This window comes from Python bivittatus, unplaced genomic scaffold (assembly GCF_059951505.1).
Source record: "Python bivittatus isolate LINGU-HERP-01145 unplaced genomic scaffold, Pbiv_v1 ctg000960_np1212, whole genome shotgun sequence".
Taxonomy (NCBI): Eukaryota; Metazoa; Chordata; class Lepidosauria; order Squamata; family Pythonidae; genus Python; species Python bivittatus.
In genome coordinates, this window is record NW_028277124.1 from 7,774,690 (window position 1) to 7,977,882 (window position 203,193).

General features: G+C 38.1%; 2 protein-coding genes across 9 annotated transcripts; one reads left to right on the forward strand and one right to left on the reverse strand.

The window, feature by feature from the left end:
• Positions 1-9,416: 9,416 nt before the first annotated feature.
• AFAP1 (actin filament associated protein 1) lies at positions 9,417-65,369 on the forward strand. Of its 5 annotated transcripts, XM_025169499.2 has the most exons (18): positions 9,417-9,541; positions 21,853-21,981; positions 22,830-22,927; positions 24,213-24,321; positions 25,839-26,050; positions 28,653-28,832; positions 33,829-33,918; positions 36,575-36,659; positions 40,058-40,207; positions 41,527-41,738; positions 42,930-43,075; positions 46,775-46,910; positions 49,282-49,539; positions 51,680-51,794; positions 53,661-53,825; positions 54,674-54,864; positions 57,225-57,386; positions 60,071-65,369. In XM_025169499.2, exons 2-18 carry the CDS (start codon positions 21,855-21,857, stop codon positions 60,095-60,097), a joined length of 2,463 nt encoding a protein of 820 aa, XP_025025267.1. In that variant the 5' UTR covers positions 9,417-9,541; positions 21,853-21,854; the 3' UTR covers positions 60,098-65,369. The 5 variants fall into 5 exon arrangements, with proteins under 5 accessions (XP_025025267.1, XP_007432840.1, XP_007432842.1 ...); XM_007432778.3 differs by lacking the exon at positions 49,282-49,539; XM_007432780.3 differs by lacking the exon at positions 49,282-49,539 and having other exon boundaries at positions 46,775-46,892.
• A 1,754-nt stretch (positions 65,370-67,123) lies between these two features.
• On the reverse strand, positions 67,124-199,864 carry SORCS2 (sortilin related VPS10 domain containing receptor 2). Of its 4 annotated transcripts, XM_088131503.1 has the most exons (29): positions 196,176-196,222; positions 189,503-189,570; positions 175,977-176,065; positions 167,801-167,900; positions 152,981-153,145; positions 152,130-152,203; positions 138,817-138,881; positions 133,862-133,980; positions 133,037-133,126; positions 130,899-131,078; positions 128,832-128,978; positions 125,662-125,764; positions 119,251-119,327; positions 118,193-118,284; positions 116,140-116,247; positions 114,422-114,542; positions 112,192-112,325; positions 110,003-110,128; positions 106,634-106,805; positions 103,810-103,996; positions 101,545-101,678; positions 97,234-97,357; positions 96,244-96,356; positions 93,831-93,956; positions 92,108-92,207; positions 91,449-91,551; positions 85,070-85,224; positions 82,772-82,851; positions 67,124-82,515 (listed from the first exon to the last, which is right to left on the reverse strand). In XM_088131503.1, the coding sequence occupies exons 3-29, from the start codon at positions 176,045-176,047 to the stop codon at positions 82,492-82,494; spliced, it is 3,090 nt and encodes a 1,029-aa protein (XP_087987629.1). In that variant the 5' UTR covers positions 176,048-176,065; positions 189,503-189,570; positions 196,176-196,222; the 3' UTR covers positions 67,124-82,491. The 4 variants fall into 4 exon arrangements, with proteins under 4 accessions (XP_087987629.1, XP_087987627.1, XP_087987626.1 ...); XM_088131501.1 differs by lacking the exon at positions 175,977-176,065 and having other exon boundaries at positions 196,176-199,863; XM_088131500.1 differs by lacking the exons at positions 67,124-82,515; positions 175,977-176,065 and having other exon boundaries at positions 82,610-82,851; positions 196,176-199,864.
• Positions 199,865-203,193: the final 3,329 nt, after the last annotated feature.

Here is a 203,193-nt window from a genome sequence, read left to right on the forward strand (position 1 = left end):
AACCTGCTCTAACTTGTGCCCTTCTATTCTCCAGCATTGTTGAGTGGCTCTCTTAGCAAAGACCAGAATTTTAGATCTATCAAAATTAAGAACCAGGTCATTTTTGTCTGCAGTACCAAAATATTGCTGCTATTGCTCTTTTCAGCCCTAAAAGTATTTATGAAGTTATGGTGGCATCATCAGCGTAAAGGAGTATAGGGATTTTGCGGCCTGCTAGTTTAGGCGTGTGGAAATCTGGATTATGAAGAAAGTCCACCACTGAATTGACATGTAAGTTGAAAAGAGAGGAGACAAGAATACATCCCTGTCTCATTCCTTCCTGAATACTTACTGTGCCAGAGTGGGACCCTTGGGGATTGCACCTCACTCTTAAGGTGGTGTTGGAGTATAATTTCTGTATCAGAAAGAGGAGTTGCCTGTCAATAATTGTGTTTTTTAATTTTTCCCAAAGGGCATTCCTGGAAATTGAGTCAAAGGCATGTTTAAAATCTAGAAAGGCCATGAAAAGGGAGGATTTCTTTTTATGAGTGCATTTTTGTGCAAGATGGTGGAACACCAGAATGTGGTCTGCTGTTGACGTTCCTTCTCTGAGTCCTGCCCACTCATCTTGGATTATGCCCTCTGTCTCTATCCAGTCTTAGAGCTTGTGATTTAAATGTTTAGCATATAATTTGCTAACAGCACTCAAAAGGCTGATAGGCTTGTAATTGCATGGACCATTCTTATTGCCCTTTTTATAAATTCTATAAATTCTAAAAGACTATTCTTGCTAGCCTCCAATCTTTTGGAACATAACCTATGTTCCTTGGAACATAACCTTCTCCAACCTAGAACATAGTCTGATCTATGAATGTACATAGGGATGCTAGCAGAGGTGCTCACCAGCTGGGATTTTTTTATTATTATTATTTCAAGCAAAACACAATCAAAACCTGGAGCCTTGTTCGCCTTAAGGTATTCAATTAATCAGGTTACCTCTTACACAGAGACAGGGGGCCAATTTTGAATTTGGTCCAGGTCGATCTCACTCTCATTTATGTTACTAGGAGGGTCCATGTATAACCCTCTAAAATATTCCTCCCAGGCTTGAATTTGTACTTGATTTCCAATCCCAAGTCTAGTTTATTTGTTTTATCCAGGACTGATTATCAGCCCCTTCGGCCAAGAAAGACAGCCTATAGCTAGCTATCTGTGAAGGGTCCAAAACAGGCTCTTAAAGGTGTATTCCTGAGGGGATTTATCAAACAAATGCAGTCTCAGATTTGAGAAAAGATACGCCTCCTTGTGATTAAATTATATTGTCTAATAGTTATGAAACATCTAGATTTATCCCTATGTTTAAAAACTCCCATGTTAAAGGAATTACACTACATTCCAGGTTCCTGTTAGTGAAGAGTGGACCTTAAATTATGGGATGAGGCATTGAGTTACTGGATGGCAAGCAAGCTCTGAGTGGCTGATGGTTCTCTGTGCTCAGCTATTGGCCAGAAAGGGTTTGGGATAAAGAAAAGCTGGCCATGTGGAAGTACTCTCAAAGAGGTATTAATGATAACAGTGTTATTCTCACATGCCATGCTAGATGGGGTTCAAGAGGATAGATTATAGATTGCATCCTTCCAAGTAGTATGTCTGTCTGTATGAGTCATGTATTGAAACTGACATAAGCTAACCACACAGGAAAAGTTACAGACACCTCTGCACTCTTGAAATACAGCTTTGATTTTTCTTAAGGATAGGAAATTTGAGCTGGAACAATGGCTTTTTCATGGAGGACCAGTGACTATAGAGAAATAACTATAAGCTAACCATTAGATTTCAAATGGAACAATGAAGTAAATAAAACAGTCGTAACTAAATCTTAACTCTTCATATATTAAGCATCTCAGGTCTCAAGGACATAATGTTCCAACAAATCCTCATTGCCAAATAGCAGAATTTTGTAACTGCATATGTCATTTTAGGGACTCTAGTACATAGTGGATATAAAATTTATCATGGTGACCTGATCAGTTTTTAAATAAGAGCTGAATTAATCTTATCCAAACATCAGAATAAAACTCACACCCTAAAAGACCATGTTGAATTGTCTCAACTTCCCCACTTTACAAGGACATATTTTGAGGAGCTAGAGCATTATTATACCTACTTTCTAAAATTGCTGAGGAAAGAACATTGAAACAGGCTGTAGTGAATGCTCAGGGAAATTTGGAGTAAGTAATTGAGTGTAGATAGCCTGTGGGCAAGTGTCTTTGGGGATTTCTTAAGGACCAGTAAGTCCTTGTAGTTTGACTAAGGTCATGTTGGATTTTCATATCCTCAATCCATCTTCCAGTTGGCCTAGGATAGATATTTATAATTGGATGGGGAACACATCATCAGATAGGGACATAAGCAGCCACATCCCGGTCAACTGGATGTGTGCTTTATTATCTATGTAGGTAAATAACAATGCCTGCCCTGGAACCTACCAGATTACACTGGCCTTTAATCCCTCTGCCGGAATAAATTCATTACCAGATGCCTTGTTTTAACTGGTCAATTCGTTTCACAGCACCCAGCAGTGAAGATATTTAGTTGAAAGGTCTAATGAAGGGGGGTCAGCACAAGATTCCCCATACATTGCATATCTTCATAGGAATACAACAAGCCATTTGAGAAGAGAGGCCCTTGCTAATCCACTAGAAAGGCAAGAACTCTTTGGCTTTTACAGTATACAAACAAACACCTTTTGCAAAGTGGATTCCTTTGCTCCCCCCCGCCCGTTTCCTTTTTAGGATTTATATTTTCTTTTGGTTTCAACCATTAGATGGTCAGAACTAGGTATAGAATTCCTTTTATAACAAACAAAGGAGTCTATCTGGGGTTTTAAGCAGCTAAGCAGTCATGTATAAACCACTTCTTAGAAACCAGGTTATCATGTCTGGACTTGGGATCTCTCTTTGCAACAAACACCTGGAGACTGAATAAGGCTTTCATACCAGCTCATAACATTAATGATTCAGGGATGTAAGATTGAGCAGCTCTTCATGGTAATTTCATATAAACTGTCAAGTATCTTTATTACAAAGACAAAATACAACTCAACAGTAAAAAAAAAAAAAAGAGGACATATAAAACAGAACAGATTGTAAAATTAACTGGGCTTATCAATAGGTCAGCTGAGCATTTTCAATAACAGTCATGCTTATCTGAGAGTAAAAATTATAAGTAAAATTGATCAGAATAACCAGGAAATTTGCTTAAAAAGTTGGGTTATCAACTCTGACCATGTGTCAGCATAAAACAGGCAATATAATAGTTTAATTGTTTTCATAGCCCCTTTGCTGCATGGGCAAAACCTTAGCCAAAATAGGATACCTTTGTCTCTCCCTTCTAAGACTGCAATAGGAAGAGCATCATATCAAGCCAAAGAGAATTTAGGGATTGCAATTTGACTTAAGTACCTAGCAGCTCTAAGGAGGGTGAACAAGCTGGTCAGGAGTATATCCTTGAGAAGAAGTGCCACAACTAATTGGGTATCAGCATCTTTAATCTGTTGTCTTGGTATTACTGTTACACACTCGTAGCCAAGTGTGCAGAGTTGGGTTAATGAAAATCCAAGGTGCTTCGCTTTGGGCTTTGCACTAGGATGACACAAAATTATCAGTGCTGGCCTTACGGCAAAGAATGGCATTTGAGACACAGCAGGGGACTTGCAATATGTTCCTGAGAAAATTGATCTGAACTTCTTCTAGGGGACCAAAAGAATTATATGGGCCTAATTGGGTACCATGTACCAACTGAAGCAAAACTACTCCTTTTAAGACAAAACTATGAGAATATACAAATATTTCATTTTTATTCAGAGATTTCAGGGTCATAAATTATTGGCAGGCCCTTTCAATCCTTATTTATTTAAAGGATATACTACTATCATTTAAGACAGAATATTTGGTATGGTTAAAGGAAGGAAGGAAGGAAGGAAATCATAGTATAACAGTTACAGTTGTGAACTGCTTTGTGATCCCTGGCTCAGCCTGCTCAATTTCCTTTGCACTTATGAGAAACATTCTTGAGACATTTTAAAGTTTATCAATCACTTGCATCCCACCAAAAGAAACTCTGCTGGCAGTAGCTATGCTGCTGATTTCATTAGAGCACCGTGGCTCAAACTTTTTGCAATCCTGGACCAGTACATTCAGAAAAGACAAGGACTATCCAATTAAACAGATACCCCTCCCTATGATTTCATCTTTAAGAGCATGGGAGTTCATATTTTTTGGTAAATAAGATAATAATTTGTATATCCCTTCCAATAGATTTCACAGTCTTTACCTGCTGTTATGAAAGGGTTTCACCAGGGGTCACTGCAGCCCTTTGTCAACCAATTTCCCAGAGGCCAACAATCCTCCTGCTCTGGGCTTCCCGTGGACGCTGGCTGCTACGGTTGAGTCATGTCTGGCAGGCTCGGGAAATTGAGTTCCTCTTGCAGCTGTTCCTGGAGTTGGACAGAGCGTGAGGGGGAGGCTGCAACTCAAACACCACTCCTCATGGCTCCATGCCATTGGGAAGGTATGTGTGGCTAGTGGGAGATCCCAATGGGAGGAGGATTGCTTGGCTGGTCTATGTTCCCCCACGTCCTGTTCTTGTGGGTATCTGTTGCTGTCCCAGTTTATACACTTCCCACCCCTTATGCTGCACCAGAGTAGTTGTGGTTACAGTACTGGAGCATGAGTAGAAAGACCTGGCATATCACCCTCCCTTTGATACAGAAAGTGAAATGGTGACTTTGGGGCATTCATTCCTGTCTGGCCTACCTGATATTGCTGTGCTTCTGTTGTGGCAAAAAAAAAAGACAGGGGAAGTATTCAATGCCAGCCAGAGGCCAGGATTGAAAGGCAGGAAACTGGGCAAGCATTTAATTTAAATTAAATTTTTAATTAAAGTGCTGTGTGCAAATGTGTAGTGCATACTGCTGAAAGCACACGAAATGCATTTCATCTCAGTGCAGAGAGTGCATTTCTCTGAACTGTACATATAGACTATTGTGCATCTCAGGCAATTCCTGACTGTTGGTGTATCTGGGGTTTGGTAGCTTGTACTGTAATCAAGCAAAGTGCATAAAGCAACTTAGATAAAATTCTATATTCTCACAATCTGTTCTGTTGACCCAACCTGGAGGGTACAGTGAAGAAGTGACTGTAACAGTCATGAACTGTATAGATGCACTCTGGAAATAGCCAAAGAGGTTCTAGGTGTGGACAAGGGGAATGCCACTGTTCCCCAGTTAGGTGCAGCTGTGTGTGAGAGGGCCTGTATATTGTCTGAAAACAACACATTGCTGGTTGCATGACTATCTCTCCCCATGAACCCACCAGTATGATTGCTCAAGGGAGAACAGCAGATATCACCACTTTCAACCCACCACCCAGGAACAAAAGAGGCAGGATATGTCACCCATAAGCTTTTATTGTATTCTGGGACCACTCATGCAGATACAGAGCACCACCAGTTCAGCAGTGACAGTCTGTAGTGTCAGATATTAGGGTTAAAAAGGACCCATGGATATATTACATGCCACAGCCTGCACAATGCATAATGAGTGGACATTGGCAGCACCATTGCAAGTATGCTCACAGATGGATGCTAGGACTGTTGAGCAATTAGGGGTAGGCTACATGTTTACCATGCTCAGCCTCAAGGAGGGACACTTTCATCACAGCATTGGGCCAGGCCAGGTAGAAGCCTGGGGAGGAGAGAAGACATTTGTCTACATTATTGCCTGGAGTTCCCCATACTGAACAGTTATGTACTTCCGTCATCAAAATGCTTCAAAACTCACCACCTCTGTCTTTTCCTGCCCTACAGTACAAGGTGCCTTTGAACTTCTTTGCTCCTGCCCTTCCTCCAGCTTTTGCTAACGTGATTCTTTTTTCATCACACACGCACAAACACACAAACTTGCAGCGACGTCTCCTGGTTGGCAGTGCTGTGTAGAAAGAAGGGGCAGTAGCCCTGCCCTGAGAGGCTCACCCTACAGAGGAGAAACATGCTACTGCTGAAGGAGACTGTTGCTGAATGTGCAGCAGCTGTGGGATAAAGTCAGCAGATCTAGGACCTATGCGCCACTACCAGTAAAGCCATGCAGTTGGTCAACAAGCACTCATGGGGCACAGCAGCAACCTGCTACCAGCGTTGAGTGCCCCAGCTGCACCAGGCTGTAGCATTTCTACTGTTTCTACTGTTGCCATTTAAACTATGCTGTTGCCTGTCATGGCTTGGGAACAGAAGCAACAGGGCACACAAGAAAGCACAGGCTGGCATATTTATGGCCCATACAACGTCTGGCTGACCGTAGTTTCTTCCCCGAATGCAGACATAACATGAGCTGTGTGCCAAAGCTCACTGAGAGACACTCGCCTACCACTTTGTGAGCTGCACTGTCTCCTTGTTGTCCCAGCAGCACAAACTATCTTTGGTAAATGCCCCTTTGATAGGGGGGCAATGATGTCATTAGTGATTGGTAATGCAGAAGTGACCTGCCCACCATACTGAATGGTGCACCCACCCCTTCCCTATGCTTGGTATGAGGCCTCATCCGGCACCTGGTCACTATGCAGACTGCCTGGCTCCTGATGGGTGTGGCACTCCTCAGGACCATCAGTGACTGCTCCCTCATGTTGTGAAGTCTATAAGAATGCTTTCTGCTGAGTGGCAGAGGAGAGTTGGAAGAGGAACCTGAAGTAGCAGATCAGGCAGCACTGCAACCATGCTCACAGGGGAACTGCTACAGATGCAGTGGGGAGAACAGGCAGCCTCTAGGTGCATTGCACAAACACCTCCAGGCTGTATGTTTATGAAGATTCTGTCATCCAGGTGGAATTGTCTGGAAGTTGAGTCATGGCAACTGGACTTCTTTTCTTTTTGGTTAGAGACGTTTCGCTACTTGTCCAAGCAGCTTCTTCAGTCTGCTGCTTGGACAAGTAGCGAAACGTCTCTAACCAAAAAGAAAAGAAGTCCAGCTGCCATGACTCAACCTTCAAACCTGCAGGCTACATGGTTGGGAAGGACAAGCAACCTGGAATCCACAGAGTGAAGTCTGCAGAAGGTGGGCTACCATCGTGTGGCAGTGGCCCTGGAAATGTGGAGACGCTTTCCCAATATACCTGAAGCATGCTCTGGAAAAAGGTTTTTAATGTTGATCATCTCAAGATTTGGGTGACCAACGACCACTACCTCTTGATTTAGACATGGATTTGCAAGATCCAATGCTCTTACTGCCTCTGGCCAGGAAAAGCTACACATAACACACTTTAGCACCACTTTGATCATGCAGAATCTGATAAAACTGATGCAAGTAGGAGCACAAGGTGGGCTTGTTACTCAAGGGAGCTTTATGGGCAACAACATATATTCATGACGAAAATAGTTTGTTTTGATCTGGCATGGTCATAATCCTTGGCCCTAAACTCTGCGAAGACATCAATATTTCTATGACTGACTGCAGTAGATCTCTTTCAGGATTTTCCTCTCATCCTGTATTTCCAGGAGAGTGACTGCTTGTCCTTCCTCCACATAATGCTCCATCACATCTTGGAAGGGAGTGGAAGTGCCTCAACCATTCTTTAAAAACCACAACAGGGAGGGATCCAGAACTGGGACTGGCTTCAGATTCATGTTGGAAGCTGGAATGGGAAGGTTTCACATTGGATCGAGCACACAACCTTCCAGGGACAACAAGCATAGACTGAAAAAGCAAGAAAAAGGAAAGCAAGGAGAGAGCTTGGTTGCACATCCTTCCCAATCATATCACTCAGTGGAACAGCCATTTGCATGGGATTTCCTGTTTCAGACCACAGATAGTTCAACTGGCTATCCAGGGTCTCCTGTGAGACTGAGGAGTGGAAATTTCACTGGAAACATGTGAAGAAAAACCCACTTTTGCTGTGGAGGACAAGAATCATTCCCAAGGATACCTCTACTGTAGGCTAATCCTGGGATGAGTGAGGACCTGTGTTCTTGAAATGGAAGATAAGTTATGCTTATGGCATGGTGAGGTAATTGTATGGATTAGGTTTCTCTCAAGTGAGATTACAGAATCTTTGTGACTGTTGTACATGTAGTATTTTTCGTCTTTAGGTCCTGCCTCACTATTCAGTAAATATTATACTCCACATTTCTGTGATCTCTCCTCACTCTGTTCTTGGAAATTCAATTTTCTTTTCACCCCAAATCTCCACTATTGCTGGTTAGCGAAATGCCTAAAAATGATGCCTATTATAGATCTACTTTCTGCAGTATGCAAAGGAATACTTTTTGTAGTAAATTCCGTATATATGTCAGCTTTCTTTCTAGCCAAGTTTATTTATGTATTTATTGGATTCATACCCTACTCTAAGCTCCTTAACTTTTTTTTCTAGGATGCATCAAGTCAGATTTCACCTGAAATTCACCAACGTGCATGTACGTTGACAGTGCCTGTTGGCAGGGCTAGAGGTTCAGGTTCCACAAACATGCTCAGTCCAGCAGCTTTAGAAGATTCCTGGATTGCAGAGATTGCTGTTCTATTGATGGCAAAAAAACCCCACCCAACCCATTCAGGACATATTCTCGCTTAGCCTGAGGCTTTAGCCAGCCACCAATTCCATTTCCACACTACAGCCAAATTTATCAAAAGATGCAGTCTTAATGGTATGGGGGGGGGGAGAACATATGCTGAGGGGGAAATCTTTTGTTTTACTTAACTTCTTCCGATAGGGACATGCCAAACCTTTAAAAAGTCAAGCCTTTCTGTCTAAATGAGGCCTTTAGGAATCATGAAAATCCCTATGCTACTTTATTTAGGACACATTTAAGTCAAGGAGGGATTTGATTAAGTCGTCTAGATGAAAGGAGGCCGATGTGTAGCCCCATCTGAGAGCATGTTTGGGAGCTTTGGACCAATAGAGACGCAGCAGACCAGCGCCGAAGCAGCTTCTAGATTTCTACATTACTTCTGTCATCTCAGCAGCGAGACTGAAACGCAACCCCTTCTCCCAGCATGAACTCTCGTTGTCTTCCTGCCCCCACCTCAGTTTCGGGTCATGCTACAAGTCAAGGTAGCGCAGCAGCTTCTAACTAGGCGAAAGCCACTGGAAACGCCAGGGCTTCCTGGGCTTAGGAGCCATGCTTCACTCTGGCCCCCGGCTTCCTGGGCTCGTTACAGGGGTTATGAACCCCCCCCCGCCTTGGGGAGGGGGCACGGCGCCGCCGGCCGCATCCCAGGCAACGTCTAGCGCTTGGAGGGCGTATCCAGTCTCTGTGGGGATGGGGGAGGGCTCTACCGAAGACCCACCACCACTTTTTCTTCAGGGCTGCCCCCTCCCTCCTTTGTTCTCTCGGCCCCGCCCCTCCCTCAATTTTGCTTGCCTATTGGCTCATGCAGCTTTCACTCGGGGTGGGGGACCCATCTGGTCCCGCTCCCCGACCCAGGGTGAGACTGCCGAGGCGGGGAGCCCCGGCGCTTCCTTTATTCCATTTCGCCTTGTCCCGGGCTACGGCAGCGGCGTGAGGCGGGCGTAAGGTAAGGGCTTGCGCGCTCCAACCCCAGCGCGTCCGCTCCCTCTGGTCATGGCCGAGCAGGACGGGGGGAGCTGCTGCCCGGGCGCCTTCCAGCCCGGAGACAAAAGGCAGCCTCTCACGTCCTCGGCCGGGTGCCTCCCTTCTGAATGCCTGACCAGACCCCGAGCTCGAAGGCTGCCCGCTTGTGGCGCTTAGTCTTTGGGTGGTGGGCGGAAAGCAAGACGGGTTCTGCCCAAATCTTGCCCTTCGGCCTGTGAGGGAGATTGCATCATGTAACAGTTCCAGCCTGGGCGCGGGACGTTCTTAGCTAAATTCTCCAGGCCCAGGAAAGCCTCCCGCCTCTTGCCCTGGTAGGTTGGATTGGCTGGCGGGGGATTTGGAAGGCTGACCGACGTGGAAATGCGATGGGCTGCCCTTCGAACGGAGCTTCCTAGCGGACGGGAAGAGTGTGTGTCGGGGGTGGGGGAGGTTTAGGGAGAAACTGTTTCCAAGCGATGGTCTCCAGACTTCAGTAGTATTGTACCGATGCCGCAGCGTTATGCTCAGTGTCCAAAAATCTGTACGTTACAATACTGTAGCACAATCAGATTCATAACTAAGAGCAGCAGAACATAGCTCTCCTAGAACTGATCTGTTTACTTTAGATTTTTTATTGCAAATGTTTAATAGAGAAGCAAAAGACTGTTGTTAATTAAACCTGTTAGAAGTGGAATGGGGCGTATTTTTGACCGACTAAAGTTATACAGACTTCAATAAGTCAGACAGTCCTGTGTATGTTTGCAGGAAGTTCCGGAGAATTCATACCAGAATAAGAAATACTGTAACTTCTATTAAAAACTGGTTGAATAGCCTTTACATTTATTTTCATTATTTTATTTTCAAAGAACTTATAGGCTGCTAACCTGTGCTAAAGACCACATGTATTATTGTTGTAGTGGTTACTTGACATGACTGAGTTAGTTTTGTCAGGATATCTGATTTATTTCTTAAACTTGAATTATCAATATGCAACAAGTTACTAGTGTGTATATTATTAAGAAATATTTCTGAGTCGGTGATTTGCATAGTTACTGCAAGAGTGGTCATCTCTATGAAAAAGGATATTTTACGATGCAGAGTGTGGCAGATCAAATCTTTAAAGAAAATATACTGTTAGAGAATAGTTCTAACCAAAAGTCATAGCCTTCATAGTGTAGTGTAGTAAAATTAATGGAGAACAAAATGTTGACTTTTCTCGGGGAAATTATCTTAATTTCTGGCTTTAATAATGTGATGTTAGATTAGCATTTTGTAAAATTAGCTGAAGAACAAAGTAGCACCTCTAGGTTAATGGATGAATATAACTTTTCTTATATAAAGACTCCTTCATCAGGTGCAGGAATGGACAGGAGCAAGGTAGGCTGATCTAGAACAAACATTCCACATTCACAGCCTGAAAAACTAGAACATGACGACAAAAAGTATGTGCCTTTCTAGCATGCATAGTACCTGTAGTACCTGAGACGAATAGAATATAATTTTAGTAAGGGTTCCTGTTCTTCTTTGCTAGCTCAAATTCCCTTCAATTTACATTTGTTCCCAACTAAAGGAAATAATTCCCAGCTAAAGGGAACAAGTAAATCTCCATTTCAGAAGGCAATAATAAACTGAGTAATTCAAGATAACATTGCTAATAAAAACAATTATATAAAGATATTACAATGAATAAAACTTCAAATGAAGAAAGAAACCTAATAAGTAGAAAACTGTTAAGTGCATTTCACCTACATTATCTGTGCTAAAAATTCAATTGTTGATTCCAACTTTCACATATAGTAACTTTGAAATTGAAGTTTCTTTATGATAGTTTTTGACCAGCATAACAGATAAGAAAAGGGAAATAAATTGCTATAGAAAACCCATTACCAAAAAAGTTATGCAACATACAAACTTGTACATTTGTGTGGCTCAGTAAACATATTTTGCAACCTGGAATGTGAGTGAAGAGTTAACCTCTGTAAAAAATAAAGAACATAAAATGTATCTATATGACTCTCAAATTCGGAAATAAATTGGGGAGAGCGAATAAGAGAAAAAATTGCAAATCAGGCTATCATTTAAGGGGCACCATAGGAATACATGGGCAAGAGTTTCCACCTCTCTAGGGTATATTATTTTTCTCCTCTTTTAAATATTCTTAGCATGCAATTTAATCATAATTTTCTACTTTTAGCCAGACTTTGGTCAGATTAGATTTCTTTTTATTCAAGCAAATGTAAATCAGTAGTCAAAAGGACTCAACTTAATGTTCAGAAATACAACTTATTCACTAAACAGGAAGATCCTATAATCATTTGTAACTCAAGTGTATTCTTGCTGTTGTAACTTGAATACATACAGGTAGTCCTTGGGTTATGATGGCAATTGGGATTTGAATTGCTGTCGCTAAGTGAAGCAGTCATAAAGCGTGATGTCACATAACCATGTCACTTAGCAGTGACAATTCTGGCAGTCCTGGTTGCCATTGTTAAGGACTGTGCAGGTCATTAAGCAAGGACCTCATGTGACCCCAACTTTCTGCCGGCTTCCCCATTGACTTTGCTTGTGGGAAGCCTGGAGGAAGTGTCGGAAATTGCAGTCACATGACCGCGGCTCACTGTGATCTCGTAATTGTGAGCTGAGCACTCGGATCACAGTCACGTGACTGCGGGGAGACTACAAGAACCAGAACTATGAGGAGCCTTCGTAAGTACCATTTGTTCAGCGCTGTCACAACTTTGAATGATCATAACCTGAGGACTACCTGTATTCTTCACTATTCAGGGAGTGGTGCAGATTTCTGGTAGAACCCTAATAGTTGGAAGGACCATTTAGGTCATCAAATCCAATCCCTGCTCAGTGCAGAAATTCAAATTAAACCATCATAGACAGGTATCTAGCCTGCACTTGAAAACATCAACAAAGACAAGTCCATCATCTCTGTAGATAATTGGTTCCACCACAGTGGAACTGTTCTTATTAGGAATTTTTCTAATGTTCAGTCAGAACGTGCTGTCCTGTAACTTAAATCCATTATTCTGTGTGCAGCATTCTGAAATGGAAGAAAACTGGTTTTGACTTTCTTCTGTATGACATCCTTTCAGATGTTTCAGAATACTATCATACTCCTCCCACCGCAATTTTTTTTTCCTCAAGGTTAAACTTTCCCACTTCCTTCAGACTCTTTTTATACGACTTAGGTTTTTTGTCTCTTGATCATCTTTGTTGCTGTTCTGTGAATTTATTTCAAAAATAACATGAGACTAATTTGGTGAAGATTTGTTCTTGGTTAATCCATGCTAACCCAATGGTATTTATTCCATTGTTTTCAAGATGCTTACCAATCATTATCTTTATGATCTGCTCTAGAATCTTCCCAGGTTTTAATGTTAGACTGATTGGTCTATAGTTAGATTTTCCTTTTCCCCACTTGAAGACAAGAAGAACATTGCCTCTCCTCGAATTGTTTTGGCACTTCACCAAGATTTTTCAAGAATAGTACATAACCAAACCATAAGCTACTTTTTTCAGTATGTTATCCAGTATGCAGGTCATCTGGTCTCCAAGTATTAAACTCCAAGAGGCATTCTCTGACCATCTTTTAATAATCTCGGCCTTCACCTCTTGTTCTTCATCTTGATCTTCACAGTTTCCTGATGGAATACATACTTTTTGTTGGAAAAGAGTGAATCAAATATGAGCAGGTTTATCTTTCCTTTGCTCTTACCAGTTTGCCATCTTCACTGAACAGCTGGTATACCAATTCTTTTCTTTTCCTTTTATTTTGAACAAAACTAACTTTCATTTTTGTATCATCCTTCACTTCTCAGTTTATTCTGAGTTTTTCCTTTTCTGACACAAGCTCTGCGGTGCCAAGCTACCAGTCTGCAGTCTTCCTTTATTAACCTGGCAGTCTTGATTGCTGCATAGTCTTACTTGCAGATAACTCTGAAACAGTAGGCACTGATGATGATATACTGTAGGTAGCACAGGCAGACCAGCATCAGAATCTTATAAATAAAACATGTCAAAACAGTTAAGGTACCTACTGCTTGACTGAGTATTACTGAGTTCATGCACTAATAAAAATGAAATAATTCAATGAATATCTTACCTGTTTTATTTAACTGTATTAAACTGCCATAATGTAACAGTAAAACTTTAAGGAATTTGAAGTAAGGTATGCTATTTGCATAATTATGTGAAATGTGTAAATTACATCAATTATCAAGACAGTTCTGGAAACAGTTTTGTTATTTAGGGGTAAAGTCTGAACTAATGTTTTGACTAAAAGAAGTGGACCCTGTAAGTTGGGCTTTTATCATACCAACTATATTTTTGTTCATTTATGGGAATACCCATAGTAACTTCAGAATCCCATTCAAAATCTATGACCAGAAAAGACACAGTCCTTGGGGGGGAAAAAGAGAATGATGATCCAAGATTATTTAGTAAACTTCAGCATCTTCAAAGCAGAAGCAGTTCTCATAGTGATGCTTTCTTTGGGTAATCAGACCATTTCTTTATCACACCATTTTCATGTTTAATCTTGGCTGTTTTACATACAAGTGTAGGAACTTCATTAAAGGATCTTTTTATAGCTGGTGGCCACTGTGAGGTTTTAGCCAATAGAAAGGAAAAGTACAATACTATCAATAGACTGGCAGTGTTTGAGCTGTTTTTTGTTTTTGTTTTTTTGGTGCTTTTGAGCCAGTGTTGACTCCAGGTGACTGCTTGGACAAGTCCCTGCATTTTTCTTGGCAAGATTTCAGAAGTGGTTTGCCATTGTCTCCTTCTTAGGGCTGAGAGAAAGTGACCTAGCTGGCTTTGTACCTAAGGTGGGACTAGAACTCACGATCTCCTGATTTCTAGCCTGATGCCTTAACTACTACACCAAATAGTTAGTTGCTCTATATTTGGCTATTTATGTTGTTTTCTCAGTTTTTTGTTTCTACAAAGGATTGATATTTTTGCTTCCACAGTGTTATTTAAGAATGTGTTCTCTGTAGAAATATATAAAAATATTAACAGAAATAGCATTACACATTATACTGTCAGGCAAATTATACTAATATTTTATTTACTATCAGTTTTATGTTTTCTTTTTATAATCTGAGAATATGTATTGATTCTGATGATTTCCAAAAATGCTTCTTTGATGCTTTAGTCCTATACATAGTAAGTGTTCTTATATTTTTATCATTAGCATCTGAAAATGGACAGCTTTTTAAAATATGTGTCCCTTAGGTAGGATCAGTATAGCAAATCAAGGGGCAACAACCTAAAATTCTTGGCAACTGACAGTGATCTCAGTCAATAAAGAGGAAGAAGAGCTTTGCATTTTTGCTGTTCCTTTTCAGTATCCTATATTAATGTGTCTTACATCTTCCTATCTTCTGGGAAAGAAGAATCATAATGATTTATGATAATAATTAATAATCATAATTATTAATGCAGCTTGGTAATTAGAGGCATGCATGCTTCAGAAATGCTGAGGAAAAAGTGCTTCAGCCCTTACATAACCATAGTGCATCTGTGCTATTTGTTAAAGCAGACTGTTTTTTCTTAGGTTTCTGTGTATGAAAAAAGGATGCAGCTGCTTTAAGAGTCACATTAATGAGTGAACTCCTTAATGCTGTCACATTTTTTTATCGACTTGCATGGGGAAAAAATGTAGGCTGTTTCTAAATGAATGGAGAGGTGCAAGCAAGTGCCACAGTACTTATTCCAAATTATTTTTGGAGTGTGTACAGGCCTAGCAATTACAACATTGTGTTGAAAAACATAAGTAATTTTTTAGAATTAGTTCTGCTTAAATAACTATATTTGAAAACAATTTTACTAAACTCAGGGTTGAGGTATCATTTTATTTTCAGGAGACTACGTTTTCATTGAAGTATAAACTGCTTCAAAGACAACTTTGCCAAAAAAATTAATAGCAGAACCTAGTGTTTGAATGGAATTAATATTCATTTACTCAGCTGTGAGCTGGGTAAGTTATGTGCTTGGTCTGTTGTAAGAGTAAGTTAAATATGAAAAGAAATTGTAAACTGTCAGGAGAAGACACGTTTCCTGCTGGGATCTGTAATTGAAATTTTAGGGGGGGGGGGCTGTCCTTATTAGGTCATTCACATTTATGAACAATACAGATAAAATCCCAAACGAATTGGCCGGAATATCCAATTTTGCTTATAATTGGCAAGCATGCTTATTCTGGCAAAAGCCCCTGCCTTTCTCTTGAGTCTGAAAAAGACAGGCTATTTCTCTGATCTCACACTTAGCTGTGGAAACAGTTGTTTAAACAATGGGACATCTTTCAGCTCTCCAAGGGACTCCAAAGTAAGCACAGGATCAGACACGCCCTTCTATGGGTTTCACAAAAGGCAAACACATTTGTGCTGAATCTCTCTTTTAGTCTGCAGTGTCTTGCATTTTAAATGGAAAATGTCATTTACAGAACACATATATTTAGCAAAATTATTTTCATGGATAAAATGAGCTCAAAATGCTTAAACCTTTGAAGGTATGCACTTAGTAGCACTATCCCAAACCATGAAAAGAGATTTAACTAGGAATGCAACACATTCAGCTTGTTCGTTATCAGAATATACACACCCATTATTTTGTATTTAAGATGAAGGATTGAGCAGTGTGCTGGCAAACAATGGGGGGACAGGGAGCTCCTGAAGAGAAATGTCTAGCAGTTCACTCTGTGTGTGTGTGTGTGTAAATATATATATGACAGATTCTGCATGACAGATTCTGTTCAAGTTCACTCCCCTTTAGGCTTCCTCGCTCAACATAGAAAGGGATCCAAAGAAGTACATTTGGGAGATGTGTAGAGCACTGCCAGGATACATGTTTTGTTGCCTGTACATTCCAACCTTTATACGTGTTTTGGAACACCTGAAGAAGCCCTGTCTGGCTTACCAGGAAGAACTTGATAAGATAATAGGGATTGATAGTCATTTCTACTGTGAATTCTACTACTGTACTGCCTTGAATGAATGATTACAGTTTTGGGCAAAATAATGTTCATACGGTGTCTGCCAAATAGTTCTACAGGTGTGAGCCTCAGTTCTGTACTGCTAGGTGTGTTTGTGTCCCTTTTGGGATAGAAATAAATTTAAAATGGGTGGTATACTGTTTTTGGAATGGACAGGAGAGATCAGATTCCACTGGGATTAATAGGTTAGTGGGCAGAATTGGCCAAGAGTATGGTAGGTGAATCTAACTTATTTGATTTGGTCACCACACTTGAATGACACTAAATAAATTAAAAATTATATGACAATTTCTTAACATTTGAATGAAGTTAAAAGTAGTTTTTTACTTTGATTCAGTAAGTGTCTGAGCTATCATATTTAATGTTATCTTAGAAGGGCTTCCAGTACACAGAGCTTTAGTTGGTTGGCACTGACAGGTTATCATACTGATTTCCCCTTCTATAGTCCTTGAGGAACCCTGACTCTAATCACAACGAGCCCTGACAGGCCTTTCACAAATTCAAAATTTGAAGGAGAAAAAAATTAAGGTACAGCAAGATAATATTTTAAGAAGGAAATTTAAACTTAGTTTTAGAACAACGTGCTTTAAAAATGTATACAATTTTCCCCCTGAATTTATATAGAGTGTCCATATTTTTTATAATTTTAAGACCAATCTACTTAAGTACACAGTATCCATCTGTCCCTTTGTGAGTTTTTTATGCTGATATTAAGCATATGGGGACTTGATCTGATCAATACCTACACGTGTGGACTTCAGCTCTTTTCTCTCCAGATGTTTACTTTATGACATTTCCCCCTTTTTGGTGATATGAGTTGTTCACAGGTAGTGATGCTCCACCAGAAGTTTGCAAGAAGAGGCTGGATGGCCAATTATCAAGGATGTTGTAATGTTGGATTTCTTGTAACTGCAGGGAATTAGACTAGATGACCTTTAGCATACATTCCCATTCTTTGACAAATTTTATTTACTTAGTCAGATGACCAATACTGATTGATGGATTGATTGATTACGTGCCATCAAGATGTTGTCGACACTTAACAACCACATAGATTGTGGTAGGGGGGTGTTCCTGAGAGGGATGGGTGAAGAATATTGGGAGTGTATGCCCCGAGTATATATATTCCCAGCAGGGTCACCCAAGGCATGAAAGTCATCCCACTGCCTAGCTAAAGCAAGCAGGCTCCTATATTGGGCAGCAACGATATAGGAAGATACTGGAGGCAGGTGATCACTTTAGTGACATCAGTGGCAAAGGCATCAAATCATACTACATAGGAGAAGGCAAAGGAAAACTACTCTTTTAGCTCTCATAAATGAATTATAATTTATCCTATCTAGCCCACAATGCTGATATTCTCTAGTCTCCTGCTCAAGTGCTAACCAGGCCTGATCCTGCTTAACATCTGAAGCCTGATGAGGTCAGGCAGATGCTGCCACCTGCTGAGTTAAGATCCATGAAGGCTACAACTAGGCATGGGAATTCAGTGAAACTGTTTCCAAATTCAGTAAGATTTCCATCTGGCTAAAACAGCTACATTTGGCTAGATGGCCACACATAGCACATTTTGGCTGATCTTAAAAAATTAAACAGGGTCAGATCTAAGAATGTGGATCCGAGACCTCTAGGTAAACCCAGGATTGTAGGCTTAGCCTGGGAAGTAAAAAAAAAAATCACACAAAAAGACAGTAGCAAACAAGTTCTGTAATATTGCCAAGAAAACTTCATGGATGTGTCAGCAGGAGTCAAGCTTGACTCAGAGGAATCTTTACCTTATAAGAGTAAAGAGAGTTTGGTAACAAAAGTAGACATATATGGAATTTTACAAATATTTTTGTGATGGAAAAGAAAGGGGTGTTTGGTCTTGATTATGGTGACTGATGTAATGGTCTGTTCAGATTGTTCATGTATAAACTACACCCGTTTGCATTTGGCATACAGGCAGTAGGTCAACTTTGTTCAGTTAGGTGTGGCTCTCATATCTGAAGTACTGTGCCAAAGAAACTCTTAGCATCTAATTTCTTTTATATGTTGCAAATTAATGCAGAAAAGGAACATTGAGTAATAATAGTTTATGATACTGCAAGCAATATTCAAAATTCTGAAGCATATTTATTTTATGGGAGTATTGAATATTTTGGTAGATAAACATTTCCAGTTAAAAATCAATTTATCTGAAGAATAGCTTCATGAATTTCATGTATATATTTGGTGAACAGAAAGTCTCGGTCTGAAAATTTATATTACCGTAGTTTTTAAATAAAATGATTTATTGCTTTTGCTGTAAACCAATATACTTTTCTCTTTGGAGGTTATTTAAATCTGTGTATTACATAAACTTCTGATAAGTGAACTTGGAGAGGAAGAGATTCTTGCTGAGTTATTAGGAATAATACATACATTGAAAATCTGAGTTCATTCGAAGTACCCATATTGGAGCCATAATTGTCCAGGACTGGCAATCCATAGAAATATATTCTATAGTAACTCACAAAAAAGACAGATTCTGGATAAATTGATGTAGCTTCTTCCAGCTTTCTCTGGAATAAAGGTTAGAGTTAGCAACAGCAACAAAAACAACAACATGATAACTAATGATAACTTCCATTCTTCTCATGCATTTATTTTAACATCTTATTTCTGCCTTTCTCTTTTCCATTAAAATTAAATGGTACGCGGAACTTGCACTGCATGAAAATAGATATATCTATTCAGCATTGAATGGGAAGTGAGGGGAGAGAAAATAGTTTATTTTCTGCTCTTTCAGTTTTTACCATTAACAACAAAAACTGGTAGAGATCATATACTTTGCAGTGAGAGGTTGCCAGTTTCCATGTGTCACCAGGGCTGAAAGCTAGAAGCTCTTCTCTGAAAACTGAAGAGCGCCTATGGGTAACATCGTGCTCTCCAGAAGTGTAGATAACATTCAATTACTTGAATCAATGTTGTAACCTTGTATAATGCTGTTTTCTATATGGCTTGATATCATTCTGGTTCACCAAATACACAGCTTTATCCTAATGAAAATTCTGCATATCCAAGAAATAATATTAGAAACATAATGATAGAATAATCTTGACAAATTCCTAGATTAAAAATACTGTTAACATTAAATTGAATAGTAAGGCAGAATGTTTGGGATAACATTTCAGGTATCTTTTCAGGGAAAGCTTGAGCACAGGGAGTGTGCAGGTGATCTACACGCAGAGTAGATCATTTCATATGTGAAGTACCAAAACTGAAACAAAATCGTGCCTGATAGAAGGTAAAGGGACTCAGAGAAAGGGTACCTGTCAAATTGTCTCCCCTGTTACAGACTTGGGTGATTTCAGAGATAATCAGAGGAACTCCTGCTATATGTACTCAACTAACAGAGTGGCATTTTGCAATTATTTGAGGTGGGCCTTCATGTGGTGGCCCCTGCAGTCTGGAGTGTTCACTCTCTCTTGAAATCTGTGACCTTCTGTTTTGTTATTTAGATGAAGATCACCCAGTTCTTTCTATGAATATTATGGATGAATGTTTGTTTTTTTCTTTTTTCCCTCCATCTTTTTATTAATTTTTGATTTTATATTGCTTAAAATTAATTATATGTCATCTCTATTTCTTTCTTTTTTATTTGTAAATATTTTGAGATGTGACTAGATGGAAAGCAGCATAGAAATTTATTAAATATGTAATAAATATTAATATTGATAAGAAGGGAGGTCAGTTGCACGTTGGAATTCTGAGAATAGATTGCTGTTGAATGAGGTTTGCTTATTCACAGAATCACTGTCATGTTAATATCAGTTACAACACTCTCTAGCTTGTCTCCAGTAGGATGTTCTTTACTGTCCCTGGTTATCTTCATCTGTTTTTGGCAGGTGGGCATACTTGCAAACAAGGCCTTGGTCTACAGCCACCCATCCTTTCTTTACATTTTCAAAGAACACCCATGGAGTCTATCAGGTGATAGCACAGACTGGCTTTGCTTTGCAGTATGTCAGCATATATATATAAAATACAAGAAATTTTAATTGTAATAAAAGTACTTTTTATTGGAAAAAAAAACTTTCGTGAAACAGATTCCTTGGGCCTGTGGTACGTTGGTGCTGTGGGCAATATGTTGGGGACCTAGGTGATAGGATGTGACAAATCCTACTTTGACTATTTCCAGGCATATCTTGGTCAAATTTTAATAATATTGATAGTAATGGAGACTTCTCTTCCTTCCTTATCTTTAGGGTCAGAAGAATTGGATAGATAACTTTTAGCTGTAATTGTACTGACATATTTTATCTGTCACTAGATATAAAAACATTTAAATATTTAACAGAGAAGTTAAGTATGTGGTAGGTTAAAAATAAAACAAGTTAGTACTAAACATTTCAAACTGAAAAACACACGACAGTTGAACTCTTTATCTATGAAGCATTTTGTTGGCAAAAAACAGCTTCTCTGTTGGCAATATACAGTGTGCTGTGAGATTATTAAATTTATATGATTTCAATTTTGTCTTAAAGAGATGGTGGCAGTAGCTACTTAATTCTATTAGAAGCCTTTTTAATTTTCAAGTTAATAATGAGGTTATTGGCAAGATAAGTAAAGCATTCTCAGTTTTGCTCATGAAGCTAATGTGGATGAATGATATTTATTGCTTGATTCAAAGGTTCAGCAGAGTAGAGCCCTCATGACAAACTAGTATGTGGCTGTGAAATTTGCACTTAGAAGTAAGATGCCAAAAATATGAAAAGTTGCTCCTAGGATCTCATGAGTCTTTAATGCATGTTTCATCATTTGTAAGCTTACCAGCAGGACATAGAAATAATTCTCCTTACCGCAAATTGCCTTTTGAACATAGAGGTTTCATTTTGCTAAAGCCAGTAGCCATAAGTTTTTGGCTTTCATATTTTTAATTTTGTTAAAAGCATCTGAACTTGACTGAAAGTTGTCAGAATTCGTATACTTTCACTGAAGAATATATAATCAACAACATGTAAATACTGTAATTTGCAGGGCATATGTCTCTCCTCAGCTCCACCTATGTGATTGCCAAGTTTATTCTTTTTGGGCATCTTGCATAGTGTTGTGTACTCCAAAAGAGAATAACTATGATGGATTTGTATAAATATATATGTGGCCCAAGTGGACCCAAATATCAATAGGTTAGGCAGCTACAGTATTAATAATAATTTTAACAAGTTGTAATAGTAATTTTTGTTTATAGAGCTTCTAGGTTACATCTTACAAATTTCTATTTTAGATTTAATTCAGATGCCTTTATTTTATATTATCTTTTTCAGCCATGGAAGAATTAATAGTTGAACTGCAGCTGTTTCTTCAACTTCTGGACCATGAATACTTGACATCCACTGTCAGGGAGAAGAAAGCAGTTTTAAATAACATTCTTCTAAGGATACAGGCAACAAAAGGTCAGTGTCATACTGATACTGTTTACACATAGGATGCTCTAAAGCAAAATGCAGAGACCGAAAGAAAATAACTGAAATCCTCACCTCTGCCATCAGATATACCAATTCTGTATCTATGCAAAATACCTTAAACGTTTTCTGTGCTGTTTGTCTTGTTTGTGCTGTTTCCCTATGAGGAAGTTCTGTAGGACTTGCTTGAAGAATGGAGATATGTCATCATTTCCATTTCATTCTCTTCTGTTTAAGGTATTGGCCTAGGAACAGGGAGGCCCAGGTCCTTGGGGCCACTTCCTCTCTCTCAGGCCAACCTACCTCACGAGATTCTTGGAGAGAAAAATGTGGGGGGGGAAAGGCTATGTACACTGCCTTAGAGTTCTGGAGGAAAGGCAAGATACATATCTAACAAACACCCAAAGAAATATACTGGACCTTATACTAGCTGGGAATTTGGGGAGCTATATCCAACAGTTCTGGAGAACATTCGATTGGGAAAGGCTGCCATAATATAGATTAATAGTTTTGTGTATTTTTTTTTTAGATTTTTTATCCCACCTTTATTATTTTTATAAATAACTCAAGGTCACGAACATACCTGATACTCCTTCCTCCTCCCATTTTCCCCACAACAAAAACCTTGTGAGGTGAGTTGGGCTGAGAGAGAGTGACTGACCCAAAGTCACCCAGCTTGCTTTCATGCCTAAGGAATCCAGCTCTTGTTATTCATTTAAAGGGCTAATTTTTTGTTTTTTCCTTTTTTGTTTCCTATATATATATATGGAGATATTGTGGAAAGTCATTCATTCCATTAAGTATTTTCCATTCTAAATGCACTTTTCCCTCTCCATTAGACTTTGAGATAAAGGAAAGTGTACAGAAACAAGAGATTGCCATCAATTTACCTGCGCCACCTCAGATGCCTTTGCCAGAAATCCCCCAGCAATGGCTGGTAAGTCTGTCTTAAGAGATCTTTTTTCTCCTTTCCTCAGAGTATAGTTTTTAAACTGAGCTACAAGCTTATCTGAATTTATTACTTGTTCCTTCTAAATTATTGTATAAAGAATGTTTCATTTATTTTAAGTAATAATTTAATTACAACCAAATATTATTCCATCACAAATTGATGTCTTCCACACTTTCAAAATTCACGTAAAATCTCATCTAAATATTTATTTAATGTTTTGTTATTATTTAGGGGTGATGATATTTTTAAAGCTGATCAGGCTAAGAAGTGCTGTCAAAACTCACTTTCGCTTTGCTTGGGGAAGCATGAAGTTGGCTTGCACCAGAAGCATCAAGTAAAATCTGGAGTGAATTTTGATAGTATTCCTGCTTTGGTTGGGTGTTTGTAACTAAAGTAGGAAGCAAACCTGGAGTGAGTTTTAAGAAATAGCAAAATTTGTGAGCCTAAATATATGCCAATCATTCAGTCACAACCTTTTTATTTATTTGTTTGTTTGTTTGTTTTATTTAGAGGAGGGTCACAAGAATTCATTATCATTTGGGTAGGAAATGGTATTGCAGATTTTGAGACTGCCTGTTTTAATGCATTAGAAAAGTCTTTGGATAATTGTCTTCCCAAATATTTAACATCTCCCTATTTGGAATTACAAATTGTGTCATACTGATTTTAATGAAAGTGTTGTATTAATAGTCTCAAATACTGATTTTGCCTTATTGATTTGAGTGCATTACAACTCTGTGCTCCTAGCTTTTTAAGAGGCCCTTTGATTTATAGATCTTTTCATTGCTTTCTGATTGGTTGTTTTATTATTTTATTTTATTTTAATATATATTTTGTTAAATATATAATAAATATATATTAAAATAATATATATTTTATTTATATTATTTTAACTCTGGTAATTTTGGGGGGACAGTTTATTGTTATGTACTTGTACTTCTATGGTGGATGTTTTATTGTTGAGATTGTAACCTGCCAAGAGTCACTCAGTTGCAGCAGCCCAAAAAAATGATTGAGTGAATTAGTAAACCGAATGAATGAATATAATAGAATGGTGGAACACTTTAAACACATTTCAGCTTAATTGATGTTGCTACATTAAAAAATGAAAAAATTATGTTTTTGAAATAATGCCTGTTATGTTGTATAGAAGCTGTCAAGGTTTTATAACAATTCGATCAGATTTGAATGAAATATAAAACACCCATTCTTCTTATTAATATTTTCTTCGACTGTTGAATTTGCCTAATAATTTTTTTCTCCCATTTAGCCACCAGATAACGGTCCTCCTCCATTGCCTTCCTCTTCTCTTCCTGAAGGTTACTATGAGGAGGCTGTGCCACTCAGCCCAGGGAAGGCTCCTGAATACATTACATCCAGTAAGTAAAATACACCTTCAAAGGGATGCAAGTATATTTTCTTGTTTAGTTATTTTTATTGCTTTAAGAATATAAAATTCGAGTTAAATTAAAAAAAAAGACTATTCATAAGTTTATATCTCTGATTATAGTATACTTTATTAAAATGATATTCTTTGCACCTGGCCAGCTCACAGTGTTTCTAAATTAACATTAAGATGCTGCAGTACTTACCAGGAATAGTACTGTGTATTTGTTGCATTTCTTGCATATTTAGTCTGCCTTACTGTTCCTAAATAATGCTCATCTTCTCCTGAATATATCTGTAATATGGTCAGAATAGATCAGAGGATGCTGGTCTAAGACAGGTCACAGGTCAAGGTGCTTTGAATTTGAAGGAGAAATCAGTGAAGTGAAAGAAAGACTGAAATATTAGAGCCATGATTCCTGTTCAGGACTTCTTGCTAAGCTCCTGCAAGCAAGAATTTCTGGAGTATCTTCATGGCAATTCAGTATACAATTCATTATAGAAATCTAAATAGGAGATTACTAAACCATAGATTACTATAGCTTCATTGTTCAGATATATTTCCCACCTTTCCTCCAGAAGCTCAAGGTTGCTTACCAGGGTCTCCCTTTATTTTAAGCTCATACTACTCTTAGGGGTAGGTTGGGCTGAGTGAGAGTGACTGACCCAAAGTCACCCTCATGACCGCTTTCATGGATGAGGGCAGAGGTAAACCTGGATCTCCCCATTGCTAGTCTAACATGTTATTGCTACACCCAGCTGGCTCCAAGAGCAGCCTCATGCCATGCATCTAAAACGTTGGATTCCCTTCTCTGGGGAACTGGCCATCACAATGGCAGAGTTAGCTTTGGGGGGACAACTAGGCTAATTCTTCAGGGCCCCACAGTTTAGGACCCTCCAAAATCTTGCATATTTCTTTATGGGTGAAGATTGAACAACCTCTAATGAAATATGTTTAAATGTTATTTCTTGCAACTTATTTTGCATTCATAAAGTTTACTTTTCAGTTCTGAAACAGAAGATCTTGCTGTAATCATACACGGAACATTGCTTAAATGTTTTGTAACTTTCAGGAGAAAACGTGTTCCCACAACCATGTCAGACAGTCATGAGAGTTAGTTAATTTTTCAGTTGCCAACTTCTAGGTTTATCTATTTAATTTTTTTTTTGTATAAAGAAAAATTTGCCAGTTAAATATTTTCTTATTCACATTATAAAAATGTACAAACATAAGGGAAGATTAGCCAAACTTGTTTTGTTACTTTATACTTTTTTAGCTTTGGTATTATTTATGACTCCAGAGTTACCTAATTTTGCTTGTAAAAAATAATGTATCCATAGAATTAAACCTGTGGATTACATAATTCACTGCTCTTAATTGAAGAAAATGTGCTTTTGCCTTAGACGTTATGAGGTTATTCAGCACAATCTGCTTAATTCCAGATGTGACTTTGTCTATGCTATACGGATGATTTTATTTTAACAAATAATATTTTTTTTGCCCCTTAAGATTATGATTCTGATGCAATGAGTAGTTCGTATGAATCTTATGATGAAGAAGATGAGGATGGAAAAGGGAAAAAAATGAGACATCAATGGCCATCTGAGGAAGCATCAATGGACCTTGTTAAAGATGCTAAAATCTGTGCCTTTCTTTTACGAAAAAAACGTTTCGGGCAGTGGACCAAACTGTTGTGTGTGATCAAAGAAAACAAACTATTGGTAATTAAGCTTATGGTTTTTATAGAAGTGCCAGTTGCAGTGTAATTAGGTCCAGCATTATGCTGGAAAGTTATCTGTAAGGCTCAGATGTATTTGCTTAAGTATCATGATTAATTTGCCTTTTCATGGCTTGGCTAGTTTTGGCTTGGCTAGTTTCCTGCACAGAAAAGGAGGCAGTTATGAATGGGTCAGCAGTACCTAGCTTCTGCAGTATACCTTTGTGTTTATTTCTGAAGTATGGTTGCTCACTGCGAAAACATGGGCAGCCAAGAGTGCAAACAGTATCAGAATTCTGACTGAATGATAATAATAGAATTTTGCAGGAGATTTAGGCAAGTTGAAAAAGATAGCCAGAATGAGAGACTGAAGAATATGTAGGAATGCTGTGTAATGCTGGTACTTGGAAGGCATCTTGACATTCAAACAGGCAAGGCTTGATTCTAGCCCTTTCCCCAAAATCCAGCCTTGAATCATTTAAATTATATGCTATAATAATGGATGGTGCTACATTGGAAGAATAATACAACTATTTCAGCCTTAATTTCTGATACTGGCTGCTTTTGACAATTGTTTGCCAAAAGCTGATCTTGAAGAAACTCTCTATGTTCATCTTGAGAAGCTCAATACTGTTGATTTATTCTTAAAAAAAAGTGTTGGAAAAGCATCACCCTGGAACATGTCAGTATGTATGTATGTATGTATGTATGTATTTATTTATTTATTTAATTAATTTACATAGCCACCCATCTCACAAACTTGACTCTGGGTGGTATGCAATAAAACAAAAACAAATCTAAACTAACCATTAAAAACAATTCAATATAAATAAGACCACAGGAGAATGGACCAACATCCTGCACACAATATGACCATCTCGTAGACTCCCTATTTCCATGGGATCCCCAAGCCTGCTGGAAAAACCAGGTTTCAAGAGATTTCTGGAAGGCCAATATGATTGGGACTAATCTCACCTCAGAGAATGATGTTTCAGAGGGTGGGTGCCATGGCAGAAAAGGTTCATCTCCTGGGTCCCATCAGATGAAACTCTAGCAAATGGGACCCATAACATACCTCTCCTGCTGGACCTGATGGGACAAGGCGATGTACATGGGGAGAGGCAATCCTTCAAATAACCTGGTTCCATGCCATGTAGGGCTTTAAAGGTCAAAAACAGCACCTTGAATTGAACCCAGAAGCAAACTGGCAACCAGTGCAGCTCATGGAGCAGAGGTGTAACGTGTTGTTTTAGGAGCACTCATAACTGTCCGCACTACCACATTTTGCACCAGTTGAAGCTTTTGGATGTTCTTCAATGGCAGCCCCATGTAGAACGTGTTACAGTAGTGCATTCAGGAGGTGGTCAGGTGATGAACTACTGTGAGTAGAACCTCATGATCCAGGAATGGGTGCAACTGGCGCACAACACAAAGTTGTGCAAAGGCCCTCCTAGCCATGTCTGCCACTTGCTCCTTGAGCAAGAGCAATGAGTCCAGAAGGACTCCCAGATTGCACACTGGGTCTCTTTGGGGCAGTGCAACTCCAATTACCACAAAAGATGGTAAAGCCCCAGATCTGGAAGGCCCTAAACCCCAAAGCCATTCACCCTTGCCACAGTTCAATTGAAGCCTGTTGCTCTCCATCCAGACCCCAACAGCCCCTAGGCACAGAGACAGGACATCAGGAGCATAATTTAGTTCGCCAGGGGTGGAGATGTATAGGAGTCTCATCAGCATACTGATGATACCTCACCCCATGGCAACGGATGATCTCTCCCAGTGGCTTCATGTAAATGTTAAACAGGAGTGGAGAGAGTACTGAACTCTGTGGAACCCTACATAGTAGAGGCTGAGGGTGGGACCTCTCACCCCTGATCAACATTGGTACTGGCCTCAGGAAGAGAACCAGCTCAATACTGTGCTGCCCACTCCCACTCCATGGAGAAGATCCAGAAGGATACCATGATCAGTGGTATTGAAGGCTGCCAAGAGGTCAAGTAGAGCCAGGATGGATGCACTACCCCCTCCCGCTCCTTCTGGAGATCATCCAAAAGCATGACCAGTGCTGTTTCTGTCCCACACCCAGGCCTGAATCCTGTCTGAAAGGGTTCCAGATAATCTGCTTCAGAGTCCAGAGTCTACTGAAGCTGCTGCATGACCACATTCTCTACAGCCTTTCCTAAAAAAAGGGAGATTGGATACAGGATGAAAGCTGTCCAATATGGTGGGATCTGGTGATGGTTTCTTGAGGAGGGGGCAAACCAACACCTCCTTAGGAGGTGGAGAAACAACCCTCTCTGTCAAGGAAAAATTCACTGCCAGCTGCACACAGGCTTTCTATATATATATATATATATATATATATATATATATATATATATTAAGAAAAATAATTTTTCACAGCAATATGGTTCAGATTTCAGCTGAGATTAATGCTGTTATTTTTTAACAACAATTTTTGTCATTTATTGTAACTATAATATAATCTCCAAAGTTTTTTGCCATTGTTAATTTGTGAATAGTGGAAAGATGATGTGAATAGGATTGTTTATTTAATCTGGAGCTGATTTTTGCTTGATTTCTCACGTTCTTATTTTTGTCTTTAGTGCTATAAAAGTTCCAAGGAGCAGCAGCCTCAGATGGAACTGTTATTGTGTGACTGCAGTATTACATATATTCCCAAAGACAGTAAAAAGAAGAAGCATGAGCTAAAAATTGCACACCAAGGACAAGATGCTCTAGTTCTTGCTGTACAGAGCAAGGAGCAGGCAGATCAGTGGCTGAAGGTATGTCATATCATAATTAATTCCATTTCTCATCTTTCCAATGATTAACTTAAGGTCAAGTGGTGATTGATAAAAATGCATTTAAAGTGTGTGAAAGGTTAGCATAAAATTGGACATGTAAAGTACTAATTCCATTCCGTCATTAAACTCATAGGAATTCAGCCAATCAGTATGCTTAAGTCATAAATTAGTGATGGACGTTACACATTACTCCCTTCTGACTTTAGCATGATGTCTGGCTGTAGTTTAAATTTTTATTTTATTTCCAATAAACTAATAACAATGTGGGAGTGAGAGACAATTTCCCCTTTCCCAAATTATTAAAGTTTGGAAGCAGCAGTGGATTTGCCAACAATAGATGTGGCCTGGCTTAAGTTTGTTACTGTGTGACTAGAGGTATAATTTAGCATGGTGACATCTTGTTCAATGATAGTTAATTTAGATTCTGAGAATAAAACAATACTGAATTTAGAAATCCTACCTAGGCATGCACTGCTTATTTTAAAGGAATTGTCCTTCCGTTCCAAAGTATTCATTCCTTATAAGTGTTTGTTCTTTGAAAGCACCTGTCCCAAATATTGAATGTCACAAAAACTAAAACATTAAGATCTAGTGTTCAAGGGGACATGCCAGTGACTACTTTTGATTCCAAATTAGCCCAACCTGGTACTCTTGCATGGATAAAAGTGGTACATTATCCAATTCCCCTTGAGTCTTCCATTTGTTATGGCTGGCATGCCCTTTTATTTCATAACATGGACCAGTGGCCAGTTGGAACTTATTTTTTTTCCCTTGAGGATGGGTATTCAGAGCAATCACTCTGTAGTTGCTTTTTCTCTAGCCCAGCTGACCTTCCCTTTAACATTGTTGTCTTTTGGGAAATAGGAGCCTTTGTTTTGTGACTGGTAGTCTTTTCCTTTCTTCTGCAAGCACAACAAAACCCTTGTGCCACGCTGATCATCCCTGGATACTTACTGGTCCTGTGTTTGCATTTTTCTCTGTTCATCTTCAGACCCTGTACCTTAGACCTGAGAACGAGAAGGGAGATGGGCAATATTTGCAGGAGTTATATTTCCAAGATTTAATAGGTTATTTTTATGTAAGACATATTTCATATGAGATACTGTACAGATTTAATAAAAAAACAAGATTGTATTTATAACTGCCCAGCACTACAGGCATATGCCAAGCTCACCTTTTGTGCAATAAGATGCCTTGCAGAGGATATGAAAAAGCACAGCAGGAGACATGCATGCAGATATCAAAGATGTCTTCATAGAAAAAGTTAATTCCCAGAACAAATCTGTCTCACTCCAACATACTATTTATTTGTTTTGATTGATTGCCATTCCAGACTATTGGGGAAGGAAATAAATACACAGGAAAACACAGGAAAAGTACCCAGTACAGAATTAAATTACTCTGCCTTAATTCACTTTTTAGAAATCAGTCTAAATAAGGGTTATAGTTCATCTAGAAAATATTCTAGCCCAAACTTCTCCAGAACAAAGAAGAAAATTTCACAACTGTGAGTGAAGCCATCTAGACAGATCCTCTTTTTGTGCCTTTGGACCACGCTGCATACAAAAAGTATAATTTAAATTATACTTAAGGATAATGATGCAATATCCTGAAAAAGTAGCCACAAAAGTTCTGTAGAATTCAAGCTCTGTAGGCATTTGAAGCTCAAAACTGGGTCTTGTGATTTTAATCCTGAAGGTAGGAAGATAGTGCTATAGAGGTAAATTAATACTTCTTTTAGAATATTAATGTTTTTATTGTTGTCTTTAATTCGTCAGTTTGCAAACCACTTAACCTTCCCTTCAGGGATTGAACAGAAGGGTAGACATTAATGGCAGCAGACACATCTCTATCCTTGCTCTGTTAAAACATCACTAGTACTTAATTATGTAGCAAACAGTTTGGGATGAAAACAGCTATCTTGATAAAAATGAGGAGCCTGAGTTCTGTCTTGCTGGAATGATGAATACTGTCTTTTGAAAGAATGCATGATTTCATAGGCACAGCTCATGGCCAAATTATTCTCTTTGTCCTCTCTCTGACTTCTATGTCTTGTGTAGCCAAAACTAATTGCCTCTGTGGGATGAGCAGATGCTGAAAACATGAGCAATATCCTAAGGGTCATTGAAGAGGCAGGAGCAAAAATACAGAAATATTTGCACAAGTAAAATAGATACTCAAACTGAAATACAAATCACAAGGATTTTTTAAAAATCCATATAGATCTGATGTTTGATGTTTTAAAGCAACTTAGTGTTTTCTTTAGTTTATCATATAATTTCCCCCAATTGTGTGTGTGTGTGGGGGGGCTGAACATGTTAGGTTAGGATGCTTCGATAGAGGAAAAACAGGAAGAACCAACTTAAATGTTCCAAATTTTTGTGATAAAAGAAATAATTTTATATTGTAGGAATTAAGTATTTTATCTTATTAATAGTCCAACAGCTGTGGTCTTGGCCAAGAACTGTAGCTTAGAAATTAGGTGTAAGCATGTTCGTCTACATAAACAGTGGAACAGCATATTTTGTTCCATGCCTCAAACAAATCCCTTGGAATAAGTGTGCTTGCTGTACAGAATAATTTTCAGATTGAAAGAGGGCCTGGAGGAGGAAGCTTTTTCTTACAGATTATCCCAGAATTAGTTGTGCTTATAGAATTCCTACAGTGGGCGTAGGATAGCAGTTTTCAAAAAAAATTGACCCAAATATTACAACTTTGGAGGCAACAATAATAGGCACATACTGGGAGATTAACTAATCTCACTGTGCCTTTTGAGGGGAAAGGAAAAGGTTTTGCTTTGACCACTTCCATCAGCTTTATTTGAAGGCAAACTCCATTCCATCTCTAATTCAGAGTGTTTGTGTGGTCAGTGCAGGGGAGGTAGAGGTAGCACTACCTGTGTTATAATGTTTGTATTATAAAGGAACTTCTTGAGAATTTACTGCCTTTCAGTAAATATCTCTGGTAGGCCCAAAGAATTTTGTGTGAAGTAGCTCCTTGCTGTTATTACCCATAAAGAACTCTCATTGTAGCTGAGCTTTGTGCTAAGATTTGCTATATGTGTTAAATAATGGTCATGTCAAACTAAGTTAGACTGCTTACACTGGAAGTTGGGTAAAAATGAATGTATTTTTTAAAATGTTGATCAATAATTGTAATAATAATGAACCGTTTTTTCATATAGGTAGTCCTCCCTTAACGACCATTCATTCAGCAATCGTTTGAAGTTATGACGGTGCTGAACGAATGGTGTTTATGACTGTTTCTTGAAGTTATAGTTGTTGCAGTGCCCCTGCAGTCAAATGATCGGAATATGGGTGCCTGGCAGCCTACCCACACTTAGGACCAGAGGGGGTCTTCAACTCCCTCCACCTGCCTATCTCCCCCCCAAACTCTGCCCTTTTGGCTGCCCTGCACTCCACTGCTCCTGCAGCCCCACTGCCCTGCACTCCGCCACCCCCCACTGATCTTCACCATCTTCTTCCTCCCACTGCTAACGAGGCACACCTGGCCTGGCCCTTCATGAAGCAGCTGCTGGCCATGAAGGGCCAGGCCAGGCATGCCTCATCAGCAGCGGGAGGAAGAAGACGGTGAAGGTCAGTGGGGGATGGTGGAGTGCAGGGCAGCAGACTGCAGGGTGGCAGGGGTGACAGGCTGCAGGGTGACCGAAAGGGCAGAGATGGGGGGGAGATAGGTTGAGAGGAGTTGAAGTAGAGGCGAGCACAGCAGGACAGGAGAAACGTGAGGTTCTCACCTAATGATGGTGCAGTCCTGGCCTAATGACTGCAACCAGGATTACTGAAACTGCCATTGCTTAGTGATGCAGTTGCGTGATGTTTCGCTTAACAGAAATTTTGGTCCCAATTAGCGAGGACTACCTGTACAGTGATTTTCAGCAGGATCTCATTGTTCTAGAGGAAGAGATCCAGTCCATCAATAAGATCAGCTGCAAACACCAGATAAAATAACAGGAAATATATTAGCTGGGGGGGTTTTTTGTTTGTTCTTTCAATACATATTTATATAGTAAAATTCTTGATATTCTGTTATTTAGATACCCTAGGGTATTGGATGTAAAGGGGAAAAAATATATATTCTATCAATATTCATTACAATTTAGGATATCAATGTTACAAACATTATAATTATTTGGGTTTTTTCAATCAAAGTTAAATATAACATTAGAAAGGAAGGGATGAAAGAAAAACATTGCGATATCAATGTATTTATTAGACAATAAATGTTTTGATCTTAAGCTAAATTACTTGATATTAAAATCTCCATTGTACTGTTACTTGGTTATATGAGTGAGAGTGTGTGTGTGTGGATGTTTGTATGTGTATATATATATTTATACAGGTTAATAAAAAGAAAAAATAGATGGACAAAGCAGGTTTAAAAAAAATTAAATACTAAAAGTAAATAAGAAAAAAAGTATTTTTTTAATTAAAAAGCTATTTTTGAACAGCTGTTTTAGCTGTTTCTTTTCCATTTAAACTTGAGTTGAAAAGTTTGATTTGAATTTAAGCTGTCTAGTATTCCTATAAGTGTAGATCAACATATGGTTGTTAATACCAAAAAGAAAATGGGATATACGTATAAAAGGGGAAGAATTGGGCATAAGTAGGAGATGAAAAGAAGGAATGTTAAATCTACACTGAATAACAAACAGAAAGAAGGACTAGGGTCATATTATATAAGTATTCCTTTGTCCAGAATGAGAAGCCTCGGATATGGAATTGAAACCTTTTGTCTTTAGTTTTAATGACTTCTCCAAGTCATGCATTAAGATGCTGAGTAAATGGCAAGTATCTATGAGATACTTTCTGGTTTGCTACTCTTGCATTCTTCAGCTATCAAGATGGTATTGATAGCTGAATCATTTCTATTTTTAAATACTAACTTTTCTGTTTCACTATATTGACTTAAGTTTCAAGCAAGATACCAATGAGCAACTTTTTCCATTTCTTTAAAGGTAATAAAGGAAGTTTGCAGCACCTATGTTGGCACAGTAGACTCAGATGGACCATCATCTAATTCTGTGCATAAGACTGATCTGGAAAAGGTAATTAAACTGCAAAAGACAAAACACAATATGGCTGTGTCAGATTGTTCAGAAATCACTTTGAGCCAGGAGTCCTGAATTATTAAATCTCCAAGGAGATGAGCAACAGTGTACTGGTTCATGCAGCCCAGCATCTTTGCTTTATTCTTCTGTCCATGTGACCATTTTTGGTTGCCTGATATATGTCCAAAAATTGACATATGATATGTTTGTTTATGAATTATACCTAAATAACAAATGTTCCTTATGCTGTGTGTCAGAGCATAAAGTACAGGGCAGAGTCTTTGTGGTGGTGTGGGAACATGGGAAATAGAGTACTGCTGAAAATTAGAATTATATACTGTGATGTATTGCGATGGAAAAAAAGTTGCCCATGCCATTGCTGTTTCTTGCAAAATAAAAGTAGGGATGAAGAAGTCTAGGAGACAGGATTTGGAGAATTATCCAGAATAGTAAGAATTGTGAGGATATTTCTGAGGCTTGGGTTGTCTCAGGGTTTTTTAAATTTTATTTTAAAAATTTTTATTGGAATTCTACTCTGTCTTAGGAATGTCTTAAATATTCACAGGCATTACTGTCAGTCCTATAAGGTAGACCAGACTAAGAAACACACAGCATGTAGACCTAAAGCTACTTTTATTAGAACAGCAACAGTAACAGAATTTTGCAAGTCTCAATGGGTTTCACTTCCTCCCCCTTCAACTTAATATAAATTGTGTGTGTGGGGGGGCTGCCTGAGGCATTTTTGCAAACCACTTGCTTGGCCTGGGCTCAAGTCTTGCTTATCTGATTGTTGCCTTGGTAGTAGATCTTCCCTCTGTCCTTCAAGGCCACCCTCTATATCCACAGCACTTACATTTTAGAACCACTTGGGATTGTGATGGTGATAGTGATGATTTTATATTTCTAATCCACTCAATAACTAAAGTTTTCTGGGTGGATTAAAAACAATAAAAGAACAAATACAACTAATAAAATGTTTAAATTCAGCATTTATTTCTGTTTTTTCTCTCTCTCTTATTCCTTTCTTTTTTATACAGCAGTCTTATTTACAGGAGTGTCTGTGGGGATGGTCAAAAAAAATAATGGTGGCAGCCACAACTATGCAATCAAAGCTTGCCTCTTTTTATGTGGGTTGATGTGCAGTGCATGTTAAAAGGGCATGGTGCTTCAACTGTGCAGTCACAGCCACCATCTTGGTCTTTTTGACATTCCCCATCCCACCCCCTGGTAAATACCTCTGTTGGTTTAGATTGAAAACAATGGTATTGTCTTACTTTTATGAACTTCAGAAATTAAAAAAAAATGGTATCAGTGTGTTTGAAGTGACTTTATCACACAGGTATATCTTACTCCAGCTTCAATTATCCACATTCTATTGAAATAAACATAACTCTATTTTTTTAAAAAAAAATTATGGTAGTTTATTTTTTACTACCTGCGGTCATAGCTTGAAGCCCAGATATTGTATCTGGTGATGTGTTGGAGAGTTGTTTGGGGCATCAGGTTCTGGTTTTACCTTTTTTATTATTATGAGCCACCCAGAGTTGTGGCACATAAAATGAGTGCCCATATAAGCCATAGATTAGGATGGATGGATGGATGGATGGATGGATGGATGGATGGATGGATGGATGGATGGATAGATAGATAGATAGATAGATAGATAGATAGATAGATAGATAGATAGATAGATAGATAGATAGATAGATAGATATTAGGATAATATATACCCATTAATCAACTATATAACATTCCCCTTATGTATGCTGGCTAATTGCAAAAAAAAAAAAAATATTTTCATATTACCGTGACCAGAAGAAACATTTCTTCTAAAAAAAGAGAGACTTAAGAATAAAACACATCTTCTTAAACTGCTATTGTGAATGTTATTTCTGGCCTAATTTTTGCCAAGGGATCTCTGCCTATTTGTGAGTGCAGGTATTTTAAGAACAGGCAGCTCCATGAATCGAACATTATTTGGAATGGAATACAGTGAAGGAAAGCTTGAATTTTCTTGAATAAAGGAATCAAGGATTAAACCATTTTAAAACAGAAAAGGATATAAGCACTTCTACAGAGTGGAATGAAAGAGACTACATTGGATGTTAAAGAAACAACTTTCTATTTTATTTGTAAATAAGCTTGCTACTGTTACATGCAGTATCATTAATGCATAAAGTAAACCTGCCATTTTCTTTAGTGCACTTTGGATATTATAGGCAAATTATACATATGCTGCATGGTCATGCACAGAATCCCATTCACTATTTTACACATGCTTAAAATTCAGTTTGGATTTAACAGACATTCTCATTTAACAGACACTTCTTTAGTCAGTTAAATGGAGAGTTTACTTAGTATTATAGTAAAAAGGGCCCCTGAATCTTTAAAGCTATAGTGACAGCAGAATGTCAAGAAATGATTATTCCCTTCACACATTATTCCCCCTGAACATTGTGGATATCGGCATTGTGTTGAACATTAGTATACAACTAGTACTAAGTTGTAACACTTGAATTATAAAAAACATAATTCCTGAAAAAAATAATTTTTGGGCAACTTGTATTTGCCTCATGGTAGATGATATTTTGTCATTTGATTCATGATAAATTATTTCCAGTGTAACTACATTAATAATTATTTTTCCATCCAGAAACTATCCTCAGAAAGACCAAGTTCTGATGGAGAAGGTGTGGTAGAAAATGGCATAACCACTGTTTGTAATGGGAAAGAACATGGTAAGATGCTGCTAACAGTGCTTGAGTCAGATCACAATATTCACAAACATTATATGCTGAGAAAATAAATTGATTAGTTTTGTTTGGAGATTGACAATCCATTTATGTGGAACAAGATTATAGCCCCTTTAAATTGACAGCAGCTTCCACAAGGAGATATCAAAAAAGTCAAGGTGATAGTTGCAATGATGCAGTTGAAACCCGTTGTATGTGGGTGCAACAGGGACATGTACAAAAGAGGTGAGGCTTCACTCACACAGTCATAACACGCCATCCTGACTTTTTTTGAACATGTCCCTTCCTCTAGGACTTCACTGAGATGGGCCCTTATCAGACTTTCCAAAGAAAGTTCATGAAGTTTATCAACAATATCTTCAGTTATTGTCAGACTCAATGATTGCCTAGCACTATGAGCAATACTAGAAGCTGGATTAAGTGATTTTTTTTTTTTCCTCACAATTCCTGACCTCATGTTGTCTGGGATGTGGCTGGAAGGCTTGAAATGTATCTTCCTCAAGCTATCTAACATTGCTTGGAAAATTGCAATCTCAGACAGTTGGACCTGCCAATACTGGCCCTCCCTGAGACACTTTGCCCAGAACGTCTTTAAAACTGGAGAGGCAGGTCCTGGCCTCCTATACTGAAAATTGCATGAAGCTGCAATAAACTCTTAAGCAATTTATGTAGTATATGCACAGGTTAGAAATTACACTTCTTGTCTGGATAGTCATTTTTTCAGTTTGGCAAGTTTGTATTGAGTAGAAGAATAATTGCAATGAACAGCAAGATAACCAATTCAATTAATTAATAACAACCCTATGACACTACTTTTCTGGAGGTTTACAGTCAGATAGTTTCATTAAGTTCAAGTAGATTGTGTCACACCATTTTTTTAGTGCATTTTGGGAGGGTGTCATTTTTTAGAAGGTAATAAATGTATGATAATGTGATTTGGGTTGCATCCATACTGATTGTTTTTCACATGATTTCCAAACTTTACCCCCTTTTATAGGTGCTCCGACAACATTGTTGCCTGCTTGTTAGGTTCTAATGCTGTTTCCTTGGCATGTTTTTAAAATCTGGCTTGGAGTTACTTTTATAAGTATAGTAACTCTTATTTACACCAGTTTATGTAATATGGATAGACAAAACGTTACTATTTATGCCTTTCTTTAAAAAAAAAAAACCTTGCATTTGACAGTCTTCTGTTGTTCCAACAAACATGGGCATGGATATATACTGGATTCTTTTAATTTTTTAAATGGTGAAATAACAAGTCAAATAAAATAAAATAACCTTTATTACAACCTTAGACCAGAATATAACCAGAGATACAAGGAATAAAAAAATAATAAAAACAGCCATGACTTAGACTTGGTCCTATAAAATAGTTCATTCAAGTCCTAATGAAGATACAGTGATCCAATAGGCCCTCATAGCCCAAAAGCAGAATTCATCAGGATGACAAGGTCATTTTTTTAAAAAAATACAGGCTGAATTAATCTTGTTGGAACATCAGAATAATGCTTACATTGTTCGAGAGCATGCCTGTCTGACTAAACCCCTCCTCAATCACATGAGCATGATCTTTGGGAGCTGAGTCTTACTATATCTGACTCCTAAAACTGCCAGGGGGAGGGCACTGAAACAGACTATGATGGATGCCAGCACTCCGGGAGTGTGTCTCTGAGAATACTTAAATACCAGTAAATTCTTGCAGTTTGTTCCCATTTTGATATTCTAGATCTTCAACCCATTTCTTAATAACTCTTAGCTTTTTCAAGACCTGAAAATAACAAAAGTTGGGGGTAAAGGGCATAGGATGGCACTTTTCTTGCAATGTTTTCCCACCAAGTAGATTGGTATCTATCAGATGTTATTAATGGAACCAAACCAATTGGAGTCAAGATAAGCCTTAGCTAAGCAAATAAAATTGCTTGCCAGACTCAGCTTTTTAAAAAATCAACCTCTAGTCTAAAGGGTACATTCAGGATACATCAAGGTGTCAAGAATAAGGAATCTTAGAAATCCTGACTCTGCCTTTTTGCAAGGACAGAAATTGGTAGATTATAGTTGTATAATATAGATGTTATGTAACTGTTTTTGAAACAACTGATTTAATAGTGTCTGGGATAAAGTTCCTGTGCTGACTGTGATGAAATCTTAAATGGCTGCTGTACTATTTTAGGCTAAGGAAGAGGCACAGTTACCATGGGATATTTGCTTTCTAGGGGTTGGAAAAACACACTCTGATATTTAAGTATTTTACATATTTTGTGGTTTGACTGCCTATGCAGCATCTGTAAAGTTTAGTGTTGTTGGAGAAGATCATTACTTTTGTATGTTAATTATTTATAATCGGCTGCTGTTTCTTTACAGGTTTGGGTGAGGGTCTTAAAAAGTTTTCTTGATAACAGCTTGAGTTAGTGACAGAATAGAAGCATTATCTGCGTAAAGCAGATTGGGTAGTTGTTTATTTGTCAGGCTTGGGACATATATATCCAACTCTTGCCAATGTTTAATTAACAAATTTATATAAACAGTAGACAAGAATAGTGCCAGGATACAGCCCTATTTCATTATGAAAAAATATTAGACAGACAGATAGATAACACAGTCCTCCTTCATCTGACAACAAAATCTGACATACAAACAAAGTCTATTTTAAGGGCACTTAGGAAGCTATATTCATATTTAATTCTTTAACCATGATCAATTGAGAGTAGATATGGTAATACATGAAGATTGAAAGGTTCAGTTGAATTAAGCCCTTTAATTAGAGAACAAATTGCAAATTTGGGAAATATACAATTGGAAAGCCTACCAGATCACTTTTAATTAGTACTGGAAATATTTGCTGCTTGTAGATAAGTAAGTAGAGAAGAACCTTGTTCACAAAGAAAGACACTGCTATATTAATTACATGTGGAGAACCTACCTTTAATTTTGCTTCCTGAAATTCTTCAGCATTGTTGAAGGACTATAGTGTGTGAGTGAAACAAAACTGTTCTATGTCTGCATTAACTCCACTTTAGTGAAGAATAAGCAATGCACTGGCCCAAGCCATTTGGCATCTTTACACTGCTTGTTGCTGTTTAAAAGCCAAATGTTAGGGTAATATATGACCCATACCAGAATTCTAAGAGTGACATTCAAACTAAGAATTCAAGATTAAGTCAGATTTTTTTTTAAAAGTGACATGCCACCTCAGTGACTTGTCATGAATGAGATTATGGATCTCAACTGGGGTTCTACTTCAATTTTCAGTAAAGGCAACTCAAATCAGCTGCTTGTGAGATTAAATATTTTTTGTGCCACAGCTTCTGCTGTTTGATAACAGGTTCTTTTAAGATTTTAGAAGACTTAGATATCTCTCTGTCTGTGTGTTTGGTTGGTAGTAAAGAGAAAAAAGAGCTCAAAGATGGACTCCAAAGGGACTGTATCTAAAGTAACAGGAAAGAAGATAACAAAAATAATTGGTTTAGGGAAAAAAAAACCATCTACTGATGAACAGACCTCATCTGCTGAAGAAGATATACCAACATGTGGTGAGTGACTTCTTATGATCTCTTATAGAAACAATCTATTGATAGAAAATGTTACTTGATTTCATTTCTAAAAATGCCACCTTTTGAAACCAGATTTTTCTTGTTCCCAATCTCCCATGAATACTACTTTGTTCTTCTAAAAGTTTTCACTGTACAAATGTGTTTTCAGACTGCTTTAAACCCTTTGATTTCCCCCCAGCATCTGTAGCCCACCACAGAATTCCATTCAAATTACCTTGTTTTCCATTTTTTAATCTGAACCATTTAAACTGTACCTAATGGTTCCAGTTACTGTCTGGAGGATATCTACCACACACCAGTGCGTTGGTTATAAACAACTAGTCTTCTCCTAGCAACTGTCGCTCCTCAGGTTAACATTGCTCAGATTTTCCACTTATTGCCTTACTGATCTCACACTCCCTGTAACCTCCCTCCCCCCTACTCCAAATTATCTGAACAGTTTTCTGATTCAGAATTATGCAGTTTCATGTGTTTGTGCTCCCATCTCTTTTAAGCTCCTCTTGTTCTGATTCTCATCACCCCAGTTTGGCAACGAATTCCCATCACTTTCAGTCTTCTCCATTTTTCTTTTCTTTGTCCCACCTGTCTCCTAGAGTAGAAATCTCTTATTCAGCATCTCACCTCTCCTATCTTCCTTCCTAGTTTTCTCTAGTGTTGCTATTATTTGTCCCTGCTTTTTGGCAATAGTGAATGGTCACTCATACAGTATCCCAAGATTGTGTGACTTTTTCCTTCCTACAAAATAGTTGTTTTGTAAATCCCTCCATAATTAGCGTCTTTTGGACTTGCAATGCAGAAGTCAGTAGTATTTTTTAATCTATTTTTTTGTGAAACAAAGAGAAAAAAATTCTGAAAATTGAGAGATTTTCCACTGTGTGGTAGAGAGTAATCCATCTTCTCATAAAAATGTGTAAGATACTCATTACCATGTATCTGATTCTCAGTCTTTCGGGGAAGACCTAGGTGGTGGTGGTGGGGGAATAAAAGCAACACCCAAACAATCGTTGTTCAGGGTTATAAAGTTGCTGCCTCTAACCACAACACTTCAGCTACAGCTACCCAGGGAGGGAAAACACATGCCCTCAGTGGAGATTTGAACTGGATATTCAGCTGTGTGGTAAAGATTTTTGCCTTGTTTTGCTTCTCTCCCACAAGAATGGTGGCTTGCAGAAGGTTTGTTTAAGAAAAATAATGCCTCCATTTTTATCTGAGTGGAGTTTTTCAGTTTCTGGCACTTAATTTCATAAGTTGTGAATATACACAGAAAACTTTAAGAAACATATTTTTGTGTTTTGCAGGATATCTTAATGTGCTCTCAAATAACCGTTGGCGTGAGCGCTGGTGCAGAGTGAAAGATAATAAGCTTATATTTCACAAAGACAGGACAGATCTAAAGACTCATATCGTTTCTATTCCTCTCCGTGGCTGTGAAGTTATTCCAGGATTGGATTCCAAACATCCCCTGACATTCCGTTTGCTTCGAAATGCTCAGGAGGTTGCAGTATTAGAGGTATATTGTAATGAGCCTATCCTTTGCAGAAATAACATAAGCAGAATCTAGGAATCCCTTGCTTCTGGAATAAGAGATCTATCCTTTAGTTAATAAAATACCTCATTCTGTTCTGAATGCATAACATTTCCTTGTTCTTGTCTGTGGCAGGAGCTAGATAGTTGATAATATAAAATATATTAACTTGTTAATTACAGTACTTTGAAAATTGATTTCTTCTTCCAACTCTGTTTCCAGAAGGTCTCAAACTCAAGACATTTAAGAAGGCAATAAACTATAGTATTGAATTGAACATCATTATCAGGCCAAAAACCAGCTTCAATGAGTATTAATTCTTAATCTCTCTCTCTCTCTCTCTCTCTCTCTCTCTCTCTCTCTCTCACACACACACACACATTTTTAATTTGCACATATAGAAGCCCATGGAAAAGAGACATTTGGGATGCAAGTTAAAGGCTTTACCAGCATGAGTTCAGCACATCTGGAGGGTACCAGGTTGTAGCAGGCTCTACTCTTGCCAGCATGAGCCTGCCCATGCCATTAGGGCAGATTTGGAGGTACCATATATCTAAGCAGGGTTGCAGAATGTATGTCCTTAAGGATCACACCTGGCTTGGCATAATGCATTAAGAGCCATACTCCAAAAGTGGGTCTGGACAGAGTGCATTTTGAGGGAGGAAAGAGGTGCTTTAAGCATCTGCAAAACTTAAGGCACCCATGTTGCCTCTTAAATGATCCCAAATGCAAGAGAGAGAGAGAGTGCCCAAATGTTGGGTTCCAGAATGCAGGTGAGGAGATCTCTGGGCACAACAGAAGGAAATCTGGAATGGGCATCTGCAGAAACTTCCTGTATTCATCAGAATGCTAAAAGCAGTGTTGTGGTGTTGTGCTGTAAGTTCCATCCTTTTCATACACTTGTGAAACATACGCAGAGGCATTGCCACAATGCTGCTTTTGACATTCTGCTTCCACCCCATGCCCCCACATAGGAATGCTGAAAGCTGATCTTTGCTGTGCTTGCATCCTGAGGAATAGGGTTTATCTGTTTATTTTTGACAGCCATTGTGGAAATGTTTTAAAAATAAAATGCAAGTACTCCTTCACTATATAAATAAATGTATACTTGAACTAAAAGTAGATATTTTAGTGGAAGTCTCAGTGCTTACCTATGATTTTCTTCTCTTTATGTAGGCTTCATCTTCAGAAGATATGGGCAGGTGGATTGGGATTTTGCTGGCTGAGAGTGGTTCATCTGCAGATCCTGGCACTCTGCACTATGACTACATAGATGTGGATGTGACAGCCAGTGTCATTCAAGCTGCAAAGCAAACATTCTGGTAGGAGGAGTTAATCAGTTGAGAGCATTTTCAAGGACTCTGGCTTTTTCAGTGTTTTTGTTTTGGAGTTGAGAAATCTGAACTCTTATTTATTACTAGACATTGGACCAGAAACCTGTGAGATGGTGAGAGCCAGCATGGAATGTGCTTCCTAAATTATATAATACCATGTACCCCAAGTATGGATTTGCTTGCTCGAAGCTGAGAGGCAAAATATAACAATACATGCCCCTACTTACAAATATACCAGTTTGCAATTCATCAAGCAATTACGCTAGACATGTTTGAGTAGGGAATCTGTGACCAATCTATGGTGTAACACTGGATTTTCATCAGCTCCAGCCTTCATGATCAGTAATTGGGAATAATCAAATTTAAAATCTAGCAACATCTGGAGGTCTAGCTTCTTTACCAGCCCTTCTTTATTGTTGCAGTAAAAAATAAGGTCTGTTAAAGCCAGTGAAATTTACATCTGAGTAAACATGTTAAGAGTCATAATATTAATTGTTTATTTGACAATTAATGTTAAAGTAAAAAAAGTGTTTAGTTTAAAAAAAAAGCTCCACAAAAGGTTGATGTCAAGTAGACTTGTAACCCAAGTAAATAAACATTAATTGACTAATCAGTGTTACTTTATCATTTAAATTTGCATATGGATAAAAATAATAGTTCTCATGCCAGAACTACTTTGTTTTTTGATGATGCAAAACATAATCTTAGAACTAGGGGCATGTAGGAAATAGGTAAGATGTTTAGTTTTTAACCTGCAGCAAACCATGGCATTCTGGAAGACCTGATAGACCATTTTACATCAGGCGCAGTTCTACAGAAGTGAAACCTTGAATGCTTTGATTGTTCTGTGGTTTGGATGGCACAAGTTCTGGACAAGGGCAAGACTGGAGCATGTTCCATCTCTCCCAACCACACCATAGCAAGTCCCAGCATGGCATATCCCATTGGAGCCCTTGCCTCACATTGACTTCCTTCCCCTGAATCGCTACCTTTGCCACTGCCAATGTCCCAGCATGGCATAGCCCACCATAATCCTAAATCCCTTCCCAGTGCCTTCCCTTCCTTGTCTCCCTGCCTCTGTTCAGCTACCATTGTCTTACACTTTTTCCCTGCCTCTCCCACCCCACCCCACCTCATTCTGAGCCACTTCTGCCCAGATCAAAAGAGTCCCATTTCATTCCAAGCACAGATCAAACCATCAGAAATATGTATGTTTAAGTCCAGGCATAGACCACATGAAACCAGCATATGGAACATTTTGTTCATGGAACATTTTGCGCATCCTCTGGGAGAATGGATGCTGTCCTTTCTAAGGTTGGGCTCGCTACCCATACTTTTTCATCATTGTTAGTCCATTAAAGGGAAAACATCATTTAGGCTGCTAAACAGAGCAGTTGTACTTAACTTAAAATGTATGTGGCAAAACATCCAGGGCACTTAAAACACTGGCAACTCACAGCAACTAAGATGCAATAAGTAGTGTTGGTATTTTGTTGTGCTCTTTTTCATTTTACAGGTAGTCTTTGGTTTACGATGGTAATTGGGGCCGGAATTGCCATCACTAAGCAACACGGTTGTAGAGTGCAACATCACATCACTGTGCTGCTTAGCAATGGCAGTTCCAGCAGTCCTGGGTGCCATTATTAAGCGAGGACCGCATGGGTCATTAAGCAAGGACCTCACGTGACTGTGACTTTTGACTTCCTGCCGGCTTCCCCATTGACTTTGCTTGTGGGAAGCCAGCAGGGAATGTCAGAAATTGCGATTACATGACTGCTGCTCGCTGTGATGTTGTAATTGCAAGCCGGGTGCTGAGCACCTGGATCATGATCACATGACCACAGAGAGGCTGCGAACTTCAAGGAACGGTCATAGCTACCACTCGTTCAGTGCTGTTGTAAGTTTGAATGGTTGCTGAACAAGTGGTTGTAACCCAAGGACCGTCTGTAGTTCTCTTACAACTAGAGAAAGGAATTAATTGCACCAATGGGATTGACATTAAGACATGCAGAGGAGATGGGGAACTTCAGATTCTGTGGATCAAGGGATCTCCTTGATTTACCTCTGTGATTCCATCTTTCTTTCTACTGCAGAGGTATTATGATAATGAAGGTTTTTACTACACTAGAGAGAAAACATCCAGTTGTCACCTCCATCGTGCAGAAAGATGGAACTTCCCCATAATACTTACTCCCACAACATTATCCCCCTAATCAGGGACCAAAGAACTGCAGCCCTTGAGCTTTATAATGAGCTTGTCTGATCAATTAGTGCAAGGCTGAAGCCCTTCAATTAACTTATGGCCCATTTAAATGACTATTACATTTTCCCAATTTGTTAAGAGAGATTGAGTTACAAACTACAGGTAGTTAAGAACGTCCGGTTTAAGACCGACCCATAGTTAAGAACAGAGCCTATTGTAGCAAAATTCAAGTGAAATACACAGTGATTTGAGTTAAACACACAATGGTTCAAGTTAATTACACAATACAACTTATACAGTGTTACACAATAATACTGTTCCGGCTTACATACAAATTTGACTTAAGGACAGACCTTGGGAATGGAATACCTGTACAGAGGGTAATAATCTTTCAGTGCAATATATTTACAATCTAATATGATGTATTGTTGTATTTAGTAACTCTCAGCAAAACTAAGAATATCTGCAAAAACAAACCTTGCATTTCTTTTAGGATTGTGCTACTTAAATTGGATTTGGTTATCATACCAGAACAACATTTTGGAAATGTGCTGGCAAAATGTACTGCTCCTGAAAGTTTACTTTTCGAATCATTACATAGATATTTGTTGGAGCAATTCATAATAGTTCATAATAGTTACTTATCGTGTTCAGCCTGTAATTCTTATAAGGGTTTTTTGAATGATGTGACTTGTCCAAGGCAGCACTAAATGAGAATTTAAAATATGGATACTGAGGGAAGGTCAGTCTTCCTAAAAGAAAATACAAGTGGATTTAAACTTGTTTATCCTTCTTACCACAAATAGAAACAGGCAATGCCTGTCCTAAAGCATCACAGAGTCCCCCAAGAATAAGGAAAACATTTAAACTGCCAGACTTCTCTTTTTTTTTTTTGGCCAAATTCAAACTTTATATCTTCTTTTCTTTTCAGCAAAAAGCGAAAAGCTGACTTTTATGCTGTCTCAGACTAGTCACACCAAGCTCTTGGTTCCAAGGAAAGATTGGCTTTGTAAAATCAAAGACAGCCTGTGCATTACAGTGCTTTCTACTGAGATTGTCCCATCTCTTATTCTGGGTAGTTTGTCTCTTTGTAGTTATACATTGTGATTAGAAAACCTAAAGCCACTTGCTGATAGCACTTGAAAGAACATACTCATTTCTATAACTATGTGTTCCTTCCTGAGAAGTTTTTCCATTGAACAAGCCTATATCTTCAACTTTGCCCTTTAAAGTTATTGCCCGTCTTTTGATTTAATAATTTGTGCCCCTTCCCACGCACGAGTAAGTAAAGATTGAAGCTTTCTGATGAAGCTTCAGCTTGCGGTGCCGTGTAGCTTGTGTTCTATAACATGAAACCCTTTAGAAGATAAACAGAAAGGAGACACATGAGACAATTTATGGAAAAGTGTGTTTACTTTATAAAAAGACGTGTATTTTCAAAGCGAACTAATTATTTGTAGTCCTGTTTTGTTTTTGTATTTCAGTTTTATGAACAGACGGGTTCTTTCTACTAATCCTTATAGAGGAAATGCTGCTAATGGCTATGCGTGTCCCAGCGGGATGGCACTTCATTATGATGATGTTCCGTGCATAAATGGATCAGTAAGAATTGATTTTTGTGTAGGTCAAATAATTTATGTCTGTTGAGCCTCCAAAAACCTATGAAGCTACTTAACTAAATATCACTGGATGTTATTGCAAAGTTTTGCTGTGTCTCATCTACAGATGTGGGGGATATTGTTTCAGTACTACCTGCATGTGTAAGCCAAAACAAATATGTTTATGCCTGTATTCCTTGATTCATTTAATTTAAGCCAAAGCAATAATGCAACTCTCCAGAGAAAAATCAAAGCAAGGGTTTGATTAAGCATGCACCATGGCTAAAATATGGAAAAATATAATGGAAAAATGGTGCTATAACTCATTTGCCTTCATGCACTTTTTATTCTATATATATCCTCTCTATATATATATCCTCTAGGTAGACCTCACTTAACGACTGCCCTGTTTAGCAATTGCTTGAAGTTAGAGCAGTGCTGAAAAGTAACTTTACAACCAGTCCTCGCATTTACAACTGTCACAATGTCCCGTGGTCACAACTGGCTTCCAACAAGCAGAGTCAGTGGAGAAGCCGGCAGTAAAATCACAAATCAGGGTCTCGTGATGTCTCGCTCAACAACCCACGGTGATTTGCTTAACAACCACAGCAGAAGTAAGGTTGTAAGCCCATTGCAATCATGTGATGTTTCGCTTAGCAACCATGTCATTTAGTGATGGAGTTGCCGGTCCCAATTCCGGTCACTAAATTAGGACTACCTGTAATCACAAATATTTGAAAAATTGGAATGACTGGGGTAGATTCTTAGGCATATTTGTCTTGAGACCATGTCTCACTGAATTCAGTAGCTGTAGTTTTATCATTTCTCTCTGATGCACCTGAAAGCTTCCAATATATGGTTAGAAGAAATTATCTTGATATAACTATGCACCAAATAATTTAAATATATACAATTGACAAGCAGTGTTTGAATCTTTGAGGAGTCTGCATGTATCATTGTGGTTTTAAAGAGAAATTGCATTATTTCAATGCTGTATTATTTTCTTGGAAGCAAGTCTCATTGATTTCAGTGGATCCTACTGCACAGTAAATGAGTGTGGTAAACATGTGTTATGTTTTCATCCTGCTCCTTCTCTAAGGAAACTAGGGATTTTTCTGTTTTAGCCTTACAATAATATAAGACTGTATGCAGTCTTCCCCAGCTGAATGCCTTTCAAACTTGCTGAACTATATGTCCAGACTATCCAGTGATCATTCCTATGTAGGGATTCTGAATGTTATGGTTCACCATATGTAGAGTGCATCAGTTTGGGAAAGGATAGTATAAATGTTTAGGCAGAAAGGTTTTGAGTTTTCCCCAGCCAGTCTCTGAAATTGATTGACCCTGTGGTTGTCCAAGTTTATCCTACAAGTGCAACATTACCATATGATAGTTCCCCCTTTCAATAAATAATTACATTTCTTATAGTAGTTATCCATCCATTTTAGGAGAGGGTCAAAAAGACAAAAGTTCATCTTAAAATATCAACTATATACTGTTATCTGTTACCTGTAGTTACAATAAATACTGGCTGAAATTGCTTCTGATTGCTTTCTAACTTACTGTGTACTTTATCTTTCAATGAATGTATTAGATCCTCAAAAAAAAAAACAATTAGAAGCTACATCAATTCTCCCATAATACTTGACAAAGAAATTAATGTACTAACACATTATTCAGATACATTGACCTAAGAATAAAAGGTGCTCCAACCATATGATTGGTTGGACCATACACATTTACTTCTTGACCTCTTTGCTTCTGTCTTCCTGTCAGGCATTCACCTGCAGAGATGGTTTCTTGGTTTCTAAATCTCTGTTTCTTGTGATATCCAAATGAGGATCCTGTGATTCAAAACTGATTATGAATCAGTATAATAACCTAATTCGAAACTCTAATTTGTAGAAACTTCTTAAATCAAAATGATAAAAATTGGTGTAAGAAATCAAAAGCCTGCTTTGCACCAAGATGTGGAAGAGAAGAGAAGGGGAACTTTATCTAAATTTTAGTATGGGAAAGACCAAAATTTGCCTCTTGTTAATTTGTGGTTTCAACTCAGTAGTTGGGTGTTTTGCATATCTTACTGAAACTTACATTATAGGCTCAATAAGCCAGGCAACATAGATAATAGATATTGAATGGCATTATTCCTTACTATCCTTTTCAGCAGTATGTTTAGAAATTGGGATTTATAAGATTTCCATTTTAATATAGTCACTGTAAAATAAAAGCAAATTTTCATATTTTCTTTTAGAATAAAAATATAGAGCCACTAGAGAAGGAAATCCTGCTGAGGGTTGGAGGGGGGTTCTTAATTGCTCAGTTAACCTTCTAATGATTTCATTTTTTTCAGTGCATGGATTATGCTAATTTACTAAGTATATGTATTGCAGTGGGAACCAGAAGATGGCTTTCCTCCTTCTTGTAGCAGAAACACAGGAGAAGATGGGCTTTATGATAACATGGGCCTGTATGATAACTTGCCATCTCCGAAAATTTTTGCACGTTGTCCACCAGCAGAGCGAAAAACCAATAGGTTAACTACTGACAAACTGTCATCTAACCATTATAAATATCCTATCTCATCCAATCTGTCTTCTGCTCAGTCTATCACTAATACCTCTGCTGTGGGGAGGGGATCTGTTGCACAGGTACTGGGATGCTTAATTCTTTTAATCAGACTTTTTTTTCCTTGCTTTTATGTACTGACCATTAAATACTTGCGGTTAAATAGAGCTAAATAATGCAATGTCACATAAATTGTTATTTTTAATTTAGAAATATTGGATATGAGAATAACATCTTAGAAACCTATGCATTTTTCTTTTAAAAATTCTTGGTCCAACTTAGCTTGCTCCAACCTGGTGCCCTCCAGACTAGCACTACAGCTCAGAACTCAAGGCTTTCCTTTAAGATTCTGGGAATTCCATCTGTAACATTTCTGAAGGGCATCAGGTTAGATAAAACTAGCTTGGATTCTACATGGAGAAAATTTAGAAGGATACATACTTTTGGTGGCTTAGCAGTATGATTGCCTCAACAGCTGAAATTAAGTTGCTGGTAATGGTCAACTTTAAAGTTGAGCTAGCCCACAAATATTTCTGTACTTATGTATGTGCAGTTAGAAGTGTACAGAGTACAGTGGTACCTCTACTTACGAACGCCCCTACTTACGAAATTTTCGAGATAAGATCAGCTCCGGCCCCAAAAATTTACCCCTACTTACGAATTCGCCTCGACTTACGAGCCATTTTCCGCCCGTTCCACGTCCGCGGCCATTTTTCTGCCCGTTCCACGTGGTCCGTGGCCGTTTTTCCACCCCTAACACATGGTCCGCGGCCATTTTTTCCACCCTGCCGTGTGGTCAGCGGCTGTTTTTCCGCCCCTGACGCGTGGTCCGCGGATGCCGGAACGGATTAACGGTAATTACATTGAACCTTATGGGAAAATTTACTTCGACTTGCGACCAGCTCGACTTGCGATCAGAGTCATGGAACAGATTAAGTTCGTAAGTAGAGGTACCACTGTAGTTGAATATCTGCACTTAGTGCATTGAGTTTGAATTATTATTGTGGCCTGGGTAATTCCTACTGTTCTGTGTTATGCAGATAGTCTCCTTTCATTCTAACAGAAACAGTCAACTTATTTGAATACAAAATAGCTTCAAATGAATATGCTTCATTGAGTTTTGTGTTCTGTTCACTTTCAAATCTTTGGGGATTTGATCTTTCTAAACCTTCTGCAAATCTGTTTCACATTTGGAAGTATAAGAGAAATAATGCAGTTCACATAAGTAATGGAGGATGGGAGAAGCTATTGACAAATTGGCCATATATTTTATGCCTTGTTATAGTCTCAGCTTTACAGCTTTTCCATTTTGGGAGTGAAACAGTCATTCTTCTGCAGTGTACCATTTGCTTGTATATTTCTTTAGAAAGCAAATTTGAAATTTGCCCAAAAGTTTTGTCCTAAGGTTAGGAAGATCTGTTTAAATTTAAAATAATAATGAAATTAGTTGCTAGAGGAATCACTTTCTTTTAACCGGTTCATTGTATTGAATGCACTGCAAAATAATGATTGTTGCTTGTTTCAAGAAAATATAATGTAACATTCTTTGAAGAGTGTCTGATATTGAAATGAGTAATTGAAGATTCAGAAAAATCAGACGAACACAGATATTGTCTCCTTAAGTCATTTTAATGACTCACAAGAACCAATGTAGCTCTAAGGCAAAATAATATAACATATAAATTAACGTCCCTTCACATTTCAACTTGTCATATTTGAACCATAAACAAACAATTTGTAAATAGTTATTCTGTAAATCCAAAAAATGTAAGTCTAAATGTTGGAGTTCTGCTCTTGTCAAATTAAAAACAGATTTCCTTTCACACTTTGCAAAATGTCCCATTGTCCCAATCATTGCAACTTTGTTCTGAACATTTTGCAGTTCTTATAAAGGCTGACGTTAATTTAAGATTTTATTGCCAATTCATTTCCTGCCTCAAGAAATCAGTCCAAGTTTTCTGAAGCTTCAGGGTTAGTACATCTTCCTGTGATTATTTTGTGATATGGCCCTTTGTCAAAAAATTATGCTTTAAATGTTATGTGGTCTCATCTCTTATTTATTTTCAAAAAGTACAATAGATGCTTTTGTTGTTTCAGAAGCATGTTTTTCTAACTACTTTGATTTTAAACTTTTAAGCAGTATTTACCTCCTTTCATTTCAACTGTTGTAAGAAAACTGCACCTAATATTTAGCGATAAATACATGTTTGATTTTCCTAACAGTTTAAAGGAAAGAAGATGCCAGTAGCTGCAAATGGAATTTCAGGAAAAGGAAGAACATTAAGTAATTCACCAAAAAAATCAGAATTTGCTTCAAATGTGAAACGTAGTAGCTCTAGTGAGTATTCCTTATTTCTTTCTTCTTTGAAATTGTCTTATTCTTTTAAACTATATGAAGTTAACCAGGTAAAATAATTCTTTGGGCATGTTAGATAAATATATCCCATGAGATAAATGATTGCTCACACAGAAATCTCATTGCCAAAACCAAGGTTATCCATCATGATCATCAGTGTTCTAAGTGGGAAATTCAAGTTGATGGATCATAAGTAATTTCTGAAGAACTGTACTTAAGCTGATCAGTTTAAGAATAACATGGGAGAGAGTCTCTGCTATTCCACTTTGCAGTTGCAATTTACTCTGATCACATGAGTTGCCATGCAGTGATTAAATTCCATGACTGCTAATGTTTTAATGATGTGTGATAGCAACCTAACTGCTGTTCCTGGAGAACTCTGCACTAAAGTGCGTATATAAGTCACTCTCAGCATTCTTATTTCAACATTACAAGTCTGGATAAGCTTTTTGTAAGGGTATCTCAAGAATATTTGGAAAAATTAAGCCAAATAAGAATTGAATCCATGTGAATTCACTCATCTTTGACAATATGCTTCTCCAGAATCAAAAGCTATTACGTTCCATTGGGCTTACTCACAGATAAGAATGGATTGCAGAATGTAGAAGTTCTGTCTGCAGTTCCTTTTCACAAGGGAACCTCTGATTTATAGGGGGGGGACTAAACAACCAATTTTTTAATTAGATTTATTTGTAAATGATGACTCCTTTCTGAAAGAGTTCTATGTTAATATGTATAATTTAGGACTAAATAAATTATTTAATAAGTGATGCCATTTTCTTGTCCTTCCCTTGAATGGGTAAGCATCTTTCACTCAAGCTTTGATTGCAGTGTCTACATATTTTGTATAAATTTACTAACTACATGCAGAACAAGAAAGAAGGGTTGTAAGTGATGACTCTTTGATCAATAAGGTCACTTATGAGTGAGCATTTTCATTCATAAATTGATGTCCAATGTGTCTTCTATATACTAACAGTGATTTTTCTGATCCTGTCCCTCTATGTTATCTTTCTACTTTGCTTAATATTGCCAGGCATAGTTACTTTTTCCTACTCCATTATTATAATTTATTTTATAAATACAAAAAATAAATACTTGGATCACACTTGCATCATATGCCCAAAGTGTGTGAGTTTCTTCATGCTCATCATTTTCTCAGGGAAGCAGTCAGTATTTAGTTTGTACAAGACCAAATGATTGGTTCTTCTTGCAGTCTGTGGTACTCCTAGTTACTCTCCAAATCTGTAATTCAACAGTGTCTGTCTTCTTTCACTATTTCTCAATGTCTAATTTTCTCAGTTATATATTGTCAGTGGAAAATCATTGTTTTAATTGTTCTGCTCCCAGTTGTCATAAAAATGTCCTTATCCTTCATGATCTCTTCACGATCAATTTTTTTATTACTTTCCTCTCTTATTTACTTTTCCAGCACAATATGGGAGGAACAAATAGAAAATTTGAGTTAAGTTCTTCCTTCTTTTTCAATATTCATATTTAAAGCTTTGGAATTTTTGGACACTTTTTCGGTGTAATTTGGCTGGTATGGTTGGTATTATCTGGATGATTGCTCAGGTGTATCAGGTGTTTATAAGACATACTTTTAGCTACTTGAAGAAGGTTTTTGTTGGACTAAAGCTGGAGTGATTGAAGATGTAATAGCAACCAAGGAGGTAAAGGTATGTTGTCAAATAGAGAGTAATAGTAAAACAAATATTTATTGAAATATTTGATTCCAGACAGATGGACAGAATGACAGACAGATAAGTAATTGGGATGCCCAGATTTGGCTTATTCTGACTCATAAGATTCCTAGTTCAAATATCTCATAATTAAACTTCTGTGCAGATGCAGATCAATACAAATACGGAAAGAATCGTGTTGAAGCAGATGCGAAGAGATTACAAACAAAAGAGGAGGAGCTGTTAAAGAAAAAGGAAATCCTGAGGAATCACCTGGCTCAGCTACGAAAGGAAAGGAAAGATCTTCGGGCAGCCCTCGAAATGAATCCTGGTATGTCAGGCACTTCATTTTGTTTTATAATCAAAGTATCAGGGAATAGTGCCTTCAGCATCAGAAGTAATGTTCTTGCTCTTTTTTTCATACGAAAAGATGCAGGCTTAGAAACAGAGAAGAAAAAGAAATCACCTCCTGTTTATAACTTAGGGGAGCTTGCAATACAAAGATAAGACCAACACATAAACTGCTGCTCCAAGCCAAGTTTCTGATCCTTTATAATATTCAATTAAAATTTGAGTATGCTGATAAAGTAACTAGACAATGCGTTTTAGTATTCTTTTCAGTGACGGCTAATTGTATAGAGAGGGGGGCAGAGATCCTTATTTGTTTGTTTGTTTTACAGCATTTGTGTTGTATATATGATGTTACAAAAGAGGAGGGACCTGTCTAGCATGGGGCTGCCGCTTTCAAGGTAGTCCTGTGTTACAGATAGCTTTATTTTTATACCATTTTATTTGCCAGGCTGGATCATTTTAAAGGAGTTAAATGCTCAAGGGCTAGTTTATACTGATGAATAGTCATAGCACTAGATATAGCCTATTTTGGAAATAATTTGCTGGTGCAGTTTGAACTCTTGTATTTTAATTATAGAATATTTACCAGAGTAATGTTGAGGTGGGTAGCAGTAAAAATTGAAATTATAAATAAACAAACAAACAAACTTGGGTATATTCTTGTGGCTGATCAGATTACAGTAACTTTTATTTTATGAATGATGACTCAGTTCTGAAGCTGCCTGCTGTGAAGTGGCTTCAGTATCCAACTTCTCAGCCTTTGGTCTAGGAACAGAATGTACAGTTTTATCCCCACCTTAAAGATCACTTCTCGCCTCTGGATTTCAGGCAGGAAATCCCTAATAATTCTTGAAGATAAATTAAAGAAGTTGGAAGAAGAGTGTAAGTTGAAAGAGTCTGAACGTGTGTCTCTGGAACTAGAGTTGACAGAGGTGAAAGAGAATTTGAAAAAAGCCTTGGCTGGAGGCATTACACTAGGATTGGCCATTGAACCTAAATCGCGGAGCTTAGCTGCACAGGTATTTTAATTTAAATGTTGTTTCTGATCTTGTTATCAAAAATGACTGTTAGGACATTGTTTTTATATCATTATACATACAGTTTTGTTACTTTAAACAGTTTATCCATTTTGTTTTAAAAAGAGGTCCATTTCCCATTTTACTCTTCATTTGATTTTAGCCATTATGTGGAAAAATGCTTTATCTTCAGCATTAAGTCTTGGGTTATTTAGAATACTGCATAGATTCTACTACAAAATGTATTTTTATAAATCATTTAAGTATTTCATTATTTTTAAATAATTACTGCCTATCATGCTCCACATATGAGGTTCAGAACTCACATCTGTCATTTGTTTGCACACTTTTGCTAACTTAGATCTGTTATTACATGGGGAATTTTTTTATGTGATCTGAGGGCTGCCTTGGACCTAAGTAGCATATTGAGGGCCACAGTTGAAAAAGTTGTATGAAAATGTGGATGGAGACAAGAGAAAATATATTTTAAAAATTAAACACATCTGAGTTGATGGACCTTCTAACTAAAATATGCAACTTTTCTCTTCACTTGGCCTCTGTAGTTGAGGACTGGAAGGGGGCCAATGTAACTCTAATTTTTAAGGTCTCACAGAGAGGTTCAGGAAATGATAGGTCTATCAGCTTAACATCTGTTCCAGGGAAGTTAGTGGAAACTGCTATTAAAGATAAAATTAGCAAACATTTGGAGACAAAGGCCTTGGTCAAGGATATTCAACATGGCTTCACTAAGGGAAGGTCCTGTCTTAACTAATCTACTAGATTTTTTGAGGGTGTTAATAAACATGTGGACAAGGACAAGCCAGTAAACATCATCTACTTAGTTTTTCAAAAAGTGTCTGATAAAGTCCATGATCAAAGACTTCACAGTAAGCTTAACAGCCATGGGATAAAAGGGCAGGTCCTCTTATGGGTAAGCAGCTTGGTAAAGAATTGCAAACAAAGAGTAGGAGTAAAATAGACATTGCTCACAGTGGAGGGATATAGCTAGTGGGGTCCTCCTAGAACCAGTGCTTTTTATAAATGATTTGGAATTGGGCAGACTAGTGGAATAGCCAAGTTTGCTGATGATACTAAATTGCTCAGAATGGTAAAAAAAAGTAAAGGACTGTGAAGAGTTCCAAAGGGATCTCTGCACATTAGGGGAGCAGGACATCAAAATGGCAGATGTAATTCAGTGTGAGCAAGTGTAAAGTGATCCACAGTGGTACCAAAAATCCTAACTACTCATACAAACAAATGGGATCAGCAGAAGTCAGGAAGTAGCAAGCTGTGACAGTGCTAATGCAAATATGTATGTATGTATGTATATTTGAGGGTCATAGGCTAAAAAGTATTATGAAAATAGTGGGTAGGGACAAGACAAAGTAAACAGTATTTAAAACATTAAACACATCTCATTAAATAAACGATTCATTCACAAAATTTAGCACATTTATGGTTTCCCACATCCCTTGGCCTCATTATTATATGCTTGGCTGTAGGACTGTCAGACGAAGCATTGTTAGGGATAGGAGGAAAGAAAGAGCAGGAGAAAAAGAGAGTGGCAATGGCATTATTGGTAGACCCATTGATCTTTCTCTCTACCCATCTATGGGCAATCTGTCTTTACCAACCTTGCCTTTTGCAAGGATAAAGCACTGTGCTGGTAGCAGTACCAACCATTGCTGTATAATCAACATGGAGACACTGTAGAGTGCAGCCCTAAGTATGTTCAGGGTGGGGGTAGATGGTCTGAACGCTGTCCATATGTCCATTGTGCTTCAAAGGAACGCAATAAGAGATTTGTACCACAAATTTGCACTAACTCAATCTGTTCAGCACCTTTTGGAGTTCTGTTTCACTTTAGGGTTTGAGGATTACTTACATTCTTTTCCTCTAGCATGACCATAAGGCAGTTATAAATTTTCACTTCCATTTTCAGTTAACTGCTTATTTGTTATGGCAGAATCTATGGGTAGTCTTAAATAAGCTAAAGGGAGAAAAAAACCATTGTGCACCATGGCTCAGAATATCCTCCTTGCATAGTAGGAAAGGAACTTCATGATAAGTCCAGTGTTCCATGCTCAAAGGTAATGGCCAGAGGCTCAGCCAGATATAAGTAAGTTCCTTCACTACCCCTAGGATTCAAGTTATATGGCTCTGAAAGTTAACTCATTGAAGGTATGCAAATATTCCTGACTCTGTATCTGCCAATCTTAAGCTGTTATCTTGCTTCTTCAAACCAATCTTTGCATTTGCCCGGTAGGATTATATTCTCTTCTTGGAGAGCCAGGATAGTAGCTGAACTGTTGATACAACCTTTGATAGCTGTGATTTCAGGTTGTTTTCTATTTATTATTCAGTCCCCAGTTCTAAAGCATCAGACACTGGAGAATTCACCCATCTCCAGTTGTGATACAAGTGATACAGAATGTTCTATGCCTGTGAACAGTGCAATTGTCCTGAAAAGACATTCCTCCTCAAGCACCTCTCCATGCCGAGGCCATGTGCTTCAGAAGGCAAAGGTGAGATTCACACGGGTGTTACATATTTTCCTACTATTACTAAGCAGCTTGATTTATTTATCCTTTTTTCACAGTAGAGAAGCCAGTTTGCTGTCTTGCTTTGCTTTGAAATGAGATACTGTTGCTCAGAAAACAAAAACTTGGTAGCCATCTTACCCTTTAAAACTCGGTTCTTTTAGCTTCAGGTGAGAGAAAGAATGGTGGAAAAACAGTCCTCCGGTTGCAATATGATTCTGTAAAAAAATATTTGGATTTTCTGCATGTTTGCCTATCTTTGCCATGAATGTTATCAGACCTTTGGGTGGGTCCTGTTATATATAAAGTCTGCCAGAACAAATGGCACTAACATTTGATCTTGTTTCATTATTTCACAAATAGATAGTGTGCAAGGATAAAAAAGTAATCATCCCCCTATTTCAGTTAATTTGATTAAAGAGATAACTAGGGGTATTTATTAAACAATAAGGGCTACTTTGGGCCACCTCTGCCCTAGATAAACTTCGAACTTTGACTTCCCTCATTACAGTGAAATTCTTCCCACATAAATTCTAGAGACAATCAAAAGAAATTTCTGAAGACTTCTGTAAAAAAAAAAAAAAAAAAAAGGCATCAAAAAGGCTTAGAAAACTCTTCCTGAAGCTCTACGGCTACACCACTTTCCAGTCAGAAACATAGGCTTGGTAGTTTGGGACAATCATGTATCTTCCAAAGTGTGGAATGTTCTGTCAAAATCAATACAAGAGAGCAGCATAAAATTGTTCAGGCAGCCATAGAAGAACCCCACAATATACAATTTCCAGATCTGCAGACCCCTCACAACTTAGCTGAAGTCAATGTTCATTGCTTGCAGCTGAATTCAACATAGTTTCAGTACCAAGCTAACACTGCTGATCTCCAGAGGGAAAAGAGGAAGGGAGCTCCAGAAGCCCCAAAACCTTGCAGTAGGGGCATATATTGACCACAAATTGCCTTCCCTTGGTTCATATTAGGTCCTTTATGAAGGAGAACAAGCAAACTCTAGCAATTGGATCTGTGATAGAATTACATCCACTTTTCAACTACCTATTTGTTTCTGTCTGAAGCCAAGTCCCAAAACGAAGCTCTAAGCTTCTCAGACCCCCAAATACAGAACCACCTTGTGCTAGATTAAAGGTAGTCCTTGCTTAGCAACTGCTGCATTTAGCAACCATTCAAAGTTATGATCGTGCTGAAAAAATAACTTTAGAATCAATGCCTGCATTTACGACCTTCGCAGCATCCCTCAGTCACATGATCACCGTTGCAGTCAGTACATGTTGTCCTGTACCTGATTTCTTGTTTTTCGTTTCCCCCCTCCTTGCAGAGTGGAGAGATTGGAAAGAAAAGGATTATGAGAGAGTAAGCAGGCACACAATGGAGAATGCACATTAAAAACAATGCACTGGTGCCAGCAGCCCTGAGTGTGCTTTGCAAACAGCCCGGTGTACTCCCCTTTGTTTGCATTTATCAAACACTTCTTGAAAAACTAAGTAGATGACATCTACTGGCTTGTCCTTATCCACATGTTATTAACGCATGTTTATTAACACAGGAGAGATTGCCTACAGAAATCACTTGTGCTCTGGGGGGGGGGGAATAATTTATGTAGGCAATCTCTCCTGTGCCTGACCTGTTCCCCCTCCTTCACAGAGCAGAGATTGAGAGGAAGAGATTACAAGAGAGTAAGCAAGCACACAATGGGGAATAAATCAGGCTGTTAGCAAGCTCAGGGCTGCCGGCACCAGCGCATTGCTTTTGATGTGTATTCCCCATTGTGTGCCTGCTTAATCTGTCTTGTAATCCCTTCCTCTCCAATGAATGTAAATGCAAACATTAATTCTCTTGTTAATTATCCCAGAGCTGGGGTGAGCATTGACAAACAAAAGCTGAACGTGTGAAACTGATTAGTCATGTCAGTTTCGAGCCAGCTATGCCAGCCCCCATGTGAGGATCCCAAAGGGCAGGGGAGTGGGGAAAAGAAAAGCACAGTCACAGTCACATGATTTCCCACTTAGGAACCGCTTCACTTAACGGCAGAGGTGTCGGTCCCAATTGTGGTTGGTAAGTGAGGACTAACTGTATAGCAGTTCTCTTTTTTATCTTAATAAGATGTTCGTGTTTACTTTCTTCCTAATCAGGCCCCTAGTTGCAAGTTTTTATTGAAATCAAATGTTATACAAGTTCTGATTTCATTATGTTTTCGAGTCAGTAAGATTCTCAGGCTCTAGAACAGGGCATCCCAGGCTTGGTGGATGGCCATGCTGGCTGGGGAATTCTGGGAGTTGAAGTCCACACATTTGGAAGTTGCCAAGATTGGGAAATGCTGGTATGGAATTTCTTTCTGGAATTGTCTTTATTTCATCCAGCTGTAAACAATAATATTGCAGCGCAGCTCTCATGTGTTAATCTCATGTATACATCATGAAACTGATGGTTCTTGCCTTGTATAAATTTTTCTTTTGGATTTTGGTGGTTTGGTATATGATACTTGACTCAGCTGTTACGAGTATGTATATTTATATTTATATTTATATTTATATTTATATTATATTTATATTTATATTTATATTTACATTTTCTTTCTTTCTTTCTTTCTTTCTTTCTTTCTTTCTTTCTTTCTTTCTTTCTTTCTTTCTTTCTTTCTTTCTTTCTTTCTTTCTTTCTAGGAATGGGAGATGAAAAATGGAACATAAAGAAGTACAGTTGTCGCTAGAATTCTGCTTTGGGACTCTGACTCAAGATGGACTAAGGAAGATTAATCTGCACAGGGGTATTAATGGGTTGTCAGTTCTGTTTAGCGAATGGTCAGTATGCTTAATACAGCTAAAAGAAGGGCCTTCTTGAATGTGTCATTTTACTACAGTGATTATTTAATCACTTAAAATATGAAAGAAACAGTTTAAATGATTATGTAGATGGATCAGGTAAAACTAGCCCTAGCAATTGTGTTGGATGGAAGTGGAGATTGGCATGTTTCAGTACCCATTTGGAATAGTTTTAGGTACATTTTAATCACTAGATATGAAATCCAGTCTTGATTCCCTAAAACCTTGCTGTATAAATATGGGGATTCATGGGCTTGTGATATTAATTCAGCTCTTATGAATTTATATGAGAGAAGAATGGAAAGCTGTTGTCACTGCAGAGGTTACACATCTGCTGTTTTCCATGGTGATTAGGGACCAGAAAAAAGACTAAATTCTCAACTAGGAAGTGATATTAGAATAAAATAGACATTTTCCAACCCCAAGTAAAAATACCTGTCTCTTTTTAAATTCCTTTTAAAAAATATTGTATTTATTTGCTTGTTTGTTTTGAAAGGTTTTCATGGATTTTTTTTTAAAGTTAAATAGCAATAGGTGCCACTTCACACACACACACAATAAAACTCCCCTCCATTTTAAAAGTAGGTGCTTTGAAGCAAATTTATGAAAGAGCCAAAAGAACAAATAAACCATCATTGTATTCAAAAACATTTCAGGACAAAAGACAAATTCTGATTAAGAAACCCCAAATACCACCCAACTTAAAAATGTTTAAATTCCTTACTTTTTTTTAATTAAAAATCCTTAAAATTGTTACTTTCTATCTCAGATAAAAGCAGCAATGAATGTCTCCAAAAAAAAAAAGAAAAGAAATGGTGGTGTTATTTCTAATGCCGGTTATCTATTTAAAAGATTATGTATGCGTCTGTGTGTGTACTCTAAGGCAACGATGTAAAATTCATTTTTAAAAGACATTCTTTTCTTGCTGTAATTGTGGTTTAGGGCATGAGCCGGGCTGTGAGTCAGGAAGTACCCAGCTGGGAATCATTAGAACTCACAGTGGCTCTGTGTCAGCCACTCCGTCTTAATTTCCGAACACAACTTTCAGTACAGGGATAATAGTAACACCGACTTTGTAGACTTACTGAGATAGTACTTGTGAAGTACCTAGAATGCTTGAGATGGTCTGTATACCTTTCCATTATTGTCTTTCCATCTTCAAATAAATGTAAAATGTCTCCTCAGATAGATTTCTACTATCCCTTTCTGTGCACGTGGGCTGCTTCAGTGTCATCTGGCACAGGATGCAAGACAGCTGGACAGGAATCCTCCATTGGACAGTAAACAGATTTGCAATGCTTTTGCGTTCCTGTCGTTCCTTTACAGTTCTGTTTCTTACCCAAGAGCTGTGACAAAAACCATGGCTGGAGAGGCTCATTGTTACCTCCTTTGCTCCCCTTCCCTGTCATATAAAAGTAGAAAGCCCCTGTAGGAACCTGCTGCTGATAGGAAGCTCAGCGTAAGAGACAAGATGGTCAGAGCTTTTTCTGTGTCCTCTGCTTCTCCAACCACCTATCTTGTGTTTTGGGAATGCTGAAAATGAGTTAGAGTAGGTAAAAGCTCTCAAAATGGCATCGCTTCTGTGAACAGAGACCAAGGCACTCTAAACTAGTCACCCTTTCCTTATGCATCTGTACCTCTCACTTCATAACACAAGTGACAACCTGAAGAGTCAAAGCATAGGTCTGAAATACATTTGTTTTTAAAGCACCTTCTTTCTGGCTAACTAGAAAGCCAGGAAGAGAGAAATGTGGTGGGAGGGAACTACTTGGGCAAGGCAGAATGCTTTGGCCATCAGTCCTTTTTTATAGTTTAATCCCCAACTCTGCATTGGATATGGCATTTATTTATTGTATTGGCTGTGCTCTCCATGTCCATAAACTGCAAGTCATGGTAGAATTAAAGATTTTCAGCTAGCCATGTCCAGCCATGGCTTCAGGATGGAGGTAGCTTGTTTTATCCTGGAATTGTCTTGCTCAGTCTCGCATAAGTTGTTTATTTCTTTGATTCTGATATGCCTGTTCTCTAGAACACTCTCCTCCCTATTATCTAGAAGATGCCTTTGTATTAGGGTTATTAAGCCTTTGCTGGAGTCTTACAAATGCTGTGAGGCCTTCCCTGTATGAATGCAGTTATTCTTCGGATGATTGTTTTTAATCTATTATAATTTTATTGTGGAGAGCCATTTTGGTGTAGTGGCTAAGGCATCAGGCTAGAAACCAGGAGACTGTGAGTTCTAGTTCTGCCATAGGCACAAAGCCAGCTGTGTGACCTTGGGCCAATCACTCTCTCTCAGCCCTAGGAAGGAGGCAATGGCAAATCACTTCCGAAAAGCTTTGCCAAGAAAACTGCAGGGACTGGTCCCTATTTTGAGAAAATTGCATGGGAAAGCAGCATATAGTTAAACAAATACGGGGCTGCCATGAATGAAAAGGCCCTTCTCCTGATCATTACCTGCCTGAATTTAGAAAATGAGCATATTAAAAGGCCCTTGGGTATAACCACTATATCTGAGAAGACTGATCTTGCCTCTGGTGACTTTAATTAAGGACTTAATTAATTAAGTATTAATGTCTGCATTTAAGTTCCAGGTATTACATATATCCATATAATATTCTAGCCTATTCTAGCCTCCATAATACTTTCAGGGTATTTATAAGATGGCTTGTAAGAATTCTACAGATCTTTACACATCTTGATGATAGTTTGGCTTTTTCATCTTCTACAAGACAGGCTGTGGCAGGAAGATTAATTAGCAACTGATGGTTGGGTGTCCAATTCTGGGCATAATCAAAGGTAAACAATTTTCCATGGTTGTAGGGACAATTGATTTCATACCTGTCAGTTGTCTTAGATTGTTTGCTGACGGAATGAGATCAACCTGGGATCCCCAACAAGGTGCCAATAGGCATAATGTGCTAATACTTAACTTCCTTGGTATTAACATTTCCTTGAAGATTTAATTTGTAAAGATCCATTTAATTTTAAATGGGCATGTCTCCAGCTTCATCTTTATTTCCAAGAATGTCTCGGCCTCTATGCTCTGCATCTGACTGAAAAGGCCATCCAAAGTGTAGTCCAGAGTCATCCTGCTGTCCAGCTGTCTTGAATCTTCTGAGCAGGCTGGGATAATTCCCAGTGAACCCACATTTCAAGTGAGGAAAGCAGCACTGTGCTTGGAAAAGAATTGGCATAGAAAGCAGCCCATATTTCTGTGTGCAGGTGAGGAGCTCTGTATGCAATTGGTTGTGGCAAATTAGCTGCATCATTACCTTCTTGCTTATGTCAGAAAGATGAAGGAGGATAAAGCACTCCATAAATGGAGTATATTTTTGAGGCCCCGAAGTTACATGTTTGATAATACAATTTTTTCACTGATTCTTCTTCTTCTAATAGTCTGGATATTTTGTCTATTTGACAGGGTTGGCAAAGTGCAGTGTGCTGAAATACCTTCAATAGCCCATTGATTTTTACTGAAAGGAAGTTTTAAACAAAAGTTATTTTGTTTAGGCAAATTATTTTAAACTAATTTATTTATATGTTTGATTAAATGTTTAATTTATGGATGTACATATTTATGATACTAGATCTAGATCTCTAATCAACAAATGTTCAATAAGGAAGTGACTTCTTTTATGGTGTCTATCACATACAGCATAATAAAGAGAATAATTAGAATAATTTTATCAGGTATGTGCAATTTTATCTTTCCTTTATGAAAATTATTTTGAGCAAAGGGTGTATTTTAAATGCTAGTTGCCATCATTTCACCCTTTTTTAAGCTGGCAAAGCCATGGCTGGGGCTGTGACCCTCAGATGTTGCTGACCTACAGCTTCCAGCAGCCCTAGCTAGGCTTGTGGTTAAACGTGAGAGTTCCTGGAAATTCTAATTCAGCAACATCAGAAGATGACAGGTACCTGAGGCCTGCACTAAATTTAACCCCAAGGCTGACAGACACAGCATAAGAGATGAGCCTATTATGTTGCTTCAGTTGTTGTACACTTTTTAAAAATACCATACCTTTCACTTGTTGGAACCATATTGAACACTCTTGCTTGCCTAAGCATTTTCAGGAGACATTTGAAATTGAATTAAATTTGCAATCTATTTTGTCTTTTCTTTGCTACATTGCTTGTTTGGTTTTAGTTTTATGTGTGTTTATACTTTGCTGTTCTAAGAAATTTATGTAAGCCATTCTGGAATATGCTTAATTGATCAAGGACTGGCACAGAACATTTTAATCCTGAGCTACTGAGGCCACAGGAGCAATATGGCATCTTCTAGGGGTGAAGGTGTGGTGTGGTAGGTATGTGAAGTATAATTACATTTACTTCAGGAAAACTTAGAAAAATGTCACTGGCTCATTCTCTTTTTCCCATCATATATTTCATCATACTTTTGCAGGCTTTTGTTCATAGATAGGAAAGCTTTATGAAATAATTCATCAGGCTGCCTTGACAATAGTTCTCCCAATAACTTTCAAAAAGTTTTATATACGTTGTATTTCTATACTACTGTACGGGGATATTTTACAGATCTAAGTTGCAAAAGTATTGTTTAAATTTTTGTTAGGAAATCATATTTGATGTCATAGGGTTGGGATATGGGTATAATTTCAACATATTTAGGGACCAGGGGCAGGTTTTTTTTTTAAAAAAGAACAGTATATTTGCAACATTTTAATACTAATTTTATATCAGTCTTCCAATATTACTACACCTACGAATTAATCTGAGTTGTCTAATCTAAAATATTCCTGTATTAAAACTGTAATTTCCTACTGTATTTTAAGACAAAAACCCATCTCAGTTCTCCAAGCAGGCAAAACAAATCAGTAAGAGGAAGCCTTTTCTCTATATTTATTTTATGTCTCCTATATTTTATTATATTGCTTCATGTTTTTCCTGTGTTTCTCAATGTACAGCTGTTAGGAATTAAATGTTAGACCTGCAGTTTAACTTTGGAGAAAATACACCCTTATAAACAGATTCCAAATGGAAAAAAATGCCCACAAGAAACCTAGGCCTTGTTAGCTATGATTTAATTATTTTTACCTTTCTGCCTTCCAGATGATATGACAGGCACCTTATTGGTGTAACACTTCAGTTCTTATTAATAAAGATAAGTTGTGAAAAATCAGCATTTGTTTTTTAGTATTCTTTTTTCTGATGTTTTGCACAGCAGCTTCTTAGCACTTGATGTAGTAACAAAGTGTTTTACAAGTGGGGCAAAAAAGTATTTAGTCAGCCACCAATTGTGCAAGTTCTCCCACTTAAAAAGATGAGAGAGGCCTGTAATTTTCATCATAGGTATACCTCAACTATGAGAGACAAAATGAGAAAAAAAATCCAGAAAATCACATTGTCTGATTTTTAAAGAATTTATTTGCAAATCATGGTGGAAAATAAGTATTTGGTCACCTACAAACAAGCAAGATGTCTGGCTCTCACAGACCTGTAACTACTTTAAGAGGCTCCTCTGTCCTCCACTCGTTACCTATAGTAATGGCACCTGTTTGACCTTGTTATCAGTATAAAAGACACCTGTCCACAACCTCAAACAGTCACACTCTAAGCTCCACTATGGCCAAAACCAAAGAGCTGTCAAAGGACACCAGAAACAAAATTGTAGACCTCCACCAGGCTGGGAAGACTGAATCTGCAATAGGCAAGAAGCTTGGTGTGAAGAAATCAACTGTGGGAGCAATAATTAGAAAATGGAAGACATACAAGACCACTGATAATCTCCCTCGATCTGGGGCTCCATGCAAGATCTCACCCTGTGGGGTCAAAATGATCACAAGAACGGTGAGCAAAAATCCCAGAACCACATGGGGGACCTAGTGAATGACCTGCAGAGAGCTGGGACCAAAGTAACAAAGGCTACCATCAGTAACACACTACGCTGCCAGGGACTCAAATCCTGCAGTGCCAGATGTGTCCCCCTGCTTAAGCCAGTACATGTCCGGGCCCGTATGAGTTTGCTAGAGAGCATTTGGATGATCCAGAAGAGGATTGGGAGAATGTCAGATGAAACCAAAGTAGAACGTTTTGGTCTAAACTCAACTTGTCATGTTTGGAGGAGAGAGAATGCTGAGTTGCATCCAAAGAACACCATACCTACTGTGAAGCATGGGGGTGGAAACATCATGCTTTGGGGCTGTTTTTCTGCAAAGGGACCAGGACGACTGATCCGTGTAAAGGAAAGAATGAATGGGGCCACGTATCATGAGATTTGGAGTGAACACCTCCTTCCATCAGCAAGGGCATTGAAGATGAAACGTGGCTGGGTCTTTCAGCATGACAATGATCCCTAGCACACTGCCCGGGCAACGAAGGAGTGGCTTCGTAAGAAGCATTTCAAGGTCCTGGAGTGGCCTAGCCAGTCTCCAGATCTCAACCCCATGGAAAACCTTTGGAGGGAGTTGAAAGTCCGTGTTGCCCAGCGACAGCCCCAAAACATCATTGCTCTAGAGGAGATCTGCATGGAGGAATGGGCCAAAATACCAGCAACAGTGTGTGAAAACCTTGTGAAGACTTACAGAAAATGTTTGACCTCTGTCATTGCCAACAAAGGATATATAACAAAGTATTGAGATGAACTTTTGATATTGACCAAATACTTATTTTCCACCATGATTTGCAAATAAATTCTTTAAAAATCAGACAATGTGATTTTCTGGATTTTTTTCCCCATTTTGTCTCTCATAATTGAGGTATACCTATGATGAAAATTACAGGCCTCTCTCATCTTTTTAAGTGGGGGAACTTGCACAATTGGTGGCTGACTAAATACTTTTTTGCCCCACTGTATGTATCTGGGCTACCTATGCATATTCCTCTTTGCCTTTCTTCTTTCACTGATACATCTGATTGGTACCTTTCTATGGTGCTAATTTGGTATGATCTCTATAATGGCGCTATTACACATGGGAGGGAATGGAAATTTTTTAATGAACCTGGATAGTATACTTTTCTATGGGAGAGAAAGATGTGGGACTGGCTAACTTAAATCCAGTGCAGGATCTTTGTCCTTAGTGGGCACATCAACTATAGAATGCAACAGAATGTGGTTCAGCAACAATCGGGTAGTTTATTTTAATTCAGAGTTCCAATACAGTTGCCTCTTTAGTACACTTTTTAGTACTAGCAGAAACTAGACAGTAATACTGACAGTCATTGGTATTAAATGTTGTATTAGTTAGACCTGCAGTTTTGGAGAAAATACATCTTTATAAATAACTTCCAAATGGAAAAACATGGGAAATGGGTTATCTGTGTCATAATTGAGGCTATTGGGAATGTGTCCTGTTGCCCTCCCATGCTTGAGAGGTTGCATTAGTATAATTTAGTGCAGGAGAGAGTAAGCACTGATGTGGAAGAGAATTATTTAATCTGACTCACCAGTCTTCACTCATGTTCTTCCCCCCATGGTGTTCCCATCCTCTGCTGTTTGGGTAAGCATAATTTGCCACTTGAGAGATTCTACTACTCTCGGATTATTACTCTGCAGAGCAAGGGTGGGCAAGCCATCTCTGGTACCTGAGCAGAGCTGCTATAGATCTCTGGCATGAGGCACATCTTCCCAATCCAATTCATTTTATCATAAATCTGTTTTCTCTGTTTGGATCTTAATGTCCAAAGCTTATGTCTATCTCTAGCTCATTTTACTTTCATGAAACCTTTAGTTCATTCTCACTTTCCCAGCTGTCACTCATGCAACAGATACATCATTCACGCCAAGAAGACAAACTTGTAATAGTTCCTTGGTTTACTTAAACATTATTCTGTTATAATTTATACACATTAGAGAACATCAGATTTGTCATCCTGAAATTCCTGCTCGGCTGTTTTTACTAAAAAATTATTAAAATAAAGTTAATGCTGTGATTTATCCCTTGATGTAAGTTTAAGAAGAGTTGATGGTCAGTTACATTAGGAGCTAGTGTACCTTACTGGAGGTAAAGTTGAATGAGGAGCTAAGTGAGGAACTCAATCAAATAGTTCTTTCCATGTGATGGAATGTATCTAGGAAGGGGAGGGTGATGTGGTGGATTGCAGCAGAGAGCAAGGCTATCAGGAAGGAGGGGGTGGATTCCAGGCAGGGAAAGGAGACAAAAAACACAGTCTGGAGGTGGAGCGTGGGAAGTGTAAGAGGCTCAGCATAGCCACTCCCTAGAATCTTAGAGGGTATATCCACTTGTTTAATAGTATAGATTTAGTCTGGCAAGATTCTGTCTATAAGGTGTAAGCAAATAAAGGAACTGAGCTCGACTGGACTGTTTCACCATTGTTCTTGGGCTGGACTTGACATTCCTCCTCCTCATACTCTAAGCAGAACAATGTGCTGGACTGACAGTTAACACTCACTGCAAATGTTGGATATGTTCAAATCACTGTGAACATATTTAAAGGTTATATTTTCATGCATGTGATCTCAGATTTAGTCAGGTTATATGTGTTCTTCCATATTTTGTCTTACAGTAATCCAGGTACTGACCAACCTCACAGATTACAGGAATGGAGTTAGGGCTCAGTTAGGAGTGGAAATAAGGAAGAGACGGTTTTAATATGCCAGTAGCAGAGGGTGCTTGACACCGGCATACTTACTTCCAGGGCCTCTCCCAAGGTCTTCCTATTCTGTCCTCGTGCATTTCTCGTGGCCTGAGATGGCATAATTCAGATGATGTAGTAGTCCTGCTCCGTGAAACCATTTTGCCTAGCTGCTTTCCCCTGGTGAGTCAAGCTAGAGACTAGTCAGTATTAATCTCTCTGAACTGTAAAATGAGGCAGTCTATTTTTGCATTAGCAGAAGCCCAAAACTGGCATACCCTCATCCAGAATTTATTTGGAAGAATTTGTCTTAGCTCTTTCCTGATTCTAAATATGCTCCCACATTTACCTTTGGGTTGCTACTTGCCTTTCTCCATCTTTTTTCTCCAAAACTAGGCATGAACTTCAGCCGCTCTCCTCCAATTCCCCTCAAACTCCTTCCTGCAAATGCCCTCCCTCCCTCTAGTAGGAACTCTATTAGGTTGGCATTTACTCCTTTCAGGAGAGAAAGCAGGAAAATGTCTTTCAAGCAAAGCTTTGCTCCTGGTGACCATGGAACATCCATGGACTTTTTCCAGGCAGTAATATGGAAGTGATTTGCCTGTCTCCAGGATTTTTTTTTTAAATTTCCCAGTCTAGCCTACAATCTGGGATTTCCTAGAAATCTCTCATCCAGATACTAACTTGGTCCAGTCCTGCTTAGTTCAGCTTTTCAAACTCAGCCAAGTTGTTGCTGCCACCCAGTTAAGTCGTCCTTTAAGGCTAATGCAAGTAATTTATTCTTGTAATCATGCTCCTTTAAATAGTTTTGCAGAATCTTGGAAGGTCTATGTTTTAGGATTATAAGAGAGCATCTAGTCCAACACCTACAGAGTTCAGGAATCCACTACTACAAAAGCATTCTGCCTAGAAAGTACTGTTCCAACAAAAATTATTCTCAGGGTGGCAAGTCATAAAATTGCAGATAAAAATACCAGTTGAAATCTATTTCAGCACTCAAAACCCATTTCTAGCCCATTAAATAAGAAAAATCATTGCAAGAACTGCCAGTTTCTTATAATTTCAGTCAAATCATCCAAAACCGAGTAGCAAATCTGCAGAGTACAGCACTTCTTTTATGTTAGGGGCTGCCGAAATAAGGGTGACCATTACATAGCAGCAAAGGGTTGGGGTGATCACTCTCTCTGCTACCACCTAGAGGTTGCCCATGTTGTGGCAGCCCAGCTAGGACATGGCTACTTGGAGCAACTCGCAGCTGTATTGCCCTGCTTAATTGGCATAAAAATACACTGGCATAAATTGCACCACTGTGACAGCCAAGCCCTATTCTGCCCCTAAACAAGGCCCACAGCTGTTGTGGCCTTTACAGTCATAATGTGGGATAAAGATAAGGAAAGGGTCTGGTGGAATCTATCTCTTCCCTACCATCTCCAAAGTCACCCTTCAATGGGAAAAGCAGCTGCCAATCCCTCTCCTTAATCTATGGGGTGGGATTGGGTAACTGTCAGGGAATGCCTGGGATGGAGGGGTGAGCCAATGAGTTGCAGGTGGAGAGGAGGGGAGCACAGTGAAGGGAACAGGACAGGGACTTCTCTGGCTGGTGCATCAGTTGAGCTACTGCTTAGACAGGGAATGGCTGCTCCCCTAGCAACTGGGCCTGGAACTGAGAGCAGGTTGCAAAAATACAAATGTTTAATAAATAAAAAATTATCATAGTCCCAGGCAAAGTTGGCTGGGGAATTCTGGGAGTTGAAGTCCACTCATCTTAAAGTTGCCAAGGCTGAGAAATATTGCTTCACTCCATCATCAACCACATCATTGACCAAGCATCCTAGATAGTGTCCGTAGCAAAAAAATAGTGACAAGATGAAAAGCAGTACTTTAAAACTGGAACAGCTAAAGCTTATTTTAAGCTGCTGCTACTGTGGGCTGGAAACACCTGGATAAAAAGAATGCGACAAAGCCATGTTATTTAAAAAATGGTTAGCAAGATACATTTCTGCCATGGCTAGAGAGATGTGGCAATGAGCCCTTAGATGGCATCACTCCACTACATTATGCTGTAAGTGGAGACACATATTTAAAAAGCAGCTTGAGAATTGTGGTAAGGTGGTTTAATTGTGCAGAGCAAAAGGTTACAAATGGCCAGTTAAGTACTGAAAAGGATGCTTTGGAGCAGGAATTTAACTTCTGTCTTGTCTATTCTATCTAAACAAAAAGCCACAAAATGTCAAATAAGAGCGTCAAACCATTTTAATGAAGAAAACGAAATACAGTTTCTTGGAACAAGTGCATTCCTTGGACACGCTAATTGACCTGCTACATATTTCAAAGCAGAACAGTCTTAAGCTGAATTCTGCAGCTTATAAATATGTTATCAAATCTGTAGCAAGTCCTAATTCAGCTATATAGATTGTGCAGTTGAGCTGTAGTTAAGTGTTAACATGATGTATATTTCAACATTTGCTTCTGCTTTTCAATGTGATCACATCACTACAAATTTGACATTTTTTCTGTTACATATATACAAAAATATACAGACTCCTACATCTCATCCACCTTACATCTCCTTTTTGACAACTATGAATCTTTTATTTTCCCTTGTATAGAAACAAGATTTGGATAATTTTATTTAAAATAGTAATAGGAAAGTGTGTCCTGTATTATCACAAAACTAAGTGAAGCAAAAGCAAAAAGAAATGAGGTTTACTAAAAAGTATTATAGTGATTGAAACCTTTTCATAATTTATGTATAAGTGTTGAGATTGCTTTCCTTTCATGTTCCATCAGATGTAGGAAATTCAGCAGGTGACTTACCACTTCATGTCCTGAATAAATAATATCTATGCCAGACTTGTATGTTTTAGGGCCTATACATTTTTAGACAAATTAATTCCCTTTCACTGAAGCTGTCTGCTGTGGGAAATAGGTAAAGCATGATGTGCATCACTCATGAGTGTGTGGCATTCACTAGGGTGCTGAGATTATCAAGGCTCTTTCATGCTCAGTGTGAGAGCATACACTCTAAGCATACGCATTTTAGCAATCATCAGTATGTACATAAGAAACAAATACTATGTAAAGTGCAGTCTGGTTCTTCTAAGTGACAAATTTACACTGAACACTTTAAGATGGCTAAAGTGGTAGGTAATGAGGACACAGATCAGATCACATCACTGCATTTTCAAAAAAATGGGAATTTCAAGGCCAAATAACAAATATTGCTACCTCTTGAAAAAGGTAGAGTAGGATTTCTCAACTATTGAGAAAGTAAGTGGAAAATAAATCTTCATTTATCTAAGAAAGATCAACATGGTCTATTTAACAGAAGGCTATTCTTCTGCAAAGAAAAGGGAGCTACAAAAGGAATAAGACTACGTGGAGCCTAAACATACTGTAGGCCCTGGAGTAAAGGACATGCCAGCAGAAAAGGGAATATTTGAGAACATAATGCTACTGGTTGCATCTGGTAGATGGGGTAATGTTCAGATCTTGGGTCAGTCATAAAAGGCTGGGAAACTTTAAGCCCAGTACATGTGTTATGCCAATCTCTGAGATAAAGGCAAATTGGCCAAAACACTTACAGGGCAGGAGAGAATAAGTGAACAGGAATGCCACATAAGGGAGATCTCAAACTTGCAATTCTTGGGCTACATGCTCCAAGTCATTTTCTGCAGCCTGTGACAATACTTTGTAGGCTCTAAATACCACATAGATAGGCAAGCTGGGCCATGGGAAACTTCAGAAGAGGAATAACTTGGAAGCCACAGCCTCACCACTTACTTCAGCCTAACAGCAGATCTCCTGGCAAGAATAGTGCCTGGTCAGCTGAACTGTGTAGGCAATATGCTAAGTGGCAACACCTGCTGGCACCCCCGCGGGCCCTTGTGGACACTGGGGACTGCTTTTCTGGGGCAATGCCCAGCTTCCCATGCAGGAGCAGCAGAGAGGAGAGATTTGGCCTGAGCAGAGAGGCTGGCAGGTTGGGGCTGCCTGAGGAAAGGGAAGAGACAACAGAGATGGAAGGCTAGATCTGCTTAATCTGCTGTGAGGGTCTCTTTACAAGGCAGGAGTGGGAAAATCTGAGAGCAAGATCTCTGCAAGAAATGACTCAGGCAGGCAAGGAGAGACAAAGGAAAGTGAATGAGAAAAAGACCAGAGGGAAGTCCTCAGCAAGGAGGGAGGAGAAAGATTTGATTTCATCAGCTCTTAGTGGGATGGTTTCTGAGAGTGTATCATCTTAGGTATGAACTTGAAAAGTACCACAGATCAGTAGCATACTGATATTTTCATTAATGAAAAAATGTTGCCAGCTAAGTGGCAAACTAGCTTTTGTAGCTATGGTTTGCAAGTAGCTCTGTTTTGCAATAAAGTTTTCATTCTTAAATGAATTTCTGTTATACTCTTCATTTTCTTCATTTATGACCCACTGGGGACTTTGTCTGAATGCCTGAAAGTGATTCAGTGTTGCAATCCTAACCAGCACTCATGACAATTTACATTTGAGATCCTGGCCATACAACAACAGCTGTGCATACTGAAAAGATTTCTGTAAAATATTATTTTGGTGTAATTTAGGGTACATTCAATTAACTGCAGCCTGAAGGAAATCTAAGTTCAAACTATGCTGAATGATATTGGACAAAAACCCAACAACTTTGGATAGACATTTTCAGAGATACTTCCAGAAGTAGAATTCTGAAAATGCTACTTCAGTGGAGCTGGGGTTTGGGAGGAAAATCTGTTTATATAGTTGCCTCTCCTTCTTTTATGCACACAGTTAAAGGCTACATGGTGGACATGCATAAGATCTTAGTGGTGGTAGGAAGGTCTCTTGGAACATAAATATTTTAAGTGCTACTCACTGGGACAAACTCCTATCTTCCCTCTCTCACCTGCCAGATTTCTAAGAGCCTTCACATGCTCACAATCTGAGCCCAGCATGTTAAATATTAGACCCTGGAAGTGGAGAGAAAGTACAAAGAATTAGGACAGAGAATCAATTATATGACTAGTAGAGAAAAGTAGTGAGAGATTACAGTTCCTGGAATCCTTAAGCACAGATTAGTATTACTTAATGCAAAGATGGGCAACTTCCTTACAAACAAGGTCTGCAGAGTGTGGTATAGTTTGTAAGGTGTTGAACTAGGACTGGAGAGACCCAAATTCTAGTCTCTCCTTAGCCATGGAAGTTCACCGGGTAGCTTTGGGCCAGTCACGCTCTCTCAGCCTAACTTACTCAAAGGACTGTTTAGGGAAAAATTAGAAAGAGTGCAGTGTAGGCTGCCTCGTGCCTGAGGAAAGATGGGATATAAATCTAACAAATACACTAGTGACATCAATTTGTAAACCTTTTGTTTTGGTGGGAGGAATTAAGGAATTAAGTTGGGGCATCTGTTTTGCCCCTTAAATATCAAAAGAAACATTTGGCCTGATTTCTTGTGAGTATTCAGGGATATTTTAGGACTGAAATGGCCTCTGCAAGGCACCTGGGTCATCTCATTAACCCCCACCAAGATGCAAAAAGTACTAAACATTTGGCTGCAATTCAATCCAAGGGTTGGTTTGGGGTGGATGAGAGGCCACAAAATGGGTACTGGTCCATATGCTGCGGGGTTCCCATCCCTAGAGAAATGGACCACTGATATTGGATGCGATCACTGGCCATGCATGTATTACGCAGACATGGTTAAGTGCTGCAGCTCTTCCTGTCAATACTGGACCATACTGGAGAATGAGAATGAGAAGTCAAAAGAGATGAAATGGCAGAAACTTCTAAAGGTACTTTTTATGTGAGATTCAATACTGTCACTCCTTGATAGGTTTTGGGTACAAACTGGCTGGTATGGGAAGAAGTGTTTTCCTTCAGGCATTTCAGCCCAAAAAGGCCTTTTGCATCATTTTTAAGGCAGTTTTAAAATCAGACCTTGAAGTGGGTCTGGAGTAATGAAACATCCAGCACAGCTCAGCTCCCTCTGGACTGATCTAATGTGATCCAATCTGGCTGTACTTCTTGACAGTCTAGCCGGTCCATTCTGTTCTAGCTGAAACTCTTGGCTCATCGTCAAGGCCAATTGCATATGCAACCCAATACAGTAAGGGTGGAGCACCTGTTTACTTTCAGAGGTTAAGGACAACTTCCAGCATTCATCACTACTGGCTATGTTGGGAATTGCAGTTCAGCAAAACTGGACAACAAGGCATCTCACTCTGTGTTTTAATAAAGCACTGGAAGATTACCCAAGCAGAGACTAGTGTGACTGGATGATTTTACTTCATTAAGAGTTGCAGCTGGGGAACATGAAGGCCAGCAAAACCTTAAGTGGCAAAGCTGGATTAAGTAAAACTCCCAAGCTATTTGCCTGCTCTTTCAAAGAAAATTAAACCCCATACATGCAGTACCGTCTTAATCAACTATAACCATAGGGCTTCTAGGCGCTGATTCACCTTCAGTTAACTCTTGCCTATCCAGCTGTTTATTAAGCCCAGGCCCTAGGAGAGCTCAGTGTTCATAAAACAAAATCAAAGGGCTGTTGCCATACCTTCATCCTTCAATTCCATCTTATAAGGGAGGAATGCATCTTAAAAAAAACAGATAGGAATCTGGCAACCATCTTTCAAAACTCTGAGACTAGACTACTACAATATGCTTTACATGTTTGTTTCCATATCCTCTAGTGCAGAATGTACTAATGGGGCAAGTTACAAGGAGCACATTGAGAGCATCCGCTCTGCATCCTTATTTTCAGGTTAAAAAAAGAAATCAAGGTTTGAATGTATAAATAGTTCAAACTCAACATATATTTGAGATTGCTTCATTTTGATTATCAACAGGGAGAGTCTCAAGTTCCACATTCAAGTAGCATGGAAAAGCATCACCATGTTCCAAGATAGGGAATTCCCACTCCTGCAGACCAGAAGAAGTCCAGGCCTCAGAACTTTTGGATGAACCAAAAAGTGGTCTAGATAGAACTGTGCCTTTTTATGTATTGCCAACCCAAATCTTCAGAATAAGGAAGGCTTATAAGTAGAATAGACTAACAATAGCACTAATACTGGCAGGACTTACAAGTGCCAAAACCAAAATTAGAACATCAACTTGAGCTTTCTCTGGAAATTTTCCCACTGGGAGTCAAGGATAAGCCATAAGAATTGTTGTTTCAGGAAACACAAAACCCACAGAAAGTCCCTCTCAGAGCACCAATGAAGACCAGCATAATGGAATGGTGCCTGGCCCTTCCCATTACAATCTTTTTGTATATTTAACTTTTGGAGACATCTATCTGGCTCATCTCACAAAGATAATTTATCTTGCATAGTTTCCCAAGGCTCAAGGGAGTAACTTGTAACAAAATAAAACATAAAAATACACCCATCTCACTCCTAGACTGCTAATGCCCAAAGTATGCATATACAGCACATACAATCCTCTGCAAAATAGGTGTGCCTCAGTCCCACAGAAAAATAATGGAATAAAATGGCACAACAAGATGCTTAAGTTCTCACTTATCCACACCCAATGTGTTAGATTGCTCAGTTTTCAAAATGTTGCTCAGGCCAGATCTCTGGTATCCCTCAGATTTACCAGCGAACTACCAAGGGCTTTCTTACATGCTTGTTTCTAGGTGGTTAATAGATAGAATCTACACCAGAGACTTGTCAAACTGATGTTGGGAGTTATAGCAGCACCACAGAACAAAGGAAAACTTTAGTAATGAAAGTGGCCTTGGTTGGCCCAGAATGCATTAAACCTCCACTCAGCTCCTCCCCCCTCCACATTCTTAGGCTTCTGCAAATGGGAAGGGAAGCACTGCAAACGGAAACATCCCTGATGTTCATCTGCCAAGCAAAAAGAGCAACTCCTAACAGATGTTCAAATGTTCTATTAATGGCACTCAAGTTACAAATGGTTTCCCACAGCAGGATAGGGGAAGGGGCATCTGTAGGTGTGTGGGTGGGTGCCCGGAAGACATGACCATGCAATTGAAGCCTTCCCCTTTTGTGTGTGTGTTAACACCATCTATATACAAACGGGTGAGGCTTTGATCATGAAGTTGTGACTGCCATCTTGCCTTTTTGACACACACACACACACACCCTTGCAGGGCCCCAAAGCAGTGGGCATGTCAAGTATCTCATAACAGTGAAAGACAAGGCATTGAACTTTCAGCAAACATAAGCAATAAAGGTGGGTGCAATGGAAGAGCCTAAAATTTCTGTTTTTCCTTTCTGAGGCCATGGTGGGCTCTCGCTTTCTTGGAGGGGAACCTGGGAACTGGGGCCTGAGGCTCTTCAAGAGGCTGGCCAGCTTCCTGCCCATATAGTTTTCTGCGGCACAAGGATTGGTAAGTAATCCCTGAACTCAGTGTGAGAAAGAATTCTTAAGAGCAACATTTTCTAATGTTGAAATTATGCTGCCTGTGCTTGGTCTTAATGGCGTCCAGCTACAGCGGTGAAGATTTTAAATCTAAAATAATCTAGTTATCCTGTGTATCAAATGTGACCTACCAGATTTCAATGATGTAATTCAGGTTTTGCAAGACAAGAAAGTACATGTGTCCACTTGTGTTTTACTCATAGGGAGTGTTACTTGCCTGTACTGTAAGCAGTAGGAATTTTTTGTGACATGCAAAACTTTTCTGTTCTCTTATATACACTGATTCATGTAGTTCGTATATTTGCCTTTCAGGAAGTATGTAAATCTGATTGGTTTCACTTCAGATATATGGTTCACGTGCATTGGTTTATGTACACCTGGTTTCAGTTGGACATTATTTTATCTATGTACATTACTTTCGTTATGTTTATAATATTCTTCTGATGAAAGCATGCAAATCCACCTTGTGTTTAAATATAGTAAAATAAAACTGCTTTCTTAATTACAGTGATATATGAAAAAATTAAGTGTGTCTGTGTTTTGTATACTATACATCGAATTTTTCTATTTTCTAGGATTTTAAACTTACAGCACGAATGCACTACAAAGTATGGTCCACTCTTGCTGCATATAATCCTTTTTACCAACTGATTGAGCAATCATGGGCTTACATTTAATAAGGTATAATCTAGTTGAAGTGGTTTTAAGTGCCATTAGTGTCTCCTCATGAGATTGAAGTATATACTTAAATCTCCCACTATAATCAATGGCACTTAAAAGCCCATTCACCTGGACTTGTTCCCATTAACACTTTATCAGTCTTCTCAAATTATCTATTCTTTGTCCTTTTATCCCTAGTTTTTAACCAATTAATGTTCAATTGCTACCTTCCATTCAAAACACCATTTTTCATCAAAATTATTATCCATTTAAATTTATCCATCTCATTTCAAAAATGAAAAGGTGACTTGTTCATCCATTTAAACTACAACTAACCCTGAATTTATCAGACTGTATATTATTTATGGACCAGCAAACTCTTACATGGTATTTTCTCCCTAGAAGGCCTTTATAAAAGCACAGTATCACTGTGGGGGATAGCAACAGAGAGCAAGGCCATCAGGAAGGAGGGGGTGCATTCCAGGAAGGGAAAGGAGACAAAAGACAACATAGTCCGCAGGGGGAGCGTGGGAAGCGAAAGAGGTTCAGGACAGCCACTCCCTAGAATTTCCCAGGGTATATCCGCTAGTTGCAGTAGGATAGATTTAGTCTGGCAAGATCCTGTCTTTGAGGTGTAAGCACGTAAAGGAACTGAACTCGACTGGACTGTTTCATTACTGTTTCTTGGGCTGGGCCTGACAATCACCAAGCACAAGATGACTGGCTAGAGGGTGCAATGCCCACACTTGACCCTGGCAAACTGGAGGGAGAGAGGGACAAGAGCAGCAACCTTTGCCTTCATTGTGGGCATGTGCATTGTGAGCCCACAGCCACCATTTAAAATGGGGGGGGGCAATTCATGTGCCCTCAGCACCACTCCATGATCCTGCCACTAAAATTCAACAAAAGCATGGCTGAACTTCATTGGTGTAATTTTCACCTACTTTTTGGATGGCCTCCTGCGACCCTTCTGAAATTTCAAAGGCTCCTAACCCCATAAATATTGCCCACCTCAAAAACGTGTCCAACATGCACACAGAAAAGATCCCAGGATTCCTTGTGGCCCTATTAGGCCTCCCTCTTAGTTTGTTTAGCGGGGCTAGCAAGGAAGACTTCACTGTCAGAAATTTCACTGTCCTGCTGAGCAGTTGAAAGCCGGGGAAAGCCAAGACGGGTGCACCTGCTGTGGGAATCTGGATTCCAACTAGTCCATTCCCTGACATAAGCATAATTTACCCTTTTTTTTACTGCAACAAGCCACATTTAAGTTTCTCTCCTCCCTGTTTACTTTTATGCATGTGTCTGGAATCTCTCTCCATTATATGGGTAGATAAAATATACAGATACTATTCCTGGAAATGTAATGTCTGTCTGTCTGTCCATCCATTATAGTATGGTGTAGTGTATTTTCATTATGTGACATTAGTGACGCAATCCTTCTGCAGACTTGGGGGAAAAAATGAAAAACTGGTTTTGTTCTGGGATAGCAGAGTATGCAGTTTGCTATTTGTAGATCTATACTGGCTCTTACTAAGGGGCAAAATAGATGTTATACATTGAAGTGTGACCAAAAAAGGATTTATGGTTTGGAATATCTGTTGTGTTTTAATGGAAAGCATCCTTGACAGGAGGAAATATACACCTGAATATTTAGGCAGGAAGAGAATTGCATCAGAAAACAGCCAGCAGGAAAAGAAAAGTTTTTCTCCATTCCAGTCCTTTGTTTCTCCATATTTAAAAATGCTGGCATTCAGTGAAATATATTGCTTCTGAAGACAAGTCCAGTTTTGACTCACAACTGTCAGTGTCACAAAAAATCTGACTCTTGCAATCAAATCTGCTTCTTTTGTATCAGTCTATTTCAGTTATAAAAACGCTGTACAAAGTGATTTTCTTACAAATGATGCAACAAACATTTCTCTCAAGACCTAATCTGCCAGTATAAGAGATACCTGTATAGAAAATATTAAAGAATCCAGTCTTTTTGTTCTACAAAAATTCCTATGATCAGTATTGCTTCTATTCACTCTCAGGAGTACAGATGCAATGACCAATATTTGTTTGTTGGCTCAATCACAGTCATAGACCAGAAACCAGCAGCTCTTCAAACAATAAGGAGAGCAAGTTACCTTCAAAATACTGCCCTGGCATTTTACAGAGCAAGCAGTGTTATATCAAAAGATCTGGGCTGAAATTTCTTTGCAGTGGCTAGATCTCAACCTGCTCTTTTCATTTGCAGAAATAAAAATCTCTTTATTGGGAGGAGGCGAGGAGGAAAACCAATTTTGCAACATTAAACCTAGGGGCCTTTTAATGAACCCAGAAGGTAGGAGTAAATACATGCAGTAAGTTCCAGAAGGTATCGATGTGAATGTCCCCCCTTTCAATAAAGGTTAACAATATGAAAACAGTAATCCGTGTAGATGGAGCTGCTCCCTCCACTGAAGCTAGTAAGAAGTTGTAGCTCTCTCTACAGTAACCACAAATAATATACACTACTGTAATGCCCCCACCTTAAAACAGACACTATCTTATACAAGTAAACAGACACTGTGAATTTGGGGATATTCTAACATTAAGTTTGCTGAACAGCAATAAAGTAAAATCACATCTCAAACAAGAACACCCTTCATTTAACTCTTTCTATCTTCAGTTGTGGAATAGCAGAGCTAGAAATAAGGTTTTCACTTTAGGAAAACCATGAAATCAGATGTTCACGCTGTAATCAGCACATGTACACTTTTTACTGCTGATCATTTATAGATTGGTAAAAACATGGAGTCTAGATTTGCGATCTGCCCTTCCTGCTGCATTGCTCGGGTTACTTTTTAAACGTGTTTCCAAATTACTGTGGACCAGCATTTTTTCACCACATAAACTGTGGAGATTTTTTTTTCTTTTCAGTGCTAGCAATACCATGAGTAGTAAAATGAAGCGTTCAGTCCCTTAATGCAACATTCCCAAACTACCAAAGCATAGAAAAACCTTATGAGGAACCTCTTCCTTCCTTTAAGCATTTAGGCTTCCACTTTTTTTCAACCGCTATTATATTCTCTGTACAGGTAAGGCAGTGGGGAGATGTTGTTCTTTTATAAGAAATTGTGCAGGCCACTAGGAGCTCTGCTGCATAGACAGACAGAGAGATCCTGAGCAGGTGGCAAATAAATGTTGCCATTCATTTCCAGCAGCATCATATCCACCGGAATGATCAGTTCCTGAATGCATTGTGCTTGACACAGTACTGCAGTGTTTGTCTTTGTGCATGCACGAGAACGAAATATATCAACCCAAAATGGAATGTGCTTTCAGTGGGAAGAATTCACTGGCACCTTGGAGACAGTCATCTAATACATACAATAAGTGCAGCACAACTGATTTGTATGGATTGTTCACTGATATTCAGAAACCCTCTCTAAAGGTGCACTTATGTGTGTACTATTTCTACACTACTTTGTGGTTAGTTTTCTACATGTGACTTCTCTGAGCAAATATCACCAGTTTGACTGCACTTTTTGCTCCATGAAGTTACTGGGGTAAAATAAGCATATACACAATTAAACTTGCACATCTTCTAAATAACAACAGAAATAAGTTCCTGCCTACAGAAGTAAGATTTTGCTTAACTCCAGTCGAAAAATGAAGCATGATATTTAGGGATGAAATTGAAAAAGTGCAATTATTTAAATGGAATTAATCCTTAAACTTGATTCACCAGATTGTCAAACACATCCAAGGCAGTGATATTTTTAGTTTGTTGTTTAGGAAAAAGAATAAAATAGCAAATTTGAAATATGCTGCTTTGACAGCATTATCCTGAGATAAGAATGCCTTTATAGCTATAAAAATAGAAAGTGTAAAAAGATACAAAAAAAGGTTACTGAAATTTTAAAAAGTAATTACACTTGCTGTTCTGGAAACTAAAGAAAATGTAAGGCAGCCCAAGCTGTTTAATGTCTAATTATGTGGGTTGCAAGCTAACAGGCAGTCTAGTGGGACACTCTGACAGAAAGGTGGGGGTGTCAGAATAGGAAGAACCTGACCTGGGAGCAAAACAAAGTAGAGAGCTTCTTTTGGTGATATATGTACAAGTACAAAAGGCTTCCACTCATTTTCTAACATCAGCATCAGCGTTTATATTCTGAATCAGAAGGTGTTATCTAGATATCCAGTGGGCCTGAAGAGATATGCCAGTGAGTAATCACCCTGTCTCTTCAATGCAGCCCCCTCTGAATTGTGCCATATCAGATCCAAGCTGCTCTTTTACTAGGAAAAAAATCCCAAATATTCACCCATTTCTGCTTCAACTATTTTAAAACTAGTCTTCATGCCTTAAGAATGGCAGCCTGATGCCACCACAGTGAACGAAGTCTGAAATGAGTTTGATTAAGTGGACATAAATAACCCAAGGGACCCAGAGACAGACAAGGTGGTTGCAAACATGCCTAGGGCTACAGATCTGCTATCTTAGTCTGAGGTCAGCAGCCATGAACACAAAGCATATTATCTCGTTTTCCAAGTAATGCATGGCTGTTTGTATCTTCGAAACAGTCTCCTTCCCACTAGTAGTGTATTCTTCAGAGAGGAAAGGAGAGACCCACAGTAGAAGATTCTTGTGTTTAGGTTCAGTTGTATCAGCTAACCAGGTAACTGTGCATTTCCCTGGAACTAATGCTCAGAACCATGCCTGAGAGATTGCCTAAGGAACAAACAAAGAAAGCACTAAGATTAGCAAATTGTAGGACATTGAAAATAACCCCCCTTTTATTCAAGGAACAATTCCACCACAATGAGATGGTGGTACAGCAGGTCTGAGGTGCAATGCTGAAAATGTTGGCCATTGTTGAATCCTCAAGAATTCCTACAGCTCTGAGCCAAAAGACAGCCTCCAGATTCAAGGAGAGTTAGGTGAGAAAGGAGAATGGACCCACAGGCTTCCTCCAACATACACTGACCTGGGACTGGACACTGACTGCCATCAGCAATAAGGGAACTCTGTAGCTGTTCAAGTTTCCACCTCTCCCAGAAGGAGTCACTGCAAGGTAATGGTGTGGAGGAGTCCCAAGGTGGGGATGGCGATAAAGTAGGCAACATAAAATATACAAAAACAACAGAAATGGATGGGTGAGCCAGGGAATATGCCATTTAATTTTTTTCCAAAATTATGAAAACAGAAAATTCCATTTGTGTCATCATATTATGTTGTGAACAGAGAATAATCTGCCTTAAACAATCTCATCAGTGAAACAGGGATGACAAAAGGGCCTTTTGAATTTAAGTGACCTCCTCACAAACATTTAAAATTCTAGCAAGAAAAGGCAGAAAATAATTCTCCATTGTTAAGAAGATCCTAAAATAAAAAGTTCATTTGCAGGCAGCCAAGGCATTTTATCCTCACAATATCTTGTGCGTTAGACCAGACTTCCTCAGTCAGGATCCTCTTCTGAACGGTGGACTAACTTCCAGAATTGTCCATGTAGCATGGCCATCGCTGACAATTCTGGGACTTATAGCCACACATTCAGAAAGAGCCCTGGGTGGGGGCAGGCGAGGTTGTGCTGGGCTAAGAGTGAAAGCCTTGAGCTTTATAGATGATGAGTAGGAATTTGAACCTGGGTTTTCCTGGCTGTAATCTGAAATGCAATAGTGGCATAGTGGCAGTTAATCATCCCATTAGGGATGCTCCATTTATGCTTGACTGTCCTAGAGGATATCACAGGAATCAGTGTGGAAGCAATAGCAAACCAGTAGGTTTGGATAAAGAGAATGCATGTCAAACTTCTAGTAGGCTCCAGCTGGCAAAATGAAGATATGATAGAAATGAAGAGGCATAAAGAAAAAGAAAGTATTCTGGAATGGCTCTTTTATCAGAAAAATGTGATTTATCTGGCAATACAAACAGAATGAATTTTGTCTTCAAATTATTTTTACCCTGAGCAAAATGGGAGATTAGGAAATTATTCTACCCTTTTCAATACATTCTAGACCCAAGCATTTTCTGTATCTGCTACTGACCTCAGCAATTTTCTTCAACATTTTGTAAAAAATAAAACATCTATTATTAAAAGATCAAAATATAGGACACTGATCCAGCAATGAATTGCTGCTACTTCATATAATGTAACTTCTTCATAGGGTTAGAATATTTTTATTACAATGGACTGTATTTATTCTATGTTATTTCTAGAAACTTATTCTGAGATGTTATTACATTTCTCTTCAGTCTAGTTGGTAATTCCACAGAATACCTTCTTTTTCAACTGGCACTCCAACAGCAAGGTTTCAAGATGCATAAAGCCATTTTACATTCTCTTAACTAAAGATATTCATAGGCTTGTTTTTCATTCTGTGCCTTTCCTTCCCATTGCTACTTCAGCTCTCTGTTTCAAACTCATCTGTGGTAAAATAATCCCACACAAAACCACAAAAGCATAGATCATAATTGGCCAGGCATCAGCAACCTTTTCAGGCACTGGACAGATGATTTAAAAATGAAAAAAAGGGAAAAATGCAGAATTTTTGCAGTCTTAATCAAATCTTGTGAGAGGTTAGTATTTCTTTGTCCGAGTTCAGGCTTTTTTTTCACCAATTTGTTCAATTTAAATTTCAGGAACCAGGAACATTGTATCAATCCATGGCTGCGGAACTGGCTGTGGAAGTATTTTACAGTAGTTAACTTTTGTGAAGCAGCTAGGAAAGGCCACTTGATGAGAGACACTGGGAATATAAGGGGAATTGCCCTCTCATTTAAAACAGAGGGGTGAACCTGCGTGCCCCAGAAATGCTGCTGAACTGCACTGCCTAGCAGTCCAACCAGCACATCCAATGGTAAAGGATGCTCCCCCTACCCCTCACTTATTCATTATTTTGTCAGATCATTCTTTTTAAAGTGTGCCTGCTTCCATTAGTTAACGTATATATTTAAAACATTTAACACGATCAAATTTGAATTCAGTCTTGAATATTCTTTTAGTTCGGTAAATTATTTCTGCCTAGGTACAATTTTTTAAAAACTCCAATAACAGACACACATGGCATCATGCTTTACAGTAATCATTGCAATCATTACAATTTTCCTTATTTTTTTCACCCAGCACTTGGATCTTAAACATATTGCCAATGATCTGACATGGCTGGAACACGTTTTGTGGAAGCTGAAATAAGATAGAAGTCAATATTATTATTTGGCATAGGAACATCTTAAATATCAAGTAGAAGCACACTTTATTTTCATAAAGGTAATCTGAATTTACCTCTTGCATTTCCTAGTGTTTGACAATCAAGGTCATCATCAATGAATTCCTCCCCCTGGGTATTTTGGGTGTCTTCTCTGTGGTTTACAGGGCTGGTCATCTCTTGTTCTTTTTCATTTTGCATCTGAGCATAGACACTTCTCCCTGGTAATTTCCTTAAGAACATAAGACAGTTTTTTAATATTGTAGTGCCTTCCACCATAGGTCGAAGCATCCATTGCAGATATGGATGCATATGTTTTCATTCAGACTCCAGTGAGCTACTATGAAATACTTTCTGATGTTGATGGAAATGTCCCAGCCAAATCTATCGTAAAGACTGCAGTGGGATCAGGACTCAAATCGTTATCTCACAATTCTTGCTGTATGTTGCTCAATTCTCTGCATTTACCTTTTTACAGAGGAACTTAAAATTTATGGTTTTTGAGCACACAATGCAGCATCTTTGGGGCATGAATTAAGTTCAGCCAGAGCTCACAGTTCCTTTAGATTCCACAGTTTTCTCTACTAAAAAGCAAGGGTCTGTCTTTTCCAGTACAACATTAACAACATTTCATGAGTCTCGGGTGAAAAAATGTTGCTAAGTTGCAGTAATAACAACTTTTGATTTTTCAAGTGATCATCTATGCATTCATATGTAATTGGTTTCTGTGTTGTTATATAGGCTCAACTAAAATTCTCTGGAGTTGTGATATTTTGGTGTGAATAGTGCTCTCCTCCAACAGTATGTCTAATCAATAGCTGTAGCCTCTCTGTACTCTGTATTCCTATACTAAAGGAATATCGCCTATAGTATAGTACTAAGTATAGAGCCCTTGATGAAGGAAAGAGAGCAAACTGTTAATATACAGATAGTCACTAAAAGAACAAACTATAAAGATAAGGGTTCTTTGTGGTCTTTGACCATCGAACAGATGGATGAATAACAAAATCACTTACTGCTGGAAAGAGAGCAGGCTTAAAGAAGAGATCTGGTGAAAGATGAATCTGATCTGGTTTTGCAAATCCAGGTGGAAACATCACACAAAAGTATATGGTTGCAACAAGATGACTGCTCTTCAGAAGCCAGAAGACATGTGTAACAGCAGCCACGTTTGCCAAATAATTTCTCACAAAGGGAGGCAAGCTAGTGAATTAATGTCAGACATGCCTCTGTCATACCTTTCAGATGATGCTGGACATGTGCAGCCTGGGCCCTTGTAACAGACAAAGAAGCTCTATATCTTCTAAAAAAATGTGTTCTGCATGTAAAATGCCAAGGAGCACTCGCTTTCAGAGTCTAAAGCAGCTCCTCCAAAAAACAAGATGGCAATGGAAAAAGTAGAATAATGGACTATTTTAAGGGATAGAATGATCTCATGATAGGTAGAAAAATGATGTCCACAACTTGACACCATAATCAAATACAGCAAATCCACAAACAGAACACAAAGTTCACTGGAGGTAACAGAGGTAACTGCTGCCAAAGTGACATCATCCTAAACGAGTACGTCATCAAAAGCTCAAGAGGTTCAACTTTTTATTTATTTTGTGTTTGCTATATAGCTAAACTACAGTACTGTACTCTGGACTGCACAGTCTACAAAAACATAATATAAAACAAGGCAAACATCATAAAATCTAACCCAGAAAAAAACCACAATCCAGCCAATTACATCAATAGTGATAGCAATAAATAATCAAAACCACAAATATTAAAATCAACAATAAAACTGTGTGAAATCATTAAAAACTATAAAAGTAATAATAACTGGGTAAGTAAAAAGTTCCTTAACTGATACCCAAAGGAGCATATGTAAGCAGCAGGCATGACTTTTGGGGGAGGGCATCCCACTGGCAGGGCTCTGTTACTGAAGATATTTCTCTTTTTGCCAGCTGCCTTGCCTTAAAGGCAAGCATACTTGGAAAATGGCTTTTATTGACTATCTTAAGGTAGAGGAGATACTCCATCTGGTAGTCAGTTCCCAAGCCATTTAGGGCTTTACAGATTAAAGCCAACACTTTGCACTGGGTCCAAAAATGGACAGGCTGCCAGTGCAGATGGCAAAGCATTGGCACAGTGTGATCATATTAGCTAGTCCTAGGCTGTCTAGCCTTCCTATTTTGAATGGGAGTTTCTGAAACATAGGCACATTGTTGGTTCATATACCTAGGCTGAAAAAAGGCATTCTAAGACACACAGATGTCTCTTTGCTGGATCCAAAATACCCCACATTATATACTTGAACTTTTACAAGAACATACTATACCCCCTATTATAACATGGTAAACAGCCTGAGAAATACTTGCAAATGGTAATTTTGTCTTTCCTAGATTGAATCTCAGTTTATTAGCCCCTGCTTGATCATCTCTTTGTTTGTGTGCCTTCAAGTCAGTCTGGACTTCGGATGACTACATGGACCAGTTCATGCAATTTTCTTGGCAACATTTTTCAGAAGTTGTTTGCTATTCCAGCATAATTACCCAAGAAGAAAATACGTTTTCAACCATATACATAGGACTTGATTCCTTAGTTCTGCAGTAAGTATAGTATACATATTTATTATGTCTTCTTTCTTTTCTGCAATAAAGCAACTTAAATACAGTAGATATGTCAAGTGTGTGAATCTTCCACTGTTACTGAATGTGAGGCTGAGTTTCTGGAGAGCTGATATTTATTGTTGTGAATGGTGTCTAGCCTGACTTTAGGTTAAGTTGGCTTATAGTTGATGGGCTAGTAAAGTAGCCAGGATTTATTCAGTTGGTAAAAGGATCAGAAGAGAATAAACATAAAATATCTGATGCTTCTCCTTTTCTTAATCCTCTAGGCTACATGTCTGCCTACATTAGATGATACCAAAAGGGGTACAGTTCCCCAGATTAAACGATAAAGCCTCCAAAGCAAAATAAAGTGGAACAGTTACATACTGTGACTTGGAAGTTATACTTTTATTGATGCAGTCTTGGTTTTTGTTTTACAGCCACATCACACAGATAGCTCATATTCAGTCCGCAAGCAACTGCACTATTATCAAGCCATGTATACCTCCCCATTTGGTCTTTTTAATTTCATAAGAGCAACACATTGCACTTGTCTCTCTTACATTTCATTCTGTTACTTTCAGCCCATTTTCCAACATATCAAGACAGTTTTGAATTTTATTTCTGTCTTCTAGATTATTTTGTAATATTCTTTCTCTATCGGTAAGCTGCCATGTTTCACCTGGCAGGAGATGGAATTACTTCTTGGGGATTGGGCTTACATAGCCTATCCATGATCTTGCAGGCCTTGATTTGTTCAACAGATAGCGGAAGATCTCAAGGAACTGGAATATTGCACAGAAGGCCTTCCTCAATCTCCAGTTGTTTCTGCTATTGAACTGTACTGTTGATTCTTATCTACAATGCTTCTGTAACAAGAATTCCTTGCTCAGAAGTAAGCTGCAAAGTTCAACCTGAGCTCCATATGTGCCAAAGACCAGTTTTGAAACAAAGGTGTGAGACTGAAGTTTAGGAAGTCTTTTAAGAATTGCTTGATAAGACTATGAGGAAAATAGGGAAGAATCATCTCCCTATTTGATGGTTTATGGGCACCGAAAGCATCTTGAAAATCTCTGAACTCCCAAATGGTTTTGAAATCACAGAAGATTTATTCATAGCTAATAACACTTCTTAATAAGGGAAAGGAACAATGACATGTCTGAAACTCTCCATGTGCTGAACACAGAATGAGTAAAGATGGAATATTAACCTGAATAAGTTAGATCCCAATGGGTCAGCAAATGGATGTATGTGACCAAGCAGAACAGTATTGGACAAAATACCTGGCATGGCCACTTGGAGTAATTAAGATGCAATCTGGCTGATCCAGCCAGAGTTTTACCACTGTCTGGGGTAAACAGCAGCAACAACATACTGCAAAAACTCTCCAACAACAATGAAACATGTCTCCCAAGAAAGTCTGCTCTACTGCAATATAACAACAATGCTTACTACATGACTTGATAAAAAATTCTATCGTCACATGACCAAACTACAGATATATGTAGATTGCATCATGCTTCCCAGCCTATCTTGGAGGGGTCTGTAGTGAAAGTTTTGGAGGTGTGAAGAAAAGATCCATTTGGAGACTGTACCAACGTACTAAGGAAAAATGTGTCAATTGAAGGAGGAAGAAGCACGCAAAAAGCCCTGATTTTTCTCCATATAGTAGGACATGCTCAAGCAATGTAACAAACTGAACAACCATAATTGCTGCTGCTAAACTAAACAGCTCCTGGATGTAATCCAGTGCGATGACTAAATGCACAGTAGTTGAGAGGAGTTCTTCACACCAAAATGCCCAGCAGCAGGTATCTATATTAATGTTGCACAGAGACCCAGAAGTAGAAGTCTGGAATATTTAAGCTAGTCTCTTCTGATGTGGGATTATGTACAATAAACAATCCCTTTTTACTTAAACTCCTTGAAGACAGAGTGAAAATTCAGTTTCTTTGAAACCTTATTCATTTATGGGAAAAGATTGAAGAAAGGACTCTGGTTTGACAAGGAGCTTGAAGATTTTCCTTCTAATACGGTTTTCATAATTCATTTGGGTTTATGAGCTTTATCTTATATACATTGGTCAGTGCACGTGTGCCTCTCTTAACTGGTCTCTCCCCAATGTTCTCTGTCTTTCATTTCTTTGTGTAGTGAAGGAGGAATACAGGGAAACTTAGGTTTAGCAGAGCAGGAATGGTGATCTGTCTATCGCAGCAGTATGCAAGGCAATAACATGAATAGATTAACTTCGTTCTGGAAAGTAAACTGAGAACCAGAAGACTTAAGTTTGTTACAGAATGATAAAATAATCAAATAAAGGTAGACGATTCTTTCCTTTTCTTTGATGGAGTTCATCATTCACACAAGCAGTTTAAATGAGCTCTCACAACTTTAAAATCCAAAGGATGGATTCTATGTTAGGATATGTTGCATCCTGTACAAAACCATTGGGTCATGTCAGCATCATTTTTTTTATCTGAAGGCTGTCTCAGTAAGCAAACTTTAAAAGGATTCCCACAGTAATCTTTGAACAATGTAAGTCACCAAATGGGAAGTGAATCATTCTAAGAATTTTAAATTTAGTAAAGTATATGTCTAGCTTCAAAACACTTTCCTGTATTGATTTGGAGTCCAATGGCATTGTTGCTCATTATTCACAGGCATAGGATGCTTGAAGATCAAGGGCTCTTGTTGCTATAAAAAAGTTGCTATTCCACCTTTCCCTATTTTCTTTTCCTTTTGTTGTAACATGAGAACACACCGCAAAATGAAAATATTTTTCTTAATTAAAATCTTAAATGAATTCAATGAAAACATTAACTTCTATTTGCTCATGTAGAATGGATTTAGTCATAATTATTCATATCATCTGACCAATTATGCCAGGCTCTCACACCATATTTACCCAAAAAGGAAGATGGCCCTAAATTTAAAATTTCAGAATAGACAAAGAAAAATTATAAACAAATCAAAAAGTCCTGTGGAACACCCACCTTCCCCATTTGTCATCCCAGGGTGGCCAACTCCAGTTGAAGCTTATTCTATTCAGCTTTGATGTCCAAATTAATGTTCAAATGCTTTTGAAGGTGAGCTGGGGTTAGAAGTTTTGGGGAGGGTCTGTTTGCTTAAATGGATTTTAACCCTTTTTAAATGATTATACAGAGCTTCTGTTTCTTTTCTTCCCTGACCAGTTACTACTTCCTCTCATCCAATCCCCATCTGTTTTTTCTTTTTTTGCTGTTTCTGGTGGAAGGAAGAGGTGAGTATGGAAATATGTGTGTATACTTACATAATTCTGAGTGCAAGACAACAGTTGGCATATGAAATTGTGGATCAATTAATTTTATAGACAGAGTGCCTTAAGGTATAAGAACTAGTTTGGTGTAGTGGTTAAAGCACCAGACTAGAAACTGGGAGACTCTGAGTTCCAGTCCTATGAAGCCAGTTGGGTGACTTTAGGCCAGTCACTCTCTCTCAGCCCTAAGAAAAAGGCAAGGGCAAACCACTCCCAAAAATGTTGGCAAGAAAACTGTATTTAATCACTAGTTATTAATTTATTATTTTTTGTCCTGGGTATGCCATTTTGGCATAGTTACATACATAAATACACACAGAGATCTGTCACACTTATGGAGAGGTGGAAATATCCAGGATTTGTTTTAGTGGGAGTTGACAAGGCAGAAAAGCTGAGAAAAGCAGGAAAAAACATAATTTTTATCTACATTTACATATTTTTTACTCTTTCTTTTGGGGGAGGATTGTCTTAAATTCATGGTTGTTTTCGTTTTAGGTGATTATTTGTGAATACAACAAATAATAAATAATAGTCTTCAGCCTGTAGATATATAAGATCACTTGCCTTTTAAACTTGTAGAGGATGATAGCTCCTATAACCACAAGTGAAATGACAAAGAGAGCCATTATCGCCCAGTACCCATTGCCTCCTCTGATGTTCTGAGAATCTGAAATTAAAAATAAACCCTAGTAAGTTGAATCCTTAGCGGAATTATCTTCTAAACCATTGCAAAACATTTATCTGCCCAAACTGTAACTTGCACTGGAGTATACTTTTTTCACAGTAATGCAGCTATGAAATCAGCCTTCCCCAAGTGGGTACTCTCAAAATGTGCTGGACTTTGCAATATTTTGCCTTAAGATTCTGGAAATTTAAATCCAACACATTTGGAGGATATCAACCTGAGTCTTGCTTTCATGTATACCTTCTACTTCCTTCCAACTCCTGGACTTTGCTAAAACGTATCTTAATTTTAATTACATTTGGACCTGTTTCATAATCTACCCTTTCAGTTCTCAGGTTTAATAAAAAATTAATGCAGGGCAGACAATATTTGCAAGCTTCATTTGGTGTGATTCCATATAAAGCTGACTCCTGTCACAGAAGAATTTTGAATTATCTATCATCAATATTAGTATCGCTTAAATATTAGACAAATATTTTCCTTGGAGAAAACTCTACCAATTGTCCAAAAAAAGAAAAAGGAAAAGGAAAAGGTTTACCTGAATCAGAGCTACCTAACATCACAAGAACCCATTTTCCTCCTCTCATGAAGAAACTGATGTTTTGGGCATTTAGAGATTGCTTAATAGCAGCTATTCGCTGGAAATAAAAGAAAAATGTCAGCTATGTTCTACTTCAAGAATTGCCAGAATAGCAGATCAGCACATTCCTAATGTTGTTAAGTTTCAAGAACTTTAGAACAAAGAAGAAATCATGAGAGACGGCATTGCCTCACACATCCTAAAAAACAGAAAACAATAAAGAAGAGGCAACTTATGCAGAAAAAGAAATGGAAGCTTTGCCTCTAAACTGTTAAAAAGATAACATTTTAAAATTTCTAATATTCCCATTCAGGCAAAAATATTAAACAAATTGGAAAGTCTTTCCTAGGGCAAATATCCATCCATTCCATTTCCAAGGAATTCTTTTGTGCCAGGGAAAGGCACAAAGGTCTTTCTGAATTTGGTTGTATTGTTTTCCAGACCATCAGTCCCATCTGCAAGCTGATTAGCTTCCGGGGCAAGTCCAAGAAAAAGGCTACTGGAAGAGTGCCATTTTCATTCTTATCTGTCCCCGCCTTATTTCGAATCCTTCTATGAGGATTCCAGACAATAAATTCTAATACTTCAAAAATTAAGGTATTCCTGAATAAACCAAAAACAGAGGATCACAAATCCAGCCACTTTGGGTAATCCATGCTTCACCTGTCTAAAAATAAGACAAAATAAATCCTAAGGCAAGTTGGGTTGCTATTTGTACCAATGCAGAATGTCTATAGGCATATAATTTTCCCCTGTTTCATCATACCTTTTCAAAGACTAGATTTGTAAGTAACCAGAAAATAACTCAGTGGCCACAAGAATCTAGGGCCAATTCTTATTGCATACAGCCTACTCAGGCAGCATTCTGCACCAGTCAGCTGTCTACAGCGTAGGATGTCTAGAGGAACGAATTGCTTTGCATGCTAGTATTGCAGCTCACCATGATGAAGTGTATGGAACCATTACCTTATGTGCACTTCGTCACACAGGCTCACAGAAAGAGCCCTTGTGCTATGGTGATGAGCATGAGTTGGCTCTTAGAGGGACCATGTAATGGTAGATTCACTTTCCAAAGCACTTTAGGATTAACTAAAGCAAGAACCAGGAATCTTCACAGGATGGCCAATACAGTTCTCAAGATTTCTGCATTCTTTCCTTAGAGGCCTGGGAAAAGGCCACTTCCTATTTGCAAATCCTACTCCCTCCTCAGTTCATTATTTTTCCTAGTGAAAGGAAGTAAGCTATCACTTGCTTCCTTCTTCCTCCGAGTGAATGAAGGAATGCTTTTCTTGGCTCAGAGGAAGGCTAGAAACAAAGGTTCTCTGCCTTCTCTTGGGTGGCAAAAGATTCAGTCCATTCTCTCTACAGAAAAAGAACAAAGTATGTAGAGAATGGGACAGTGTTCTCTGAGCAGAGAGCTACCTGTTACCATTCAGCATAAAGAAAGTAGCAACTGTTCCTAGTCATCTTTTGAACAGAGAAGGGGCTACTGAAGAGAAGGTTCCCCTCCCAAATCCTGCCTGCTGGGACTTGTGGAAGAAAATGTTGACACTTTTGTCAGATTAAGACCTGTCATCCCCCTACAATTAGAGAAAGATTTCCCATTTCCCATTAATTTGATTAAGAATGAGATGCAGGCAGGGACAACACTTCTACAAATGAATACACATTAATTGAGTACCTTATCACTAAATACAGTTTTCTTTCCTTGAGGATGGTTTGTAGTCAGAAGCACATAAAAGTCAGCAGTGGTGGGTAGCCCAGGTTTTATCACAGTCACAAGACTTTCTTCGGGTAAGCCTGTTTCCTAAAGGGAGAAAAACCATTGCATCTGCATGACTAGCTTCATATGCTTTGAATTTGATCTATTTTGTTTTGGGAACATTTTAGCCAGATATAAGTACAGAAACTGCATCCTGCCTCACATTACTTGGTCAAAATAAAAAAAACACTCTTTCAGAAGGAGGAAGAGATGTTAACAGAAATAACCAAAAATCTGAGGTATTTATAAAAATGCTTTTTCAAAACTCTACATATTAGATCCAGCTATCTTGCAGTTTCCCAAAAGCTTAGATTGGTGATGCCAGTTTTTGGGGTACTGCTATTAGGACAAGGACAATCTTTCAAAAGAAGTTCTTTGCCAACACAGAGGAAAATATACAAAGACCTCTCTTTGACTTATTAAAACAGCCATTATCTTTTCCCAGGCGCATACAGCTGCTTCCAGCTGTCTTCCCTTGTGTATACTTCAGTTCACTTGTTTCCCAGCTGCTTTAATGATTCAAAGAGGGTCCTTCATACACTTTCCAGCATGTTACAAGGCACTTTTTTGGAAGAATTTCTTCAGCCCTATGTGCTGCCTAATAAATTCCACCTACCCCAACTGTTAATATTCAATACACTGCCTGAATTATGCATACTCAGGTGTTCAAGGGGACTTGAAAGTATGCAAGAATTTGCAATTATAATTTAAAATATGATTACAGACATGTGCATATTAAATATATGTATTATTTATTTAAAACACTGCTATACTGCTTTTCAGCCTAAGAGTTTCCGAGAGTGGCTTACAAAATAAACAATGCATTCCATGCTCTCAGGCTTATAATCTAGAAGACATGATACAATCAGAGAAGGGGATGGAAGGAAAAAGGAAAATAGAAAAGTCAATCACCAGTTCTTAATGCTTTGAGATTTTTATAATGGCTATGTATCACAGTATTATAAAATATGTTTTTTATTTTAACACATGCATTTAAAAAATTAATATAGATATAAGTATAAAAATACAGAAAATGGTATAGGTGTGAGGTACAGGTACATCCTTTCCTTATTCCTTCCCTTTCTATATCATATTTTAATGAATAGGCCAAGGACAGGGATTATATTGCTCTTCATATCTTCAAGCTGCTCTAAAACATTTTTTGGCAGAAGAAAGAGGTTAAAAGTACTTTAAATAAATTCTTGTAAGATGATGCTAAATCTGATGCATTAATGTATGTGGATGGATGCAAAATATGGGGATGTGCAGTAGGCCACAGTTGGTACATAAATAAAAAAAGTCACTGCCGTATATTCTGTGAACTATCCCATTGAGTTTTTGTTTTTTTATAATTAGCATCCTCATCTGACCAATGAGAAATATTTAGGAAAACCAAGGCATTCTCATCAAGAGAAAGTGGCTTTCATTTGTCTATGTACTTTTTTATAACTTCCTTTGTTACTTGAACCCTAATTCATATGTCACAATTTCAGGTCTAGCATACATGACAGCCCAAATTATGCAGCTTCACTGAAAACAGATCTGGCATGTAAAATGTTCATATGAGAAACAAGCAAATGTGGGCAAGGTCCCAACTTCTTCCAGCTGTCAGGAATTCATGGTAAATGTGTACATAATTAAAATCTAACCACTATTCAGATCACAATAATTCTTGCACTGAAGCCAGCTGAATACTCTCAGAACAGTTAAGTATGCAAGTTATCTGTAAATATTTGAAAATATTGCTTCCAATGCTTTTATGATTAGATAGTACTGCTAAGACATTGTGGACAAAACTGCTGTGGGAGAAGTACGAAGCACTAAATTTCCCATTTATTTCACTATAGTCAAAGGTCATACTGATCAACAGCAATCATTGACAAAAGTGGATTACAGTACTAGTTTACAGTTATGGTTGAAATATCAAAAGATATTATTATTAATATTATAAAAACCCTCTCAATTTAAAAATAAGAAAAAAATGTAAACTTAATGTAGGCATGTAATATACACAAAACCCAGATTAAAAACATCAACCCAATTTTAATATGAACGTTCTTGCTCTTTATAAAGCTAAGAGCAGAAGTATGCATCTTATGGGATACCCTTCTAAATCTAAAGCTGATGGCCTTTTTCTCTAAAGGTTTTACAATTTAGGAAACGTTTCAATTTTTTAAAAATAAAGCAGTAGTAAGAAATAGTCTGGTGCCCCATCTATACTTATCTAAAGCAATCCTCTAAAGCACAATCAACCTCAGCCATAGTGATAACTTTAATGACTTTAAATTTTCTAGTTTACAATCTGAGAAGGAGGTATCCATAACCAGAGTACCTGGGCAATCCGTTGTGTTACCACATGACCAACATCCGCCCGCCAGGCAGGTATGTTTGGGTTGTATAAATCTAGATGTTCAGAAAACCTCAATGGAAGTACTTGAAAATGATCTGGAAATACGAAGAAATAATGCATCTAAATAATAAATTGAAAAGTAAGTTTTCTAAAAATAGCAATTCTAAAATTATTCAGAGGATTCTATATTGTTAATGTAATCCTGCATCTATACCAAAGAAATAACCTGAAACAATATTTATTGATTATATTGCAACTACATGCAATATAGCTCGAAGCCACGGGAGGAAAAGAATTAACCAGATATTAGCCACTGCCCTGACTTGCATTTTCACAGCATATGTAGTCGCAGAACTGTGGAAATTCAATGGATTGTGCGAGAAGGCAGGGAGAAGTGAGGGCCTCAAACGAATCATGTTTGCTAGGGGAGAGCGCTGTGCACCATGGGGCAGCCTTGGGGGGGAAGGCAGGAGGGAGGAAATACTGTAGGCAGAAGGCACCTTCGCACCAGAGTGAAGAGGGGCGGCAGGAGGGAGGAAATACTGTAGGCAGGAGGCACGTTCGCACCAGAGTGAAGAGAAACGGCAGGGGGCGGCTGTTGGGTCAAGTGGGTATTGCAATGTGTATTGCACTGATTGGATTAGGAAAGTGGAATGTCTGCGGTTTTGCGGTTAATTAGCGGCGCTCCGGGGCGGTAAAAAAAGGTGAGATTGTGAGCCAAGCCCTCTTAGGAGGGGGAGGACAGATAGGGGGTATAAAAACCTGTCAGACCTTGTTTCGGGGTTCCTCCATTGCTGCGGGAGGGACCCACCTTTGCAAACGTGCCCAATAAAAAACTTCTGTCTACTGGACAACCGAACCCGTGTCTGTCGTTTTCTGACAATTGTAAACTTCACTCTAAACTCACAGTATCTAAACAGGATGGTGTCAACATATAATATACTAAATATCATTAAAAGGAGGGTGCCTCACCCAAAACCTGGATAATCCTGGAATCCTGGAGCATGGAATTTCCACAAGAAGCTTGAACTGTAACTCTGACTTTGCCTGCTTCAGCAAAACTGGTTACCAAGAAATTTTCCAGTGAAAGAACTGGCTAAAGAAAAGGGAGTAAGCAATGAAGAGAAAATAAACGTGAGCCAAAAAGTTCCAAACTGAGAATATTCATCTTCATATTTGGGGTGATTAAAAGCTTTGACAACAGTGATGTCTTTTCCCCATAATTTGAACATTCACTAAAATATCACAGGCATCAGTGAAAATTAGGGAACATATGTGAACTTTGTCCTCAGAATATCTATTCTGTGAAGCAAAAATATGGTTACTAGCAGGCCGCCACCATCAATTGTTCTGCTGCCTGTATTGACTGCTAGTATTGAGGAAAAAAACAGCCCTTTCCATTACAAAAGAAAGAAAAAAAAGACAAAGGAGGATGAAGAAAAATAGCAACAATGCTGATAAATACTAAAGACTGATATAATACCTTTTATTTAACACCTCAATGGGCTTCAATTATGGAAATACTCATTAGAAACAGAGGTCATTTCTCTTAGCAATGAATAACAAAGATTGTTCCAGTATGTCAACAATTAGGGTGAAGGATTCAAAGCCAGGAGGCTTCATTTCTAGTTATCTTTGAACCAGAATTCTATTGTTTTTAAAAACACATTTTATTTATCAGGTTTACTACCTGTCACAAATAATTTACTTGGTAGTTCACAGCAATGAAACATAAAAAATAAAATATCCATGGTAAAAATTATAATTACAAAATCATAAAATCATACATCCCAAAGTCATTAATCTTAAGTGTCATGCATCACTACGATAGGCCATCTGGAACAGCTCTCTTTTCAATAGTTTTTGAGAGGCCAAAAATTAAGCCTAAAATGAAATCAAACAACAGATGCATAGATTCCATTTAAGTTTGCAACTATGATACAACATAGGAAGTACAGTTTCTTAATTTTGTTCGATCTAGCCCATTTATGTGCAACTCTGCACAGGCATGCCTCCACGAACATACAGGATACCTATAGGTATGTGGATACCTATCTATCCACTTTTTCCAAATGGCAGCAGACATTTTAGATATTTTCAATGAAAGGAAACCTTTTTCCTCACAGCAAAAAGGTTTAAAATGTGGTGAAAATCCCACTCCTTCAAATTTCAGTATTGTCTACTACCTGTTAGCCAGAACAGAACAGAGGAGTATTGATTCCAAATATATGAAAAGTAAACAATATTATTATTATTATCAATATTAATATCATTGTATTATTATAATGAGTAAAAAATAAAATATTGAACTCTAATGCAATTCATGATTTCATTTAGATGAAAATAATGTGTTTTCATAATCCTCATTTATATCTACCAGCTTCTACTAGTCAGTTTTTCAAAACTGGAAGAAACATAGCAAAAACTCTTTCCTTGAACAACTCCCCCCCTTTTAAAAAAAAAAAATTGATGACCGGATGCTTTGCCTGGCAGAGTCCCAAACCTATTTGGTTTCATGAATCCCTTTGGTTTCAACATTTCTAAGAGTTCTGAAGAGGGGGAGATGGCCGGTTGCCATAGCTCCCAAGCACATGTAGTTTTAAAACAAAGAAGCAAGTAGAAGCAGGAAGCTTATGATGGGAACCAATTCCAACTGGAAGAAAGTCTCTGAATCTGCCAAGAGATTCCTACTTGAACTGTCTACAGTTTTTCTCTGTTGTAGATGAAGGGCATGTGAATGTCTGATAATGATACAGATGTTCCGATACTGATTTCTCCTTGGGCAACAGAATTGTACACAAGAAATAAAGAGACTCCTGTATTAATCTAGTTGTCGGAGACTGCAGAGTGGAAATCTTGAGCTGGAGTTAGACACAATCAGAAATCAATTTCTCTCATGGACTCTAAATCACCCTATCAAATGTTATATTCCTCACATAAATATGTGCCAGTATGATTTATTTTTCACAATGCATGTGAAAGAGAACCATCTGATAGCCATACTTTCATGAGTGAAAATGCTTCCATTAGCAACATTAAATGGAATTGAGTATTGAGACTAATGCTATCAGTACCAGGACAGCCTTCAGTATTGACTACTATTAGCGCCCTACATCAATAGAGCTGAAATAATCAAAGGAAAGGTCACATGCACTTAGGAGTGCTGCCTGAACTGCTAAAAAACTACAGATGTTGTGGCAGAGAAGTGGGGAGCTGGCTGGAGAGTAACAGAAGGCAAACCCCAGACTCTCCAGAGGTGTAGATAACTGAGGTTTATTCTCCCCAGTCCCTTGAGAATTCAGGGGCAGGATTTGAGAACAAAAACAAACACTTTGGCGTCTCCATAGTCCAAACTAAAAAGTCAAAGTAACATTCAAAATAAAATGTCTACCCAAGGAGGTAAACTGTTATGGCAGTGGCATTTTGAGGCTTGTTCTCTTGCTGTTACACCAACAGTGTCAATACACCTGCCAGCCTTAGCCCTGGGTGTATAAGCAGCTCCTTACTTGTGTAGTCTCTGCCCCCTTTCCTTCTTTCTGAGGAAGGCTTTCCAGCCTGAGGAACCATCTCGCTTCTCTGCCAGGACAATAAGTTGCATCAAGGTCAGGCAGTGTAGAAGGGTGAACAAGTTTGTTTATTCAGGTCTGATAAGGGTAATCCAGAAAGTGCTTTCTCTGCAGGCTTCTCTTTGTTGTCCTCTGGCATTGGCTTCTCCCTCAACCTTCTTCTCTAACTCCTAGCCCTGCTCCTTTATCAGAGCAGCCTTTATGCTCAGTTCATACTGAGACTGCAGTTGTGGTTTATTACCAACCATGTCTTTTCCCAGCATCCCACTCCAGTTACCAAGGGCAGACACGCTAATATGTGCAAATGTGAGCACCCCTGTGTGCCTCAAAGCATTTTTTTCTTGTCTGTATCCAAATTACTTTTCTTATTCTGACTTACTCATTTATTTTTCATATCTGAAGTCATCAATGTAGTAAGCCCTTGTAGAAACACTGACAGCCAAGGGTGGTTGTAAACTAACTGGTAATGAGTAGTATTATAAACTAGTGTTATAAACTATTAATTCAAGAAATCCAATGTTTAAAAAGTATTTTTTGTTATCCTTGTATAATTCTCTTTTGATGCATTAATCTGAAAAAACTATCTGCTGAACCTTATAAGCTTTGAACATGGAAGGTTATTCCTACTTTTTATCGACAGATTGTCCCACTGAGTTGCTTGAGACAGATATAGAATCATTACTTTGTGTGGGACAGGGTTGCTGATTTATCAAAGATGGATAAGAGAGATAACTCAAGAGTAAGTACTTCCCATCTCATTCTTAGTTCTTCTTATGGGCTTCCCTTCCAATAGGCAGACATCCGATTCTGTAAATATCTTTAGGTATCTACTGATTAAATAATTCTAACTCTGCATTCTGACTTCTCCTTTCTTCAGAAAGTGATGTCCAGATTCTGCATTAGTCAGACCCATCTTTTTCCCATTCCCCAAGACACTTCTGAACTCTGTATTACACAGCCAGGAATTTTGTCCATCTCTTTTCACAGAATAGACAAAACTACCAAATACAACCTAAGTGACACTACAAAGCACCCTCCCAACTATTGCTACCATTTCACTTGTTTATGAGTTCACCTATGATCCTAAGGCCCATTCTGTAAAAGAGGTGGGATCCTCAATAATAGTCCAAAAGCTTTGTTTGCCAGGCATCTGCAGAAAGACCGGGTAATCCCAGACATTTTTCTTCATATGGCATTACTCATGATACAACCTAGCCACAGCTGATGCCATTTTCAGGTGAGGAGCGCTATATTTGAATAAATTCTTGCCCTACTATCAGTGAATAAAACTTGCTGATCACCAGTATGTGTGATGCACAGAGATACTGAAGAAGACAAGACTCAGATCTATAATTGTGGCTCTTTTTTTAATAGCCTATAATGGGACACCCAAGGTAGCTTGGTGGGTCTATCTTGAGCCTGCTTAATAAACTCACCACTAAATTATGTCAAATTATGTTCTGCAGAGATGCAGAAATTGCATGTGTGAGTGCACACATGGCCACTCAAAGAACCTCAGTTACAGCTAAGCAATTTGTTTTTTTCACTGAGGCTGAAGTGCTAAAGTGAATATAGAGGAAGTATATCAAACCTTCAAAATAGTTAACAGTAAAAGCATAGTTTAAGATCATAAAACTGGTTATTTTAAGATACTGAAATAGCATGTAAAAAAGCTCAAATGCTGGAAAAATCATAGGTAATAATAACTATTCAATACCTGAAGATTGTTTCCAATCCACCAGTAAAAAAGTGTAAAGTTAGAGTTCTTTGGCAGGATGATGGCTGTCAGATTCACCTCCTGGTTTCTGCCAATAACAGGAACTACTTCAAGATGTAAAGCCTGCAGTGGAGCTGGAAAGAGTCCCAACTGTTAATTAAAAAGCCATTGATTTATCAAATATCTTGTGCTTTCAAATACTTCTTCTAAAGAGGCACTAGAGTGCTCAGGGATATCTCTTAAGCTTTTCAAGCAAATTCAAGAGAAAACCACCTTCTCAAGGGATTGAATTAAAGCCATCAATTCCTTATATCACTTTTTATTGCTCAACAGAAAATTAATGATAGTAATTCTCATTGCAAATTAATTTGTCTTGAATATTTAAGACTTGTTGAAATTTTAATTAAGATATGTCTTTTTTAAAGTTGCATTTATTTTATTTGGAAAGCTTAAATGAATATTTACATTCCTTCTAAATCAGGAATGGGAAACCTGAAGCTAATGGGTTGTGTGTACATATTAGAGAGAAGCAGATAGCACAAACATCTAGGATTCTGGTGCAGAGTAGATCACTTTTAAGATTACAGGGAAGAGTGAGCTCTTCAGTTAGGGAACAGAAAGGCATCCAAGCACTGGGAACAAGGAACTGTGTAACCTCTGAACTTGTCTGACCAAGTATACGGAAGGCATTATATTTGCATTACTTACACTGAGGACAATGCTGCCTTCTTGGGGGCAGACCTTGTTAGCTGCAAGTTGCATAAGCTGCAGAGACTACTTTTTCCTATAAATATTGTTGCAGGCTACATGTGGCCCGTGGATCATGAGTCTAAGCCACTGATCCTACAGTTTTTATGGAGAGATTCCCTGTACAATAAAGCCCCTTTCATGTGTGAAGCCCTGCTACTGTATATCACTATTTTTCCCAAATCCAATTGTTACTCATTGTTGACAATACATTTATTATGAAAACTATACTACATACATTGACACATAGTGCTGTAAGTGCAGGATAAGTAGGAGGTGTTAGACCAATTACAAATGCTTTCTATCTATAGCTTTGCAAGTCTCAGGCTTTAGATGCTGCCATTTTCAAGCAACTTTCCCCCCTGGAATTCCACCAACTATACCTGAACCATCACATATGCCTTTGACTGCACTGAGATGAATAATCAATCAATAAATGGCGTCCTACCAACTCTCTTTTGCTGGGACTGCTCTTACTGATCTTCCTTTTCTCAGCACCATTGTGCTCTTCCTCCAAACAAGAAGCTGACAGATTTTATCCCTTCACCTTATCCACAAAACCAAAAGTTGAATCCATTCTCATTAGTCATAGTCGCATATACAGCAAGATTAAATCACCAGTATTCAATTATGCATCGAAGCTGTAATTACCCAAAACAACAACAGAAGCAGTACTAGCAATCTTGAGAGAAAATAGTGTTGGTTGGTTGTCATGAAAGCAGGTCAGATGTCATCTACACTGTCTTCAAAACTAAATTTAGGCAGAACCCTTTAATACAGTATATCCCTGCTAAGTCAGTATATGAAAAGAAACTATGAACAAAATTCAGTTTAGTGGAGGTAGAAGTTTTCCCAACTTGGTCAGACAAATTCATGGATCTGTAAGCTGCACAGTTTACTCACTGAAAGAAAAAAACTTACCTTCAGGAGATTTTATGCACGTTTTAGTTTATCTCTGATGATTCAGCTGTACCAAAAAGGGTGAGGGCAGAGTTTCTGCTCTACTAATTTTGGGTACCAGTGAATGTAAAAAGCAACGATGCATCACAGGGGTTGGTGTTCCATTTTTTTTATCCTGAAGCCTACCACATCCCTTCCTTTACAACTAGGATGAGCAACATACTAGATCAACTTTCAGTGTTCTACTACACTGTTGATATACCGGATAGAACTGGAATCCATTTATGGACATATCTTAAATATATTTTATGATTTTGATTATTGCCAAGGTGCATTCAAAATGCATCCCTCCTGTTTCTCAACATAGATTTGTTTTGTGTTGATAACAATAGCAGCCAGATGAATAAATTGAGATCAGAAAGTAATTTCCACTCCAGAGGGACAAAATCCAACACTCTGTTGACTGTTAAAAAGCTCCAAGAATGAAATATGTATTCTACTGTAGATTGCTAGCTATTTTTATTATGGTATATACAAATATAACAAATAAATAAATGAGCTAGTACCAGACTAATACTGCTACAATAATGAGAATGAGAAAAATGAAGTAAAACTTACAATGAACCTGAATAAATGTAACTGCTTCATCTTGGCCAGCAGCATTCTCTGCCACCACAGAGACACGATAAACCCCAGGATTTTCATAATGGTGTTGAAAGGTTTCACTTATCAATGTCAGGTTCATATAATTTGCCTTAATGCCATCTCCAAAGTTCACTTGGTATTTGGTGTTTAAAGTATCTCCCTATGAAAACCAAGAACAAAGAGAAAAAATCTGGTGTATGACAAAAATGGACAGAGGGAAACAATCAAAACTACATATCAAATTACTGATACTGCCAGCTCTGAAGATTATTGCTTAGTACCAACAATACAATCAACTGATGGTTGTCTCTGTTCCATCAGAAGCAGACATCTTTCACAAGCTACATTAAAAGTATTTTAAAATCCATGGTAGCTCAGCTGGGACTGAATCATTCAAAGTAGGGGGGGATGGGTGCAGAAAAAGAAAAGTAACATAGACAATTTGTATATGTGAAACCTGGATTTATGATGCTGCTCTAGGCTCTTGTCTTTGGAGGATTAACCCTCTTTTTGTTTGCATGAGAAGAACTGGTCAATTTAAGGTAAGGAACCTTAGAACGTACCCAGGGTACTTTGGGTGTTTGGGGGATGTTATATAAATGTTAACAAGAATTATGTATTTGTTTTGAACAATCCATGCTTGGACCATATAAATCTAATACTAAACTCTGAATCAGTAGAAAGTATTAAAGAGCAGCCTTCCTCTGATACTTATTCCTCCACAGTTTGGAAATTCTACTAATTAAAATTGTTACGCCACTCACATGTTTAGAGCTGCCATTTGCATATACGGAGTGATTGTGTCCTCTCCAAACTAGATCTAAAGTGGTTTATGCCATGCTAAAAAAGATATACCTCCTCTTCTAATAACATTAAAATCCAAATCAGCTTCTTGCATGCCTAGTTTGCATCATGCTGTAACCACTCTTTCTGGTTTAATACATGCCCCATCAAGCATTACCAGGTTCACCAAGAAATTTCACCTTGGTAACAACCCTGGCAGTGATTTTGGCATCTGCTGAGGAAGAAAATTGGCCTCAACACCTGTATCTGAGTTGATACAGTCTGCTGACTGAGACTGACTTGATTGCACATGTTTTTGCCAGAGCATTTATTACACACAGTGCCAAACACTGAGCAACTTCTTGGGGCCTGAGCTTTTCCACAACACTTGCATGTAAACCTATTACTGGTCACTCCTACTAGAAGCTTTCTAGCTGTTGACTTAGCCAGAGATCTGTGGATTTCTGGTTTTGGAGGTACCCTAAATTTGCATTTGAGGTATCAAAGCTTCTTTCACCTTTGCTGTATCTACTACTTTTTTCAAGATGAAGTAACACTCTCAACATTCTCCGCAATCTCTACCTGCGCATGTACTGCACACAATCCTGTTCTTTATAAGCAACTCCAAATTCACTATAACAAACAAATCAACAGTCTCCTCCATCCCTTAGGTTCTGGTAAAAAACATAAGTACTTCAAAAATAATGCTTTTCCTAGCAACAATATATGTGGCAAATGCTTTTATTATTATTTGCAGTTTCTGCTTATCTACCTCTGTGTAAACTGAACGCTACTATAAATCTCTCGTGCCTCTTTGCCAGCAAAACAGAAAAACAAAGCACACTGAAGCCATTCTTCTCTTCACTCAGACCAGCTGGCAATCAGATACCACTGAAATGCTTGAAGCCATTCACTCCAATTCTGCAGTGTTTCCTGCTATTACCAGGCTGCCAAGGGCTGGCTATGTGGCCACGTAGGGTTCACTCACTTCTGATACCATGTAGCATTTGCTGGCCCAGCTCTACCTGGAATCTGGGCTCCCCAATTAAGTCACCTCAAGTAGTACCTGAGTCCTTTTATTCACAAGAAGATAGCCATAAAACAACAGTAGCACCACACAAAACGGATGCAGTCAAATATACGCGCGCGCACACACAAACACAAAACATAAATTAGGCTTTGGGGGCTGGTCTAACAGGCATCTGTCAGCTAGTGACTCCCCCTAAAGTAATAATACCTCCTGCCACAATAACTGTACCCTGGAAGTTCTTATCAACATTCAGTTATGAATGCAGCTGCATATTTCCCGTGATCTTCCAAGTAAGATGTACTCCTGCTTTCTGGGGAAAGGAAAGGATTAAAATCTTCTTCACTAATAATAATTTAAATTTTGGTACCCGCTAACTGTCCTGTGGTTTCGCTATTTCCTGCTAGAGGAAGTTTCTTGATTACTGACACTACCTTCTGCTATCCCTGGATTATTTCATTCCTAGGGAAGAAAGAAAGTCCTCAGTGATTCATATACCATCTCATGCTGCCAAAGCAACCACTTCAGTTTCATACTAATATACATCACTGTCATGCTAGCCTGCTGGATAGTAACAGACTATAATATAGCTCCCATCTCCCTCTTGTTCTCGTTTCAGTGGAAGAAATAAAATGCTACAGATGCCTAAGGCTTGTAATTCCCACCATAAAAAAAAAGCGGGGGGGGGGGAGCTGCATAATACTTATAGGAACTTAGCTTTGGAAAAAAAGATTGTGAAGTAAGAGGAGACTAATGAGACTGTCTGAGGATGATTGAGGGGAATATTTCAAGTCTCCAAACAAAAAAGACCAGTTTCTTCCTAGCACAAATAAAGAGTGGGCAAAGAGAAGTCAGCAGAGAAAGAGAAAGGGAAAAAAAGTCAGTTGCAAGACAAAGTACTAGTGCAACCCTGCTTTCAGGTTAAAATGACAATTACATTTTTCCTGACTTCTATGTCATTCCATAGATGGGAAATTCCAGTAATACCTGATTTTGTTTGACAACAAAGGTGACATATTCTCCTGGCTTAATGGCAAGGCTTTCCCCTTTAATGCTGATCTGCAATCCTTTGGGAGCAGTCAGTGGACACACGTGTTGAGAAGAATTTTTCTGTAAATCCACACCTCCTTTACATACATTAGATATAACTTTACGGTATCTGTAGAAAGAAGTAAATGGAGAGCATATCTGAGTGAGGGACACAACTGAACAACAGATACAGAAAAGGCTATATTCATGCCTTGGAGCAATGACTTAGTTTGGATTCAACCCTCTATGTTCACATAATATGCTTAATCAAGACAAAAGCAGAGTATGTAAAAAAGCATACACATATATACATACAAAAAACATACAAAATCATACTCATATAGCTCCTGGCTGCTAGGATGGGGGCCACAACATGCTGGATTGCAAGGTAATCTCTAAAATAGAGATGCTAGGTTCCATAAAATGACATGAACATGCTTAGGGTAAAACTGGGTTTTGACTGGGCTTAGTGGCACACTGGCCAAAATATGCTAAAAATCTGATACTGTCCCTACTATTAGCAGGGAAGTCTGCATGTGGCATGGGTCTAAGGCTAGTAACCTAGTCTATACCTTCTCTATATTATTAAAAAGCACTATGTGAAAGTCTTGATTTAACCACAGCCACAACAGGCAGTGTCATCTGTGTTGTTGTGGTTTGCGTATGAAAATTGAAATCCATAGGCTGGTGATAATGGCATGTTATGCTCCAGTAAATGGTGATAATGAAAGAATCAGGGTGAGTTTTGAGAAAAAATGTGCAAGATTCCAGATGAATGCAATCCAGAGAAAAATTACCTTAGCGGATTGCACAAATGGATAAGTAACTATGATATGAAAGACATCCTGGCATTTAGAGATCCAAAGATTAATTAGAGTAATGATGTTTGGTTGAATACCTTAGAAAAAGTCTGTTTCATACATATGTATGTCTGTTTAAGCATATCTCTTCATATGTACACGTGGCACAGGAATGAATACAAATCTAAAAGCATTATTATTTGTGATGAAGGAGTGAGGGAATCAATGAGGTATGCAAGGGTGATGAGAGGTTCTGAATATGGGACACTATTTTTGATTGTGTCAAGAGTGGATTTTGGGGGGAAATGAATGTGGAAAAAAGGGAAAAAAGGGAAAGAAGCAAAAATACAATGACTTTTTCTCATCAGGAAGACAAAATACCTGTCCAGTATGAAAAAAAATTAGAAGACAAATTAATCTATAAAAATAAATAAATAATTTGGAAGTGGACATAAGGAAATAGTATGTGGAAGCTGCTTAGAGTGAAAGAAGTACTGTATATTACAGAGTGCCACAAAAGTGTACGCAATTGAAACTATGGAAAAAAGCTGCTGAATGGAATGATGAAGCAAAAGAGACAGTAGGTGTGGAAAAATGCATACAAGAGAGAGCTGAAAAAAATGAGGAAGAAAGTTATTGTATAATGTGTAATGAGAGAAAAAGATAATTGCAAAAAATGTAATCAAAGTCCACATTTAAAAGAAGCAAAGGAAATACATAGCAGGTTTGATGGATATAAAAATTTGTTTGGAAAGTAGATGAAGAGGGATAAACAAACTCCAGTAGAGTGAATGGAATTGGAAAGGAACTGAAATTAAAACTATAAATGGTAGCATCCAAGAAAAAAAAACATTTAAAAAAGTCGTGAATTAAAAAAGTCGTGAAAGAAGATAAGGTTAGAGATATACATGGTAAACTGAAGAAATGTATATGGTTGTTTATGGAGACTAGTTTAATGTATGTGTGATCAACAATTGGAGGAATGTCATTATGGTTTCCCCTATAAAATGAGAAAAGTAGCTGGTGAATGCAAAAATTACAGGGTAATTAATTTGTTAACTGCCTGGGAAGGCAGAATTCTGGTTGAAAAAGTCCAAGAGACAGCAATGAGCAAAATTTGGGAAGTGCAGGGCAGCTTTCTCTGAAGATCAACTTTTGCTCTTCAGCAGGCTATGGATGTGAGAAGCTTACATTACTATCTTACAATGGTTGATGGTTGATAGAAACTGAGTTAAGAATGAATAGGGGCTGAATGAAGATGGATTGAATACAAAAGCGAGTAACCAGTATGAAAGTACATTGAGGTGGTTTGGTCACATACAGAAAATAAAGACCAAGTTGCAAAATAAATATACAAAGAAAGAGTGAATGGGTTGAGAGGAAGGGGAAAGAGAGAAGGCGTAGCTGGGTAGGGTTGATGAGAAGCTCAAAAAGAGAGAGGAGAGAACTTTAAAGAACAGCAGCAATTTATAAAGCAATGTATAATGTATGGGCGTATTAAAAACAAGGATAGAAAGCATGGAGAGATACAGTGAATGCTGTTGGTATGTGCTAGCTTTAGCTAGGTTTCCTTTCCTTTTTATTTTCTCATGCCTTTAATTTATTTAGCTTGCTATTTCTCACTCTTTTACTGCACTCTGTTTAACACTGCTTACCCCAAAAGAAAATGGTGGGATGAGCACGTAAAGGTATATATTTTCTGTGTACTTGTAAAATTACCTGTATCTCCTACAGGGGCAATTTTAGAACAAAACAGTACCTGGGCAATTGTAAGTGAAACTACTCTTTCCCAACCAACCATGTTTTGTGTATTATTTAATCATAATAGTTGGTATACTGCCCACTACCAAAGTCTCTCAGTGGTTTACAACCACTGGGCAGTATTTAAATTCTGCTTACTTAGTCCTGCAAAGAAAAAAGATGGAGGTGTGCAGTAATTAATAATACAAGGCACTCCAATTAAAACATTCACTGTGAAGGCTTGGCAGGGTCAGAACTCATCGCCCAAACTGGCTGTACTGCCAACTACAATTCCAGTGTTGGCTGTCTGGGTAATGAAGAAAGAGGCACTCATGTACTGCAGCCTTGCCAATACTCTCCCAGCGCAATGATTCAGGGCATGCAGAAAGCAGACTGAAAGCCTACATTTCTCAAAATAGCAGCCCTTGACCTGCTTAGTATGATTGTGCGCTGCCAGATCCACCAGTATGGCAGTGCAACTGCATCCTTGCTGACAATGTTAACTATCTTTCACAAAAGCGGCTTCAGTGTCATCAAAGTGGTGGCTAACAGAGATTCTAGAGGTAATGTATCTCTAAAAATTGAGGAACAACCATCAAGGGAAAATGGTATGCGGACACTTTTCACATGAAACATGTTTCAAAAACCAAAATACTTTATTAAATTAGAAACAGATAATAGTTTTTGTCCCTGAGTACCATATTAGCAATTTAGAAAGGAGATTGATACAAGGCAGAAAGGAAGAACAGAGCTATTTTTCACAGCAAAATATTGTTCACTTACTTACCCTGTGCTACTTCTATAGGACTGCCCTGCAATACAGTCTTCAGGAGGGGCTTTAGGGTTAAACCAAAAGTCAGCAAAGCATGTGCTGGGCTCTGATTTTGGCAGTGAACGTTCAAATCCATAATCACTACAGAATAATAATAACAAGTAGGTATTTGATAGATATATCTTTAGTAGGAATTTTTCAGGAGTTGCAATAATGTTTAAAAAGTTATTAATATTAAAAATATTAAAAATAGTATTTTTACTGTATGTGTAACTGTAATGTGATTATAGCTGAAACAGTTTGCACCCCTTTGGATGGTACATCTTTGGGTTCCATAACTCTCTTGGAAAGCCAAAATAGTTAATAATGTTGCCCAGCACCATAAGCCTAGGAGACTCCAATATAAACTCCAAACCAACTCTGTCACCTCAGCCAGGAACTCTGTATTCTATCCTGAAAATTAAGGAATAAATGTGTGTGTGTCTATGTGTGTGTATGCATTGAGGAGGATGTAATCAGATGGTTGAGATCAAGAACACAAAGGTCAGTCTATAAATTCACTAGGTAAAAGAAGGATCCAATCCAATCTGAAAGTTACAAGCCAAGAGGATGATACTATAGGGGTTGGACAAAAAGTATGGTCAAAGTAGAGGTGAGAAATCTGGGTATGGGATTGAGAAATCTAAATTTGGGGAAAAGGTTGAGAAATTGAGGTACAGAAGACAAGGTGGGCTGGTACCAACACTAGCTGTGGTAAGTAAACTCACTTTCTAGGAGTGCCTTCATGGTCCTGACAGCTGAGCTCAGCAGGTGCTTCTTAGCATTCCACTTAGCATCAACTTTCAATGAGTCCCCGTTACAAAAACCAACTTTGTTCTCTCATGCATGGCAAATAATGATTAATGGTACAATAGTTTAGTCAATTTCATTTACAAAGGAACACAACCTCTCTGGGAGGCTAGAACATTCCACAAGACTGGAGAGCATAAGGGCAATTGGAACGGAAATAGGTCTTGAATTTCTGACTTTCTTTCTTTTGTTAAGGACTGCTGTGACGTCCAGCTTAGATTCAGACGAAGAAAAGAAGGTCTAATATAGATAGAAAATCCCTCTTGAAACATAAAGTTCCTCAGGCTATCTCCAAACAGCAGACTCAAGGGGGGCAGATGCTTCTGGCAATCAGCCTCGGTGGCCACTGTAATAAACCTGCTACCAGCAGCTGTGCTGGCAGCCACCCAGCTCTCTCATGGTCCACAAGGTCCTATTCCCAGCCAAGGCAGATTCTTAATATAGAGATATAGGCATATATAGTAATTCAAGCTATGTGGGATCTTTTTCTCTAGATATTGCCACCTTTGAAAACTGAATATATGTTTTAAGTGAGTAGGATTTTTATCAGTTCATTGCATTAGATTTAATAAAATGTAATATGCAAGAGGTGAAAGGATAAAGAATGCTTTATTGATGAAATGGAAGAGAAAATATCATGAGCACAGAGTATACTCCAAGAGAATTGGAGTTTCTGCATTGCTTAAAAATTCATCTCCAGGCGCAATTCAAAATGAGAGATTTGATACTTTGCAAACAGAAACACACAAGTGCAATTCCTGGGCTGTCCACCTTCCACTGAGAAACATTGTGGTCTAAAATCTTTTTTACCTTTAAAGTCCTAAAAATTGAGCTGATATAATAACTTTTGGGGTAGCTCATCCCACATATTCATGCAGATTAATATCCCCAAGCCTGTTTTCTAGTTTTGCCATCTTTAAGAAGTGAGCAGGGCAAGCACACGAAGTCATCATTTTCAATAATGACTTCACAATGATATCCTTCTGAAAGAGATTCCCCTGGCTCAACCTGGTCATTTTTTAGTGGAACAAGTTAGTGTTTATTGCTATTGAATAAAAATTTTCATTGTTATTCTACTGAAGTTTTTTTCAACTGTTCTGTATAAAGTTTAATATCTATTTGTGAACTGTCATAGGGATTGTTTTGGGACTGAGAGATGGTGCATGAAGTGTCATAAAATAAATAATGAAATGTTGGCTATTCTCCCTTTCTCTTTTGCAGAGATAACTGTTCTCTTTCAAAGAAATAAAAAAATACAATTTTTGTTTAAAAAATATGGATTTTTCAGTATGTCTATACATAACACTAACAACTCAGCCACATTAAGAGAGAGGGGGGAAGGGAGAAAAACTTACCATAAGAAATCAGAAGAACTACATTCACAAACTTTAGAAGAAAGTGCTGACATAAAGTTTTTTCCTTTAATACACCATGATGAATTCTTTCTCTTCCGAAAGGTTCTCTGTTGGCCCATTATGCAACGGTCACCCTGAATATTAAATGTTAGCTCTCATAACTACCAGATAAAAGTGTTACACTGAATCACACGCTTTACATTTGTAAATTAAAGCCTTATGTTATTCGACTAATTTTCAGAATTCAGTAAGAATTGTCAATTGAGTTTTAGGTATAAAATCTAATAAGTGTTTCACATGCAGATTGCATGAACTGATCTTTCTAAACACAAATTGATTTCTTCCTTTTTCCCATTTCTTGTATCAATTACAAGGATGTGTTTTGTGAGACTGAAACACACAATGTCTATTGTAAGAAAGCTTAATAACACATCTTAACATTTGGTATAGAAAATATAGCAATGTTTATAGACCTATGCCTATAAGGGAGAAACAAATTAAAAGGCTAAAACAAAATGACCAATCTTATATTTTGTAAACAGAAGACCACAAACTCAATTCCTGGGCTGTGCAACTTCCACTGAGAAACATTCTGGTATGAATCTACACAGAGCTATTTCTAGCGTAAGCAGTACTGAGCCAGACTCAATATAGGGCATCTTTCGTTCACTTTCAATTAATCTGAAATCTTATCTGATTCTACCAAACAAGTCTAAATATGATTGTGCCTGTTGCTCAACCCATCCTTCTATTCCTTTGACTGCTATATAAAAAAGAAATTCTCCATGAGTTTTGTATCTTAAAAATATCTTGATCCATTAGTCTTAACTGGCCTGACATTGATTACAGGCTAAGAGACTGATTGCTGAAACCTGAGTTTATCCACACCCAGTCCACAATAAATACTTTATCTCCAGATCAATCAAATCTTAGCCAGTTTTTTTTTATATAGCAGTCAAAGGAATAGAAGGATGGGTTGAGCAACAGGCACAATCATATTTAGACTTGTTTGGTAGAATCAGATAAGATTTCAGATTAATTGAAAGTGAACGAAAGATGCCCTATATTGAGTCTAGCTCAGTACTGCTTACGCTAGAAATAGCTCTGTGTAGATTCACAATCTACAACGTATTTAATGTGTATTTATGTTTATTGCTTTTAATAAAATACATACTGAAACATGTAACCAGCTAAAAATTGAATCAAGGAACACACATTGCCGTATTTTTAAATATTTGAGCTAGAAAACATCTTTTGTTGTAGAATTTAAGGGGCAATACACCAATCTGAAATAACCACTTCTTAAGATGGGTTGTTCTTTTCATACTTTCACACTATTCATTTTGCAGTGCCATTAATTATGAGTAAATCATACCCTTGCTTGTTTTGATTTTAAGTTCAGTTAACTGGAAACATTGTACTCTACATTTAACTGTGAAACATCTTTTTCCCCACTTTTTTGCTTTGCATCACCTCACTTCTTATCTTTTTCTTACTTCTTTACTCTTCTCTCTATACTCAGGATACCACTCGGGATACCACTTCATGTATCTAACAAAATGCTGTATGATAGCTCATGCCATATTATCTTTCTTAAATAAATCTGAGCTATAAGTTCAGATTGGAAGTTATTCCTTTAGCATAGGTAACTTCTGATTTTAATTAATCAAAGATTATGGTTTGTAATGGCCTCTGTGAATATGAATTTCCTGGAATAAACAAGACATAGTCCTAGAAACCAAGCTACTCTATCAGGGTAGTCTGTTTCATGTAATAATGAATACTTTCCATGGATGTAGTACAATCCTATGCCTGGCTGCTTAGAAATCAAGCTAAATTCAGTGGAACAAAAGTTCAGATTGCATCTTTTGGGATACATACATAAGCTGTGGAGGCCTGCATAGAAGAGACAAAGAGAAAGAAGACCTTCTTTCTCTTTGTCTCTTGTTCATGGTGGAATAACCATATTACAAATTTCCAGATCATTCAAATATAAGAAACTGAGATCTGTACAAATCATACTTCATTCAGAATGTGGATATTAAATCAACATTAAATTTTAGTTTGATGTGCTGGTTTGTTAACCAGTTCAGTTAAAGACAAACTACAGTTGTCTTCTAACTGAACTACAGCCTTAGTGCAGTTAGTGCACATAACACTAAACATGTTTTAGTATTACACAAGCAAATGTCACCAAATATGACAGTGATTTCTTTCTATGAAGTTGCACCTGCAGATTTGTCAGGTCCCATGATTCATAGTCTTCATCAGTGCATTCTTGGGAAAAAGATGGACGGAAATCTACCTTCACTAGCTCCCAGTCTGACTGATAGCTGATGTGTCCAAACACTCTACAGAGAGAAAATCCAAATGAGATCCCAGTTAAAAAATAAGGAATAGCTTCTGTTATGGCTATCTGTGGTAAATACAGGTAGTCCTCACTCACCGACTACAATTGGGACCAGCAACTCCATCGCTAAGTGACATGGTCATAAAGTGAACCATGCCAACTTACAACATCAGTTCTGGCTGCAGTCATTAAGCATGATGTCATGTGACTATGACTTGTGACTTCCTGCCAGCTTTCCCATTGACTTTGCTTGTTGGAAGCCAGCTGAGAAAGTCACAAATGGTGAACTTGTGACCGTGGGATGCTGCAATCATCATAAATGTGCACCAGTTGCCAAATGCCCAAATTATGATCATGTGACTGCAGGGATGCTGCAATGGCCACAACTTCAGGGATCACTCGTAAATGTTCTTTTTCAGTACTGTCGTGACTTTGAACGGTCACTGAACAAGCGGTCAGTAAGCGAGGACTACCTGTATGTTATATTTTCAAACTATTTTCATAATCACACTGTTCTATACCATACTTTATATATTAGCAGTTAACTGACCCTGCAGATCTACGTCTCGATACTTAAGGATAACAGAACTAAAGAAGAGCCTATAGTAATCAACAATGGAGGATAGATGGTGGTCAAGGATTTTGCTTTCTTGAACATTTATGATCACTTGCCTATCTTTGGGGGAACTTCTGACTTCCCAGCAAAGTTTGGCTTACACATGCTTAGCTTTGAAATAGCATACGTTTAGCCAGGCATCTAATTATCTACTATCTATATATCTAAGTCATTCCTTCTACTCCTACTGAATGTTTCTTGTCATAAGTACTCTCCCATTTACTGTATTTTTCCGTTAATAAGACGCCCCCATGTACAAGACAACCCCCACTTTTCCAACCCAAAATTTAAAAATCAATATTTTAAAGATAGTGCAGAACACATTTTTATTTAGTGATTAGGTAACATTTACCTGATACACTCGGCGGGAGGAGGTCCAAACCGTCTCTCTGCAGCTTTATTTCCATGCTCTTTTGGATAACTGATTACATTCAATCACGAGTGAAACTGCCGATAGCTTGTCTCTGCAAACAGACTTCCTCCAGTTGGTTTGTTCAGCATCAGCTGACGTCAGTTACATAAGGCTCGTGATTGGAGGAAGTCTGTTTGCAGAGTCAGTATGGGCAGTTTCACTCGTGATTGGAAGCTCGTGATTGGAGGAAGCTTGTTTGCAGAGTCAAGCTATTTCACTCATAATTGGAGGCTAGCAATAGGAGGAAGCCTGTTTGCAGACACAAAGTATGGGCAGTTTTGCAACCGCACGGTTCTCTCCTCAGCTTACTTCCTTGCATAAGACACCCTTCAATTTTTAGCGTAAGGATTTTAGAAAAAAGTATCATCTTATAGTTGGAAAAATACGGTAATTGTCATCAATTAAATTGGGTTTCATTTCATTTAAACACCCCTAACAAAAAGTGATAAGCTTGGATGTGTTCCTAAAACATGGGCAATTGTTTAACTTAATGTAATGAAACACTTTTAATTGCTGACATTTAAACTTTGTCCATGTACCTGGTGGGTTGGTGAAATAAATAGTACTTACGTCATGACTAATGTCTCATCCCCAGGTTCACTAAGTAGGCCATCCACATACACTGAGATACTTGTGAAATTATGAGTGCTCCAAGTTTGACCTTCATCTACACTGAATCTGTAAAGGAAGCAATAAAATAATCATTACCATTTATTTAAATAATTTAATTATCTTATACAATTCACAAAGTCCAAAGTAGTTAAACTCCAAATATTCTAAAGCTAACCACTGCAGATAATTCTTGATCTACAACCATTCATTCAGCAACTGTTTGAGGTTACAATGGCACTGTTTGAATGGTGGTTATGATCGGTCCTTGGGTTTCCGGCCATCCCAGCACCCCCGTGGTCACGTGATTGTAATCTGGGTGCTTGGCAACTCATTTGCACTTACAACTGGTTGCCAAGTGCCCCGCAATCACATGATTGCCATTTGCAACCTTTCCTGTTTCTGGGGTAAGTCTCCCCTACCTGTGCACCCTCCCCCAGACCCTGTGTGCTTGTGCTGCGCTGGTCACTCACACCCCCTGGGCACACTTCCCAACTCTCGCCGCACCTTCCTTGCACCCTCGAGCACCCCCTCACACCCTCCCCAACCTGTACTGCAGCCTTCCTGAGCTGCACGGAGTCTCTCGTACACCCTCTCTGACCCACATGGTACTTCTCACACACACCCTTGCACCCTCACATGCCCTCCCCAACCCACGCTGCACCTCTCATGCACTCCCTCACACCCTTGTGTACCCTCTCTGACTTTGGAAAAAAAATTGATTTTTTTGATTAAGGTTAAAATACATATGTTATTATTTCTAGTAGCCCTAAGTGGACTTTTGTTGATTAGGATTGAAAGATGAGTTTTTACAATTTGATTATTGATAAGAGATGAGATATGGGAAGAAGAAAATTTTTTTATGAAATACTAGAGAAGGTATTAAATTACTGAAACTGTTTATGCTTGTCTGGAGGGAGGTGGCAGTCATCTTTTATATATTTTCCTTTTCCTTTTGTTTTCTCTCTATCTCTTTGCACTTCTCTTTTTTCTTTCTTTACTCTTTATAATTTTCTTAGTTTGTATTAGTTTTTTATCCTTGTATTTGAAAACTCTAATAAAAATTATTATTAAAAAAAGAGGACTAAGCGACAAGGTTTTAAGCGTTTGTTTATAGATAAGAGATGGGACATGGGAAAAAGAGATCGTTCGTTGTATTTTAAGAGAAGGTGAAAAGTTACTAAAATTGTTTATACTTATTTCTCTTAGTTTGTATTAGTTTTTATCTTTTCAATTGTAATGCTCAATAAAATTATTATTAATAATCATATTTATAACATTTGATCATGAGATCACTATAGTGCTCTGTTTGACAGTAATCGGGTAGATCACAATGCAAGTAACATTTGAAAGTCAGAATCAAAATAATTATCAAATTATTATCTTGTGCTGCATGTAACTTGCGTATTAGCCAACTAGATGCCAATGCCAATGGGAAACCCTCTTCTAAACATTTTAGAAGAGAAGTATACTGAATGTTTCCAGATAGGACAGCTGCTGGTGCTACTATTCATAAACTATCTGCAGCTATCCTTTTCTACTCAATGGATTGCATGTAGAAGACCAAAGTAGTGGAAAACCCAGATGATTATTAATGGAAAACATCACTGTCAGGAACACCAAGAAGATTCCATGAATAGGCCAGGGCGCTAGAAAATAATAGCTTCACTTGACATCATCTTAACTTTTTAAGGAGGTAGCGTAACATTTTATGATTAACAGCTACAGAGAGCTTTATATGCAACTAATTTATTTAATCTCCTTTTAAAGACATCCAAGTAGATGGCTATTCATAGGTGTCTGCAGGGGGGAGAATGACCTCCTTATCTATATTTTGTATCCTGATTTCTGTGGACAAGTGTGTTTATTACACATATGAATATAAGTAGCAAATGTGGAGGAAATATTAAATTAGTAAAGAACTCCCTTAAAGAAAAAAAAGACTCATTTCAGTTGGAATATTTTTAGTACTGAAAACATGGTAGACTAAAGAAAGTTTTTACTGTAGAATTACTTGAGTATTTTCAGAGGAATAGATGTATCTTTGATGGCCACAATCACACCACCATGATCCAGATACAGGATATGATGCTCTTCTTCAAAAACCTAAAAGCCAGGAAAAGAAAAAGAACAACAAAGTAATTAGGTTTTCAGAAAAAAACATATTACCATATTGTTGCTCCAAGGCTAATACTGGGAGGGGGATTTCGTTGGAAGAGAGGGGCAAAGCACTGAAGTCTGGGAAAACTGAAGGATGGAGTGACAATAGAATCTTAGGAGTGGGGAAATGATATCCTTTTCATGAAAATTTCAACATAAAATATTTCAGGTCTCGAAAACGGTAAGAGACACAGCACTGATGATGGGAACGTATGTAAAACTGAAAGAGATAATATGATATAGGAATCCCAAGTGATAATGTGAGGGTATGGAAAGAACAGTACATTCATTTAAAACATCATTCAAGGAAGAAATAAGTAGTACCATAATTAAAAAAATAATGGATCACCATGCTTTCCCAAGACTATAGCCTTCTGCATATTTACTGAATGTGAAAGGAATTAATTTTGTGTAAATATGCTTAGATCTAGATTGCAATTGACTAAATGTTTAAAAAATGATTTTGTCATCATGCCTCCAAGAAAAAATCTCAGTACTAATGGCTGTAAAATACAATGATAAAAAATATGATGTCCTTAATCTAGTTGTTCATGGATACAAAACCAGATTCTGTTGGGCACAGAGTTGTGGCAAGATGATTGCTAATATACAATAATCCACTCATTCTTTCTACCTTTTAGAATTGATTTGGGCTACCATTAAGGACCAAGCTACTCATAATGAATAGCAAGCTGCTGGGCCATGTTAGGATTCACACATAATAACCTTCATTCAGCCTGGACTATTTGTTGAAAAGCTTGTTTCTCTCTATATTTTCTTTTCACTGAATCACAGCATGCTTATGGATTGTGAGATTCTATTACTTAATAACATTTGTATATAAAAAGATGTAGAATGAACCAAATCCATCACACTGGGTTCATATACAAATTATTCTCTTCATTCCCATACCTGTCTCCATGTTTTGCCACAGTCAGATGTTATATACATTTCTTCCTTATATTCCACAAGCTGGGCACCCAGATTTCCTGAGAATAAAAGTATAATAAGGGTTATTAAACTATTGCAAATGGTTACTGTAGTTAGTTCTGAAACAACCTCCCATTCTCCACCCCACCCTTATGGCTGGAAAATCCCTTGCTGGCTGGGGAATTCTGGGAGTTGAAGTCCACACATCTTAAAGTTGTCAAAGTTGAGAAACACTGCTTTAGACTTCCCATCCAGCAGCTTCCAGAATTACGGAAACTGAAGCTCCACATACCTGGAGGCCACCAAGTTGGAGAAGACTATCTTAAAGCTACAATCAGCCCAAGTATAACCCTCACCAAAGAATGATGTGGGATTTGTTCCTTTCTCAGTGGCACTGATGACCACTAGCCACTACTAACAGAATTACATATCAACGTTTTTATTTTATGGTATTATCTATTAGCCTTGCCTCCCATTTTTATCCAGGAATTTATAAGCAGGGTACATAAAGGTATTCCACTTTATGCTAACAACAATACAATAATCCTACATAAATTAAATTGAAAGATGGCTACTTGTTCACAGCAGTATGTGAACTTCACGGCTAGGTAGTGAGTTAACCCAAGTTCAGGGGTGTATTTGCAACACTTCATTGACTTAGGGGACTTTTATATCATGTTCTCTCATAGCATCTCACATTGCCCACTTCAGTTTGAAGTAATGGAGTATCTCCATCACCTACTACATGAATTTTTTTTACTGCATTTGCAATTTTCTCTCTTCAAAGTCTTTTTTAAAGATATATTTCAATTGAAACTAGGCACAATGCAGAATTCCAGAAATGCAGTAGAGAGGCTGCCAGAATTAGCCATATTAAATTAAAACACCATCCTCCAAATAATTGCATAGCAATCATTTGTTTCCTAATAAAAACATAAAACTATTGGAAAGACACCTAGCCCAGATGAGAAGGGAAAATCAGTTCCAGAGCAGAGATGGTTTCCATTTGTTTCATGAATATTTTTGGAGTGAGATTATAGCACTTCTGTTATCCTAGAAAAATTACAGTAGATCTTCTTCCTTTTCCCCATAATCTCAGCTTCTAAACAAGAGCTTAAATATTATTTCCAGAGGGACAGCTGTGTTTGCAAAATAAAGAGTTTATTTAAGCACTAATAAATCCATGATCACATATTGTTTTGCAAATCAGAGAGTCCGCTTCATTATTTCCAGTCCCTCAAGCACTACAAGCTTCTGTTTTGTTTTATCACCCTTCTCCCAAACTTGTAATAACTATGTTGTTTTAAACGCCATCCCTTTAGAGAATTTGATAACCAAAGGCAAGGTAAAAATGCTATCTTAAAATATCCCTGGATGATTGTACAGTTCTCTCAGTGGAGGATTACACACACACACATACACGCATCTCAACTCAAATGTAAGCCCTGTCCAGTTCAATGAGACTAAACTCCCAGGTAAATATGTATCAGACTGCAGTGTTAAAAATCTAAAAAGTCAAATATAACACACACAATTAGCCCTATGAGAAGTTAAGCTTTTAACGAGCTCTTTCTTCTAGATTGAGCTGTAAACAGTGGTTGAAAACAGCCGATAGAACTCAGTCTAGCAATTGCTTAAATGAGAAACTGCATAGAGTATAAGGTTCCATATTTTGTGTATCTGTATATGTCTCTCTCTGACATTCCCTAAATTGAAGAATGGAGTTCATTGGCTAATTAGTTTGCTTCTAACGCTACATTCTTTCCTGCTGGATTCTCCATTATGGCTGGAAATGGTTTGATAAAAGTTATTTGGGCCTCACATAAGCACAGCACTTTTCTGCTTTCATTAAAGCAGCTGCAACTTTTTTCAAGCTTAGGTCTAACCGCTTTAATGAACCACAGTGAAGTGCTGCACTTGTGCGATGCCCAAAGCACTTCTGAAGAATTTTTGAAGCATGCCCAATCTGCTCTCCACAGTAACTTGGCTTTACTGTTGTTTTTCCTAATGCTGCCTGTCTTTTGGATTTTTTTTTCCTTTTAAATTTCTATGGTCCTTTCTTAGCATTTTTTATTCAAGCAGGAAGTGTTTCATCAAGACTTCTCCTCTTAGTTTATAGCTTTGAGGTTCATTTCACAGAGGTGCAGAAACTGGGATTAAATTTCAGTTCCTACAGATGATATGTGAATTGCATGTTAGAATGTAGATTGTATGCTAGTGCTTTACTTTGGGGGGCATTGTTGATAGCCTTGCATGCATTGCTGGAACTTTATCCTATAGGCATGTGATGGTCATGTATCCAAACTCGAGGTCTTACTTTAAGAACAGGCACATCAAGCCACTACATTGTCTATTTTTTTACTTCAGACTTTGAATCAGCTCTGTAAAGACCCTTGTTTGGCTTCCACTCCAGACATTTCCTTACTGCAGCTATCAAGGATTCAATCTATTACACAAGCCATCCAGGATGTTCCCAAATTCTATGCTTACATGGTCTGCCACATTATGGGTACCCAAGAAAATAAGCCTTCACCAGACTTGCAATTGTGCTGTGGTACATACCAGGACTTATTCTGTGACTTTTTCTGTCATCAGAATCTTCATCCAACAATACCAACTAACACTATCAGTAATTACTAGCTCTGTTTATTCTGGTATGGTTCTATGTGTACCTCTAAGGTACACAGACCAAAACTACTCTGGAACCTGCCTGTGAGTTCTTTGGATTCACTGTTTATGTTCCTACTGCTTCTGCCATCTGTTCCTTTGTCAGTTTCATATTTGCATGTACTGCTCCAGTCATTAGTTGAAAAATCTGCTTCAGATTATTTTTCTGATCTGATTTTTTCTCTCAGTATCTGAAACAATTTCTTCACTCCCCCTTCTTCTCCAGACCCAGCAGGAAAAGATCCAACTCCCTTCTTATATCCTTCACAACAGCAATTACTCTGAATGGCTAAAAGCCTGCTGGACTCAGAGGCAGATGGACAGAGGTCTTCTCTATGCACTCTATCTCTGGTGGGGTTTCATCTGTTTCATCTGTTTTTATTTTTTTACTCCTGTTCCACGTGCAGGAGAGTAAAATGAAGCACAAAGGAGCAGAGAGAGTTCTGACACCAACTGAATCACTGCAGATTACTTTCAATATTTTGTTTAAATGACAGCTAGTCAACCTATGTAAAGAAATTAGGTTACTGGAAAAGATGAGTAGATATTGTAGAAGGGGAGCCATGTTAGCCTAGGGTGGCAAAAAAAGAAGTTTCGTAGCATCTTTTCTAACAATTTTTTAAACAAGACATAAGCTTCCATGAGCTGCAGCTCGCTTCATCAGATGCAGAGTGGCTAGACTGATGTAGGATTTAAAGTGGGGTAAGGTGGAAGGGGAAAAGGGAGAGAAAGAGAGGTTTGCTATGCAGATGCAGTTTACCTGTGAGATAAATTGCAAGTTCCACAACAATTAACTATGTGTTAATTATGTGTTAAAAACCTATTGTGCTTGTTGAGACCTGAGACTGCCTGAAACCTTTTGATGTTTGTGAGTTCAACTATTTCTCGCTCAGTGGTGCTGTTTTCTAAAATAGTCACTTTGATATCTGCTATGGAGTGTTCTGGGAGGTTGAAATGCTCTGATATTACTTTGTCCTTGTTTTGAGTCCTAATGTCAAACTTGTGACCATTAATTCTTCTGCACAAAGTTTGTTCCATTTGTTGGATGTACAATTCAGAGGAGCATTGCTGGCAGATGATGGCATGTATCACATTAGAAGAAGGTCATGTGAAGGTGCCTCTAATTTTGTGTGTGTACTTGTTGAGGCCTGTGATGGTGCTCTTGGTATAGATGTGAGAGCAAAGTAGACATCTGGGTTTGTTGCAGGGTCTGATTCCCATGTTGACATCACTATTCTGTTGTTTCTTGTTGCTTGTGAGAATCTGCTTCAGGTTGGGTGGCTGTCTGTATGTAAGTACAGGTCTGCCACCCAGTGCTTGAAAAAGTACAGCGTTATTTCTGCAGTATGGGCTGTAGCTTATTAATGTGTTTGAGTTGTGAGTTGTAGGTGACAATCAGTTGTCTGTTTCTGTGGTCTATCTTTTAATAGATTCTCCCTGGGAATTGATCTAGCTCTATTGATTTGTCTATTGATGTTCTTGGGTGGGTAGTTCAGTCTCCTGAATGTTGGTTTAATTCCATCAGTTGAGCATCTCTCTCAAATGAGCCAGAACAAATGCAGTTGTAGTATACAGCCTGGCTGTAGATGATAGATTTGGTACTGTGTTCTGGGTAGAAGATAAAAGCATATAGGTATGCATGGCAATTTGAACATTTCCTGTATACTGTAGCATTTATGTGTCAATTGTTTAGTTTTATGGTGCATCAAGGAAGTGGACTTGTTCTGAAGACAGGTCTAGGCAGTTCTGATTTGTGCTGATTGCCAGTTGATGTTCCACTAGGTTTTTTATTCAGCTCTTAAAAGCATGTTTTCCCCTTATACACAGTCATCCACACTTTTCATTCTTATTCAAGGTCTATGTGAAATAATGTGGACTTGAAAGGGTTGTTAGAGCTGCACGTAGGGAACTCTATGTCAGATGCAAGGTGACGTAATTGGTTTCAATGTCTCTTCTGTAGAACCAGTAGTATTTCTAAGGTTACATGAAACAATACAGTGTTCTACAGTGAGAGAATGTGTGTATCTAATATGAAGGCTTCAATGCTAGAATTAATCTGTTAGTTTAAAATGTAGTCTGCAGCTTACAAACTGCACATATCCTTGTGCTGAGCCTGCATTTAACATGAGCTTCTTGCGAGCCCTTTATGTTACCATGCTTCCAAGCAGACACGCAAACAACACAGTTTATAACTTGCTTTGCTGACAAGGAGCAGAGAGTAGGGATTACGTTAGTTTAGATACTCATAGTTCTCACAGGAGAAGGAGGGTGCAGATATGAAGTAAATCTTTAAAAAAACACCCTAGAGGATTCTGAGATGAATAAATTTGGAAATGGAGGTGAGGGCTGGCAGCTAAAATGCCTAATATGGTCCTAGCTCTGGTGGCTGCTGAAGATACACTGTTGGTTTAATTCCAGAGAAAGGATAGCCAGTGAACTTAAAATGGATTGGGCAGAGGTTGCACAGTTCAGAAAAATATTCTCACTTGTACATTTGAAACACTGTCTTAGCAGGGGAGAAAGGACTTTTTGCATTGGTATACAGAGCAATTAGAAGCTATAACACATATTTGCAAAACTTCTTGATGGTATTTTCAAGACGGAAAAATACTTCCGCTATGTTTTATCAACAGAAAACTGGAATGCTGTTTTACACCATTTCTTTCAATCAAATAACTGTGAACTCCTAAACACACCTTGTGACAATTTTCTAAGACTTTCTGTGATGCCCCAATACCATTCCTCAGCTGCTACTGAATTTTGCTAAGTAAATTAAAATTGGACTCAGTTGTTGAAAGATTGGACAAAAGGGGAGCAAAGAAACAGAAGAAATCAACCTATGAAAAATACTGGATGGGATTCCAGAAAAAAATGCTTTTATTCTGGATAGACCCACTTTTTGCTTTAACTACGTCTACTTCTGTGTTTTCTATCTGCATATGGTTCTGGTACATTTTAGTACATTGACATGTAGCTCATAACAACCTCTCCTCACAAAATGGTGCGCCTGCATGATTTCAATGGAATTTAATCACCTTACATCAATATAATCCAGCATAATGTATTGTGGATCAAAGCACTGACAAGTAATCTCAAAACTAACTATGCTATAGAATACCTTGAGGTATCTTCAAATTTCACTTTGTTCATATTACAGTTATACAGGTAGTCCTGGTTAACGACGATAATTGGGACTGGAATGACATGATCATAAAGCGCAATGTCATGTGATGGCACTCCCTGTTGCCATTGTTAAGTGAGGATTGTGGGTCGTTAAGCAAGTCCCAGGGGGCTTGCAAGCAGGCTGGCAGGCAGGTAAGGCATAGCTTGAGGCGCAAGCATGGTGAGGCCAGCTATTACTGCGGGGGAGGGTGCAAGCAACTTACTGGAGCAACTTGCGACTTTCCCTACCGGCTTCCCCATTGACTTTGCTTGTAAACATTTATCATCATAAATAACATTATGGTGATAGCATTTGGCACAGCGATGCCTATAGAAAGAGGTAAAGGCATAACAAGAGAGGGAAAACTCTTGGTCAGCTTTAGCTACTTATTTCCCTCTGTGGATCAGACTTTCACACACAACAGAAATAAGCAGATAAGATGGAACTGAAACCACTAGCTATTAGAGATAGGTAATTTGTGACAGAGAATTGTATTATTATTATACACCTTTTTGACCGAAGAACACCAAAAACAAAGTGTTAAGTTGTCTTTCCTTTTTTACCTGCTCCCATTATGAGTCCTGGTGCTGTATCCTTAGTATGAACCATCCCTGACACATATGGATTGTCCGGCCACCGCAGATGGAGATGAAGGTGGCAATCAGGCTATAAAGTTAACGAAGAAAAAATTTTCTTTTTAGCAGAATAGGAGGATTACCTTTAATTACGGAAACAGCCACACCAAGAGTAAACAACACATAATGACAATATACTGTTACTATTACTGTAATAATGACATTATATTGAAATTTTTACCAGTACATCAGCACAAAATATTACTACAGAGGTACACCATCAGTATGTGAAAATACTGCATGATTTCTTAATGCAATACATACAGGTAGTCCTCGCTTACCAACTGCCTTGTTTAGCAACCATTTGAAGTTATGATGGCATAAAAAAAAAAACAGCTTTGTGACCAATCCTTGCATTTACAACTGTTGCAGCATCCCACAGTCAGGTGATCACCATTCAGCTGGTTCACAACTGGCACACATTCATGTAATCACCATCTGCATGCTTCCCAACTGGCTTATAACAAGCAGAGTTAATGGAGAATGTGGAAGTAAAATCGTAAGTTGCAGTCATGTGATGTTTCACTTAACAACTGTGGTGAGTTGCTTAACAACTGAAGCAGAAGTCAGGTCATAAGCCCGTTGCAGTCATGTGATGTTTCACTTAGCAACTGTGGAGCTTAGTGATGGAGTTGCTGGTCCCAAATGTGGTTGCTAAGCGAGGACTACCTGTAATTGTATTCTTTAAAATTATACACATACTTTGTGGGCTTGTATATTCCAAAGGGATATAAATCTGTTTGAAAACTACTTTTGCTGTTTTTAAAATACACCACTTACGAATGCCAAAAGAATAACCATTCCAGACTCTCACAATCACAAAACAGAATTTCTGTGCTTTATAAATGCATTAATTACCTTGATTATTCTAATAGGACCTCATCAAGACCACAGTGTCTCTGATTACATTGCTTTCAGGTATTTAAGGCTTTAATTGTCCTAATGATTCAGGTATTTGGGACTTTAGTTGTATTAACAAAAACCAGGTATTTGGGGCTTTAATTGTATTTTTCCCAAAGAGATGTAAAGGGAAAATACTGACAAGATTAAGCTGAATTAAAGAGAGCCTGTCATATTTAAAATGAGGATTCTGTATAATGCCAAAGAGACTCTTTTGATTTTAAATAAAGTAGATATGTATAACTTTTTCAATATTGTTAATGGTTATAATTGATGAGATCTGATAAGCTTAAAAATACATTTTTCACTTTCCTTGAAATAAATTACAATGATTTTTCTTTTTCTTTTTTTAATTTTTAATTTTTAAAAATTAAATTAATTTAAATTAATTTTTCTTTTAATTTTTATCAATTAATTTGTGTGTGAATTGAATCAAGCTAGATATGTTCCAAGTCCAAGATATATAGTTTAATCACCTACTGAAGTTCCAGTATTGGAAGTGTGAGGCTTAGGCCAGCTCCTTCCACTGCTTCATATCAGCTATCCTTTCATTAACCATTGTCATGGTATCCTGATGTCCCAGTTGGCTTATATACAGTATTGAGATGTGAAATGTAGGTAATGAGCTTTTGTTCGCAAACCAATTGCCAATTGCTGTCCATTAACAACAGTGAAAGTAATCCTCTGGGGTTTGAAATAACTGTTAATATTCTAGACTATGCCTGAGTTTTAATGCTTGACAAGCCTGCTTCCAGTCTTACATCAGACACACATCTGGGAGCACCTATTATACCCCCAAGGAAAGCTGATTAAGTTAATTCATCTCTGTTACTGAATATTTTTGTTTATACTGAAGTTGCCTACAGAAAAGTAGTTCTTCCTTCTTCCTCTTTCTTCTCTTTCCCTACCACTACTACAAGTGAAACCTTTATTTATTCCCAACTGCCCATTAAATTGGAGAGTTCTCTCATCTGTCACAATATTATTGCACAAATGTCATTTTATGTCATCTGCATAATATAATTACCCAAAACTGTTGCACCATGACAATATGCAAATGTCGTGTCATAAATACAAGAATTTCGCCCATTGGTCTGAAATTTACTGCTAAACTAAGGTTTCATTGTATTACTGTATTTCCTACCTTTTTTCAGCCTATGTAGATGGAGTTCATCCTTCATTTTATCAACCAATCCTGTGATTTAGCTTGGGCCAGAAAAGTATAGCTACCTAGTCACCTGGTGAGGTCCAGGGTTAAGTGTGGACTTAAAACTAAGTTTCCATTACCATAAATCGATAATTTGGGTTGCAGCATCTCCACATGCTCCATCCAAAATCTGTTGAGGTCAATTGCCTCTTTTTTCCTCAGTTTCTCTCTTGCAAATGCTAGAAAACTAACAATTCTGTCTATCTTTGGTTATCTTGAACATATGTTGCTTAAATTGCACTAACTGTTGTAGCCACAACTGATGACTTGAACTTAGAAACTGTGAAAGACAACTGCACACAATGTGCAGTATCCCATCTAGTAAAGGCCTTCCTATAGGCCTTAACACTATTGTTGTGTTTGTTATCACACTTATGTCCCTTCTTTCCTTAGGGAACTAAACAGCACATTTTAGCATAATCAAAATCCTATGATGTAACTTGGCATAGTGACCGGCTTTCAGTTATCTAAGGGACTCCAAGATCAAGTGTGGATTTTAATCAGTACTATAATCTACTGCCATTTATCTCAGTATTGATCATGATGAGATTTTGAGTCATTAACAAGTATAATACATGCTCTCTATTAATCAAAGTTTATAAGTAAGTTGAGGATCGAACCCAGAAGTTAATCAACTCCAGAATAATACTTACGTGCAAAAAGTTTCCACATCTAAGAAAATGTAGATGTCCAGGAAAAGAGCTGAACACTGACCTCCTTCCTGGCTGTTATATGTGGTGTGCAATGAATTGTTTCATGGGAGAGCATTAACATCTGAAATACTAAAAAATCTGAATTTGCTAAATGTTTAGTTTGATTAATGCATTAAAATGTTCATTTATTCTATACCCATGATCTCCAAATTCATAGACGATACACCTTACTAAAGCCATACAAAACCACTGCAAACATTAGAGTCATATGAAGTCTATAAAAGGCAAGTAGACACAGTTTTTTGTTGCCATTTTAAGAGCAGGGAGGAAATACTCACTGGTTTGCAGTCAGTTGGTTTACCATTCATATCAGTAGCTGGAGGCATTAGATAATCCCAGTTACGGCCTTTATTGAACGTTATAAGAGTGGTAACTTTTCCATTTATTTTCTGATTGGCCAAAAACACTCCTTTGACACCTTTAACCTATGTTATAAATATAAAATGTGGCCAAGTTAATAAACAACCTTCAAATATCTATTCAACATATTAAGTCTCCTTTGCTACTAACAGAAAAATGAGCATGTCAATAGCTTGAAACTATTTACTTGGCAGTTATCTAGAAGATCTCAACCTTTTGTATTTTAATCACTCTGTCAAAAACTTGGATCTGACCAAGACAGAAACAGAAGGCTCCCTACCATTTTCCCCCTTAAAAGGGCACCTTTCTAACAGAATACCTGTCAACATATGTATTAGTTATGGGAAGCTTTAAGCACATAAACATTGCAAGAATTCTGTTGATCTCATTATAACAACAAGAGCTAACTGGAGCTGAAGCAGCATTTGCTGATGTGGGAGCAATCTTCCCTTATTGCACCTCCTCCTCCAAAATACACCCAAACAAAGAGAGTGATTGTTCCTTTAGTTGTGTTTTGATTCCTAAGCCCTAGCCTTTCAGAGGCTGCTCTAATTCCACACTCCAAGAAATTCTCTGCCTCAGTACCCATATCAAGAACGGGCAGCTCTGCCCACCTTCTCTTTTACAGGCTCTTTCCTGTTTATTGGTATATGTACTGTCGATTGAGGAACGCTGATCTGGATAAAACTTTTTGAAATTCATTTTCATTTGATTGTCCATGCAGTCACAGCCCTTCCCAACCAGAATAAAAACCCCACTTTTCTAAACTAGAAATCTGTTTTCCTTGTATGGGTAAATTACTCTGAAGCTGTGCTGAACATACATTATACCAAATTTTAGATTGTTAACTGCAATGTAAGTAAATCGTGTTGTGGTATACAGCGGCAGACCACTAAGGGGTTAAAAATTTCTCTTCCCAACAGAAAGATAAGGAACAATTTTGAAGGAGGCATCAGTTGGAGGTGTTCAACTCTTGGTTGTTGAAAAGAGATTGATAGGTTCTAGTTAGACATAGTAATTAAGCCATTGGTTAAGTTAATATTTTTAGTCATATTTGTTTAGGTGTGCTTCTTGGTTTTCCAATTTGTGTGCTATTAAACTCTTATCCTATAAATATTGAGATTTCATGTTGAGAGCTAATCCCTTTGAGATCCATGACTGTACAGGGCTAGTCATCTGATTGGCCAAATACAACAAACCTGTCATAAACCAAATTAACTCCCTGTAGAGGTGAAACATCTTCCCATTCCAACAGTTTATCTAAAAAGAAAAGACTATTGCTTCAGACAGATATTCTTGGGCACTCTGAGGTGGCACATCGCTGAGAAAGGGCAGAAGGTGCTAGGGAATGAAAAGAAAGGGATGGGGTCCCTTCTAGAGTCACTTCTAGAGTTTTCTATCTGTGTGTCAAATTCTACTTTGCTGGAGGCCCCTTCAAATGTGAAAGTGTACTTCACACCCCTCTCTTTGAAAGGGAGATAGGCCAACATTTTGATTATGTGCAGTAATTAATGGGCTACATATGTCTAGATTGAGGGTATGTGTGTGTGTGTGTATATATATATATATATACATTACATATATATAATGTGTTTGACATGCATGTTGCCCCGTAAGTGGGATTGAACTAGATATTTAGGCAGATATATGTGTACACTGACTAAGAGAATTTGTAGACTGAACAATTTTCTTAACAAGTCATAATATTATGTCTCAGAAAGGGAGTTAATTAATGACAACACAGCCTCAGTTGTCAAAAATATACATAAAACAAAGAAGAATACTTTATCTTTTATTTATTTTTATAATTTATACCCCACATTTCTATCTATAGTACTCAAATAAGTATACTGCCAGGAACATTCCTTTTTAGGAAAACAGGAAAAATGTTTCCAGTTCAAAATATTTAAACCAAAAGTCAAAGAGGCTGAAGAAATTTTAGTATAGTTAGTAAAATAGTGGTTTTAAAAACAAAAGCCATTTACCTCCAAAATATCTATTAATACATTCTCCTCGGGTTGCTTGGTACTCCTGACATTCTCTAATGCAATGGAATAGGAGATGCCCTGTGGGTCAGACTGATAGAGGTTATATGTGTCAATCTGATACCATTCCTGGATAGCTATAAACACCTGGCTCTCATCAGTGCTGATAATCTGCAAATCCTGAAGTGAGAAAAGAAAAAAAAATCACCAGATTTATAACCTAGAGCTGCCTAGTGCCAATGAAAATATACCATGATTCCCATCTCCCAAAAGCAACCCAGTATTATTTGGGACAGAAAAAGAATAGTAATAGAGCTTTCTACAATCAGTTTTTCAAGTGCAAGCTTGCAAAAAAAAAATGCTGCTGTATTTAAGAGTTGCTTTAATCAACTGACTCCATAAAGCCACAGCAACTTTTCCAGGTGTATGCAGAAGCTTGAAAAAGGACTCAGCTGCTTTAATGAGTAGCAGACAGGTGAATTTATACAAGGTCTTAAGTACTTCTTTTGAATCATACTCAGAGTATGAACAGCCCAATATGGTAGTGCAACTTTTCACAAACAGTGCCTCAATATGAATTTGATAGTACTGATGCCTGCTCCTTAGGCACTGCTTTAAATATAAATGAATTTTATATACTGTATTGTCGAAGGCTTTCACGGCCGGCATACGATGGCTGGTGTGGGTCTTCCGGGCTGTGTGGCCGTGTTCTTGAAGTTTTGTTTCCTAACGTTTCGCCAGCACCTGTGACCGGCATCTTCAGAGTGCAGGAGCACAGACAGGAGCAGTTCTCTCTGTGCCCACACAGCCCGGAAGACCCACACCAGCCAATTTTATATACTATTTGTTGAATATATAAACAGGAGAGGATTGTGTATGTGTGGCTGGAATGCAAAAATTCAGGTAGATCTTTGAAATACTATCTTGCTTCAGTTTGCAGGACTGCTCAGAGAAATGTCCCCAAATATTACTTTTAAAATGTGGATAACTCAAACATAACTCATGGAGAACATATTACTCCTCAAAAGGAATACTGTATGAGAATATATTCCACATAAGGTCAGCCAGATGTAGGCATCTATTTGCTCATAAGTAGGATTAGAGTGGGATGGGACACATGTAGTACACAAGTTTCACCTCAAACAACCCATATACCTGGTTGTTTACATTTTTGCAAGCTTAGCGTCTTAATGGAAATTTTAGTAGATTCAGCTGGATGCAGTTACCACTCTATCCATGGTTTGGAGTTGCTACAGGCAAAGTTACCATGGTCCAAGGTGTTTATAGTCCTAATTACAGATCCATATGTCACATGTACAAAGATTCCCTTAGGGTTCTTCACGTAACAAGCTAAGCTAATAATGGTTTACTGCAGAGGTGTCAAATACGTGGCCCACAGGTTGCATGTGCCCACAACACTTCTGAGTGTGGCCCGAACCAGATTAAAATGCAGTCGGATAATATTTAAGAAAATAAAATAAAAATACAGCAAAACATAGATAATACTACATTTTAAAACTAAATAATAATAAATTTAGTCACCAATCACCAAAACTCTAAGTTTGCAACTTGTGAGGAGTACTGCATCAGCTTGCGGCCTGAGCTTCATTGCAGCAGCAAAGATTGCTTGGCACTGCCCAGTACGAGCTGAGCAGGAGCACCACATGACCGGAGCTCCCTCTCAGTCCAAGCTTCAGCGGCACCAAGAGACCTTGCTCTGCAAGCTCAGGCAGTGAGCTGGTGCCATTCCCTGGACAACAGGCAGCCAGGCAGGCAGGCAGCCAGCCTTGCACTGATAGCCAACCTGCTCCAGAGCCCAGAACCTCAAGACTTCTGAGATGCCAAAAGCAGCGGAACTCTGCAAATGGGGTTTTCATGGGTACCTGCATTTTCCTTCTCCATCTGCAGCCCTATCTGCGTGCAGGCAAATACCTACCTAAGAGTTAGCACATAAGGACATTCTACTATAGGTTATACTTGAGTGTTTAAGTGCAAAAAAACTAAAATACAAGTATGGAAGCTATAGAATCTCTTGAAGAATGAAGTACAAATAGAAATATATTATCCAATAAGCAATTTCAGTAAATCTCTTCTAGTCTAGCAAAGAAGGAAGAATAATGGATTTTGTGAGTAATTACCTTGGCTAACGCATACTTTGGCAATTTCATCTGTATAAATTCATTCCGACGATAAGAAACATAGTATTTTGTTTGGTTTCCTGAGGACACCTGTGAAAAAAAGGGGGGAGTACAATTTTATCTGTGAAAAAAAAAGAAACGGTAAACAATGTATATAATAATGATTTATTTAATTAGAAACACGGGATATAGAGAGAGCGCACATACAAGGGGCCCTAAAACAATCTTGGTCATCTGCAGAAATTCTTCTTGAGTGAGGGTGGGAAAATAATACCTATCAGGCTATGGGTAGTTAACCTTTTAACAGCTTGGGTGGTTGTACTTTAAACATTATTTTGGGAGTGGGAGTGGGAGGACTCATTTGTTAACTTGGGGGGGCAAAAATGAAGTCTACGGACAGAAAGTTATCAAGCCTGCGCTAGACAGACTTGAAAGTAGTTATCTAGTTAATCAACTGTCTGATATAATCAAAGCTGTTTGTCTTTTGGTATGAAATTTAACATGAATAATTTACCTGCAAACTAAGGATGATGCAAATTATGCAGCAGCAGAGACAGTTCACTGTTGAAGTTGTCAGTTTCATTTTTAGAAGCCACATGGAAAAATGAAACCAACATCAACAATTAGCTTTTAAATGGCAACTCAGGCTAGAAAATAACTTGTCAATTGGAGATTAAGAGAGACTTCAACATTTTATTATGATAATTTTTGTAGTACATCCCTGAGGCTGCATTTATTTCCTTGTTAATAAGCTTCATAAGTAAATAAGCATAGATTTGTACTGAAAGTTATATAATCATTAACAAAATAAATTAACAATCTTACCTGAAGGAATATGTAGTCATCCTGAACTGTCAAGGAATTCTTGTCAATCCTACCATTGAAGGGAGATTTCAGTGATTTTTCAGAACAATTCTGAAACTGGCAGGCCATGTAGTAAAAACCTAAAAAAATAGATAAATGCAAATAAAGAAACACTAACATAATTTGCCAGAATAAAAATTGAATGATTCAGAAAGTTTACTCTTATCACCTAGTGTTGATCTGTTTTCCTTGACAGCTGCTTTTACTCTCTCAAAAAGAGGAATTCCGTATTTGTTGCTGCTAAGCCAAAATGAGCTACTCCTGGGAGAAGGGATGAGGTTTAAAAAGTTTGATTCCAGTTGCAAAGGAAATTGCAGGAGAAGTGAAAGAACGGTTGGGGGAGGGAGGGGCAGGGCTACAGAGCTTAGTGTTTCAGGTGGGTCTGCCTTGCCCTAAAAGCCATCCACACAGGGAAGATTTTTGAGAAGGTATTTTTGTCAAAACCTAGACACATGTAATTCACAAATACCAGAATTTCACATAATTTATAATCTTCTAATAGGACTATGTGAATTTTAGGGTATTTAATGGAGTACTAAAGTATTCAGTAAAATCCCTTAATGGACTTGTCAGTTCTCACTTGTGGGTTGCAATGCAAAACTCTAGATTTGTGGAACAAAATGCTACAAAATTAGAACAAAACATTGAGAACAACTTTGAAGAGACAGGGCCATGTTCAATTTGGGATATTCAGTGGATATGTCAGTTACAGAACAGATATGTCAAATACACTTGTTGGGAACAGCACAAAATTTTAGAATAGGATGTGAGCCAGTATAACTTAGAAACTAAAATTGAAAAGTCAAATTTGCTTGCAGCCCAGATGAATAACTTTTTAAAATGTAAAATAGATTTTAAACCAGAATTTAAAACATTTTTCATATGTTTTCTTAAAATGAATATAGCTCAAATTATGAACATAACAGCAAATAATAACCATAATCAAATGTTATTTCTAATTCTATTCTACTTGCTAATGTGGAGGTGACAGATAAGAATAAATCTGGTAGTTGATCTTTCTCTAAAAATGTAAAGACAAGGAAGTTAATGAACATCGAATATAAAGTGAGAGAGTAGAATTGGGCACTAAGGGCAAGTTTGGATATAAATGTTATGCATGGGGGAAGGAATAAAAAATGAAACAAAAAGTGAGTAAGAGACTTCCCTGCAAATCCTGATAATTTGAGAAGTAAGCTTCTGGTCCTGAAGCATACCTTCTATTGGCTGATCAGGGCATTGATAAAAAATAGAAAGAGAGACTCCATTTGGAAATATATTAATGAAGCTCTGATGTTTGTGGCTAAGCCAGTGACAAAATATAAACAGTGTGGCAAAAAAATGCAAGGCTTAGATACCTGAAGGAAGCATCATTATGCAAATTATTGCTGCTTGGGAAATGCTGATGGAAATGCTTCTGAACATGAGAATCTTCAGTTTAAAAAATCTGACAGTAATCATTATTTTCCTTAAAGATTGTCTTTTCTGTCATAGTTTTGGATGGACTTCTCAAGATACTACTGAAATTCTCATAACTAAAAAAATATGTGTAGTTAGGCTTGCATTGTTAATTTAATGCAGCTCATCAAAAATAGGGAGATATTAATTTTACTGTTCCATTTTTATTAGTGCACACACTTAGTAATACTAAATAAGCAATTCACATGCTACAGTATATTCACAATGATTCCATCATATCAACAGAAGAAAGGAATATCTTTCTCATAAAACAAAGATGTTTAATAATGAATAAATCATTATTTAAATCTATCTGATTTAAATACAATCTTCTATATACCGTATTTTTCCGACAATAAGACGCCCCCATGTACAAGACGACCCCCACTTTTCTAGCCCAAAATTTAAAAATCAGTATTTTAAAGATAGTGCAGAACACATTTTTATTTAGTAATTAGTTAACATTTACCTGATACACTCGGTGGGAGGAGGTCCAAACCGTCCCTCTGCAGCTCTATTTCCAGGCTCTTTTGCATAACTGATTCCATTCAAGCATGAGTGAAACTACAGATAGCTTGTCTCTGCAAACAGCCTTCCTCTAATTGGTTTGTTCAGCATCAGCTGACATCAGTTACATCAGGTTCGTGATTGGAGGAAGTCTGTTTGGGAGACAAGCTATTTCACTCGTGATTGGAGGCTAGCAATAGAAAGAAGCCTCTCCGCAGAAACAAAGTTTGGCAGTTTTGCAACCGCGATTCTCGGCTGACTTCCTTGAATAAGACGCCCTTCAGTTTTTAGGGTAAGGATTTTAGAAAAAAGTATTGTCTTATAGTCGGAAAAATACGGTAGTATCGTTATTCACAGAATGACACAAGTTATCCAATGCCTTTACAATATAATACAAGAAACAGTATTTCTCTGACTACTACTTCTTGAAGAGCTACTGCAGGCCAAGAAAAATGTAATTATCCTATTACAGGTAATCTTCATTTAGTAACTGCCTCATTTAGCGACCATTCGCAGTTACAACAGTAATGAAAAAGTAACTTTAGGACTAATCCTCACATTTACTACTTTCGCAAGTCTGGAAAGCAAAGCAAAGCTGAAGTAAGATAAGCACAGTCATGGTTTCACTTAGCGACAGCTTCACTTAACAAGTGAGTTGCCGGTTCCAGTTGTAGTTGCTAAACAAGGACTACCTATATAGTTGTAGCAGGAAATAAGCTTAAATTAAGCTCCATAATTTAATTAATAATTGGCAAAATGAGAGCAAGGAAATAGCCATTCAAGTTATTAAAGGCTGCCTGATTAAGCTTTATCATTAATTACTTTAATAAAGCATTTTTGTGAATATTTGATCATTTGTTTTTTATTTTAGTACCTAAATATAATGTTTATAGACACTAAAAACTGTTTGCAATTCCCTGAGTTTGTAAAATACTTCATTAAAGTAGGTTGTCCAATTTAGTGAACAATTTATTCATGGTAATTAATGAATTTTGTAACTGCTGCTTGTAATACATTGATTATTTTGATACTGAAGATTTCTACTAATAGCAATTGGGTGGAACGGGGGTATAGGAAGCAGGACCCTAAGACACTCTGACACAGGCTCAGGTTATTTCTCTCTTTCTCTGGTTTTGGATTTGACTTAGATGCACTTCAACTTTCCAGGGAAAACAAAATGTCTGCATTCCTGCATAAATCAAAAACTGTCCACTTCATACTAGCTGGCAGTGATGGACATTTTAAAAATGAAGCACAGCAGTTTTGCTTTCCTTAATTCAAAAAATAAAATTTGATTTCTATTACATTATTTTTACATAATAATAAAATAAGTTTTTTCCCTTGAGAGTCCTCAAGATTCCACATTTGAGATTCCTCTTAGTTGAAAAGTTCGTCATTCTAACTAAAATAAACTTCACGTATGTAGTTAGTTTTCAGCTCTTTAAATTAGGTTTTCAATTTGTCATTATGTTTTGATTCATGCAATTTTTTAGACTTTTCCTCATATCAATTAAAATGTTTATTTTACCTGTAGGCTGAAAACACGTAGATGGAACTTTTAGTTTTTACATACACAACCACTCCTCAATATACTCTTTTTTTTTCTTACCGAATTTTTTCTTATCTAAATCAAAAGTTCCCATGTTTGGGAACTGCCTCAGTTGGACCTCCTCTGCTCACCCATTCCATTGTCCACCAAATATTTTACATTCTTGCTTCTGAACCCCATACTGGGGTTTAGGAATACTGGTGACCTGGTTAAAAACCTACTGGGGAGTCCCTGTCACAGGCTCACCCAACATGGGGGAAAGGGTTGGGTCTGTCAGAAGCAAACCTGGATATCTCTTTTTGCTGGCTTACCTGTACTTTCTCCCTACCAGCTTCAATTGGAGAAGGATGAGGAAGACATGAGGGCAAGGGGTAAGGACAAAATGATCCATGGGCCCCCAGTTCCTGTTTCACTCAAATATACTATTTCATTCAAATGACTGTTTCTATCCCACTGCTCACACCAAAATGTTGTGGAAAAATGTATTCCTTTACCCAATTAAAGTATACAATTAAATAAAGTGACAGTTTTCTTTATTAGGTTCTTTAATAGTGATCACTGAATCTTTCCCACAGGAATAGATGTCAATACCTCAGTGAACAGTCTTTTATTAATGTTTACACATGCACAACACAAGCAAACTTGTGGTACACACTGATTAGCTAAGGTACTCACATTACACGGAATGCAGCAATCTAAAAAATTACAAATAAAAAGTTACATGTGCATTGATTCAGTTTATCTCCCCTTTATTCTTCGTTTTGTACAAAATCTTGTTTGCCCTTTGTATCTACATTATTAGCTCACTTAACTATAATGTTGTTGGGCTTATTTTCTAATAATACTAACTTATATTTTTCTACCACACATTGTGTTTTTTTTTAAATTATGGCATTGTGAGCACACTTATTTCACTTATTAAAAAATTAACTTTTCAATCTTAAAAAGCAGATAAAAATGGGAGTTGAACCTTTCTTGGTTGGACTACTTGTTACTTTTTCATAATTTGTGATACTAATTAACTTGATCAATATTATAAATTTATTAAACAATAAACTATTGTTTAAACATCATCAAACTAATTATACCCTTCCTTTTCTTTCCTCTATAACTGAGACAGTGCCTCAGAAAGTCAAAGAAGGCCTAAACGTAGAACTCTGACCCTCACACCAATACATTTTATTTATTACATAAGGAATCATGATTTAGACTAAAGCAAACATGAAAGACTTTTCACACTGACAACAGTACACCACACATAAAAATGAGAAAAAGAGATGAGATAGAGTTGCTGAGTACATGTCCCAATTTTTGTGAACTTAACCAGAAATTTTTGGTTAAATTTTCTTTGAATTTAACCCAAAATGTTCAAAACAGGAAACAACTGCAATATCCTAATGAGTACCTCCATTTGGATCCTGGACTTCCATATGAACCAAATTAGGGTCTTCATCAATTCTATCAACAGCCCTGCAAGAATAATAAAATTGCCATTATCAAAGAAAAACTACAGCTTTGGGGGCAATAAACTTAATAATCTATACTTAACTACTCCCGATTCTGTAGCATTTATAGAAAACAGACTTTGTTTTCTTTGCTTTATTATTAGAATCTCTCAAAAAAGGAGTGCAGAAATAGTTTCAGAAAAACTAATGCAATGTAGGAATGTTTTTTACTCATATTATCCAAGAAGATACCCTTTGTTCTCAAAATATTTATTTCCTGATTTATTTCTCAGAACCTTGCCACAGTCCATGTAAAATTATCCTCTTTTAATTTAACAGTGATCTCTGAAGCCAAAGTCAACTTCATGGTTGTGCAAGGATTTGAACTCCTGATATTTTAAGTCCAATATCCTATCCTCTAATCAAACTTTTTAAAACTATAACATGATGTAGATTTAGCATAAAATCATTTCTAACACATAATAAATACCAAATTCAATTTAAGCTACTGTTTATTATCTCTAAAGTACTATCTTTCCTTGCAGGCAGATCTTAGAGAGGATCAATTTCAAGTTGATACTCCCTTTACCATGTTAGATAAGGGCAGTTTCATTAAAAACCACTTTATTTGAGAAAACTACAGCATATCACCATTGCCACCAATATTGTACACCACTATGAGCGCTGTTCATTAAAATGCAGTTAATTACATTTCCATGTTCCTACCTACCCCAGCAAAACTGAAGTGTTGAGCAAATAAACACTAATCTTTAATACTATTTCCTATCAAGTTCTGCCGATAGATAGATAGATAGATAGATAGATAGATAGATAGATAGATAGATACTCTGAGAAGATTTGCTCTCATCTCATATGACAAATGGTATTGTAAGATTGAAGACTATATGGTCACCAAAACTGGTTTCAATTACAGCATTGAGACCACACTATACCTAAAAGTACACAAAATATTTTGATTGAGTTTTTACTACTTCCCAAAAAAACAGCTGATTTCAATATCTATAAATTCAGATCTTAAACATTCTGATATACATAATATTCAGCTATCTAGCCAAATCATTTTTCCAACTGCTGCCCCTAACAAAACATTCATTTTTATATCTCTGTCAAGGGAGTTCATTGATCTGCCTCATAAACAAAACAAACTGTGAAGTAACTACTGGAAAACACTGGAAATTTCCCTTTGAATAAGAGGTATTGAAAAGTGTGGTAAATAAAATAACATTTTAGTTATGTTAACAAAGTAATTTGTAATAAATTATGTTTACGGAAATTTCTTTCTGGAAAGAAATATTAAATATGGATGTTTAAATATTGTATCTCTCCTTAAATTCCTTAAGATTACATGTACTTATACATCTAAATTTATGCCTTTCCTTTCTTTTTCCTATGTAGCTTTTCTGTTTTGATGATTTATTTGTTATTCTTTATGCTGTTTCATTTTCTAGATTTTACTGATGCACTGTATTTTTTTTAAAAAAAGAAACTAATTGTAGCCTCAAAACAACTCAAATTCACATGCACTAAAAAAGACCCTCATGAATTATCTCACATCTGTCTTATTTCACTATACTTAGGAAATTGCTAAAAAGTTTACCCAAACATACTAATGGAGTCAAGATCTCAAATTCACAGTATTGGCTTATGAATGAATTACCCTTTAATCAAGCAGCATTATTCATGACTACAATGAGACAGCTAATTTGAAACATGATGTTGGTACTGTTTCTACAGAGGATTTCTTTTTTTAGTGTATTGAATAAACAGTCTGCTCTAATTAGCATGAAAGTAATATTTTCTGGCACTTTTAGTTACTTATAGAGACAGAAAATAACTTACTCAACACAATATGTTTAATTTATTATTGTATTTTTAACCAGATTTTTTCTTCTGATATTTCTGTCTCAAGTGCCAGTTTATATTGTAACCACTCTGCTCTTTTGATACTGCACACAATACCAAAATTGAATTCTTTATTCAGTACTTATCAGTCCAATACTTTAGTGATTGACATTACTTTTTGTCACACAAAATTTTAAATGTACTAATCAAGTAAAAAACCAAGGATCTGTACTTATAGATTATGGAATCAAGAAGCTGCCTAGAAACAAAATTATTTAATGTTAGGTAACATTAAATAGAATAAATTAAATAGAATAGAATTTCTCTACTCACTTCAACAGATGGACTAGACTGACAGGTGTTAAACTTTCCCTTCTATTTTCAGTGAACAGAGAAAACCTACAAATTTTGGAATACTTCAACCATTATCTATGCTGCCAAAGAATCAGTGGATGGAAATCAAATCTCTTTTACTAAGTAACTGAAGAAGCAAAAATGTACAAATGCAGAAATAACTGACTATTTTGGTGTGTTTGAGATAAATTTTGTACCATCTTGAAATTATAAATGGCTCGGGAATATAATATTCATCTTTGCTTCTATTCACTCATACTTCTATACAAATTATACTACTGAGCTAACAAAATACCTGTCTCAATTTTAACATCTTCACAGCTTTTCTCTTTAGTAATCTTCAATTATCTTTGTCACTTGTAAAATGCTCCATAAAAATATATTAAAAATCACTCTCTATTAGAAACGTGTATTTTACTAGTGATGGTACATTCATTGCCACAGAAATATCCACAGATGAACAAATGTTTATGTGATAATCCATTCACTCTTAAGGTGCCACAACTCTGTTATATTTGCGGCAAGAGGCTAACATGACTATCTTCTGAAAGTCATTGCCATGGAATCAGTTATAAAACTAATGGACCATATCTCTAATTTCAACCTCATATTCTGTCTCATATTCAGCATAAAGTAAGTTGAACAGTGTGGGGAAGGATACACAACTGGTTATTAGTAACTGGACTTCTCTGAGTGCCATCTGTGAATTCACGGACATGAGTTATGCATCTGTGCAGAACTGGTTCAGAAACTTCTAAAGCTTACAGATTTTCTTGGCCCTCTATGTGTACTACATCTGATTAGGTAGAGCTCCTGCTAAAACCCCTCAGATCCTGAGAAGAACACTAAGGTGACCTAACACCAGACTGGGCTGCAGAGCTGGTTGTCTGAGTTCACTTGAAGAACTCTAGGTACAATAACATGCCATCAAGTTGAGGGCGGAGCTGGCGTCGCGGCGATACGGCGGGCGATCCTGGGCTCCCAGGATCGCAGCTGATATCTCCTCCCCTGGACGGTCCCGACGGACCTAAGCCGTCCCGAAGAGATGGTGATCGTAAAGGGCGCGTCCCGCGGATCTCAGGGACGCCGCAAGTTCCAGATTGATCCCGGGAGAAGCTCTTGAAGCCGGCGGAGGAGAGCCAGCCAAAAATGGCTGCGAAAGCTGGGACAGCTCCAAAGGAAGAAGGAAGAGAGGGGTGTCAACTGGGTGAGATGGACTTTTATTATTCAACTATTCTTAGAGAACACCTTAAGTAACTTAAAGAGATTTTTAAAAGTGAAGAAAAGTGGATTAAGCGGCGAGATTGAACCTTATAAAAAAAGAAGGGGGAAAAAAAAAATTTCTTTTCAACTTTCCCTTTTTAGTGGAATTGACAAGATGTTTTTCTTTTAAAAAAATATATTTTTAACTGGATTGGCTTTTTCTTTTTAATATTCAATAATTCTTTATTTTAAGCCTTTTTTTTGACTAAGATTTCTTTATTGTTATAAGAAATTTATACTTTTTGATTTTGAAATGGGGAAAGTGGAGTTAAGAGAAAGTAAATGAAAGAAAGTTGCACTGCCATCTAGAGGCGCGACTTAGTGCTTTTTTCCTTCCATTGTGACGCATGCTCAAGGACTCTGTGCTTTCTAAAAAGATAGTGGGATGTGCATGTTTATACAGGTGCCATCCGTAACTATAAACAAGAAAGTGGAGTTGAAAGCGATTTTGAAAATATCAAGATGGAAAGTTTGAGCTAGTCACAAGAGCCTTGATTAGTGGCAGTAGCTCTTTTTTCTGCTAGAAGCTCTGCTTTGCTCTCCATTCCCCCCTCCCAGTTGGATTTTTTTTAAAGAGACTTAGTCTCTCCCCTCCTCTCCTTTTTTTTTATTTTTCTTTTCTTTTTCTCCTTTTGCTTCTTTTTTTCTCTTATTTTTGGCAAGAACAAAGATAAAGAATCCTTTGACTCAATGAAGGTTTATCAAGACAATAGACTATACGAGAAACACAATGTAGAAAAAGATCTTTAAACTATCGAGGATGACTATAAAAAACTGGAAGAAGAGCTGCAGAAATTCCCGCAAAAAAAAAAAGAAAAAAGATATTAAAGCTAAAATGGACTTAATTAAACATAAAACGGGATCAATGGAAAAGGAAGAAATAGTACAAGAAATCAGAAGCATTAAACAGAATTATTGTGAGGCCTATAAACTGAGAATTAAAAGGGTTAGTCAACTGATAAATGAAGAGGGACAGACTTGTTCTTGGCACTGAGGGTGAGAAAAAGATTATACAAGATTATAATGGAAAATCGTATTAAGAGAATGCACAAAAAGAAGAAGTAAAACAACATTGAAAGAAACTACTTCAGATGTTTAAAGAAAAAACGAGGGGAATACAACAATGATGGAACTGACAGAAGCTTTAAAAAGCAGAATGTTTGAAAGGACATTTATTATTGCTTTCTCTTATCCAATAACATAGAAAAAGGAATAAACAGCTAGATATTTTGGGATATTGAATGAAAAGGGTGAACTCAAAATTATGCAAGCGCTGGAATAAAGTATAAATCTGAGATGTATAGTTAAAAATTGTATTTGATTGTAAATGTCTTAAGAGATTAGACTAAAATTTATACATGGTTGAATATAGTAACATATAGATTTTAAACTAGAGACATTTTTGTTGAAACATGTAGTGAAGAATCTGGTTAGAACTGTAACCTGGTTAGAACCGTAACTGATACTGTAACTGATACTGGTTAGAACTGTAACTTTTAAGAATTTGAAAAATTAAAAAGTACTTATGCAGGAGGAAGTTATTGAAAATTATGGAATGTGCAGAGATGAGTTAAATTGAGATTTGATATTAGAGTAAGAAGATAAGTAATTTTATATGACACAGGATTTGTTTTTATTAATGATTAGATGAGAAAATATAGTAATGTAATGGATTAGGAAATTTTATAATAGAAATTTGATATTAACTATTATATATATACACATATAATCGATAGATGAAAATGTATTACTAATCCTATTGAAAGTTAAAATTTTTTGTAATAAATGATTCTATAGATTAGCTATGAATGATTAATAATTGTTTATTGATAAGTATACAAGTATATTTTGAATAGATGATATGAGAATTTAAGATTATGAAAGGGGCACCAACGAGTTGGTAACTGGTTGACACACGGTATAAAATGGAAGATACTTTTTTTATGCCTTTTTATGTTTTTGTTTGTTCATGTATGTTTTGTGTTTGTTGTAAAAATAAAAAAACATTTATAAAAAAAAAAAACATGCCATCAAGTTGTTGTCAACTTTTAGCGACTACATAGATTTTCTCCATGATGATCTGTGCCTAACCTGGTCCTTCAACTATCCCAATGGTGCACTTATCGCTACTGAAACTGAGTCTAACCACCTTGCTGCTGGTCATCCTCTTCTTTTCTTCCTCCTTTACTAGCACTAGAGCCTTCTCCAGAGAGCTAGGTCTTAGCATAATGTGTCCAAAGCAGGATAATTTGACATCTGTGCCTTGAGTGAGAATTCTGGATTGTTTTGTTCTATGATCCATTTGTCTGTTTTCTTAGCTGTCCATGGTATCCTCAGGAGTTTTCTTCAACTCCAAAGTTCAAGAGCATCAATAGCTTCCTATCTTGCTTCTTCAAAGTCCAACTTTCGATTCCATAGAGTGTTACAGGGAATATCATGGCTTGCATGATTCTGATCTTTGTAGACAGACACATCACAGCATTTGAATATCTTTTCCAAGACCTTCATGGCTGCTCCACCAAGTGCTAGTCTGTGGCATATTTCTTGACTGGTTGTTCCTTTACTGTTGATGGTTGATCCTAAAAGGCAGGAGCAATCCACCACTTTAATATCTTCATTGTCAATTCTAAGGCAGGGCAGGTCATTCTACCTGTTGTCATTAGTTTGGACTTCTTTATATTTAATTTTAGCCTCATTTTTTCACTGTGCTCCTTGACTTTTATTACTAGGGCTTACAGACCCTTTGTGTTTTCAGCTATCAGGGTAGTTGCATCAGCACAGTCCAGGTGTTTCTCCTTCCAATTTTAAAGCTACATTCACCTTCTTCCAGTCCAGGTTCCCTTAATATATATTCAGCATGCAGGTTGAATAAATAAAGGGAGAGTATACAGCCTTGCCTTTGCCAGCCTGGAGCTGATCTGTTTCACTATGTTCTGTCCATACTGTGGCTGGCTGGCTGGCTGGCTGGCTGGCTGGCTGGCTGGCTTGCTTTCTTTCTTTCTTTCTTTCTTTCTTTCTTTCTTTCTTTCTTTCTTTCTTTCTTTCTTTCTTTCTTTCTTTCTTTCTTTTTATTTATATTCCATATCTCTATATCTTTATTAAAATTTTAAAAAAGAAAGATAAAAACTAACAAGAACTAATATTTAGAATAAAGAAAAGAAAGAAGAAAAGAGAAGAAAAAGACTAAGCCAAAAGTGAAGGAAAAAAAAGTAAGAAAATATAAAGTATGAAGCATGACTTACATTTTTTCTAAAATCTACTTTTTTTCTAATCATCAAAACTACATATCATAATTTCATTTTTTTCTGTTTCATGCAAAAAGTGTATAAGGGGTTTTCAGTCAGCATTTAACTTAGATAATGTCTTTTCTCTGATCAAAGCTGTCAATTTAGCCTTCTCAGCAAGTCCCATCATCTTAACCATCCATTCCTCTATTGTGGGTTAGGCTGAATCTTTCCAACTTTGTGCATATAATAGTCTCACTGCAGTTATCATGTATAAAAATAAAGTTCCATGACTTTTTTCCACCTGTTATTGATCTGGATATTCTAGAATATTTGGAACAGCATAATGAAAAACAAGCAGCATTAATTTTTTTAGATGCAGAGAAAGCTTTTGACAATTTGAACTGGACTTCCTTATTTAAAGTTTTGGATGATATGAATTTTGGAGAGAATTTTATAAAATGGGTAAAGTTGATTTATACTTCACAGAAGGAACAAATTATTGTTAATGGACATTTAACAAAACCATGTGAGATACAAAAAGAAACAAGGCAGGACTGCTGACTCCTCTTCTGTTTACTTTGGCCCTTAAAATTTTGAATAGAGACATAAGACAGGACGAGAAGATTGTGGGATTAAATATTAAAAAAGAAATGTATAAGTTAAGAGCTTTTGCAGATGATTTGGTGCTGGTTTTGAAAGATCCTTTAAAGGGAATTGAAATATTAATGGGAAAACTAAAAGAATTTGGTGGATTGGCAGGCTTCAAGATTAACAAACAGAAGACAAAGATGTTGACAAAAAATATGAAGATACAAGATCAAACAGAATTGATGAATAAAATGGGTTTTAAGATTGAGAAGAAGGTAAAATCCTTAGATATTAATATAAAAATATGAATTGTATGTTATTTCAAAATAATTATGTTAAGACATGGAATGAAGTTTAAAAGGATATGTTAAGATGGGAGAAAATACAACTGCCATTGCTGGGGAGAATTTCTGTGATTAAGATGAATGTTTTGCCCGGAATGTTATTTTTGTTTCAGACAGTACCCATTTTGACAACTGATGTGCCAATTAAACAATGGCAGAAAGATATAGTTTGGATGAAATATTGCTGAGAAACAGAAGGCTTTTGGAGCTAGAAGGACATGACTTGAAATTTGGGTGGCATGGATATTTATGGTATGACAAAGCTAAGCTTAATGTATATTTTAAGAATCATTTTGTTAGACATGGCATACTAAGAATATGGAACAGATATAAACCCAGGTTGTGCCCAAAAATACCTCTGTGGCTCTCAGCACAAGAAGCATTTTATAGAAGAGAAATGATAAGTAAACACAAATGGCTATCTTACTGTGACATATTAGAATTTTCTCAAGAAGAATGCAAAGTAAAATCAAGAGAAGACCTGGCGACTGAAGGATACACTTGTCAAAGGTTTTCTTATGTACAAATACTAGAAAGATTTAAAGTAGATAAAGAACTTTTGGTTTTGAGCATTGTAAGACTGAGTTTGAAACAGAACTGTGTACAAAGATGAACATGTTATTGCTAAAATGTATAAACTTCTATTGAAATTGGAAACAGAAGAAGAACAGGTGAAAGAATGTATGATAAAGTGTCTAAAAAGTTTGGTTACAATATATAAATGAAACAGTGGGAGAATGTGTGGCTGAAAAGATTGACATTTACACTATGGTATAATCTTAAAGAGAATTTTTATAAAAAGATGTACTGTTGGTATATGTCACCATAAAAATTGTCTAGAATGTATAATGGTTTTACCATGCTTGGTGGACATGCAAAAAAGCTAGAAAATTTTGGACTCAATTACACATTAATTCAGAAGATGTTAAAGATTAATATACAACTGAAACCAGAGGCTTTTCTTTTGGGACATACTGTAGCTTCCTGACCTGACCTGACCTGTATATAGGTTTCGCATGAGGACAATAAGATATTCTGAGATTCCCATTTTTCTGAGCACATTCCACAGCTTGACATGATCAACACAATCAAAGGCCTTTCTATAATCAATGAAGCACATAATGAGTTCTTTTTTATATTCTTTGGATTTCTCAATTATCCAGTGTGCATCAGCAATAATGTTTCATGTTCCTCAGCCTTTTCTAAAGCCAGCTTGAACATCTGGCATCTCTTTTTCCATGTGGAGCTCTAATCTGCATTGGATGATCCTAAGTATTATTTTCCTAGCATGTTAAATTAACGATATTGTACAATAGTTTGTACACTCTTTTTTGGTATAGGATTGTAGATTGGCCTCTTCCATTTCTTGGCCACTGCTAGCACAGCTTGGTTAGAACCTTTACTGTTTCTTCTTCTGTTACTTGCCATATTTCAGTGGGTAATCCAACAGTTCCTATAGCCTTCCGACTTGGTAATGACCAGAGTGCTGATCTAATACTAGCATCTTCTTAGTATTAGAGATTCTTGTAAGTAGGGAATATCTTCTAAGGAATCTTGGATGTTGACGTCTTTACTGTACAGTATTTCAGTATACTTCTCCCATTTTTGTTTGATCTCCTTTGATTCAATTATTATCTATCTATGGAGTCCTTTGGCATACCAATTCAAGGCTGGAACCACCTTCTGTGTTCAGAAATCTTTTTTAAGGTTTTCCTTGTTTTTCCATGTCTGTTTCCATCTTTATTGTCTTTACAGATGTTGCAATATTGCTTCTTGTTTATTCTAACAGCTCTCTGAAACTCTTTGTTAACTTCTTTTCTGAGATTTTTGTCTTTCTTAGCTTTGGCTCCTCTTCTTGGCAATTTGTTCTGATATTCAGTTTGCTTTCTTCTCTTTCTTCATTTTTGGCAGTGTCTTTTTACGTTTATCCTTAATAAGTTCTTTAAGATCATTCCATAATTCCAGGAAATCAACTCCACAGAAAGACTAGAACTACCTTTACTGAGATTGGCCAAAGGAAAACAGATGATCTGGATCAGTATTGAGGGTTTCCCCTATGCTAGGCTAATACTGCAGAATCATAAGAATTCCCAGTAGGAGATGAAGATCTGAAATATGCTTGATATAAGGCATAAGAGGCCCCACTCAACTTCTGAGACATGTCCAATTATATAGTATATAGTATATAGACATGAACTGCCTTCTAGGAATTACCCTTCTTGGGTATGAAAAATATATGCAGATGCTGGAGAGGAGGAAGAGCAAATAAATCCTTTCTTCAAATTGTCATCCAGAAACTCCTTTAAAGTGGCAAACATAGCCAAAAGCATACAGAGTCCACTTGCTCCCAAAGTGTTGTCTACAAACGATACAGTAAATGAATACACTGAGCTGGTAAGAAAGCCTACTGAGAACAAAAAACAAAGATTATATTCCATCTGAAGGAGGATCTTTGCTACAACAATGCTGGCATTTGGAAAACAGGGTCTTTAAGATCATGACACGGAGCCAAAAGAAAGGAAGGATGGTGACTTAGGTCCTCGACTCCTTCATGTACAAGAAAAATGATAAGTAAAGTAAGTAATACAAAATAAAGTAAGCAAAGTGGAAAAATTCTGGAGCAACTGACAAGCTATAAGAAAGAACGTCCTATTGCTGTGGCAATCAAATACCCACAGAAGGAGATCAGTGGCAGTTATGTGTAGGCTTGCATGGTATGCACAGTGGGCTAGGCTCCAGTTAAGGCCATCTGGAATTTTTAGAAGATTCTGAATAGACAGCTTAGGTATATAACCCTGGATAGCAAAAGGTTTTCCACACCATTCTATATATTCAAATATAATATTATTAGTTTCAGTGAATACCTACAGGACTGCAAACCTCTCCCCTAAGAAATCATAGTCAGTTCATATGTGAAGCCAGTGAACCTTTCTCAGTATCTATCACTTTACATTTCTCTGCCATTTCACTGCCTGGTTATATAAGGAGGGATCCTTTAGGAGATCTTCCCAATCTACTTCAGAGTGCAGCCTGCTGAATATTTGAATGGCATTTACAAATATTATCTTAGAAACTCAGATGATTTAAATCAAAGGATTAGATAAATTTACAAAATATGCTAATTTATGATTATAGCTAAATTCATTATTTAATTTCATTGTTATGTTGTCCTTCTTCCAGGAATTTAGGGCAACTTGTTATATATACAAGAACCCGGTGACGTGTAAGTTAGAGAGGGTGACTGCTTCAAGGTTACCTGTTGAATTGGAAATCTGAGTCAAGATTTGTTTTCAGGCCTCCCTTGTCTTGGTCCGCTATTTTAAAGATTTTAGTCCACTAGTCCACTATTTTAATGATCCAGTAGCCTGGATCAATCATCATGATTAATGTCAACAAAACTCTTCTTCTAAGAGGTGGATGATGCTGGGTGGGAGGAAGAAAGACAGCAGGGGTTCCACCAATCCCTGCCCTGAAACTATCCCACATTATAGAGAACACAGGAATGCAATGAGCAGCTCCATTGCAGAGATGCAGTAAGTGTAGGCTGTGGGAGCAGTATCTTTAGTAGCAACACTAGGCAACCCATATCCCACCGGGTCATCCTTTCAGAGATATTTCCTTACCTAAACAGAGAAGCAGAATGACCACGGGCGGGCAAAAAAGCATTGGGAGCGGGAGCGACTTCCGACTTCCTGCTGGCTTCCCCATTTACTTTGCTTGTAGGAAGCTGGCAGGGAATGTCAGAAATCCCTCCACCTCTTCCTCGGCTGACCCGCAGACTGCCTGCCACTTGGCTGGGGGGAGCGGGAACAAAGGGTGTCGGGGACTGCAAGAAAAACTGCACCCTCGCTCCCCATCTTGGCGTATCTCCAAGGCCCCCCTCCCTCCAAGGAGGAAGAGGACTCACCCATCAACACTGGCATCCCGCAGCCAGCCCTACCTCACCAGCAGGCATCCGAGTCACTCCCTCATCTTCCCTCACCACCTACCACTGTTAAGAGATATCAAATTTCAGCCTTGGTTCCAAAGTAGCCAATTGCTGCTCACCCATTGGGCCTTGCCCTCAGCCAATTGGGTGCAGGGGCCAGAGGGAGGTGGGAAAGAAGGCAGGGATATGCCCCTCCCATCTTCCCTTGCGCCATGCAAGGTTTCTAGGAAGTGTAGTCAGAAGGTGCAGTGGCGCTGAAGCAGCCACACCTTTGCCAAATTTCAGTCCCACAGGAGTAATGGGTCCTAGATTTTGGACAGATTTTTTAAGTTAGCCCATTTGATATACATTGATTCAAAAATTGTTGCCCTATGATGCACTTTCGCCCTATTGAAGGTTACAAACAGACAAACACTAAGAGTTTTGGTAGTATATAGATACTTTCCTCCCAACTCAAGGGCAAGAGGAAACCACATTTTCACAGACATGAGGAAGAGCCTATAGACAAACATGCAACTCACTGTATCACATGCAAATACTTAAAAAAAAACCTTTCTCATACATACAAACATAGATTTTTTTTCACTAAGTGGAAAGGCAACATATCCACATTTTGTTTTTCCCAAGAAAGAACCCCCTGAAGCATGCCAATTGTCTAGAGAAGTTCTGTTTTCCTCCCAATGAAAGGTGTGGGGTGGGCAAAACTCCTGCATTCTCACTGCTATTGCAAGAGGAACACAGTATTTTTTAAAAGTTTCTCTGGGAAGACAGGAAAAACTACAGTCTCCTACATTCCTTCCAGTGAAAGTAATCCTCTGCAACTTGCTATCATCAGACTGGCAGGCTGGTTGGGAACAAGGATTGCAATATTGGTGAATTGTAACTTCCAACTTATTTAGCTGTACACCATACTGGTTGGGCCTCCTGGGAATTGTAGTCCAGCAACATCTGGAGGGGCACAGACTCCCAGTTGTAATTTAGATTACTAAAATATGGGCTCTGAACAACCAAGGGTATCAAAGCACATGTTCATTAAGGCATCAGCAGGAGATTAATCATGGTGTTGAGAGAACTCCTGACAAACTCTGTAGGATTCAACTACAGAGATAATTTAACCATTTAAATACCAGTTATGATATAACACCTACTTGAAAAACAAGCTACAAAAACATTTGTATATAAGTAAGAGTTAACAATATTTCATTTTAAAAAATACAGCCCAATGTGAATTCCCAATGTGGACCAGGGAGCAGTCTGGCAAATCAGAAGGTAAAAGCTCTGGCAAATATATATTTGATTTAATAACTGGCATTTCAACAAATTCTTGGCGTAAAAATCTTCAACGCCAAAAGAGCGACCTTCTAAAATTTAGTCCTATTTCACAGTGCAGGTACTCTGAAGCAAAGAATGTGATTTTCTGAGGGCCACATTCTAGAATGGGATATGGTGAGAAATCTTTCAGCAAAACCTAATGAATGGAAGATTAAGCATATATTATTTACGTAAAGCAGAAAGAATGGAAGATATTTTCCCTATCATGGTAAGTCTGCCTTTTAAACTTTCTCACCTGCTATGAATACTAGTGAGGGGGTTATAAATATTATGTATTAGTGTTGGGTAGAGTACCTTCAAAGACTGAATAAGATCACTTTTCTCTATAAGTGTTCTTTTCATGTAATTCTGAATAGTAAGAATATGCCTCTTACCAATAAATATGATCTTTTGATACGTGATCTTGTACGTGAGTCCATTTTATTCCCAAATCAAGAGATGCATAGAGCTTAAAATGAAAAGGAAGGACAAAACATATTATTATTTCCTCCAAGAGTACAAGGTGTTAAACAAGGGACTCTTCCAACTTTTCCCTTCAATAACTTGTGAGGTAGAGTGGAGAGACAGTGAATGGCTCAAAGTCACTTAGTGAATTTTCATGACTGAGGATGGACTTGAACTTAGTCTAACATCTTAGCCATTACCCACCTGGTTCTTCCATATCTTAAAATATTTAAAATGTATTTAAACCTTACTTTACATATTCTTATGCATAATCTTTTTGGCCAAGGAATAAAGCATTGGCAAATTAGTACTGAATGCTGAAGGAGTCTTGGAGAGCCAAAAGGGCCGACAGCTCATGCGTCTGTTATAGATTTCTAATACAGGTTCATTTCAGTATTAAGAAAACATGAAACAGTATTTGGATCCCTATAAACAATCACAGAGCACAGAGGCTGGTTCACATACACAAATCTATCACTCAGTAAATGCAGGATCAACTAATGATGTACAAGCGCAAATCATTGTCGCTAGATGTTAAATCTAATGTCATTTAAAATATGATTTAATTATACAGTATATGTGACAATTCATCTGTGACAACTGGAAAGGGATATGCATGCAGATGTGATATAACCTATTTTTAAAAGCTTTTCTATATCGATTATATTCTTTTCCATTGTAAAATCATTTAATATTTACTTCATACTGTTCCTCCAAACTGTCCAAAACACATTTCAGAAATATCAAAAGCAAAGCCACACAACATTTTTTAGTTATTTACCTGTCCCTCCTTGGTGTAGGCAAGCACCTTATCTTCCTGCTTTGGATGAAATATCAGTGTTTCCACAAAAAAACTAATGGGCTGCTTTTGAAAAGTAGCACCTTCATCTGTACTAATAAAAAGACTCTGGTCCAGGTCATTGTGGGAAGAACTTACAAGAATTATCTATAAAAGAAAAAAAACAAAACAAATCAGCCAAGTTCTAATACTATCTGCACATATCTTTAATTAAAAAGGAAAAAAAAAAGGAACTAAATAAGCAATTGCCTCAAGATCAATTGATCCCAAATAGATTAAAAGAAGTATTCTGCCAAGTATTTTAATAATCTTCTAAACTCTCATGGCTTATCTAAAGACTCCTAAAAAATGAAGCTTAGCAAAACTGCAGGGGATTTTCCAACTAATCCTTAGAGGTTTTCACGTAACTACAGATCTCAGGATTTTGTGAAGCAAAGCAGCAAATCTTATAATACAAATTTAGGCATGTTCCCCGATTTCTAATAAGTGGGAATGCAGTCTAATCTGAGTTTAGGTCTGCTTTATATCAGAATCAGCAAAGGAGTCTTGGGAGGAGGAAGCAACATAGGAAGTATCATGAAATCGGGAGGAATTATATGTCTATTATATATTTAACTTACCTTCCTAATACAGTCATACATGCTAGGAAAATGAATATAACAAAGCTCTATTATTTGTTATAAGACTTGTGGAAGACTTGTATGATGATGAGGAACTGAAGGGGCCTTGGAAGCCAATGAATTAATTGATCCAGGACCCAACGTCAAGCAGAGAAGAAAAGGATTCTGTAATCACAGGACCTGCAGCCCCAGATTCTGTAACCTCTAAGCTTGAAGGAGTGACTATGATGAGTGCCCATGGAGGGGACAAGCTGCAGGCAGTGTCAAACATGTATTGTGATGCCCCTTTCATTCTTGCACTATGATACTGTACACAAGTTTGTAAAGGATGGAACTTGCACTGTGATATCATGATGCATGCTTTCTCATTTTGAAAAAAAATCTCAGCTTGTTGCAGACATCCTGGCAGCTGTTAGAGACAGCTAGGTAGCCAGGTAGAGAGTCAAATGACTTTCACACAGAAGTGTGAAAAGGTAAGAAAAAATTTCTTGGAACTAATGATCTCGCTGTTACTCCCTGCTTTCTGAATGAATTATATGCCTACCAACTGAATTGAGATGAAAGCTAGAAGCCTTTTATATAAAGCTCTCTGCTTGCACTGAAAACAATATGCATACTTTACGGGTGTCTGTAGCCAGTTGCTTTGAACCCAGCCCTGAACATTCAAACATTCTTGGACGCTGACTCAGTTTGTTTGTTTGTTTATTTAATTGATTTACATAGCTGCCCCATCTCACATACATGACTCTGGGCGTCTTACAATAAAAATAAATAAAATACATACAATACAAAAAATACATACAATACAAAAAATAAAAACACATAGCAGCTGGGTGTTGTAAAACAAACATTAACTAACCAGGAGACGGGCTCTGTCACACATTTGGGCCCCCAGGCTTGGGCCCAAAAAAAAAAAAAAGAAGTTTTCAAGGCCTTGCAGAAGGCCAGCAGGCCCTCATAGCCTCCAGACACCAAGACATTCCATGGCATTGCTCAGAGCACCTGAGGTGGAAATATAAAGTGGAGTATCATCAGCATACCGATGATACCTCACCCCAAATCGTCAGATGACCCCACCCTGCAGGTTTATGTAGAGGTTAAATGGGAGGGAAGGAAGTACTTAGCCTTGCAGCACCTCACAAAGAAAGGGTCATGGGCTGGACCTCTCTCCTCCATTAATACCAAATGAAACCAAGCCCGGAGGAAGGAGAAGAACCAGTGCTGCCCACTCCCAACTCCCAAAGCCAGTCCAGAAGAATACCATGACTGATGGGATTGAAAGCCACTGAGAGGTCAAAAGCAGCAAGGATGGATGTGCAAAAAAGTCATCCAAGAGTGTGATCAATGCCATCTCAGTCCCATTCCCAGGCCTGAACCCTGACTTGAAAGGGGTCCAAATAATGCACTTCTTCAGGGGTCCTCTATACTGCAGTGCAATCACCTCCTCTACAACCTTCCCTAAAAAAGGATTTTGCAGATGGATCCCTGGATCACTCCCTCCCAGGAGGGATCAGGTCACTCTAAACAAGGCCACTGGACAGTTAGCCATGGATGCAATATAGCCAGAGAAGTACTGACATTTTGTCGCCCTCACCACCACAAGGTAGGCTCTAATACTGGTGCTAGCCTGTGTTCTATCAAATTTGCTCCTCATCATCCTCCAGGAATCCTCTAGGTGTCTCTTCTCTCATTTGAACCAAGGGTTGAATCATCTTTTGGTTGCTGACTGTAGGTGGTGAGTGCTGCTGCAAAAGTAGCCTGGGTTTACTGATCACCTTGGAGAGGGTGGCTGGTTTGTTAGTATGGTTGGGGGGCCCATGGATTTGGAAGGGGACCAACATGAGCAGGGGAGAAGGGAGGTCTCTGGAGAGTTGGAGGCAGACTATAACATCTTGGTGCTGACAGGCAGGAGGAGATAAGATGGGAGACAGGAATGGCTGCTCTTGGGGATGGCGTCACAGGTATGTTGTTCCAGTGGTGCATTCCAGGCCCTCCACCCATCCTGGCTCTCACCCACAGGTGAGGCAGGCAACCCCTACATAGAAGAGTTTTTCTTATATTGGGACTTTTTCTTTTCCTGTACCTATTATCTGGACTCTTGGACTGTTTCTACACAATATTTTCTGCGCAGCCCTCTGACCTCAGCTTGACCTATATTCAGTGACCACTGAGATCAAGAGGAATTTCTGAAGGAGAAATATTGTGTGAACTCACAGATTACCATACTAAAAAACATCTCAGTTACAGGTAGGTCACCAGTTCTTCAGTATGGCCTCTGTAATGAATGTGGGTAAACAGCAAGCTGATTCACCTAGAGGTGAGCACCAAGGATGCTAGCCATCTAACTGTGTTGTCCTCTTGGGATTGAAATCAAGCTGATAGGGCTTGACACAGGTAGAAGATTTAGGCCCTGCAGCTCCCATATATAGTTCAAGAACTGGAATATTCCTCAGAAACATGGATGAAATAGAGATGGCTCTAGTATATAGAGAGCCAGTTTGGTATAGTGGTTAAGGCATCAGGCTAGAAACCGGGAGACCATGAGTTCTAGTCCTGCCTTAGGCATAAAGCCAGCTGGGTGACCTTGGGGCAGTTACTCTGTCTCAGCCCTAGGAAGGAGGCAATGTCAAGCCACTTCTGAAATCTTGCCACAAAAACTGCAGGGACTCATCCAAGCACTCGCCAGGAGTCAAAAACTAAGTAATTATTCAGTTTTAATAAATTGACCACACAGTAAAATATTGATCAATCTTTCCTCTATGTCAATATGGAATCAGTTCATAGCTGGAAAGTGAATACATATCATCCGACCAAAATTTGAAATCTGGTCTAGCAGAGTGAAGTAAAGCCATGATTTTAGCTATAGTGTATGCTTAGTAAATCCATAGTTCTTCATGCTTCAACTTGTTCCAAATTTTGGATATACAATCCAACATTACATTAACATATTTAACCTTTCCCTTCCCAGTTCCATATTGACAAACTTAACAATATTAAACCAAACCAGGACAATCATTGGAAGGACTAAAGCACATGCATTTGGGTCCCCTCCATTATTTTACATTCCTGCTTTACTGAAGTTCACATCCAGTCCTTTTTAAACATTCTGAGTTGTCCAATGCATTTGAAAGGGTATCCTTTGTTAAACTAAACAATCATAAGATCAAAAGATACATATTTAGCATTCTTTAAAACTTCAACTTAGTTATTACTTTATGCCAGAATCCTCGCGACCACTCCTTTGCACAACTGCTTTGTTTGCTGTGGTTCTGCCATTCCAGCAGATGGGGGGGGGGGTCAGAGCGAGGACTGCTAGGCCCCAATGAGCCATTTCCGAATCTTCAGGAACTAAAGGCATAGCAACAGAGGAAATCTGAGAGCCCCGACAACCTGCGCAGGAAGGATTCGGTGATTGAGGGGGAGGGGGGTAATACAAGGACTTTAAATTGGGGTTTAACTGTGGGAATTTAGTTCCAGCTATTTCTTTGTGCCTTAGAGCTGTGTACTACTGTTTTCTCAACAAATCTACTTGTCTCTGAACATGCATTGGTTTCGATGAGAGTTGCATTCATTGAGGACTGAGTACAGCGGTTCTTACATTTTATTATGCCCACATGCTACTCTAATCAGGCCTGACTCTGGCCAGCTTACAGATCTCCTCCAAAACAGTAATATATTTAAAACTAGGATACAACAATGTGGCTGTAAATTTTCCCTGTGTCAAGGAACAATCATATACACAGTCCCCAGGAGAAATAAGAACAATCCTTCAGGCCCCAAAACTTGCTGGAACAGCCAAGTCTTAAGAGCCCAGATAATATCAAGGGGAATGCTGATTTAAAAAAAAAAGATGTTTCAAATCATTCTATTTTTCTTGGAAATGACCAGTATCAATCTTCATAATATGCTTAAAATGTCTGTTTAAAAACCTCAACACCATAGACAAGCTTTTACCAGAGCAAGATCCGAACAGTTTGAATCTATGGTTAAGCTTGGGAGGTTTTATAGAGTTCCTTATCAGGAAGGATTATGCATATGCCACTGAAGATACTGCTCATATGTTACTTGAATGTTAATGGCATGATGTAGAAAGGACTGATCTACTGGAATCCCACATAAAATTTTAGAATTTTTGGGAGACTAAGGTTAAATTGTCCCATTTACTGCATTAAGCCAGCTTGCTGGTCATTAGGATTGCCTCTTTTTTGATATAAAATAACACAAAGGAAAGATCACTTAGCACAGATTGGAGCTGATTACAGGAGTGATGAAATTATTTGATTTACATTGATATTGATTATAGTTTCAATTGTATTTCTCTTTTTTGCTGGTATTTTATTTTTTGATGAAATGGTCAAAGGACTAATCAATAAAATGTTCATGTATGCATGTTTATAAAACACAAACTGTGGTTTTAGAATCTTCCAAAACTTTTTTCCAATTATATTAATATCTTAGGAAATATGGCTGCTAGTAAAAATTGAAATTCTATTCCACCAAATAGAAAAGAAAAAAGAATATACACTTAAAAACTACAGTAAATGGCAGAAGAGATACCCTCATCACAAATGCAAAGTAAAAATAAAAAACAAAACTCCAGAGAGAGAGAGAGGAAGAGGGACAGACTTATATAGTAAAGAGAAAACAAAGAAAAAACTAAATCTTCTGGACTTCTGGTATGAAAATTCTGAAAACACAGTGATGTATGTTAGTAATACAATAATGCAAAATCTACTAGAGGGGTAGTAACGCTGATCAATAGGTTCTCAAAATTTGTTGTGGAAGAAAAATGTGAATCAGAAAAGTATTTTTAGTTAGATAATTTAATAACAGAGTTGCATTTACCAATGATTATGGTTGTAACTAATTCTTCTGAAGGGAACTCATGATTTAGTTGCTTATCAAGCTGCACATTTAATATTCAGGAAATAGCAGATACTATTAAATCTATGAAAACTGGAATAAAGTAGTTCCTGCCATGACATTTTCTAACTTCTGTGCTAACTTGAAATATTCCAAACGTCAATATTCACACAACATCAACAATGTTGAAGAGCTGACTATAGTTGAAACTGCTAGTTTTTTGCATTCAATTTTTAAAAATTTCGTATCAGTAGAGTTCACAGATTTAATATTCAAAACTGGTTCTATATACAGTAGCCAAAGCTGTATGTATTTACACAAACCATTTAATACATGAACTGACTCTAAGAAATACAACCTAGCTGTGATTTTTAGGAGGGTCTGCTTGTTCCTTCTTTCTTGTGAATATCTTCCTTGTGAACAGGTGATTTTGGCTGTAGACATACATATGCTACTTTCTGCAGTGCTTTCTACATACAATAATAGTTGGGGTGCTTCATAAAAATGTAATTAGCATGCATAAACCAGTATCTAGATACTGATCATAACTTAGAGATATGCTTTACCTTTGCCTTTATGAATCCAGTTGCTTCGGATCAGATGCCTAAACTTCCTGAAACTGTTTGCTCTGCAAGTAGATTAGGGTTGTGCATCCACTCAGGGCTTACACTACAATCCACATATTTTTGTTAGAATCTTAGCTCTGGGACAAGTCTTCCTTGGTATACTGTAAATATTGTAAATATCTTGCTAATTCCTTGTTGCAGTTGGTTGGATCATAACTGTTATAATCCCAACAAATCCTAGTAGGGCTTCAGCAAGTATTAGGCTCAATATAAGTTAGCATAGCTTTCCATTCTTGTAGTGTCTTATAAATCTTAGTACTCCTCAGTATTTAAACATAGTTATCTCCCTTACTTATTTATAGCATTCAGACTATCGACTGTAATTTTATAGGCCTCTCCCAGGTTTTAATTCCTGTACATTGTAATTCTACGCTAATAATTTTTATTTTTACTTTACTTTATTCTATCAATGTATCTTATTTTTACTTCTATTTTAGACTGATCGTTATGTTATTAGTTTTATGCTAGTCTACAAGCAAAATAAACAATAAGCAATTAAACAATATTCATTCCATTTTAACATTATAGCTCTAGCCAGCTTCACAGCTATCAGCCATCTGGGGTTTTGATACACATTACTGTGTATATGATGGATCTTTGTTGTTTAACTGGGAAAAAAAAGCCTTTTGCTTTCATACAATCAATTTTAAAGACTGTTTGTAATATTCTAAAAATAAAAACCACAGGGTCTCATGCATATTGTTCTGCTGCCATTACCCTGACTCTCACCTTGCCCAAGACTGGCAAGTTCAAACCTTTTGTGTGTGTGTGTGTGTGCACGTGCGCACGTGCCCTTGAGTCAGTTTTGACTCCTAATGACTGCCTGGACAAGTCCCTGCAGTTCTCTTGGCAAGATTTTGGCTGTGGCTGCTGATATTAGGAAGAGGAGAAAGGACAGCCCAACTGCTGCCCTGAAATAATCCCCATTAGCTGCTGTGAGGGCAGCCTTGCTGAGGCACCCTGTAAGGTGGGCTGAGGGGACAGCACCTTTTATGTCCACATACTTTCCTCCCATCCCAACACCGTTGCTGTGTGCCTGACCCCAAAGTAAAGCCAATCTCCTATGGAGAGAGAAAAAATCCAGGATAGTGGAAGGAAAACAAAGGACTGTTAGAAAGGCAAAGAGAGAGAAAGAGTTCTCTAAGTGGATGCTTCTGGAAGACACTTTTTGGGGGTGTTTTGGTTAGAGTGGTTGTCTATTCCTGTTATTTGGCAGTTCCTAAATGGCATTTTTTCTTTTTAATCTGCAGAACTACTTTTAAACGCCTTGTGCCTGCTTTCCAACCACAAAGAATTTTCTGGAATGTGATACATAACATCACTTTCATCTGTGGGAAAAGTGAGCAAGGTGAGCGGAGGAGGGAAGTCTGTGGAGTGGCTAATTAAATCTCTTGCTGTACGGAAGCCAGAGCTAAAAGTGGCAACTTGGATGGTGTGAAATTAAGGACTGTATAAATCTTTCATCAAAAGCTTTGTATGCTTTCCTCAAGTTTCCATTATAAACAAGCTCTCAGATGGAAGTAGATGGGAGCACAGAGAAGTCTGTAGTGAATTTAAAATTAAAATTAAAGCTTGCAGGTAATATTCAGAATGGGAACAGCCTGGACATAGATGGGAATAATACTTTTCAATTTGTTTGCTTAAATGAGGACTTTACAAATCATACAAAAATTACCGTTTTTACTGTCATCACAACCTGGAGGTCTACATTTACAATCCAAACTCGCATCCTCACTCCATATTCAGTTTGTTATGCCTATATACAATGGGGCAAAAAAGTATTTAGTCAGCCACCGATTGTGCAAGTTCTCCCACTTAAAAAGATGAGAGAGGCCTGTAATTTTCATCATAGGTATACCTCAACTATGAGAGACAAAATGAGAAAAAAAATCCAGAAAATCACATTGTCTGATTTTTAAATAATTTATTTGCAAATCATGGTGGAAAATAAGTATTTGGTCACCTACAAACAAGCAAGATGTCTGGCTCTCACAGACCTGTAACTACTTCTTTAAGAGGCTCCTCTGTCCTCCACTCATTACCTGTAGTAATGGCACCTGTTTGACCTTGTTATCAGTATAAAAGACACCTGTCCACAACCTCAAACAGTCACACTCCAAACTCCACTATGGCCAAGACCAAAGAGCTGTTGAAGGACACCAGAAACAAAATTGTAGACCTGCACCAGGCTGGGAAGACTGAATCTGCAATAGGCAAGCAGCTTGGTGTGAAGAAATCAACTGTGGGAGCAATAATTAGAAAATGGAAGACATACAAGACCACTGATAATCTCCCTTGATCTGGGGCTCCATGCAAGATCTCACCCTGTGGGGTCAAAATGATCACAAGAACGGTGAGCAAAAATCCCAGAACCACATGGGGGGACCTAGTGAATGACCTGCAGAGAGCTGGGACCAAAGTAACAAAGGCTACCATCAGTAACACACTATGCTGCCAGGGACTCAAATCCTGCAGTGCCAGATGTGTCCCCCTGCTTAAGCCAGTACATGTCCGGGCCCGTCTGAAGTTTGCTAGAGAGCATTTGGATGATCCAGAAGAGGATTGGGAGAATGTCATATGGTCAGATGAAACCAAAGTAGAACGTTTTGGTCTAAACTCAACTCGTCGTGTTTGGAGGAGAGAGAATGCTGAGTTGCATCCAAAGAACACCATACCTACTGTGAAGCATGGGGGTGGAAACATCATGCTTTGGGGCTGTTTTTCTGCAAAGGGACCAGGACGACTGATCCGTGTAAAGGAAAGAATGAATGGGGCCATGTATCATGAGATTTGGAGTGAACACCTCCTTCCATCAGCAAGGGCATTGAAGATGAAACGTGGCTGGGTCTTTCAGCATGACAATGATCCCTAGCACACTGCCCGGGCAACGAAGGAGTGGCTTCGTAAGAAGCATTTCAAGGTCCTGGAGTGGCCTAGCCAGTCTCCAGATCTCAACCCCATGGAAAACCTTTGGAGGGAGTTGAAAGTCCGTGTTGCCCAGCGACAGCCCCAAAACATCACTGCTCTAGAGGAGATCTGCATGGAGGAATGGGCCAAAATACCAGCAACAGTGTGTGAGAACCTTGTGAAGACTTACAGAAAACGTTTGACCTCTGTCATTGCCAACAAAGGATATATAACAAAGTATTGAGATGAACTTTTGATATTGACCAAATACTTATTTTCCACCATGATTTGCAAATAAATTCTTTAAAAATCAGACTGTGATTTTCTGGATTTTTCCCCCCATTTTGTCTCTCATAGTTGAGGTATACCTATGATGAAAATTACAGGCCTCTCTCATCTTTTTAAGTGGGAGAACTTGCACAATTGGTGGCTGACTAAATACTTTTTTGCCCCATTGTATTTGGAGTTTTATTTTAGTTGCCATAAATATCTAAAAGGCAGAAGAATAATAAAATATTCCAGGTGCTTCCGAAAGAGTGATTTAAGGCCATCCCTGCAACTCCCTCCCCAGGTTTTAGGGTACCTATGGATTAACAAATCAATTGTCAGATAAGGATATGTGGATCTCAGTGTTCTAGGATCCATTAAGCTTCCTTCCCAACAAACATGAATGACAGTCTGGTCTTCTTTTCTTGATCTTATGATCTCCTATGGCAATGAGTTTATAGTCAAGGCCAGACTATTAAGTGCTTGGGGAAAGATTTGAGCATGCTATGTTACATGGGATTGATCTTAATCTGACTGTTTCCTCTTTGTTTTCTTCACTTCTTTGTAACTTCCTTAATTGTGGCATGGTATTTAACGAATTTGAAATTGTCTGTGATCCTTTTTATTGGAAGATCTCCACAAGTTGGCTCCTACTCAAGCTTGGCTTCCTGAGCAGACGGTTTACTGCTGCCCAACAACTCTGGCTCCCTGACATTTTCCCACACTCCCCGTAATGATAAGATGAAACCCACTTTTTTTAGTTACAGTTTTCTTCTCCACAAAACATATTCATACGATTTCCACATTTTTTCCATTTAATAATGTATAATTTAGTTCTTTTCTATAACCTTTGCCTTTTCTCCTGTTTCCCTGCTTAATAACAGTGAAACTAATGTTTAGTAACATTACTGTACTAAATCTATATTACTATAAATAAATGAAAATTTTATTTAATTTCATATTTCCCAATTTCTGATTGCATACAATCCTGTTGCTATTTATTTATTTATTCAATTTAAATGACTGTAAAAAGTGACTCTGGGCAACTTACAATTTTAGGTGCATAAAAACAAAAAATTAGAAAATAAACAACTGGATTAGAAAAGAGAACAACAGAACAAAAGAAATAATACAAATAATAATTTAATAAGATATCCATTTTTTCTTAAGCTAAGAAGCAGACAGGGAGTAAAAGAAGAAATTCCTTACCCCATACTTCCAGTTAAGCTCTTAGCAGCTTGTGGGGATGTGAAGAATTTTAATTAGGAAAATAATACAGAGGAGGCAAACACATGCTCTTTTCCTAACATTGCTCTCTGAAGCTAATCTGTCTGAACAGTTTTTAAATGTTAAAAAAGGCATTGGGAAAGTTATTTTGCAATCCCATTTAATCCAACGAACTCTCCACCCAAGTACATGTGAGAATGTCAGCCTTAGTGTCAGATGTGTCTTTACTTTGTCTATGGTTCTATTTTTCTCTTTCCAAACATACTAGTTGTGATGCATCCATGGTTGCCAAGGCAGACTTGAAAGTCTGAGCTTTTCCTAACTGGGCAACCTCATCATGGTCACTGAAAAACTCCAGGACAAGAAACTCCTATGTCATGCCTGAGACTGCCCAACTGTCACACACAGTATACCAACCAAATGTTATCCCAATGGCACACAAATAAATCAACCAACTATCTATAGGTAGTCCTCACTTAACAACCATTCATTTAGTGACAAGTTACAACAGTGCTAAACAAAAGGACTTACAACCGGTCCTCGCACTTACAACCGTCACAGCACCCCAGCGGTCAGATGATCATGATCCGGGCACTTGGCAACAAGCTCGCACTTACGATGGTTGCAGCATCCCGGGGTCACATGATCACCATCTGCAACCTTCCCAGCTGGCTTCCAGCAAGCAAAATCAATGGGGAACCATGTGATTCCCTTAATGACCGTATGATTCACTTAACAGCCATGGTGATTCGTTTAATGACCACTGCAAAAAAGGTTGTAAAATCGGGTGCGACTCACTTAACAACTGCCCCACTTAACAACGAATTTTACAGTTCCTATTGTAGTCATTAAGCAAGGACTACCTGTACATTATTCCAGCAGCCTAAGGTCAACAGAGGCACTCAAAATGCTATTGTGTTTGAAGATGTATCTAATCAGTGAGACAGCATTCCATATATTATACACTCACCCCTCCCCTCCCCGTACAGACTTAGCTTACTACATCTTGGAGTAACCCTAATTAGGAGGGATGAATCCCCTCCTTTTTCCAAACCAGGTTAATTGCCGGCAAAACATCTACCAGTCCTGGATGAAAGTGCTGATCTTTATCACTGACCTGACATTAAAAAGAAGATCTTTAAACTACAGGATCTTTACTGTCATTAGGACTTCCTTGGCTACATTGCAACCATATACTTTCTTGACTATTTCTGTGATAAGTACTATAGTTTTGCACCTCTTTACTAATGATCAAGCTACAAAGGCACTAACAATTCTTTTGTCTTGAGACAACCCATAATTGATGGTATGTCAGGAGAACTAAGAAGCATTCATTACATTCCAAACTCCAGCTTCGGACATCTCTGGCTCCAACTGGCCTTCAAATGTCATCTGAAACAACTGATTGACAAATAAGCCAAACTACCAGGCATTATCAATATGTTTTCAGCTTTGGTTACTTCATTTAACAGCAGTCTATAATTTACCCCATTCCTTCAAGCGTGCCTGATGGTCTCATCCTAACAAGACTTCAATTATTGTCTGACTTGGGCACTAAAACAAGGGTGACACACAAAGAAAGCCAGGAAGTCTTGCAATCTTAGAAATGCCCCACTCCATCCTAACAAAGAGGCCAGTGTACTCAGAACAGGAAATGGAAACAAGAGTTTTTCAAAAGCTCCAAGTGAAGAATGAAGGATTCAGAGTTTTTGTCAGATTCAACGTTTACAAAAATGACTTAATCTATAGTTCATTACAGGGCCAACCACCTATGTCTTCTAGCAGCCAAGAAGGGAAGTATTTCACATCAGGAAGAACAAAAATACAATATGTCATGTGCTGGAATTAGTTCAAGGACTTTACAAGAAGCCAGGTTCAATGCATGAACAAGGAGACTGCAGTCTACTCGATGTATACTGCTTCATCACACTGCAATCTGACATAGGGGTGATGGAAGGTACGTGTGTAGGAAGCCACTATAAAACTGAGGCCAATGGCATAAAGTGTTCATCTAGTTATCTGTCGGCAGGAAAGGAGAGGGAGAAACAAGCATGTGGAAAAAACATGCAAGGAACCAGCCCCAGCTGGGTGCTTCATTTGCATATATTCCTGGCTGCCACACAGAACTAGCTTCCACAGCATTATAAATGCGTGCGAATGGAATTGATATTGGAAGCCTTTTCTGTCAAAACTTTCTCCAGTTATTCATAATTATTTCTAACTTATACTATGTGGCAATATTTGTGTTGAGGTCTTTTTGTTCTGTGGCTTGTTTATATAGTATATTTTGTTCTTCCTTTCCTTGTAATGAGTAAAACATGTTATGGTTTTAAATGAAAACATTTTAATTTTTAAAAAGCTATCTCACAGCGTATTGAATAATTAAAGCTTGTTTTAGAGCACATCTGTTGAGGTTGTCTCAATTAAGCTTCATAATTCTTCTAAAATAACAGATACTGTTTAAATAAGTTTTAGAAACTTACACTGGACAAAATAAAAGAGGTGCTTGTGGACAGGCAAGCTAGGAATTATATCTAATTATCTGTCCCTGATATTCCCCAAAAGGACCCTGGTTTGGTCAGTTCTCAAATAAATTCCATTTCACAGAATGATACTCAAGACTGTATAAGCGTACCTGAATTCATACAGTGGAACTTTCTTTCCTCCCCTTGCATTTTTTAAATCTGCGCTAGGAGGATCCCCAACTTTCTAGGACAGGTTGGAGGGCTTCGCTCCAATGACAGGTGTAGTCCATTTGGTGGACAGACACAACAGGAATATGTTTATATAGCAAAATAACCAATTTTGATTTTCTAGTTGCAAGATTAAACAGATATATTCTCAGCTTCAGAAGAATATCTGTTAGGCAAGTGAAAAAAAGTTCTTTAAATGCAAAACTACACAGAACTCAAAGACAGAGAATCAACCCTATATACATGGCCTTTTATCCACACAATCCTACTCTGCATTATGATATATGTTCTAAGGCCAAATTATGTTCTAAGGAAAATGTTATATGTGTATTCACCAAGATTCACCAAGAGAAATACACATACTATAGAGAGTGATAAGGAGGATGGAGAGGTTGAATACAAATTGTTTGAGGATAGACTACTATCAGAGGGAAGGAATAACTTATTTTCACCCTGTTCCCTTCTCCCGGAAAAGCTGCTCAGGTAGACTGGGAGTTCTGATGCCAGAGTAGCAATGCTAAAATAGTATTAGCCATCTGTGCAACAAATAATCAAAGGATTTCAGAAAACAAGAACTACACCCTACCTTAACCCTCCCTTGTGGTATGAAATGCTTTCAAATAAATTATGGTTTCCTCCTGCTCTTGTAGCAGATACTCTCAGGTTTTGTTTGTGTGTGTGTGTATGTGTGCATTATTTACGCTCCAGGAAACAGCATTGTCTGGTTTTACCTTTTCATGCATATTATTGTCATTTTTTCATGCAAGACAGCAGAAGAAGCTTGAATGAATCTACCTATGGTTAGCACAATTATTATTTGACTGTAGTTAGATAATTCCTAACCAAGTTTTAATTCTATATAATTAGTACAGTGGTACCTCGGGTTACGAATGCCTCTGTTAACGAACTTTTCAGGTTACGACCAGGTCCGGCCACAAAAATTTACCTCGGTTTGCGAACTCCGCCTCAGGGTACGAACAGGATACACGGCCATTTTCCCTCCTGTGACACGGTCCGCGGCCATTTTTCCGCCCCTGACACGTGGTCCGCGGCCATTTTCCGCCCGACACGTGGTCCGCGGCCATTTTTCCGCCCCTGACACGTGGTCCGCGGCCATTTTTCCGCCCCGACACGTGGTCCGCGGCCATTTTCCGCCCCTGACACGTGGTCCGCGGCCATTTTCCGCCCCGACACGTGGTCCGCGGCCATTTTCCGCCCCGACACGTGGTCCGCGGCCATTTTCCGCCCCTGACACGTGGTCCGCGGCCATTTTCCGCCCCTGACACGTGGTCGTAGGGAGGGGGACTCTCCCTCCAAGCAATAGCCGCCTCCCTGTCCTCCACGCCAGAACGGATTAACGGTAATTACATTGAACCTTATGGGGAAATTTGCTTCGGGGTGCGACCAATTCGGGGTGCGACCAGAGTCACGGAACGAATTAAGTTTGTAAACCGAGGTTCCACTGTACTTCTAATGGTTTCTCTTCCATGAGCTACATGTGATTGACATGCTTTGCTAGAATTTTTATTCTGCTAAACACAACATAAAAACATACATTTTTCTGGGCTTCCCTATTGAAATAAACAATTAACCCCATACCTTCTTCTTGTTAGCAGGACAGATGTAGAAATTTTCAATGACTGTAACAATTCCAGGCTGTAGGTTTAATTTAGTATATAATGTTCCAAAATCTGAGGACCTGGGAGACAAGAAAAAAACAACAGTGGTATTCTGATGATCTGCATGTATTTTCAACTTTAAAAGATAACTAGGAAGTATGCAGTTCACGAATTATACATTTGACAACTGAAATAAGTACCAAATTTCATGCAAGTAGGAAACCTAAATGACTCTGTAATATTTCTATAAAATATCCACCTCTGAAAAACAAAAACATTGAATCTATCAGAAGAAAAGGTAAGTTGTACAACAAAGAATAAAAGTTATCAAGCACAAGTATAAAAGAGAAAACCCTAAAAAGTCTTTAAATCTAGCTACCATACAAAACATTTTAATTTAAGTGCTACCTTCAAAATGAACAGTTATAGGGACTTATAATTTAAAATATGCAAACAAAAAACACAACTCTCCAAAGAATAAAACAAAAAATAAAATAGTTGATCTTTAGAGGGTTGGCTAAAAATATGTGCTTTACAGATTTCCTAAAAGCAGAAAAAATGGGAACCAAATGGAACTTGTGACTGCATTTCTCTTCTTCTTAACAGCTTTCAGTTTCCAGAATACATTTTCACTAATGCTAAAATAATACAGAAATATACTCTTTAATTCACTGTTTTAATTCACCCAGGGTTTAGAGAATTCCAATTATCTTTCCTTTTCTAATAGATATAAAGAATCAAGAAATATATTTGTAACACTGTACTCAAAAAAGCAGCTAAAATGTTATTTATAAAAACTTAGAGCAGAACTATACTCAGTTATTCTTTTTACAACCTTATAATCAGAATAGATTATTACTAAGAAATCTGAGGGGACCAAGAGTCATTCTTCTGCAAGGGAAAACATATATGAAGTACCCTTCAAACTGTATTTGTTCTACCACTGTGTTTTCAAAATAAAGTGGATTGCAATGCAATGGAAACACACATTATGATAAATTCTGCCCTCAGCAGAGCAATGGAGAGGAAAAGACAGATCAGGTTAAACAGAAAATATTGTTTGCATACCCTTCCACATAGCAAAACCTATTTAAGTAGCTGAACAGGTGCCATATATTTGATGCAGATGTGAATGTGGTACCACAGCATTTTACGGGAGACACATATGCATATTAGCTCAAAGGCGCCTTGAAAAGTACTTCTTATAAAATTCTCTATACCAATTCCAGTGATAGTACATTGCTGAAAGACTTGGGATCGGGCAGAAAGAGTAATCACATCCATTCAAAAGCCAGCCAGTTAAAAAAAACAACAATATATAATATTGCTGCATTTCCTAATGGCCTCTTACAAATGTATTACACTATAACTTGCATAATTTCCAGACAGCTTCTTAGTTTGAGTGCTGGTTGGTTGCTGTAGGTCTTGTAGTTGAGCACATACGGAGAACACTGACTTGGAGAAGACTACAATATGATGACTATTTATTTAAAGTGACTCACACCAAGATCTGTAAATGCATGAAAAGACACTTTGAACTGCAAAGTTGTGAAAATCTATAGTGTATCAATTTCATGGCCTTTGTTGTTTTAAAAGTGTCATACCTAGCTCAGCTAAAAAACTAGTCAGTTAAGCTCTTGAGAAAGGCAATTTCTTTAAAACACATTATCTTTAGGATAATTTTTGGGAATGTTTAAATCAGCAGAGAAAAGAAAGAAAATTGAACAAAATGCATTTATAACCTACCTTATATAATTGCCTCTCAAAACAGCTACAGATTCCTAATATATTCCCAAACACTAATTCAAAAAGACATTGATTGTTGTTATGCTCAGCTGAGTGTAACTGAAAGAAACTAAGGGGCATTCTCATTGATATAATTAGTCAGTTTACTTGTCCACCTGCACACTTCTTGGATTCTTTTAGGCCTTTTGGAAACAAGAAGCAGGAAAAATTCCAGGCTATAAAAGGTACAATGCCCATACAATATATTCAGTGGGGATCTTAATGCATGTAGACAAATGTGAGAGTCAGTGCAGCACACAATGACCATTTACATAACACTAAAAGACAAAAAATATGTCACCAAAACAAGTTGGCAAAAGGTGGTACAAATCTGCATGGAAGTTGAAAATTAATATAGATGTATAGTATAAATTTGGAATGACAATACAGCATTTCTCACCACCATGGGAAAGAATGTGTCCAGGTGGCCTGTTTTATCTACTTAGTTTGCTGTCCAGAAGTCAGCTAATGATTGATAATCTTATAGTCTTTGCAATCCTTCTTTTAGGATTCTTTATCTTTAAAGCAACTTGAATTAATCATCCTTTAAAAGTAGCACAATTTTCTATTACATGGCCATTCTAGGCCAGTGCTGATAAAGAACAGTGCACATTGAGAAAAGGTCTTCTCATTTCAGTTCCAGTCCTCTGATTTGCAGAAGGAAGACCGGTTCTGTTTCACTTACTTGAAATTTAGTTTTTATATATTCTTTTAATTCGGAGTAACAAGATTTGTAAGGTGGATTTTATTCCTCAACGATATGAGAAGAAATCATAATAGAGTTTCCTCAATTTGTCTGCATTTAGATTTTGATACAATTGTGCAAAGCATTTATAATGAAATTGAATTTCAAATCCATTCAAGTAAAAGCAAGGATGTCAAGAAGCTAAAGGACCGTGTTTGTTTTGTTTGTTTATAGGGTTGGTTGCTGTTCTGGAGGGAAAAGGGAGCACCAGGAAAGGAACTTGCACTACATCTGTTAAATGCAGACACTGAGGATATACACCTGATTTTTAGTCAGTGATGGGGAAGCTATCATAATTGATCCTGAGGTGGAGCATATAAAAATTTAAAGGCCAACTCAATTATCCCATCTAAAAACCCAATAAAAATAGGTCTAGGTAAACAATATATGCCAGATGTGTCTATGCTGAAAGGTCATCATTATCTCTATAGCCTTAGCCAAGAATGGTAAATTTGAGATTAGTCAATAGTTTCTAATATCTTCTTGGTCAAGGAAAGGTTTCTTTAATAATGATCTTATCACTGTCTCCTTTAGGGATGGAAGGACAGACCAAAAGCACTAATTTACTTCTTACTGTGGGTCCAGTCCTCTCCCAATCAATTTAACTAACCAAAATAGGCAAGAATTAAAGAAGCAAGTGGCAGCCCATATCTTTCCAGACAGGCTTGTCTGAATCCTTGAGATCCATAAGCTGAAAATAATTCAAAACAGCTCAAACAGTTGCCATGATTAAATTACTATACTCTGCTTCAACACTGGAAACCAAGTTGAGGTGGATCAAGCAACTCTATCTGTAAAGAATACTCAGACTGATCACAATGAGCTACACAGCAAGAAAAGAAGCAGAGCTTATTCTCAGCAGATGGTCTAAAGAAAGAATTCTTTGCTGCACCCTTCGCCGCAGAATATTGCTGCAAATGAGCTTTAGTCTATGTGGGATTGATGCACATCTACTATTCTTCTCAAGCTGCTGTCTCTTTTGCTTTACCACTCTTAGCTTCCTGTTACCCATGAGGCTGACTTAGCTCTGTTCAGCATTGATAGTTTTCACTATTCAGGTTATTTCCATAGTGAAGTCCTTGGTGCTCTCTGAGCTTGGTTGTTTGCTTGCAGATGTTTCATTATCCGACTAGGTAACCTCATCAGAACACTTATGATGTTACCTAGTTGAGTAACGAAACGCCTGCAAGCAAACAACCAAGCTCAAAGTGCACCAAGGACTCTACAGTTCAACTCTGAGCTACATATATTCTCCTCTATTATTTCCATAATCCATAAATCAGCCAGTGTTTTGACAGTATCTCTAAGAAGGCAGGAAAATCCTCAAGGAAACTATTTGGATCCATAAGGAAACATGGGGTACATAACTGTAACTGTCCACCAGTGCTTTGGAGATAAGGACCAGCGGACTGCCTAAAATATGATAACAGAATTACCAAAAGCTCATCCAGCTTAATAGAGTTCCAGATCTAGAGTACACCCAGAGACCAACTGGGACAGGTCCATGGCTGCCACAGAGGGCCTGGTCTCCTGAGGTGCTCAGTGTGCTACAGCTACAGTGTGAATACTAGAACCCGAAGTCAATCACTGATCTGCCACTGTTTCCCTACAAAGGCTAGAGTGAAATCTTTCACCCTATCTAGTCTTGCCAGTAATCATCCCAACACTAGATCTCAGTGGGAACGATTATATGCCTTTATCCAACAAAAGGGAGTCCTCTCTGCAGGCATGCACGCATGCTTCCATGCAAATACACATAAACAATGGAGAAACTCTGGATTTCGAGCTTTATTAGAAGCCTCTCAAACACTGTTTTGGTATTACCCCTTCAATCCATAGTTTAATGGGCCTTGGGACAACACTGAGCCAGCCAGAGCCAAGCAGATGGGGGAAAAAACTAGCTCAGATCAATAACAGGTAGCCAAGGATTCCAGCAATTTAATGCAAAGGAAGGACCTTCAGACACAGACCCAAGAAGGAAAGTGGCAAGGTTACTAATCTACTAGTTTTCTTTCAAGTAGTTGCCAACCTGTGTTTCTTTCTGAGATTGCTGCAATTGCTTCTGCTCCTTTGGATTTACAGTACATTCAAAGAACTCTGAGTTTTGTGAAGCTCTCAAAGTTCAAAGCTGAATTTAATTTCCTATTATACTCTGTTCATTTCTTTTTCCATAATGAAGTTTTATATTTCTACACTTTAGCAGAGGTACCTGATACAATGTTTTTCTCAGTTCACAGGAGCAGCAGTTGGGGTATTTGATAAACTGTCTCTGAGGCAACCTTGAAAAGTAAAAGGAACCAAAATGATGCTACCAAGGAACTATCATTTTCCAGATTAGGAGTCTCAACTGTTGTATCATCAACTGCATTATCATTTCTCCAACATCACTTCCTAGCCTCACCAAGTCAAAGGATATCATGCACTTCCTAACTTGGCCATAACATTTTTCAAAAAGCACAAGGAGAGCATTACAACCCTTTTTTCCTATATCTTCCAATGTATCATCTGGGTATGTGAACTGGGGACTATAAGAAGACTGGCAGGAAACATTGTTTTAACATTCAAAAGACAAGCTAATTTTTCAGACAAAATCAACTGGGCAATGATGAAGTTGGGGCAAATCTGGCATTGGCAAGTGTCAGTATGCTGAAATCACCAGAATGACTAAACACTTGCAACCACAACTGTGGCTGAAGAAGGTTAATGCAGGTAAGATGCCCGTTTCCAGTATACCACCTCGCCTATTGCATCTTAGTCTCTTTCCTCTGTAGCATACACTGTGCAGTTCAAATTAGTGGGCACTGTCAGGCCAAGTCTCTTCTTGAAACCCAAGACAGGTGAGATCAGGGTCAAAACAATTTTAAGCAGCAGAGAGGGACGCCAGCACCATGGACAGTACCCAAGAGTACAGTGCTGCTTTGAACTTTATTCCATATTTCAAGATGTTCCCTTGGCTTAAAACTGACATGAACTGGAATCCCATGTAAGATTAAAAGATTTGTGTGATATATGGTTCTCCTTTCTGGAAAGAGAACGCTGTGGCCTTTAATGGGCTGTTGTCAGATTTTGTACTTGTTAGCTTCTGCAATATCAGGGAGATAGAGTGTCATTTTAAAAATGACAGTAGGGAAGATGAAAGATATTCCTAAAGTACTGTATTGCCATTGATTTATATGAATTTTCTCTACAATTAAATGGTTATTTTCTCCATTGTTCTTCCAACCCACATATTTCGTATGCTCATGAATGTTCAAATTACACTTTTTACGTGATGTTTGTGTACTATATTTTTGTAATTAAGCCAGAAAGTATTTCTTACTCAGCAAGTGAAGACAGCAAACCAATTAACATGGCAGTAATTAAAATATTTATATCTACTTCTTCCCGTGTGTTTCATTTCTGTGACTCAGTTTTTGTCTACGTGTCTTAAGTCGAAAAGAGTTTATCTTCAGTCAATCTGCTCTGTTCATTCCATGTGCTTACCATATGTATCCACAATGACCTATCCCCTGATCTTGTGATGTGCATGACATCTCCCTCAGATCTCATGGGAGCTATAATAATTTTCCAAATACTACAAGTCCATCTGTGTATTTTTAATATATATTATACCAAGAAAATAGAATTTTTAAGAATAAGATTCTATACATGCTTATTTAGAAGCAAGTTCTATGGAGTTTCATGGAGTTTCTTCTGTTACTATAGTTTTTTATTTTGTATATTCCTTTCCTTCACTTTTACTGCTTGTTTTTTTTACTAATTTTCCTGCATGTATTTTAATAAAAAATATATCAACTTTGAAAAAATTGTTTAAAATATTAGTACACATAACATCTTAATCATGTAATATTTTATATGCATATTTTTGTTTCTTTACCTTATTCAAGTATACCTTTTTCTGCCTTCAAAAGACAGCAATGCAGCTTCACACTTCAAGTATTTTAACTCATTTGAGTTCCATCACTAACATTTTCTACTCTTATGTCACATTGTCTTAACTTTTTTCCCCTACACTACGTGGGGAATGGGCCAGAGATGAAATTGCAGGCTCTGTAGGCAAAGCACTCCAGATGACGAAAGAGCAACAGAAGGGGAGACTGTGCAGAAGAAGACATTCTCAGGTAACCCAAACCAAGCTACTATGGCTTGTAGTATACCAAGTGTAGTATTTTCAACACAGATGAAGTATGGTTTCTGAATCACAGGGACCAACTTGGTTTCATAGTTCCATGCTAACGCATGGTGGTGGCAGCATCATGCTGTGGGGGTGTTTTTCATAGTTCTATGCTATGCCATAGTAGCTTGGTTTGGGTTACCTGAGAATGTCGTCTTCTGCACAGTCTCCCCTTCTGTTGCTCTTTTGTCATCTGGAGAGCTTTGCCTACAGAGCCTGCAATTTCATCTCAACATAGAACTTTCTGCACTAAAGGCAGTCCTACATATTGCAGTAGTTAACTCTGGAGATTATCAGTGTGTATATTATCATTTTAAGTTTCTTCTAAGGGATGCCTGAATCCAATCAACCATGTCACACCATTACCTAGAGATATTACTGAGAAATGGATTTGGTTGTCATTAGCTTATTGATAGGACCCAGCTCCAAACCTCCTCTTGCTCTCCCCTAGTGGTTTCATGTTGAGATCAAAAAGCACTGGTGATTGAGCAGAGCCATGTGAGAGACCATATTATAACTACTTTTTCCTCCAAAAACAGCTGTCTCCAGCAGCACCATCTGAAATCTGCCAAGACATTACAATTTCCAAATATTTCAGGCAGTCCAGAAGGGTAATATTATAAAGTATATTGATGCAGGATCAAAGCTTCTCTATAGTTGCCCATGGGCTCTCAAATGTTCTCCCTGAAGAACTGAAGAACTATCCCCCTTCCTAGCATTCATTAAGGCTTTATACATACATTTTTTTTCAAACTGACTTTAAATAGTTAATTTCAATTTATTTTGAAATTGTTGTTTTAATATATTTTTTCTGCTTTATATTTATAATAAACCACTGTACAATTCCAGTACTCATTTGGTGTAAAAATTTAATACATTCTCTCATAACTAATTTTTAGAGTTAAAGTGGACAAGGCGAAAAGTGTGTTGGATAACACAGCATCCACATACATATCTACACACAATATACACATTCATGCACTCGTTCACACTCTCACATATAATGGACACATACTTTGGTTAATTCTCACACAATAATACAGACAACACTTCATTTGTTCATTTTTTCAGCCATACATTCGTACTACAGTGGAAGAAATATCTCTGCAACAATTAGACGTGAAAGAAAATCTACTGTTAATTTTAAAAAAAAAGACTTTTATCAAGCCTAACTGCTATATGACAAGCAAGGAGAGAAGATTATAGGCTGTCTGGGGCCAAAGACTTGCCATCTAAGCCTACTAACAATGCAAATTTCCCAAACACTTTCTCTGTTAAAAGCAGATTTTACTGCTTTTGCACCACTCAGGAGGATGATTTTAGTCGAACTATGTCTTTTTCCTTCCCTTTTAGGCTTTCCTCTAAAATGTAATGAAAATTACTTTTCATTAAAAAAAAAAACACCATGTCTGGATATCAGTTTATTTATATCAGCTTAATCTCTATGCTTACCTTTCTTTTCTGACCTCTTTTTTTACAGCTGCACTTTGTTTTTGTGTTCTCCGAGGAGTTTGGAGTGCCATTTTTAGTTTGCCTGAATTCTGTAAAAGATATTGTATTTGTTTAATTTTTATTTCTTTCTAAAGTGGCATCAGACTCACTTTTGACTGTTTTGCTTACCAAAGTTACTCATTGATCCAAATATTCCTGAAGTGTGTATTAAATTTTAGCTGTGTTCTTTTGAGAACTCATAGAAATTATATTAGTAGTGGGAAATGTGAACTACATTTGCAAAGATATAAGGAAAATGTTCAGTTTGGAAATGTAAATTACAAGAGAAATTTTATCCTATTTTCTTCAAACTCCTGACTGCCATTTCACCTACTGTTATCTCATCTAAGCCATTTTTGCCATTTACAGAACTTTGCTTCCTCTTAAATGCTATTTATACTCGATCTCTTTTTTTAAAAACCAAATTTTAATTTCTAAAATATGAGTTGTATTTTGCCCTGAGAAAAATGCACGCTCTATCTACATACTACTGGAATTTGCCTCTTCGTATAATAATGGGTGAACTGTTTTCTTGAAAGTGGGTCAAGACATTGTAGTTTTTAATTAACAAGAAGGTGGCAGACGACTGAAATTGTCTTACGTTTTAGGCTATGTGGAAGACCAAAAACAATTAGAAATTCTGGATCTGAATGTTGAACAATAACTGGGTCTTCAATTTTCCACAAATTGCTCTAATAATGTATCTTAAGAAATATCTACCAGAGGCCTGTTTTAAACATTCATGTAACAACATGTTTATCAGATTTCTGTGAACCATTTGGAAGAACGCTTCAAGGGCTTCCCCACATCTTCTGGACAAAGTTACATAGCATTAAGGGATAAAGAAAATGGTTGCTTCCCCCAGCTCTGAAAATATAAAAAGCGATTAGATCCCCTATGTATCTCTTGCCATGAATCTAGCATCTATCTGTCTGTCCGTCTGTCTATCTGCATTCAGAAAGTATTCAGACCCCCTTCACTTTTTTCAATTTTGTTATGTTGCAGCCTGATACTACAATCGTTCAAATTTATTTTTTTTCTCATTAATCTACAGTCAGTACCCCATAATGACAAAGTGAAAACAGAATTTTAGAGATGTCTAAAAAATTAATTTAATTAATTTAAATTAATTAAAAAGGAAAAACTGAAATATTACATTGGCATAAGTATTCAGACCCTTTGCAACAACACTTGAAATTTAGCTCAGGTGCCTCCCATTTCTCTTGATTGTTGCCGAGCTGTTTCTACACCTTGATTGGAGTCCACCTGTGGCAAATTAAATTGATTGGACTCCTATCCTATTACTATCCATCCTATTCCTCTACGAATGGCTGCCCTTGCATTGTGTTACTCGGCAGCAGAGTACGCCTGCCCCCTTTGGGGCCGGTCTGCACATTCTATACATGTGGATAGGGCACTTAGTGATACATGTCGTATTGTTACTGGATGTTTGCGCCCCACTCCACTTGATAAACTATATATCTTGGCAGGAATAGCCCCGCCAGGTGATAGAAGGAGCGTGGCACAAGACGCGGAATATGGAAAGGTGTTACATGATCCAGCACACCCATTATTTGGCCAAGTACCTCCAACAAAAAGATTAAAATCAAGGAGGAGCTTTTTAGATTGTGTTGAGGAGACTGCTACCACACCTAAAACAGAACAATTAAAAAGATGGAAATCCCAAGCAAAACATCTTTACGATTGGATAGAACCGCTTGAGGAGTTGCCTGGAGGTTCGGAGGAGTGGACGGTTTGGAAATGTTTAAATAGACTGCGCACTGGTTTGGGTAGAACTAAAGTTCAAATGGAAGAATGGGGGTTTCTTCCTGAGGACAAGGATATTTATTGTGAATGTGGTGCTATTCAAACAATTATCCATCTTTTGCAGTACCCCTTGGGACTGACATGCACACAGAATGACTTGCTGGTCAGAAATACCTTTGCCATCGACATGGCCCAGCATTGGGCAAGAATTATATAAATCTATATTTTTATCAAAGTTTTTAATTTTTAAAAAATTTAGATTAATAATTATCTCCCTTCCAGTTCCTGCATTTCTGACACGAGATGAGACATGATTTGGAAAGGCACGCACCTCTCTATAGAAGGCCTCACAGCTGACAATGCATACTGTATCAGAGCAAAAGCCATGAGGTCAAAGGAACTGCCTGCAGAGCTCAGAGACAGGATTATTGCAAGGCACAGATCTGCGAAAAGCTACAAAAAAAAATTGGCAGCATTGAAGGTTCCCAAGAGCACAGCGGCCTCCATAATTCTCAAATGGAAGAAGTTTGGCACAACCAGGACTCTTCCAAGAGCTGGTTGCCTGGCCAAACTGAGCAATCGGGGGAGAAGAGCCATAGTAAGAGAGATGACCAAGAGCCAATGGTCACTTTGACTGAGCTCCAGAGATCCTGTGTGGAGATGGGACAAAGTTCCAGAAGGACAACCATCACTGCAGCCCTCCAGCGATCTGGGCTTTATGGCAGAGTGGCTAGACGGAAGCCTCTCCTCAGTGCTAAACACATGAAAGCCCGCTTGGAGTTTGCAAAAAAGCACCTGAAGGACTTTCAGACTGTGAGGAACAAGCTTCTCTGGTCTGATGAAACCAAGATTGAACTGTTTGGCCTCAATTCTAAATGTTATGTCTGGAGGAAACCAGGCACTGCTCATCACCTGCCTAATATCATCCCAACAGTGACGCATGGTGGTGGCAGCATCATGCTGTGGGGGTGTTTTTCAGCAGCAGGGACTGGGAGACTGGTCAGGGTTGAGGGAAAGCTGAATGGAACAAAGTACAGAGATATCCTCAATGAAAACCTGTTCCACAACCCTCAGGACTTCAGACTGGGCCAAAGGTTCACCTTCCAACATGACAACGATCCTAAGCACACAGCCAAGACAACACAGGAATGGCTTAGGGACAACTCTGTGAATGTCCTAGAGTGGCCCAGCCAGAGCCCTGACTTGAACCCTATTGAACGTCTCTGGAGAGACCTGAAAATGGCTGTCCACTGACGGTCCCCATCCAACCTGATTGAGCTTGAGAGGATTTGCAAGGAAGAATGGCAGAAAATCCCCCAATCCAGGTGTGCAAAGCTTGTCGCGTCATACTGAAAAAGACTCGAGGCTGTAATTGCTGCCAAAGGTGCTTCGACAAAGTACTAAGTAAAGGGTCTGAATACTTATGCCAATGTGATATTTCAGTTTTTATTTTTTAATACATTTACGGACATTTCTAAAATTCTGTTTTCACTTTGTCATTATGAGGTACTGAGTGTAGATTAATGAGAAAAAAAATGAATTTGAACAATTGTAGTATCAGGCTGCAACATAACAAAATTGAAAAAAGTGAAGGGGGTCTGAATACTTTCTGAATGCTATCTATCTATCTATCTATCTATCTATCTATCTATCTATCTATCTATCTATCTATCTATCTATCTGATTTGTCAACCTCCTCAATTGTCCAAGCAACTCTAGGTGATATAGAACATATTAAAACAATAAAACAAGTAGAAAACAACAACAACAAAAATATATTACTAAGAACCAAGGAATAAAGTTCCAGTATCAGTGAGAATTCACAACAGTCCTATCCCAAGGCATGATGGAAAAACCATGTTTTACAGTCTTTCCTAAACAACAGGGCCAGGGCTGGATGGATCTGAGGGAAGGATATTATCCCACAGGGCAGGTGCAGTCACCACAAAGAGGTACTTCCAAGGTCCTATAAGATGATAATAATGTTACCAATGGGACCTTGAGTATGCCTGCTCTACTAAATCTATAAGATGAGCAGACATAACTGGAGAAAGGCAGTCACACAGGCTCCGAGTCATGAAGGGCTTTATAGATGATGACCAGCACCTTGAATTCCACCCAGAAGCCTAATAAAAACCAATGCAACTCATGGAGCAGAGGTGTTTCCTGAGTGAATGGAAGTGTGCCCATTACTACTCATGCCACTGCATTTTTGATCAGCTATAGCTTCCAAGTGATCTTCAAGGGCAGACCCAAGGGTAGTGTGTGTTGCAATAATTCAAACACAAAATGACTAAGGCATGAGTGACTATGAGTAAGGCCTCCTGATCCAGGAAAGGATGTAATTGGCACACAAGATAGATCTGTACAAAGGCCCTCCTGGTCACAACTATCACCAGTTCCACATCACTTCCCAGGCAACTTTAATCAACCAGGGCAGACATTGATCTAATACACAGATAACCATATTAACAGCCCCAAGAATCCTGTCCAATTTCTTGAGACTCACAGGCTCAAACTCTGCTCACATGGCAGGGCAAGACCCTCCCCCAGCCAACTCAGTAGGACCTGATTAGTCAGAGTCCATCTCAGAATGGATCCAAGGGTCAGATGCCTGGAATACCATCACAGTGGCCCTTAAGATGTGTTTCATGTCCCTTTTTCCCTAAAAAGGTCCAAGGAAGTCTAAAAGGGCCACCAGTCAGCAATATCTGGATGTGAGAGGAGTAAAAAAAAAAAAAAATGTTTTGCTACTGTTATCATACACTGTAGGTCTTAACACAGGCTTGGACGTAGATTTGGTCAGACTCACACTGTATTTTCCTCCAACAGCACTGAAAAGGTTTACTCTGCCACCATCTCCTACAGCTCCTCAGAGAACCAGGGAGCCTCCAGGATTGAGAAACAGAGAGAGGCTGCTCAGGTGCAATTCTACCAAAGGCTATTGTCATTTCAGAGCCTTAGGAAACTCCCCAAGCACTATCTGAAAACCAACTGGATCCATCAAGCCTCTAAGGCACACCTATTGATTAGTCCATTCTCCTTATGGTGCATGCGTGTGTAAGCAGCACTAGAAAGCTCCAAAGAAACCAGAGAGTGATCTGACTACAACACAGGATAGATATTAATGTCCTCCATCCTTCATCACCAGATCACACTGCAGCTGCCCTAAGACAAAACCCACATCCAATGTGTGACTTGCAAGAAGTGTTGGGCCCTCAATAACCCAGGTTAGGTCCATGAGTGCCTGATGGCCATGAACATTAGATTCTGCACTGAATGGAAGTGAAGGTAAGTCTCCCAGAACTAATATCATAGTAAAGTCCACTGCCAGCCCAGCAACATTTAAGCAGCTTTGCAGGGAAGTTGCTGTGCAGCAGGGAGGCTGCTAAAACAAGCAATCCCAAATGAACTTTAGAGCCCAACTTAACAAGGTCTCACCTCCCGTTATCTATGGGCCAGTGCCCCTGAAAGCTATCAGAGCCCCTCGAATAACAATAGCCAATCCATCCTCCCTGTTTTCTGGTCGTGGCATCATTACCTATATATTCAATCCGCAATTTCTATTTTGGAACCAATTCTGAACTATAGATCTCATGACTAAAACATCCATTTTTCTCCAAGCTTTTTTTTTTTTCCAGCTTGCATGATGGAGAGTTCAGGAGAATTCAAAAACTTGCATATTCTTTTGTAACCTTTGGTTGGCTGTAGTAAAGGGGTTGCCCAAAAATAGGGATGAATGTGACAGTAACAATAGGTTTCTTCAATTTTCCCTCTGAACCTATCTTTTAATTAATTTATTAGTTTCCTAGCAACCCATTTCAATTTTCTATTCTTACAAGTCATGCTTCTTTCATTTCCTGCTGAGGAGCATCCATCTTTCAAAGCAGCTGAGATTTAATTTCTTCCTGTGCAGTTTGAATCACATTATGCTTTCCTCCTTTGCTCTTCTTGTGCAACTCTGTGTTTTATTTCTGAATACAGTAAATAGCAAAGGCACTTGAAACTCCCAACTGTAAAATAGGAAACATGGGATGGCGAGGCATACACAACTAACAAAGCACTGTTACTGTTACACGTCTGAACCCACTAGTATATAGAGTGAAACCTGAAAATCCCAGATGTACTTCATGAATTAATTTCCACTTCCATCTTACCACATAGTGCAAAAAAAAAAAATAATAATAATCTATAAATAATTTTAAAACATATATTAAAATAATAACAGAACTAGGGTTTAATTATTCAGAACAAATAAAATCGAACTAAGCAACTAAGTAAGTAATTAACTGCCTAAAACATCATGTCTAAAAAGTATATACTGTAGCAGACGTCTTTGACCCGTGAATAGGAGCTGTCACAAAACAGCTTTCCCAATTCACTTTCAGAAGGTAGGAAGGCTTCCTTGGAAAATGTTATTCTGTATGAAGGGCAACAGAAGAGAAGAATCTGGCCCAACTAACTTGGGTCTTGAAGGTCAAAACCAAAAGTTTGTTCCTGATACAGTAAAATATAGCAAGCTGGCAACGCCTTCAAAATGGGTGTTACATATTTTCTGAGATCAGTTCCACATAACAATTGCCAAATTTTGTCTGTATTCACATAATGTACTAAGCCATATTTTGTTTAACAATGGTTTCTTGAATAAACATCTGACCAGGTAAATATGACACAGTAAAGCGTGAACAATGATTTACAACTCACACAGGCTGAGTTCACATAATACACTCAAGAAAAAAATTAACATTTTATCTTATTATGTTATGAATCTATATTTTGTGATAGTATGTTGTATGAATCTAGCCTTCTGAATTTACTGTAGCATTGGAAGGATCTTCAAAGACAGCAGCAGTATTCCACAGTACTAAATTTTCCATTGAGAAAGAGAACTATGATAAATACAAACTAAATGTTGGATATTACATCTCCATTAAAAAAAGATAACAAATCAACAGAAAACAGAAAAATGGCAAATAATAAGTCAAGCCTTTGTGTTTTCATCATTTATGTTTCATTTATTTCAATATTTCTACGATTGGTAGAAACTTTCAAAAAGTTAAGATAAAGGAACTGGAACTTCAACAGCACATGGACAGATATCATTCAACCTCATCAAAAAGACAATCAACTAGATAGCAGGGTAGACAGATAAGTTACAAATGTAAAGTTCATGAAAGTTTGAAGGGTTTTTATTTTAAAGGAAGGAAGAAAAAATTTGGGTGGGGGGAGTAATTTTAGAGTCCCATTACAGGGCTTGATCTAGTTAGTGCTTTGAGATCACCTGAAAATTTCAGGGTTATGGACTAAAATGGGAAGTCAAACAAACATTCAAGAAGAAGGCAATGGCAAACCTCTTCCAGATTCTTGGTAAGAAAACTATATGGAAATATCTATATAATCCCCAGAAATTTTAATTAATTAATTTATTTAAATTTATTGGCCACCTATCTCCAGTGGATTCTGGGCGGCGCACAAAACTAAAAAAGACATAAAAACAGCTAAACATATTAAATCAAGAGACAGCCCAGACTAAAATCCTCTAATAACAAAATCCACAAAACAAAGCAGGGGCCATTGAACAAATAACAAACATCAACCCCAGGCCTGGGACCAAAGCCAGGTTTCCAAAGCTTTCCAGAACCCCAGGAGAGATGGCGCCATCCTGATCTCTGGGGGGCAGGACAAATGGAGCAGGACATGAGGAAACCTCCACCTGTCACTTCTAACATCAGTGGTGTGATCTGTAACTTGGTTTCCTCATAAAATTACTGTTTGGGTTATAAAATTTACAAATGTGATTAGATGCATAATTTTGCACAAGATAACAGATTACTAAGAATTCAATTGCAATATACAAAGCTTATTAAAATATACTATTTTAATAACTAAAGTTGAGTTTAAAAATGGAATTTAGAGCTTACATAGCATGATGCTTGCTTTCCACTTCACTGTTATTTGTAATTCTGCAAAATCTTTAGATCTACCGAATCCTCATGAGCAACTAGGGCAATCAGCTTCTAATCTAATTTCTACAATGGACTGTTACCCACTCTATTATTCGTCTAGTCCTTTGAGACCTACTCAGGTTAGCAAGAGCACAGCAATATTTATCAATATTGATAAATACAAAAGTAAATAAGAGCACCCACAAGCACAGAACACACTGAATCCTCCTCCTCTTGTGCCAAAGAGATATTACAAAAATTGCTTCTGTTCTTAGCTTAGATATTGTCATTATTCTTTCTACTGCATTGTTTTTAGAGACAAAGTTTAGATTAAAGAGTTCCAATATAAGAATACCTTGTCTAAAACATTTATTCATTATTCTAAAACAAAAAAAAATCATATTTTTCATTTTTCCAATTAAAACAAAAAAGAATGCAAGAATTTTTTTAAAAAAAACCCTCTTGTTTTTGTTTTTTATTTTCTAAAGAATGTTTATAGGCAATGTTCTTACAGCTGTGCAGAAATTTTAGAGCAAATAAGATATAACATATAAGTAATATAAGTAATGTGTTCCATATTTTATTTCTTTATTTATTTTTGAGTCAGTCTGGACTCCTGACGACTGCCTGGTCTAGTCCCTGCAGTTTTCTTGGCAAGGTTTTTCAGAAGTGGCTTGCCCTTGCCTCCTTCCTGGGGCTGAGAGACAGTGACTGGCCCAAGGTCTCCCAGCTGGCTTTGTGCCCAAGGCAGGACTACAACTCATGGCCTCCATGTTTCTACACCAAACTGACTCTCTTTTGTTATTTTAGTTACCCATTAAAACTGACTTCCTCAATTTTTGTTTGACAGTTTTCCTTATAATATATAGTTAAGAAGATATCCTATGATGGAATTATTGCACTATCATCCTTTTTATTTTATATATAACTGCTTTTGGATATAGGCTACCACCTGCACAAGTGCATATGTTGTTGAAAAAGAAGGCCATACAGGTAAAGGCTGTTTTCTACCCAACAACATACATCTGAATAATTCTTTGCTGAGAAAATCTAACAGCAAGTCACAATAAAAAGTTGATTTCTCCCCATTAATACTTTATCCCAAGATTTGACCACTGCAGTGAAAAATTCTATGAAAGGGCTCTGTGCGCTTCATAGGAAACAATATGATCAGGGTGAAAAAGATTATATAAAATTTCAAGATACAAAGAAAGCTTTCTGGAGGGCTGATAGGGCCAGAGAAAAAAGGGGACAAAACAATGCTAGGTTCAATGGAATTCAGATACTAAAGTTTACTCAATGGGTAGAAGAAATCTGGACAATAAACCAGCTGGCTTGTGATAAGGGCAAAAAGGTCACCAGATAAAACTGCAGAAATGATCATAGTAAACTTTGTAACTCTGGTGAGAGAAGAACAGTTTCTCCTATCTGCAATGGGCAGGCAATGTATACAAGCCAGTTATTTGTCTGCCCTTATTGCATCCACTGATAGCTGCCCTTTAGCCCTATTAAGGGTTACCCATTCCTTGCTATGGAGGGATGAGTCCCAGGAACATCTACAGGGTTGCAGTGAGGAGTATGTATTTTTAAATTTTATTTATTTATTATTAAATTTATATGCCACCCATCTCCCCCAGAGGGTGACTCTGGGTGGCTTACAATGAAAAACCAAGACAATAAAAACAATAAAAAAATAAATACCCCCTGATTAAAACACAAATAACAAATCTATAAAAGCAATGTACAAATCAAGAAGATGAGGGAAGCAGTATCAATCATCCCACGAGCCAGTTTCAGCAATGCGAGCCCCCATCAGGCCCCTAGGCCATCTGGCATGGCCATGTTTTTACATATTTTCAGTGTAATACGGCAGATAAAGTCACTCAGATGTGCTCAGAGTTGGACTCAAGTGAGTTGTCTGGGGCACAGTCCTGCAATGTTATCTGGAATGAATTTGATTCTGTGACTTCTGATACAATGGACAAGGTCCTTCAAGCTGTAAATTCAGTCATTTGTTTGTTTGATCCAGGCCCTCCTGGGTTGTTAAGGTGGCCAGGGAGGTGACCTCTGGATGGGTCCATGTGATGCTAAAATCCTTTTTGAGGGAGGGGGTGGTCCTCTCGGCCTTGAGGGAAGCAGTGATGTTTCCACGCTGGACAGCTATCATCCAGTTTCCAACCTTCCATTTGTGGGGAAGGTTGTTAAGAAGGTGGTTGGACAGCAGTTGCAGAGGGTCTTGGTGGAAGTGGACTATCTGGACCCATTTCAGTCAGATTTCAGGCCAGGGTACAATATGGAGACAGCACTGGTCATGCTTGTTGATTACCTTTGGTGAAGCTGGGATGGGGGTGGAGAATCCATCTTTGTGTTCCTTAATCTCCCAGCATCTTTTGATACCATCAGCCATGGTATCCTTCTAGACCAGCTGTGGGAGTTGGGAGTGAGGAGAACTGTGCTGCAGTGGGTTTACCTCCTTCCTCAGCAGGAGGGGAGAGATCAAGCCTGCAGTTCCTTACTTGTGAAGTGACTCAGGGATAGAAGCTCTCACCCCCCTGTTTAACATCTACATGGAACTTCTGGGTGAAGTCATTTGTCAGTTTGGGGTCCAATATCATCAATATGTGATGATACCCAACTGTACAACTCATTCCTAGCTATGCAGATGAAGCTATCAATGTACTGACCTGCTATCTCGAGGGTCGGGCTCTGGATGGGGAAGAAGAGACTCAGGCTCAATCCTGACAAGACTGGGGATCTACTATCTTTGTTCTTGGATAGGGTTGGACATGGAGAGGGTAGCACCACTCAAGACTGGTGCACAACTTGGTGGTCATATTGGACTTACAGCTCCTGCTCAAAGAGCAGGTGGCAGCTGTGGCCAAGATGTTCTTGGCACAAGTACACCTAGTGCACCAGTTGTACCCTTTCCTGGACCAGGAGGCCCTTTAGATAGTTACTCATACTTTAGTCACCTCACAAATGGATTACTGTAATGTACACACTATATGGGGCTACCCTTGAAGACCACTTGGAAGCTATTGCTGGTCAAGAATGCAGCGGTACATCCTGCTGATGTTCAGGAAGCTATTTAAAGACAAGGCTATTGTCCCAGACACTGGGGCAGAATGAAGGTTGAGCCCCTATTGGATGGATTATTTTTAGTTATATGTTGTTTCTAGGCCATTCATGATTTCTTCTTTGTGTTTTTTAATTTTTTATTCTTAATTGCAAGCCACTTTATTTATTTATAAGTAAATAACTAAAAATAAAATAAATAAGAGAGGTAGTGAAGGAAATATTCAAAAACTAAGAATCTTTGGAGATTCTCCAGAAACCATTTTAGAAAGTATAAAAATATAGTATGCTGATGATACTCAGCTTTATTCTTCTACCCCAGGTCATCTGAGTGATGCCATGGAGGCTCTGTCTCAGTGCCTGTAGGCTGTGGGGGTCTGGATGGATCACAACAGGCTTCAGCTCAACTCTAACAAGACTGTGACTCTGGTTTTTTGTGCTTCCTGGTTCTGGAAACCTTCCATCTTTAGTTCTGGATGGAGTTGCACAATCTCCTAGACTCACAGCTTCTCCTCGAGGAGTAGGTGGCAGCCATAGCTAGGAGAGCCTTTGCATAGCCATGGATTGTGTGTCACTTGTGCCTGTTCCTCAACTGGGAGGCTCTGCTCACAGACACTCATGCCCTAGTGACCTCCTGATTGGATTACTGCAATGCACTCTACATGGGGCTGCCCTTGATGAGCATTTGGAAGCTTCAGCTGGTGCAGAATGCAGTGGTGCGGGCAGTTAAGTGGGTCTATTATTTGGTGCATGTGACACCTCTGCTCTACAAGCTGCATTAGCCACCAATATGCTTCCAGGTACAATTCAAGATGCTGACAGTCACCTTTAAAGCCCTTCATGGCTTGGGCCTGGGTTACTAGGGCCATCTCTCCCCAGTTGTTTCTACCGGTCCCATTCGGTCCAGCAGGAAGGCCATGTTCCAGGTCCTGTCTGCTATGGAGTGTCATTTGGCAGGGCCCAGGAGCAGAGCCTTTTTGCCAGAGCTGTGGCACCAGCCCTCTGGAGGAACATCACCCCTCCAGAGATCAGATTGGTCCCGACCCTGCTGTCCTTCTGCAAGGCCTCGAAAACACGGTTCTGTGCTCAAGCCTAGGGCCCCGGGTGTACGATGGAGCCCATTTCCTGGTTGTGTTGACTGCATGATGTTTTTGTGATTTTTTGTCAACTGCTATACGTTTTATGCTTTTATGTGGTTTTATTATTCTTAATATTGTTAGCTGCCTAGAGTCATGTATTTGAGATGGCTGACCATATAAATCTAATAAATAATAAACCCCTCAAAATCTCCAAAAAGGATCAAAATTTGCCCCCATACATTGGGGAGCTCTTGGGAGTAATGCTGGCAAGCTGCATGTGGCCCTTGTGTACTTTCATCCTCTACTTCATTAGCACAAAATCACATACAAGCTTAGGTGTAAATAATGACACGTAAACTACAGGTACTTAGAGGTAAATAATCACACAGTACGTGCTAGACTCCTACTTTTCTGCCCATCTAGCTTTCCAGTCCTATTTTCCACTGACATTAGTAACAAGGCCTCTGAGTTAATAGATAGTATTATTATTATTTCTTAGTGACACCAGATTCAGTATTGTTTCTCAGGTATTGGTATTGCTAACTGGGAAGCTAATTAGCTATATGCAGCTCCCTTTAATGCATGTTTTAATGTTAAATTTCCTGATCTAAGTAATCACCTATGTATGGATTTATTGTTTTATAAGAAGGTTTGCAGAGGCAAACAATTCCATCCTGTGCTATTGTTCTGTGGTTAGTTTTATACCAATAACTCCATGGAAGGAGACTGGGATAAAAATGAAATAGATTGAAGCCACCAGTCCTATAGATAATAAAGTTATTATTTGCTCACACCTTTATTTTAAAAATCTAGTATCCTTTTCTACAATGAAATAGTGCTTATTCCTTGGTAAACATTTATAGCATCAAGGCAGCAGAAGCAAACCCTATTCTAATTCTGTACTCAATGATGTCATGATTAAAATTAGAAACTTGGCATATGGGCAAAGCTTTTTTTATCCATTATGGTATTATAATAGATATAGAACATGGGAGAACACCATCCTGACTTTATAGGTTCGTTTCCCCCTAATTTCTAATTTCCTGTATATTTTCATTGTGAAAGTTGGGGATTTTTGGCTGAAATCTTCATGCTCACACTTATTTTACAGCAATCTCTAAATAATACACAGATTGTGGATTTAGAATGCTTTTTTTTAATCTCTGCAGTTTAAAAGCATTAAATGCCTTTTCAAGTTTTCAGTCATTCGATAGATATTCATTTGAACTAAAACAAATTGACACTGGAGTTAATGTGAATCGATTTAATCATATAATAGATTAATTGTATGACCAAGAGTGGGCAGTCTGCAAATTCCAGATCTTCTTTCTTGCAGCTCCCAGAGCTTCTACTATCACATCGCTGAGTGCAACTTCTAAAAATCAGTGTGGTGGTTTCCCATAATTTTGAAGTAAATATGAAGTAAAGTATACTTAACATAATTTAAGAAAACAAAAAAACCCAAAAGCTCCCAAATAGAAGACATTGGCCTTCCCCACTTTGTGTCCTTGCCCCATTCACAATAGCAAAAAACAAAACAAAACAAAACCCTCAAGCATGAAATAGTTCCTCTATGATTTGTAGAAAAGCTAAGAATATAAATTTATAGCAATAAACATACCTCCACAAAGAACTTTCCAACACCTTGCCCATATCAGTGTGGTAATACTTGGTCAGGATCAGAATCACCTAAAGGAAAACATGCAAGAAGAAACTAAGCTATATGTGCTAGACTACTTGAATTATCCATAATAATATGCAATAAAATAAATGTACTGACAAGACTTGAATTCTAAGAATGATTAAGTTATCCATTGTTATCACTGCTTTTAAAAAACTAAGCATTGCTTCTTTGACTTTTTGTGGTCAGAGAGGTATCCAAACAGACAAATCCAGGTTTGCATTGTAAACCAAGAATGTCTCAGAAAATCAACAAAACAAATTGATGCAGATATTATTCAGAATTATGAAATTAAATGGGGACTTATTCTTAGGAAAGGGTATACAGGTTTACAGTTTAAATGAACAGATACAATTCCATAAAGCTTTTCTATTAAATATTATAGGTAAACTATTTTTATTATAATTAAGCTTTATTAAAACATGAGAGTCTCTAGATGCATTCTCACATAATGCTAAGCCATCATGTTGTTTGCCTGTTTCTTATACCTGAACTCACCCCATGAATGAAACTGATTTTTTTTTTCTGGCAGCAAAACTTCCTTTGAAACCATGGCTTAGAGAGCGTGGTATATTCACAATGTAGTTTCTTATGATAGCTGACGCAGATCCTATGGTTTATCTCTGAATTGTTTGTGTTCCTTATTTAAGCCACCTACCAAGAAACAGAGGTGGGAGGCAAGGCGAGCTGCTTGTACATCTTACTCGCTCTCAATGAAGCTTTTCCCAAATTAGCTCTTTGGCTATGTTCTGCTTGGTAACAAATGTTGCTTATTGCCCCCACCCTGTCTTTTAAGACTGGCCGCCTATCCTCTCAACTATAGATCCAGCAGAATGAAAGGGATTTCAAAAGCAAGGGAAAGTGGGGATCTAGCATAATTTGAGCTTCACAATACCTGAAGAGTTGATAGATATTGATCTTTCAATGTACAGAGAAATGGTTTTATTTTCCATGGCTCTTTTCCTCCAAGACATTCTAGAGATCTTCTGGAAACCCCATAACTGTGTGCTGAAATCAGCTATTGCCTTGTTGAAAAAACTGGGTCTTCAGCAGGGTCACACCACTCAATTTATTATTTTCTGAGAACTTTAAGGATGAATATCTAGCTCAGGACTGGAAGGCAATTATCATCCTGTTGATCTGTCCCTGAACCAGAGCAGTATCTATAATTTCTCTAAATATAGGTTTGTTGTATTAATTAATGTTGATCCTTATTGTTAGATTCCAGATGAACTGAGGACATACGTATTCCTTTTCCAAAATTAGCCCGATCCCTTCTAAGGGGTTAAAGACAGACACAACTACTTTCTGTCATGCCTCATCAGAGGCTCACATATCAGAGGTTCTGGTATCTCAATGAGGATTTAGTTTTACAACATGCACCTATAGTTTCTGTTCTGTGTTGGCCAAATCTGGTGCTTCATAGGCACTTTTTCCTCCTAAGACTAAGATGTAGCTTAAGAAACTATGCAGGAATTCCACAACTGTCTCACAACAGCCCATCACTCAGGACGGCCAGCATTTGAGTCTAGAGACTGCATATGAAGGCAGATGATTTTTTTTAGGAGCACCCTGATTAGATGTTTAATTTAGTCATCTTAATCAGTGTTGGTGTTATTAATTATGTTACTGCAGGATAATGAGAGGTGAGAAGAGGAGAGTGAGGAAACGGAGTAGGGTGAAAGTGATAGATGACTGGAGACTGCAAGTACCCTTAAATGAGTCCCAGAGGAAAGGAAGAGATTAGTGAAGTAGGGTGGATGAAAGACAAGATCATTCAAATTGAAAAAAACAGTCCCTGCTCCATTCCCACAAGACAGCTGAATCGGAGAGGGCTGAGCTCTTGGGCTGCCACAGAAATATCAACAAGGAGTAATGCAAAATCCTACATGGAAACAGCTGCAGAGGACAACAGAGCAGTTGCCATTAATGACTAGAAAGCAATAAAGATCAATGCAAGAGGGTGGAACCTGGTACAGAGTTTTGCAGGAAATCAAGGAGAGAAAGGACAGCAAAGGTTGAGATTTTAGATCGGCTCCTTTAGACCAGTGACATGGAAAAAGAAAGAGAGGCAGGGAGAGAAGGAATACTACGGCTGCAGTTTTCAATCTCTGGAACCAGAAAGGAAGTGACTTAGAAGCCACAACAGAGCTAGGGTAATCATACCTGGATTTGGACTTTTTGGATCACATGCTATGGATGCAGCTGAAGAGTTCTGAGAGAGAAAAGGTGTGTGTGTGAGAGAGAGAGACTTTGCTGGGTAATGCATGGTCCTGCATGGAGAGCATGGGAAAACTCCTGGGAAGGCTTGGAGGAGGCTGGTTATGTGCCTGAAGGCAATGGAAAATAGGATAAGTATCAGGATAGACAGATAGGACCTTGGAATATCAACGGTTATGTATGCCATTAGTGTAGTATGTTTGCATATACGCACCAGCGTAAGCCAAAGTGCAAGGGCAGGGGTGAGTGGGGCATGTGAAGATAGATGGGAGAGAGAGGTTATTGTCTGCCTTTGGGGCTAAGGCAATGGGGGCCCTAACTGGGACTGTGACAGGCAGGGGAAGCTATAGCACGGCACCCGGGATAGTTTGCTGCAGGATAAGGGAGATGTCCCAATTCTAGGCTCAGTGTCAAAATATTTGGTACCTTGGTCTCCAGCTTACAGCTGCTGCTTGTAAAGGCCAGGTCAGGGCATAATCAGGTTGCATCCAATTCTGACATAGTGGTGGATGAGGGTGCTGACCTGGTAGGTATTACTGAAATTTGGCACGGCAGTGATGAGAATGTAGCCCTGTCAGAAAACTGTCCACCTGGGTTTCAATTCTGTAGCAATTGCAATGACAGTCCTGGGGAGGGACAGTAACCATGGTGGTACGTGAGACGTGTTCTTTTTTCCTCCTCCTTGCTGAGGGTTGGGACAGCTAATTAGCGTCTTTAAGAATTTGGTAGAGAAAGAAATAGAGAGAGAGAGAGAAAGAGAGAGTGTGTACGCACATATTTCATTCCTCATAGAGCACATATTTCCTTTCAGGCTGAGAGCCACATTTAAGAGCTAATAAACAGGACCATACTTCCAAAATGCTGGTGGACCCAGGATAAAATGTGATTTAATTAAAACATAATGGCAGTGAAACTAGATATACTTAATACAATTACTCTCCATGCAATTAATAACCTTCCCCTTAAACAGTACTATCTGACCTGTTTTTTAATTCTTCATTCAACAAGGGTTGCAAAGCTGCTGTGGTACAAAAAGATCAGCATTTTCTCAGCATCAAATCAAATGGAGATAGCTGTCACTTAGAATCTGCTTCTGAACTATTGTTGCCTAAACAGGTGCATACCAAATATTGTTCCATCACTGAAATATCCACTAACTTAAATTCAGGCATATAATATCAAAAACGTTTCCTGCTTTGTGTTTATTTTTTTAAAATGTATGAATGTATGTTTTTAAAAAAACTTTAGACAGAAATTCAAAACCTGGGGTTTTTATCATTATATTCAACATTATAGGGGTAGGTTACATAGCATTAATGCAAAATGTAGAGCACAGTTTTAGTAATATGCCCTAAAATAGTGTTTTAAAATAATTAAAAATGATAGCTACTGCCATTAGTCCCATTGTCAAAATAAAACACAGATCATATATATGTATTCCCCTATATATTCTACAACATATATTCCTATTTTCAATAAATTAACACTATTTGGGAAGATTATTTGGAGAAAAACTCTCCATAGTTTTCCATCCAGGAAACTTCAATGGTTTTAAATTTAAACTTGTAATGTGAATCTTCTTTCTCAAGTTAATTAATGGCAGGTTTTATTTCTTGGAAACTTGCTGTCATGAGCCATCTTGGATTCTGCACCTTTGATGCCACTTACACTGTCATGCCCTGCCCAGTCTGCCTGTCTTGGGAAGTATGGAATTTCCCCTGAACTACAGTAGTTGCTACTGAGATATGGCATGCAACAGTGGTTTGATCCTTATGCTCAAGTTAAACGAGCAGTAACTTTTCACTTTTGAATATGGATCAACTGTCCTAACTGCTTTAGAATCCCTTTAGTATTACAGTATTTAACAGATTTTTACGCTATAATAAGCCATCATTAACTATACATGATTAACTATACATGTTATAATAACATCATTAACTATACATGATTATACATGTCGTATAAGTGAATAGGCACAGAATAAGGAATACATGAATGTTGGTGGAAGACCATCTTGCCAGCTATTAAGTCCTATTCAAATAAATCTAAAATTATAAAAAATTAAGAAAAATATTATTTCAGCTAATCGTTGGAGTTGTGGAGCTCGAATACAACACTGATTGTCATGGGATTCTTTTCTAAGTGGAAATTATTTTACCTATTAATTTTGTTTTAGAAGAATCATTGGTTTTTGTAGATGCTCATATTCTTTTGAATTATGCACCAGTGGTGTGGGGAAAAAAACCCAGAAGGTTAATGCAAAAGGTTAATGCAAACTTTTATCACCACAAAAAAAATTGGAGATCATCCATTTTCCATTAATTAAGCAATGGTCTAAAGAATGTTCCTTTTCTATATTTGCATAAATATTTAATTGTCAGGAGTCTCAGCTCTAGGACTATTTAGAAATCTCTCATTGGAATGATCAGAACTCCTCACTGATTCCAATATCTTCAGATAAGTAATATAGTTCAAAAGGAATTACAAAAATAAGTAGAACAGTCAGACTTGACTGAATTTGAAAAACTTATAACACAAAATTCAGAAACCCTGTTTATAAGTCGTCATTGAAATATGATTCAGAAAGTGAACGAGTCAAAGAATGTATGATCGCATGGATGCAGACTAGCTTGTTAATCTATTTCTTTTTTGTTCCTTTATTTTTCCCCCTCTTTTTTCTTGGTTATACTTTCAAACATCTGATAAAATAAAATATTTTTAAAAAGAAAACAAAGACCATTTGGAAATCTGGACTGAATAAAAGTGGTTAATTTCCTCTTTTCTCACTGTTATGAAAACTGGTTTAAAAGTTATTAAATTGTACACTGTGTCATAAATATATATGTGAGACTGATTTTGATTAATATGTAATAAAGGTATGTTTTATGGGCAATTGTCTTCCTTTTTCTTCCTTTTTTCTTTCTATATAATTTCTTTTAAATTTAAAACCATATTATTTAAACATTTCTTTTTAAATAGCCAGAAAAGTGTTTCCTTGCTATTTTAAAAACCAAGTGATAAAATAAACCAGAGATAAAAGTAACTCTCATTGCAAAGGTTATACTGAATGTATGTTTGTGCTTTGGTATTTGAACTGCTCTATGAATCACTGACCACATCCAACCTCTTTTTGAAAAAACAGAATACCAATGCTCAATATCTCTGCAGCTGAGGAGAGTGCATTATTATTCCATCTTTATATAAAAAATGGACAACAGTCTTCAATTTTTTTTAAAAAAGCAGCTGCTATCTGGAGAAAAATAAATGTTTACCCACATGATAATGTGCAGAGACTCCACTAAATTTGAATGAATTAGTTACAGTAGTTACCCAATAAAATCTTGTCTAAAACGGTGTCATTAATCTTGGAAAGCACAAAAAATAACGGCGTGAAATAACCAACACAGATTCAGAATGCTTCCAAATTATTAAATGCCTCAAGATATGTAGTTTTTGGTCAAGTAGTTACTAACTGGTATTGGTGTTTCTGAAGACCTTTAAAATACCTTGTGGATTTAAAGGCCATTACTTTTGCCTCTGAAATCATGTTCTTCAAAAACTGTCATCAAATGGGATAAGAGGGAACTGGATTCTAATTTTCGTGTGTATCGTAACACCTCTCATCCAAATGGGATATCCCAGAGGATCTCAACCTGTGGGTCTGTTCTTACATTTTCAAGAGAAAGCTTGTGTCTCTTTGTGTGCAAGCGTGCACACACATGTCCATTTGTAACCATCAAGGTGATGGGGACTGCAGGAGTCAAGGCAAAAATGTGTTCCTTCGGTTACATGGGGGATGAAAAATATCTTAGCTGGGAGAAATTTAAATGGCCAAATTTATTTCCACTGGCATCTAGGAGAGCAAGCAACTGCTATGAAACATGGGGTTCTTGTCACCAACAGTGGAGAGAGAAGCGAGGGGAGATCTCATTGTTTCTCTGAAGCCCGTGTTTGGAGCAGGCCCCGCTAGAGATACTAACTTATTCCAACCAATTCGGAAGCAAACGGCATTTGCGTGGCTTAATACGCCGAAGCATGCCAAAACCAAGAAGAGTTGAGTCCCAATCGCTCATTACGTGTCAAGCTTGCTTTCCCCCGGCTCGGATGCCCGAGGTCTGTCTGGCCTGTTGGGGACGGAGTAGCTTTCAAAGATCTCTGGAAAAGCCGTGGCAAAGCTTCCGAAAGGCATCCATGCAATCCCATGTTGTTCCTTAGAGGAGGACCGAGGAGGGTCTTCCCTTCCCCACCCAAACGTGGCACGTCACTACCCCTCCCCCTCCCCCTCCCCGCTGCCGGCAAGGGCGCCATGAGGACCCAGCTCTACAGGCAGGAAAGCCCGCAGCTCGAGGGGGATCCCAGACCGAAAGCCGAGCGGCCCCGACCAAGCACTTACGCTGCTATTGTCGCCCGTCCAGTGCACCATCGCTTGGTTGTGAGCCGCGTCACCTTTCAGGACGAAAGAGGTGCTAAGCAAGGAAGCCGCCTCCGGGGCTCCCGCGGCGTGGTCCCGCAGGCCCTCCTCCTCCTCCTCCCGCGGGCTGCTCCGTCTCTGGCGGTTTCGCCAATCGTGGGGACGCGCCGCCCGGGAGGCATCCAGCGCAAGCAGCAGCAGCAGCAGCAGCGGCGGCGGCGGCATCCCGAAGCTCGGCGCTCCACTTTCCCGGGGAGCTGCTGGCGCCACGCTCGGCCTCCGCTGCACTGCCGCCGGGCGAAGATAGGAGTCTGGCAGATGAGCGAGAGAGAGGGAGGGAGGCTGAGCCCGAGATGGAGGGAGCGTCGCGATGTTGCGCTGCGTGGGAAACAACGTGTCTGAGCCTCCACGCCCAGTCAAGGAGCAGCGCTGCCCTCTGCCGGCGCTCTCCGGCGGGTTTGCTGGACGCCGAAGAGCGGACCGAACGGCTCGCTGCTTCTTCCGCGGCAGAACTCTGCGTAACTCCGCCGCTGGGAGGAAAGCGTGTCGGAGCGATGGTCGGCCCTTGGCTGACAACGACAGCATCTGGCTCCCATGGCGGGTCTGAGGACTTCGACTGCCGCCTTCTGAGCGAGCCCCGCGGTTAATCCGAATCGCAGATCCCCTTCTACGAGGCAATCATCGGACCGGATTCTATTCTAGAAAACAGAATAGCAAGGAATATCAAACACCGTTCCTCTGAGAATACGAACAGGTATTACTTCACCTTGAGGGATAATACAGGGGCGTTGCTAGTTCCTGGAAAGATCCAGACTTGGACCCGTTTCATTTGTACTCTACTCTTCCTCAATGCTCAGAGTGGCATAAATGGCTCCATCTGCGATTTCATCCTCACAACCTTCTAAGGTAGGGTATGCTGAGAACAGGAGGATTTAGCATTTCACTTTATGGTGTCAGACCTGAAAACAGCAACAGCCCTGCAAGAGAGGGCTTTGATCATTCCAGCATTTAGCATCCAGCTGTAGCAAGAGGCAACCCCGGATACTCCCCCCCCTTTTTTTCATAAAACTTTTATTATAATATATAGAAAGTACAATTAAAATACAAAACAGAGAGTATAGCAAAGAAAGACAATAGAACTAAAAGGAAAAAGACACAAACTAAAATAGTGAGAACAGATAGAAAGATGAAACAGAAAGTGACTTCCGACTATCTCCAATACAGATATAGATACAAATTAAAAGAAAGTTAATCTCTTACCACTAATTAATCCAAATTCACATTATTTCTATCAACACAAACCACCTAATCATTAAAACCCACAATCAAAGCCTCATTTTTTTCCCACTCAGGCACGTAATCTAAGAAGGGTTGCCATAAGGAGACAAATTTAGAAACAGTATTGTCTCTTATTAACGCTGTTAACTTTGCCATTTGAGCCAAGTCCATTAACTTAATGATCCATTCTTCCACTGTAGGTATTTGTGGATCCGTCCATCTTTGCGCATATAACGATCTTGCAGCTGTGATCATATACAAAAGCAAAGTTCCATGTTGTTTCTCCAGTCCTTTCTCCATCAACCCAATAAAAACAGTTCTGGGTTTTTTTGAATGCTCACCTTAAGAATCTTTTGAATAGCAATACATATCTGATCCCAACATTTTTTAGCCTTTTCACAGGTCCACCAAAGATGATAAAAGGTTCCTTCACCCTGCAAACATTTCCAACAAACATTTGTTACACCAGCATACATTTTTGATAACTTATCAGGAGTTAAGTACCAACAATACATCATTTTATAAAAATTTTCTTTTAAATTATAATTCAACGTAAATTTCAAACCTTTGTTCCACATACAGTATTTTCCCATTGTTCCAACATAATATTGTATCCGAAGTGTTTAGCCCATTTGATCATACATTTCTTGACTTGTTCATCTTCTAGATTCATCTGTAACAATATCTTATACATTTTAGCAATAACATGTTCATCATTTGTACAAAGTTGAATCTCAAAATAAGATGTTTCATTAGCAAATCTGTAATTCTTTTTGTCCAGCTTGAAACATTCAGACAATTGCATGTGAGTAAACCAATCACATATAAAACCTTCTAACTGTTCTCTTGTTTTGAAACTTGGTTCACCCTTCTCAAAATTTAACAAGTCTTTATATTTTAACCACTTCATTTCTCCCACATTTTCTCTTCTAGTAAATGCTTCCTGAGGTGACAACCACATGGTACATTAGGAGACAATCTTACCTTATATTTATTCCAGATCCGCAGTAAGGCATTCCTAATATAGTGGTTTTTAGAATCCTTATTAACTTTATCATACCACAGATAGGCATGCCACCCGAATCTTAATTCATGACCTTCAAGTTGTAATAATTTTTTATTCTCCAGGGTTATCCAATCCTTCATCCAAAGCAAACAACAAGCATCAAAATACAATGTTAAATTAGGCAGACCCAAACCTCCTTGTTCCTTGGCATCTTGTAACAATTTATATTTAATTCTCAGTTTTTTACCTTGCCAAAGGAACTTAGATATCTCTCTGCCACTGTTTAAACAGTAAATCTGTAGTCAAAACTGGTATAGTCTGGAAAAGAAACAACATCTTAGGCAAAACATTCATTTTAATCACAGAGATTCTCCCTATGAGAGACAGTTGTAATTTTTCCCATCTTACCAAATCTTTTTTCACTTCATTCCAAATTTTACCATAATTATTCTGGAACAACACACTATTTTTGGTTGACAAAATCACCCCCAGATATCACACCTTTTTTGCAATCCTGAAGCCCATCTTACTCATCAACAGATCTTGATTAGGCAGGATCATATTTTTAATTAACATTTTTGTTTTTCGTTTATTTACTTTAAAACCCACCAGTGAACCAAATTCTTTCAGTTTCTTCATCAGATGCTCGACAGATTCCTGAGGATCCTGTACTATCAAAACTAAGTCATCAGCAAAAGCCCTCAGTTTAAAAACCTCTTGTTTGATCTTTAAGCCCTTTATTTGTTCGTCCCTTCTAATATCTCTGTTAAAAACTTCGAGAACCAAGATAAAGAGCAAAGGCGATAAAGGGCAACCTTGTCTTGTTCCTTTTTGTATATGACATGGTTCAGTTAATTCTTCATTCACAATAATACTAGCTTTCTGAGGCGTGTAAATTGACTTTATTCCCTGTATAAAATGTTCTCCAAAGTCCATGCTTTCCAAAACTTTAAACATATTCAATTCAATTCAAATTGTCAAAAGCTTTCTCTGCATCCAAAAAAATAAGAGCCATCTGACATTCATTATGATGTTGTAGATATTCTATAATATCCAGCACAACTCTGACATTATCTTTTAATTGTCTTTTAGGCAGAAATCCACATTGGTCATGATGAATACATTCCTGTAAGATTTCTTTTAACCTTTCTGCCAACACTGAAGCAAATATTTTATAATCATTATTCAACAATGAAATTGGACTATAATTCTTAATTAGGAGAGGATCCTGTCCTTCTTTAGGTAAAAGCGCAATGTTGGCTTCCTTCCATGAATCTGGCAGTGCCGCGCCCAGCAAAATAGAGTTCATCAAAAAAGGTAAAAGAATCTCATCTTCAAAGCATTTATAATATATTGCAGGGAGTCCATCAGGTCCTGGTGCTTTCCCCAATTTAGTTCTCTTTATAGCTTCAGCTATTTCAAAAGTAGTTATAGGACTGTTCAATATTGATTTCTGTGACTGTGAAAGTTTTGGTAAATTTTGCTTATTCAAATATTCATCAACCTTTTCCAAAGAGATTTCTTGTTTTTTATATAAATTGGGAAAAAAAGTTATGAAATGGTTTTTTAATCTTTTCATTATCCAATAGTTCCACATTTCCTTCTTGAATTTTAAAAATCATTTTTTTCTCTTTCTCTTTCCTTAATTTGTATGCTAGCCATCTTCCTGGCTTATCAGCAAATTCAAAATGTCTCTGTTTAGCATATCTTAATTTTATTTCAATTTCTTTTACCATCAACACTGAAACTTGTTGGTATATCCACTGTAGAAATTTTATTTACCAAGTCTGCTGAAACCCATATCATTATCAATTCTTGAAAAAGGTTTATGTCTCTCTGAATAAAAAGTAAAGTCTTTTGCCAATCCATTTTTATATCTCCATGAATCCACCAATGCCAAATTATCTATTAAATCAGAAAAAGACTTTGGTAATTTTCGTTGCTTAGTTTTAATTTGCTTTTCAGATGTTCTATCAATCAATGGTGAAGTAACTCCATTCCAATCTCCGATCAAACACCAACTTTGGTATAAGAAAGCTGACAATTCATTCAAAAGCTGCATAAAAAATTTGCTCTTATCATTGTTCGGAGCATATATTCCCATAACAATCATTTTAAGTCCATATATCTCCACTTCAACTGCTACATATCTACCATGGTCATCTATTAACAACAAACGTGATTTCAAGTAACTTTTAACATATAATACAAGTCCATTTATCTTCTTCAAATTAGCTGAAACAAATTCTTGTTCCAAATTCTTATTTATCAAATATTTTATATCTTTCTTCTTTATATGTGTTTCTAGTAAGCAAATTACATCGTATTTCAATTTGTTCAAATAGTGAAAAGCAACCCTGGATACTCCCAACAAAAGAGCAAGTAGAAAACACGATGAGACCAGACTGCCAGTCAGGAAGCAAGTAATCGTTTAGTGACAACCTCTATCTACATTATGGCTATTATACACTTCTTTGAGTTAAAATACTGGACTCAAGAGCTAGATGGCAATAATGAGGATTCATGAAATAAATCTTCCTCTCTCTTCCAGTAGCCTATTGCAATTGTCATCAGTTGTAAATCAACAACTTTGTGTTCATCTTAAAACTCTAGGTAAGAATTGTGCACCATGAATGTACACCTATGTAAGAAAAACTGAAAAAGCAAGAGAAATGGAGGACACTGGCATCTTTCATAATACAGTGGTACCTCGGGTCATGAACGCGTCTGTTCACGACCAATTCGGGTCACGAACAGCACCGTTCGCAAAATTTTGCTTCCGTTCGCGAACTCCGCATCTGGTGACGAACAGGATCCGCGGCCATTTTCCCTGCTGACACATGTGGTCGTGGCTTCTTGCAGGAAGGGGGACTCTCCCTCCAAACAATAACTGCCTCCCCACCCACCTTCCTGTCCTCCACGCCTCAAGCAAAGTTAGTGTTCTCTCTCTTCATACTGTACTGTACTGTACTTTGTGTCATATTTTTGTGGTTTAAAAAGAAATACATATGGTTCAGAACAGATTAACCGTATTTACATTGAACCTTATGGGAAAATTTGATTCAGGCCGCGACCAAAATTGGTTGGCAACCAAATTCGTAGGGGTCAGAACGGATTAACCGTATTTACATTGAACCTTATGGGAAAATTTGATTCGGGTCGCGACCAATTTGGGTCGCGACCAGAGTCGCGGAACGAATTAAGTTCATGACCCGAGGTACCACTGTATAAATGTAATCTACTTTATTTATTTGCAAGGCTTTTAGATGTTCCAATCAGAACCAATTCTGAGAGTGTACAAGTCCTGCTCTGTACATCAAAATAAAAATATAACAAAGATAATGTACTGTCATATAACATAATCAATAATATTGCCTATATAAGATCCAGGAATAAAACACAAGTAACAATTTCCCATTGCTTGAGGGGGGGAAAAAAGCAATAATTCAGATCCCAGGCCTGTTTAAATAGATGGATTTTAACAGATTTCCAAAATGTCAAAAGGGAAGTTTAAGGGAATGCTCTTCCACAAGAGGGCACAAACAGGGAAGGCCTGCTTCTGTGGTACTTACAGATGGCATTCCTCGAGCAAGGAGATGCAGAGTAAGCCCACCCTATTTGATCTTATCTCAAGGGTGGGCTCTGGGCGGCTCACAATTAAAATCCAAAAAGTAAAAATATAAATATCCATATTAAAATTAGCTAAAAATAATTCTATATAAAAAGACTATATACAATTCAAGATGATAGGGGGAGCAGTTTCAATTATCCCACCAGCCAATTCCAGCAATGCAAGCCCCCATCAGGCCCCCAGGCTATCTGGCATAGCCATGTTTTCACACTTTTCTGGAATGCCATGAAAGTGGGAGTGGATCGCACCTCATGTGACAGGCTGTTCCACAAGGCGGAGGCCACAGCAGAAAAAGCCCTCTTCCTAGACCCTGCCAGCTGAAGTTCCTTGACTGGTGGGGTTCGCAACATGCCCCTTCTGCTGGACTGAATGGGGTGGGCTGACATAACTGGGGCAAGATGGCTCCTCAGATAATCTGGTCTTGTGCCGTGAAGGGCTTTAAGGTAATAACCAACATCTTGAATTGGACCCAGAAGCAAACTGGCAACCAATGCAGCTCACGTAAAAGAGGTGTTATATGTGCCCCCCGGGGGCATTCAAAACTGTTCGCGCTGCTGCATTTTGTGCCAGCTGTAGCTTCCAGATACTCTTCAAGGGTAGCACCATGTACAGCACATTACAGTAATCCAAATGGGAGGTGACCAGGGCATGAGTGACGCGTGGAGGGCCTCCTGATCCAGGAGGAGGCGTGACTGATGCAGGACACAGAGTTGTGCAAAGACCCTCCTAGCCACAACTGCCACCTGCTCTTCGAACAGGAGTCGTGAATCTAGGAAGAGCCTGAGATTACTAACCGGTTCTGTCTGGAGTAGTGCAACCCCATTCAGAACCAAGGATGATAGGCTCCTAGATCTTGAGGCTCCCCATACCCACAGCCACTCTGTCTTACCAGGGTTCAGTTGAAGCCTGTTGTCCCCCATCCTAGCCCCTACAACCTCCAGGCACTGCGAAAGGGTAGCCACAGCATTACTTAGGGCACCTGGGATGGAGATATATACTTGAGTATCATCAGTGTACTGACGATACCTCATCCTATGGCGCCGGATAATCTCACTCAGTGGTTTTATGTAGATGTTAAATAGGAG

Coding starts and splice junctions, on each gene's coding strand:
- AFAP1 (XM_025169499.2), top strand. CDS start 21,855: ATGGAAGAATTAATAGTTGAACTGCAGCTGTTTCTTCAACTTCTGGAC. Junction 21,982..22,829: donor AAGGATACAGGCAACAAAAG/GTCAGTGTCATA, acceptor CCTCTCCATTAG/ACTTTGAGATAAAGGAAAGT. Junction 24,322..25,838: donor TCCTGAATACATTACATCCA/GTAAGTAAAATA, acceptor TTGCCCCTTAAG/ATTATGATTCTGATGCAATG.
- SORCS2 (XM_088131500.1), bottom strand. CDS start 196,778: ATGCTGTCGTTGTCAGCCAAGGGCCGACCATCGCTCCGACACGCTTTC. Junction 133,127..133,861: donor ATGACTACATATTCCTTCAG/GTAAGATTGTTA, acceptor TTTTTTTCACAG/GTGTCCTCAGGAAACCAAAC. Junction 119,328..125,661: donor AGGACTCATAATGGGAGCAG/GTAAAAAAGGAA, acceptor TTTTATTCTCAG/GAAATCTGGGTGCCCAGCTT.